At 47.3% G+C, this 286,840-nt stretch overlaps 10 protein-coding genes across 15 annotated transcripts; 3 read left to right on the top strand and 7 right to left on the bottom strand.

The window, feature by feature from the left end:
- Nucleotides 1-73,006: 73,006 nt before the first annotated feature.
- Nucleotides 73,007-84,115, bottom strand: braf (B-Raf proto-oncogene, serine/threonine kinase). 2 transcript variants are annotated; one of them, XM_067254078.1, is made up of 20 exons: nucleotides 83,960-84,115; nucleotides 82,372-82,473; nucleotides 81,791-82,072; nucleotides 80,836-80,939; nucleotides 80,508-80,610; nucleotides 80,057-80,205; nucleotides 79,726-79,845; nucleotides 79,463-79,622; nucleotides 79,023-79,062; nucleotides 78,426-78,545; nucleotides 77,453-77,589; nucleotides 77,125-77,242; nucleotides 76,839-76,923; nucleotides 76,520-76,696; nucleotides 76,155-76,201; nucleotides 75,875-75,993; nucleotides 75,360-75,491; nucleotides 74,798-74,932; nucleotides 73,896-74,049; nucleotides 73,007-73,467 (listed from the first exon to the last, which is right to left on the bottom strand). In XM_067254078.1, exons 1-20 carry the CDS (start codon nucleotides 84,113-84,115, stop codon nucleotides 73,445-73,447), a joined length of 2,463 nt encoding a protein of 820 aa, XP_067110179.1. In that variant the 3' UTR covers nucleotides 73,007-73,444. The 2 variants fall into 2 exon arrangements, with proteins under 2 accessions (XP_067110179.1, XP_067110180.1); XM_067254079.1 differs by lacking the exon at nucleotides 78,426-78,545.
- An 890-nt stretch (nucleotides 84,116-85,005) lies between these two features.
- mrps33 (mitochondrial ribosomal protein S33) lies at nucleotides 85,006-86,142 on the bottom strand. Of its 2 annotated transcripts, none has more exons than XM_067254682.1 (3): nucleotides 85,949-86,142; nucleotides 85,605-85,821; nucleotides 85,006-85,495 (listed from the first exon to the last, which is right to left on the bottom strand). In XM_067254682.1, the coding sequence occupies exons 2-3, from the start codon at nucleotides 85,817-85,819 to the stop codon at nucleotides 85,390-85,392; spliced, it is 321 nt and encodes a 106-aa protein (XP_067110783.1). In that variant the 5' UTR covers nucleotides 85,820-85,821; nucleotides 85,949-86,142; the 3' UTR covers nucleotides 85,006-85,389. The 2 variants fall into 2 exon arrangements, with proteins under 2 accessions (XP_067110783.1, XP_067110784.1); XM_067254683.1 differs by having other exon boundaries at nucleotides 85,014-85,495; nucleotides 85,997-86,126.
- A 4,154-nt stretch (nucleotides 86,143-90,296) lies between these two features.
- On the top strand, nucleotides 90,297-145,448 carry tmem178bb (transmembrane protein 178Bb). The gene is made up of 4 exons (XM_067254551.1): nucleotides 90,297-90,678; nucleotides 117,713-117,826; nucleotides 142,083-142,220; nucleotides 143,307-145,448. The coding sequence occupies exons 1-4, from the start codon at nucleotides 90,297-90,299 to the stop codon at nucleotides 143,555-143,557; spliced, it is 885 nt and encodes a 294-aa protein (XP_067110652.1). The 3' UTR covers nucleotides 143,558-145,448.
- Nucleotides 145,449-149,949: 4,501 nt separating this feature from the next.
- cnot4b (CCR4-NOT transcription complex, subunit 4b) lies at nucleotides 149,950-170,603 on the bottom strand. 2 transcript variants are annotated; one of them, XM_067254734.1, is made up of 13 exons: nucleotides 170,403-170,603; nucleotides 163,833-164,081; nucleotides 162,838-163,035; nucleotides 160,031-160,117; nucleotides 159,815-159,916; nucleotides 159,548-159,673; nucleotides 159,274-159,398; nucleotides 158,820-159,026; nucleotides 158,525-158,582; nucleotides 158,152-158,407; nucleotides 157,411-157,986; nucleotides 153,164-153,400; nucleotides 149,950-150,628 (listed from the first exon to the last, which is right to left on the bottom strand). In XM_067254734.1, the coding sequence occupies exons 2-13, from the start codon at nucleotides 164,004-164,006 to the stop codon at nucleotides 150,312-150,314; spliced, it is 2,463 nt and encodes an 820-aa protein (XP_067110835.1). In that variant the 5' UTR covers nucleotides 164,007-164,081; nucleotides 170,403-170,603; the 3' UTR covers nucleotides 149,950-150,311. The 2 variants fall into 2 exon arrangements, with proteins under 2 accessions (XP_067110835.1, XP_067110836.1); XM_067254735.1 differs by lacking the exon at nucleotides 153,164-153,400.
- Nucleotides 170,604-171,207: 604 nt separating this feature from the next.
- LOC136960498 (toll-like receptor 2) lies at nucleotides 171,208-172,987 on the bottom strand. The gene is made up of 2 exons (XM_067255007.1): nucleotides 172,448-172,987; nucleotides 171,208-172,417 (listed from the first exon to the last, which is right to left on the bottom strand). The coding sequence occupies exons 1-2, from the start codon at nucleotides 172,985-172,987 to the stop codon at nucleotides 171,362-171,364; spliced, it is 1,596 nt and encodes a 531-aa protein (XP_067111108.1). The 3' UTR covers nucleotides 171,208-171,361.
- Nucleotides 172,988-179,018: 6,031 nt separating this feature from the next.
- mkrn1 (makorin, ring finger protein, 1) lies at nucleotides 179,019-188,079 on the top strand. Its single transcript, XM_067254741.1, has 8 exons — nucleotides 179,019-179,113; nucleotides 179,923-180,054; nucleotides 184,088-184,311; nucleotides 184,870-185,093; nucleotides 185,539-185,753; nucleotides 186,074-186,184; nucleotides 186,458-186,602; nucleotides 186,791-188,079. Exons 1-8 carry the CDS (start codon nucleotides 179,037-179,039, stop codon nucleotides 187,001-187,003), a joined length of 1,341 nt encoding a protein of 446 aa, XP_067110842.1. The 5' UTR covers nucleotides 179,019-179,036; the 3' UTR covers nucleotides 187,004-188,079.
- Nucleotides 188,080-188,366: 287 nt separating this feature from the next.
- On the top strand, nucleotides 188,367-189,560 carry tmem121b (transmembrane protein 121B). Its single transcript, XM_067255006.1, has one exon. The coding sequence runs from the start codon at nucleotides 188,367-188,369 to the stop codon at nucleotides 189,558-189,560; it is 1,194 nt and encodes a 397-aa protein (XP_067111107.1).
- Nucleotides 189,561-190,847: 1,287 nt separating this feature from the next.
- Nucleotides 190,848-196,544, bottom strand: il17ra1a (interleukin 17 receptor A1a). Of its 2 annotated transcripts, XM_067254762.1 has the most exons (12): nucleotides 196,264-196,544; nucleotides 196,023-196,047; nucleotides 195,725-195,871; nucleotides 195,498-195,619; nucleotides 195,243-195,369; nucleotides 194,915-194,962; nucleotides 194,640-194,794; nucleotides 194,029-194,103; nucleotides 193,831-193,900; nucleotides 193,584-193,712; nucleotides 192,336-193,399; nucleotides 190,848-192,299 (listed from the first exon to the last, which is right to left on the bottom strand). In XM_067254762.1, exons 1-12 carry the CDS (start codon nucleotides 196,357-196,359, stop codon nucleotides 191,964-191,966), a joined length of 2,394 nt encoding a protein of 797 aa, XP_067110863.1. In that variant the 5' UTR covers nucleotides 196,360-196,544; the 3' UTR covers nucleotides 190,848-191,963. The 2 variants fall into 2 exon arrangements, with proteins under 2 accessions (XP_067110863.1, XP_067110862.1); XM_067254761.1 differs by having other exon boundaries at nucleotides 190,848-193,399.
- An 8,795-nt stretch (nucleotides 196,545-205,339) lies between these two features.
- rergla (RERG/RAS-like a) lies at nucleotides 205,340-208,547 on the bottom strand. The gene is made up of 5 exons (XM_067254512.1): nucleotides 208,269-208,547; nucleotides 208,135-208,191; nucleotides 207,343-207,416; nucleotides 206,572-206,720; nucleotides 205,340-206,058 (listed from the first exon to the last, which is right to left on the bottom strand). Exons 1-5 carry the CDS (start codon nucleotides 208,318-208,320, stop codon nucleotides 205,773-205,775), a joined length of 618 nt encoding a protein of 205 aa, XP_067110613.1. The 5' UTR covers nucleotides 208,321-208,547; the 3' UTR covers nucleotides 205,340-205,772.
- Nucleotides 208,548-220,134: 11,587 nt separating this feature from the next.
- arhgef39 (Rho guanine nucleotide exchange factor (GEF) 39) lies at nucleotides 220,135-248,772 on the bottom strand. 2 transcript variants are annotated; one of them, XM_067254514.1, is made up of 12 exons: nucleotides 248,698-248,772; nucleotides 247,059-247,250; nucleotides 246,398-246,492; nucleotides 242,903-243,023; nucleotides 240,901-241,019; nucleotides 234,791-234,861; nucleotides 231,510-231,638; nucleotides 228,203-228,432; nucleotides 224,094-224,182; nucleotides 222,226-222,364; nucleotides 221,890-222,005; nucleotides 220,135-221,421 (listed from the first exon to the last, which is right to left on the bottom strand). In XM_067254514.1, exons 2-12 carry the CDS (start codon nucleotides 247,215-247,217, stop codon nucleotides 221,382-221,384), a joined length of 1,308 nt encoding a protein of 435 aa, XP_067110615.1. In that variant the 5' UTR covers nucleotides 247,218-247,250; nucleotides 248,698-248,772; the 3' UTR covers nucleotides 220,135-221,381. The 2 variants fall into 2 exon arrangements, with proteins under 2 accessions (XP_067110615.1, XP_067110614.1); XM_067254513.1 differs by having other exon boundaries at nucleotides 220,135-222,005.
- Between the last annotated feature and the right edge of the window lie 38,068 nt (nucleotides 248,773-286,840).

The raw sequence follows: 286,840 nt of genomic DNA, 5'->3' as shown, positions 1-286,840 counted from the left end.
AAGCCGATTTTGTTATCACAGCACCGTGTTCCTCGGAGCTCGACGAGCGCTGCTAAACAGCTACAGCCCAGACTGAGCTGAACATGGTGTTGATGTTTAGCGGCGCACACCTTGACCTTTGCCGATGTTTCGGTGAAAGAAAAAAAAACTAAATAGTGCAGCGGGTTGCCGTGGCAACGCCTCCACATATCATGGATGGGCTGACCATAAATGGCTTTCTCAGCAGATGAGCGAGCCTTTTGTTGCGGTGCGGGGGTTACAGCAAAGTGGATGAATGTGTTTCTCTGCCTTCTCCATTCAATTAGGTTCGACAGTGATTCTGTCCATCCTTATGGGAGGGATAGTCAATGTTTTGTGTACAGAGAGGACAGTCAAGATACATTACAATAGCAAACAAGATGCGCTGTTTCAATGTGCTTTCTTAAGGCTAAATCCAGTTCAACTGTAAGGCAATAAAAGTTTAGGCTTCTTCATATTGCATTATGGAGATACTTATTTTTTTTACTCTGCCTCGTTTGGAAAATATATTAAGTGCCTTCACAACAGTCTACCTTCTTGAAAGTTCTTAAGAGCATGAAAATCACACAGGTGACAACCGTGACATGTACAGATAAACAAGGATACACCAATTACAGGAAAAGAGACACTTTGTCTTGCCGTCGGCATAAACAAATTGCATATTTATGAGATAGTAAATAACAAATGGAGGGCTGGGAGTCGCCATGGTTACGGAGTCAGCCGCTAAAGAGCAGCAGACATATGCTAATGTATGTAAAGAGAGTCCTAGAGGAGATGTCTGTTTCTTCACAGCTTGATGAGCATTTTGGGCCATGACCCTCTATAGAGGGTGCTCAAATAAGCTCACATATAGATATATACCTATATACTGTATATACTGTAGGTATATAAATATCAGTTAAAATGGCAATATTGATGCTACATATATCTTTCCGGTACATTTGGTACAGCACACGATTCGCCATGTAAAACATGTCATACTACACGCTTCCATTGCAAGCATGTTCAATTTTCTTATTGGCTCATTTCTGTACTGTTCCATATTATCTCCTTTGAAATAGTAGCAAATACTGTGAGGATCCTTCCTAGTGTTGGCAGAATAGAAGTGCTGAAACACCGGTCGATAAACGTCAGCGGGTAGATCCCTGATCTCCTCCACTGATTTGAAGGGCCGCAGGCGCTGTGATGATGTCACCCTCTCACACCCTGCTTTCCGCTGATCTAACACCCGATACCCTGACTGGCCCTGCCCGAGGTGCCACGTTGCCCACAGCTCTGCCTGGGCCACCTAGACAGCTGCCTAAGCACTGCTCACAATGCCGGAGCGCCTCAGAGGACAACTGTGGAGCAAAGGTCCTCGGTTTCCCCCTTAAAGCCAATGGCTGTCACGTGGGTGGTGCTGGCGGCTCCGTGGGTTCCGTGACAGATAGGTCTGTTACTGGGAGAACCTCGGGGATAGACTAGATTGAGGGAGGCTCTCTTCCCAGCCTGGAGAAACTCCACAAGCCTGACACTGTCCTCTGCCAAAGACTCTTGGAGCTGCTCAAAACAGGATGAGATGCTCCCAGTGGTTTTGGGCGGCAGGCAGGCCTGCTCTCAGCACATTTCTGAAGAGAGGGAACAAGAAGACACAGACACGCACTCGGAGCACGCACAAATCATACGGTACACACACACACACACACGCACACACACACACCAGACAGACACACACGCAGCCAGGGAATAGCTCCGTAACCCCAAAAGCTCCTCGAGGCATCCCATCATGCTGTAGTGCTCTTCATCATCGGAGGAGAGGCGGAGGGAGATTTAACTGTGATTGCTCCATCACAACTTGACTGTAGCACACTGTCTACCTCTGGGGGAAACAGAGGGCCGCTGGCTCGAAAGAGTCCCGAAGAAAGGCCGGATTGTCACGTGTTGCTTCTGGAGAGGATATCAACCCTTGTTTTTCTCTCAATCCACCTGGCTTTGAGAATCTTGCGACTTTTACCCGACACTCCTAGAGAACTGATCACAGCGCTGCGGTAGAAACAAATGGCTGCACGCACAGCCTCCATAATGACAACATTGTATCTTTTAAAAGTACCAGAGCAGCACTGATGACATAAAGGCTTGACAATAGACGGATTCTTTCGAATGGGTGGAGAAATCTGGTCATCCAAGCACATCTAAGGTTTGCCCGGCCCTATGCAGTTTATGCCCCGTTTGGCTATTATGCTGTAACTGTATAGTCCAGCTTCTGGCACTTAGAGTTAATCATGCACACCCACATACCTCGGTTGGACAGCATACAAGACTGGTGGTGGTATGCCAGTTATACACTTGGTACATTAAACTTAAAATGGACTGTGTTTCCGCCTGATGGGTAGAACCAGGTGCCAGCCACAGTAAATCAGTTTCATCAGTCAGGGAGCCTGCGTCTTGGTATACGAGCATGCTGGCCCCAGAGTGCCCTGGTCTGTGGGGTAACTAGAGCTGCGTCAGTGTGCTGTGCACCGAGAAACAAAGCAACAGTAGAACTCGAGGGTCAGTGTAAATCGAAGGCTCCCTCCCTTCCTCCTCCTTACTCTCCCACCCCCCTCTCTTTCACAGAGTGTGTACTTAACTCTCTTGGATGCTTTGTGTTTATGGTTGAACTCTGATCACATCAGGCGAGCCCCTGGTCTGAGCGTGCGCCAATAAACGCGTGCGCTTGGGTCAGAGCGCCTCGCACATAACGTCAGATGAATTGACAGTTTATTGGTTAAAAGGTTTTTTATTTTTATGGAATGACCAATATGGACGAACTTTCATAGTTTCTCGAGCGGGAACTTCAACAAAGCAACTTGTGTTGACTCTTTCTAGAGCCAATTACTTTTCATCCATTTCCGTTCATTCCGCTCTATTCAAATCAGTTTAATATCCTCCTACTCACAACGGAGACAGACTCACTAATGCCCAGTCAGATTAGTAATAAAGCTTCTGCCAATCACAAACAGAGCCTAGAACTAGCTGGTTAGACTGCATCTTTCCCCTTGGATTATTTTCCCTCACATATAAAATCGAAATACAGTCTTGTTTGATTGGCTCAACAAATGCACTCCCAGACAAATAATTAAGGAATGGCCACCTTCATAAATGGAATTGCAAAAATTCGCATTTACTCTTTCATATTCATTCACGCAAAAAAAAAAGAATGTTCCATAACAATGATTTTGTTAAAAGGAAGAAAAGTTTTGCCATGCAATTGTTAAGCTTTTAAACAAAATGTTTTTAAGAAAGTCAGGTGTAGGCAAACACAATTGATCTAAAGAGTGATTACATGTCACGCCAATTCAGCTCTCATCTCTATAACTTTAGCTTCTGGTAAGTGGAGAAAATGGCACTTTCACACATAGCAATGATTTCCAGTGGCAGGAATACAGTGTCAAGAACCTCATTTCAGAAGAAATTGGTACAAACTACTGAGTCAAATAATTGCTTTTGCATTAATTTGTTATGTGTTGTATCACTGGCTGATTTCAAAGGAGCTTTTTACTTTGTGACCGTGACCTCCAAGTAATATTTTCAGCCAAAGTCATAATTAATTTTTCCCAGAAAGCCAAAGAGGCTCAATCTTTTACGCAAAGTCATTAGAACAGGCCTGGAAACTCCTGGACTAAATCATCTTGTGGAGGTAATCTGCTTCAGTCAAGCCCCAGGACCAGAGAATTATTACTACATTCTTATTAACACACTTATAACACACTGTCTTTACACAGGGGGAAAAGGACACTTTTTGAAGGGACTTTTTTTATTGACAAGACGGGTGCTCCTTTTGAATACATGTTTCATTTGTATTACATTCATCCTTGCATGAGCAACATTCGTCGGTCTTGAACACTCGTTCCATCCTCTTGTCTTCCTCATCAGGCATCTGATGATTCCTGGGTCCAAGTCCCACAACAGCAATCCACCCAAAGTCTTACAAATGGTGACAAAATTCATCCAAATTAATTTCCATCTGGGCTGATTGTGTGTTTTAGATTAGGCCAATCTGTGGCCTCACCACTTGACAAAGAATCCTTTGAAGAAGACATCTAGTCTTCTATAGTATATATTTCCAAACTAAATAGCTCACTGTGGCCATTCCCACCACGGATGCCAAATTAATTTCCTCCCTTTTAAATCCCCCACATTGGCCTGGCTTCAGTGAAACCTAAATGTTCCACAAAAACACGTGATACAGCCCACACACCAGTAACACTCCTGACCTACAGGAGGAAAGAAATCGCTTCTTTCAGCTGCCATGCTTCACTCTAATAACTCCCACTCAACAAAATGTTAATGCATTATCAATACATTATTACACCAGAATCATTCCACAAAGCAAACAGCACGGTTCGGTTTCAGCAGAAGCCATAATTCTAGTTATAGTCTGTAACAGAGAGAAATTGAATATCCATCCCAATTTAATATGAGGTTGTGGACACAAAAACAATGAACGATTATTACCCAATATAAAATATCCGTTGTGAGGCTATCGTGAGATATGGGGTGAGTTGATCTCCATGCATCTCCCAGCACTGTTGAGAGTGTTTCAGAGAACACGTTGACTGCACGGCAACAATGTGTAAATACATTCTGTGCCTTTAATGTAACATGGCCTTGAAGTCCCACCTATTCCCTTACAAACCGTGAACCCCAAAAATCATTGTCAAGAATAGTAAAAATGATCAACGCAAGAAACTCTATCTGTATTCGTTTTGAGGTTCATCTTCCACAAATAGCCTCTAGCATTTTAGCAGGAAACGCAAGTAAACTGACGCAAGTTAGAATAGATCCACATTTCACACACACACACGCACACACTAGGAAAGAGTGAACAACAGCAAGTAAGGTCAGGCTGTGGAGGCGTAGTTTGCCACTGCTGCAGTTCCATATACAACATAAGAGACTGCACCTCAGTTCACTTCGCCCCACGCGCGCGTGTGTGTGTGTGTGTGTGTATGTGTGAGAGAGAGAGTGAGTGAGAGACAGTGTCTTGTTGTGTAGGAGGCTTTCCCTGGGGGTGGCTGCCTTGTTCATGGTGCTGCTTGGTTTACAGATGGAAAGATGAATCATCTCTGATGCTGCCCGACAACACAGCTCCAAGTACAGAAGAAACTTCACGTGGCATTTTTTTGTTCTTTGCCGTCTCACCGAAAAATGAATAGCTAAAACTCAGAGAGACAAGGTCACACACACAGACGTGGTTTACATAATGAATGCGTGAGCAGCCACCTTTTTGTAAATACCCTATTGTGTAGAGAAACTCTCGAAATCATGCCGCGATGTTACATAAGCCAGCTGTATTATATTAAAGCCAGTCCCGGCAGCTTTGGTGAATGGGTGTCCAGGCCTAGCTTAGCTTAGCTTAGCTGCTGCTTGGATCCATTGTGTGAGTAGGTGCTAATTGGCCTTCCCTTGTGTGTAGCGCCTCTCCCTTACCACCTCCCCCCCCCCCTCTCAGAGAGCTGGGTTGAAAGCCCTATACCTGTTGACGCAGGGGAGTAGCTCTACCCCTCTCCACCGACAGAACAAAGCACTTGTCACTTGGACTGCTCGGATTTCAATCGCGATCCAGTCAGGTCCTTCGCCAACTCCACCGACTGAGAGCGCATGCCGCTCGCTGCGTCTCCTCTTCAGCGCCAGCGGCCTCCTCCTCCGTCGGATGAATAAAACACGATCCTTCATCTTACATGTGCCGCACTGTCGTCTTGAAAGGGCGCGGAGCCATTCCTCGAATCCTATCGTTAAACTCCTGGCAAAAAGCAACAGCAGTGAGCCTTGGGCAACATCTGTGTCAGGGAAACTTCCCTTGAGCTTATGAGCGAGAACCCTGGAAGGTCTGAGCGGCGTCATGCCTGTGTTTTTCCGGGGGCCCCTCATCAGGTAGACACACTGACGTCTTAGACCCTGACAGGGTTCCGCATTCTTTCCTCGGAACCTCTGTGAGTATCAAGGTTCAGACACTCCTGGTGAGGGGATGCCAATCGCCAATCTAACTCCTGCGGTTTCCCCCTGGGGCGTAAGTGCTGCTCCCAGGCACACGCACGCCAGCGCACACGCACCCGTGCGCAGATAAACCACTGTGAAACCCGCCCTAACCCTGTGGCCCTACCCTCTGCAGCTCTCTTCAAAGCCTCCCTCTCAGCTCACCCCAGGGAGGGGCAGGGGGGGGGTTACATCCCCTCTCCCTGAACATCTCCCCCATCTCCCCCCCCCCGCCCCTCCCCCCCCCAAAGCAATAAGCAGCCTGTCAGTCCTGACACATCCTCTCCACGGTACGAGAGCTCTGGGCTCTCAACGTCGGCTCCGAGAGCTGAAATATTGCTTTTTTTCACACTTAATAAGCCCTCCACGAGACACACCTTCAGACACGGGGGGTTTATTTATCATCACGGAAAAAGTATCGACAATCGAGGAGGCTCGTAAGGCAGCTGTGTGACGTGCGTCCAAAACTTAGCAGTCACCTTCACTTCTGTGACAGTGTCTGTTTGCTGAGAGCTCAAAACTTGAACGGGCTTCCGAAGCTCGCGCTCGGAGCAGCTATTTTGGAGGTGTGAGGGGAAAAATGACACTTTCCGAATTTGAAAGACAAATACGGATGGCAACAAAACACAGTGTTTAATGAATTGTCACTGTGGCATTGGGGGGAGGCCTCAGAATAACAAGTGGCATGTGATTCTAAAGCAATTATGCTGGATTTATGTTTATGGGTCAAGCTATCCTCTGAGAGGCACTGGGAATTGCTTTCACATTTGAATCTTCACTTGGCAAGTAGATGGACAAAGCACACTCCATTATAAAGTGACAGACTGAGAATCGAAGGCAATATACAAAGCTGAAGGAGAACGCAGACACATGGGCATAATGGAAGCATACTCCTATGAAAATGAAACTCGAAGTGGCAAATGCAGTCCTAATGAGGGGAAAAGAAAGGGGAAGAGAGACGGATGAGTTGGGCCTCTCTCTCCCCTCTCTCTCCTCTCTCTCTCTCTCTCTCTCTCTCTCTCGCTCAATCTGCCTTGTTTGCACAACGGAATGACCAGGCCTGGCTTGGGTTGGAATTATTAAAACACTTGGGCCCTGGCGCGATGTGCCCACCTCACCATGCCAAGGTGATTAGCTGAGTGGGCACCTCCTGCGAAGGAGGGGCTCGCCTGATGTGATCAGAGTTCAACCATAAACACAAAGCATCCAGGAGAATGAAGTACACAGTCTGTGAAAGAGAGGGGGTGGGAGAGTATAGGAGGAGGGAGGGAGGGAGGGAGGGAGGGAGGGAGGGAGGGAGGGAGGGAGGGAGGGAGGGAGGGAGGGAGGGAGGGAGGGAGGGAGGGAGGGACAGAGAGAGAGAGAGAGAGAGAGAGAGAGAGAGAGAGAGAGAGAGAAGGGAGAGAGAGAGAAAGCGACAGATACAGAGTGAGAGGGAGAAAGAGATTAAGAGGGAGGAGTGGCCCGCAGTCCCTTGCAGACCTATCTCTCGAAATAAGCAGCAAGGAGTGTCTCACTCTCTACATGATAATCAAGAGTGGCCACAGGTTAAAACAGTAGACAATTACCCTGACAAGACTACAGAGATGTAGAGTGGGAGTAAATGGCTGCCTGTGTTGCAGAGAACAAACATATCGATCGTGGAGTGAAGGTTATCTTCCATTTTCATTATGTTACCCAAGCTGCCATTAGCATACCGCTGGGGCTGGGCTGCGTTCAACACCTCAGTGTGCCGTGATAAATGTTATGGAGCAACCCACTGTGTGTTTTGAGAAATACAGAACTCGCGCACTTGCTCAAGTCGATGTTATTGAAGTGATATTTTGATGAGTTAACAGGTGTATGCATTCATCAAATGACATATAAAGACTACTGTCTAAACAATGGACTTCCTCTATCTGTGTCTATGAAGTTTGTGCTGTCGTCACACTGTACAATCTTCAGAGCTTCAACCAAACATCATTGATGTACTAAAACCCCAGCCTTGTTTGGGTAAGTTGAAAGTAAGCCTTCTTTTGAGGTAATTCTTTTCAAACGGATCAATCTCCATCTACCTGGCTCATTCAGACCATCTCTGACAATGCAGGGCTAATTAATCGATTTGTGTCAGTAAACCACAGAACAAAAACTGTAACCTGTCTCCATGGAGACAGACATCTCTTCAGTCCAATAAATCTCTGGTTTAGAGAATCTCGACTGAAAGACCGCGGGCCATTCCATGACCTCTCCCTGGGTTTCTCTTTCTAGCTCTCTGTATCTCTCTTTCTCACTCTTGCTCTCTCTCCCTTTCACAGCATCTCTCTCTCTTTCTCTCTCTTTGTTCAATCCGCAAATAAAAAAGGAAAAAAAAAATACAAAAGCTGCAATGTTTTAAATGTTGGATGTGTCGTTTCAATAGGTATCTCAAGTTTCAGTCACATTCCAAAATGGACCCCTAACCCTCCTCCTCAACACCACAGAGCATCCGGCCCTCACACTTCCTACTCCATCTTGTCACCGGAGCAATTAACATTTTGAATGTAACTTTTATAGCACTTTCAAAGAAAATTGCGATGTTTATTTATGACTTTATACAGCGAGGCAGGGCAGGGCTATGGAGCCATACATTTCTCATGAAGGGCGTCTGGGCCTCAGAAGACTGCCACTGGATATCAGACTTTCAAATCAGGTCCCGCAGGAGCCCGCAGAGCAGATGTCTCACACACTGGCTCTACTTCACTAGCATCTCCCCAGCATCTCAGGTCACATTCCTGGCTCCCCTGTCTATAAAGCCAGCTAAGCAGGCATGACCCCCCTTAATCAGGCCAAGCCACCGTCCCCGGTCCCTGGGCTAGCCGCGGAGGCCAGAAGAAACCCCGACGACCACGCTCTCGGGGCAAAACGACTTCAGTCATCACCGCCTTGGATTCCCGTGGAGTCACTTAACGGGGCGAGTGCGTTTTCGAGCTCGGGAAAAGAAGAAAAAAACGAGAGAGAAGGGAAATCGACCACGGAGACCGCCTGTCTTCGTGGTTCTCCTCAATTATGCAAAGCAGATCGACTCGCAGCGCGGCGGGGCTCCATATTGGGGGTGAGGGCTCCTGTCGTTGCCGGGGAGAGGCTCGTCACAGGAACACTGTGGCCTACATTAGAAACAGGGCCATCACTGCTGCGCGCTGGAGGAGCGGCGCTGGAGTGGTTTACTGCAACAGATCCTGGGAGCTGAAACAGAGACGCTCACCACCGCACAGGACGTGTCGCTTCGCTCGAAAACACCTCATTGCAAATGGACTGAAACAAAGTGAAACACGTAAGATGTTTAATCGGTTCATGAGAAAAGCAGCCGAAGAATATAGCCCCTCGGATAACAGTGTGCGTCGAGCGCACCGTGTCACGACAACGCGGTGAATGTCTTGTAACCAGCTGGAGACGTAGAAGGTTCCAAAATCCGGGTCACTTTCTCGTTCCCGAATAAAGAGCAAGAGCTAACTTCTGTGGTGACTGTGAGCGCAGCTAAATGAGTCCAGACCTAAGGTGACGCAGAGAAACACACGTCGGGCAGTGTGGGTCGGGCCTGAAAACGGCTGACGTGACAGGGCCGACGCTTCGAAGAGAGAGACACACCCAAGCTGCTCGTTAGCCGCGGGAGAAAAGGTCAACCCGTCTCAGGTGAGGCCGTGGATGAGAAGACCTGGCTGTACCTTCAGCGCCTGTTAGCACCTCGCTAGCTTTCCTCTGGAGACGTCAATAGCGGAGGCCTGAGGGCCAGGAAACTGTTCACACCTCTTTACAGAGGAAGCGATGCAGAGAGGAGGCAGACAGAGGCCCCGGGAAGGCTTCACATGGGAAGCCTCAGGTGACCCGGGATGTAAGTACTTCTCTCAACCAACTAAGCGTAAGATGATTTTTGTCTTTTTCGAGGAGGAAGAACAAAAGTAAGGGCACGGGACAAGGAGATGGGCCGTGACAAGAATGCCGCCAGGAATACCTTGAACATTGTCCGTATGCAGTGTAGTGTCGAAAGAAAGGGAAAGTTTACAGATGGATGTATCGTAAATCCGATAACATTCTAGGCTGGGAAACAAACTCGAACAGGCACTGTTCTGACCGTGCAGGTGATGGAGGAGGGGTGTTGGGTGTGACGAGACTCATGGGAAATTTGCAGTTACTATGTTAGCTAAATAATTCATGCAGTCTTCATGGGCTCTAGGTCCTCTGTCTCCTGTGTCTGTAAACTTACACGGATCTCTGCGTTGCCAAATTGAAGAAAATCAATGTTCAAGAACCGCATAGGGCAAAGTTCAGCTTGAACAACCACGGGCAAAGACAACACTGTGGGGTGCTTGTGAGAGTGAATAGTCGGGTGCCTCAACCTCAATCAAAGATTGACTCTTCTGCTCCAACCGGGGATGAACAACACACTAACTGGAAACATCTGCAGGAGTGAAAGCCAGGTTCCCCGGCTTTGTTCTCTAAAGGAGACAACAGGCTGGAACTGATGTGTGAGGTGATGAAAAGCCTGGGAGCGAATGTACCTCGGTGCTAGAGGATTCTCAGCATGAACCCAGGTGGGTAAAGAAGTCAAGAAAAGCAGGAAGGGATGTATAAATGGACTCCAGTTGCTCGTTCTTAGTTGCTTAATCTTCCGGATTAAGCCTCCTTCAGCTGCTCCACTTGAAGCTGTAAAACCACACATGGTTTATTTTCCCACAGGGACAAAGACGTGGAATACTTCAGAGATTAAGTTTACGGAGGAATATTGAAGAAAGAGAAACTCTTTGACATTGCCTGTCCAAACTCATGAATAGTGCGGTGTGCTTTGCAAATGTCTTTCAGAGGGTTTTCATTTATATGGAGGTAAAACACTCCTTGAAAGAGATTAATCAGTGTGTCACACGCTTACACATTCCAGGCTATTACAAGCAGCAGTGCTGATATAAATGTCTTGAAGGCATTTCATTTTGACAACTGAGGCCATTTAGGAGGCATTCATTGTGCGTAATCAGTTTGATAATAGCACAGTCTCCCCGTGGTGCGAATAAAACCATTCATTTGTGCTGAAACGGCATATGTTTACTGCTCTATATTTGACCGAAAACATCTTACTAAGGTAAAACTGACTTGCTTGCTTTTCCACTAAGCCTCAATGGCTGTGTGGAAAGGATGATCAAATCTGACCTCTTGACTTTATAACCAGTATTTTGTGCTAAGCTTTCTTTGAAGGTACCAAGTATATACTGTTCAGCAACCAGAAAAACAACCGAGCTCGTTGACTTTTCAGTGTAAGTCACCCTTTCACAAAGAATTACACGAGAATGAAAGTGCTCAATTTTGTGATTGACAGCAATACAAAGACCAGGAAAGAAGCAGTCACAATGATTTCAAAGTGTTCCCCTCCAACAAATGTACATTTACATTTAGTCATTTAGCAGACGCTCTTATCCAGAGCGACTTACAGTAAGTACAGGAACATCCCCCCAAGGCAAGTAGGGTGAAGCGCCTTGCCCAAGGACACAACGTCATTTGACACGACCGGGAATCGAACCAGCGACCTTCTGATTACTAGCCCGATTCTCTAACCGCTCAGCCACCTGACTCCCAAATAAATAAATGCAAGTTGACAGGTACCGTTCCAGCATGTGCTCCTTTAACACTGTGCATGTTTCTTGAGAGGCCAGAAAAGAGAAGCTACAGGCTGTTGTAATCACTAAATCCTTCCTTACAGAAACAAACAACCAAAAAATCCACATGAGCTGCCTTTAAGAATGGTTTTCTGAAACAAGGAACATAATAGACCTTGTGACTCAACACTCAAAAGTCAAACTTCTGAGATGCATCGTGAGACGAGACAGAAATCAGTGAATTAGCACTGACGTGCACTTTAATCAACAAGAAAAACAAACAGTTCATCCAGGTAGCCTTGCCCCTGGTCACTGTGACCATCAGCCAGGTCAGTCTCCCATACAACAAGTTATCAGCCAAGGGTATTTGTGTTGGCTACTTACTTCTTCTTCTCTTTCTCTCCCTCTCTCCCTCTCTCTCCCTCTCTCTCCCCCTCTCTCTCTCTCTCTCTCTCTGTCTCTCTCTGTCTGTCTCAAGGTTGACCCCTGTTGGCTCAGCTATTGTGGAGTGTGAAACTGTTCAAAGTGGCCTCCCACAACCTGGCCATGGAGGCAGTTTTTGGGCACTGGTGCTGGGAGGGCAGGGAAGGGAAGGCTCTGTCTCTCTGGGGGATGTCACAACCCAAAAAGGCATCTCAATTTTCTTGTGATTGAAAATCTAATAGCCCTGTTAAGCAGATACACTTAAGGACAGTCATCAAATGAATGAGGATGATTTGCTATATTGATCGACCTATGATAAGTCGAGATGGCTGCGTTCTTAATTCATCCCCGCAGCTCGTGTGCATATTACATTTACATTTAGTCATTTAGCAGACGCTCTTATCCAGAGCGACTTACAGTAAGTACAGGGACATTCCCCCGAGGCAAGTAGGGTGAAGTGTCTTGCCCAAGGACACAGCGTCAGTTGGCATGACCGGGAATCGAACTGACAACCTTCGGATTACTAGCCCGATTCTCTCACCGCTCAGCCACCTGACTCCCCATATGAGATCATCAATGCCCTACAGCGATGTAATGACACTATGCCTTCTCCTCCGCCCCCCTCCCCATCCACCCACCCTTTGGGAAAACCTCTGCTCTGGAAGTGACACATGCATCCATGATGTTCTGTGGCATTCCCGCATCCCACACATTCGTTCCGGGGTGTGAGCTTGGTGAAGGTTAAAGACCGGCTTCCCCTCACGATCCTTAACACAGATGTGCACCCGCCGCCGACTCTTCCACGCCCACCCTCCTTAATGCATCCGCTTGATTCGTTTGCGGATAACGACCTCCTGCTAATGAACACTCATTTCTTCACTCAATAAACCATCTGCCGCTGTGCCTGAGATGTCTTGCAGGTATTTGTTTTGTTACATCCGCCTTCTCCTTTATTTTCCTCGCAAACTGTTTAGTGCTCTTTCGAACGAGCCACCGTGTTGTTTGTGCAGGTTCGCATTCAAACTTAATTGTGGTGGGAAACGAAAAAACACAACTTCTGGCTGCTGGCATTCGAGGTGTTAACCGAAGCCTGTTTGTGTTGGATCCGTTATTTATTTATTTGTCTGGAGGTGCTTGCATGAAAGACAAAAACACATGGCTGTGGAAGAGAACCTCTCGTTTCCAGGAGAGCTGACAGGATAATCGAAACCGCAGACCCAACATATCCTTGACGATCGGCTCCAAAAACCGAGTGTAACGCACACTGACAGAAATAGACATTGTTATCGCGCTACCTGCACATCAGTAAAGTAGAAAGCCGGCGTGCCCATAGCTCATCTTCTCTCTCTCTAAATCTCTTCTTTTTTTAACCTACCAGGAAGCAATCATTGGAAACCCTGTGACCAGTAATGGAGGTCTCCCACCTTGAAGACCATCGGGTGACCCCGCCTCCGCCTGAGGTGTCCTTCCTCCAGCCCCTAACAACCGCCTAGATGGCGGTCTCGGTGCTCTGTAGCTTAAATCATGACTGGCCTGGAATGGCTTCCACCAGAGCTCTGTGAACTGGTAACCCAGAGGGAAAGTCAGTGGGGATTTGAGATAGACAGGGATAATTAAAAAGGGGCCCTGCAGTGGCCAAGACATGGGAAAAAGAGGGGGGGGGGTGAGGGGGGGGGGGCTGACATGAGAGCAATCGATGTCGGCACGAGGGGGGTCTCTCACAGCCCTGGTAGAAAGTGCTGGAGAGTGCAATCGCCATCCTCAAGGCCCCTGTGCTGAGCACATTACCATACGCCTTCAGATCAGTGTGAAACAGACAAAACCATTTATCCCTTATGAATAATTGAAGGAGTCCAGTAGTGTACTTTAGGCTTTCAATATGGACAAGAGTAGTCAAGTAACCTGCTATGGAACCTGTTTTCGGAAGTAGTTTTTAAGTAGAACAATTTATAATGGAAGGTGATTTTCAATATATTTGCCTGGAGTTTTGGTTAAACAGGGCTGACTGAGGAGCTGTCCACAGGCTGGTGCTGAAATGAAGTAGGACCAGTTCCTGCAGCAGCAGGCTGGTGTATATTGGAGACACACAGACCACTTGTCTTACATGATGGAGTGGGTTTTGAAGACTGGCAATAACAGAATGAACTTTGCAGTGTCGGGAAGCAGAAACCTTGTCTGGGTGGAGAAGGTTCTGGTTAAATGAGGACACCCTCCGCCGAACATGCGGTTAATACTTTTATGAGAACACCACTTCCTTTGTTTGCTCACCGGAAGAATACAACGACTTTAAGTGCTAGCTTCATGCCAACCAAGCCACACAACGGTCGACAAACAAGCATCCGTTCAACAACAAGAGAAGCTACCTTGACAAGGAGAACCAGTGTCGTACTGGAGAGCTAGAATCTGTGATAAACCCACTCAACCATTACCAAACCTGACCCTGGTGATAAGGGCATGTTTACCCACGGTCAGGTTTAACGAGAGGTCGACTCACAGTGGGATCATGGACAACATTCATTCGTGCATTCCGGAAGCATCCGGAGAATAGAATCGAAGGTTGCAGTACATAAAACGCCATTCCTAATCATACCCGACAGGCACCATCGGTGATGTAGTACCTTGAAACAGTAATGAGAGTAATAGGTAAACATTCACCCCCGCACCAAGGGATAACTTATTATTGGAAAAGTATATTAGAATATGACCACAATGTTCTGTACTCTGGTGATTAGACGAAGCCGGGAACGCAGGAAGCGGAGGCGCCGAGAGGAGAGGGTCCAGGGGATAACCACATTGTGTTTCCCTGATGGAGCAATCTGGCCCACAGCTTCTCCTGTCACCTCCAATAACCCAGCTAATCCCCACAGCAAACTACAGTGAGGGGGCCACAGAACGCATCTGGCCGTCTGCTATCTAAGGAGAAGGCTCTGGATGTGTGTGGGGGCGACTCTGGTTTGTGCGCGCGCGCGTGTGTGTTTGGGCGTGTGGCGTGTGTGAGAATGCCTACTTCTGTGTGTTTGTTTACGGCTGGGTGTCCATATGTCGGTGGGAGGGTGGGAATGCACGGGCGTGGGTTTGCTTTTGTGTCAGTGTGTGTGTGTGTGCGTTGTGTGTGTGTGTGTGGATGTGGGGCAGATGGCAAGCACAGGGCGCCCGCTACGTGCTGGACTGTTATGATTTCAATGTCACGCGCCAGGGGGGTAGTCTAAAGGCCAAACGCAGAGTGTATTATTATTGGATTGGCAGCAGGTGAAGTCTCCAGGTCAAGGCCATGTTACATCACGGACATGCTGTGCGGCATACTGCAGTTCTTTCTAAGAGGACAGGGGGGCGGCGGGGGGGGGGGGGGGGGGGGGGGTGTTGCTGGGGATGGTTAGAGAGTTCTGGAGTCTGGGACAGACCACCTGCAGCAGCCTTATCTCAGGAATTTCAAAGGGGATTCGTATGGCGGTTCAAAGGAACTCCTTTGTTGTAACCTGTTTAATTTTGCTGTGTAATCACAGCTCAGCAATCACGCCGGCAGATCTTCACAATATCCCCGTGTGTGGCCTGTTAGCTTAGAATTTTTCGGACGGGCGATGAAAAGATTTGGGGTTCTCACAAATTCAATTTCCCCGAATCAACAAGACATTTTCACATGACTAATGACAACCGGTGTGTTCAATTTGGCCTTCAATTTGCCACGACTGCACATCTTCCCGAATACACGAAACGGGAACGCTGAAGGTTTTCTTGTTGTAATGAGAAATGTTAAGAGGCGTGGGATAAAGTGAAGATAAAACCCCAAACAGATAACAAGAAGATGAGAGCGTCTCCTTCTGGTCCGGATCCTCTGGGGGATCCGGCATGGAGAATCATCAGGCTCCAGAAGATGTGATGGTGGTGGAGTTAATGGGGAAGTGACAGGGAAAGCTAACAGACTTAGTCTGTCTCCCTGCCCACACTCCTCATGGTGATCCCAGTAAAGCAGAGCAAAGACTTGCCTTTCTGTCTGGAGAGAGACTGTCAGTAACAGCCCCGAGTCCTACCTTGTATAATATAAGGATAATATAAACCTGTACCCTCAATTTCATTGCATGTCTCCAATTAAATATACAATCAAAGGGGGTTTTCGGACTCCTCTTTCATTCTCATTCACAGCAATATGATTAAAAAGAAAGTGGAGACTGAATCGTGGCTACCATTTTGAAAAGTCCAACAAAGTGAGTTCTAATGAATTCAGTTCAATTCAGTCCAAGACCACGACAAAACGCCAAAGGTTCTTCTCGTGTCCGCTTCATTAGAGGGAACTCGGCTGGTGTGAATCTTTTTTGATCAAATTACAAGATAGAAATACAGTTAATGAATGCAATGGGCTTGTCTGTATTAACCCTGGGTCAGGGACGGAATTGATTGTGAGATCCATGCTAAAGTATGCAATTAGGGGAACTGTTGTCATGGTGGTAACAGCGATACAACGGTATCGATCAGCAGTCCTAGATCCCCAATCTAGTGAAGGTTTTGTAAAGAAATGCGAGAGGTACTGTATCCGTCCTATCACCTGAAGGTTTGTCTCATTAACCGAACATCGACCATGTTCATAACACATTAACTACGTTGAATGGTCCTTCATGTGACCTCCAAGAAAGTGACTCGGCGCCCAACAAAGAGCAAATCCAATTCGTTCGGCAGTAAGGTCAAAATAAAGTTTGCGCTTTCACTTTCGGAGTGGAATGTAAGGACAAACTCTTTCATGGGTTGAATGAGGCCTTTTGAGCACTCCAGCTGCCATGTGGGTCTCCAAATAACTTTTTACTTCTCAGTGCCCAAACACAGAGGGCAGATAGCCAAGGGAATAGCAGTTTTTTTCCCTTTATTTCCATCTCTCATTCATAGGGGACTGCAGTATTGGAGCAGTGTTGGAGAGCTGAGATCAGCACAGGCATGGCCTGAGTAATAGCAGCCGTGCTTTGGACAGGAAACTCATAAAGCTTCCTATTGCAGCTCCTATCTCTCTGTAACAAGGATGGATATCTCCCTCTGTGGAATACAAACTAATACTCCATTTTGGCTCAAAGGAAAATAAGCTGCAGCTGCTGGTATTTGGGCAAATAAACCCTGTGACGTCTAAGAAAGGATGGCTTTATCCCGTTGGGATTCACCGAATCGTATAAGGGTTTGGTCTGCAAATTAAGCACACAGTGTCTGCCCATAGCAACTGAGGTACACAAGCCAGCTATTCCCGGCAACAAATTAGATATCAGGGATATATTTCTGCTAATCTAATAAGAGCGTAATCATGTTTTAACATATGATTTGTCTGGAGTAAACGTATTTCAATCTCCAGAGAAATGGTAATAGGCACTATCCAGACTGGTGGAAATTACATTTGAAGCGTGAGCAAAGTCACCGTGACACCGAAACGCAACAGGAGTCTCAGAGCACCCTTCCACTTAGAGACAAATCACAATATTTTCAATCCTAACGTGCTGGAGGGAAAACATACAGTGAACTGCTGTCTATCGACTGGTTTCTTGTCTGGTTGTCATGCGTTGCTCATGGAACTCAGTACTCATGTGAGCTCATTGGGGATTTATTCTCAGACATGATCTAACTGATGTGCCATCTCGCTGCATTGTTTCATGAATGCAGAGTGTCCACCAGTGCTTATTACATTTACATGTATATGACTTATTATCACCCATAGCAAATTACCAGTCATACTACAGCACATTTTATGCCTTATATAAACTGTACTGTATATATCACGTTTAGAATTATTGTTGTATATATCATCTTTAGTGTGTATATGTCGTTGGTGGGCAAAATGCCAAAGGTGAATCTATGATTTCAGATCATTCAGATTACTCACAACAGAAAACAGGAGGTAACTGAAGCTTTACTAAGTCAGTGTCTCGAGCAGCATCCGACAATTTTCTTCAAAACAGTTGTGTCCACGAGTACAGGTTATATATAACCGTCCTCACTAACAGCTAACCCCTGGGCCAATTTCAGAGAGTTTTAATTAGAAACATGTCCAGCATGTTCCCAGGACCATCTTGAACCTCGGGTTGAAAGAGGAAGGAGAGGTAATGTGTGCACCGTTTAGAAATGTCAACCCCCACCGGCTCAACGAGATGCGCTAAAGCCGACGCGGCTAAATGAACGCGTCAGCCGTAAACCGCGGAAGTGTTTTAAATCGCTGCCTTCGACCCATCTTCATCTCATTGGCTTCCGACCTCCATGGCTGTCTCTCGCTTTATCTCGGCTCGTCAGGCTAAGGCCCTAATGTACTTTGCATTGTAGCTAATAAGTTGCCAGCGGTGGTTTTGACTCAAGCAGTGCTTCTAATCGCATAAAAGCAAAGGCAATTCACACTGATAATGACTGATATGTATATTTCTAAAAAGGACGAGTTTTGGTGAATGGTATGCTATGAGACATGGTATCATGAAAACCTCATTAGGGCTGTAATCCGGATCCTAATCCTTGATGCATAACCTCTGAGAAAAAAGCCATATGGTATACACCTAACCGACGAGCCCCTACTGGACTTTATGCACACAATACGGTCGACAACTGCATCTGTTTATCCCGACGCACACCCCGTGTTTCACCCAGTTACACAGCAAGCTGCAGACGAGTTCACACTTCATCATCCGAGTCAGCGCCGAGGTTGGACGAACACAGTCGTCTCACACAGCGCCTCCTCCAAAGCTCTGGGAAACTAAACCCCCATCATCCAATATGCCAGACACATAACTGCAAGGAGGAGTGGGGAATGGAGGTAGGTGTGGAGGGAGAGAGAGGGGAGAGAGAGAGGGTATTTGTGTGTGTGTGTCTGTGTGTGTGTGTGGGGGGGGGCTCTTTAATTCCACCCCTGTGAACAAGTAAAGCCCAACGATGGTATCTGGATCCAGATGATTCTCCTTGCAGCAATAAAGTCCCATAGTCCCATAAGCTCGCAAGTACGAACAGATAGACAGGATTGGGGAGGTACATCACAGCACTTTCATCCCATGGGAACGACTTAACCCTTTCGGCGCTGTGCTCGGTGAGCTACAGTACGGGAAGATAGCCTTGCTGCGGTTGGACCGCGGAAGACTTGGTTAAATCCGTCAGTTAAATCAAATCAGAGCGTTAACCCCCTCTAAATCCCACCCCGGGAACTATTTGCAGCTGTAATGGAAGGTGATGAGAAGGGTTTGCATTTCTAATGCAAGGCGTTTGAGAGGGTCAGACTGTTAGCCGTGTCTCCGGTCGCATACAACCCTCCAAATCTCTCTGCGAGATGGTGGCTCCGTGGCTCTCGGAGGTGCGTGTACAGCACAAAGGATGTTTCTCGACCTGCACTGTCTGTGATGTTGGTTGTCATTACTGACAGCTGGGCTTGAGGCAGATGCGACTCCCCTCGGTGTCCTTTTTCATTCCGACAGGCACCGACGCGCTATGTGTTTGTCATGCTATGATTGCTGCTCGCGTGAGTCTGTGAAGCTAAACAGATCGTTGGGGAAACATACGTATGTGTGCTTTTCGCCCGTGCGTCTGTTTCCGGGGGCTTGAGGTGATTGCTTTCGTGTGGGCACATGCATTATACATCAGCTCCAATCTCGAGGCACGTCGGTGGTCGCAGGGAAAAGGAAATGGAAATATGAAAGGGCCTGCTCATTCGTGTGTCTGCTCGTGGATGCGTCCTTGTTGGGGAATATTTCACGTGTCTGTTTGCATGTCACACAATCATCCTGCATTATTCACTGTAGGAGTGTCTAAATGTCTATCATGGATGTAAGTGGCATGAATCCAACTCCCTGACAGTGATAGAAACCACATACACATCATTTTATTCTTCAAAATATTTTTGGTATAGTATTCATTCCAAACAGTAATCTGAGAAATATGGGTGTGGTACATCTGGTCACGTGAATGCAGGCAATGCTCCCACGTTCAAAATATAAGAACATTTACAGTACCTGCATCAGCAACTTTCTTAGGGATTCTGTCCCCCAAAAAACATGCTGGATCATGCTCCATCTATCTACCACTCTCACTTTCACTGTATCTTTGCCACACTACGCCAAAGCCCTCCCCCTCTACCCCTCATCCTCCATTCCGTACACAGAACGCTCCGTTTGCTGGGACTGCCCCTCAGGCGTTGCCTCTCCTGAGTGATTTATTGTCTTTCAAGGCTGCTCCTGCTCTCTCTGCACTGCCGTCCCAACTCCTCCAGCCCTCCTCCCACCCCCTCCTGATAAAAGAACTGAGAGCGAGAGGGGGGGTGGGGGGGTGGAGACAGAGGGGAAAGGGAGAGTGAGAGAGAACTTCCACCACTGGGACATCACTGTACAGTTTACTGAGCTGCTTGTAAATAGGTGAAGTCTCCAGGCCATGCATGTTAGTAGATTACATCCTAAACTGAACAACTTGACGTCAAAGATTACTCTTGATACGCTGTAAGTCCTGATGAATATGTATATGAATGTGAAACCAGGACAAAGATCTTTTTTTTAACGAAGGTACTGTATATTACGCTACACAGTTGGAGTTCACTCTTGTTTTTGGCTGAGGTCGTGTTTAGGCAGGTGAAATGAAAGGCGGTGGCCTGAGTCTGGAGAGGATGCAGACAAATAGAGACAGATGAGGGGGGGCCGGGCCTCAGTGTCACCTCATTACTCTGATGGCTCTCACATTATTCCTCTGTCACTTCCATGTTGAAAAATCAGTCGGTTGCCTTGGACCCGCACATTATCTCCATCTATCAACACCGACTTCAACAAAAGCAAAACAGAAAGAGCTACTATCTGTCTTCCCTCCATTTTCTGAAGAAAACCAAAAAGCTTTTTCAGCTACTTTGTACTGAAGCCAAGTGCCTTTTAAATCGCTTCACACAGCAGCGTGGAACCACTTGACACAACGTTTTAACATTTTTTATTTATTTTTTTGTCTACAAATACAGTTCATTGTTACTTTATAAACATAATATTTAATGTAACAAAACAACTCAAACGTTAGCAGATTCCAAGTTTCTATCATTCTCTGACAACCACTGCTGTAGAAAAAGTGTGTCTGAACATAGACTTCCCCACAAGGTGTAACTTTCTGAGTCACCATCCTAGAATCAAGGCCAAAATACTGTGTCAAACAGGCAGACTATTCACACACATCACACTCAAGGACTGCCTACTGTGTTCCGGCCACAAGTCTTTGTCTCTGCAAACGCTGACCAGACTCAGAAATGCAGGAACACGCTGCCATATGTTTCAATTAAAATAACACCGCAAGATGGAGGTGTCCAATTCACATATTGCTGATGCACATACCACCGGGAAACTTGGATGGAGAAATGGGATTCGTATTTTGTTGAGGATTTCAAAACATTTACCAGAAAACCGGGATCCCTTTCTCATCAAGTCCTCCCTCAGTCCATCCATCAGTGTCACTGGAAAGTGAATATGTAGCAGTTAATTAAAGGCACTCTAGAGGAGTGCGCTCCACACTCGACTGCTAGGAGGTAATGGAGTAGTGCCATGGTTGTTAACCCCTGAGGTTTGGACTGGAGGTTACTGCTAGTTTATGTACGAGCGCCTGATAAAGGAATACATGCTAATCTAAAAAGTGTATGAACAAACAAACTGGATCCATTCCAGACCTCAAATGTAAATTGTGGTCTGTCATTTTACTGTCACACTTTATTTGGATAGTCAATCTGTTGATGACCTATAAATGCTCAATGTCTACTCACTAAACTAACAACAAATGGTAAATTACACTTTACCAACAGCAGAGCTGCAGTTGACATTCTGTTAACAGGAGTCAGGTGGCTGAGCGGTTAGAGAATCGGGCTAGTAATCAGAAGGTCGCTGGTTCGATTCTCGGCCGTGTCAAATGACGTTGTGTCCTTGGGCAAGGCACTTCACCCTACTTGCCTCGGGGGAATGTCCCTGTACTTACTGTTAGTCGCTCTGGATAAGAGCGTCTGCTAAATGACTAAATGTAAATGTAACAGTTCCTTGATGGTATGAGCATTTGCATATGTTCTACAAAATAGGAGTCCTAAAAGAAATAGTTTTTTTATTTTTTTATCTGCAGAATACGATAGTCTCATTTGCAACAAAGTGAAATGACCAATACGGGAGCTGGCTCTAAATTGATGAGGCTAATGAAGATTTATCTGGGGTACATGATTTTCCAAATGACTGTTGGAAGTAGTTCTTCTTCCGGGCATCGCAAAAACATTAAATAAGCAGTTGTTAATCACATCCCTACGTTGGATACCATATCACATGTCATTTACTTCAACACACCATTTCCTGCATGTGAAATAGCCTGTGAAATTTTTGCTGAAGTTTATTTTACGCTGACATATTCTACGCCATAACAATATCTATCATACATCATGATGTGTATAAATACTTTTACTATATCAAGAATTTTTCAGCCACAGAGTCAGACTGGATTTGTTTTGTCCTGTAGTCAAACTGCCAGGCAGGGATTTGTGAGACAGGCCTATGGTTTAGATGTTCTATCTGTTTCCACCAACTAGCAGCCCACTGGTTGACCAGTTTCTTCAAGAGAGACAGCATGCGCTGATATCAGTAAATGTGATAAACACAGATTCAGTAGTTATTTCAACAGCCATCATCTTTTCCAGAGAACGACTTAGGTCTCAAAATGTCACAGTGATTACAATCTGTGTACGTTCAAACCCAAATCCCTGTCTTGGTAGCCCACTTTTGTTGGCTGAGGTTCTCAGAAATAAATATGCTGCCCAATGGAGTTGCAGCTGACATTCTCAAATGTGAAATCAATGACATCACTGCTGGTGTTTCAACCTATCCATGCAGTGACATTTAGAAAACAGTGAGAGCTTAGGATCTCATTTGTATGAGAACAAGAGGTTGTTCTCAGGGGGAAGGTTGCTGTATGTGTGTCTGTGTGCGTGTACAGTTACTCAATAATTCCTGCGTTTTTTAAGTAGCTATTAGTTTATATTGATGTGAAGGTTTTCTTAGCTCCGACTAGGAACATACTGACATTGTAGCCTAGTTCTAAGCTCAACACACTGAGTCTGATATTGTACATTTTCACGAAGCTATTACTGAGCAAGATCCTCTTGACAGACACTGGTGTATTGACAAACATTTATTGACTTTTTGAATGTTGTCCGCATCGCTGCTGTTAAATGTTGTCAATAGATCACATTCAACTAACTTCTTACATTCAGTGGGTAGGGTTGTCAGTTGCAAATGCAAATTTTAAAGGGAGGAACACACACACACAGTAAATGAAGAACAACACAAACACCATTTCATAACACACTCACACACTTGCAAAAAGGTTCCTTGGAGTCATGCATGCATGCCCACACACACTCTCTTTCACACACACACAAACATAAACACACATGCACATGTCCATACATTTTAAAGCACACACACAATGTAAGGGGGGACCTGATTGATTCATTGCCAGTAGCAAGCTGAAACCATGCTATCAACAGCAATCTAAAGTTTGTAATTCATGATGAGTAGTTGCCTCAGTTTTAATTGAGTTTAGCCTAAAGCTTGAATATCATTGCATCTGATTAATAAGCAGAAAGCTGCAGCACACAGATTCTCTCTGGCTTATCCAATGGAAAATGTGCTTACCCTGCTAATTAACCAGCACAATAGGATTCATTTGAGATGGTTTGGAAAAATAAATAAGTAGTTATCGCTGTATGATATCGTTTTTGTTCGTGTTTCTTCTTAGGAAATATAGTAAACAAGACTAATGAAACATGTTCAAAAAGAGGTTAATAACCGTTGAAGACAACTGGGGCCGTCTTTCAGAATGGGGTCATATTCAATCAGCTCCCACCCAACGGACTTGGAAGGGTGTGTACCGTGTGTACCATGAGTACCATGTGTAATTCAGTAGAATCCTTGAATTATGAATTTCACACAATTCAATTTCCTGAATTTTTTGTTCTTTTAAAAGACCTATCGTGGGTATAAAGATAGATACAAGAAGACAGTCTCAAACAGGCCTGAGCACACATACACGCTCGGTGAGCGACAAACCTTTCCATCCCGCTGACAGGTGAGATACGTCTCCCCCCTCTGATGCATCAGTCCCCTTGCCTGTCTGTCTGGATCTCACAGGTGAACAAATAGAGATGCCCATGCTGGAGATGGAACTGCAGCAGACCCCAGATCGGGCCTGTCAGCTTTGCTTTGGTGTGTTTGGATTTTGTCCTGAAGTCACAGGAGGGTTCAAACAAACAGCCAAATGCCTAAATATAGTCTGAACGTAAAACCTTCAAGGTCTTTCCCCTCGCTACACTGGATGACTGTGACCAACAGTATTAAAACTGATAAGGAAGTAAAGGTCACAGTCGGTTGGGGTCATGTGAGACGGACCATTGATTTTGGCAACGGTTTGTCGGAACCATGAATGGTGACATCAGATATCAGGGAAAAAGGCACCGTGATGTCATACGTTATGTAACCGGGCAGTGTGACTTCTTCCCATCACGAAAAAGCTCCCATACTGGTCGTTAACAGGCTTCCGCACAACGAGATAACGACCCATTCATTTGAATCAGGTGTGTTGGAGCAGGGAAACATCTACAACATGCAGGACAGGGGGTACCTGAGGACCAGGGTTGAGAACTACTGTTCTATACAGTACAGGGACATTGTTACATCATAAATGATGAGAAACATCAGCCAAGGACCAGAGCGCTGTCTGCAGACTGGGGTAAGCAGTAGATTGCTGTGCTTGGAACAAAGGAGATTGCAGAAGATGGGGTGATGCCCCTATCCCAAAAATAGAACTTTGAGAATCTGGAACGGCACTATGTTAATGAAATCTATAATAAATGAAATTTAAAGTCTCCAGTGATGTAACATTTTACGCAACAAGGTGACTTTGTAAAGCAAAGCAGACAAAGATCAATACTAATCTTGTACATGATAAAGGATAAAGGAGTGAGCCAAGAAGGATGAATATACTGTATGTGAGAAGAACATGACAGGTCCCTAAAATGTAAAAAAGCAGATCTAATTTCAATAATGATGAATAATTACAATTCAAAATGTAACTAACATTAAAAGCAATATTTGCAATCGTTATTTTGAAGTTAACAACAAAAAGACTGAAACCCAATGACATCCAAAATGATTACAAAGCTACATTTGGGGGAGCATAGATAGCCAAACAGATGGACAGACTGATTCATTTAGACAAACCAACATGAACACCCCTTCCCCCCCCTAAATAAATAAATTCATCTGAGCATTTGTACGGGCACTCCCTAAATGCTTATTGTCGTTGTCAGTATGACTATAACATGCAGCGGGATTCTGACCAGCATTGATTGTGACATAGATCGCTCCACTAACTCCAGCAGAGTGATGAGTTTACAGAGGGAGTGAACTGCGGTGGCCCCAGTCCGCCTGGAGGACCTCAGTCTGCAGTGCTGTTGCTGCTGCAACCAATCCCTGAGGGACTTCATTAGACTAATCAGCTTCTTTAATGGGCTTTAAATCACCACTCAACACTTTTGACAACTAGTTTAGGAAATTGTGTGTGCCTTTAGACATATTTTCAAGTGAGAAATCAAATGCATCAAATACGCCCACACGGGATTCAGTATGTGAGTGAACGAGTGAGCAAATGTCACAAAGGACTTCCCAGAAGCCCGCAGATGAGCACAAATAACTAATCTACTCTCAAAGAAGTCAAGGAAAAACTCCCAGGGCAGAACGCTGCAGACCTCAGGCTGCAGACTATTTCCTAATAAGATAAAAATGACAAAAAGGTGCTACATTAGCTGAGCATTAGCACTGAGAGAGGAGAGAGAGAGAGAGAGAGAGAGAGAGAGAGAGAGAGAGAGAGAGAGAGAGAGAGAGAGAGAGAGAGAGAGAGAGAGAGAGAACGAGAAGGGGGGGAGGATAAGTGGTTTTCCAGTAAAGATGCATCGAGAAAGATGCAAAGAGAGAGAGAGAATGAGAAAGACACCAGACCCTCATGGCCAAGGCCAGAGAAAGAGAATAAAGGACCACGTTGCCTTTCATACCCAACAATCATCTGTAAGAATCCATCCAATCAGACCAAATCTTGACTGTTACTGATCAGCATGTACGAATAACGATGCAATAGGAGGTCACGCAATGAAGTCAAGCAAAACGTAATCTCACAGCTCAAGTCTTTAGCATACTGTTTAATAAGTTGGGGCAGGGTGTCTCCCAGTAAGGAAGGAAGGAAGGAAGGAAGGAAGGAAGGAAGGAAGGAAGGAAGGAAGGAAGGAAGGAAGGAAGGAAGGAAGGAAGGAAGGAAGGAAGGAAGGAAAGAAAGAAAGAATGAAGGAGATGGCAGAGGGCAAGTCCATTAGCAAGATTGACTGACGTGGTGCGGGTGAACGACAACTAGCAGTGAGGGGAAGGAACTGGAAGGAGGAAGTGATGAGGTAAAGCTGTGGGTGTAAAAAACAGGTGTGTGTCCCCCCCCCCGATACACACACCTGGAGGGCTCAGAAGCTTCCGGACAGCAGCTGCTGTCAGTAAGAGGACAGGGCAAGGCAGAAGTGTGTGCTTGTACGCATGTCTGCATTTGTGTGTGTTAGTGTCTGTATGGTTGATGTCATTTCCAGAGTGCTTGGTCTTCAGCTGAACGTTCCAGAAGCAGGGCATTTGGTGCAGCAGGGAGGGGGTTCGGTTTGATCACAGCATTGAAGATGTCCTGTAGGAAAGACAGACAGACAGAAAGAAATCATAACACCACAGTCTTACCTTAGATTACATCATTTAGAAGCTCTCTAGGCCTGGACTGGATTCGTTTAGAACCCACCTCACACAGAAAACCATCAACACCAAATGTGAATGGCATATTTCATCACAAATACGCCCGGAGCACTTCCTGCTGTTGGGGAAATGTCTCTCTGAGATTTTTGCAGCACATCCTCTCATTACCATGGTGACCAGCTGACACAACTCTCTAAAGCGGGGCTGAAGACTTCACAGTCAAGATGGAGACAACCCACAGGCTAGAACATGTGCTCATGCAGGCGTTTGTCGAAAACACACACATTCAGTCACCCACCCACACACACACACACACACAATACAACATTTTTTGGACTGTTTTGTACAGTAAGACAAACACAAGCAAAAAATACATTCTCACACAACAGAGAAGAACAATTACACCATGTTCTCACACGGTGCTGCTCGGTATGGTTTTGTTCAACCACGCAAACAAATGCATCAGACTCTGCCAAATGTGGGGGATAAAAACATGACTATTTTGGGGTTTTGTTAGTTTGTTATGGGAATCTGTGATGGGTATAAAACTTGACAGTAAATCAGAGAGAGAGAGGGAGAGATCCAGGAGGTTTCTCTAGGCAATGCCCTGCTAATCCTTAGCTTTACAACCAGTCAACCATGACAGCTCAAACTACTTATAAAAGAAAGACAGAAAACACAATCAATACCTTCCTTTTTCCAGATTCTTTGTTTTTATCACCACGGAAAAATAACGAAAAAACAAACACCATTCTTTGGTAGTGTACACCTCCTGCCCTAATTGAATGCTTAATTAAATCTCCACCATCTTTTGTCAGCCTGTTACATTCAGTTTCCTCTCTATGCCTGATTAACTTCCTTTGCAGAGTTTTTGTGGGGATCGATGTTCAGACCAAGGGATGTTCTCACCAGAGACCTCCATTAACAGACATAAGTCGATAATCACCATTTGGAGCTCTAAGCCACTGCCATAAAACAGGGAAAATTCCAGAAGTATTTCCAGGAGAGGGCCATTAGAAGGATATTTATCTGCTCTTTTACTCAGCGGACACGGAAAGAGTGCAACGGGGATGTTATTAGATTTGAATTTTATTGAACGTGGAGAAGGAGAGAAGAGGAGAGACAGAAATCTCGGAGTCGGTGACCTTGGTGTACGGCAATATGTAAGGTCTCCCGTGACTCCCCTCCTCCTCTTCAAAGCACATAGAGCAACTAAATCCAGCCATAATGTCAAAGAGCATGATATGATCTCCCTATCTGTTCCAATCCTGCTTTCAACCTGTTCTTAAGCTGCTGCCATTGGTGTCTGACAGGCAGAACATGGTGGATGTACTCCCCTCGGAGACCATCAGTGAGACACAGTTTTACATTATTGATTTACTCAGCAGAACCTCCCTCCCAGCGGCTCTCACAAATGTGCATCTGCTATCTGACGCTGTGCTAACATTACAGTCCATAGACTGTACCCACGGGAGAGCCTGGTGTTTTATTCCCTCACAAATATGAAAATGACTCCTTGCCATTCAGCCATAAAAATGGCATTTAGGGTGTTATTTGGCAATAGGGGATGCCTAAATTTAGTGTTTTTTCTAACCCATACCTGGTTCAGGACCAACTGGTCGGTTTCCCTTTTCTGAGTCTTCAATGCGGACACAAATGGAGGGCACATGAACAGGAATCGATAGCAATCCCAAATGCTGGCAGTAGAAATGCACTGAAGGACATTCTTTCATTTCTACTTCCAACCTCCGCAACCTCCAACCCACACACACATGCTGTCCATCATTTTCTCTTTCTTCTTCACCCTCCAAGTTTATCATATCCTGCCGTGGTTCTGTGGAGTTCCCCCCCCCCCCCCCCCCCCCCCCCCCCCCCCCCGATGGGGTGGAGTGGTGAGGCCCCATGCTGTGCGCAGGCCTGAGCACATCTGCCAACCTGGATTTATGGATGGTTGGCTCCGGCTTAGGAGCAGTCGACTGATGCCGGGCCAGTCTGATCCATTGTGGGACACCGTCCTCGCTCAAGCCCTCAGAGAGCTTCTTACCAAATGGCACCTTAACCTTATAAGCTGCTTGGCAGCTTTGCTTGTGTGGCATTTTGACACAGGGCAAAAACAAAGGGCGCTGGCTCCGGGTAAAAAATGGAGGACGAGATTCGAAAAGGATACAAGAACAAAAACGATTTTGACTCCAAATGGTAAAGATCCTCTCGTAGTCTTCTAGGAGTCGGCTCCGCCAGGTCAGGTACAAGTGAAGCGCAGCCTGCTGCCCACTGGCGTTGACCCAACAGAACCCCAGCTTTAATGTCCGTCGGCTCAGCTTGGACTAAACCTTTGCTTTAGGCCCGCTGGCTGAGGTACAGCAGCCAAGCAACCTCTAAAGAATGTGCTGCTCCTAGGTATAAGTCTCAGGTAAGGCTTGCTGGGCACGTAGCTGAAGTACAAGCCTCTGAATCGACATTACAAGGTTTCATACTGCTCTGAGCAGCCCAGGGAATTCCAGTTGGATAATGGGAAAATGGAGAATAAGCAGTGAATGTTAAGTAGTTTTGACTAACGCTGAAGTCCAAAGGATCCATCAAGGTGGAAAGCAGTTCAGGGTGAGTTGTACGGTTGGGAGAGAAGTTTGTCAGCTATATACCCTGAATGCGTTCTTAAGACGTTAACTATACTGACAAGGCTGTTGTAATGAAGTGAGTAATGTGTAATAGGGTTTGCCATTTTTGTGGCCCCACGGCACACAATGAACATGGTTCGTCTGTCTGGAGGTCAGCTGAATGTAAATGTGGACAGTTGTGATCTTTGCCCTAGGCTTGATCACAAACCCTGGGTGAACCCTGGATGTTTCCAGAAGCCCTTGCCTTTGTGACTCTTGACTATAGGGCTTAGAGTAATGAGAGGGAACCTAAAGAACAATACCTAGAATACAAATTGTGCATCTCTGGGCCCACTGTGCTTTTCTGCATAAAAGCATCATTGGATCATTGTCTCACTGACATAAAACAGACCTTCAAGAGTAGCCTGCTTGTTTGCAGTTTATAGATTGTTCTCAATCTGTTTTCTTATTAGGCTCTTAGCTTCCAGCTGTGCATAAACTCACCAGTTCTTACCTCATTATCAGGATTCTCCCAAAAAAAATTGCTTTTACCATCGCTGTTGTGAACATGTTGCTATGCTGATTCACTGCCATCTCCCACATTACCATTGATGGCTGTAGAGGTATCGCAATTAATTTCCTTCCTTCTATTTACTTCTTCCAAATAGCTCAAGACGGGAGGTGATTTGTTCTACCTCTGGTTGAGGTCAGTCTTTCAGGCACTGGAGGTTTTTAGACTGGCCATATCATCAAATCCTGAGCTTCAGCACTGTATAAACTAACAGTTCATAACCGCAAAACGATTCAGGGAACAGATGTCTCCAGGAAAGGCTCAAACGTGCTTCATTGGGAAAAGTCACTCCGAATCTGTCTGAACTCAGTGTCGTGCAGAAAGCCATTGACCTCAGCCTTTGACTGACAAAGGTGGGGCTTTACTTTGAACTTGTCATGCCCTTTAATGTCTGTAGGCCCAAATGAGCAAAATGAATCAGCTTCACACAGCATGTTTTATCTTAAATGAACTTGAATTAGTTAAAGGTGACACAAGGCTGTGTCTAGGGTTGCAGAAATCCTCACTCGTTCAGACACCACACACACACGTAAGTTTTACAATCCTCAGACCAAATCTCTGCCATATTGTAACCAGACCACAGGTGGGCCATTCCCAATGGAAAAGCCATCAGTTCAACAGAGTAGATTTGGTTGGGTCCGATTAAATAATTTCCGAGGGCCAATCTCCTCAACAGAAACTCCTCAACATGTCTCTGCAGTCCCTGACTGCTTCGACATGAATGCTAATGCGGGGCGGGGAAAATGGGTTTTCAAGAAATCAAGTTTACTTCCAGATCGTTTCTCAGATCCGTGGCCCCTCGATTCGTCCATCATGTCGTGCCGTTCGTCCATCGTGTGTTCCCCGGGAGATTTTGGAAGACACAGATGGATGTGTCTGTCATTCTCTGTTGTCGATGTTCTGGTCCTTAATCAACACAGGTACGTTCTGATTGTGTCTTGATTAGATTGGCACAAATCTAATTGGGGATTAGGCTTTCATTCTTGGCGAAGGGCATCGCGCGTAAACATACACATGTTGACGTCTAATTACTCTTGAGTGAATAAGTGAGTGAACAATCAGTCGCCGCACTGCTGCAAATGACTCGGAGAAGATAGGTTCATAAAGTGCGCACTCTGCAGATGAATTGGATCCATTTGCCGTAAAGATCAAATATTATGTGGAAACGGAATTGTGGAGTCTTGTGGGGGAGACTGAAATCGCTGTTTGTCTGCACCGAAGTACAGAATGTCCTCTCCTCGTTGAGTTACAGTATGGCTTGGCTTCCCAGAATAGGTTTGTTTGCCGCTTGACGCAGCCACACTGGTTGTTACATGATTCATACTGTCTGGCCCACTATATTATGGTATCTTGGCTTACTTTGGGCAATTGTGGTTCAAGCATATCGCTGAAATCCTATTACATGGATGAAGATATCTATTCACATGGGGGCTGGAAATCTTGGGTAACAGAAGTCAGAGGCTCCTACGTAGGATTTGGGAGAGCGGGTCTACTCGGAGGTGCCCCTCTCCCAGCACCGATGCTACAGTAAGCTGTCAATTGAATTCCCTGCATGCAGTTCCTGTATGACAACTCTTTGCCCTCACTCAGAAGAGGATCCAGATCAATGTGAACTCAATACACTGCCATCAGTCCCAAACTTGTTGCGCCATGCACATCTTAACATACAGTATTTGACTGCCAAAGACAAACAATAAATACAATTCTGACCTTTACCCATCGCCTCATTCTACATCAGGTGGACTGGGGACAGAGGTTAGAACCAGGAGGACGTCATCCCTCCAGAGTTCACTGAGGTGCCGTTGCCAGGCAACCGCGAGTAGGCGGCGGTCGTAACAGTGGCATATTCAGATGGTGTGGAGGGAGGGGCGGCCAGCTGTGTGTGTGTGTGTGTGAGCACTTTTAGGAAAAATAATCAATTTACAAGTACATTCACAAGTAGTGCTTTACTGAAACATATCCTAATACAACCGTCAGAGAACCTAAAAGGGATGGGGGTAGGTATTTTAATCACAGAGAGCTCCTGAGTGCTCTTGAATCTCCGTGTAGTACACACAGCCAGATATCATCCAATCAATATACCTGAGACTGAAAACCAGGTGATGCACACTCTGTGGTCTAATTTGAGGCAGCAGCAATTTCCCTCTTCTCCAAAAGCCTTGGATCTTTTACAAAATGAGCGAGAGAGAGAGAGAGAGAGAGAGAGAGAGAGAGAGAGAGAGAGAGAGAGAGAGAGAGAGAGAGAGAGAGAGAGAGAGAGAGAGAAAGAAAGAAAGAAAGAAAGAAAGAAAGAACGAGTGGGGGGGGGATAAGTGGTTTTTTTCCAGTAAAAATGCATCCCTTTCACTCAGTACATCTCAGCGACACCAGAAGCTCTGCAGAGAAGGGAGAAGGCCTTGGATGGAAGCCACTACAAGACACAATGACTTACACAACATACAAGAGCTGACTAGGGGAAGCCAGGGCCGCCATCTCTATAGAAGCTAACACTAGGCTTACGGGCAGATGACTGAAGCTGTTGTGGTTGTGCTACATGTACTGTTTTCGTACGACAGGAGATGGATGGGTTTGCTGTGGAACACCATCAGTCATGTACATAAAAACCCACAGAAGCATCTCACAGGAAGGGACCTCTTCTCCTTGGTCTGGGGGTTGGCACAAGAAGGATATGGACAGTGAATGGAAGGGAGAACTCCCGAACACAATCGACTATCCGGGCCTGAATTCGAGTGCAACTTATGTTGTATGTATTCAATAAACCTCCCCCGTGCAGCCTGAATAATTAGAGACAGTAGGCGTCCACTGAAATTGTAAAGTGCTTCATTTCTTCCTGGAAGGTTACGGTTAGGGATAAAATAGTAGATAAATGCTGCTAACTCCGATGAGCATCTGGGCTAGGATACTAAACAGGAACTCCCTCAAGAGGAGTGGTTCCAAAATTAGGCAGGTAACTGAGATGAGCTTTATTTAATCCTCAATTCCCCTTGAGAGGGGGATGGACAATTCATTCTGAACCTCACTAGCCTCGCAGCCCTGTTTCAATTAAAAAGTAATTGCTATTTGTTTGTTATGATGTGCACCATTAATTTCTCGCTGCTTGTGTGTTGTCTAACCAGAGTCACGTGATCAGACAGTATTAAGCACTTTAGTGAAATGGTTCCAAACAGTTGTTTCACCCAAAGCCGCTTTGAAAAGCAAAACAAACCAACACAACTTTGCACCGGTCCTGTCGTTTGACTAATGTAATGCATCATTTTAATTGCTGTTTGCGTTTTTCTCTGTCTTAACTACACTAAACGCGCATTTCATCGTGGATTCCAAAGGACCGTGTTCTACCATCCACCGTGATATCTACCAGAGGAGGTCATTGGCTGCATGTGGCCTCCCAGGGTAACAAGTCCTTCTGACTCCGAGATCCTTGACGTCTAACAATCGAAGCTCTAATGTTCCCTTGACAGTGACAGTGACATGACGGTGTGTGGGTTGTTGCCTGGGGTTTAAGTGTCCAGGTCAGGGAGAGAATCTGAACCCTGAGCACGTCCGTGGCTGCGTGTGAGATGGGCCCTCACCCCTGCTCAGAGAGCCACTTCACCAGCGGTGAGGTCACACTGATGGTTGATAGGGAACTGTGAGACCTCAGGAGATCTGACAAGGAGCTCAGGAGGCCTGAACTTAGAGCGAGCTTTGAGGTTCAAACCTCACCTTCTCAAACAGTCCGAGGAGTTGAGCTAGCCTTCTACACAGCCGTCATCTACTGTACTGTTAATTGACTCCATTATCACGAGATTTTACAAGCACTCTGGCAACAAGCCTAGAACACACAGTTGCATGACTCTCACATACTAATTCAAAACATAACCGTTGTAGAAATATGGATGTCTCGCCAAAATGAATCCCAATTAATGGAATAGTTAAGAGACTTTGCTGCCGGCATAAAGATGCTGCATATTTAATGAGGGGATGTTTCAAAAGTAGGCAGACTGCAGGTGCCATGGCCAGCAGATTATTCAGTACACAACCAGACAGGCTTGTACAGTAGTTACTTTTGTGCTGACTTGTGCTCAAGGTGTTCCTGAGGCTGCATTCAAATGTTATTGCTGGGATCATGGGTCCATTGAGACGGAAGCCCCAAGGCCGTGGTAACCATAACTTCTACTGAGTGTCACAGAGTTCCTCCCAACAGACCAACACATAATGAGCTCCACTTTTATCCAAATTTACATATGGTCGTTTTTCATGTCGTGATGATTATTTCTTTCTTTTGAATTGGCAAATGACAAATTGGGCCTCGACCATGTTGCAACATCTGTATATGTAATTAAAAAAAAGTTTGTCTCGTGATTGATCCAGGTGTGTTCCAGTGTCTGGACAGAGACGATGTATGCTTTTAATGTTGGGCGCTGTGCCAGGACCCCAAAGCCCTTGAATACCTTGTTGGTAATATATTTTTCAGCTTTGGTGCCGAGCCAGAGGATAGACTGAAGAACAGGACAACCTGAAAGCTAATCTATAGATAAATTGAGTTACCTGTCCGAACACAGAGGTTAGGGTTAGGAACAAACAGACACCCTGTCCTTACTCCCACCATACGGAGACACCTCAAGTTTAAGCAATTAGTCTATTCCTTCAGCTTTGGCCAAATCGGAGCCCAATATTGAAATTTCGGGAGGCCTCATACCGTTACTGTCTCACACAGTTCACTGGGTCAGCTGAGGATTTTTTTTTTTTAAAGACAGATAGAATACATTACCCTAACCCAGCTATGATTGCAGCGGGCGCCTATCCTTGCATGAGAGGATAGACGTCCTAATGGAATGTTGAATTCTGTTCCACTGCTGCCCCTCGCGGGTTCTCCTCCTCTGGGCTGCAGTGACAGGCCTCCAAGGAAGGTTAGATGTCATATGCGGTAGGAAAACTAGTCATTGGTAATCTGTTGTGCCTGGACTAATGGACCCAGGCCTTTACGCCGCACTTCTGGTATCATCTCCAGTGACTGTCCTTCAGACAACCATCGCTCGCTCTCTCGCACACTTGCTGAATCCACTGCCAGTAAAATCCCCATATTGAGGGACAGTCATGCTCACTAAACAACCAGGTCTGGAATCAACAGTCAGCTGCCTTGGAAACAGTGTGACTTCTCCAACATGGGAACTCTTGACACTGTGTCAAAACATGTGTACACACAGATTCACCCAGGGAGCCATTCATTGAGCAAATGTTAACTTTTTCTTTCGACAAACTTCTTGACGATGGAACCCAACAGCTAAACCACTTTCTGATATGTGTTAAAGTGCTATGCAACAGGAAATACAACTTGGTGAAATATGCATCTTAAAAATATGTTTGAATGCTTTTCATTGCCGGACTGTTCCAAACCTGCTTGAACATTTCCACCTCAGTTCAACTTCCTGTTGAAAACAACATTGTTTCATTAGGTACTCTCTTTGGGTGCTGTGCATTACAGACCTTCCTTTTTAACAGAAGGGTCACAAACTACTGAATCATATAATTACTTTGAAGCCATCGGTTAGGGCCACATTATGGAAATGGCACTGTTTCCGTGGTGACCGAGACCTTGAGACAAATTCGGAACTTTAATCACAATTAATAATGGTGAAACACCGGAATTGAAATATCGTCATTACAATGGTGCGACAAACCTTCCGGACGAAATCATTTTTGGGAAGTAATCAACTTCAGACAGGCCTCAGCAGCTCATTAAACATTACGAGTGAAAATGGGTAAATGTCTTGAACCTGAAGAGCTTGAATGTGCTCCTTCCAATTGACAATCAGAGTCAATGCAGCATTCAAGATCTCAGGGAGCGAGAAAAACAAAGATAACAGATGCTGTTAAATTGCTGAGGCATACATTCACAAATTGCCCATTGAGCCTTCTGTAGTTCATGGGAACATGTAATGCCATGTGGATCACAATCTGACTCAGAATGATGATATTTGAATTCAAAATGATGAATCATACAATAAAAGACAAATGCAATACTCATGGACGTGAGCCATTCTCAGAGACGTGTAGCATTTTGCATAACATCCATATGGAAAATTGAAAAATCATATGAAATACAGAGAACATTCCACATGATGATGGCCCATACAGGAAACCATGTACACTTGCATTATGTCTATTTTGCTTGAAATAATGAGCTCTCGGTGAATGTACTAAGACAATGAGACACATCCTACATTAAACCTTGACGTAATCAGATCTGGGTTTAATAGGTATATATTGATTGCCATTCAGAGCGCTCTGCACAAAAGGGCTCATTATGAGGATATTATAAAAATCTCCTTTCCAATTTCAAAAGCATTTTGTGCAATTAGCCGCTTGACCTCTTTGCGTTTATATTCCTGTCTGGGAAAATGGCTTCAAGATCCAGCTGCTTCTGTCGAACCAACCATAAGAAAAGCTGCACTGGCTGATAATGTGTTATCAGTGCAATATAAAAATGTACTTTAATGAAAATGTATAATGCCTGTCTGTGAGAAGTTGGGTGGGGCAGAGAGAGATTACTGGCTTATCTCAACATGAAGATGGCTTGAAACCAGGGCTCGGAAACATGTCACTGACTGGTAACCCTCTGACCTGTAGTATGTAGTGAAGCGATGTGGGCTCCAATAGGAAAGCATGGTTCAGTAGTCAAATTGTGTCCAATAATTGCTCCAAGTAGCCTTCCACAACTCTGAACAGAGAAAACGAGAGCGAGAGACAGAGAGTCGTTGAGGCTTATTGGCCAATGTGAGACTGGTTTCCATTCCATGTATTCTCTGTGATAGCTTCTTTAGTCCTCCCCTGAAGACTGGTGCAGTAGGTACATATCTAACCAATCTCCCTGACATCACCCAAGTAGATTCTCCACCCTTCCTGCCAGACTGCAATCACAAATCCTTCAACCTCAATGACAACTTGGACGTTGCTGAAGCACTCCCTCTCATACACGCATCCGTGGAGAGAAATTACTTTTTATTCTGGCGTCCAGCCTCTCGCAAGAGCACCGATCACACAAAGGCGGCTGAAATTACGCCGTCAACATCGCTTAGGACCTGCTCAACAAAAGCTGGCTGTCTGACAACTGTGGAGGTTTGACAAGTGTTCAGGCAGAGAGATAGCCAGTGCATATCGGTCTCTATATCCTCCTACCTGACATTTTAATGGTGTACAGCATCTGAGCTTATCAAAACCTTGAATGGAAGAATCTCCCAGTGGGAGGATTCTGGGCACGATGAAGCAATGTTTATGAATGTCTGACATGAAACAGGAACAGGATGTGGTACTGGAAGCCCATACATGGGAATTTGTTTTACCACGCCAAGAGTGAAATGTGATTGACCTCATAATCTGTGTTTTTGTCGTCAACCCATTGGTTCTGCATGCAGTCAAAAGCCTTTAAAAAGTTTACACCTGACAGAAACAGAAAAAAACCCAGAAACATCAATGTGAGCCAAGATTACAGAATAGATTCCATATCTCGTGTCTGCCTTTTTCAAGTAATAAGTTACTTCAAGGACACTGAACAGTAGAGAGGGAACTGGAATCAACCCTTGAAACACAAAATATGTATGTAAAAATTCCCTCAGCGCTGAGAGAAACTGCTTGAGATGATGAGTGTTATTGTTCAGCGTTAGTGCGTGTGTAACGCTCCTCCCAGCTCTCTCAGAAGTTCTCTCACCTGAAGGTGATACAACGTCGGTGTCAAGTCCTTTTTCTTCCCGCTGAATTTCAATGAACAGACAGGCAGGCATGTCTAACCTACACACCCTTCCATGTTGGGCTACAGTCAGAGGTCCAGGTTTCTGGCAGAGCCGAGAAGTGCCATGCGGGAAGAAAAAGAACTGGCAACGTTCTCTGAGCTAAGCAGTCTGTCGCCCTTACCTAAGGAGGGAGCCCTCTAAATTTAGCCATCAGCCCTGGGCGATCTGAGGATATGGCTGACAGCATGCGGGGGATTGGAATCTCAGGACCAGTAATGAGTTTGAAATATGCATAAGGTGAGAGGAGGGGAGACCCCCCCGAGTAGGCGATCGTGGGTGAGCGAGGAGAGCTTAAAATGGCCGACGCGCTGTTTAGCCTGTCGCCTTGTCTTTAATCCCGCGTCCTCCTCCTTCCTCCGGCTGTAGGGACAGTGCATTGATGAACCCTTCGACGTGAAAGCATAAACGACGCGCCGCGACTCCCTTCTATCAACCCTGGTGTCAACACGGGCAGAGCCAAGTTGGATATCGGCGGGGGGGGGAGAGTCTGAATGTGTGTTTGTAAGCCAGACAGAGAGGCAGGGGAAACGATAAGCCCATGTTGTGTCCCCACGTGCGTACAGTGGCGGGAAGGGGAAATATCTGTCAGACACATGGAGGCAGAGGGAGTGGAAGAGAGAGAGAGAGAGAGAGAGAGAGAGAGAGAGAGAGAGAGAGGGAGAGGGAGAGGGAGCAAGAGAGACCAAGGTGAAGAGCCGCCCACAGTATCTCTTTAAGCAGGCACGGAGAAGAGTCTCACTCTCTACATGATAATCAAGAGTGGCCACAGGTTAAAGCAGTTGACAATTATCCTGACAAGACTACAGAGGTGTAGTGTGGGTGTAAATGGGTGCTTTATAGAAGGGAAAAACATATTGATTTAGGAAGATTGACATTCATTATCTCAGGCGTATATGCATTTAGTGCTGGGGCTGACGTAGAGCAGGATAAATATTGACATAAAAAAAAAGAATTTCAGGCAGGAAAATATACGGGTAAGAAACAGGAGCTTGTGTTGGGTCAACATGTATAACATGCAACCTTCTCCCCCCAGTATGTAAATGTTAGCTTCAAAACGTTATTCCATTTGCTTTACAAATGAAAGCTACGGTGCACATCATAGAGTACCACACCAGCAGTAATATGTAATATCCTCAGCTTTTCTATCACCTTGCATGAGAAAGTTAAACTGCAGAAATGCATTTCCCCCTCCAAACATGCTAACTGGACCGATTCAACCACCTAAAACGGCTCTGAAATGAAGTCGTTGAACACACACATACGAACAACACGCGCGCACGCGGGTAAACACACACACACACACCTGGCGGCTCTTGCTGTATTGCCGAGCTGCCAATCAACGGGAATGGCTGTCAACAAACCCTATCCAAAGCCACCCGACTGTGACCAGGCAGTCCGCCGCCCCGTCTCCACACAGGGCCCCCGTCTCGCCTTCAAATCCTGCCCTTTCATTTCAATCACCGCGGCTTACCAAAATGACATGGATGACAAAACACAGGGGGCTTGTTGAAACGAAAGCAACAGAAATATAATAGATTGGCTAGACGGCGCCGCGGAGGACAGCCATGAGCTAGCATTCGTAAACACAGAGGGGCCAACAGACAGCGGACACCCGCAGCTCATTCCCCCTGGCTGAATGGTATACCTGGTGGCATATCCCCCAGCATGCAAAATGAAGCAGGAAATAACACTGCCAGTCGCCATGCGGACTAATTCGTTATTTCTTACCTTTTGTTTGTACTATGTGCTGCAGTGAGATGACTACCGCAGGCTGGAATTATAGATGATTATGCGGAACATGAAACCTGTTTGCATGTTACTTTCGTGTTCATATGCTTTTTAGTTCAGACTAAATTGCTATTTGTTAGTCAAACTAAATTAGTTCCACTTCATAAGATGCTGTGTTTAAAGGGATCACATATTCTGTATGCATACTACTGTAGCGGTTGCTGTAGACACAGGAGGAAGCGTCTGTTAAGCAAACCGATCTACTATATTCTGAATGCATGAATATGAAAGTGTTTCCATTGAACTTTGTTTCGCATTTCAGTGCTCTCCTCTTCACCAATGTCCAGAATTTGCCCAATCACAGACAAGGACAGAATGTGGTCAAGATGCGAAACCCCTTGTTGTAGAAAAAAAAGAAAAGATACTCTGTGACAGTCCGTCCAGCGAGTCTTCCCTGGGGGCCAAGATGACACCACGGACAGGAAGTGAAGTACTTCTCACCTCACCCCCAGTGGAGAGCTTTGTTTGGAAGAATCTAAAAGCACTGTAGGCTGCATGCCAAACAACTCCATGTGACGTGCTTGTTATTTTCAAACAAACCAGAGTTACTCAAGTGTTACTTTGAGATTTCAAGTTTGCCAGGAGGCCATGGCGGACAACAAAGGGTCAACATTGGCATATCTGTTAGCAGGTCAATCGTTTTCCTCCAGAGACGTCGATAACGGGCCCAGGGCAGGGAAGCTGTTCACACCTCTTTACGGGAGAAGCGATGCAGAGAAGAGGCAGACTGAGACCCCTGAAGGCTTCACATGGGCTCCTCCTAATGACCCAGGATGCACCGAATACCGAGCACCGTCTCTCACCATGGAAAACAATGCGCTCCTCTCCTCTAAGAAACGACTTCGCAAAGAAAGACCTTCGCGTGGTCAGGAGGCGGCACGGTGCGTGAGCGTAGAGCCAAGAGTGTCTTCGCCTTGACATTTCTCTGATGACTCACGCTTTGCTACTGCGAGAGAAGCGAACGAAAAAAGCAAAAAAAAGGAATCGAAAGTAGCTTATTCAGACCCACCGTTTCTTTTCTTCTGTTTGTCAAAGATTCTTTCCATTGTGAAGAGAATCTAGAATTCTTTGGGCATCCTTTCGTGGGTTTGCGAGGGCCTGTGCACACTGGAGAATGTGTAGGAAATCTCACTGACAAAAATCTAATAGTGGTCTTTTCAAGACGTACAATTTTGTTTTTACCCATCCCTATAAATACATCTTCCTTAAAATAAACATAAGCGCCATAGCTAATGAGAATGATGACTACTGAGCAGGTGCAAAAAAGTGAGAGCAAAACAAAGAGAGAAGAGACAGAACAGGAGGAGGCTCAATCACAACACTAACTTCTCCACATCCAGCCGGGGGAGAAGAACACTGCGGAACCATCCGCCAGAACCAGCGGCACATCCTCTACCGGGTACTTCTGAACAGGAGACAGCGTCATAGGACTGGGACACCCAGTATGTGTCGTCATCGGGATGAGATAACGCTCGTCGACGTGTCGTGAGTGGGAAGTCCTTTTGAGGATCAGCGTCCCTGTCACTCCCCCACGGGTCAGTCCAGAGACAAAGTGACGAGCACATCTCAGGCTGACCCGAGGTCACTTCCTGAAGCGTCAGAGGAAACACCACAGGGTGGGTTAGGGCGAGGGGCTGGTGGGAGAGCCTTCGTCTCTTTATTCTCGTCAACCGTTCTTTTCTCGATCTCCTCGGGAACCACCGGAGTTTATTCAATTCACAGGAATCCATTCGAAGGCAGCCTTATCTCTCCGAGTCAGACGAGGATCTCGATCACATTCTACAGAAGAGGCCATTCATGCCCGTTCACAAAATGCAATTTCCCCTGTAATAGTCTCTCTATTGGGATAATATCAGCATTCAATTTCACGAAGAGTCTTAATGGAGCTCAAGGCGCCTTTCTGTATCCATAACTGTCATAAGTGTCGATAATGACAACGGCCTTCATTCTGTTGCACACATGAACACCCCTCAACGTCTTTCATCACCCAAATGGATGTTGTAATGGGACATGAATCTTTTACTGTTTGCATTATCCTTCTGATGATGTCAAGATGCACGTTCGCTGTGTGCCCAAACAGGCTGAAGGCTATATTTGTCGTGGTCCTGTGTTGAGAGATGGGGTGCCGTGCTTGTGTGTGGGGGAAAAGGTTTCATCTGCGGGGGTGTTCCACTTCCAGCGTACCCTGAACAGAACGAGAGGGCTTTTCTTCCCGGCCTCCAGTGCTCCTGACAACCAGGAAGCATCCAATCCATATACACCTCCCCCCCCCCCTCACCTCCCCCCCATCCAGTCCTTTCTTCCAGCTGAGTGAAAACCTGGCAACCCGGAGCGCAGTGGACTGGAGTGGGAGATTAGAGGAAATGCCACAGTGGTTGCAGTCCCTCTGTCGCTCCGCTCAGCCACTCGCCCACTCGCTCACACCCACCCCACCACCTCTGCTTCTCTGTCTCTATCTGTCCCTATCTGTTTCTCTCTCGGTCTCTCTCGCCATCTCTCTCCGCCCTCTCTTTCTCTCTCCGTCTCTCTTTCTCTCTCCGCCCTCTCTTTCTCTCTCCGTCTCTCTTTCTCTCTCCGCCTCTGTGACTCTCTGGCGCGCGCTCTTTCTCTCTCTGTCTCTCTCTTTCTATCTCTGCCTCTCTCTCCACCGTACCCATTCATATTGCATCTTGGGAGACATTAAAATATCTGAATGAGGTCAATGAGATTGTTGTGAATGGAAAATGGATTGGGATGAATGGCACCGAATGCCATTGCGTCCACAACAACAAAAACGGACGTTTTTCCAGTCTTTCATATCTGACAAGACATATATTTTCCCAAATGATCTGTATCAGTGCCCAGAGGCTGAAGTGTAGATAGTATTACTGGGCTAGTGGAGTTTCATCCATCACACAGATCAGGTTATCAGTTTGAGGCAGACGTTGTTCTTGTAGTATGGAGTGGCTTGTTCCTCTTGCTTTGATGCCGGTGGAGATGCCGACTTTCAACTGTCAGCTGTGATGAAATGGCTCAGGCTACCACACGTCGCCTCTCTGTCCTCTCTCTGTTCACAGTGAATCAACTTTTTTCCCCCCGTTTCCAAACCCGCGTTCCTTTTCTGCTGTTTGATCTATTTTTCAGGCCCCAAACTTGCGAGGGAAGGTCATCGACAAACTATTATGGTTCAAATACAATCACGTTTTCCCCTTTTCTTCATGTTCCTCTTCACGTTCTTTTCCTTCCGGACCGTCTTCTGTCGGGTCAGCGTCAGTTGAGTGAAAACAACCTGTAGAACAAAGCGTCTTTGATCTGCTCGTGTACTTTATATTCATCATTTTGGGCACCAGACAGTCAATTTTGTCTGGGCTCGCTAATGCAGGTAAAGACAGCTTTGTCTCATCAAATGTCAACTTCAAAGAAATTTCAAGACTATGACTGGGTGAGATTACAAAAGTGCTTCTCCCACAGATCCTTTAGTAGTAGTAACTAAAAAGTTGATTATGAGCAAAGTAAGTTCAGGCATGGCACTCGGGCAGCGCGCGTCATATCACCCATCGCCGTGTTCTCAGCCCATATGCTTAGCTTGATAGGCGGCGCTGTAAAGTCGCACACCTGCACGCACACGCGTCCTTGATTACCTTTGTGTTCTGCGATGCTGCCACCCACCACCATCCCCTTCTCCCCCATGTTGTCTGACTGTTTTCCCCGTTGGGGGATTTTACTTGTTGCTCCCTGCCTCATGTCATGCATGCTGCAGTGAAGGCAGGGAGCGCTTCCCCATGTACATCCATTCCACCAATGTTAAACGTATTCTCATGTATGTGAATACATGGTGAAATGTCTTGACTGAACTCCCGTCAGACAGGGCAGGGGTTAGGACAACAGTGACTTGCAACTTTTAAGCTGCAAAAGGAGTATGACAGAATTGAAACCATTTTTGAAACCACATTATCAGTGACAGAACAGATGGATGTCTTGTGACGTCTCTCTCTCTTTCTCTCTCTCTCCCTCCCCCGCTCTCTCTCTCTCTCCCTCTCTCAGTGTCCAAAAACCAAGGAATGGACAACCCCTAACAATGACCTTAAAGGAGGTCAGTGTCTACAGGAAATTGTTGACGCAACTCCTTCTCCGGCGACCAGCTATCTCGACACATAAAACAAGCACTTCCAGCCGGCTCTGTTGCAGAGCTGATTTAAAACCAAAGAGGAAAAGACAAGGTGGCTGCAGAGTCAAGCCTGATAATTGGGAGATTCACAGGGAGACCACTAGACACACCCATGCTCATAGGAGCAGATCAAAGTCTCTGTTCCAGACAGGGAAATTGAGCTCAAATTTGCTTTCTGGTTGACAAGTTGAACAAGGTTTATTCAAGCGCTGACAGAGTCGTTCTTTGTCTGCCCGGCCCCAGAGCTCATAGAACGGCCAATCCAACTTCCTGTAAGACATTCGCGCTATGGTGTAAAAGGATCCCCTTCGATTTGAACAATGAGTGCTGTTTCAGAACGAACAGAATCCCATCCTTGTGTTTTTTTAATTCAATCAATCACACGCCGCAATCTACATTGGTGAACGCCTTGGGGACCCCTCTGTCGGCCTAATGAATATATTCAGAGGTGACCGCTAATTCAGCGCTAATGCACTGCTCGTCAAGTACGGAGGAGCCCAGTGAAGACACAGAACAATTAAGTGGGCAAAGATGTCCATTTTCCCAACCCCTTCAGAGACGACGCCAAGGGGGACGTCCTGTCAGTCAATGAATCTCAATCCAACCCAGCTGGCGTTGTGGAGAGGAGAGGAAGGAGAGAGGAGAGGAGAGGCGTCTATCCATCTCGTGCTGCAGAAGCGCAGCCAAGCTGAAAGGTCCGGAGTGATTGGAAGCTGGCAGGTTTCGCTAAGGGTTCCACACACAGACCCGAGCGGGAGACATTTCAGAACAGCTCGACCGTCTCAGCTCTGACGTAACAGGTGTCACGTTAAAGTCACGACGCTGACATCAACTGTCCCGTGTCCAGGTCATAGCATCTGCCACGAGCGAAGTTGCGTAACAGCTTGTATATGGAACTGTAACTGGCATGCCATTGCCATGAACTGCTGTCCAGGACAGCTCTGGTTGGGAAGAGAAGAGATTCGAGTTGGAGTGGACGCCGCGGACAGGACGAGGAGAGAGAATGGAGGGAAAAGGAACCCGGGTTGTCCTGTGGGCGGTGACTCCTTGGGGTGGACGAAGTGGCACGTTCTCCTGGACTGAGACCCAGCAGTACCTGTCACATCCTATAACGGGCTTCCGCATCACACATGGGGAGGGAGAGAGGGGGGGGCGGGTAGAGCAGCAGGCCTCATCTGGCCTCACGCGTGCTCCTCCAGGGGGAGCGGTGATGTTGTCGCACGCAAGGCAACCGACCGGAATAGACCCCCCCACCCCCACCCCCACCACCCCCACCACCCGCCCCCCCAACACCTATGTTTACTTTGCCTCGTCTGTCAGCCAGGCCCAATTCCAAACCTAATCAGAAAGTGTGTTATTGAAAGGGAGCAGTCCCTACCAGAGCAATTACAGGGCCAGTCCCATTTCATTTCATACAGTCGCCAGTGCTCTGGTACAGTGAATGGCCATTTCACAGAAGAAAACAGAGCTTGTGTTGGAAGGTGAGAGAGCATGGTAGGATAGATAGGATAGGAGGGGGGGGGGGATGGTTTGAAAAGGTGGGAGAGTGTCATTGACTGACTCAAATTGAGACGTCTTTGCGAGGTGAAATCTTGATACGTAGACCTTTCTATATGGATTTGGTTTGAGAATGTATGAAGACAGGGCAGTCCCATGCTGCCCCTGGTGATATTCCCAGACTGTTCTCCCCATTGAAGCCGAGTATGTTCTTTGAGAGTCCGTTGCACACCGTCTGCAAACTTAAGCAATTCAGGTTGACCGTGCAATTTACAGTGGAGCGTCGCTGTGATTGAGAACTTAAAAGGAGTGAGAGAGGTACACCGTGAGAAAGCATAGATAAGGCACGCAAAGATAAAAGGCAAAAACAGGAAAATATGAGACTGAAATAATCCACTCTGGATTTTCAGTCTCCTTGCCCACACTCCTCACGGTGATTGTGATGGAGGCTTAGCTATAAATGAGGTACATGTCTGAGTCTCCCAGATAGAGACTTGGAACAGGATCACACACGTGCACAATGCTTTAGAAGTCGAACGCCAAAGGTGCATCGTCTTATACTAACGTAGAGGTATGCTGACTAAGTGCCAAACACGGTTGATCTCGGCCCAAACTTTCAAAGTGAACCCAGGCTCCAAACTGAACCCAGGCTCCCAAACTGAACCCAGGCTCCAAACTGAACCCAGGCTCCCAAACTGAACCCAGGCTCCCAAACTGAACCCAGGCTCCCAAACTGAGGGCGAGACACACCAGAACGTGTCGAAGCCGCCCGTTAGACATCCATCTGCCGTCTCCACCGTTCGATTTAGCCGCAGTGGCCCGTAAGGCTTGTCACGCAGTATCTGGTACCCATGCAGCTGATCTCACATCAGCCCAGCATGGTCTCAACCCTATTAATTCTCCACCACGCAGATGAATGCTTTCCAACTGGGCGGCTTATTTACCATCAGTAATACGGAGCAGGTTCACCCAAAACAAGCCCCCCCTAAGCCACCCCCGGAGATAAACTGTGAATCATAACTGGTCGGCTCCTTATTGAAAACCACAACATGTGCTTGATGGAGCACGGCAAACAAGGGCCGAAGCCTCTGAAATAATTGGAAAATGTGGCGCAAGGGAAGGTGGCGGAGGGCAGGGAGGGAGGGAAATCGATGGAGGTGTTGAGAAGGGTCGTGCTTTATAAGCTTAACTGATCATCACAGTCTTCTCAATGTTTGATAGATCACGGGGGGAGCCGTGCCTTACCTGTGGTTAGGAAGGATTATTCTGCCCAGTGCTGCAGACGGGGGGGGGGGGGGGGGGGGAGTCTGCTGTGTCTCAGCTGGAAGTGTCCTGTGAGGGCCCGGGTGTTGTCGACGGAAGGGATCTGAATATACACATTCCAAATGCATTAGTAGGGTTGAAATTAGACATCGTGGCGTGGAGGTGTGGACTAGGAAAATACAGCTCTCAGACTTACTCGAAGGCGCACGTATGCAGGTTTACACACACACACGCGCGAGGAGCTCTCAGGCGGATCTTACGGCCGTTCGAGTTTTCCCGAGAAAAGATACACCCACCCAAAGGCAAAATGGTTTCCTGCCACATCATCTCCTGTCACATGATGCTACCGAGGTCCTCTGTCTTCAGCGCCGTCCTCATTAAAGGGCCGGCGGCAGGTAAACAATCCCCTGGGCCTCATATTGAGTTTTGATTAAAACACGGTTTAGAGCATTAGAGAGAGAGGCTCCAGGGCGCTTGTCTGTGCTTACGACTCCTGGATGGAGAGCGGGGGGGGGGGGGGGGGGGGGTTGAGGGCAGGTGCAAGGCCGCCATTTTGAAATGTCACCGTGTCTGTAAATGAGATCTGAAGAGGCCCTGGGGGGGGGTCAGAGAGGAGATGAAACACCCCGCTGCCGAACACTGAGGGTGATGGAACGCTGCCGCAGTTTCATTAACAGCTGACATTTGGAAGAAATATGGTTTGTTGCTCGTTTCCAGATGCATGAATTGGAAATCCAAATAATTACCATGGCTCAAAGTCACGTTGCTGCCCGAAATATGTATTGACAATAATGATTCAGGAAACCAAATGAACACTACACAGGCTAAATAGATCTAATTGTGCTAATTGACCTTGATTGTCTGTATACAGTGATTGGCATTGGCTGAAAACTCATTTTCAGAACTACAAACCCGATCGATATATTCATGGCATCGATTGCATTAGCTCAGCTTTTGCAACTATCAATGACTATAAACGCAGGGTATTTGATATCTCAGGGAGTGATTATGGCATCCCCTATACTTGGCAGTGTTGAAGCAATCATGCAGAAGACTCATCCTGTATTGAGAGATTGACAGCTGTTTGCCTGTGTTCCCTTAGCAAGGCTCTGCTGAAAGTGTGGGACTTTCAGAAGAGGGAGTGCTGGCAGTCTTTCATTTCTCTCTCTCTCTCTCTCTCTCTCTCTCTCTCTCTCTCTCTCTCTCTTTCTCTCTCTCTCTCTCTCTCTCTCTCTCTCTCTCTCTCTCTCCCTGTCTCTGTCTCTCTGTCTCTCTCTCTGTCTCTCTCTCCCTCTCCCTCTCTCTGTCTCTCTCTGTCTCTCTCTCAGTTCAGTTCAGTATGCTTTATTGGCATGACAGTTCGGGTTGAGAAGTATTGCCAAAGCAGTCCATATTGAGTGGACATTTTGTTGTGGTTGTGACATTGAGATACATATCTAGCGGCAAGGCTTGCAGTAGGCCCTTCGCCCAGAGATATCCTTAATTTCTCATTTATGTCAAGTTCTGTGTAGTTTTCAATTACAAACTGGTTACCTTTTTCCAGATGTTGGTCTGTTATACTTTTATACTTGTAACATTTAAGTAGGAAATGTTTTTCTGTTTCAATTTCCTCTGATGTACAGTGCCCACAGATTATATACTCTTTAGGTAACCATGTTTTTTTATGTCTTCCTTTTTCTATTGCAAGGGTGTGGTCACTCATTCTGTATTTTCTCTCTTTCTCTCCCTCCCTCTCTCTGTCTCTCCCTCTCCCTCTCCCTCTCTCTCTCTCTCTCTCTCTCTCTCTCTCTCTCGCTCTCGCTCTCTCCCTCTGTCTCTCTCTCTCTCTCTCTCTCTCTCTCTCTCTCTCTCTCTCTCTCTCTCTCTCTCTCTCTCTCTCTCTCGCTCTCTAGCTCTCTCTCCCTCTCTCTGTCTCTCTATCTGTCTCTCCCTCTTTCTCTCTCTCTTCCTCCCTCTCTCCTTGCCTGCCAAGAGCACAGAGCCGGCTGCATCCGTGTCCCCAAACACGTCTCCTTCAGAACAGCACGCCACCTCGTTATGCAAGCAAGGCGACAGTAGGCTGATAAGAACACTGGTATCAGGTGTGCCTTCTGCTCAGGCTGTGGAAATGAAACGTCACCTCCTACTGTGCGTGCCGCAAGCACTTCGCTTGTGTGTAAGTGTGTAGGTGTGTTTGTTTGTTTGTGTGGGTTTGGTGCAGCCCAAAACTTAGGGAGAATAATCCCATTTCCATCCGATCTCAAACAGAGATGACCTTGCTTGCCTGGAAGGTGACGGAAGATCGGAATCAATCCTTCAATCTTCTCCTCCTCACGGAATTTCCCTGTCTTTTTCTTTTCTCTCTGTCTTTCTCTCTGTCTTTCTCTCTGTCTTTCTCTCTGTCTTTCCCTGTGTCTCACTGTGTTTCTTTATCTCCTCATTTCGACTGGTGTTTTTGTTTTTACGTTGTTGGACAGTTTAATAACTCTGCCACAGAGCTTGGCACCACAGGCTGCATTGTTAAATAAGGTATTGCTTCCTCCCTGTGGATACTGTTGGTGACGAGAGTCATCTTCGAGTGGAATTCAGCCAGGCCGCAAGCTGTACCATCGCAAAGTTGTGAAATGATCCAAGGGCCTTTTTATTCATCTGTTCCTTCTTAGCGATCATGCGGAGGCATTGTGGGAAAACTTCGGGACAAAAAGGATGACGAACAAATCGGAATTCAATAGCGTTCTGAGCAGGGCCGTCGTGAATCACAATAGGGAAATGTGTTTTGGTATTGCGTTTTCTTTTTGATGGCTATGGCAATAGCTCTTTGGAAATAGCTTGCACTGGCCGGGGCTGTGTTTAGCCAGGTGAAATGAAAGGCGGTGGCCTGAGTCTGGAGAGGATGCAGACAAATAGAGACAGATGAGGGGGGCCGGGTCTCAGTGTCACCTCATTACTCTGATGGCTCTCACATTATTCCTCTGTCACTTCCATGTTGAAGAATCAGCCGGTGTATCATTCGCCTTGGACTCACGCATCATCTCCATCCATCAACAGTTGGGCCTGAGAGATCAAACACACACACACACACATGCATGTGTGCCCACGCACAACGGAATGTATGAGGGGAATGATTTATACCACACAACAGGCTGTCCCTGTGTATTCTAATAACCTTCAGAAGATTGTTATCACGAAAGGCAAGGGGGATTTGGAGAGTTACGAGTCGCCGTGACCCAGATATACTCACAGTGTGCTCCTTTGTGATCTCGGATAACCGTCCCTGTGTCACTCCTCGTGTCTGTCACTTAGCGACACACCCAGCCGGCGTTGGATGTACAGCTGTAACGTTTCGCACACAGAATACACGCATGCACTGCAGGGGGGCGGCGTGTTGCTTTCGGTAGCCGCAACAGAAGCTAACTTCAGCGATACCCACTCCTCGCCTCGTCTTGCACACACACAGAGGCACGGTGAGTCACTTCTCCAAAAGAGACGTTCTGGAAACGAGATGCAGGCCGACGCAATTGGCCGGAATCCATTTCTGCCTTGACGGGATTCCACTGTTTACGGCAGATAATTGTTCTCCACAATGAAAGACACCATGGTGAGTGGAGAATTGATCTCTTTGATGTTGTCAATCACGAAACACAATGAGTGTCAGAATACTGAAACACCGCTTCTTTGACGAAATGGGGGGAAAAAAGTACTATTTTGGTTTGTTCGTCCTTTTCTTCTGGCAGTACAAGACAAATACATATGTAGTAAATGTTATATTCACTGCAGGCATCTCAGCTGATTGTTTCCATTCTTCTCTATTGTACCTCTAGGAATCTAGTACGAATCACCGCTCATTTGCGTACCATCCGAGTTTATTGCAAAAGTAAAGTGCAGTACTCCAACTCTTCTCTCAAACACCTTGCACGATCCACAGGGTATTTGTAATAGAGAATGGATACTTATCTCAACTCAAGGCACACCACCAGAAACACTGATCCTAGATTCTCATGCCTCTTTTTCCGGGGGGTTTTCTGAAGTTTGTGTCTGAGGTTGTTTGATATATTTACGTCTTGAGAGACTGTGCAGTGCTTGTAAGAACAGCACATCTGAAAGTAAAAGCCTGAACGAAAAAAGGAGGCAATAAAGAGACAGAACAGGTAAGAAGACATTTGGAAAACTTCCAGAGTTTTCCTCCCTCAGGACCCAATCGTGGCTGCCGCTATATATTTTGTGTTGCTATCCAATCAAGAGATCTGGAGGCTTAATGCCGCCAGCAACCAAACGTGGTTACAAGATTGATTCGATTCACACCCTAGTGCATTCTGGTTTATCATTTATAGACCGGTGAGAAAGTCGGTGCCTTGTTGTCACAGAGTGGCATAATTTTTAAAAATCAACCACAACTCAACGAGTTATCGATTCCACATGACGAAACCCATTAAATTGTTTCTAACAAGCAAGGCATCCATTTTTTGAGGTTGGATTATTGAAACATATTTTATCAGCACACCTATCTGAGATCATTCAGATTCGATTGTGAAATAGACTATGAATTTAGATAACAAGGTAAGGTAAATGTTAGTGTGATGTCTGTGAGTGAAGTGTTTGTGACACTTTGGGACGGTGGCCCTCCCTTGTGAGCCGCTGACAGTCCCAAGGTGACATTGTGGGGGCTTAAAAAATGTTCAGGTGGCTGTGTGTTGATAACATCTTAGAACATATTACTGCCCAGGTCCAAAGGGACACCCCTGTAATCTTGTCACTTCTGACTGTAATTTGTGTGGCATGAAATAAAAATACAGTCCCTCCCTTGTCGGCTGATAATACATCATGTGTGAAATGAACTGCGAATCCTGATGAATTTTCTCCAGGAATCGATAATTCCCTTTCGCTTTTTCCAGGAAAAATTCTCCTCAAGTTGTCATGGTCACAGTTGGATGTCAACTACACTGTGTTTACCTCTGAACACGTGTCGTGGTTTTAAAAAGCAAAGTGTCTGCTTTATAAGTCCTAAGTCCTAAGGACTGTGTCCTTCATGTTTCCACCAGAATGAAGCCTCCTATTCTGCTTCTGGCTGAAGCACACCAGGTAACATTTTGAGAGCAGTTGGCTTCGTCTCAGACAGATTAGAACTACAGAATAACTCCAGCAGTAGATGTTAACTGGCTGTATATGGCTGTCAGGGGCATGGGAAGGTGCCATAATACACATCACACTGTATTTTCCTTTGAATTAGAGGCAGGTCTAAAGGTCACTCTATTATGCTATGGTGCTGATACAACCAGCATGATTGTGATCAATAAAGCATGAAATCATTAGGATTAGATTATAAAGGTCAGCATTTTATGATGATAGATTGCAAAACAATGAGGCAGTAGGACTTACCAGTGCGTGTTTGTTTGGTTTCTGCTCTGTTAGGCTTCTCTTTTACATGTATTCGCTGAATTAACACCGCCAATGTACAGCACCCATCAACCATTAAATTGCCTCAAACGAAAGGTTCAATTGCGTGTGTAATGAAATCAATTAACGAATAGAGTTTCCAGACCGGAATGAAAATCATTCTTGTTGGCGGTGACCCTCTTTCTTATCTCATTGGTGTATCGAGACTTTCTCTCTCTTTTCCATTACGTTTCCATTGAGCCAAAATGGAGTCGCCTGTAATAGTTCAATTCAATCGTGTGGCTCTATTGTTGGCTAAGTGAATCTGTGTCCGTTTCTTCCAAAGGCTCACTTAAAGCATTTGGAATGAAATACTAAACCCAAGAGGGATGGAGGGCTATTGACAGGTCAATGTACACCTCAATGCGGAATATTGTGAACTAATAGTGATGATAAGGTTATTGTTGGCCTGTTTCTATGAGCCTCTGGTCATGTTTTTACAACACACAGTTGAACTAAAGTCCACAAAATGTCAACCATACACAGCAATTGATTAAGTCAAATGTTTTCAATGATTGTAGGATTCAAGTTCCCATAGACAGTGGGGGTTTTTTGTATTCTAGATTGTGTTGCAAAGAGTTTAGGGTGACATAATCCAAATGAAGTCCACATGGTAGAATTGACTGCCGATCAAAACCCCTCGCATTTTATCTGCAAGAAACCCCTCCGTTCAACACAGCCGTAGGAAGCATCATGAAAGACGAAGGCAGGCGTGATCCATGACTGTAATGCCAGCCTATGGGAGCCTAGGGAAATTGCCGGTGCTGCCATGCAAAGCAGAGTTGCCTGTGCTTAAGGCTCTGCAAGACTTAAGCCAGCGGTGGCACGGCATGACTCATCTGAGATCACACGGTCCACAGCCAGACCTGTGTCCCCTGCTGTGCTAGCCTGGCTCCTGGTCACTGCTGAAGACTGGAAGCGTGTGATTCCGGAGGCTCCCTTGTCTGACTCCTAGAGGACGATGCGGTGGGATGCGCAGCTTGTGTGGTTTGGTGGCCACCCAGCCGGCCAGACGCTGGGAGAGAGAGAGAGAGAGAGAGAGAGAGAGAGAGAGAGAGAGAGAGAGAGAGAGAGACAGACAGAGAGAGAGAGAGAGAGAGAGAGACAGAGAGAGAGAGAGACAGAGAGAGACAGAGAGAGAGAGACAGAGAGAGACAGAGAGAGAGAGAGAGAGAGAGAGAGAGAGAGAGAGAGAGAGAGAGAGAGAGAGAGAGAGAGAGAGAGAGAGAGAGAGAGAGAGAGACAGAGAGAGACAGAGAGAGAGACAGAGACAGAGCATTTGCTGATGCCAAATGCATTAGACTTTACATAATATACAGGGGCTGAAATGTCCCAAATTGCATATTAATATCTCAGGGTATGGACAAATTCCCCTGCATTTCCTCCAAAGCCTGTTTCCCTCTCCTTAATGCATATTGATGCTCCCAGATGCCCAGTCTTAGAACAGCATGGAATACAGAAACATGATTAGTGGATGTTCACATTCGCCCAGTCTCTGGTTAAATGTCAGAATGCCACTCAGCTGTACTGTAATCCTGCTAATATTGTGCTAATGCTCTCATTATTTCCGTTTTCCTCCTGGTCACTCGTGGCAACAGTGACCAGTGATGCCTGGGCTGGCTCTGTTGTGTCGGTTATGCTTTCACACTTTCTCAATTCCATTAGCTTTGGTGATGTGATTACTTTATTTGTTTAATAGATGTTGTTATTCTTGGCTTGTCAGTACAGGGGGCCATATATATGACGTATTAAGTTGAGTTTTTTTTATTTATGTTGATGTGAGGCCTTATTTCAGTGTGTGTGTGCGTGTCTGTGTGTGTGTGTGTCTGTGTGTGTGTGTGTGTGTCTGTGTGTGTGTGAGTGTGTGAGCGCACCCTGATATCTGAGTTGTTTCCTCAAGACCTGTGGGTATCTGTTCAGCACAAATGTCACTGCTATTGTATCTCCACACACTGGCCTGTCCTCTCACTGGACTCTGGTGTCTCCCACAACTTCACCATACAGAGATTGTGTTTGAGTACAGTGAGTGTAGGCATGAGTATAGGACATTCTACCATGTGTCTTTCTCAGACCGTGGAATGACGAATGTTATCCCTAATGTTATTTTGGCGCCGAAAATGGCTGCCGAGGTAGGCTCTCCTGCCAAAGTAAATTCCTTGTCTGTGCAAACTTTCATGGCGAATAAACATCAATTCTGATTCTGATTCTGATCCCCCTAGACATCAGCTCCTCTATGTTTTGGAACTGCGTCGAATTCGGGGCAGATTTGGGGCGCTACCTTTCCCGTTTGCTCAGATTGTTCCTCGTCTTCCCACTTGATTTATGGAGTTGGGTGAAGTTTTTTTTAGCATTTTAAAACATTTTACAAGTTTCATCAAGAAATATTTAGGAGTTTGTTTGAGTGTTCATCAGTGTCACGCTAAAATCCATTTAGTTTGTCAACCGCTTCATATGGCGCGCGTTGTGCCATGGCGCAGTCTGTATTTCCGACGTACAAAATAGGCTACCTCAGCCCACGCTACACGCAAAGGTTTGAGCAGATGGCAGGCTGATTGAAAGGATTAGTTTAAATTAGCGGGAGGCTGTTACCTGTAAATGTATCAAAATATATCAAAGAGATGAGAAATTGGGGATGGGGGGAGGATGCGGGATGCTGCGTACAGCTGTCGATGCGAACAAAGTTTAGACAGATACGGGTCGCGGGGTATTGCAGAAGATTTATTGACTAACTATAGACATCTCATCTGCTTGTAATTCAGAACGGCATACACACCTTGAAGACAATAACAAGGGGAAATGGCAACTACTGTCAGTACTGGTGATGGTACCAACCAGAAAGTGAGCAGATATAGAAAGTGAGCATTATAACCTGGCTCTAAGAAAGTAAGATTTACCCCCAAGCTCCTACGGATAGAGTCTAACATGCACCTAGCTCCAAGACTTTTACGCTGTAGCTCACAGTAAGAGGCCTGAACCCATTCCACAGAGCCACAAGAGAAAAATGTACAGTCTAGAGTTATGTCTCTGTGTGCTTTTATGTAATTTACACTAAATCAACCCATGCTTTTATGTAATTTATATATTATATGAATCTTTTATGAATTTATAAAGGCTGACTCCTTGCTCTGCTGGGTAAAGACTGATTTATTGACTAATCACCTGATGATACACCCAGGGCTACAGTATTTATGAACCTCACCCAAGGTGTGGTGACTGATTTATCTGCTGTGAGAATCTGTGTGCGAGGGTGTGTGTATGCGTGTGAGTGTGTACTTGTGTTATTTGTGCACTCCTGTGTCAGTTTGTGTGTGTGTACTTGAGAATGTGTGTGTGTGGACACTTGTGTACCAACAGGTTGGCGTGTGTGTACGTGTGTGTACTTGATTGCGTGTGTGTGCGTGAGGGATGTGTGTTTGTGTGTGTATGTGTGTGAGATAACTACAGAACATAATTAAACTCACTGAAATGTGAAGTAGCACTGAATAAAATCAGTGTGAGGGATAAGAGTAGCTCAATAGAGTGTTTCAACACTATCTTCAACTCTCCTATACCAACTTCTGTTAGAACAGTTGTTGATCTCCACTTGCCTACTGACCCTGGGCTTCACATCTGTACAGTTTCCTGCAAGTTATTAAGGGTAGTTTGCTTTTTGTTTTTTACCTCAGAGTTTGATTGGTTTGTGCGTAAACCACTCTCCTAGCTTGCGTAGAAAGACTTGCATCCCGTCTCTACCACACACAATAACACAAGGCCGACTCCATCAGACACTGATCTGGGAAGCACTCTCCACGTCATTCCTCCACACTATTCCTGATGCCTGCCCCGAGCCACATCAGGCACACTTGGTTCCTCGTGGGGCAGAAACGGGGTGATTTAAAAGCCTGAGTTACAGCAATGCCCTTTTGGGCCCCAGACACCCCGCCATAAGAAATATATAACCCGGCAAAGGGCCTCCTCTCCAGGAAGGTATAAATAATCAGTGTCATTTTTTGCTGGAAGAGTTTGCTGAAATTGAATGGGGGGTTGTTGCTACACTAAGGGGTCAGTCATGGTGGATGTGACGAGGCAGGCCAGTGGGGTTGAGGCGACGAGATAGCATGGGGCATGTCAAGCACCATAAGGTGAACCGAATATCCTTCAGCTCAGCTAATTGGCCAACCAGGGCTATAGGGATCAATGAGATTTAAATAGAACCCATTCAGGACATAAGTAAATTGATGCGTAAAGCTGCTCATCATTGATATTACACAAAGATCATCTAAACAATGAAGCTCTTACAGAAACACTGCTATAGTAATAACCATTTTTCATCGATTCACTCAACTCCATTTTCTCCATTTGACCTGGTGGGGAAGAAAATGAGGAAAGCGCTTTAGAATGACCTCAAAATAATATGGGCGCTTGTCAATTGAATTGACTAAACAGTCCATGGTTACTGGATTAACCTGGGTCTTATCTTAATCATTCTGCTACTTTCCGATTGTCTTGCTGTGACAAGCTGAGACTGACCAGACAACCCTATTGAGCCGACAAAGCAGCTTAATACAGAGAGAATGAACATTCAATATATTCATCTCGCTTGCTCTCTTTCTCCCTCATTGGGAATTCACTTTTTACTCCAAACAATTTTCTCTTCTGTTAGCTTTCCGAATGTTCTAAACAACGGGCCTTCCCAGACAACTGTCAATGTGGATGGCCATCTCCTCAAATGTCATTTTCAACGATGTTTCTCCATGCGGTGCTGGGGAGATACCACCAGAGAGCCTCTGAAGAAGCCCCAGGGGTCGCCTATTTACTCTTAAGTGAAGTTGACGGGCTAATCACATTCCTGCGTCGTCGTTTTATTTTCAAGAGGCATGGTCGGCTAGTTTATTAAGTGTGATAATTGATATTCAAACTCTGGAGCGTCAGAAGCGTGACATGTTTATGATTGCCTGGAGAAGGGAAGTGGAGGGAAGAGGAAGGGGAGATGGAGAGAGAGAGATGCGACTGTTTTTAATAGGCTCCAAAGCGGTGCATTTTTAACAAAGGTTAATTCATTCATCGAGGCTTCTTGGCAATACAGCGAAGGGAAGCAAATTGCTGTTGTAGTTCGGTAACACACTGCATCCCTATAGATACACGTTCAGATTTGACGTTCTAACAAAGTGGACCACGTTGTTCCAGTGTGCTATTGATGCTCATGAACAGTCGAAAGACCAATCCTGCCCCGGTCTCTGACCCATTCAAAGGCAGTCCTCTTCCTTCCTCCTCAACGGCTTTGAAGCAAGCCCTGAACCATCGTAACAGGGTATGAGAAAGCCTGCTCTTCTCTGTACAGCTATGACATGGTGAAGTCATACGTCAGATCAGCGGTTTTCCCGCTAGCAAGGAAGGACGGGTGGAAAGTATAGCATTCAAAGAGAATTCACACAGGGCCTGACATCCAACCGGGTTACGTGGAGGATAAAACCGGAGGTTGAGTCAAAGTCGGTCAGATGTGAGTCTCTTCCAGTGGATTATCCCCCTTCCATGTGTCTCAGAGGAAATGGAAAAATTGGCCAGACCTGATATGGATGGAGCTGTCAGTGTACGCTGTCGGAGTTAATGAGGAGTCCCCTGATGCCAACATCAAAGGTGAAAGTTGTCAGAGCTCAGCGAGATCCGACCTTCTTTCCTCGGCTCCCATAGATTCCGTTCCTCAGGATTCCTCCATGGTTACCGCTACAGCGTGGTGAGTCAGGTGGCTGAGCGGTTAGGGAGTCGGACTCGTAATCTGAAGGTTACCGGTTCGATTCCGGGCTATGCAAAATGACGTTGTGTCCTCGGGCAAGGCACTTCACCCTACTTGCCTCGGGGGAAATGTACTTATTGTAAGTCGCTCTGGATAAGAGCATCTGCTAAATGACTAAATGTTAATGTGATGGCACCGATGTTATTTTTGTGAGGCAGCTTTTTGGGGAATATCTCGGCCAGTGTTTCCTCTTGTCTTTTTTTCTTTAAAGCTCAGAATCGAGCCCTGCTGTGAAGTGGAGGAAGGAGAGAGAAGATGAGAAGGAAAGAGAGAGGAGAAAGTGAGAAAGCCAGTGTGAGAGAAAAAGGAGAGAGAGGGGAAAGGGAGGGATGAACAATTAAATGGCACATCAATCTGAAACTCATTTGAGGAAAACACTTCCCTTTGGTACCTGCTGGGTGGAACTCTTTTACACAAACACACACACACACACCCATGCACACACACACGTAAACACACACACCTCGCCTCACCTCTTGTTCTCTGTCTGAGCAGAATGACAGACATTTAATTTTTCTCTTTCCATCTCTGTGGAGAAACATATTAGGCTGCTCGAGTGTGAATGAAAGCATCTTAAGAGGATTCAATTAACTGGGCCCTTAGTTTCCACAGAGGTTTCACTCAACATTACCTTAGAACAGACACTTGGATGTTCATATGCAAGTTCTATGGACTGCTTGTCCACTGCACTACTGGTTGGCGGTATATAGACCTTGCAGAACCACGAAGAAGCTGCCATTCAGGTGTAGTGAGGCATTTGAGTTCACTTTGACCTACATTCAATGAGCATACAGCACAGTATCATAGTCAGTAAATGTAAACATACAAGCTGCACACAAACACAGAGCCCATGCTAATTACACTCAGACAAGGGAACCTTGAAGTCAGTTGGGTGTGATATGTCAGCCCCCTCTACTGGTAGCATGGAGACATGGCAGCCAGGGGTTGGAAAGGACCTCATCAGGAACCAACAAGCCTAGTCACTCTAGTGGTTCTGTTGTCTACGGTCACAACACAGATGTTCCTCGCTGGTTTTTGTCAATCCAAAGGTGACCTCTTGGTTCCTTGACACTTCAAAAGACAAACTCTTTAAAACTCCATTAGCGGTGAGCTAGCAACTCAATCACTCTGTAATGATGGTCTGGTCTGATAGATTCTCTTTTTAATTTACCTTATCAGAGCTAATCGGTCAGCAGGTCTAATGGGAAAATTAAAACATCAGGATGAAAGACTGGTTTATCTTCATCAGACGTGAATCGTTCCTTATGGCATCCTGCAATTAAAAACAACTTTGTCAGATTTTCATTGTACACGGTGGATACTTTTACACCCTGCGGGGTGACTTTTAAAAACCTTTAAATGGTTTGCTTTAATCCTGGTGTATCTGTTAATCAACGCAGTTGGAAGCTGTTATTGTTTTGAGCTTTGTAACTGGACCGAACCTTGACCAAAATATTGTAACTTTAGTTTGAGTCTGCTTGGAATACTGTTCTGTTTAGCAGTGAGCCAGACTAGAAAAATTCCTTAGAATAATTGTGAAGTGTTATGCATAAAGGGCATTGTTTATTAGCATGGTCCTAACCAGACCCTCGTACATTTCATTTGTACAGAGGGTCTGGGATTTCCCCATTGACAAGCGTTAACTTCCTTGATGGCGGGTACTCTGTTGAAGATTAAAACTATTGGATCTGCCCAGAGCCACTCTGATCTGCCATAACCAATCGCTAGTGTTCTCCTTAGCCAACTCCTTCACCACGGAGCTAGCTGCCGTAGCTGGAAAATCAAACTTTTCCCGAACCCCGTGGGGAGGAGGGCCACAACATCATGACCACCAACAAAACTCAGCAAGGATTGTTCTTGCTCCGGCTTTAACTTATGGATATTCGGCAGCGTTGCCACAACCGCAGAATAGCTTCGCTCTCATCTTTTTCCCCCGCCATTACTGAACTCAAACTAGTGCACGACATCAAGGTCATCGTTCTCAGCCACTCCCTCTGTTTGCTGATTGGACCTACACATTTTTTTTTCTGAAAACCGACTGATGCACTGAAATCCCAGACCTAGTACAGAATCAAAATCCAAATTGAGCGGAAGTACGTAGGAGGGCAGAGCCAGGCTAATTGTTTATGACCTAAGCAGGCCAAATCGGTCGATAAAATGTAGGCCTACATTAGCAACGTTTCCTATTTTCCCCAAGAGAGCTGTTGAGGGTTAATTTCACATAAATATTTAGAGGTTGATAGCATCCCTAATGCTACAGTTATATTACTATTCAGTGAAATAGCCTTCTTCAATGGAAAAACACCCTATAGGTCTACGGTTCTCTATAGACAGTTGTGTTCTGGTGTTGCTTCATGAGGAGGGGATATTCAAAAGGATTTCTGGAAGATGTCTGTTCTTGTCTGGTGGTCGACAGCTGATGAAGCTCTGGAATGAAGCCCTCCCCAGAGCCCCACCAGCCCGTAGCCTTTTCCAGACCGACATGGCCCGATAGCTTCTACCTGTGCACCTCAGTCCTGGGCAGCTGGCCTGCCTCAGAACGACACCGCTCCACATCAAGGTCTCTCAGTGTAGGCTATGTGGTACGGAAGACTGGGCCTTGAAAAGCTACCAAACAGTTCTAATGGCATCCAAGCAGATGTAAGGACTGGGGCGTGACTGGATTGGACTGGAACCTGCGAATGCAGTACTCTTGTTTCCAGAGCGCTCGTGCGACTCGTTGTCTGTTTGAGCGGTTAGGAAAGCAATTAATGGTGGTCTCGCCAGACATGGGTTTAGGAGCGCTAGGAAAATTGATTATGTGCATAATGTAATGTAATGTAGCATAAATGATGAATGTCCACCGGGAGTGGGAATGGGGGAGCAGCTGTCATCTAAAATTCCATTCTTCTCTGGGTGTGGAGATTGCTGTCCAACAAAACAGTAACCAGAATCCAACCGTCTCGGTGTTGGCTAATATTCACTGTAACGTTTGGCTTTAGCACACTTACATCCACCCCTCTCTCAATGTTGCCAATGAGAAAAGAGGGAAACATTCAATTGTGAGCAGTTCAAACCCTTCGGTCAAATTTACAATTATCATACATGTTTTCTTCTTCTTCGTCTGGTTTCTAGAAGTTTCTGGAAGATCTCCCTAAAGTAGCCCAACAAATCATTTACAGGAGTCGCATCAGTTTCATCAGCTCTCTGCCTGGTGAAATATAGCATTCTTTATCATTTGAGGCCTTGGAGATCTATCAAGCTTGAATAAGGTGAGTCTCTTGCATAAATCACCATATAAGTGTCAGACCCTCCAAGTATCCTATTATTTGGCCTGGGTTGTAAATCAAAGCTTTAGGGTTACTTCATCTTTGGCCTCTCTATGATGGACAACACAGCTGGTCCACTCTCCCAGTCTATCACTGCCTGCCTGCCTGTCTATAAGTGTCGGTCTTCCTGTGCGTCTGTCTGTCTGACTAACCCTACAGTTCTCTCTCCCTGTCCATCAGCCTGATCAGCCTGTCTGTCTGTTTGACTGGCCATCCATCAGTTGGCCTCTAATTGCCTGTCAGCTATGATCAACTATTCTCTCCTCTTATCTCCTCGCCAAAGGCAGACTGGTCTGGACTCAGTTAGTCTTTCAACTAGAACCTTATCAATGGTCCACACCAATCCTCACCACCGCACCATCCACCCACGCACCACTTTCACCAAGCCAGCCAGTCTGCCTTGCAACAAAACAATTAGCAGCATTAAGAGAGAAAGAGGGCCTGCCCACATCTGACATCTGAAGTGCTATTTGTGTTCCTGATTTCCATTGACAGCGTTCCACTGTTACCCGGGTAACAGGAAAAATGAGTGCGTCTCACGAATAGGCTCTTATTTTCTTTCCGACACACATCAAAGGTCAGATGTTTCCAAATTTCCTTCATTTTATTCCCGGGACTGGCGGGTTAAGTAGGCCCTTTATTTCCGTGGTAGCTGAGCTTTGGTTGTGTTGCCTAATGACCGTGCTTCTCTATAGCGGAACAGATGGAGGATAATAATCTAGAATGGAGGCTATTCTGACAGACTGTCTGTAAATGTCTCATGCCCACCAGTGTCACAGCACTATTTCAGATACTTTCAAATCCTTGCTTAAGTCCAACTGGAGCTGTAGTTGGCTGCAACACAGGAATAACAATGCAGAGATTTTTATATCGGGGTTCTGATTCCAAATAGTATTTCAACCCAAGGTCTGTGGGATGAGGCTGTCCTTTTGTTGATTGAATTTAGGGTCAGTTCACCCCTGTTTCATTCTACAGACCGATCCATCGAGATCATGGCTGAGGGGTTCTCTTTTGTCACCTTTCCGGGGTATAAAACTCTTCAGGACAGTAGAGATTGCTGAAGCGCTTCTATTTTCCACACAGTTTGACGGGCAGTTTGTCCGTTTCTGTCAATTCCATCAACTGTCAGGCAGTACAAGTTTTGAGACACTCGTCTCTGAGTTGTCATGAATTCCCAGCGGTTTGGTCAACACAAGAGAAATGGGATCAGTTTGACAGACTCTCGGCGTCAGTGAAGAGAAGAAAGGAAACGTCTCTGTTTTCGACAGCTTTCCGCGAAATGAATGGAACAGACCATGCGTCGTGCATGCATGTTAAGCTCCTTCTGTGATATTGCCATGCAGGTTGGACCTCAGTTACAGGTTTACGATACTTTGGTTTATTTTAGAGTGTGTTACATGTGGGTTCAAAAAGCCCCCATTTTTCTTTTTCTCTCTCTGTTGCAGATCCATTGCCCCAAGGCGGCGACCTGTGTGGCCACGCTAGCTGCCCACTGGGCCTTTTAACGGCCCCCACTGTTCAGAGATGTGTTAGCCAGGGTGTTTAAATGCTCTGTAAAATTGCCTGTGAATTGTCTTGACACCTCCTGTGGCTGCAGAGGCACTAAACGCCCCCGGATGGAGCATAAATCTGCACCAGGCTCTCCCCAGGAGTGTGGGCGGTCTATAAAAGCATATGAATGCACAGGCCACCTCAGCAAGTCTGCACACAACCACTCAAGGAGCAATCTCAAGGTCTGAACCCCCCCCCCCCCCCCCCTCCCCCAACCCAAAAAAAGAAGTTTCACTATTATCGAGGAGAAGAGAAGGATGTGCGATAGGTTTATCGTGAAAATAAATTACAAGGCGTGAAAAGGTGTCGGGATATGAAGGGTTTGTGTGTCAAATGTTGCTGGCCTTGTTTATTTTAGATTACCTAACATACCTGGGAGTTCCTTTAGATAGGCTCTGCAACCTGAGAACCACAGCAATAAACAGTACAGATTTGGTTGAACCTGCTGGAGGTGTAAAGAGAGGAAGATGGATCGAGGGATGAAATAGAGATAGAAGAACAGATGGAGGTCTCCAGAGATTTACTACCCATCCGGAGACCCAGATCTATCTTCATTTCAAGTTTGTCCCTTACCGGCTACCATCTGAATTTAAGTTGACCCCCCCCCCCCATCTCACTCAACACGTCATCTTGTTTTTTATTAGAGAGATCAGATGGCTACAAAATCCACTAGAGATTCATGGGAGACACCTGAAGATGTGACTTACAGTAACCTCAGATACAGTTTCATGTACATCTTGGGGCTTGGACACCACTGCTTGGGAAGGTCCACCACTCCAGCTAGGTTGATACCCACTAGGAGTGTGATATAAAGGACTGTAATGGAGAATTAAACCTGGAGTCAGTCTGCTCGCCCTTAAGACTCATGGCACTATGGTCAGACCTTGAGAGATCCATAAATCCACAGTTTTATCTCTTTTCGCTGCATGTCATTCTGGACACAGCTGGGCTGGAATGTTCTTCACCCAGAACGCGTGACATGTGGCATGTCACACATTGTTTGGGCATACATGTGCACAAATTGAATAAGCAATCACATGCCTTTTAGAACTGGTACCCCTTTGATGCAGTCTCTCTGGGCTTTGAAAAGGAAGTTGGTTAAACTGCAACTCCTTGGTTCTTCCATTAATGCCATGTTCCAAACGAATCCTGTTCATTTCCCCAGAGATGTGTGTTGAGTAGGGGAGTATGGAGTTCAGGGCACAGTTTGTAAGCCGAATTGAGATTTTAGATGCCTTTCAACTGTATCCCACTTCAAATCTGAAAGACACACCGCACATGTTTATCAAGAAGTACTGGTCCCTAGTGATTCTTTCAAAGGCCTCTAAAAAAAGACAATGACCTACAAATCTGCAGCTTGAAATACATGCATATCCCTTATTAATTATGCCACAATCAGTCCCAATCATTTTATATTTGAATTTGTCTGCTTTGCCAGTGCATTATTGATTACTATGTTGGCTCCCTACCCGAGTCCTCCAATCCACGGGTTAGTGAAACCCACTTAGAGGAGGAGAGGAGTTATTAAACAAGGATGGAGGAAGTGGAGGAGGCAGTGTTGAGGAGATCATTTTAGGACCTGGTGTGTGTGTGTGTGTGTGTTGCGGAGGGGGGGTCATCATTCACTTGGATCAGTGTCTCCTGATCCCCTGGAAACTCCCAGGCCCATAGATAGAGATCTCCTCCTCACTTCTATACTTTCTAATTACATTAAGATTCAATCCGTTTCCCCTTTCACCTCGCTCAACAAGCTGTCTGCCGAGATATCGGATGGATCGGCCGCGGCTGAACAGTGTCTCGGAAAAGACCCCCGGAAAAAAAACAACTTTTAATGCATTCTGTCTGTGTGATCTATGCTGGGCTTCACTCCTGCAGGCCCCTGCTGGAGCTGAGAGCTCCAGTGAATACATCCCTGATTTGACGATCGATGGACTGGGACACTGAACAGAGAAAGTTCATTAGGCATGCAAAGACGTGTCACAATGAAGACGTTGGAGAACAAATGCTCGTATTGATTTTTTGGAGGGGGGGGGGGGGGGGGGAGACAGGGCTGCATAAGGGCCCGGCTTGGGGATTTTCCATGCACGCAACATTTGAGGTAGAGCTATCTTTAGCGACCTTCCCAGCTAGGGCTGAGTGAATGTCCTCTAATAAACTTGAAGTTCTTCCGCAGTGCAACACATTTAGTCATTTAGTCATTTAGCAGACGCTCTTATCCAGAGCGACACACTATACAGGGATGCCGATTTGTAATAACGTGACTATTACTTTGTGAATAAAGTGATCATAATTCTATGTCTATTTTCTATAAATAAAGTACTGTGTGTGTATTTCAAACATGACACATTGTTTGCAATGGGATTATGGATTACTCTCATAATGTGGGAATAGCAAATTGTATAAAAAATGGTGTTGGGTGGAAAATATTTTCGACAACAAAGCTACAAAGTGCTGATACTAAAATTGATTGGGTGCCATTACTGTGCAACTTTCCGCTGTTATTTTTCCTGACGTTTTATAACCCCCCCCCATCAATTCCAGAAGGTCTTTTCCACATGAAAACTTATTAGCCTTGAACACAGCTGCTTGCAGGAGTAGCAAGATCATCTTTTTTATTGACACATTCTTAAACTCCAACAGTGGCAAGCTTTGTGGAAACCCGTATGTTTCAGAAGGAGGTTAATATGGATCTTGAAATTATGAATTTGGGCTAGGGGCCATAAATACTCCTAACATTACCAGCGATTTTCAATAAACTATTCATCCCTGTAGTTATTATTGTAGATGTCAGGATAAAAGGCCTGCACACATATTCTATTTCACAACCGAGTAACTTTGTAGAATAATTATTAACAGTGTAATTCATACATGGACATTCTCTGAGAGTCAGTAGGGTTCTCGATACAATGTATAAGTTCAAATCAAACCCTCTCTGAGGATGACTGCAAGTATTTGATTGGTATTTGATGAGTTGACTTGCCATATGATTCCTAATGTTGCTGTGATGAGCTGACACGCACACAGGCTCTACCTGAATGATGCTTAGGTAGGCTGTCAGAGTGGATGTACACACTTTGATCTAACCTTGGCTTGATGTGGGAAAAGCACAAGAGCACAAGAGCTTCTCTTTTATAGTTGGCTTACTGTGGCTTAAGGGACCCAGTTCCCTCTATCCAGTCTACCTGAAAAGGCATGAGCTTATGTAACGGACGATTTAAAACATCATCTCAAATGGGTGAACTTTTTCTTTCCCCGAGTCTGAGGAAAGTTTCAGCGGAGTGGACCGTCGAGACCGTCACGCTAATGAGGTTGCGAGGGGATTGGTCGGCCCTGGGAAGCAGGGACCCATGAGGGAGGTCTGGAGACACTGCAGGGAGTCACAGTGGAACACACTGATCAAAGGACCAACATCTATACCTGTTAGCGAACCCAGGACTGATTAGAGCTGTACAAGGGGATTTGGCGGTGCGGTCGTTTTCTGTCTAGGAGGCGAATAGAGGCTTCAGGTCACCGTGGGAAAAACGAATATTTTGCATACTACCTTGTTTCGGACATTTACAGTACCCTTTTATTTTTACTACCCAACCTCTCTAACCCATGTATTTCTACAACCCATAACTTTCTCTCCCTTGTCTCTCCTCCCCCTCTACCCCTCATCCTCCATTCCGTACACAGAACGCTCCGTTTGCTGGGACTGCCCCTCAGGCGTTGCCTCTCCTGAGTGATTTATTGTCTTTCAAGGCTGCTCCTGCTCTCTCTGCACTGCCGTCCCAACTCCTCCAGCCCTCCTCCCACCCCCTCCTGATAAAAGAACTGAGAGCTGAGAGGGAGAGCCAGAAGGAGAGAGACAAAACATAGTGAGAGTGAGAGAGTGAGAGAGAGAGAGAGAGAGAGAGAGCTTGCACCATTGGGACGTCACTGCTGTGTTAGAGTGGGGGGGGGGGGGGAGAGAGAAAGGACGTCTTCCCACCATAACAGCAGGAGGAGCAACAATGTGTACACGCTGACAGTCCGGACGTGGTCTAGCTCTCGCAATGGCTCCAACCCTGCCAGCGTGTTTAGCATAGCACAGCATGGTTCAGTATATGGTGACCGTGACTGGTGTTAAAAGTCGTAAGAGGGCCCCGCAAGTGTAATGGAAGAGAACGGAGATATATATAATTATTTACTTTAATATGAGAATGGGCGAGTCACGGAGCGCAGCAATGCTATCTCCTGGGAGTTAAGTCTGGCTAATGAATTGGGGCACACATTGCGTATGATAGCTAGCTAAACTGCTGTGTTCTCAACACTAACAACCCAATTAGAAGGGGTGCAGTTTGGCACCAGAGGCTCTCCTATCTCGATGGAGGGGGATGGAATCTCTGAGATGCAATTACGGAAATTCCCCCAGCTGGATCTGTCCTTGGATGTGGTCCTCGGTGCATAAGGGCGGAATCTGACGCAAGAGCAGCAATTATTTGCTCACAGTCACGTCCCTGTAAAATTTACACGACTGCTCTACTTAGTTACAGGCAGAAGAGAACGCCCACTCTATAGTAAATGAAATGAATAGTTACCAAGAGGCCGGGGGATTTGATAAGGATGTAGTAATTCAACTCCAGTGCATACGGTTGATATTAATGTGGGTCGGTAACCTGTCTGTGGAAAGTATCCACACAAGCTCTCCGTGAAGGCAGAAAGTGCCGCTTTGTAATCACATTGTCTCCTCGTACGTTAATCCTTGGCATTTACACACACACAAACACACCCAAGTGGATATATAAAAATTGATTACCCTGTTTATTTCTAATACTCTGTTATCTCCCTTGGCAAAGGGAGAACTCCTGTTGGGCGAGAATACTAAAGGCTCTCTTAACTGCCCAGTATTGGCCAAGGAAAAGCTTCTGTTAGACAAAGAAGGATGTAATCCTCCTCTATCTGTTCTGTCCTTCAATGTTTAATTAAAATAACAAAAGCAGATTTTGACATGAATGTTGCATTGAACTGTGCAGCATGACAGGTTTGTCTTCACACAACACAACTGATTGATTGATTAATTCATTCATTAATCTTTGCTCCTGTGAATACTTTCATTTACCGGCCAATGACGTTTTTGTTATGTTTTGTTTTCTGATAGTATTTTTGTGCATGTGTACGTGTCTGAGTTTTGTGTGTGTGTGTGTGTGTGTGAGAGAGAATGCAGTCACACATTGTGAAACGCACCTGAGACATGAGCAACCGTCAACCTGGCCACATTCTGGTCTCCAGCTCTTTCCTCGCCTGCCGACCGTCCCTTATCGATGATGCTTCAGGCCGAGCCAGGAGCCAGTGTGAGCCTGCATCTCATGAACCTTTAATGTAAAGGACGCAACACTCAGTTATAGCCTGCAGGACACGCACAGCACCCTGAAGGAGACATTCAATTAAGAACTCTGTCTGTAGTGTGACAGGGCTGTGCTGAGCTAGGAACTGTGTGTGTGTGTGTGTGGTGTGTTTGTAAGGGTGGGGTGTAAATCACTTTGATCCGATTGGTTAAACAATGCTTCGGTGAAAACAAATACACAATAAGTACAGAAACCAAGCTGGATAACAAGGTCTAAACCAGAACACTATCCATCACAGCCTCTGACTCATTCATTATAGGCAAAGAGATGTCGACTGGTTTCCTATGAGAACATTGTGTGAATGTTAAAGAGAGTCACTTCAACACTTTGAATTCACTGTGGCGTGTTTTCAACCTCGCTCAGTGTGGGTGGGAATATGTGTGGAAGGAGCACCACCCTGATAGATTTAGGGCTGCTTCAAGCTTTGGTGCACCTGAACGCATGGAAGACAAAGGAATAAGTTATTGTCTAAATGAGGCGGCCATGTTGGAAAGGGATCATATAAACTGGCATTTAAAAGGAAATGGCGGTCGTAAGACTCGGGTCCACTCCGGGTTTTTATAAAGTGGCTGTAAAGATTTTTTACGGCCTGCATTACCATATTTCAGCAGGTTTAAAGAGACATTGTGAAACTGGTCATCAAACCGTGATGAAGGTGTCATGTTAACCCTTGTGCTGCCTTCGGGTCACATGACCCAAAGGTTCATAACGAACCATCGTTGTGTTTACCCAATTTTACCCAATACAAAAACAAATAAAAATATTTTTCTTTTAACCTTCGCAATGTGGGGGGTCTGAGACAGCCCAACGGTTAAAAGAAAATGCTTCACTTTGTTTTTGTATGCGTTAAAGTTGCCAATACGACGGTGGGTCACAATGACTGATGGGTCAGAATGACCCGAAGATAACACAAGGGTTAAGTCACCTCCAGTGTCCATGGAGCGCCTATGTAGGTCTCGGGAATCCAGAAGACAATGTGCTGGAGAGTGTCTGTTGGACTTGCCCTGTCGCCTGTGACCACACAGGTTTTCAATTTAGCCCCAGTAGCTAATAGCAGACCCGTGCGACGTTCCTGTTTCCCTGACACCATCTTTGATGGAGGGGGTGTGGTCTTCATCCGAGTTGAAAGCTTCACTCAACGTTCGGTTGCAAGGTTGTCATCGCACGTTGTTCAATGACGCGTGCACATCTTCAATAAACCATGAAATAAATTATAGTATTTGGAAGAAAACAAATCACAGTTTCAAATTGCATGATGCACAACAATGCATGAACTGTGTTGTAATTCTCATTAAGGGGGTTTGACTACATCTTATGTTGTTTTCTATGATAAAACTGACACTATCTATTGCATGATTGAGCTGTTGTTAGATAATCACCCATTAATTATTTGTGAATTTTTTTATAATGGGTAACTTCAATTGGTTTCAAATTTATGTATAATCTAATAAATTCAGCTTGACATGGTGTGAAATTGTTTCTCCGCCTTGGGTTTCCTGCACGGAAAAATAGTAATCAGATGTGTGCCTGTCTGTTTGAGATTATCAACAGTCAGAGAATATTCCGGAGCAATCACAGCAAAGCACACAAACAAAATGAAAGCCCTAAATGTATAGGTTAAGGACAAAAAGCGAAAGGAACATTCTTGTTCCTCACAGATTGTCAAACAATAAACATCTATATTCAACTGTAGGATGGTTGAAAACATGCCATTGAAACTGTAAGAAGTAATATGGCTATGTATATTATGTTAAGGTAGCTATCCATTTATGACCTTGGATGGTGAGTTGATCATTTGTTATGTTGGTGAGGATGACAAGAACAAAACAAGATCTGTTGTCCTGACACAGCCCTGGACAGTTGCATTTTTATTAAATATCCCTTTGTATCTACAATAGTACTAATATATATACTGTAGACATAACTCTGTGCATTGTTATAACAGTTGCAGATGACAGGTCTCAGTGGTAGGTACTGCCATCGTGTGGTCTGGTTGGCCGACCAGAAGATTACCTCCAATAACCCTGCTGTGAAAGTGAAGCATTAAATGGCCTCTGCCCAGGCCTGCTGTTGTGCAGCTATGAAAAGACCATGCGCGCACGAGCAGTACAGTTTTCATGCACTTCTTTAATATATCCGTTTTTCATATTCACAACAAATACATTAAGCTCTTTCTCCTTTTCATATAATACAGTCTTAAATATTTGTACACAAACATTTTTCTCAGAATGTCATCTATCAAAATGTCTTTTTAACCTTTGATTTCTTCATTTAAACGTTTTATAGCTCATTTCATGTTTAGTCTCCATGCCTTCTAGCAGACAGACAGTATTTCCTTTGTACAGTTATTTACAGGTGAAAATAATCTCCCAAAAGATTGAATGATAGTTCTCAGTTCTCAGTCGAAGTGGGGGTGGAGGGGGGGGGGGGAGAAGGTAGGGTGTCTAAGGTGCAGTTAAGGAGGAATGTGAAAAAGTCCAACGAAAAAAAAGGAACTCTCCAAAACAATAGAAAAGGTGAAACACTTAAGTTATACACAAAAGCCAGAAAGAGCCAGAGAGAGTGATGAAAAAGAGAGAGAAGTCAAAGAAATTCAGGTTCCGTTAGGTCCTGCAGGGTCCCTTAGCTTCAACGGAGCTATGATTCATAAGAGACACCTCTGTAACAGCATTCTCATATAAAATAAGAACATCTCTAAAATAAATACAACACTTAAAAATAAAAATAAACTACCGCTCAGCTCTTCAGTATTACATCTTAGGTTTTGTAACAGTAAACTAAAAGATGGCCCAGCGAGAGGGAAAGATAGAAACAAATGCATTTACACGTCCCTCTGAAAAATAAATTTACATATGTATATATTTATATATATCAAGGCAACAATCAAATCTTCTTCTGTGCCATTTTAAAGAATGTATCTCCATTGCCCTTTTGAATGGGTGTTGCCAGGTTCGTACTTGACCTTCTGAGTTCCTTTAAGGTTTTTCACACACATTCTTCCACATAAATGCAGGCCAAGACAGATTCGACGCCAAACCCCAGTGTGTCGAGGCAGAGAGCTAGCGCTAACATCTGCAATAGCGTGCATTTGTCAAATAACGGACAGCGTAGACCTAGTTTCCTGCAACACTCGAGACTCCATGAAAGCCATGTAATGCATAATGCCGATGTATTCAACTTTTCTTTTCCTCTTAGTGTGGTTAAAGCTGGCTGTCATTGTAGATAACTTGTTTTATGGTTTTAACTGCTTGACAGCACAGTGTGGTATGCTGTCTTCCAGCAAACACTCATTACTGGCCCTTAATACACATACTTTGGCTTTCCAATTCCCACTTTGCTCAGTTCAGCTCCCAGAGAGGAAATTGAATTTGGGGTAACTGACTCAGCATTCTGTCATGACAATTTATTTGTCAATAAAAAAAAAGAGAAAAAAGAAAAGGCAAGTCGCTCATTTGCTTTCGATCTCATCTCTACAAAGTGCAAGTACACATGTCGCAATGACCACACAAGCAGTTAAAGAAAGAATGGCTTGAAATAAAAAGCTTTGCCCCCTCCCCCCCTGCCACAAACCAAAAAGAACAGAAAAACAATCTTCAATTCACATAAATAAGTCAATTCGCAGGCCTGCCTGTCCAAAGAAAAAAAGGCAAACGACAGCCAACAAAATAAAAAACACAGAAACCGTAAAATAACTATGACCTTTGAGACACACGCTGGAATGACAAAGTACAGGTGCATGTTTAGATAAAGGACAGAAGGGATGGGGAAAAGACGTCCAGCCTGAGCCAAACAGGATTCGAGAAGTCTTTTCAGCAGGTTGGTCTGGCCTGGCCGTTTCTTTTAGTATTTTCTGAAGCCGAGTGCAATATTAAAGCCACAACAAGAAGGGAAGAACCTACCAATGAGACGACATGCACTTGCTATCAAGAGAATCAGAGTTTGGGGGTTTGTGGCAGAAAACTAAAAAAGGAAACGAATAAAAACTAATCCAAGACAACACAAAAACAAAAAATAGAGCTTAAGTTACATTGATGGCACCACTGCCTAAAAAAACTTCTGTATGTGCAGCAAAGCTGGGAGAAGCCACAAGTTGCAAAGAGCAGCCCAACTACTAACGGCACAGTGCAATGTAAACCTTGAAAGTAGCAGCTGAGAGTGAAACAGACTTCCCTATGTGGACTCTTCACTCTGGCCAGGGACTTGAATGGATTTAGGGGGGAGGAGGGGGGGGGGGCACCCCCTGTGTCTTTTCCTTACAAGTACAAACACACTAGCAAAAAGTTTTCCCCCCCAAAACGATGGAAAGATGTGTGCTGCCGTGCCCAAATGAGGCAGGCCTGGGGCTGGGGTAGTGAAGGGGGGGGACGACGACATCCTCTTTCTCCATCGCTGCTCAAGTCCCGGGAATACTGCCATTCAGTCCAGAGAGACGAGAGAGAAAGAGAGAGAGAGAGACAGAGACAAAGAGAGGCACTGGCAGCCATCTTGGTATCACACGCCGTCCGTCGCCATGTACCCGTTCGTCAAGGAGACGGCGTGTCGTCGTGTTCTCCCTGGAGACGAGGCGTCGGAAGGAATTTCGGATGGTTGTCTGGACACAGGTGAGGGTTTCGGCTGAGGCAATTCAGAAGGCAAGACACCGGAAGGGTCGAGGTGGGGGGGGGGACATTGAAGGGACTGGTGGGGGACGTCGTAATACTTCAATCCTGTAATGCTTGAGGCAAGTGAATTAGCACTGTGTGTGGCTCAGAGGGAGAAAACCACTCTCCTTAAAAAATGGTGAGCAACCCGTCTCCTTTATCGAATGAAACTCTCCAAAAAAGCTCAACGCCGGCAATTCCCCATGCATTGGGATCCAAATGATGAAGAGAGAAAGATTTGTATCAATATCCTTCAAGTCATTGCCCTGTTAGCATTGTCCACTGTGGCCTCCAGCTCCTCTTAATGACTGGCTTAAACCGGATCCATCCACTTCTCTACAACCGATGGGCAGGGAGGGAGGGAGGCCGGCCACGCCGTCCGCCAGCCCTGCGTCGCCATTGGTCGGAGTGCTCCTCCTGTGGCCCGGCCCACCTGCCTACAATCATTTCCCATTGGCCAGGAGATGACAAGGCACGCGTCGCCAACACCTTTGACCTCTGCTGACCTCCCCCTTCTTCACCCTCATCTCCCCCCCCCCCCCCCCCCCCCCCCCTCCGTGCAGATCGTGCTGCCGGGGGGTCTCCATGGAGATCGCCGTCCCTCCTGGAGTTCCTCAAGCGTGTTTGGTGTGGCTTTTATCCGACGCGCCTTTTTCCCTCCTCTTCATCCCGTGTCGTTCTATCTCACTTAAGAACCCATTTTCAATGTTTTTTTGGGATTTGATGTGGGTTTGTTTTTTTTTGTTGTCAATGTGCCAATTTCCCAACGGAGACCTGCCAAAGGGGGCTGCTCCAGGGCTGTTCCCTTCATGTTTCAAACGGGAAGTAAACAGCACATTCTTTGAGACTATATATATATTTATATATATCATTTTTTTTGTTTTTTTTTGTAATGAAGGAATCCACCGTAGAACACAATACTTGTTGAGAAGTGACGAGGGATGGACTGTCAAAATCAGCAGCACTTATTTAAATGCTGAAAACTCCCCTGGAAGAGGGAGAGAGAGGGAGGGAGAGGGAGGGAGAAGAGAGAGAGGGAGAAGAGAGAGAGGGAGAAGAGAGAGAGGCCATCAGCATGCATACCCTGACGCCAGCACAGCAACACTAAAACATTGACATCATGGCTCTTTTACAAGATTATACTTCTGAACTGTTGAAAACCCTGCAGGGTACTCTAGGGCTCTTATTAAAAAGGTAGTTACTGCACATAGATTTTTTGTTGTTTATGTATGACATGGATACTCCCTGTTCGGTGTGTGTGTGTGCGCGCGTGAAATGTAAGCAGGTTTTTTTTAGGCATGCTTCAATGAGGGCAGTCTGTCGATCTGTCTGGCGTGCAACTATGTACGAGACGTAACTAAGTTGACGTGTACACGCGCGAGCGTGTGTGTGTGTGGATGTGGGTGTGTTGCTTACCGTAGCCCCCAGTCTGGATGGGGGTTTTGGGGGAGGCGCAGGCATAGAGGCTGAAGTCCTCCGTCTGGAACCCGGCGCGGTTCAGCGAGGGCTCCGAGGCGCTGCGGTGGATCTTGGGTAAGGAGCGAGCCAGCAGCTCAATGGACGCCAGGATCTGAAGGGAGGGGCATGATGGTACACATCGTTGAGTTCACAGGAAGCCTTCTGAAGACATCTGCAGTTTTAACCCCTTCAGTTTGGAGAGAGGGCCTGCTCTCTTCCCCCAAGTGACTGGAGACGTTGTTTATTGAACCTCATCAGAAAACGGACTCATAGGACTACAAGCTGACGGCATTCTTAAAACCAGGAGGGAATTTTCTGGACCCTCAACTCCTCCCAATCCATTCTGTTACATTTCCATTCTTGAATAGTATTATTTCAAGAAGGTTATTACACAGGGCGGCTGCTCTGCCTAGCCAAAGTAATGGGGCACAGTAACTAACTAACCACCCCCTGACTGATGTATGACAAGCTTATGTATCCTGTTTGTTTTCGTTATTAAAAGAGAGCTCCCTGGGCCTCAAGTTAGTCGGCCTCCACACAGCTGCCATATGCAGCACTCTGACGCCCCCTGGTGGTACCACAGTAAACATGGACACCCACACAGAGGCTTTTTTCAGTTTTATTTTCCTTCACTCCCTTCTCAAACGCAATGCCTTACCTAGCTTCATTGGACAGGCGAGTATTTAAACGTTTGGGAAGGACGGAGCAAAGAAATGAAACAGAACCCATCCCAAATGGAGGGAGGAAAGTTCATGTTTCCCTGTCAAAGACTGCCGGCAGTTGCCAAGATTAGAATAGTTCCGATTTCAAGTCTTGCCACATTGTGAGGCAGTAGGGCAGTAGCGTGTGTGCTAGCTTACCTGTGGGAAGAGGGGCCGCTCCTCTCTCTTCTTCTTCAAGCAGTCGGCCATTAGTCTCCTCATGGCCTTGGGGCAGTTGCTGCGCACCTTGCTGAGGTCCGGAGACAGGTAGCCTCGGCCAACCATGAAGATGATCTACACAGGAGATGGGTGTGGAGGGTTAACTTACTTGAAGACTACGGAGAACTAATGAAAACAGCCATACCCAACTTGTCTGCTCCGGGTGATGATTAACGACAAGACAACAGGAGCTAATCATCTCACTCCTGGATCGTTTCCCCTCAGGGCTGCAAGTGGGAGTTCCCCCTTCTGTGGTTCTAAACACACGTTCAGCTCATGTACATGGGAGCGGAGACAGGATTCTGGAAAATGTTTAGGCTATTTCAAATGTGGGTCTTCCCCTTGTTTTGTCACTGCCTGTTTGGACACATATCAAACCTTGAGGAGAGACTTGACTGGAAAGTATATTACTAATACCAGTGCACCAGGTTTGTTTAAAATCAGCATTGGACCTATAGAGTTCTGGGGAGAAGAATCTGTCTGGACCAGAATCTGCTCTCACCTGGTCTCGGTTGTTAATGTTGGAGTAGGGCAGATAACCAGACATGAGCTCGTACAACACAATGCCAAAGGCGTAAACGTCTGACTGGAAGCTGTAGGGGTTCTTGTCCTGCAGGCGGATCACTTCTGGAGCCTGCGGAGGGAGACAGAAGTCGTTCCATCTTAGCGGTCAAACCTTGTTACAGAACCGCCAGAGCAAAATAGGTCAAAGCCACCGTGACATCAGCAAAGTGCTGTGGAATTAGCAGACGTTGTTCAAGCGAAGCCATGTCAACGTCTGTACGTTGATCCAAGATTGATGTGACGATACCAATGTTTTATGTCTTTTTTTGGTAATAGTACACAAATGTCTCCACAGCAGCCACCTAGGTCTTTTCATCTTTACAATAAAAGGTGACTTCATGACAATGGCTAATGAGTTGATCGGAATGCCTGTTCCTTACAGGTCAACAGGACTGCCTATCCAGTTAGGAACACAGGTGGATGATATGGACTCCTTGATGCGGGTACACTCACCATCCACAAGATTGAGCCGGAAAGCTGCTCGAACTGGTGGGAGCCGCTCCAGCGAGACTTCACCGTGGCCAGGCCGAAGTCACCGATCTTCACCGTCAGGTCCTCGTGCAGGAAGATGTCTGGGAGGAGACACGGGTTAAGGGCATGACCTTTTGGGAAAGTTGAAGAGCAATCTGGAGAACCACTCGAGGAGATGGCGTCGTTTTAACTATGGACTTTGCACTGTGACTGAGTCTCCAGCTTGATAATGCCGTGGCTGAGGGAGCGTTCGAAAGGATACTGTTGCTCTTCAGGTCTCTGTGGATGATTGACTTGGCGTGCAGGTAACTGGAGGAGGAACACAAAAAACAAAATCAGCAAAAACCAGACACAGCAAAAAACGGAAAACTTCACACACCAGCCAGACGCAAAAAAAAGCTCAGCAGGAAAAAAATTCATTTCGTTTCAGCTCTTACACGTCTTAAAAAAAATAAATAAAAAGAGTTGTGAACTAGTCGGAAGTCGTTCTAAACAAGTCTAAAATGAAGCAAAACAACCTGGAACAGCTGACTGCACGTGACCAGCCGACATTGACACCCGTCCGAAAAAGTGGGTCGAGGGTGCGTAATGGTGGGTGTGAACGGACGCTAGGATTGGTCCACTCACTCCATGCCCTGCGCGGTCTGCCGGGCGATGTCGATGAGCTTGATCATCTCAAACTTGGTCTCTATGATGTGCAGGTGGTGGTACAGGCTGGAGCCTTCACACCACTGGGTCACAATGGCCAGCTGGGGCTTGGTGGTGTAGCCCATGAACAACAGGATGTTGACGTGACGCGTTTTCCTGTTTGGGACAGGGGAGGGGTTAGAGCCGACTTGGTCCAGTTCCTAAAACTGGGGGATTGGTTTGTAAGCAAAATATGCGCTGACATTATTTTGGGGGGAAAGTGTAGCTTCTGGTCATCAATATGTCAACAAGTGTTTACCTGAGGACTCCCACTTCGTTCTTAAAGGCCTGAAGTTGCTGCGGAGTAGGGGCAGTGACATTCAACATCTTCACCGCCACATCACCTGTTGTGGGGGGGGTGCATATTATTAGTTCTTCTTAAAGACAATCCGTGATTCCAAACAAGACGGCCGGTCCTGCTCCAGTCGTGTCCGATCCCTCCCATCTCCACAGATTAAGGATGGTGGGGATAACACGGTCAGAGCGGTCACCCCCTTCCAGTACCATGCTACATGAACGAGCGCAGAGCGCGGCATGGGACCCACCGTGCCACTTCCCCTTGAAGACCGTTCCAAAGGAGCCAGAGCCTATCCTCTGACCCAGGGTGATCTGGCCCTCCGAGATCTCCCAGTCGTCGCTGGAGTCCCGTCTACCCAGGGTTTTCTGTCGGGGGAAACTAGCGTCAGTCAAATCTGCCAGGTACGGCGCTAAAACTGCTAAAAGTACACGTTCAAATATCGCTTCACAATGAGGAGGTACCGGAGGGTTTAGGGTAGGTCCAGAACAGTTTTTTTTTTTTTTTTTTTTGTAAAGCTAGGTGCTAACCGAGCTGCAAGTCCGCTCTGTGTCGTTAGCGACGTCGCTAGGCCTCACCATCTTATTGCGGTCCTCGGACGACGACGACGACTTCCGCTCCCTCTGCGGGCACGGAGACTTCTGCGGGGCCTTCACATTGGTCAGCGAGCCGGGCAAGGAGGCCGGGGGCGTGGCCGACAGTCCCGCCGTGGACCCTAAGAGGTTGGGGGGGGGGAGGCGGGAAGGGAAGGGGGGGAGGGAGGGATTTTAAAGGGGGTTGGGTCGGAAGAGAAAAATAAATAAATAAAAGCAGGATGAAGATGACAGAAAGCGGAAGGGTCAAAAAGACGGCAACAGGAGGAGAGAGAGCGCGGATGGAGGGAGGGAAGCAAAGAAAGACGGAAAGGAAGAAGCAAAAAGGAAGGGGAAAGAAGGGGATGGTGTTTTGTTTTTTTTGAAGGTGGTGGGGGGGGGGGGTTGAGGGATCTGTGTCTGTGCCCTGGTGCTGTGAGTGAGGCGAGGTCACACTCCACATGCAGGGGGGAGAGGAGCGTGGGTTGCTGGGAGGTGATGTGGTGCCTGGTTCTGTGAGGAATCATGGGAAATCTAGCACACCATCACAACAGGTAAATGACTTCTGGATGGCTAACCACAGAAAATCATCATATAAAACTATCGATGCATGTGCCTAAAGTTATGAATTTTTACCGTGTCGCATTATTGTATTCTAATAGTCTCATTTTAGACACACACTGGAAGGAGAAAACGATTTGAGGATAATTGTAAGCTACGCTGAATTAGTCTTTTCTCTGATTGGTGCAACACTCCCATGAGATCCTTGTAGGGGACCAAGAGTGTGTGTGGTTGAGAGAAAGAGAGATTGTGTGTGTGTGAGAGCTAGGGAGAGAGAGAGTGAGAATAGAGACACACACACACACAGTGGATGTGAAACGGAGGTGGTTGGTGGAGGGGCGGGTGGTGGTGAGGAGGGGGGGGGGGGCACGCGCACACACACACACACACACACACACACACACAGAGGCCTAGCTACCTCGGAACACGGGCTCGGGCTCAAAATCAAACACTATGTCATTGGGGTAGGAGTTTAGGAGGGGGCTTGAGGTCCGTGTTCGGTGCTTCCTGAAGCAGCGGGCGGGGTGTGTCGGGGGGGCTGCAGTGGGGAGAGAGACAGACACACGATCACTGGCCCTGAAGCCTCGCCACTCAACCGACCACCCACCCCTCCACCCCATTTCTCATTCTCTAGTTAGTACAGCGCTCCCCTTCAACATGGGGCATGTGTGGGCAAATAAGCCGATATCCCTGGGCACTTCTGGCTCTTAAAAGGGGATGTGTCCCTCTGAAAAGAGCCAGGAGCCACTTCATAACACACAAAATGACTAGATAAGTGTGGGATTTTTTGTTTTTGTGGCGTCGTGTCCTGTCGGGGTTGCAGGCGTGGCGGAAGGGGAACTTAACGGGAGAGAGGTGGTCTGAACTTGCGGGGCACTGTGTGGGACACAGAAGGCACGCAGAGGTAGGATGAGGGGAACAGCTGCTCAGTGGATGTGGGGGGGGGGGGGGGGGGGGGGGGGAGGTCGGGGGTAAGCGCCCCGCCCCCCCCTCCCGACGAGGATTCCATCCTTACCTCCTTCGGACCTCTGTAAACCTTGGTCTCGAATCAAGTCCTGGAATCAGAGGAGCGGCAAAATGTCAGAACGCGTCGAAACGCCACAGAATCTCCCTGCGTAGGCCAGTGCCGTGTGAGAAACTGGCAGCACGGACAGCAGATTTTACAGACAATACGAAGTGTCGGGTAAAAAGCAAACACTCCGGCTCGTCTCGGCGGTAAACATGGGCGAGCCTCCAAAAGCAACCAGAGAGAGAGAGAGATAGACAGATATAAAGACAGACAGAGAAAGAGATAAACATGAGATAGAGAGATAGAGAGGGAGGGAGAGAGAGACAGAGAGCAAGAGGGAGGGAGGGAGGGAGGGAGGGAGGGAGGGAGGGAGGGATATATAGAGAGAGACAGACAGAAAGAGAGAGATAGACAGAGAGAGAGCGAGAGAGGGAGGCAGGACTCACGTCGATGTTGACAGGCTCGATGGTGTTGATATGGACGTTGGGGGCGGAGCTGGAGCGGTCCCTCTGGCCAAACTGGTTGCGGTGGTCCTCCTCCCCGGGGCGGAACCCCTGGGGGATGGGGATGGACTTGGACGGAGACACGCTGGCGTGGCACAGGGACCTGGAGGGAGGAGGAGGGGGGGGGGGGTACAACTTCAGGTTAGACGGAAAGACACGTGGAGGGAAACGGCGGTCGTGACTGAAACGGGTGGCGGGCGACCCACCCGGGGGAGTCCGAGGGGGGCAGCGAGGGGTAGGCCTCAGACACGGGGGTGGTGCCCTCTGAAGACACCTCCTCCTGGGTGATGGGGTGGTGCTCGAAGAACTTGGACACCAGCAACAAGCTGCAGGAACACACAGATGGGGAGAAACACCTCACATCAGTCTCAGAGGACATCTATAGGAGGAAGTCAGGAACCAAGTCATTACTGTTAAAACCTTGTCTTGGGTCAAACTGTATTTCAAGACAGCGACTGGCAGTTGAGTCCAAGGGTATGTCGAGTTTGAAAGTGGGGCGGGGGCCCACCCCCCCACCCCCTCCCGGCATGTACTCACTCCAGCTGGTCGTAGTTGACACACATGAGGGGCACCTCGGTGCTGCAGCGCTGGTGGAACTTGTAGCCGCAGGTCTGACAGCGGAAGCCCTGGAACAGAAGCTTCCGGCAGAAGTCGCAGAAAGCCAGAGTAAAGAATGTCTTCCTCACCTGTCAGACGCACGCACACACAAACACACAATATTAAATAGCAAGTTATTTTTAATAGATCAATTGATATCCCGTTTGGACTAAAGCTTAGCATACAGGTTATTAGAGATGGGTGTGCTCTAACAAGTGGACTGGGTGGTTTCAACATGAATGGGCCTTCTGGTTATTTACATACCCTACATTCAGAGAGAGAAGCAAATATTGTCCGGGTGGACTGAACGACCTGACTCCTAAGCCTGTGCTGTGCTCGGTCGAACTTCCTGCCCTCGCCGGTGATCGCCACCGATCACCCTCGTACTCACAAAGTTGTGGGTCGTCAGAGGCACGTTCTCCAGCACCTCCACGTGCAGCTCCTCCCCCGTGAGCCAGGAAATGTCCGTGTCCCAACCAATGGGCTTCTTCTCTCTGAAACAGGAAGAGGAGGATTTTCGGTGGCGAGCTCGTGGTTTGGTTGTGACGGAGTGAATATCAACCGTGTGTACGCAAATCGTTATACCCGTTTGGACGAGTGATTGTTCAGTACGGCACAAGCGGAGAGGATCACAAAGAAACAGTGGACCATGTTCAGTACAAACAGTGTGTGTGTGTGTTATGTATGTGTGTTCTGAAAGACAGGTTAGCGGCCCTCACCCATCTTGTATCCTGTAGACAGCGCAACACTCGGGGATCAACCCCCTCATCATCAGAGCTTTCTTCAAAGAGTCTCTGACAGTCATCCCACAGCGAGCAGGGACCTGAGGCACACATCACACACGCCAACACCGGACTTTCCTCAATTGCTGGTCAAGCGTTTCAAATCAAATCCGTTCGTCTAAGGCTTTCGCAAATAGAGGCAAAGCCGTTTGATGAGATAACTATCGAGCTTTGTCAAAGGAAATGGATCCCTTTCGTTCTTCACCCTCTTCCTCTCCTTAAAATCTGGACAAGCGCTGTGGAACTTCTCTGTCTCTCTGTCTCTCGGCTTCTATTTGCAAGCAGACAGCTTCACACTGTGCAGCTACCAAAGTAAAGGGGGTCACCTACATTCAGTCATTCCCCTGGCTGCCCATGGCTCGCCAAGCTTTTAGGAGGGGGGGGGGGGATACATTTCAAAAACAGCCCTTCCTTCGAAGCATCGACTTCGGTTGGAAGAGACGTCAAACAAACATGGCATTTATTTAACTAAGCTCACAGTCGCGTCAGAACCCTAGGTCATTTGTTTTGGCCACACCCTTGTGTGGCCTGTCACACCTCAACTAAGAGCTGGGCCTTTTGTTTTCCTGCATGATAAAACGAAACAGGATCATGCAGAACACACAAAAGGGTGATATGCAGTTATGAAGAGATAGTTTAGGCTTATAGATAGGCTTATTTACGAAAGGATGTGTTTTTGGCCAACAGTACTCTGATGTCATTACACCTGGCTGAGGTGACACGGAGGCACTGTAGACACCGAGCTGAGCTCCAAGTAAATCTGCCATCTTGTGCCCCAATACACAACCCCCCCACCCCCACCCACCCACCCCCCAGCTTATCAAACCAACGTACTCCGACATTACACCTCCCCGTTCCCACAGCACCCCACCCCCACCCCCACCCAACCTACCACAGTCCTCTGCTTGTTGGGCAGGAACACCCTGACGATGGGCTTCTGTGGAGAGCGCGGGTTGGCTCGGGCGGCGTCGGAGGGGGTCTGCAGGACGGCCAGGGTGTTCGGGGCCGAGGGGAAGGCCTGGGCCCCTCCTCCTCCGCCCATCGTGGCCTCCAACAGCCCGGGCATGGGGGAGGAGGAGCAGGAGGAGAAGTCGGTGCCGTTGCCCATGGCCTCCAGGAGTTGCTGCTCCCTCTGCTGCAGGGCGTCCAGCTTACTGGTGTACTCCTCGTAGGCCTGGGGGGAGGAGGTCAGAGGTTAACGGCCGCCCACAGCCTACAGGTGGAGCTGGGGACCTTCACCCACACTGAACAAAGCCTTTATTTGTCCAAGTGTCTCCAAGTGCTACTTTGAGACACTCGAGGTGCACTGATCTAGAATCAATGGGGGGGGGGGATTCAAAACATTTAAACAATATGGAAAAGAGAGTGATCTGACGGCAGATCAGCTTCAGAAATGCAGGTTGCGGGCGGTACAAAGAAATGCAAAGTTACCTCAGATTCGGAGACCATGATATTTCAGCACACTCCGCTCACCTCAAGATATATGGACGGGGGGTTGTGTTCACCACCAAACTTGTCTAGAAGTGCTTCAAGGTGCTCTTGCGTCAACTTAATCATCTGCTTGATATTCCATATCTGCAAAGAAGACAGCAAAGCGTTGACTGAAACGTTTCGTGACGCCTCTCGACAGACCTTCTTTAAAAACAGGAACACGGGCGGCACTGGAGCGAAACGCGCTCTCTGCCCCCGCACTCTCCGAGCGAGAGAGCCATGTCCACGGCTGGGGGGGGGGGGGGGGGGGGATCAGAAGGTTAACACTCCACAACAAGGTGAGAGATTGGCCTGGGAACATTCCCCAGGCTCTCTGTCCACACCCCGGCTCGTGACGCCCGCAAACAGCCAGGCAGGCTTTGAAAGACTCTGCAAGCCAAGCCTACAAGTTCAGCCCTGATGGGCTAACGTTCAAGTACAAATTGGGGTTAATGCAGCTGAGCAAAGGATCATTTTGCAATCATCACTTTGACCCCCAAATAGCTCTACCAAATCCTAACCATGCTTGGTAGGCCCATCGCTCTGTAGACCAAAATCCTGAGCCAATTAAGTCTATAATTGATCCAATTATATAGTTGTGGTATAAAAGGCTTGGAGACCTTGTCACACTTATCCAATAGACCAATAAACTCCACAATAATCAATTAGTTACCCCGACAAGATCTTATGGTTTGGCATTTCTCAAATGTTAAACTTTTTAAACAACTTTTAGGAAAGTACAGGACCACAATTTTTTTTTTTTTGTGCTCATTATTGCTCTGTGACAATTTTGGAATTCGATCGAAAGAATGGTCAGCAAGTTAAAAAAAAAACAGCTGGGCAAAGACTACACTTTAAAGATTTTCTTTCTGATTGACTGCAATGTTTGGTTTCGGTCTATGTGGACCAATAATGTATACTGATAGGCCAACGCATGGATGTTTGGTTCCTCAGTTTTTCCTTCATGGGCCACCTAAAATAAGGAATGTTGAATATAAAATGTAGTAGCGTTTTAGGCACAACAAAGCTGGGCTTTCATAGGACAAACCCCAATTCATAAAGGCCCAGAGTGACCGCAAATAATTCACCAAAATCAAATGAAAAGTAACTATTTAGTCATTTATCCTAGTACGTAGGCATGTCAACAGAAGATAAAAGCGATAGCCTATGTTAGGTCGCAAACGGTAGAAGGCTTTGGAGAAGCAACCGCATCATTGCCAACTGGTTTGAGAACGGCAAGCTATTGCCTACTGTCGTTGGCTGCAGCTGCAGTAAGACCGCTGGAAAAAATAAAGCGAAAATCGAATGAAATATGGCAGGCCTGAAATAAACACTGAGCCTGCGGAATAAAATAGGGATACAAATTGATCTCCGTTGTTACACGAAAATTCGGAATAAAAGTCTTTAAAGTCAGTTAACAAATGCACGATATTAGATGAAATCATACATTTGTGTGCATCGTCTCGCCCCCTGCAATGCATCCCCACGATCCATATTACAGCCGGTGTTTCCTGAAGATTTACATCCAGCTACCTCCGCTCAGAATCCCTTTCCCCTCGCTCCTCTTTATCCCCTGTACCCCGTTGCATACCTCCTCATCCTGCGGACATTCGGGTATCCCAATGGAGCAGGTGGAGTCGATCCCGGCGCCCAGTTCTTCTAGTCCCCTCTCCCGCTCCGGATCACGGTCCATGGTGTCTCCGTTGAAGACGGGCGGTGGGGACTCGGCGCTGCTCAACGCCGCCATTTTAAACTGCGAGAAACTGAGTGGAAAATAATAGAGGAAAGGAACGTAGGCAGATGTACAGGAGGGGGAGACAGAAACGCGAGAAAAACTGTTTTCGGGGTTAACGGGAATGGATTTAGTGCATCTGATGAGAGATGGGTAGTGTGTTCAGCGATTGATTGGTGTTTGATAGTTTGCAGTGCTGAAGTAGCCTATCGTGATAGCCAATAGGGTTATAATAATAGGTGGATTCTGAAACACTGTTTACATTTTCTTGCAAATAACATCAAGTATCTCGAAATGCAAGGCTTTTTTCATTGTCTTGTTTGTTTGCTTTTTTGTTGACATGCTCCTGAAATCATCTGAACAGTTTTTCAATGAGTGACTTTTTAATCAGCTGCGCAGGTCTTAATTTACAATAGGATATTCTTACACAAACTCACAGCATCGTGCACTGGGGAGTACAATGTCCCAAATATTGGCCTAAATATGGTCCTTATAAAAATCCCCATTTGCCAAAAACCGTCAATGATGTTTTTTTTTATGTTATCAGATGTATTGAATGAGTGGGCTGGCTTCTCATTCTGGACACCAGCTGAGTGGACAGGTGGCCGTGGCTGTGACTAAGGATATGAGATGAAACAGGGGGGTCTACTAGACACTGACTATCTCTTAAAGCTTGTCTATGAGGCTGGACTTTCAATATATTCCGTATAACACTGCACTTTCCTCCTAACAATATCTTGTTGGCAAGCAATGTGCTGGGTAACCCAACGCAGCAGAGCTGGCAAAGTGTAGACTAACACCATGCCATCCGATGTAGCAAATAGTAAAAGGCTGTAGCACTGGAATCCATTTTTGCATTATGATGCTTGCTGTAGGTCATGAATGCATCAAAACTAAACATTTTACACTCAGAAGTATTTTATTTTACATGTTAATGTATGGTTTGACCGTAAAAGGGAAACAGCTTTTTAGAATGATAAACATACACTGAACATACACTGATACAGTAATGTCTCTGTGCAATCAGGGGCACGCATGATCAGATTATAATGAGCTGGATATAAAAAATAAGATCAAAACAATGTGAAATATGTGTACACAAACCTTGTATTGGTCAACTGCAAACATATGCTAACAAGGCGTGCATTGACCAGCTGTTAAACTTCTACTAAGTCAATTTGACCCATCATTCGAGAATGACTCCTGTCCTCCACAATGAGTGTGGTTGTCAGTCATGCCATTACTCTGGCCACTCAAGGTAAAACAATAGTCCAATACCAAAGTTAATCTTATTTTTTCTTGGTAGCTCTCTTTCCTTCTCCTTTCTTTGGTTTTCCCTTGCCTCGTAGTTTTTTTAGGCGCCTCATTTCGTCCTTGAAGTCCTCATGCTCATCTCTGTAAAAGGGGGAAAATATGGTTATTGAGGGAGCGTCTCCATTAAGGACCAACACTGGGCCTGCATCCAACTTAAATCGTGTTCAAACACATTAAGAGATCTAGTTACCTGAACAATCCCATGAACCTCAGCTTTTGTGTCAGTGCATAGTAGATCTTGTGCTGAGGGTACCAGTCGTAGACTTCCCTCCTCTGGGCCATGGGCTGCTCTTTGAACAACTGGACAACCTTCATGGAACTGGAGTCCGTGGAGCGCACCACGTCCCCAAAGATGCGTGCACTGAGGCGCGCCATACGCACAGCATAGTTGGACAGATTGGCCATTGCTGGAATGTACAGAGAAGAGCATTTGCCAAAATATTTAGCCAAATGTGATGTCCATTCTGGCACAGGATGCCACAACATTGAATGACAAAATGGCACACTGACTGTGGCTACAAAGCCAATACGTACCTGTATCTGGTCAGACAGACAGTCCTGTAATATCCAATGCATACACACCTCTAAAGAATGAATCCACACATGGATTTTCTGTTTTAGGAGCTTAATTGTTGTTTTAAAGCTACGTAAATATACTGCTTAATGTTGTCTTTACGCTAGCAAGCTAACCTTCAGACATGCCATGAATAGTTTAAAGCCCATCCACCGAATGAACAGATGACTGCGCAGACGCAGGTCGCATTGGTTTGATTTGTCTTTCGTTTGGCAAAAACGTTTCTAACCAATTATTTTAATTTATAATTTGTCTTTTGTACACATAGATATTAGTTACTTTACACAAAAGGCGTTTAAATAAAAGAGCATAAAGGTATATTGTTTTGATGTACGTTGACCACATGGGATCTAGCGTGAGGAACAGTCCGACGCCGTAAACAATCCGTCCAACACAGTTACTTTAGATTTGTGTATATAGTTCCACTTAAACCTTGATGGCCTGTTTGAAAGTGCAAATTATATTATGTTCCACATAAACGTTCTTATATTTATTACATAGTTTAAGGTGGTTATATAACTACACATTGTGTTATTTTAACCTCTATACTTTCTGTGATTCAGTCTTATCTCATTGTTTTATTTTTGTTGTTATGGTTTTGACTGTTAATTCAATATACATTTTCAATAGTTGGGACATCTGGCCATTACAGTACACCTCTACTCTGCTTGGATTTTAGCCTGGCCACCATGTATCAAATGGGCAGTGCATTTGGCAAATGACTTTGTCCAACGTCATACTTTGTCCAGAGCACGTCTAACTTCCACTGGCTGCTGATGTTAGACAAAGGCATACCCAAAGGAGTACTGTAAGAGCTGAGAGTCCACCGAATGCCTTCGAGGAACAAGAGGCAATGAAATGCTTTTGCACTCGCCAAATCTATAAATAAGTCTATAAAATAAAATGTATTCCTCAAAAAGCAATATCTTTTTTTGGTATACCGACTATAATTGGTCTATAATTGCAAATCAGACTGATTTGACAAGTCATAAAAAGAGAGATTGTGACAGATTGTGACGTTTATAGTTTATATGTTAAACTACCACAGGATGGCGACAAATGCCAGGAAATTGTGAAACGGCAGCCAGGCATTAATAATAAATTGTATTTAAAGGAGCCTTTCTCGACACTCAAGGACACCGTACAAATTACATTTAAAAACAGCAAAAATAAAGAATACAACAACATTAAAAAAGCAGTAATAGGCAGAGTAAATGATATTTAAATGGAATATGCAGCTTTAAACAGATGGGTTTTGAGTTCCGATTTGAAATGGGGGAATGAGTCAATATTTCTGAGTTGGGGTGGTAGTGCATTCCAGAGACAGGGAGCAGAGCGGCTGAATGCTCTACTCCCCATGGTAGTGAGGCGGGCAGAGGGGACAGACAGGTGTATGGAAGAAGAGGATCTGAGGGAGCGGGAGGTAGTGGGACCCTGGAGGAGATTGTACAGTACACTGTCTGCCCTGGTGTGCCCAGCCCCATACACACACAGCTTCAGAGCTGATCATGAAAACATTAGAGCAATGAGTGGGTGGTCAGAGGACCCTGACATAATGTATGACTCACCTAGCTTGGCATAATGATAGAATAAGTGGACCTCACAGCAAACACTGAAGGACAAGTATTACATTTAGTCATTTAGCAGACGCTCTTATCCAGAGCGACTTACAGTAAGTACAGGGACATTCCCCCCGAGGCAAGTAGGGTGAAGCGCCGGCGAATCGAGCCAGCGACCTAAAGATTACTAGCCCAACTCCCTAACCGCTCAGCCATCTGATACCCTGCTGCTCCCAATGTTGTAGTTGCTAGAGAGTATAGGGCCTGCTACATCACAAGCTACACAATTGAACAAGGTCAGAGGAAGAAATATTGATCCTAGTTGCTTTACCGCAATCACACACACACACCCACAGACACACGCAAACACACACCTCATCAAAGGCTTGCGTGTCACTCCCATTGTTAGGTGGAAAAAATCAGATTTCTTCTTAAACTGTCATATGGGGAGAGAGGCTGTAGCATTGACGTCACTACGAAAACGCGCTCGGTTTTGACAGCGGGTCTGTCCACTAGGTGGTGATCTGTTGAAGGGAGAGGTTCAGTTTAACAGCCACCCCCATCAGCATTACGATCACGTCCTATCTCCTCCAGCAGTGGATGTATCCATTAATACAGCGCCGACGATGAAAATGAAACAAGATAACATGTACACAAATAGCAATCGACAAATTGGGTGCATTGTAGAAACTAAATTAATTTTCAAAGTGTATGTTTAAAAATGAAAAGCTGTGGGAAATAACTTTTCAACAATGCAATGTCTGACTTTTTGAAAGTGATTAGTAATCTGCAAAGTGTCACTCAGACTGACAAGACGCAAGACAACCGCCGCAAAAAACAGTGGAATATTGTTGTTAAAGTGAAATAATTATGGATCTGCCCCCCACCCCCAAATAAATAAATAAATAAATGTATAATAATTATAAAAACAATACATAGAAAAATATATAGAAATTGTTCCCAGTTTCCAAAAAGTAGGTATAGGTGGGTGGGTAGGTCAAATTTAGGGCTACAATAGGTTATCTTGAAGTGAAAGGCACGTGAATAAGGTTAAGGACGCTGCCACAGAATAAGGGCAGAACTACGTTTTCTTTATTGAGCTGCTAGTGTTTCCTTCGCCAGGGAAGCTAGCTACATTGACAGGCAAAGTTGATGACTCTCCAGCTGTAGGCTGACTCACTGACAGGTGGGCACTAGCACTCCCATAAATTATTCAGGAATGCCCGTCTTCCAATTATTGTATGCGCAGGAGTCAGTGGTGTCAGTGTTTCCAGAGGTCTATTCATTTATTCATACAGTCATAAACAACATATATTAGATTGTATTTTTCTCCATACATCAAAATACTAGGCCTAAACGTCTCTTCTATCTACTCTTATCCTCTTCGTCTCATAGTTAGGGTAATTAGGTCTGAACCAAAGGTCCAAATTACATTTCGAGATCTACTTTGTGGGCGGGTGTGACAATGTGTTTGGTCAAGTAAGAATATTATCCACAATAAACAAGATTGAATCAATAAATATGCGATGTGACTACATAATTTATTAAATGGTACAACACATTTGATTAGCAGTCATAAACGATGGTGTCTTGAAGATGCGTAAATAGAAAATTAATATCGGTAGTGGCTCGCCTACATGACATCATCAGATTGGAAAACCTATATAGTCAAGGCTTTTATTTGTAGAGTGTAGCCTAAAATGTTTGCACCAACCCACGTGATTTTGCAACCTATCGCATTGTAGTTTTTTTTACAGCATTTTATCTCGATAATTTTGTAATGAGAGCGAAGGCAGCTGCCACGTCAAACAACATAAATTGAGAATTGCCGACAGCGCATGTCAGTATAGTGAAGAAACATCTTTGAGAGGCTTGCTGTGAATATTTGAACTCCCAACACATAAGGCTATAGTTTCCGGCTGCGTTTGGAATAAATGAGATAACTAAAGCATTTAAGGCGGTGAGTTGCATAGACCAATCCTTTTTACATAATATATTTTTGGGGCTTATTGGAAATAAGTAGACATACGGAATGTGAAGTAAATACCCCATGATTTTCTTTCTAAACACTACCGCGCAATTGCCACTGGTTAGTTAATGTAAAGGTGTGACAGCTGTTTTCCATTTACTCTGCTGCGCAAATTAGTTTGGGTAGCCATGCTTTTGATCGAACATCAGACTGCCTTTTTCAAGGGTGGGGTGGTTGTTTAAAATCACAACACTGCTCACTAAACTAACACAATTAAAAATATATATTTTAAAACAAGCAAAGACACGGCGTATTATTCAGAGGTAATAAAGGTTCTGGAGATGTTTGATTCAATTTGAATAATAGCCTAATGGGCTACGTCGATCAGCTGGCTAATGGTGTTGATTTGAAACTGTCTGCATGGGTTTGAACATCCGTCCCTATGGTTGTCTCCCCCCATTCAGGCAAATTGCATGGGAAGGGCAACGGATGGACGTTGAGCGAGGAATGAGATAAGCATCTTTTCACTCGTCGAGTTGTACCCGCGCAGCTGCAGCTCGCTCTCCCGCAGCAGCAAAGGCTTTGCAGGACATCATTCGGCGGCTTAAACGAAGACATTGCCTTGTGCTATCTACATTAACTTCAATTGTATGTCGGCACCTCAACGATGGTATCAATGTTGGTCTCAAGGGGTGATGTAAGCTGAATTGTTGGATGCGGTTGCACGCAGAGGACCTGTCCATATGCTGAGGTGCTGATGCGGCTTTGAGAGAAGCGAGCATGGCTGCCGGGAAGTTGCTACTCTACGCCGGGCTCTCCCTCTCTCTCTGCGCTCTGGGTATGCTAGCGGTGGCTATCTGTTCCGACCACTGGTACGAAACGGACGCCAGGAGGTATAGGGAACGGTGCCGAAGTTTCTCCAGCCGCCGGAAGGTCCCAGGCTTTATTTACATCCCAAACAACAGTCTCCCGTTGCGCGCTAGCCGATCCAGGCTGGACCACTGGGAGGAGAAGCTGCTGTTGGCTCGCAATCGACGGCAGCTGTTCGCCATGAGCGCTGCGGACGAGTGCAGCAGGCAGTACAATTCTACCAACATGGGTCTGTGGAGCAAATGTCATCGACTGGGCTTCGACCAAGATATCGAAGACCTCATTCGGAAAGGTATGAATGAAAGCTTAAAAAGGCTAATGCTTTGTTATGTACATTTTTGGTTTGTAAACCTCACACAACCAATTGACTATATGTTAACTATAAGATGAATTCAAATGCTGTGTCAATTATTATGCTATCGTCCTACTCACCAAACAATATCGACTACAAGGGATTCAAAATATATCAAGCATAATTTGAGACATCAAACACAAATTTGCCTGTGGCAGTTTGCTATGTATATGACATCTTATCGTGCAGAGGGACACTTTCATTTGAAGCCAATGCACTGTGGCAATGCACGACTATACTGCTTGGTTTCCAGTCAGGTGGCTCCCTCTGAGTCCAATGATGATGGCCTGACCCTCCAAGTGTAAACGATGACGTAACCATTCTGTAGTCAAGGTATAGCTAACCTCTGCCTCACAAACGTGAAAGACACCCACACAAACGCGTATGCACGCACGTGCACCCCCCCGCACCCACACGCATACAGTATGCATAGTGGCACCCCCCCCCCCCTGTATGCACGCTGACTCGCTCGCACTAACACCGACCTCATCCTTCATAATCTTGTCACATCCTTTTGACAATCCAATAAACCTCGTGGGGCAGTCACCTAATGCAGACCTAATGTCATTAAGGCGCCACTGCCAAATGTGTACCCTATTGTCAGATCCAGACAAGGCCCTCATTCATCACACTGTTGATCACGGGGCACTTGTGTCGAGAACATGTCCGTCTCTGTGGCATAGCTGGCACGGTTGCCCGCACGCACGCACGGCACCGTCACCTGGCCTGGCCGGCTGGCTGGCAGGGTTTGGACGGAGGTCAGTGTGGAGCGCTGGTCCGCGTCCAGCCAGCGAGGGAGCAGGCGTGTGAGGGATGAGGCCGGCTGCAGCTGTGGCTCTCTGTTTGAGGGTGGTTCACTGGCCTCCCTGACCCACCATCTGCAGCAGGCAGCCCCTTAGTGTGCCCGGCGAGCTCATGAAAGCACGCACAGTCTAGGTGGATCCATCGAGCGCCTATCCATTCAAAGGGGCCCCCATTCAATCAGCCTCTGCTAAAGGGATTTCAAGGATAATGCAAGGAATAGACTATTCTTTCTATGTAGGAACGAGTGGGCTGATTCCTGTCTTGTTCTACGAAATAAAATAGATGCCACTGTGTGAAATTCTGGAAACCTGCCATTGCAGTTAATTGAATTGAAGATTAAGGGAATCTGCACCCTTAGTCTGATCTGGTTTAGAATGGAGTGATACAGTAGCAGACCTGATCTACTGATCAGCCTGATCCATATGGAGAGCTTAGATCACAATGCCCTTGATCCTCCATGAAAGCCCGAGACCTGATATAGTCAACCTGACCGGGGATCCAGGAACTCATGGCATGGTAGCGTCCAAGTTTGACATGCCCACACTGAACGCCGGTGGAGCTAAGCGCACACGAGCTAAAACACACAGTCTAACAGGCCAGACTTATCCTCTGGGATCTACAGCGCGTCGCCATCCAACCCGCCTTGAAGAAACCCTATCAATCCTGCTCAGTGTCTGGTCTGAGAACCTGGAGATGTTGAAATGACCAAATGAAGGCTTGGTAGGAGTAGTTGAAGGATTTGAAGACCACACGCGTCATGGAACGCTTCTTGTGCGAATCGATTTTTTTTTTGTTGCCATGGATCCTCTCGGGTCAGGCTCATGGTCAGATCGTGGTACTCCTTCATCCAGATGTGGGGCGAGCTCTAGATGGCTCTTGCTCGTGGGGATTACGGTTCAGTCGGAGCCTGTGTTTTTGGATGGCCCTGGCAGCTGTGCGCGCTTGGCCAGATCAGCAGCTGCCCCACTGCTCCTTTCTCCTGGGCGTCCTCCGTGAACGCGACCCTCATCACATCCTGAATGGGGTAGCAGGAGACTCGGAATGACAGTCGTTGAAGGATACAGGCACAAGCCATGTCATCCGATTCGGTCGCTACTGTACGCGCCTGCACTTGTGGTGAGCACAATGCAGGTGATGTTGTGTTTGTGGGTAGGCGTGTGTGTAAAGTTATTATTCAGACAGCTGGTGTATATTTGCCTGGTTTCTGCTGACACGACTGGACACAGCATCTTTGCTTCCCCTGCCGGAGCAATGCCTCCCTCCCTCTTCTCTTGTCAACTGCTCCTTGGTGGGGAGAGGGAGAGGGGAAGGATGAAGGGAAATAAGAGAGAGAGATCCTAGATACTGGAATGATATCTTTATTTTGGTCTGAGGATAAAGAGAGAGGGAGGAAAAAGAGGAAGGAGGGGGGGGCATTAGGAAAGAGCGGATTAGGCGTAGAGGAGCAGAGAGCGTGGGGGTAAGGCCCCCCTTGTAGTGGACCATCTGTCGTTGCAGTCCCAGGGGTGGGAGGCGGGAGGGGGCGGGGCCCTTGATCAAGACATTCACAGCAGATGGTCCAATCAGAGAGCAGGGAGCACATCCTTCCAGAGACTGGGGCCTACGTCCCGTTTGAGCCTGGGATTGGATTACAACGCTCCCCAGGGATCCATGTCCTCGCACGGGAGCGCTAAATTGGACATCTTGGGAGGGCAAAGCGCCTCGCTGGTGGTTCACACAGGTCCCCCTGTTACGGAGAGTATAGCGAGGCTTCCAGTACTAATCGAACGGATCCCTCCCGCCAAGTCGCGTTGCCTGTACTGCTGGGATTCTCTTATCACGATGAAATCCAAATGCATTTTTAATGAAGTGGTAGATAAATCGGTTTAATCTCATGACAAACGACTAAATCACATGGAGTCCACCTACTATAGACTTACAATGTCTCGATGGGGGCTTTAACCTATTTACATATAAAGCCTGGGCTATAGAAATGCACTTAGCACAGAGGCCTTATCCCCGCTACTGATAAATCCTTGTAGATGTTGTTTTGGTTCATTTGTTGTCCTCTCTCTAACAAACCTGAAAACAGGCCGAATTATTCGTCCATCCATCCATCCATTGCCTGGCTGCTAGTATCTTTGCTCTTCCTTATTAGTCGTTGCACAACAATACAATGGGAAGACACAGTGTAAACTCGGGGAAAATCAAAGCATTTTGGATCAAAGACCTGAAACCGTGGCCCAGTATATCTAATAAGATGCCCACAAACAGCAGGATGTTCAGTTTATCTCACCAGACAATGTGGCCCCCACTGTCTTTTGTCTGCCAAGCTGTCATTTATATCGGGACAAAAACAAGGATTTTCTGTGCAGGAACGAGCTTATTGCTTCAGCCCCAGCGGTTGAAGGTATCGGGTTGCGCCCCCATATTGGATGGGCAGCATTGATCACGAGAGAGCAAAGTGTGTCCGTCTCCTTGATTGATCGCGTTTCTTCATCTCTGCACCCATTCGTGGGGACGAGGGATCACAGGGAGGGGGGCTAGGCATGCAGGCCCGATCAATACTCGGCGGTGTCATTTCCCCATCATGCGCTGTTGAAATGATGCTAATGCCGCCATAACTACTCCATTGACAGGCGGGATATCGACTCCGCTGTGGGAATGCGAGAAGGCGGCCGAGGCATCCGAACGTCGTCCGCGCGGAGCGGAGACCCAGCGGGGGGGGGGGGGGGGGGGCTCCGAGACTGCCCTAGCACAAGTAACACAGAGTAGGGGAACCACGGGGTCATCCGGTACTTTCCACAGGTCATCCGTCTTTCTTTCAGAAACGTTACTCCGTTTCCTGTCGAGAAATTCAATTGGGGAGGGGGAGGGGGAGGGGGGGGATTCAGAAATGTAGTATATATGAAACGGTGCCCACTTCTAAAGGTTAGGCATTTGCAATGACGACGCGAAAGATCAGTTTTGCCTCTCTGCGAGGCAGTCAGTCATCGCATCAAGCCCATCTGACTAGCCTGTATACAGGGTGTATGTCCAGAGAGAGAGCGAGAGAGAGCGAGAGAGAGCGAGAGAGAGCGAGAGAGAGCGAGAGAGAGCGAGAAAGGGAGGAGGAACATGAAGCCCAATGTGGAAATGGACCGAGAACATCAGGAAGTGAGGGAGAGCGACGACGAACCCCCAAAGATGATTAGGGGGAGAGATATGAGGCATGGTGGTGGTTTGTCTCCCTTGCAGCCACACAGTGGGCATCCATGTTTCATGACCCGACGCTGTACTTTTTCGGTTTCCCTAGAGGAGCTGTTCTCCTCCCATATTGGCACTGTAAATACGGAGGTGTGAGGGGCTTTGGAGAAGGAAGAGAAGCACAGAGACGAGCGTGGGCGAACGGCTTTTCAAAGAGCGTGGAGACCCCGAGGAGCCGCTGCATTTAGTCGAGGCGCAACACGAGCATGGGCGCACTTGCAGTACACATGAGCATGCACGTACAAATGCACACGCACACACACACACTGATACGGCTCGGGAGAGCAGAAAACGTCCTCCCATGTAAACGTGTCGGGAAAACGAACAGTGACACATGGAACACAGTCACGCATGCATGTTATTTGGTTTGTTTCTTATGACCTGGCTCTACGTTCTCGATCGCATTCAACAGTCCTTGGGACTGGGTGTACACACGCCCACACACACACACCATCCTTCAATTTGACACAGGTTAGCCCTGCCTGGTTAGACTTTTCCCATGGCTGTGATTTGTCTTGTGACGAAGGTGGGGGTGGGAGGGGGGGGGCAGGGGTGTTGGAGTGGAGTGGGGGAGGGGGTGGGGGTAGAGGCGTGGCGGGTATGCCAGGCGTGAAAATCCTGCGCTGGGCACCGGAGCGGGCACGTGTGGCCCAGAACCCACTGTGCCACATCCGCTGAGATGGATGCCGCCTGTTTGGCCAATTACAGGGAGAAGTGGAGGGTGGAGAAAGGGTGGTGGAACAGCTGCTCCAAGTGGAAGGCTATGACTCTCCTCCTCCTCCTCGCTGCACTGCTTTTTTCATCTTCGCGCACGCTTGTTTGGAATCACTCCTTCGACGTGAGGCATCATAGCTGCTTTGTCTGTCGTGTGATCTCTCTCTCGCTTTCGCCGACCCTCCACGGGTTCCTCCTCAAAGGAAAACGGCGGAACATTCCGGGTTCCTGAAAACAAACATGAAACCCGTTCACACGCGCCACTGTTCCCATTCATCTGTAAAACGCATTCGCTGACTGGACGCCTCTCAGTCTCGCTTGGGTGACCGTAACGAGCGTGACCGTAACAAGCGTGACATTTGACTGGATGGTCGACAGTTGTCCGGAGATGGGGGAAGATGAGAAAGAAAAAGATGAGGGGGTGTTCGCGAGACCTCGTTAACAACTGTTCTGTCACATACGGCCCTCCTCATCACTCCGCAGGCTCATCTAATCACCGGGCTTCCTCGCTGGGGGTCAAACCGTGAACCTGGTCATCTATTTTAGTGAAGGTGTTCGACCTCAGCATCTTGTGCCAATTATTATCGGTGTATCATCGCACCATGTGCTGTTTCAGTGAGTGAGTGAGCGATGACACTCCCATCGGGCCAGCGTTGGGACAGTCACTTCCTTCCAGTCGTTATGCTACGACATAGCCGTCGTCCACACTTGACACGGACGATACCTGAAACGACGGTTCGATTCGGATTGCGCCAGTCTTGGGTCGAATTAGCCCTTTTTGATTCCCCATCAATGGCTCTGTGGCTCTTCCACCGGAGGAGGGGTTTGCTGCCAAAGGCCCCAAATCCCTCAAGAGCCTCATCAAGGGCTCACCAGAAACCCTGGGCCTGCCTGCCCAGAGAGACGGCATCAATCAGGCCCTTTATCCGAACCAGCCCAAAGACTGAGCTACTTGTTAGGGTAGAGAGGGATGAGGAGGACGGAGGGATAGATGGCTGGACGAGGGAGTCGCCATTCTACTGGAGTGTTCCGCAGCTGCAGCTGACTTCCCATTGCAGTGGACAGAGAGCTACTTCTAACTCTTATCTGGACAACATCGCCCTTTTTCTTTTTTTTGTTCTTTTTTTTTTTCTCCCATAGAAGTGTTTTTGTGGTCGCTGCAAGAGCACCTAGCCCTGGTGGTGATGGCTCGACGCAAGGCTGGATGAGCCATTTTGCTCCAGTCGGTACATTTCGCTCTCTCGCTCTCTTGCTCTCTCTCTCATGGAATGTAGTACTGTAGCAGTTAAGACTACCCAGCAGCTGCACCCAGCGATTTTAATTAGAAAAACTGTGAGAAGAGGCGACGTGACGTCATAATCTGAGAGAGAGTGAGTGAGAGAGAGGGAGAAAAACACACACACACCCTCATCCCTGGTTTTGCGTAGTCATGGTAACACGGCGCGGCCGTTTGACAGATGTTATTTGGGTGGACGGCGTTGGCAGTGGGGCAGAGAGAGACAGAGGGAGGGAAAGCGGGGGGGAGAGGGGGGGATTCAGTACGGGTGTTTTTTCTCGAATGTCGGGAGGTTAGAACAAAGACCTCCTTCCCGGGCATGACGACAGGAGAGGAAAGCGAGCCTTGAGAGAGCCCCTCGACGAGGCGCGTTCGCCTTCAAACCAATCCCTTTAACCTTGCTCTCCTCCATGGCTTTAAGGGAAGCGTCGCTTCTCAGCAAGAAGAAGGGGGGGGGTGAAACACAAAAAAAACATCTGAAACCGCCACCGGCAAACATGATACTCACCGTCCACCAGAATCAGAATCAGAATAGGATTTATTTGACATGAAAGTTTGCACGGACAAGGAATTTGCTTTGGCAGGAAGGTGCATACAATAAACCACTAGGGACCTACAATTTAAATATGTGGACTATCTATACTAGTATGTGGACTATCTATACTAGTATGTGGACTATCTATACTAGTATGTGGACTATCTATACTAGTATGTGGACTATCTATACTACACGCGGTATGAAGTGGGCCTTGTACGTGCCAACGGACCTACACTTGCTTTCCTCAGCAAAGCCAGTCCATTAGAGGGGCAGCATGACACCCCTTCCTACCTGCTTGCGATTGTGGATCCCCCGTCGCTTGGTCCTTGCCGTGTTGTGACTGTGTGTTCAGGGGGAATGAACAGGTAGAGGGAGATGAGGAGATGGAGGACACGGGCTCTCACACAGGGACGAGGATGCAGGGGGTCGAGCCGTTAAGTCGAGCGAAGCGGCACTCTTACCCAGGCTCGGTTCCACCACCTGTCTGACCAATCATATACATACACACACACACACACACACAGGGCATACAACATTTGCGTTCCAAACGGAGACCGCTTGCGCCAAAGTTACGCGCCCATGAATGCACACTGTGGAGTAGGACACTCACACACACACACACACAGCCACATCCAGTGTTCATACACTCTGAGATGGTTTTAATTAAGGGACCTGGCATGTGCCTGAAACTGAGCAGGTCTCTGAAATGGCTTTGACATTTGAATGACATCCATTTCTCTCTGAATAATTGGATCAGCCCTCAACGCTGACAGCTTGAAATAGGTGTTGTGCCCTCCTCTGGATTCCTCTGCAACTACCCCAGCCGAAGCAGCCGCTTCCCTCACAGCTGCCTCTGTACGACACATGCACGCACACGCGTGCGCACGTACACGCACGAAAACACGCACGTTCACAAACGGCACACGTGCACATTCGCGCATGCACACAAGGTCGATCCGTGCTCACGTACTCCCAAGACGCACAGTCGCCATACGTGTAAAGACAAAGACGCGTGTGACCGACGAACACCACACGCATGCACGTTTGGTCACAGTGTAAGTCCTAACGCATGCCAAACAGAAAACGTCTGTTATTCTGGTTAAGATTGAGTTTACGCAGAAGTGAGTGGTGTTTCCTTTTGTTTGGTTTATCTACCCACAGGCATAATTTGATCTGGCAATTGCTTTCACTTTGTTTTCCTGCTTTACGAAAGCCCCGTGTTTGTTGAGTTTACTTAGATTGCAGAATGCCTGCAGAAACCATTGCATTCTATTGAAGCTTCTGCAAATATTTGGTTTCGAGTCTCGCTGTGATGAAAAGGCTTTGGATGTGCCCAAGGACTGACTTTTGTATGGCGCGCCTTCGAGGTATGAAGTCAAGCTATGAAAAGCCTCCCACCTCAATGGCTTTGCTCAGATCTCCAAAGTCCTATTGTTGGAGATCCACGTTGAAATGTTGTCTTGACGACAACCCCCCCCCCCCCCCCCCGTTTTGGAAGATTCTGACCTGACGGTTGCTCTGTATTGCGTGAGTCTCAGGTGATCGCGTTCTCCCTGTGTATTGTTCTCCTCCCTCTAGATCTTTCTCTCTCTGTCTCTCTCTCTGCCTCCGAGCCAAGAAGCCGTGGAAAGACGCGTTGCGAGTCGAGTTCCCCGAGACGGGCTTAGATCTAGCAGCTCCCCCACCCACCGAGCCCCCCTCTCCCCCCGCCCCTCTCTCAGCTCCAGGGTGGTGTTTTGAAGGTACACCATCAGGGGGCTCCCATTTCCAACCACCTGTGTTTTCGGCGCTGCCTTCGCCACGGGCCAAACATTGGCTCAACCTCGCCCAGCACTTCTTTCCAGGCAACCTTTTAAAAATTCCTTCTTTCGCACACACAAACTCACTCAAGCCATCCCTAACCTCGTGTTTTTTACTCGATAGCACAGACTCTTGAGTGACGTGTTTGTTCCCCACCTACCATCTCTCGCTAACATAATACACTGTTTTTACAAAGTAGCATCCGTTTCCCACTCAGACACTTAAGTGCTGTTTTAAAGACTGATTTCATGCATTGGCGCCACTTCCACAGGTCTGCTGTTGTGTTCCTTGTGTTGTTTTTTGTTTGTCATTGTTGTAGCAAATGGTGATATCACTTTAAAGGAATGCCACTGTTTGCCCTGTCACCTGGGTAGGTGAGGGAGACATTCTGATTGTTAGAATTTTTTTTTGGATGTTTAAATCAATTGCGTTGGGTGGATTCCGTAGTGCATCCAACGAGGGGAAAAAAAAATATGAATCAATAATGTTTATTACAAAAACATGCATTAAAAATGCATTTAAAGCCTACTGTTTTTTGTTTTTTTTTTCTCTGTGAAGAACCTGTCACGGACACTGTGTTCTCTGAAGCAGTGGAAATCTAGTCAAAGAACAAGACTAACTTAGCCAAGCCTTTGAAAGTGACCCTGACTCCAGAAGTGTTGGGCATAAAATTGATATTTGAGGGAATATTTGGGGGTTTCGTTTCAAGTTCGAGCTCCCTCCCTCCACCTCCCTGTCTCTCTCCTCTCCAAGCGAATTCCTTAACTTTTCTTCAAAGTTCAGACGGGGTCTGTTCAACTTTCTGCACGGTCTTATTATCCCCTGTGGTCCAGAACAGTGAAACAAGTTATCATCAAGGTATTGAGTTGGGAAGGAGCCAGGGCCCTGTCCTTACAATTGTGTTCTCCCTGCTATCTGTTCATCACACAGGAAGCCTGAGGGTTGAAGATGTGCAGTCGCATGTGTAGGGCAAGATAGAGGAAGGCTAAAATGCTAGCTCGTCCATTTTCGCTTGGCATAACAAACATTAAACCGATGCATACCAACACTACACAGAAAAGAGCCCTCAGACCATTATATAAGGCTTTGCTCCGAATGATAACGGTGACAACAAAGACTTTATTGTTACTGGCTCTTTGGGTAACAGCGCAGGGCATAACCAAAGTGTTGAGTCAAATTATCCAAGCGGCAAGTCGACACAAAAAAAGTGAATTGGTTGTTGTCGGGGCGCTTGTACTCTTTTGTATACTTCTGCGATTTTTAGTCTCTTTTGAAACTGGGACATTTGGGATTGATTGTTTTTTCGGGATTGTAGAAAGAACTCTTTTTTTTCTGATGTGGACCTGAAATGGCTGAACTTGGTGTTGTCAGAGCCAGGAGTGCGTCTATGGCAGCAGCTCCCTGCCTCCCCCTCTCTGTCTGACCCCCCCCCCCCCCCAGCCCCCCAATAAACCAACAACAAGCCGCCATCCATCAGCAGCCATCATCATAGACTCGCTTTGAAGGGCTTCTCGTAAAACTGACCTCCATGGGGCGGGCTGAGCTGTAAATCTGACTGTAATAACGTGTGTCGTGGACGTGTATCGCCACAGTGAGAGGGAGAGATGAGGAGGAGGAGGAGGTGAAAGAGTGAAAGGACTGAGGGGAATGGGTTGTGGGGTGGGGGGATGATGATAAGTGAGTGACAAGGGGCCAGTATGAAAATACTTGAGTTTGGGAGTTTGGAGGAGATGGGAGGTTTGGAAAGAGAGAGGGAGAGAGAGAGAGAGAGGAAAGGATGGAGAAAGAAAAAGAGATGCCATTCTTGGAGAGTTGAGGCAGCCCTCTCTCATTCCGGAAGGTTGATGAACGAGAGAGGCTGATAAAACTCTGCTTCTCATATCACTGTGGGTCCGGCTGCAGCAGAGTGCCCTCTGGGTAATTGCCTTCCTGCGGGGATACTGCTGCTGTTCTCTCCCTGATTCTCTCTCTCTCTCTTTGCCTCCCATCTCTCCGCTACTTCCATTTCTGTCTTTCTGTCTAAATAATGTGCTCTCTCTTCCTTTGTCTTCATAAACTCCCAACACTCGCTTACACATTCTTTTCAAGCTTCTCCATTTGAATGGTTCAGGTCGGGATCCTTTCGTCATTTGGATGCTTAGGGTCGGTAGGTCAGACATGTCAACTCCTGAGGCATAGGAATATAACCTAGCGAGGATGGGAAATCGACCGTAGGTCAAAAGGTCAGACCAGGGTCCCAAACGGGGAGCTTTTCCAAGTCAATCAGTTAGAGAGAAGCGGCTCTGGGCTCCATGCCTTGGAAAGCCCGCTGAATTGACTGGGGTTGAATTGATAAGAAGCCAACATCCCATTTCATTTGGTCCGAATCCTTGTTTACTTTATAGTCACTTTCGGGGCACTTCTATCCTCCACTTTCATGACAGGCTGCAAACATCCAGGCAGATAATCAATGGACGCACCGGATGGCTGGCCAATTATCATTTCACCAAATAATCAGGGTGATTATCTGTCCAAATAAAGAAATGAAGTTCCCTCAGACTGCCCGCATCACGCCATCTGTAAGATTTTGTGGCTTTCACCTGTTATCGACATTCAGAGAAGGCTCTAAGGCCTAAAGGGGGGGGGGGGGGGGGGGGCGCTGTGTGATTGCAGCGTACGACAACTCATTTGCTTGATGTTGGATAAATCACCAATGTGACATTGGGCCAGACAAGGTTCCTATCGCTTATAGCACATCACTAACCTGATTAGCAACTCCCTGCACACTCTGGAAGCCTGAAGACCCAGCTGGGAGGGTGGTGGTGGTGGTGGGGGCGGCGGGGGGGGGGCGGCGGGGGGGGGCGGGGCATCATTATCTCTCTCCACACTGAATCAGGATTAGCAAGTTTGATCAAAATTTCAGTGATTCAACCTTGCCACGGTGTATTATAGATTTCCTCTATCATCCTTCGTCCCTATGGCGACAGGGTCTTTCGTTAAAGGCTGGAGGGATCTTGTGCCAGTACCACCAATGCCAACGTGTGTGGGTGTGGGGGGGGGGGCACTACTTAGTGGACAGACTGTAGGACTACTTAGTGGGCACACAGTAGCACAGAAATATTGGCGCGGGCACACACACACACACACCGAACACACACTCCTGGTTCTACAAAAGGACCAGCAGCGCCTGCAGGATTGGAACTCCTGCCAAGTGGTGTCAGTGTAGCGGTGTCAGGTCGACTCAGGAGTCTCATTACAGACACCTAGCCCTCTTCTCCTCCCTGGCCTGTCTCAACGGTGCTTTCAGGTCCGAGGCTGTCCAGGCACTTCACACACACACACACACACACACACAACCACACACACAACCACTCAGAACATGCTCGCACAACCGCACACTTAGCATGAACACGCGCGAGCGCACGCCCGCAGAAAGACGAGGACCGGGATGACCTCACTGCTCACTCTGCGGCGGGGGAATGGCTTTAGCCTGTGACCCAAATACGCCGACTCTCCTGGGCAGAAACGGGTGCAGTTGTTCAGTCTTGATTATGTAGCTGAAGGAAATTGTTCAAATCTGGAGAGTCGCATTGAATATTTGAACAAGTCATTAAACAATTGGCTTTTTCGATGCGCTTCTGTCCAGTGTCTACATCCTGTGTTGTTTAAGGGGGAACTTAAAAAAAGCAAAACAATTGTTTACCAATGTACCAATTCTCTGTAAACATAAAATATTCATTATTTGTTGGGTGAGAACTTAATAGGATGTAAATGTGTCTGGACCCAATTGGCTTATTTGAAAGTTATCTGCATGCACATCCCACTTTTTATTTGTTGTTGCAGAAACCTCACATCAAGCAAATAATGTAACTATTCCATATGCATCGTGGAATAATGTGATGCTAAAAATACGTTGTTTAAGACGAGCACATTAGCACTCTTCAAAGCACATCTATGCAGTGACTTCCATCCCTGCCCCTCTGCCTTCAGCATCCCAGGTCTTAGACTCATGTCAATGGGGCAAGACCCCCCCACACACACACACACACACTCCTGCGCCTCATTTGGTACGCCCCACAGAGTCACATCCCAGACCCTGGCGCCATCATGCCAGACTCCAATTGAATTGCATTTCCTGTCATTGGTGGTGGGATTTCTGTTAATGCAGAATGGAGCCCGAAAGGGGTGGGGGGGGGGGCGGGGGGAGCAGGAGGCGAGGGTGTGATCAGATGTTATTTGCGCCGTGCAGCATAAAACATGAACCAGCCGAGGGAAATTAGCAGATCGCTCATGAACACCTCCGCTGTCTTCTGCACCAGTCGACGAGGCAGAGAGAGGGGAGGGCTCGGGCGGAATATTCCAGAGAAAACCACGACATTTGGGGGAAGTACGGAAAACATAGGAATGGGTATGGAATAACCTACATCTAATAGTTCAAATTTCAAGGGTGAAATGAACTGTTGTAGGCCCCTACTGAGAGCGTGTTTGGTGGAAGTAACGGTAAAAGATGGAAGATCTTTTATTTGATATCGAACCCCTAACTTATCACATCTAACAGACACCTAGGTGGCGCCCAATTATTACCAATGACACCCAACAGAGATATCATCTCAGCGTCTCGAGAACAACGACTTATAAAGCGAGCAAGCACAGATGCAATGTGCACGGCATCCAGAAATGTACCCACCTGTGTGCCGAGTCACTGACTGTACATGTGTTGCATTATTGAAAGAGGGTGAAAGAGAGAGCGGTCCGTTTGCAGTTGAACCCATACTGGCCACTGACAAACTTATAAATGAATACATTTGCATGTCCCTTGTTGTCTGAACCCTAGAGGTAGGACAGACGTGTGCAAAAGTCAACCAATTCAACCAGACCTATTTTATTGCCACCACATTCCAAACAACGACAGTCAACGCTGTTAATGAATGATGGTAAACAGACTGGGGTGTTTTATTGCAGACGAAATGTCATTCCAAGTCGGCCCACAGCTCACCTGAGGTATCATCAGTGTTATGTAGACCTTCCCTCCACCGCCTGCTTGATATTCCCGTCCACACCACCTCCCACTGGTGGCAGAGAGAGAGATCAGAGCCCGGGCGACACACGCCTGCATATCGCCTCAACTGTAATTACGCTGTCGCTTGCAACTTTGGAATAACAATTGCGTAATCAGTCATATGATTGGAAGGAGTTGTGTGTGTGTGTGTGTGTGTGTGTGGGGGGGGGGGGGGGGGGGGGGGGGGGTGGTGGAGGAGACAAAACGGCGACGAGAAACGACAACAGAGCAGGGACAGGAAGTCCCCCTCGCCAACTGAAGCCGCACCACTGGGGCAACAAATTAAAGGGCGATCGTTTATTTAACGCCGTGTGCTCCCGGGGAGCGTACGAAAGCAGCTCTCAGAGTTTATTCAACTTCATTTTACACAGCAGAAAGCTTTAATAATTGCGATTAAATCAGTGTGCAGCGTAAAATTTTTAAAGGCCTGAAATGCTATAGCAGCAACTAAAGTGCTTTATTTGTGGTTTTTTTTGGGAGGGGGGGGGGGGGGGGAAATGGGAGTTTAACTTCAGCACAGTCAGGAGAGAGGGTATAAAAGGTCTTGATTAATCTATAGGAAACCCGCAGCCAACCCTGAGGCAGGAAATACTTCAGAGGAGGCCATTTTTCTTTCCTAGTTTGACTGAAATGGGGTGGAGAATTGAATGTCTGTTTTTCTTCTTGTGTTGAAACCAAGAGTAAGAAGACAAAATAATCCCCAACGGTTCAGACTTGGTAAGGTTTTCATTAAAAAAGATATATTTTTGGAACAGTTGCTACTCTTTCTCTTGCTCTCAAAAATGAAATGTGCATGCACAGTACACGGAAAAGCTGTCATTCAGCCAGAGTTCATTAAAGTTTCATCCTGCCTTTAGCCTTTCTCCTAATACTAGGCATACTTTTGTGGTTTCCAACACCATCTCTCTCCCCCCCCCGGCCCTATGGTTTGCTGTGGTCTGCCATTTTAGGTGTCCTCTCCCATGCAACGGTGACTGTTCCCCGTGAGCACGCAGAGAAACGGAGCATGATTGCTGCCGGCGGGTCCACTCCCCGCTCGGCTCGCCCTCGTAAGACCGGGAGGAAAAGGACGTCCTCTCCCGCCCTCTTCCTCTTCCAAATTCCTCGGCGCAGAGGAAAACAAACAAGGGAATTAAGGCCGCTGTGGCTTCATTAAATGGAAAAGATTCACGCTCCAGGAAAGCGCAGAGAAAAAAAACGTAGCTTTGAACAACACGGCGCCTCCTCCAGCAGCCGTCCCACAGTACAGATGGGAGAGGGAGACAGCCAGCGTGTTTTGCTGTGAAGTGGGGGGGGGATGTTAGGAGGGAATGGCCTACTGTGGACCAGTGCTGTGAAGGAGTGTGTGTGTGTGTGTGTGTGTGTGTGTGTGTTTTTTTTTTTTATGTCTCAAAGAGATTAGATGTAACAAGCTCAGTGGCATGTGATGGAGTGTTTGTGTGTGTATGTTTGTGTGTGTCTGGGTTCCTTTGGGAGGCGGGCACTAGACTGCGCTCCATGGAAATGAGAGGATGACAGACAGGGCCACAGCCGGAGTCTGGGCCTTGGGGCGCTGACTCCCGCTGCCTCCCAGACAGATTGATTGAACGGCCGTCCCGTAGATCTCGCTCCTGAAAATTTCCCGACCGATCGTTCAATCGAGGGGGGCCCCCCGACTCCGGGTCGACGGGGCCAATTAGACGTCTGTGGATTTGTGTTTGCTTGTGTCGAGCCGGCCTGGCAGCTTGTGTGCGGTTGGCTGTGTGTTTTGTGTTGAGAGGGGTCTCGCGCCTAGGTAAGGCGTAGGCGGAGCAGGTCAATTCGAGGTCTTAGTCACATCCTGGCAGGGCGGGGGGGGGGGGGGGAAGCATTCACATCTGTGCTACTTGTTGTTCCTTCCTCCTCCTCCCTCACTCGATGCCAGGCTCACACACCTAAGGGTAGTCGGAGCTCATTGGCATGTCTTGAGTGGTACGCCCCCACTGTGACTCCACGTGAGGCTATAATTAAGCCTGTATTACTCTGGCGAAGACACACAGATAAACACACATTGAGGCGCACTCTCACAGAGGCCTACTCTCACAGAGGCCTACTCTCACAGACATGCGTTGCAGGAAGCCCCGTGTACAAATACCACACATGCATATACAAAAACACCCATGGACAGACCCACACGGGCACATGAACACACACACACACACACACACAGAGTGGTGTGTGTGTGTGTGTGAGCCTCAGGGAGGCACGCCATGCTGCTGTGCCGGCCCGGGCTGACGGAGGGAGAGCCAAATCAAGGCAGTTTCATCCAGCCGGATAACCCAGGCCTAGATCCGATCAAAGAGTTGACCCACATACAGATAGACTGAGGGTTTATTTTAGAATGTGCAGTGGGGTGATGATGGAGCACCCAGAGATGGGGTGCTGATCACTTTGGGCTTTGGAAAAGATTCACTCCAGTAATGTTCTGCCCTGAATGTGGGGGCCTGGCTCTGGATGGTCCCGTTTTGAAAACTGAGGTGAAAACAACAAGACAAAACTTGGCACCCAGTTGTCATGATTCATTAGCCTAATGTATACTGTAGGTATGACCATAGATATTTTACCTCAGCTTTTGGGCAGGGGACATTTAGGTGTGTATCAGTTCCACTATCTCTATGGTTTCAGTCACATTGGAGACCAGAGCATCAAGGACTGCAGCAGAGTGGCTGTAGATAATCTAACCAACTGGGGAAAGCTGGGAAGGTTATTTCAGATATTGATGGAATTGATTTTCAGGCCTGAATGGCCAAGTCCAATCAAAGTGCCTTTCTACGCCAGGGAATCGACATGGCGCAAGAAGGAGGTGATGGGACTGGAACCTAAAGTGAATTCGTCAGCGAGAAACACTCGTCGGCCCCGTCTGGAAGATAAGGCTCGTTCTGTGTCATTGCCTCTGTTTTGATTGGATTCATTTTCTTTTGATGTTTTCTTATTCATATTCCCTCCGAGAAAATATGGCTGCATTGTCCCCTCTCTGAATTCCGAGTTCTATTCCCATCAGAGTGTGGGATCAGTGTGAGGTGTGGAATTTGCATCGCATATCGGGGAGACGGTTTTACCCACACAGTGCTACAGGCCTCTATCTTTGCCTCTCTGTCTCTCTCTCTCTCTCCCCTTGATTCTGACTCCCTCCTTTGCATCCTATTAATACTCGATTTCATCTGTCTAATTCAGACTCCCTGTCTGTCACGTCCTCACCTTACCTTCTCACGGCTTGTTTTCTCTCTCTCGCTCTCGCTCTCTCGCGCGCGCGCAACCCCCCCATTTGAGAAGTAATAATGATTGATGGGTCTGGTACAGCCATCGGTCTCTAGACCCTGCAATCCCAGCATGCACTGCTCCAGACGGGGAGAGGAGGACCCACGTCTGGGAGAGCGGGTTTGGGCTCCTGTGCGTTTAGGGCTAATGCCCTTACCTGATGTTGAGCTGTCAAATTGTTCATAGCATCCAATTGTTGTTCCGGAAACAATGCATCTGCTGTGCTTTGGAATGTTGAGCAATCCGCGATGCTTCATTTGCGGGTGTTTTTGGTAGCTCTCTGCTGTGGAAGGAACATTCTGTTTGTTGGTTGGCTCACTTGACCTGGATCTAATCCCAGTAGTATACAGGAGACCAGAAGTAAAAGTCCTCTAGAGTGACACAACATGGTTTACACTGACTGTCCTGGATTGCATGTCATTATGCCACAAATTATTATATTATTGTGAAAGAGTAAATCAGCCAGAATAGTGGAAAATATTTTGAAAAACAAGCAAAATCGCCTCATTCACTTAATTCTAGGTATTGTAGGATATTTTTGACTCGAGTATATAGTCCCAGGACAGGAATGTACAGGATTGTAATTGTTAACTCGCAATCAATTGCCTGACCGGTTTGTAAAAAAATAAATAAAAATACACACACAACAAAAAGCATGTAGGCACTGTTTTTGCATTTCACCTTGTTAAAGGTATGCTTCATTGGTCCTGGGCCATTTTATATTTGTGTCCCTACTTGGACTTCCTAAAGTAAAGGTTGCCCATACCTAAGGGCCAGCTCTGACATTTAATTCCCAAAGCAGAAAAAAAACACCTTGACTCAGCATGTTCAATTCAATAGGACGGGTGACTAGTTCTCCAATTTCAGATGGTACAGCAACCTGCTGTGATGAAAGCCTTCTCCTGGAGTCTTCTGTAACTTCTTCTGATCCTCTTTTTTAATATCTTCAGCCTGTTCTGACTGCTCACACCCTGACAATACATCGACAATCAATTGGCCTCTTGACAGATATTGTAGAATGTGAAGTTAAAATATAACATCTGTATTATCAGCTCTCTCCTTTTCAGATATAACGAAGAGGTAGATTTTCTCTAAACTCCCCTTGTCACTCCATCTTTTCAAGGTTACGCTTGGTTTGAATGATACGGGGCCAGTCTTTTAGTATTTCAATATCATATATTAATATATTAAGTCACATGAAAAGCGTTAAAATGGCTCCCTATCTTAACAAAATGGCCACCGAGTTGACAGCATGGGAATGACCAAGCGTTTCTCACAGAAGGAGAGAGATTCAGGTGATGGCAGCCATGACAGTCAGTGCTGTAGAGCAGGTTCTGGTCTCGGGAGGGCCCAGATGCTTTACTGGTAGGAAAACCTAAAGCGACGGGCGGATATTTCACAGATGACGGCCAGAGTTTGTCCTCTATGAGGAGGTGTGGAGAAACATGGAGGGTATCCATCAGTGGCGGGGGAGAGACTCCAAGCTGTAATCAATCCGTCATCACTCCCCTCCACAGCAACCCAGGGGAGAGATTTAAGGCCCTCGGTTACAGATGGCTGCTTGCTCATTGTAGGGGGGGGGGGGGGGGGGTCGTCGTCGCCCCCCCCCCCCAAGTTACACACCCTTGTGCAGTGACAGCAGGAAGTGGTTATATTTGGTTTATTCATGTAACTCTGTGTGTGTGTGTGGATGGTGTATGTGTGTGGAAGGGGGGGGGGGTTACATTTTACAGCCACAAGCCTTGTTTGCAGCTGTAATACTGGGGCTCAAGTCATCTCTTGCAATGGTAGTTTTAGGCGAAGCACCCCAACCAAAATAAACCCACAGTCTATCTACAAAAGAGGATTACGGGATTCTGGGCTTTTGGTCTTAACCTAACCTTAAATTGTGGCTATAAAAAAATCTATTGGTATTACTGGATCAAAACAACCACACACTGACATGTTGTACCTACATCATGATCATGGAAGGAGGCCCGCCTCTGACGAACCAAACGTCCTTCCTGTTTCCCTGCTGGATGACCTACCCCGCTCACTCTCCGATAGGTCACGACGCTGGCCTTGAAGCCTCAGTTCTCCGCTGTTCCTGCCGGACGCTCCATTGCATCGCTTGGAGCGTGTGGAAACCAGAATGGCCTTGGAGGAGCGGCCCGTTTTCGAACGGCGTTGTTATCTCGCGCTTCTCCCCTTTTCTTCTCTTCTGACCTTCTTTCACTCTCCAAAAGGAGAAGCCCAGGCGTTCTCTTTGTGTCCGAGGACGGCACATTCAATCCACTTCCATTCAATCAATCTCGATGGTCCCTGTAGCAAATAGAAAACGCATGAGATCCGAAGCATACCCGAAGGACTACATTTGACCATGAAACCACGACAAAGGGGAGAAAGGGAGGTAGACAACTTGGTTCCATTCCTTTGTTACTCCTCCATATCTTGTTTTAGTCTGGAAAGACTAGCCCTCTCCTCCTAGCCCCAACTGGCCTGCCTGTTTCGTCAATAGAAACACATCACAAGTGTTAGTATTTATAGAAAAAAATGCCATTCTTATGGATGGTGAAACAGAGATGGGTTCCAGTAGCTCTTAACTGTTGTTCTAGTTTCTCCTCATCAACACCCCCCGTCCACACACACACACACACACACTCAGGTTAAACACTTGTAGAGGACTGGCAATGAAAATGTGTTAAACATAATCGATTGGAATAATAACGATGACATATTTATAAATAAATCTGGTATGTAAGTGCCTATAATGGGACATGGTTTTGAAAGGCTGGGTGATGAGCGTGGAGTTGGCAGACAGCATCCTCCGGCGCATTACCACCGTCTTTTGCCTGCTGAGGTATTCAGAGTTGCAGAAAGTTGCCGGGGACACAAAAAGATTTGTATCTGTATAATTACAATCGTCCTCGTCCGTTTTTTTTCCTGATTAGATCAGCACACATATGGTAATGGCCTCTTTTTGCTGGTTTCGGCTTCATTTCTGCGGATAACAATATTACCTCTCCGCCCATTTGTCCCTGTCGTGTCAAGTGACTAAAAAAACCAAAGCTTTGTTGGAACTTCACCTCCGCCCCCTGTTCAGCGGTGATGCCATTTTGTTCATAAATCGAGCTCGGAATATGAAGCGCCTATTTTTGGGAGTCGTGGATTACGTCTTTGAGAGCTGTCGTTGGCGCCGCGTAGCGGGACGCCGATGAGGCCCTGATGAGCCCCTGCTGGGATTCACAGGAGCGGGGGCGCCGGCTTCCTGCTCTCTGATTGGAGATTATCGAGGAAGTGGCGCTTTCGTCCCAGTGTGAGGTGGAATTAGGGCAGCTAAATGAGGGGACGGATTCATCAAGGTTCCATTCGTGTGGATGTCGAGTCTCAAACAATGGACGTCCCTGTGATCAGCTCAAGACTGAAGTACATCGGAATGTGGAATTTATTTGATTTTGACCATTCAGCTGGGCTTGACAACAAACATAGCTTATCATGTATTTACGTTTAGCAATATTTCACCAGGATGGAGAAACCGGAATAAGAGAATTGTATGCCAATATACAACCTTTGTATGTTGTTCCTACATCTGTCTAACCTCAATACAACATACTGTAACCTCCCGATGGTCCCACTTCGGATCAACCCAGCAGTGGGTGTAAACTGTCTAAATGAGGATCAGCAGAGATATTGAACCACTTAACTATACATTCTCATCATGGTTGGATTTATTGGATAATTTGTATTTGTGGAAATTAAAAGTTGGGAAGGACTTCTGGCGGCCTTCCATCGAGCCCTCCGCATCAATATTTCATCACAGTCCATCTCATTTATCTTGTGCATGCATCAAAGATACTAGTGTTTATTGACGGAATTCTTGTGTGGTAGGCAGCTTTTGTGTGTGCCTGATGTACATGATCTGCGTTATCAGTGTCTGTGCAGCTACCTCGACAACAGCGACGATTAGCCATCCATGACCTCACCTCCCGCTTCCTGTACCCCTCGCGACGCCAGCCTGTCACTCAAAGAGCGGCGACGGCATCGATTCTCGCGCAGCAACACTCGCTCAGTGTCTCTTTCGCCAGGGACGCGGCGTGGCGGATAATGATAGGAACAATGTGACACACCAGATGGCCCTCTGTGATCGCATGTGGCTGAGTATAGCCGGGGCTGCGTTCACCAACTCAACACTGCTCCCCCCTGCCCCTCCTAACGATGATGGCAGACATCGCCCACAATGGGACTGAATGGGGGGGGGGAGGGACACACACGACAGATGAATTAGGTCAGGAACTAACAAGGCAGGGGCTTGAACTGTGGCAGGACCACCCATCTGGCAGAGAACCTTCCGAGCGTCTTCTGCCACGGGCACAAATGAAGCAGGGCCACGCAGCTGGCTCTATTTATATTGACCTACTACATCACACCCATGTGAATTTCCCTGCATGGCGTATTACTACACGTTAGAAACCCCATCCCAAACATTGCAAAGGGCCGGACAACCAATGGCGCTGTCGGAGCTCAAAACTTGACACTTTTTAAGAGAAGGCCACTAGGCGCTTATGTCTGTTGTTCTCACTAGCTATCCCCTGGAGAGAATCAGTCATTGTGTTATTGCATTTCGGGGTTATTAGCCTGCTAGCGATGTCGTGAGAGCTGGGAAGAGACGCTGTCAGAAGGAGAAGGATTGAGAGGGAAAGAGAGGCAGAGAGAGGGACACGACTGACTGATTTCGCAGACAACTTTTAACTTCCAGCATGTTCCTCATTATCTGCCAGGAAGTGTGTTGATGAAAAAAAGACGGGGTTTATGCTTCTTCCGTCGAAAGGAATCATCTCCTTTTTTTTCGACACCGCCTCATTTTCTGTCCAAATCCTGACTGATTTAGGAAATCGATAAACAATTTAACAGAGTGCATTGTCAGTGAGATATATTTTTTTCCTTCTGGAGTCTTATTTCTTGGATAGAAAGCCCTGTACAAAGACCAAATACCCATATCTAAAGCTCTTTGATTTGTTTTGTCATTTTGCAAGAGTTGTGTTTTTGGAAGAAAGAAAATAAGGCAAAATACCCTTTGGTATTAACTTTAAATTAAAATTAGTAGTAACACTGTTTTCCTTTAATGCCTTGGAGACTTTGAGAATGTAATTGCTATACTATATAATGGCAGAAACACATTATGGCGTTTTGGAGCAAGTTTGTAAGCTACACCCCACCACGGGACCTGAGGTTTGGGCTTGGTCATCTCCTGGTGTCGTCGTGAAGTCGTACGGCAACAAGCGGAGGTGGAGTAATGGTGACTAATGTGGCACTCCCACGCGGAGAAATAAAACAGCTAAAGTGCAATACAGCTTTGGCGCATGGCGAGGCGGAGAGCGGCGGATGTTGATGGATGGGGAGAGATATTGTAACGTATCGGCCGGGCCGCGCTTCCGATTGCCTCTCGTTCCCGACCTCCCCTCCCGCTTCACAGACAACTGCATCGCCCAAATATATGGACTTCTGTTTTCTTCTTGATGTATGTAAACTGTTCAGTTCAGTTGAGGTCAAAACTGTAAACATTACCAGAGAACCACAGTTGGATGGTAATCGACAGGTTTTGGGAACATGTACTTTTACTTTGGGACATATTTCTCAGAACCTTAGGGTGTTCAAGTTGGAAGCTGAGGATCCGGTCAACCACACAACAACACAGTGTTTCTCTAACGATCCATTGAAATGAATGGAAGCGATGTAATGAATGCGAGGAAGGGACTTAGGCGTAGCTCCTGTGTTATTATCCAGTACAGCATGCTGACCCCTGACAATGTCAACACTGGATGTACATGGTGCTCACCGCAGGGGGGAGGGCTGTCCCCCTTGTTTTGTGTCGGTGTCACCCGTGTCTTCAGTGACCCTGACAAAGTGACTTTTGTTTTGCTGTGAATACATGAGTGCATATCCACAGGCGAATGTTTGTCAGAACGGAAGTGGGTCTGTACAGCGGGTCAATTGTACTATGCCTCATCCCTCTATAAATATTTAAATGATTGGACTGGATTACCTGAGGGCTGAATAGGCTACATTTGAAGATGTCTGGAAATGTAGCCTGAACCTGTTTAGGCATTTTGCTTTTAGCCATTTGGTTGTCGTATTTGTACAATATCATTGAGGCTACAGAATGCTAAAAGTTGTATAGAAGGATCAAATCCCATTAGGGTGGTTAGTATGTTAATGTTACATTAGTAAACATCTTGCAACATGTCTGTTTGGTAGTGAACCCATTCTTGTTGCTTTGTGACATGAGTGCTGGAGTCAAGGGGTGCCAGCTGATGGTCTCACAGGACCTTATTCATAAGGCTGGAAGTATCGCTCCATTAGCTTTGTGTGATTGTTGGACACTGAGAGGGAATTGTGCGACTCACCGAATGTACAGTTCTCCCCCCCCCCCCCCCCCCCCCCCCCCCCCCCCCCCCCCCCCCCCCCCATGCCTTCACACTACACTCCCTGCACGAGTCGTGTCCATTTTCTACAATCGATTCAAATTTAATTGATCCGCGCTGCATGTAATGTGAACATGGCACCGAGAATCAGGCTTGGTCAATATCAAAGACAGAGACGGCTGACTTTTTCTACCTCCCGCACATGGGAGCTCGTCTCCACAGACAACCTATTGCCAAGCGTTCAGAGTAGCAGAACACACATATGCGGCTCCGCTACCAGACGCTAAACCCGATATTATTGACTTGAGTATGAGAGAGGAATAAAAGGAACAGTAGGCAAAAAGAAACTGAAGTTCTTTCGGTTATTTTTTCTGCCTTAGAATTATCTTAGTGTGTCCCTGTGGAGAAATTGTCAAGCTACACTGCAGCGATTTCACCTGCTTGGTTACGCAGTGAGTTAAGCCTCCTTTTTTATTTCAAAAACTGTAGCAGGGGAAACAACAAGTCACTTAAATATCGTCATTACAGACAGTCTTTGGGAAATAAAGAGGCTCTTGCTTGATTAATTTTGTGATGATTCGCCGGCGTCTGCGGGTTTAGATGGAAGCGCTCAGCAGACCTGCATAAGCAAGTGTGGCGAATTGGACGGTTTGTTTTGGTATGCGGTCGAGCAGTCGCGCAGGCCTCAGACAATCACTGTTCTGAATCCTGGGGAAAACAGGAGAAAATGCCCTTGAGATAATGCCGGTTCAAACATCCATTCAGCCTGTCAAAGGAGAAGTTGTGGCACCTTCATTTGCTTGCTCATCCTTGGGCCAGGCCCAGGTGCATTACGGGGGCTTCACATCCTAGAAAAAAGACGGCTTATTTCTCGAAGAGTGGCATGAATCCTTAAGTCGTGCAAGCAGCGTAGCAGTATTCTGCCCGGGCACGCACAGGTAAACAAAGTGTGGTGGGTACAAAGTCTGTCATCACAGAGAGGGAACATCAAGGAGACGACTCTTCCTGCCACTCGTGAGAATGGGCCCTGTCTGTGTCTCGCGTGGTGGAGGAAGACACCGAGTGGGGGATCCCTGAGACTTGACAGATTCTCAGAAAGTGTAAGCTTCTGGCGTCCTATAAAAGAGGGCGGACACACCGAACAAACTGTTTCAATCTTCTGGGGGATCACGTTAGATCTTTGGTTTCTCCTGAGTCCTTTCTTGTCTTCTCTTCGGTTCCCCTCAGTCCCGCTGTGTTCAAATGAACTGTGGCCAGTCGGTGAAAGGTGTTAGGAATGGGGCTGCGTTCACAAACCTCAGGTCTGTGAACGGTTTGTTTGTTCCAAGGTGCTTGCGGTGTGCTTGTCCCCCCCGTTCTCGAACAGTACTCCGGAAGACCTCACCTTCAAGCTCAATCAGCATAAAGCAGTAAAACAATCCCGGCCGTAAGCCAATAGAGATGACACAAGAAAATCGCCAGATGATGAACCACGATCGGAACTAAAAGGCCTTTGATCGCCATTCACCCATTACGCATCGCTCCCCGCTTAAACCGCTGCGGCTTTTCCCTCCAACATGGCGATAGTGGAAACCCCTTTCAGGAGCCCACTCGAAATGAGGATGGAGCGAGAGAGCACCTCGAGGAACGACCGCGGAGCCATGTTCAAATGAGGCCCCTGGCTGGGTAATTGAGCCCCCGTCGCCTGTTTCCAGCGACGAGCTCTCCTTTCACTCCACTCCCAAGTTTTTATCGTCCCATTTGAAAAGCCTCCAGCGCTCTTGGGCACCCACAGACCATCAGGGAGATCCATATCGACTTCAGCTTCACTGTTCACCATGGAAGAAAGATCGCTGCTGCCTCACTGCCTCCGTTTACCGAGGAAGACCCAGTGCTAAGGTTTCTCGAAAACCACAGGGACGACATTGGTCTGGCAGAGATGTATTCGATGAGAGTAGGGCCCCGAATACTGTCAGATTGGCCACAGCTCCTGTTTGGGCTGGAGATATTGTGCGTGTCTTGAGGCAACCATCGGTAAAAGGACTGGGGTTCCATTTGACAGTTATTGATGAACTAATGCCAGGATCGTGATGTCATGAAACAGGACTAGGGTTGCCCTCAATCGTTTGGACGTTCAAGGCATGTTCCTGGAAGTGTGTGTGATGTTTTGTATGCTGTTCCCTGAAGGCAATGATGCAACACAGCTGTGCCTTCCTGGTTTGGAATTCTAACCCTGTGTGTCTCTATGAGGATATAAGAGCCAGTCCCCGATCTGCTGTCGCCCATATTATCAGGAAATGCATCATGGGGTTATCAGTCAATACATCTCTCTCTGAGCAGTGGGGGGTTGCTGTGTCTCTGGGGCGGAACAGATGGAGAGATGGTCATGAACAGATAATTACAATTGTTGTTGTTGAGGTCCCTTGTGGTGTGTGTGTGTGTGTGTGTGTGTGTGTGGAGATGAGTGAGTCTGACGCTTCACGACAAAGAGAAGATGGGGGTGTTATCCGTGTCACTATGTTTGCGCAGTGCAAGTCTCACCAGACTGCCGTAATGCAATTTTCAGCACCCCCCCCCCCCCCCCACGCACACACAAACACAGCAAATGCTCCCCCCCCCCCACACACACACACACACAAATGCACACTTCCAAATGCCTTGCTGGAGATGATTAGAGCGGACAAGTCATAATAGCGTCAGAGAGGAACCCAACTCGATCTCTCGCCGGCGCGCAGATTACGCTCTCATGATGAGGAAACGCCATTTGTGGCGTTATCAAAATGGGAAATCAACACAGAACCGTGTCCAGGGAATGAAACGGGAGAGCCCTGGCCCCGTTGTGTTGCGTTGCAATGCAGGGGAAACAATGCAACGGAGGGAGAGAAAAAAAAAACACGGACAGAGAAAGGGAAGAAAGAGAGGAAGTTACTTTTGAGGAAAGGTGAAGTGATGAAGAGGGAGCTTGTGTAGCTTTGAGCGTGTTCTCTCTCCGGGGCGCTAGGGGAGGTGGGGAGTCGTCTCCCAAGGGAGGTGGGGCTGGGGAGAAGAGAGGCAGCTACAAATTGTCCCTCTCGCAGAGCTCCACTAACACTGAATAATAGGCTCAGAGGCCTCTGCTGTCAAGAGTCAGCGCAGTCCTCAGAGTTCAGACCAGCTCTGGAGAAAATGGCTGCCATTTTTTTTTTTGCTGTGTCAGCTGAGAGAAACCTCTTCCTGCTCTGCACCTGGCAGTCAGGTGGTCAAGAGAAGCCAGAGGGTCAAAGGTCATTGTTCACATGGAATGAACCCTGATTCTGTTTCAGTGCTGTCACCATTTTTAATAGTGGAGGAATTATGCTGCTTTATCAATTTGCAAGTTTCTCTTTATCTTGGACAAAAAAACAGCTGAATGGAACGACATGGTTGGAAACCTACTTAGCAGTCGTTGAAGGAACACTTAAATTCCTTGATGGAATCCACGAAGCCATCGTTAATTAAAAAACTTGAATAGCTTCCCAAACTGATTGGTTATGAGCTTTTTGATGAAGGAATTGTTCCGTCTGACAAGTGGGATGTCACAGAGAAAAGTCGTTCCATTATGTGAATGTGGACGTACCCTGCCAACACAATGGGCTTCGTACAATAGGATTTTGACATTCCATTGTCTCATGACAGCAAAGACATGATTACTCAATAAGAGACGACAGAAATAACCACGGTTGGGCCTCGCGGTTTGAGCACACAAAGATGGACTCCTTCCACCTCCGTGTTCCTGTCATTTGGTTCTAAGATTACACCCACTCACAGGTAATGATCCAGAATAAACGCTGTCACTATAACACACTTCTTTCTTTCCCTTTCTCTCCTTTTCTCTCTCTCTCTCTGCCTCTCTGCCTCTCTCTGCCTCTCTGCCTCTCTCTGCCTCTGCCTCTCTCTCTCTTCAGGTTCACTTGTGCGGTGCTCCTACATCAAGTACCATTACTCCTCGGCGACAATACCCAAGAACCTGTCCTATAACATCACCAAAACCATCCGCCAGGACGAGTGGCACTCCTTACGTAAGTGTTCCCCATCAGACCAACCCACTTTCTGCCCTCGGCTGCTTTGAGCCGGATCACACATTCACCGCCCCAGTATTTCTATGAAAACAAACACAATACGTGTTGCGATTTACACATCGCAAAATCCAGTTTTGTCTCCAAACTGGATGCATGCCGGCTATGGAAAAGGCTTGCGGGTCTGAATGTTCTTGTTCGGAGCTACAAGTTCCCTCTTTCACAAGTGGTTCGTTTTTTTCCAACAATCATATTTGATTGATCTCTCTCTCTGTGTCTCTTGAGCATCCCTGCTGTTTACTGAAACTGCGTTAACAACACCAACAAAGAGCAATCACATTTCACTGTTGTTCTTCCCTTGGGCTCCAGTTTACCAACGGATCTGATCTGCTGCTCATTCCAAGTGGAGAACTCTGCCTAGCTTTTAATTTGCATTGTTCCCCCACTTTGGCTCAGCATTGGAACGCCGTGCCACAGAGGGAAAATAGACACTGCTGCGAAAATATAACCTCTTTATTCGGTGGATGGATAGTTAGTCATGGAGCTGTGAGCAGAAGTTTTGGATCACATTTTCGAAAACTGTTAAAACTAAGGTTGCACTACTGTGTAAGTCAATTACGCAAATTCTCTACATTTTGACAGGGGAAATTCAGGTGGGCAGTTTAGTCAGAAAATTGTTTTTCCAGTCGGGTACACAGAATACCTCTCCAACGCTCTCAAGACAAACCGAGCTTTCTGATGTAGTCTGGCCAATTATAGATAAGTGGAGAGCTAATGTGTCTGCATATTTGGACTCTCAAATGTAGGACTGCGGTCGGCATCCCAACTGCAGGGATAGGTCCACGCTGTACCTGTCAGGTACCATTGCTCAGATTAAGGGGGGGGGGGGTCACAGGAAGAGAGATGGCGGGAGTGTGTAGGGGGGGGTGTGGCCAGCCGTTTTAGGCTGTAGGGCACGCCATGGCCCCAAACTGTCACTCGTTCTCACTCAGCCGCAAAGTGAGGGAAAGTCTCTCAGCCCCATCTTCCTTTATCTTCCTTTCCCTCTCTCCCCCCCCTTCTTTCTCTGTCTCTATCTCTGCCCTTTTCCACCTCTCTTTCACTTACTGTTCCTTTGCCGCCCCCCCTCGAGAGAGCCGTTTCAAAAGCACTCATCGCCGTCAAGGAAACCGTGATGAAAAATACATGCTTTATGCAAGTCAGAAATGTATTCGGTAAAGTCTTTTTTTTTTTTTTTTTTTTCTCAGCACCCAGTGTCTGGAGCTGGATAAATCAGTGAATGGCGTGCCTCCGTGCTCGGCGGTTCAGGGGCGATGCATTAAGACCAACTCGGCTCCATAAACATACGTTACATACACCAGGGGCTCTTCTGACTCGAACAATCCCCCGGCTACACCGTTCTCACCTCCCGACGAAAGACAAAGGGGGAGGGGTCGGGAATGAAAAAGAAACTTGTCTAGCGTGGAGCCGTTTTGAAGGGGGAATCAATTTCAGGGGCGGGGCTCCTGGGGTCCTGTGTGCATACAGTATCAATATAGAGCAAAGGGCTTGTGTTTGAGTATCCGTTTAATCTCCAGACCCAGAGATGGCACCCTGGAACACACGGCCACTCAGGCTCCTGCCAGTGAAGGTCATCTCCACTGCCTCCTGTGTTGAGGTACCTATTACTGGCTGCATCCACAAACCCGCTCCATCACTGATAAGTATATCCCCCTGATGGATGCCCTGTCGTTCTGTGTCGGGTGTGAAAAAGCACCGAAAAAGAAAACCCGAAAGGGCAAATAAACTGGCCCCCTGCCCTGATGGTGGGCATATCAGCTCCCAGGCTAATCGATGAGGGGCCAGTGGGTCCCATATTAATCCAGGGGGTGTGAGGGACCTGTTAATACGGGAGTACAACTGGGTAGCCATCACACACACACACACACACACTAACTGTCACTTGCGCAGACACACAAAAATACATGCACACACACTCACAGGGCTTAATAGGCCGTTATTGAGAAACACCGTTTGGTCAATGCTGAGGCAATTAGCTAGCAGGCCCAAATTCAAATAGTTTGGACAGGTCAGTGAGTGTGTGTTTGTGTGTGTGCGTGTGTATGTGTGTGTTATTGTTTCCAGGAAAGCCCTGGCAGTGTTTGCATGACAACCTGATCTTGACTTACACAAAGTGCGTGAAATTGAGCTCAGGCAGGCCTGACAATTTCTCCGCCGCTCTGGGGCTACGTGGAGGAGAGGAGTGTGCAGAATGACATCAGCAGTAGTTCAAAGTCATAAAGATGAACATGATACTCATTTGTTTCTGCCAGTCAAAGAGGCCGGATAGAGGCGATGGCAGCAAAAGTCATGAAAGAAAACACTTTTCCTATTACGTCTGAACATCAAAGCAACTGTTGAGGGTATACATCAGACCCCCGGCCGCCCCTACACACACACACACACACACACACACACACACACACCCAGTCAAAGCTACGCAGTGCTTGAGTTTTGCTTTTTTTTCTGGGTGAGGGTGAGAGGTGGGAGGGTAGAAAGTATTGAGGCAATGTAACATCCTAAGTACCGGGGAAGAGGGATTAAGCTACATCAAAAGGGAGCGCCAGGCAGGAGCCGTCGACAAACGTGACCCGGCGTGATCTCCGCGGTAGCAGTCGAAAGGATTAGGTCTGTTTCGTCTTCTTTCTCGGGGGGGTGGGGGGGACTACAGTCCGCGCACTCGCGTCACTGACTGTAGTTCCAAAGATTAGGAGGCGAGCGGGTCTATATACTTAGAAGAAGTCTACCCGTGACGGGGATTTGCCTGATGGGGGAGAAGAAGAAGAAGTAGAAGAAGAAGCAGCATCGCCTCGAAAGCTGTAACCGCTGTGTAGGGTCGCAGCTTTCAACCCGCCGAGCTGGTTATGCATATCCTCTCTCTCCCTCTCTCCTACTCTCTCCCTCTCTCTCCTACTCTCCCTCTCTCCTCACTCTCCCTCTCCTACTCTCTCCCTCTCTCTCCTACTCTCCCTCTCTCCTCACTCTCCCTCTCCTACTCTCTCCCTCTCTCTCCTACTCTCCCTCTCTCCTCACTCTCCCTCTCTCTCCTACTCTCCCTCTCTCCTCACTCTCCCTCTCCTACTCTCTCCCTCTCTCTCCTACTCTCCCTCTCTCCTCACTCTCCCTCTCCTACTCTCTCCCTCTCTCTCCTACTCTCCCTCTCTCCTCACTCTCTCTCCTACTCTCTCCCTCTCGTCTCCCTCGTTCTTTCGCGCTACCTCGCACGCTCGTCCTTTGATCTTATGGCCCCGCCACCGCCTCTGGGCTAGCCTGTCCAGATAGATCCGGCTAAAGACCCCGTCAGATGGTTTCCTACTGGAACCTGTGGCGGCAGCGGTTGTCAGCCCCATTCGGGGGGGTGTGACTTAGAACGTCATGGCGGCGGCAGGCAGACCCCCGCACAGCTGTGGGTCGACAGCAGGACGGGGACCGGCGGTGGGTGGGGGAAGGTGCCACCTCACCGTGACTCATCTCGGATCCCTCGCACTCCTCTCCCAATACAACCCCCCCCCCCCCCCCCCCCCCCCCCCCCCCACCACCACCACCCGCTCAACCCCTCGCTCCCCCTCTTGTCAAGAGCGACCTCATACTGGTGTCACCAGCGCCGGTTACGACCACCTTCCATCTGTGGCGTTGGCAGCTCGCCGCTGTAGTGGAACCGCACCTGCGTCCCCGCACTTTCACCGTGCAGCTGATTGGCGGAGGCTGTCAGGGAGCCACGCGCGCAAGATGACCGAACACGACGTCGAGGCACGATCGCTTACACATACCAGAGGTTCAAATGTGCCGATATCTAATTGAATGGGGAGCAGGATGGCTCTGCCGAACGGAGACAGAGAAGGTTTCAGGTTCCGTGCGTTCCGACGTGTCCTGCGTCTAAAAATGCTTTCCGCCTCCTGTGATTACCAATGGCTGCCGGCGCCATAGATTTGTCCATTTCCATCCTGATTACTGGATTCAGAAATAGCCTTGAGACGTTCACCATCCAGGGCTGACATTTGCACTGTTGCCATGCTAACGTGCCTGAGCCGAGTGCGAGATGGCAGTGACGATAGAGAAAGAGCGAGGGAGGGAAACGGAGAGATGCGAGAGGGAACGGATTGAGAGAGAGAGAAAGAGTGAAATGAAGACATTTGAGAGAGTGAGGAGGAATCGAGCCCCCTCCCCCCCCTCCCCCCCTACACACACACACACCCACACCCTCCCCCCCATCATAAACCCCATCCAACTTAGCAGGACATCAACTCATCAGCGCCCTGCACACCTCCCCTCAGCCTTCCCTTACAGGGAGCGTGCAACATTCATTAGAGCCTCCGACATCTTCACAACAATGCCTTTGGGTTCCTCCTTTGCTCTCGCGCTCTCTCTCTCGTTCTTCACTCCAGTTCTCCGAGATGGAGGCCCGTCAGGGAAATCGAACGAAACAAGATATTATTAGCACCACATTAGCAGGTTTCCCCTGAGGTCAGCAAGTTGGGCTTTCTGATTCATTTTCAACTGACAATCGCTTGAGCTCGCCCCTTTAAGTATTAATGTCCTTTCTTTTCCTCTCCAGACCATGATAGGGGCAGAGAGGGAGGGGAGGAGGAGGAGGGAGGGGAGGTGTCTGAGGGGAGGAGGAGGAGGGAGGGGAGGTGTCTGAGGGGGGGAGGGAGAGGAGGTGTCTGAGGGGGGGGGAGGAGGAGGAGGAGGAGGAGGAGGAGGAGGAGGAGGAGGAGGAGGAGGAGGAGGGGGGGGGGGAAACACTAGATGATTCGGATGGGACTTTGGAGGCTCCCAATTGGTTTTGCTGTTACCTAATGCAACGTTACACCACAGAGCCAGCCAATGGGGACCCAGAGCTCGTTAATATTGCACAAGTGACCTTGTAAGCTACATCGTGCCAGGTTGACCCCTGAGGAGATGTCGTCAGACGTTCGATGTGCACATGGACATGGCATTTGAAAGGTTTGCCGTGCATTTCTTTCTAACGTGTAACAGGTCACAGTCTCATCCGCGCGTTACGCACATGCCGTCTACCAGTTCAGTTTTCCACGCGGTTGTTTTGCTAACGCCTGCAGCATATCCTCCACGTAATGAACATGTCAGGGTGTGTCGTTTTACAGAGGGGGAAGGCTCTGCGTCTTCCGAATGCGTTTCTGTCTGATGTGAAAGAATTATGCAAACCCGAGATAATCATGGCGATATTAATTAGCTGGAAAGTAGGTATGTTTCCATTTTTAGACCTGGGGTGGAGGCTGGTGATTGACAGGAAACCTCACACAAATAAGCACACACAAATAAGCGCACACACACACACACTCACTGAAAGCCTGTGACTGAAGAAAGAGAAGCAGACCTTGCAGAACGCATTCATTCCCCCCCTTGTTTGGGAGTGATTGATGGAAAGTACAATCAAGCCTAATTAAGGGGGGCGGGGTGGAGGCACATAGCCCCCCCTGGAGGCACACATAGCGGACGCTCTTGGATCGATGCACCTCATTACACACATGCATTCCAAGCCCTCTGGATGAGCTTGGAATCAGTTTGTTGCGCCCGTGTGACCACCACGCCCGCGGGGGGGCAGTGATTCATCACTGGGCTGGACGGCAGGACTTTGCGTTCCAGGGGTCCCAAAGCCAAGCGTCTGGGGCGGGGGCAGCGTCGTCGACCAGCGAGACCCCCTCGTCTTCGAGCCCAAACGGAAAGGTCTGGCAAAAAAATAAATAAAATGCTTTTGGATAGAGGAGATGATTTGTCCCATGGCAGTGTGCTACTTGGGGTCTGCAGTTAAACAGGAAATGCCTTGGCAAGGAGAACAGAAAGTGTTTGTTTGTGCATATGTGTTTTATTTTTTTGGTCTCGACGTAATCTCTTGTCTGCAGATACTGTATGTGAGGGGAGCAAAACGACCTTTTTTCTAGAGGTCATGGCGGGTCTTATGAACACCCATCGATTTCCCCCTGCCCCCCCCCCCTCCATCACAGAGTATCATTTGCATTTACACGGCGCTCCAACCCCCCAGCCACTATGGTGCATATGTCTTCTTCAGCGTTTTCTGGCACCTCACCCCCCCCCCCCCCCCCCCAACCTCCTTCTCCCCCACCTCATCCTATGTTTCTCATCCCCTCTCCCCCCCCCTCCCTCCCTCTGAAGCTGGGAGAAAGCAGCCTCGGAGTGACGGCTCATGTCTAATCCTCAAAGCAGTGGCTGCAGCAGCATTGATTCCCCTCCCACATTCTCCTACTACAAATAAATTGTTTAATGAGCAGATTAAGCCGCAGGCTTATCGTTGACAGGGCGGGTCTTAAGGAGCTGATAGGCCTAATTGCCCCGCCTTGTTTCTAAAGTGATGGCACCAACCCGAAAGGGGGGGGGGGGGGGGGTGCATGGGGTGAAAGGCTGTGTGGGGGCGTCTAATATGGACAAAGTGCTGTCCAAATGTTGGGATAGCGGCGATCGATGGAATAACTTGAACAAATAAGACCCACGTTGTGGACAGGGCCGAAGAGACTTCCCCCGGCTGCAAAATGATTTCACCTAAGTGTGATGGAGTTCTCTGTGAGACTCTGTGGGTTTGTTTGTAACGACGCTCGCCACCAATACGTTTACAGGAGTCCGAGTAATCACTTCTCTTACATTATTCAGACTCGCCTCGCCGCTCTGGGAATGGGAGTGAATCCAAAGGTCAGTCGGCACTGCTCCACCACCCCCCTTAGTCCTGAACCCCCCACCCCACCCCTAGGAATTGTTGCTGACTCATCCATGCACAGCCCTGCTCTGTCCACGGTTCAGGCTAACTGGATAAAGGTAGGGACGTGCTCCCTCGGCCTCTGGCAGGAAACGTGAGCAGGACCGGGCCCACAGGGCAGGGCATGACCCCATACAGCCACAGTTCCACACAGTAGCTATGGTTCCAGCTGTTGGGCCAAAAGGTCAAATGCCAATGCTTGGCAACGTGTTTTGGTAAGCCTTCGGCTATTTCCACATTTGGGTGCCTGAAACCGATTTGATCAACAAAGCAAAGAGTCGGGGACAAAGTTATCGCTATTACAAATCTTAGTCCTGTTTCGCAGAAGAAACGGTACACAAAAAAAAGCGTACAGGATTTACTTCAGAGGGTTGGGTGAGAACTGTTGCCGGACTTGTAGTTTGTGGGCTGTAAACTTTTATGGGGCAAGATGTCAACTTGCTGTAGCAGAGTGAGATGAGACTCCCTTAGAAGAGTCCACAGTGAGTGGTGTCCCATTAATATTCATGGGGAACTAGGAACCGGCGATAAATAAATAAACATTGCACAAGCTAAGCCTTAAAATTGCAATCATCGTCACACCCAGACAGCCGGCCTGGGATCACTGTAGGCAGAGCAAGAGGTTGTTGGGAGGGGGGGGGGGGTGTTGAGTGGTGGAGTCTTTCACCCACACCCCACCCCCCACCGTGAGTGTGTCATCTGAAAATTACCCATAGTGCCCTGAGAACTTCTGGCAAGTCTCCCTGAGCTACAAGCCGTCTGTCTTTTACCTCCCCAGACCAGAGAGAGGAGGAGGGGAAGGGTTCCTGACCTACCGGAGGTGGACTGAGGTTCTGTTGCCACCGCCGACCACGTCCTCGGGGACAGGCCTGGATTAGAGGGCCTGCTGGTGTGTGGACGGAGCTCATTTATTGCTCCAGTGGGGGAAACTTAATGACGTCTGCTTAATCGCTCCGTCTGGATTTATTCAAAAAGGAAAACTATGTTTTTCCAAATTGAAAAAACTCTTCGAGTGTGCACCCTTATGGTGTGAACCTTAAAAAATAATAATAATAATTTTAAAAAAACATTATGACTTTGATGTCTTCGTCTATGATATTTCCATACCTACAGTTCAACTTTTGGGGAAATATTCACCAGAAGGGTGATGATGGACGAAGCAGAGGAAGAACACCACTGCTGTTACTGGAGATAATCCTTTCAACTCGAATTGTCTCAAGGCTTTTCCTTTTTTTTTGTGTGTCTGTGTGTATTCAGGCAGTAAGACTACTCTAGTTGAAAGGATTTATCCTGAGTAACAGCAGCGTTGTTCATATTCTAATGGTGGCTTTGCATGAGGGAGCACATCATGTTTGCTACGGCACGGCATGACTGTTGTGCCTAGGTCTCTCCCTCACAGTCTCTCCGCTCTGTGCATAATCGATGACTGGCTTTTTGATCCTCTTCAGCCAGTGAATGATGGATTGTATGCTAAATTCCTCCGATGTACAATTTATGAGATTGAATTTGGTTAAATGACAGCATTGTGACCCAGTGTACATGATGATTTAGATGAAGTATTAATGTGAATGTGTATCGATGCTGATCAGCCTGCAAATTAAATTGGTGAGACAGATGACTATTTTCTGTTGGATAGCCTACGATACAGTAAATTAGCTATACCGTAGTAGGATATGATTTAATACATTAATGGTTTGGTGTGGGCAAGTTACTGATATGTTAAACTAAATAAGAGCAGTGAGTTCAAAAAAGGGGAATTAAAATGATTTAAAAGTGTAATTTCATGGAATCCTCACAATGTCTTCGGCGGTGCATTTGGAATATAATCGTTTGCGCTAAGCCACTCGATGACTCACTATATTTGTCCGTGCAGATAATCCTTTTTCTCTGCGCGTGAGCTTTTTTTTCTTCTTCTCCCTCATCCTCTGAAAATAGCACTTTCCCCCATCTCTTTCCCCTCCATTCAAAATGGATGGCGGAAGACCTGTGCCTCCACCGTCGACACACACACACACACACACACACAAAGTCAAGTGTATGACTCACTGATGCCCCTTCATCCAATCGGAGAGAGCTTTCTGGTCAGAGAATTTGCCTGTAAAAGCCACCCTTACCTATTGTGATAACCTCACTCACTCTCAGATAATTCTCCCTTGTTCCCTCGCCGGTTTCTACAGAGTAAAACTAGACTACTTAGAGCTACTTAAGCGAGGCCTGTCAGGAGTGTGAAGTGTGTGTATATATATATATAGACGTTCTGTTCAGTAATTGGCCTGAATAAGTTATCCTTCAGTGTTCGGTGACCCTGTTAATTGTTTACCCCGTTGTGTTTTAACATTGTAAATGTGCATTGGTAAGGCTCGTTCAGATTTGCCTTCCTCGTGCACCATTTATAACCTCACACGCGTCCCTCATAGAATCATTTACATTTAGCCAATGAACGGAGGGTGGAAAGAATTCCTCTCAGAGGATTGAGTTGCTACCCTGAACATTAATGAAAGTGGGGATTGGATTATAACACGAGCAAACCAGTGGGGCATGTGACCTTTGTCCTCTGGGAGGACTGACCAATGGGTGCTGGCGTGGCTCGGCGATGTGGGAGGGGACGCCACTTCACCCCACGGTGGCCTGTTTCAGGAACTCGTCGGGGACATTGGCATATCTAGGAAGAGCAGATTTGGGCGCCACAATCGTTCAATTTAGCAATGAGGTCAACGAAAGCTCAAAAGCAGGCCTCCTTGCTCTTCTAAGAGAGAGTTAGAGAGAGAGAGAGAGAGAGAGTTAGAGAGAGAGAGAGAGAGAGAGAGAATGGATGAGTTTCCCTGCAGCAGATCAGCCTCTAAATCTGAGCAGATTGTGTGTGTACAGTACGCACAGTTTGCCTGTGTGTGTGCAGGGAGTGAGGACGTGCGAGTATTGACTCGTACCAGCAGGGCGGTGGAAGGTCTCTGGCTCTAGGCCAGCCTTTGGCTCAGCATCCCAACGTTGCTGTTGCTCTGAGGGCAAGATGAGGAGATACACAAACAAGGATGCACTCGCCGAGTCCACGGCGTGGGGTTCAAGAGTCACGGCCAGGGCGCTGAATCTGTACTCTGATCTCTCCTCAGCTCTCCACCCACAAGAAAAAAGATTTTTCCGACTAAAGTATTTCTGGCCCCCATCGAAGCATGACGAGGCTGCCAGTTCCTGCTCGTTCGTTCATCATTACCGTGTTACCAGCTGCACTTATCCACAGTCGGCTAAATCTACTTCTCCTTGCGCGGAGCTGTGTTGGTAGTTAATCGGCAATGTCACGCCAGAGCGGCAAATCCTCATCCAAATTAGGAATGCATCTCGTCATGAGTCGCATTGAAGAGAAAGCTTGAGCAGTCACAGAAAAACCATTGCAGTCTCTTTCTCCTGTCCAGGCTGATAAACACGTTAATCCACAGTCATTAGCTAATAATTATTAATTTGGAACAGACCAAAAGCCGGCGAAAACCGGGCAAATAGGCCATTTGTGCAGCACTTGAGAGCTGATGCATACCCAGCCCGCATTGTGCAGCTGCCCCTCGCGCTGTATCGCACGCCAAACGCCTGGGCGAGCGAGGTGGCGATGTGTGTGCCATTAGTCGCTACAGTTGACACTTGCCCTGCAGAATCATTGCATCATCCTGTGTAATTGCTGGACTCTCAGAATGGCCCCCGGGTGACCAATGAGGTTGTTGCTTTGCCATCATCACCTCACCCCTGCTTATCTCTAATGGTTATCCGTGACAGGGAATGGTCACTCGTCATTGTAAGGCATTGCTACCCAACCCAACAGTCCTCTTACTGTTTCCAGATGTTTCTATAGGAAATCCACACCAGGACAGCAACAACCCCCGAAAGTTTAAAGTTCAGTAACATCTTGGAGTTCTACTACTTAGGAACAGCACTTTCTCGGTCCAGAAATAGACCAGGAGTCTTCGGGCTTCCGAGCAGAATAGCTTGTGTGTGTGTTTGCGCGCGTGTGTGTGTCGTGCCAACGAGTTCATTCACCATCGTTTTCGTAGCCAATCGCCGAGGAGAACCAGGAGTCTAGAATTCTTCTCCCTCCCATGAAGTCCTTCGCTAACTGGCTAATCCACTTGGTCACACCAAAGACCGGCGAATCCACCAGCCCCCAAATCCTCAAGTCATTTAGGACCCAAAGAAAAAGGAGAGGGAAGAAGCTTAGCCCACTATGACCGACTGCCATAGAAGATTTCACACCACGCTGTTATGTAATATATACTCCTGCCCCGCAGTTTACTGTCATTTGCTTTAACTCGGTATCCTTAAAAAATGATATTACTCTGACATTCCGTAATGTGCAATGTGTGTGGGAGACCACAGTGTAATACCCGGGCGTCTCAAGTCGTGGTGGGAGCTAAGAGAGAGCCTAATAACGTGAAATATGTGCTCAACTAGGTCGCAAACACAAGTCTAATGTGGATTCTGCTATTGTAAGAGTAAAAAAAAAAAACACTTTCACCGGAGATGTTTTTTTCTTTTTCCTATCACTTCTAAACGTTCTCTTCTTCAAGGTTGTTGTGAGCGTTAAAGCTGGCTTCTTTGTACACCTCTGCTTTTCACACGTAATGAGAGTTCAGTCCGGGGACAGATAACAACATTAGATAGGAGGACAGGAGGGGAGGGCCTATTGATTTACAGGAAGGCCTTTGGCTGGAAACCTTGTGGGCTGAAGGCCTCACACACGCACACACACACATAGGTACACACACATGCAAACACGCAAATACACACAGACACACACACACACACGTCAGCCCCAGGGACAAGTTTGTCAAAGCGTCCTGGATCCGGGCAAAGATTGGAGTGGATTGACAGGTGTGAGAGGCGTACCAGGGAAAGGGCAGCCAACACAGAAGGCCCCATTCAGGACCAGGTGAATGATAATACCTTCTCTCTCTGGAATAGTGTGTGTGTCTGCGTGTCTGTGTTTTGTGTTTGTTTTTGATCTGCGCGTGTCTGCCCGTCTGCCTACATGCGTGCGTGTTTTGTCCTTGTTCAACAAACCTGATTTACCAGATTTTTGTTAGTCCTGCTGGAAGCCACGGCGCTCTCAAAAGACCTTACAGCTACGTACCCGTGTCGTTCAGGATGTCTTTCATCCGTGTCGCATGCTCTTGCATCTCACATGACAATCGCCGTAGCACGTGTAATCGCACAACTCAAATTCATCAGACATCGCAACATCAAAGCTTGCAGGAGCACCATGTGGGCAGTGTGTCACACAGCCATTGTTTGGCCACCGTAGCCAACAGGACGGCATACAAGGATTAGAGATTGTGGCGGCTTCATTTAGGCCACAGAGATTTGGGATTACGCGCCGAGAACCCCCGTATATGGAAAGCTGTTCTATTCTGGATCCCTTTCATCTAGCAATCGTCGTCAGATTATTCCGGGAGGGAGAGGAAGTCCGATGCTGTCACGCTCTAGGAACCAGGCGGGGCCGGAGATGTCAGTGGCGTTAGACTAGCCAGTGGTCATCGCGCACTGCACTGTCAAACGGACGATTTGGTGGGGCTTGAGCTTTCTGCTACATTAACTGCATCCTGAAGAAACGGCTTCTGCCGCAAGGCTGTTTATCTCCGTTTGTGTGTATTTAACAAGGGTCAAACTGTCCTCATCCGGACAAACAATTCCCATTCCCCAGGAGGGGTCAGAACGCAGCCAATAAATTTGCCTCTGTCATTTCCTTTTAAGCTCTATTCTACCCAAAAATGGTAAATGGCGCCTGTTTTAATTAATGCATGTTTGCAAAAAGGTTTACACGCTGGCCGTTTGACAGTGGGTGTCGAGAAATGGGGAGTCCGTTCTGGCCAATGGGAGAACGGAAGCCTCCCATTGGCCAGTTCCCCTGGTGTTCGTGTGCAGGCGCGTTGCGGCGTGGGGCTGGGGTTTAAAACCAGCAGCCCGTGTGCCTGGTCCTCTGCACTATCAGAGGACAGACTTGTATAGGGGTTTGTCAGGTTTGCTGCTCAGCTGCACTCCTTATCAGCTCAGTACATGTGGGCAGCTGCTACAGGAGTGTTTGGAGACACCAAGGTCATCTCTCTCCTTTAACTCTTCCTCTCTCCCTCTCCTCTGTCAGTGTCACTACAATAAAAAAAAAACGGATAGGGTTTTGTCATGTGAATACATCATGCATTGTCGATTGTACCGCGCGGCCCTGTGGAAACGCACAGGGCCGCGCTAAGCCGAGAGCCAGTAATTCAGCGGGAACCATCTCTAAGTGAGATGCGTGTGTGTGTGTGACTGCAGTGGCCTCCCCCCCCCACCCGCCGTTTAGCGCCATCCCGCCTATGGCGCCAAGCGACAGGTGTCACAGATCCTGTGGTCGGCAGGCCTCATTTAACCAATCAGCAGAGGCTGCGGAGGTCACAGGCCCCCTGGGGGGTGTGTGTGTGTGGGGGGGGGGGCGACACTCCCCATGGTGGGAACCATCAGAGGGTGTGAGAAAAGAGAGAGGCGACAGGAGGAGGGGAGAAGGATACTGAACGCTCGGGCCCAAACAGCCAGCTAACCAGCCCTCCCTCCCCCCCCTCTTAACAGTCGGATCTGTCGCTCGGCACGACAGGGGCCGCTACCCGCCACAGCTTCACTGGCAGCTGCGTCACAACGAGCGTCTATAAAGGTCAATCACGGCAGGACAGAGCACCCGCCCACCCGCGCGCCGTCTTAAAGCTGCCATATAGCCTTAACGGGGCGGCACCGGCTTTCATCGTCATGGGACGAATATCGTTCGCGTTCCCCACGTGTTTATAAACAGTCGCGAACAACCAGTAAACCACACAGAGTGCCCAGACACGGCCTGTTAGGGATGTGTGACTACTGAGTGGGTGTCCTTGGGAACGTGCTTTGTTTTTTCTGTTCTGTCTGACAGTTGCGACTAGTTGGCTCCGGGAATAAGCAAAATGACCGAGAGCCACGGGAAGGTGTTACGTCTGTACTCGTCTTGTTCGTTCTCCGTCAGAAATGCGTTTCCTGCGTGGGGATGGGTGACATTGCAGAAATAGCTCCACGGTTGAAGTTAAACAAACGGTAGAAAGAGGTGTTTTGTTCGGTTTTTCTCAGACTCGAGCTGGACAATGACTCACTTATCTTACCGGTGAGAGGTTGAATTGTGTGTGACTTGCCGCAGCTCAGGATTTGACAAAGTCTTTCAAAATTGTTCCCTTTCTCCCTCTTACTCTCACTTGTTCTCTCTCTCTCACACACATTTGTATTTAAACAGTGACAGTACCTCACTTTTACCCTCAGGGTTATAATATCCACAAACAGCCTACCAGACTCTAGGCTCAAAGTCTTTTGACACAAATCCTCGAGGAACCCCACAGTAGTACCAAGGGTCTTTTCAAGTTCTACGTTCCCAAAGAAGGGGGGCCAGAGGCTGGAGAAAGAAGGTGAGGTGAGGTGGAGGCTGGAGGCCGGAAAAAAACGAACGACAGAAACAGAGGGGATGAGAGCTGAACGGCGCAGAGCGCCCTGCGGGGGCGTTGGCTAGGGAGGGCCGGTGTGGGTGGCTCTGTCCTGGGTGACGGGACGAGCCCGAACACGCCTCGTTCAGTACCGGCCAGACACCGTGCCCGGCGCAAATCACTTATCTCACTGCTCTTATCGACGCTGATATCCACTGACCCCCCCCACCCCCCCCCCCGAGAGCTCCTGAACAGAGTGGATTCCTGAACCGTTCGCTCCCAGTGTAATTACGGCTCTCAGGTACCAGGGTAGGGGTCATCAGGGCGGGGATCGGAGAACGTGCCGCCCGCTGGCATCGTCGTGCGCCAGGGGGGCCGTGGGGGGCCAGGGGGGCCGCGAGGGACTCGTCCTCCTGGCACCCCGGCCCCCCCCTTATCGAGCTCCCGAAAAACTGAAGACGTAATTACTTTCTATCCCTCTCTCTCTCTCTCCCTCTCCCTCCCTCCCTCCCTCCCTCCCTCCTCTCTCCTCTCTCTCTCTCTCTCTCACTCCTTCTCACTCGCCCTTCCTGTTTTACCCCGCCGCTCCAGTTAACTCCCCTCTATTAGTTCTGGCGAGCGAGGTAATAAAAATGAAATCACGGAATATTCCGTCGGTGCGTTGGAGGCCAAATGAGTGACAGGCTCAGAGCCACTCAGGGCCGTGTAGTTCAACAGGATTAATGGAAGAGGAAGGAAAAATGGTCTCTTTAATTGGAGTGTGGGATCCAAGTGTGTGTGCGTGCGTGTGTGTGTGTGCGTCCTCGGCTCTGGCCTTTTTATGAAATGTCCTTCCCCCCCCCCCCTTCACTGCGTCAGCTGACTCGAGCGTGTCGGCGAGGCACAGCGGTTCAAGTCAACGACCCCATGTGATCCGATGAGGTGTGACCTCACGGATGACTGTCAGCGGGTGCGGTCCAAAGGCAGAATGACTTTGACCCACGGTAATGGAGGTGCTTCGATTTTCAAAGACCACCAAGTCTTCATACGTGGTAAGAAAAGAAAAACAAAAACAAAGCTTGGAGAAAGCTATGCTCTCGTTTTTATTTTTCGGCTCAGCACACTTACATTTAGTCATTTAGCAGACGCTCTTATCCAGAGCGACTTACAGTAAGTACAGGGACATTCCCCCCGAGGCAAGTAGGGTGAAGTGCCTTGCCCAAGGACACAACGTCATTTGACACTGCTAGGAATCGAACCAGCGACCTTCTGATTACTAGCCTGATTTTCTAACCGCTCAGCCACCTGACAACCCTTAATGCTCACAACCGCCCCTATACCTCACCCTCATTGGCAACCTGGGTTACCTGGATTCCTGCCGTTACCCGCATAAAGGGCAGGGCAAAATGGCCAGTTGAATAACTGTAATCATCCTATGAATTGAGCGCATTTCACTCACCCAGGAAGTATAGAACGAAGCTTAAAATGTTCTTCACAGGGAGAAGGTGACTCATCCGACACCTGGTGGCTGCAGGGAGCTGCCTCGGCCTCCCTCCCTGGGTCCCGGTGTCCCCTGGGTTCCTTCCCCAGCCTCTCCAGACACATCACAGCAGCCTTGACACCTACAACGGAGGATTTGTCTGCCAAAGCATTTACAACAGAAACACCACCCACCACCACCACACACACACACACACACACACACACACACACACACACACACACACACACCACTCTCTGGCCCCGAGCAGGAGGGTGTGTGTGTTCTGTGTGAGATACGCAGAGGCCATGACTAGGAAGTGCCAAGATTTCTCTCTGCTGCCCCCGCCCCCCCCCCCCCCCCTCCCCCCGAGTCACTCCACCATCCCCTCCTCTCCTTCCTGTCTGCCTCCATCCTGCACAGACATTTGCATGAGGAAAGCTTCCAGTACCGTGGCCCCTGCCAAGCAACTAAGGATGTGACAGTTTAGCATGCGGGGAAGAGTGGCTGTGAGCCGAGCTGCACTTTCATCCTCGTGGAACGAAGGAGGAAGTGACAGAGGGATAGAAACTCCCTTCTCTCTTATTTGTCCGCCACTAAAACCTCGCGGTGCGGTGCATTCGGTTTTGGCAGCGCAGATGAAAAGTTAAAGTAAAGATTTTTGGTAAAACACATCCCGGTGACTCGTCTTCGCCCCCCCTACGCGATTTCCAGCGCCGCTTTTCAACCCTCGAGACTCATTTCTGGCAGGTTGACCTTCAGCTGAACCTACTGTTCCCGCTTCACGCAGACTTCACAGCTTGCTCTCGTATTCCGTACGCGCGTCGGCGCCTCATATAAATTTCCATGTCTCTGCACAAGGGGTGCCTGTGCATGCATGACAGCACCTTATCTGTACCTGCGTGCCACAGATAAGGCTTCCTCTTTTCTGGAAGTTTCCGACATTTATAGGCGCGGCATAGTACGGTCAACGTAAAGCGGGATGGCGCAAGTGGAGGCCCAGTCTGAACCGTAGCTGTTCACACGGCACAGATTACTGCGTTTGTGGGACTATACCGCAGCATGTCATGACTTAAAGCTCAGGCGGGCTTTGCGACTCAGCGATGGCGCCTCAACTAACTTAACGCGAGGCAAGGGGGTGGAGCGGTTGAGAACGCTTGAGACAGCAGCTTAAGAGCTCTCCCCCCGGCAAGGCCTTCTCCCTGTCACCTCCCAGTCTTTCTCCTCTTGTTGTTTTCATAACCTCGGCCTCACAACTTCTCCTCGCCCTTCTCGGTCTCCTCCCCCGCCCCCCCCCCCGCAAAAAATGCTTTCCAACCTCAGAAACTCGCTCGTTTGCTTTCCCCTTAATCGTGACGCGTTATTTTTCTTCTTCCCCTGCCTCGTTCGGTCCCCCTCTCCCTTTGTCTCCCACCTCCTTCTCTCCCCCCTTCCGTCTATCCATCTCTGTGTCTTCCGGGCTGCTTTCCCATCCAGATAAGAGTGTCCCTCGGCGGCGGTGGCCGACGTGCTGTCCCGTCCGTGTCCGACACAGATAAAAATAAAAAAAACTCCCCCCAAAAGTGCTGAGTCGCCCGTCCCGTTCTATCACTCCGCGCGGAGATACGGCGACAGGGGAGAGGCGCGGCCAGCGGTGGGGGGGGGGGGGGACGGGGGGGGACTGTGGAACGGCGACCGTTAGGAGGGGCTTCGTGCGAAACGGACACTTTAATGATGTCACGGCGCCGCCCCGCGCCGCCCACTCGGAGCTTTCAGCGCCTTCCTCCATATGCCGCTATCCCAGCCGTCCCTCTGTTTCATGGCTTCAATAAAATCGGTCAACCTCGACAATTGATTCAAAAAGCCTTATTAATGAAAATAAATTGCTATTCCAAAGTGGGGAGGATATGTTCTGTGACTTGAAAGCGGTACAGCCCCCAGGCCGTCCCCAGAAGGTCTCTGTCCATCCCTGCATGTAACCCACTGCTGCAGTATGCTAGCCCCTCACAGGCTACAGTAATTATTGATAGTCTGCCATAGCTGACCCATGAGCTGTAGTCTTTCCAGGCTTATAGATTGAAAGTGATCCCCAGGGCAGTTTGTCGTGTCACATTTGTTTTGCGGTTTCCCAGTTCCCTCCCCGTTTTGATCCCTAGTTCTGACCTTGATGTAGCGGGGCTAATTAAATGGCACAGCCAGGGATCTTTTCTGCTCCTTTTTTCCGCTCTCGTCTCTTGATGAGATTACCATGGTTGGAGCGCATGCTTCCTCCCTCTTGATGTAATTAGACGACTCCTTACGACGATCGCCAGGTCATTCGTAAGGTAAACACCCCGTTCAATGCCGCGCTTTGTGTTGAGAGGGCAAAGAGCGTCTGCCGCGTGCGCGGCCCTCTGAAGGCGGGCTCCGTCCAACACCGACAAAGTCACCCCCCCCGGCGCGGCCCCCCGTCGCCGTGGCGACGCCGATAACGAGCGCGTTGTCGCGGGGGACGCTCTCGCACGGCAGCTGTCCTGTCACTGCGTCCCCTCGGCCTCCGTGCCTCCCCCCCAGGAGGAGATGATTGACCGCTCGGTACTCCGCCCCCGGGCCCCCCCCCGGTGATCCCCAGGACCCTCTGTCCCCCCCCCCCCCGCCTCATGCCCATCTGTGATTGGCTGTTCCCCCCCCCCCCCGGGGAGCGATGTGTCATGAGTTGCCAGCTGTCAGCGACGGACACTCGTTGTCAATCACGGGGTCCCCGCTCCCCGGGGAGACTGGGACCACGAGCGAACAACCAACCATATGCCTCCGCCTTGAGGAACGCACTCGTCCTCCTCAGTTTTACTCCATACAAGCCAGAGGGGCCTGTCAAGGGCTCCTCTCAGCCAATCGCGCACATGTTTATAGAGGGACGGACAAGGATTGGTCCTGGCTTTTTTTTCCCCCACCCCACCTGATCCAGCCCTCTCTCCCTCCCGCCTATCCCTCCCGCTATCTCTTGTAATTTGATTTTGACTCTCCATTGTTTTCTCCCCAGTGGCGTTTGACATCGGGTAATGAAATTAGGCTCTATTACCCCCCCAGTGAGCCGCAGCCGGCCTCCTAAACGAGGAGCCGAAGAGCGAGCTAAGGGCAGCAAAGAGTCAGCGATCCTCCGGTTTTCCTCCAGAAAGCAAAGTCTTTTCTGCCCGGCCTCTCCCGCCTCCTTCTCCCCCCACCCACCCCCTTTCCCTCCTCCAACATACAGCTCTCCCCCGTTCCCTCCAACCACGGGCGCTTAGCCACCATGAGTCAAGATGACGCCAGCAACCCACAGAGCGCCTGGACGCAGCGCTGGCTCCGTGACTCGCCGGCCTTCCTGACAGGGCCCCGGCGCGAGGGGGGGGGGGGCGTCCTCTGGGAAGATGGCACAGAGAGAAAAGCCTTTTCACCTGCGCCGTGAGGTCAACAAATTCCCCCTCCCTCCCCTGTGCCACTATTCCTCTGGAGGCGGATAGCGGGCACACTTCCTCTCCCCCCCCTCCTTTTTTCTTTCTTTATTTCTTCCACCACCAAAAGCTATTTCCCTTTTCTAAAGGGGCTTTTCATTGGCACATTTGTTCTGGAGCAGACAAATATAATTAAAAGGGAAAGTGGAAGCACAGGGCTCAACAACAGCAACCCAGTAACCCACAGAGAGACACAAACGAAAAGCAGGCTGTTACGCGCTGATACTCTAAACAAATGAAGTTGCCTATTAGCCACAGTCACTCACAGCGTCAGGGAAAAACAACGTTATGCCAGTCTACGTGTTTTTATCTTTTCCGTAGTGATCGGAAGTCCACTAATCGCTCAAATGTCATCATTTTTCATTTCCAAATGCAAGATGATGCATTTCAGTTCCTTTTGCACCTTGTTGCATTTGGTTATGCTATTGCCTCCTCTCCTGTCCTGAAAGGTAAAGCATGAATACACTCAATAATTATATCCCGAAATTCGGGGTGTATATGCTCTTATCTTTGAACAAACAGTGTCAGATTTTGGTAGATATTGTGACAAGGAATGTTTGACATATGCTTTTGTTGTCCCACATTTGCATGAATGCTAGGTGAGTTCTTCCTGACAGATTGTTTGTCTACATCTTGACGTGATATGCAATACTGGGTTGGAATCTCGCAACAGACTTCTCACTCAGGCAAACACTGTGTGGAATGCTGACGGCAATTAGGTGTAAATGTGTGGCAGGTGTGTCTGTCAGGATCTCTGCGTCTGTGTACATGCCTTCATCAGGAGTGTATCTGTGTGTGTGATGGTGTGAGTGCATGTGTGCGTGTGTGTGTGTGAGAGAGAGACAGAAAGCCTGTAATTAGCCTCTGTCTCTGGTTTAGCCTAGTTGGAATCACGGGCTGCTCTGAAGGTGTGTATGCTAATGATAGTGGAGCAGGTGCAGTTATCCTCCAACTAACAGGACAGACAGAATGTACCCATGTACACAGTTATTGGCCTTCTGCTTTGCCCAGATACATCCAAGCTTCTTTTGACACTGGTGAATATCGCTGTTAATCGCAGACATGTACAACCCTCGCTGATTTGCATGCGGGTGCGTGTGTGTGTGGGTGGGTGCGCCAAATGTGAGAGAAACGAGCAGAGCACAGCTCAGTATGTTGATGTGGAAAACTTTGCGAAATTGCACCATTTCGACAAGATTCGGCCATATCGTCCACCATGCAGTGCTCCAATATGACTGAACCATCTCAAGAGGGTTTTAGAAAGCTGTCAATAAGTGGAGATGTTTGTTTGGAAGCTTGGGCCAGTTAAGGAAAATCCCCAGAACGATTCCCAGTTCATGCGGGTTAATTATATTTGGATGTTGCATTGTGAGTAGCAGTCTGTATTCCCACAGAGGATTCCTTCAGCAGAGTCACTGACGGCAACCTTGCGGTCAGCCAGAGGCCTAAGGGAGCTGCCATCTTGGAAACGCATCGCGTGTCTGGGTCTCAGAGAGAGGAATCAATTTCAGTGAGTAATGGAATTGCGGCCATCGATTGCAGATACCTAGATTTCCAAAAGCCGTCCAGGGCTTTTCCCACAACTTATTTTGGACGGTAGGATAATATACACAACCCCCGTCTAAGTCTTAATGGTGTCTGCCAAAAAGGCACCAGATGAACTGAGACATCATTTGCATAAACGAGTTTATACGTCTCTCAACAGGCCACTCTTAGTCAGTTGGCGACCTTTGTTTCGACTGTCTCGGCCGTCTTGTTTGATCCAGCGAGGCATTCTGTGGAGGTTTTGCATTTGCGCAATATCTCCCTCCTTCATTTTCTTAGGGTTTACATTTTTACATTCAGTCATTTATCAGACGCTCTTATCCAGAGCGACTTACAGTAAGTACAGGGACATTCCCCCCGAGGCAAGTAGGGTGAAGTGCCTTGCCCAAGGACACAACGTCATTTTGCACAGCCGGGAATCGAACCGGTAACCTTCAGATTACGAGTCCGACTACCTAACCGCTCAGCCACCTGACTCCCCTATACATACCCTGGTGAAAGCATATGGTGGAAAGAAGTGTGAGTGCACTGTCAACCCCTAGATCAGAGGGCTCAAGTGGAATACCAGAGGCGTCGCTAAGCTAAAGGGATATCTTCTGAACGTTCGGTTGCAAAAGAATACCGTAAACCAAGAAGTGTTGTTGAGGGAAAGGAAGAAAGCTACTACGTAAGACACACACACACACTCAAATCCACATGTTTACTATAATTGATTATGGTGCCCATCAGCCGCTGGTGAGGCATTTGCCATTTTTAATTGTACATGTATGCTCAGGAGGCTAACTGACAGCTACTAATGAGAGCCACACTCAGGAAGCTCAGCTCTGATGGCTCCCACTGACGTTGACGACATCTTGGAATAAAATCCGTCGACAGACAGCAGGAAAGGCAGACGTCAAGCTGGGCGTCAAGTCTTAGCCAAAGCTAGTCTGGAACATCCAAATGAGAACTGACACTCAGTTCAATCATCCATTGACTTAAAGAGATGGTGCAGCCCGCGAGTCAGGTATTTTCTTACTTATATAGGCTTACAGTACTCTGTGTGACTTTTCCGGCTGTGCCTCCACAGTAGGATACTCAGCACAGTAGGTCTATCTGAAGTATTATCAGTTCAATAAAATTCCATAATGGCAGAGGACCAATATTGACTTGGTTTTGTTTAGGCGGTGTTTTTACAAAGAGGATTAAAAGCCTGGGTCAATAATCGTAATGCACTTGCATATCCAATGGTCATTATTAGTGATCTTCTCAATTCAACCCCCCCCCCCTCCAAAAAAAATAGATTATGACAAAATAACGCTTCACTGTGACAAAAACAAAAATCTAGTTTGGATGAAAAATTGATTCGAGTGAAACGTTGAAGTGATTCTTTCAGCGAGGCTCCGAGTGCCTGACTGACAAGGCGGTCTTCCTTTTCTTCTCCTTGTCAGTTAAATGATGCTCAGTCTCTGTGTCGGAGAAGCGCTGACGACTACCTTTGTCAGCTTCTCGCTCTTCTATTCCCCCCCCCCCCCCCTCACCCGTCTCCCTCCCCTTCCCCCCCCCTCTATCTCCTCTCCCAAGCCGTTTCCCTCCACAGCAAATACAGACACTGGGGCTCTCGACTTCCATCTACAACGGAACTGGAAAAACCTGATATGAGAATCGGGATCTGACCTCGCTGGTCGAGCACGAGGGCGTTTGCGAAACAGTGGTGACGCAATGACGCTCCCAGATATCATCATTTTCTGAAATCGGTTTGGTGCAAACGTCTCATTCAGAGCTTGCCAGCTAGGATGTTGGGGTGCTGTAATGGCAGCGTGCTGCTATAGATCATATGTAAAGTATATCAGATATTTGTTTGGGTTTTCCCTGCTCTCCCGCTAAGACTTGTAATTATTGTGGAAAAGGGTGGACTCTCTCTTCCCCGTCGAGTTCTTTTTCTTACTTTGATTTTCATGTGGGTGACCTATACCTGTATCGTTTTTTTTTTGTCAACACCCCCCCCACCGCTCTTCTTTGTTTAAAGCACAGTGACCCGCACATACCTCTCTCTGTGTGTTGCGAGCTGGGCAGGTGCAGTGCGCCAGCCACAGAGTGGTGACGTTTATTTATTACCCCAGTGGGATCACGGACCAGATTACCCAGGAGGCAGTGCTGCTGGGCCGTGAAGGTTCCATAGTCCTCTCCCATCACATTAGTCTTCTTCCGCCACTAAACTAACACACACAGACACACACACACTCACCTGTACCTGCCGGGCTTGCAGGCTTTAGCAGGCACACAGGCTAGACACGAGAGAATGTGATGTGTCCCTAAATACACACACAAACAGAGGTCATAGAGACAGATACAGGGACAATACTGATCCGTTCTCCTTAAGCTGTACTTTGTATACAGATATGAAAAGAGTTGTATGCATGTTGGGGAAACTAAACCATGTATTTGTGTCTCAAAACCTTTAGAGTACATTCATGACCAAAGGGGTGTCGGAACTATTTGCAACAACAGAATAAAACTAAATGTCAATATAAAATCTGGAAAACCTTTTATAAGATATAATTTCTGTTTAGCTCCATACAGTTCTGACCAGAAAGCAGTTCTACATGTTGAGCCTTCATTCGGACAATAAAGTGAGACATCATGTAACCCTGTTCTGCGGCTCAGATACGATGTCTAAACGTGAAGAGCCGTCAGTCCAGGGGCCCGAGTAGAGAGATAGCAGCGTTCCCCTAATATGCTGGTGGGGGGGGGGGTCAGAGGGTAGGCTGGTTGTACCGGCTGACTGACAGGCTGCCTGACAGGCTGTTCCACTTGAGCTCCCCCTCCCGCAGAGGAATACGGACAGCGGCAGCGCGATGTGTCAGGAAACCACTTGGCTTGCACCACCACCGCTCGCCCTGATGCCCGTGTTGCTGTGGTACACGGTGCATATTTTTTATGTAATTTTTTTAAAGGATTTCGCGTCCCGTAGAAATCCGGCTACCGTTGTGTGATTTTATGCAAAGCGGCACCGAAAACCACGTTTTGGGATGCGTAGCTCCGAGAGAGAGCGCGGGGGTGAGAGCGCGGGGGAGTACGCGCGGGCTGAGTCGCCCCCGCAGGTCTGCGGTAGAAGCCTCGGACCCAGCAGAGGGTGGGAGTGCTCTCTGACGCCCCCCCCGCCACGGGGCGACTCCAGCGGCCCCGCGGAGGCCGCCCTGTCCCCCCTCACTCCCTCCAACCAGGCAGCTCAGCCGTGACATTGAAATCAACATGGGGGAGGGGGGGGGGACTGGGCTCAGAGCCGTCCGTGTTGAACCACGCTGTAGAAGCGGTGCCACAGGGCCCTCGCCCCCCCCCCCCCCCCTCCGTTGTCACTGTCATTCCCCCCCCCCCAAGGTGACACGTCCTGTCTTCAGAGCCACGTCTCACAGCTGAGGCTGTCCTTTTCCTGCCAGGCTTGGGCACTGACGGTCCCCAGTGCGGGGACAGCGCTAGGCAGTACTGTGTGTGTACCCGATTGAGCCGTGTGTGGGTTGATGATATTGCTACTGTGTTTACCTGTGTACAGTTGACTACCATACCAACCTTTCCCCCCCCCCCCCCTCCCCCCATGTCTATGCGCGTGCAGACTTGCGGCGGATGACGGCAGGCTTCATGGGCATGGCGGTGGCCATCATCCTGTTCGGCTGGATCGTCGGCGTGCTGGGCTGCTGCTGGGACCGCGGCCTCATGCAGTACGTAGCTGGCCTGCTCTTCCTCATGGGAGGTGAGTGAACCCTGAACACCAGAACCTTCCTCGCTCATGACAAGGAACATATTCAACAGCGGGTTTTTATTTTTTTTTATTTTTTTATTTTTTTACCTTCCTTGACTCCTTTCATGGGTCTCACAGATAGCTTTTGGATGAAGCCGCCGAGAAAGCAGTGTGACTTAACATGTCGAGTGTGTGTTTCGAGGTACTTGTGAGTTTGCTGATTGGAGTCACATTGACGTCGTGGCCCGCATACATTTGTCCCTTTTCCAGACACGTATCTGCTGGCTGTTTCTCTCCAGCTTGTTGGGAGGGCTGAGGGGCTGTAGTCGAGGCACGCTGGGAGCTCTCATTAGTGCTGCCAGCGGATTTTGATTAATGCATGAGAGCCGGATGCAGAATCTGCCTTCCTTATATATACACAGGAACACACACACACATTGATGCACAGACATACATGCTCACGTTTGCACATGCACACGCATACATGCGTACACACACGTACATTCCCACTCATTTCCCCCAGAGCACACAGGCAGTTGGAAAGTCACTCATCCTACATTGATATGATATGCAGACCCAAGCTCCCGTTCAGCAAAAGGCTAGCGGAGACTCAATTAAGATGGGCTCCGGATTAATGCAATGCCCTTCCGTCGCATAATGAGCAGGCAATTAAAAAGCCAATCAGGCTCCTAAGTAATACCCCAAAAAGTGGGGGATAGGCCAGGTTAGATTACAGTGGCCCAATCCCGGCTAAACAGCCCAGAGGGTCACACGCGGGGGCTCTGAAATGAAGCCAAAATGAAAGCCTCATCCACGACTTCAAACAGAAGGGAACGATGCAATTGTCAAGTCTAAAGTGAATGAAAATGTACTCTATTAGGACTGAATGAATATTCCGATTCTCTTGAGGGAACAGCTCAAAACGGCCCCATTACTTCTCAGAGGCAGGGGGTCTTTGAAATATCGCACTACATTAGAAGATATAACCGTCATTGTTTCAAACAGGAATTGGATTCGGGGTTATGTATGTGCGTAGACCTCACGTCTCTCGTTTTTTGTCTTTTTTCTTCTCTCCTTCTCTCCGCCGTCTCACCCCAGGAACCTTCTGCATCATATCCCTCTGCACCTGTGTGGCCGGCATCAACTTCGAGCTCTCCCGCTACCCGCGCTACCTGTACGGCCTCCCTGACGACATCGGCCACGGCTACGGCTGGTCCATGTTCTGCGCCTGGGGCGGGCTGGGCCTCACGCTCATCGCCGGCTTCTTCTGCACGCTGGCGCCCTCCGTGCAGCCCCTCCCCCGCTCCACCTGCCCCAAGTCCCGCCAGGAGAACGGCACGGTGTGCTAGAGGACCGGGCTGTCCGCCACCGTGGACCGCCTGACAGGACAGCCGAGAAGAGGCGACGAAGACCGACGAAGCGAAACGTCAACAAACGTGCAAACTAATCCCACGCGTTCATTTCGAAATCATCTCCGGTCTTTTCCTGGCTGCGGACATGTTTTTTTCTTTCTTTCTTTTTTTTAATCGTGCGTGTGTGTAATATAATGGGTGTCTTGAATCTGGTATCTAAAATTACAGTAAAAAAAAAATAATTATAAGACTGAGAAATATAATCAACGATCTGAAGTTGTGTTTGTCTGTTGTGGTGGAGCGGGGATGCCCAGATGGATGTTCCACGACAATGCCTTCTTTCAAGGAACGTTAGAGAAACATTGTGGGAGAATGTCCCGGAAAATGGGAGGGGGTGGAGCGAGCAACGCATTACTACATCTCGGACTGTGTCACAGCTGTGGTGGTCAGAAATGGAAACGATGGGCCATCTGAACTTCACAAGCCTGTCCTTAGTGTTTAGACACATAGCAGCGGGTAGCTGATGTCAGACAATGGAGTATAATGCCTGACGCCAATGAAAACTGATGCTGAACGAGCTCGCTGAAACTAGACATGCAAGAGTAGCCTAGACTGACTGCGGTGGAAGTGTTATGAATGGCACATTTATTTCTCCAAAGGAGGGGGAATCTCTCCTGGACAACATGACCTCTTTGGTGGAGCCTCCTGTGGGATTTTCGGGAACTCGAAAAACGAAGAGGGAGGAAGCGAACGAGGACTTAATCATATTGACTTGCCTAATGAACAAAATGCAGCAGTTATGGCTAGGTTGACTAATCGTGTATGCTTGAGTGGTTTCCCCTGATTGGTAGGCTACTGCTGAGCACATCCCAGGATATCCTCATTCTTGTACATTATTGTACAGAATATTCCAGAGAAACGACAGCCAGGACAAATTCCAATGTCGGAGCATTTTCATTCTCGTTATATAGGGCATCCTCTAAAATCCTTTCAAACGTTCCAGTATCATTTAACATTTTATACATGCATTCCTCTTTCTCTCATTTGTGTCTATTCCTTTTTACTGGATGGAAACCCTTCCATCCTTAGTGAGTGAGCTGTTGATTGAGTGTGTATGGAGAGAGTGGGACGTCTGTTTGTTTTTATTACATTGTAGTCATAGAAGTGTGTGTGGGTGTTTTGCGGTCTCTGTAGAAGAAAAAAATAAATCTGTTGTAGAAATTATTATACTATGACAATAAAGTCAAGCTCTGCCTTTAGGTGACATATGAAGGCGGAGTCTTTGATCTGAAAAAAAAAAAAAAAGAAAATAGAAAGATGCAGTATCCTGTTTAAACAACACACCCTGCTTTGGTCTCGACATCTTTTTTGGGAGGGACTGTTTTTTTTCCCCATGGAGGGGGCTCAAAAAGACAGGCTAGCGAGTTGTCTCGACGCCATGCTGCGGCTGCCTTAAGCGCGTCTGTAAGTGATTTATTACATCTGATGGGAACACGCCGACTCTCTTCCTGGGGAAATCTGTGTGCGTCTAAAGAGTGGCCCCGACTGCTCCTCCAAACACCCGGCTCTTCTCGCTCCGTGTGTTTCCGGGAGACAGCAGGTTTCCTGCAGGGCCCCTCTGCGAGTGAATCAAGGACAAGTGTGGAAGCTCGTGGTTTGAGGGTAGCGTACAGCTCGCGTTTCATCATGTCCCTCAAATGGAGTAGGTTGAAACATGTTCTTTTTTTTTTTTTTTTTTTATAAGGCAAGCACAAGTCATTCTGTAGTACCGTAAAACAGCAAGCACCATTTTGCTAGGATTGGGGGGAAAGCTCTTCTGTGCTTTCCAGGTCATGTTCAGCCACCAGCTTTACCTGCTCATATTTCATACACATGCCCACTGCTTCTCAGCCAGCACCATATTTAGGTATTTTATTTATTTTTGGCCTTGGCAGGACACAGAGAACCCTGGCCAAACGGACGGTGATGTATGTTGTCATTTGTCATCCTCCCCTTTATGACGCTACACAGGACCCTGACCTCTACGAAGGGTCACTTGACCTTGCTTATGGTGATGCGTTTGACAGAGCAGACATAAAAAAGACATTGGCATAAAAAATTTAATCTTCGCGTCAACAGAAGCAGCAAAACCTCATTTCGGGCGTAATTTAAACATGACACAAACACAAATCGACCAAACTCAGATGTGTGACTGTTAACCTGTAAAAGAGCGCCGCATACCAAACTCGGCGCGACAATCCAAGTCCTTCTGATATCCCTGGATCTTCGAGTTGAAGTCTATATGCTGATTGAGCAGTATGTCTATTTACTCAGTATGTAAGTATACAGGTTGAAAGAGCCACAGGGATAGATTAATAACAACATCTGCAAATTGGAACTCAATGTGTGCTTTGCACACTGGGATATTTCTCTCCGTAATAAGAAATATTCCTTGGGACACAAGCTGATAATGCAATTGGGCATGAAATTACATTAAAACCACTAGACACACTTCAAGAGCTGTGCCTCTAAAAAGAAAAAAAAAAGCTTGAAGCAACAGTGGAAGATAAGACCCGCCTTATCCCTTATAGTGGATAATTGTGATAGTGGGAATACTATGGAGGGGACCTGGAGGAGGGGGGACGGGAGAAGAAACCCCCCCCCCTCTGAATGGAGCACATCCAGCCTTATGTAAGATGATGTTCCTTGACATTCTTACGGCACATATTTATTTCCATCTATGAGGATTACACAACAAGGCTTTCATACAAAAAGGTTATCCACTGCTCGTACACACGCAATTCCTGCTTCCTTGTTTTTGCGTCATTCCGTCTAGGTTTTTGGTGCAGACGCGGTAGTGAAGCATGCGCTGACACACAATGGGACACTATTGTGTGGTACAATGTCACAAAAGCACACCTTGATGACACCGCACCTGAAGAAAGTTCTATTTATTAGAACTCTGCAAGGTCTTTACACTGCATCAACAAAGAAGCTAGTTGTATAGTTGCTGACTGAAAGTAGTTATTGACTATTGGGTGCTATAAACCCCTTCTGAAATCATTTCCCCTGAATCCCAGTATAAATGTATGCAGTCTGAAATGTATTAATAAATTCCTAAAAGTGTGTGCTTGACTAACATGTGAAGTTAATGGGAATGTGTGCTCAAGCTTCAGAATGGTGTATAATAGCAAAAAAACTGATACTGCAACTTTCATTCTGAACGGACGTTAAAATCTAAAGGATTTATCAACGTTTAACATCAGTACTGTGTCTGTTGAGTAAACTTGAAAAACGAATAAAAAAGGAATTTAAAAAAAGAAACCCTGGAAATGTTCAACTGTGGAATGTAAAATCATTACAAAAATAAATTTCATTGGTGTGTTTACTAATTACATTTGTCATCCTATGGTTTACACACAAAACGGCCACTATGCAACCTTTTATCTATCGGATATACATCTCATGCAAATTCAACTGACTTCGCCGGCCGCAGTTTTCAGTCGTAGCACTGCCATCTCCGGCCCAGCCCGAGACGCAGGTCCCGAGGCCAAACATGAAGGAGACGAAGCAGCATGTAAGTAAGAAGCTTAAACGGGGTGGTTTCTTAGACGTAGGCCTATACAAATCAATTGTGATTTGAACAACCGATTTCCTCGTCAGATCCAGACAGGGACGCTGGAGATAAAAGTGGAGGCGAAGGGCATTAGATCACATCAAAGAGGATGTCAGCCATGTTTCAGCTGCAAAGACTTCAGAGGATGAGAAGGGGAGGGCGGGCAAATCAGAAGTGAGATTGAGGGAGTGCAAAAAGTCCACAGCAGCTAGGCTCATTTGAAGAGACGATAATACATATGGTCTCGATGAATACTGCATGAAAGCATTTAGGCCAGCTGCGCTCGATCCATTCAAATCTAAGCATCAAGAGAAGCCAGCCTTAATTGTACCTGGCTCGGCCAACGATTTGCGTGCTTCCGAACTCTGTGGGTTTAGAATGCCAACGGAGACAGTTTAAGAACAACACTGGTTTGCAATAAATGTGAACATGATATAAACCTGTCGAATTATATAAGATGAATATATAATGCATTTTGGAAAGCATGACTGTCACATCGAAGTACATGCAACACAAAGAATTTGCCGAGCCCAACGTGAGCGCTTAATTTGCTCTTGACATTATCTGCAAACTGCTGCCTCTTCTGCGCGATAAAGTTAATTAGCCCGCACTGAAAGCATTTGAAGTGTCCTTTCAAACACTTCCACGGCAACTGGGGCCGGCGTGGTTGCCTACTGCAGCTTCTTGAACTGAATTATCTGCGAGAATCATACGAAGCTCGTCGCCTTCGGTCTCTTTGAACTGTTGGCAAGCCACATGAACAGGTGCTTGTGAGTTGATGAATATGTGGTATTGGGGCCTTAGCTTTGACAGTGCATTGATTAACTGTGCGTAATGCAATGCTTCAGTATATGACCATTAGAAATAGATAGAAAGACTTACCCGGAAACAAATCAAAGTCTTCAATTCTGGTCCTTAGGGCTCACTGTCCTGTATGTTTGAGAGGTTTCCCTGCTCCCACACACCTGATTCAAATGAAATGGTCATTATCAAGCTCTGCAGAAGTGTGATAACGACCCTTCATTTGCAGCAGGGAAACATCTAGAACATACAGATCACCGATTTAGACAATGCCTTGATTGAACAGAAGAAGAAAAAAAACAGACTCACACTTCCAAAGTGTCACATTTGGTCTTTTATTTAAGATTTAGTTTTTTCTTCCAGACCTGTGGAGAGATACAATTCCTTCAGCTCTTCGTTTTAGACTTATGTTGTGTGTTTTTTGTTGTTGTTGCATTGTGTAAAACCCATGGTTGGACTGAATTGGTTTCTTCAAGTTTGAAATCCTTAATCCACATTAATACTGTTGAATACTGAAAAGGTTGTAAGTACCCTAATGGAAAGTGACAAAAACTGAAGACCGTTAAACTGAATGAAGGGGTTGGCAGGGGATACAGGTACATGGAGGACTGGCCCCCAAAGTCTGCTCGAGTTGACCTGTGACTCCACTATCCCAGCACACATTCCCAAGAAACGACCGTTCAACTGACAAGGAACGTGACGGCGGGGGAGAAGCTGTCACGCGTCTACTTGGTGGATGACGGCGCTTCTAAAGCCTGTCTGCTCTCTACAAAGCCACCGTTTGAATTGATATCGATCCTCAAGTTGTTGCCTAACAATGATAAAAATGCGCTCTCTTCTATAAGTGAACGCGCTTGCAGTTTCCCCTGATTCTGATACCTTATAAAAATGCCATGCCAGAAAAAAAAAAAAAAAAAAAAACTCCCTAAGCCATGCCTTTATTTTGCACTACAATAAAAACCAAGGCATAAGCTTGTGGCAAACACAAGCCCATCATCACACATCATCTCTCTCGCTTGCTAAGTCAAACAACCCCCCCCCCCCACACACACGTACACACTTCCCCTATCCTCCTCCTCACGATGACTTGAACGGTGGAGCCAAACCGGTAGCAGCAGCATAGACACTGGGACTCTGGGAGCGAGGGGCAACCCCTCAGAGGCGCCACACGGTGGCGCTCCAGAGTCCACACACACACCCTGCCCTGCGCTCGTGCCGGAGCGGGTTAAAACGCCAGTCGCCCCTGAGGGGGCGCCGCCTCGAGGGCGTGGCGTGGAACTACCCTCTGATACAGAGGTTGAGCCGCTACGCTTTTGAGGGCGTGTGGGGGGGGGGGGGGGGAGGGGACCGTCTCCCACCCGCTCGCGCGTCACCTTCGAGGGAGGTGCACGTTCTTCACCCTGTTGGGGGGGCACTGGACCCACACCCTTTTAAGGCCATGGTTGAGCGCAGCGCAGGGAGGGGGGGGGGGGGGGGCTGCACGCTCGGCCGTTTCCAGACGGCTCCAGTTCTACCGCATCAAGCTCAGTGAAGGCTTTTTTCGATTTCGGCTTTTCATCCTCCTTAATTCCTTTGATCCTGGGAAATAAATGAAGTGAAAAGAACCCACCTCGAAGAATTGCATCCCCCCCCTCCACCCCCCCCCCCACCATTCTTCAGTGTAGCGTAAACCCGACTCCTGCTGCAGAGGGCCCCCCCAGGCTTGGTAGGAGGAGCCTTCTGTTGGCGTGGAGACAGACGGGGAGAAGGTATTCTGACTGGCGCTCTGAGGGCAGACGTGTTCCAATCCTGCTCTGAGGCCTCCGGAACAACCAGTCAACTGGACTTGCACTATTGGGCATGATCCTCTCAAGCATGGTTTTTTGTCTCTGTTCTAGGGGACGGGCATTTCCTACGATCCCCTGCTCAGCTATTTGGATTGCCATTTTCTTTATGACGTTTTAAAAATTATAATAAGAATAAAATAAAAAACCTGAGCTCATTTAACCCCCACCCCCACCCCCAGATTAGTCACGGCCACCCTGAGGCCTCTGTCTGTCTCTGTCGCTGTCATGGAGACGCTCCCGGTGGTCATGTGATCATGATGCGTTAAGACGTGAACAGGAAGTGTGACTGGGATAGCGGGCCAAAAGGTCAAGGGAAAAAAACGGATCGAAACCGAATAAAAGGACACAAGAGCTCTGAAGATGATGGAACCAGGAGATGGAAGAAATAAAGTAGTATATAATCTTATTTTGTTAATAGTTCTGTATTTTGTACTTCGGGTGATTTTGGTTTGGTGTGTTTTACGTACGTCTCTGTGGGGTTCGCCGGTGTGTTTATGCAAGTGTGTGTGTGTGTGTGTTTTCACAGTCCCTAGTGACGATCCATGGCTGCACTCTGTAGCAGGTCTGTTTGGGTCTGGACCGGGGGTCTGAAGGCTGTCTGGAAGCCTGGCGGGGGGGAGTGGAACTGGCTGGCGGGGTTTGCCGTGGCGGGGGGCGGGTAGGGGGCCCAGCCGCCTCTGTGGAGGGGGACCTGGCTCCCGAACGGGCCGCTGTGTGGGGGCTGCGGGGGCACCGTGGAGCTGGGGGGGGCGTCCATCTCTGTGAGGGCCTGCAGGGACTTGAGCCAGTGCGGGGGGTTGTCGTCCTGGAGAGAGTCCAGGCTGTTGCCTGCCGAGGCCGGGATACCTGGGCGGGAAAGAGGGAGGAAGAGAGAGAGAGAGATAAATACCACAACCACAGATCTGAAGACGATGGATTTCTCCATCTTTGCAGTGAATCTAAGAGGACTCCTATGCTCTGATCTTTGTGTGTGTGTGTGTGTATCAATCCTTGTTGCTTTCCCTCCCTTGCGCCACCCCTCCTTCCCTTCTTACTGTCGGCACAGAGGTTAGGAGCTGATCAGCTGGGATCATGGCCAGGCTGAGTATCAATGGCTCCGGTCTGGGCCGCAGGGCCTGATAAGAGGCCCTGGTATTAAGCCTCGAGGCTCAGACAGAAGAGAATCGATCGGCCACTATTAAACCAGCAGTTGGGGTGTGTGTGTGTTGAGTGTGTGTGTGTGTGGGGGGCTGCCTACATCCCCCCCCCTGTGGGGCAACTGGCTCTTATGAACACAGTCTGGAGCCGTGATGTGATTTAGTGGTGAAACCTGATAGCGTAACGGAGGAAATCCCTGGCAGGGGAGAGGGAGAGCCAGGCAGGCAGGCAGGGTGGTCAGTGGTGGAGCTGGCCCCAGTAACAGGCCACTGTTCCTGCACTCCAAAGGTCAGGAGGTAAGGAAGCTAATTGGTGCTCAGGAGCATTGACTTTGAGGGAGTTATCGACGACTCCTCAAGCCAATAGGCTGTGTGTTTTTTGATTGGTGCTCCACCTCTTGAGGAGAATGACACCCAAGATCAAGTCCATTGAAAATCCATAAATCGTTCCGGTGCCCGACACAGGGTGAGTATTTCTACGGAAACGTTCAACCCCCTAGGTATCTGTACGCCGGCCGACGTCAAGCGACAGCCTTAATTGCGTTGGTCTTGTACTGAACGAGGGCGACGCTGTTTCCCCGAGTGCCTGGCTGCTCCAGCACGGCTCTTTTTCGTCAAGACCAATAGTCCTCAAATCTCTTTCATGTGCCGGGCTTGACGTGCCGGAGCGCTGCTAGGGGGAAGATAGTCACAGTTGCGGCGAGCGCTGGGTTAACCGGGGGAGGAAAAGCAGTCTGAATTGTAGCGGGCCCGTGGAGGAATAATCACAAGCACAAACGAGGGAGTGGGAAGAGATTTGGTGTTCCTCATGTAATTGCCTCAGGTGCTGTGACTTTCATTCCTCCCCCCCCCCCCCCCCCCCCCCCCCCCACACAGCGTTGACAGAGATGTCAGTTGTTCTCCAAGTTCAGGGACGGTGGTGCTAATGCTAACGCGTGCCGCTGCAGATCTTAGCCAATAGCACGTCCACGCCGTATCCCCGGGCAGCGTGGTCCAGCCTTTATTTAGATTTTTTTATTTTAGATTTATAGCATCTGATTGATTGTAAAGTATGCGGTGCACGGGAGGTATGGATTTCAGGGGGGCGGTGGGGGGGGGGGGGGGGGGGGGGGGGAGTAGTGGGACTGACTCTTGGCTGGCAGTGAAGCAGGATGCAGTACTGCCCCCCCCCCCCACCCCCCTTACAATACGTGACCCAGAAACTGCTTAGTGTGCAGCCGGGACGATTTATTCTATTCTTCTGTCACTGTAGAATAAGCAGAGATGTTATGACCGCGCTTTCTATAAACTATGCTCCAACGCCACCGCAAACACCGAGCCACTACTGGCAAAAAAAAATAATAGAAAATCTCAACTATGATTGGCAACAAAAATAACGAAAAGATAGGCTACATTAAACACATATCCAATCCAACCCAAATGGGCATCACAGAAGACCAGCAATTGTTTAGCCTGCACCGAACAATAAAGTTGTACTCGATTCTATTTAACATGCTCCGTAACCCAGAGGTGGGGTCGAGTGCAAGGCTGTCGTCGGCGATGCAATCCCGGGGTATTATCTGAGTCGTCGGTCAAACCCGGCGGGCGGAACTCCAGCGCCCTCCTGGTCGTTACACAGCTCGTTACACGCCACGGTGAGATTAGAGATGACGACGGCCGCACAGTTCACTCCTTCTGTACGTTTCCATTATCTCTCTCTCTCTCTCTCTCTCTCCTCCTCCTGGCTGTGGCACGACCCGCGTGACCTACATATCTCACGCAACACCAAAGGCGCCACACACACCCACACACGCTCGCCCCCCTCTTTTCTGCAAACAACATGCCCCCCAGGGGTCCAGTGTGACCTCTGTTCTGGCTTTATTAGCGCTGGGTGGGACCGGAGCCGCCCACACAGCCGGCGCGAATGTAGCCGACGCGCCGCGTGCTACAAGACGCCCACAGCGCAACGCACAACCGCTTGGAAATGAGAGCAAATCAGCGCACACAAAAAAACACACACACGCCACACAGTAGCAGCTAAAGGGTTTGTTAGCCAATCAGAGGCAGAACTTGACATGCACCCCCCCCCCCCCTTCAACCCCACACCCAAGTTAAACCAGAACCCCTCCAACACTACAATCCTGGTTAGTTCCACCACACACACACCACAGTATATGCCTGCCCCCTCCCCACGGTCCTAGTGCCCCTCCCCTTCCCCCCACCAGGTTAGTCTCCACCAGGCACCCCCTCTACCGGGTCCAGTTACCTGTGATGATGGCTGGGTCCATCCAGCTGGCCGTCCCATCCCAGCTAAGGCTATGGGAGACGCCCCTGGAGCCCGCCGGCGCCCCCGTGTGGTTAACGCTGGACGAGGAGGAGGAAGAGGAGGACGAGGGCGAGGAGCTGGGCAGCCCCCCAAAGTTGATGTTGATGTTGGGCAAGAGCGCCCTAAGGCCGTCTTGCCACTCTTTCACCTTTATACCCTCTCCCGCCCCGCTGTGTTCTGCGCGGAAACAGAGAGAGACAGAGCCCTTTAAAAGGAAGGCACGCACAACAGGTGACGCCCACTCACATGTCGGGGGGCCGGGGCCCAGCCAATCGGGGCGAGTCGTCCGGCTGGGGAGCCCCCCCCCCCCGCCTTTTGGCGAGCGTTGTCGCCATTGGCACGGGAAAAAAACGAAGGCATCCGTGGCTTTATAAGCCCGAGTATCCCACACGACACGCTCTCTCTCTTTATCCTTGAGCAACGTGTAAGGTTACAGACTGCAGAAGACTACTAAACCCCCCCCCCCACCCCACCCCTTAACGTTTATTTGGGGCCGTAAAGTGGAAAACACAGCTGATTAAACTCCTCCGTTATGCTGTAATTCCTCGTTCCATTCCGTATTTATAATGCACAGCGCTACGCTGAGAGAGAGAGAGGGGGGGGGGGGGGGGGGGGGGGGGGGGGAGCTGGGCCCTTCTAAATAATACAGCGGTTCATTTCTCTGGGCGGACGCCAAAGTAAACGCGTGTGGTTTTTTGCTTGCTTTCTTGGTTGTATCTAGACGAGCCGGGCTGTGGGAGGTGCCCCTCCATCAGGCTGCTGGTGGTGGAGGTTGGGGGGGGACGGAGGGTGGAGGAGACGGGGGATGGGAAGCCTCCCACTGGGCTCAACTAGCTGCCTTTGGCCGCCCAGCCACCTTCAGGACACATCTCTCCCTCACACCCTCACAGACTCAGTCTGTACATCAGGGTCCTTAGTAACCTCTGCCAGACAGCCTCTGCCCCCCCCCCCCCCCCCCCCCCCCCGGATGCCTTGGCGGGGCCGGCAGCAGGCCACCTCCAGAGGAGAGGTGGGCTAATTGTCCGGTCTGCACCGGGCGACGGAAAAAAAAAACCCTGGCTACGGCCCGGGCCCCCACTGGCCGGCCTTCAGAAACATGTGGCACCTGCCTGCGATAATGTTACCCCGGCTGTACAGAGAGCACCGACACACCAGGGGACTGGAAGCAGTCACCTTGCTTCTGTCTTCACACACACACACACACACCTTGTCACAGTGACTCGACAGAACAGCTACATCTCTTCTTGGCAGAGCGGGGGGATTGGTAGAGCAGGCCCGACACACCAGACGTCGAGGTACGCATCACAGAGAATCCCACGGAATCCTAGTTTTTAGCCCGCGTTTATAATGCGTAACACAGCCTCCCGATGGTGAGCGAAGCCTCTAGCGTTTCACAGTGATGGACTACGCCAGGGTAACCTATAGGCCGGACAGTTACCGTGGCTACATGCGGAGGATGGTGGAGGACAGGAGTGGTGGAGTTACTCTGGAAATATGAAAGAATAACAAGGATTCTAGGCTTCCAGCAGCCCGGCAGAAATAATTCTAAGACTGTGTGTGCAGCGACGACGAGCCCCACTCTCCTGTCTCCTGGCTGACTGACGCTAGTGTGTGTGTGGTGTTGTTAGAGATGGTCTCAATTAGAGCACAGACTAATGAGAGGAGGTGGTGCTGGTGGGGGGATGCGTCCCTCCTGAGAGGAGCCAGAGCACTCCAACTTACAGGCACTCGATGAATAATAAATACTAATTGACCGGATGACTGCCGGTGTCTGTGTTGCAGGCCAGCTGCGACTGTCCAGTAGGTGGCTCGTCGGCTCGTACGTTAGCCCTTTTAGGGGGCCCTGGGGGTGGGGGCCCGACGCGTGGACGGGCCGCCATCGGCGAAAAGGAAAGCGTGGATAAACTCTCTCCCGGAAGGCGTTACGAACAGTCCAAACCCCCAACCCGTTCCACAGTTCAGACAGGTCCCAGTTATGGGGTGGAGTAGGCCGACAAGACAAGCTGGGTGACAAGCCGTACCTCTGTACGGACTCGAGGCTGGGGTGTGTTCCCCTGTGGTCGGAGGCGCCGGCCCCTCCGGCGGGCCTCCCGCCTTTCATTTGTTATGCGCTAGTCGAGCAGGGGGAGCGTAGCTGGCATTAACATCATCACCTGTGTTGCCATTTGCATCAGCGGATAAACAAGTCGCGTCATGTTTTATTCATGAGACAGAGGAGAGGGAGAGAGAGACGGAGCGAGAGAGCTGGCTTCAGAAATCAATTTTAACTAAGTCATAGACCGCCACCCTTCTCCAACGGACGGAATTTTTTAACATTAGACTGGCTGGACTCCCTTTTATGATCCTGTTATTAGGGAAAGGTCGCCAGCCAATAGAGGCCTCCGTTCTCTTTAATTGGCTCCATTTTACAACCAATTTCTTGTGTTTGGACACTGCTGGCTTCACTGTGAGCAAAGTCGTTAATTAGACTGTCGATCGGGGATGGCATTGTTAGCGCGGACCTGGACGCGTTCCACCTCGACACAGACAAACACACCCACACGCACACACACAGCCAGCCTGCATTCGCAACGACATACCTGCCTGCTCCAGAAACGGGGGGGCGTTTGTGTGTGCTGTGCACGTCAGCATGCATGTGACGGTCGGGTCAGAGAGAGCGGCGCAACGCGGGATATTCCCCTCTTCCTCGGACATCGCAGATCTCTTCATAGAGGAAGTCCAAAATCGTTGACGAATAATAATACGTCACCTGGATGAGGGTGCCCGGAACTGATGTCAGACGAGACAGCGACAGGTCCCCCCCCGTCCCCGTCGACCAGACCCTGCGCTGCCTCAGCCAAACGACACACACAGGTTTACATGCGGAGCTCGAACTCCCCCGGCAAACTCTCACTCTGCATTCCTTTGACCCGATGACTCTGGGGCAGAAGACGCACAGTACTTCCAGACTACTACCCCCCCTCCCCCCCCCCCCATCCACACTTCAGAATCCCACCACAGGGACCAATTTCACACGAGGTGCCTTAAAGCCACAGAGCAAAAGCACACTCGCTTTCGTCAAAACCAACAGGGGGGGGGGGGGAGACGATGAATGATTTATACGATGTACTCTTTAAATCCAGGCACCTGCCCCTGGGCTTGGCAGAACCTCAGGGATTGGGAGGCGAGTCCTGTACTCCTGTAGCTGGTGGTAAGCTCTGACTAAGCCCTCCACTGTACCGAACATTCTCTTCTTCTGTGTCAGCACCGACGAAAATCTCATGGCTTTCGTGGGTTTCATGAAGAGAGGGGTTCGAGGGAGAGAACACTGACGGAACCAAGCTAGCGTGCACGGCGGTTTCTCAAAGCGGCACGGGCTGACGCTAAAGTCACTCGAGTCACTTAGAACGAGGTGGCCGGTGGTGTGTGTGTGTGTGTGGGGGGGCTTTCCAGTACCACCATATTGACTTTTCTACCTTGAGTGAACTGAACTTGCAGACAGGCTCTTTAGTGAAAGGTGGCTATTTCCAGACGGAATAAAGTAGTGTGTCACTGGGGGGGGGGGGGGGGGGGGGGGACTGCTTGGTAGAGCGGCTGTTCTATGATCCGGATGTTTCAGTCAGCCTCCATTTGCTCCTTCGGCGGAGAGCACTTCCATGGCACATTAGCTAATGATGCCATATGCTCCTGCTGCCTTTGCCGAGAGAGCGTGAGAAGGGGAGCGCAATCACGGGTTACGGAGGACTGTTCCACCGCGCGTCACAAGTGCTCCGAACGCAACGATGGGTAGGCACTCTAAAAGCGTAAGCCCCGACTCCAGACCGCTTCCTAGCATGGGGCTCCCGGTGGGCTGGACTACTTTCTTGCATCTGCTCCCCCCCCCCCCCTGCTGCTCCCACCCGTCACCGTAATCAGGTGCTGCCACCCAGTGGTCATCCGTGTGATCCATCACGCAATGGATCCCAATGACATCATGGCTACATTTCGTCTGGCTGCGCGCCTGTGCTACTTCTGCAAACACTTACGCTACGAACTTCCGTTTCGATCGGTGTGGAACGCACCCTTTAAAAAGCTCTCTTCCCGGTCAGAAGCCGGTATGATTCCGGCAGACGAAACAAACCCGCCCGCCTACACTCCGAACACACCCGGCGAAAGCTCTCCCTTTCCCAGAAGGCCCTCGCGGCCCCCCCCCGCGCTCCCTTCCTCACCTGTGATGGGGGTGCCTCCGAGGCCCGTGCTGTGGTGCTGTGGCAGCATGCTTAAGTCCAGGAAGCTGCGCGAGGCCGAGCCCGTGGCAGCGTGGTTCAAGTGTGCGAAGTTATTGCGCGACGGCGCCGACACGGCCGCCATGCCCATCCACGGGTGGCGGGAGGCGCAGGAGGAGGAGGACGAGGACGAGGAGGAGGAAGAGGAGGACGGGTGCCCGGGGAAGCTGAAGGAGCTGTAGAACTGCCGGTGGGGGTGGCTCTGGTGCTGGGAGAAGTGGTTGGGGAGGCCCGTGTTGGAGAGGAGGTGGTTGGGGGGGAGGAAGCCCCCGGGGGGGCCGAGGCCCGCCTTGGCGGGGAGCGAGAAGCCGTGGTGGTGAGGGCTGGGGTGGAGGGGGCCGGGCGACAGGGGCGAGGAGAAGCTGTCCTGCACCGAGAGCTCCTTCTCGATGAGGTCGGCCAGGGCTTTGCGGGTGATGTCGAACGGGTCGAAGCCGAGGTCGTCGTCCTGCTGCTGTTTGGACGAGCCGAAGCCAAAGGCCGCCTGCCAGTCTGTGGAGGACGATACCGGGATGGTATCTGGAGGGACGGGACAGGAGATACAAAAACCCAACGTTAGCTTAAACCCGTTAGCCGCGTTAGCATCAGGTACCTCAGCACACAAAATGTTTTCCCCCTTTCCAAGTAAGACATGCAGCAGTCCTTCACAAGAAAGTTGTAGCAACTAAGACGTGGTGACCCCACCTGAGGTGAAGAGGCTATGTGGTTCTGGCGCCGTGGGCCAGTCCGAGTTGTTCTGAGGGGAGCTGTGGAAGCCGCCCAGGCTGCTGGGCATGGGGTTGGGGTGCCGGAAGTTGCTGTTGTCTGAGAACAGCGACTGGGACTCTGCGGCGGCGCCCTCGAAGGGCGAGCGGGCCGTGATGCCTGCTACGCTGATGGGCACCACCAGGCTGGTCTTGGTGAAACCGGGAGGGGGCGACGGGGAGTCGCTGCCCGGGAGCTGGAGGGGGGTGGATGAGCCAGTTTAGACGTCATTGCCTTGTAGTCATCGAAACACAGTCGTTTTCTGGCGCATGCATGTTATCCACATCGAAGTCTGACGTTTCGTGTTTCTTACCAGAAGTGAGGTTTCTCCGTTGCCTATACTGATGATGTCTGGCAGTTTGTCGCTAGGGCTGAGAAAGAGAGTAGAGCAACCGATGGTTAGTAGTGATCTCCTCAACCCACCACACGCCTACACAGCCAGCTAGTACAACACCGCAAAGGAGCAACGCGCTAGTGTTGGAAAGAGTGTACTTGACTGAGGTAACATCATTCACGCATATTAATTGAACGTGTGCCTCGACTGTTGCCGGGCGGGAGAGGCGAGCACAGCGTTCCTACGGGCTTGCCGGTGACGGTGTTGTGGTTACCTGGCGGGGTCACAGCTGGAGGAGAAGGGGGAGAGAGCGGCCGCGGGGCCCAGGCCCAGGTCCGAGTCGGGCCCGTCTGGGGTCATGTGTTCGGAGTCGGAGCCGCCGTCTAACTGCGGGGACTTCCTGTGGTCTGACGACAGCCCGTTGGCCGTCTTCCCTGTGGGTTGTAACGACGGCCAGGCGTCTTTGTTGTTACTGTTGGACCTGAGGAGGGAAACAGGCGGATATTCTCAATAAAAGATGGGGGGGGGGGGGGGTTTCATGGTTTTACACAAACGCCTACAATACGCTTTGAACCTACAGTTCCTTACACTCCAAACAATGTACATAATGTGCATGGTGGGCTAACTGCAAAAAAAAAAAAAAATACACACAGAGACAGACAGAGACAGAGATAGAGACAGACAACTCCCAAACCTGCTTGAATGTGTGTTAGCTGCAGAGACGGTACCTTTGTAAAGAGCTTGGTTTCCCCTTTGGTTTGTCCCCCCCTGTGGCCGAGGTGTGTAGAAAGGAGGGGTTCATCTTGTATAGATCCTGCAGCAGCTTCTGCTCATACTCCTGGTGCTTCCCTGCCTACACAGCCCACACACAGCCCAGGTTAACACCGCAGGGTTTTACAAATGCACCGTCGCGTTTCAAATTCACTTTCATCGATCCGGACGGATATTCAAAGTACGATACTGGCTCTCCTTCCAGTTCTGAGGGCCCCCCCCCCATCTAACCTGCATCTCTTCTTTAGTGAAGCTCGCCGCCTCGTCGCCTAGCTCGTGGAGATACATGCAGTCCGGTTTGGGACACTGCATGCTCTTCAGGAAGTAACTGCAGTACTTTGTGGTTCCTAAAGAAGCCTGGGGGGGAGGGCAAGCGCAGACAGACACGGGTTGAGCGCGGGAAGAGAAGAAGAGAGGGGAAAGCCGTGATTGGCTGACGCGGGAAGAGAAGAAGTGAGAGGGGAAAAGGGAAAGCCGTGATTGGCTGACGCGGCTCACCTTGAGCGTCCTGCCGTCGACGACTACGTTGTTGACGCACTGGATTGCTCTGAGGGCATCTTCTGACCGGATGTAAGTCACATATGCGCTGGCACTAGGACCCTGGGAACCGAGACGAGACAAGGCGGGTTTAAGAGAGGAAGGGTTGCAGGGGGGTTCAGTGAACGGCACCTGCTGTCAATCGTCTTCAGAGCGAATAAGGGAGTTCCCGCCCACCTGTGAGCCTGCGTAGGAGGTGCTGTTGTTGATGACCACCTTGTGGATCTTGCCAAACTTCCCGAAATACTCCGGCCTCTTTAGAACCTGGAAGGAGCAGAAGTAGAAGGGAGGCTGTTTTTAGTCCCATGTGCCAAGTCCTCAAGTTTATATTCATGAAATATATATATATATATATATATATATATATGAAAGAACTCAAACTCTAGACACAAAGACTGACGATTCAAAACGGCAAGACTGGAGACACGGGGGGTGGAAAGTCATTTAGATCTGAAGTGGAGATGATAATCTATCAATGTGCGACTCTACTTGGTGTGCTGTGGGGGCTTTGCAGCTTGCGTGTGATTTCAGAGACAAAATAGACTTCACAGCTCAATGACGCTGCAGGGGCGCACTGTGTAATAAGGACAGGCATACATGGGTATAATGAATACATAAAAGAATAAAGTGTGTCAGGGGACAAATGGTTATGTAAAACTGGAATTGAGAGCACCATCTCTCTGGAAAATTATCTATCAGACAAATAGGCTTATGTTCTGGACTGATATTGACGAATTAGGATACAATTGAATATGTTTCCAGGGTTCGGTCATCATTAGTGCTTAAGGGGCCAAAACAAAGCTATTGCTTTTAAGGTTGATCTGTAAGAGGTACCTCCGAATGATGACAAACTAATTAGCACCAGACCTGGCTTGTTCACTGCTGAAGAAAAGAAATCGGAGAAAGTCAGGACAGCCTAGGTGGCCCACTTTCTCCCTTTCATTTAGGTGACGATGTTTATGGTTGGTGACTGATCCCTGAGGGAGAAGGAGCACGAGGAGACAAGAGTGAGAGAGAAGTTTTCCAAGTGCTGTGTTGTCTCTCAGGAGGTTTGGCTGGCTACTCAAGAGCTGGGTGCAGGAAAAGCTGGGGTTTTTGACATTCTGGTCACTCTGGGGGCCGGAGACCGGCAAATTCTTTGTGGCCTTTGTTTGACGAAGGCTCTCCCCTCTCTTCTGGAGAGACGGAGATGGACACAGAAACAGATGAACGGATATACGGGGGCGGCGGACGACTCCAAGATAAGGAGGAGGGTGAGGAAAACAGGGAGAAGCTAACCGACAAGCTGACCTGAATCCAGGTCCTTTGTTGCCGTCAAAGGATTTGTCGGTAGCGACACAGCAGTGGTTTATTAGCAAAACAAAACCTGATATTGGGATTCCTCGAGCACGATAGCCTAAGTCCAGGAAGAGTGGGCCGAGGTGTTCCATCAAGATACAAAAGTCGTGAGGGTGAGAAATGTACTCGCATGGCCAGAGGAACAACTGAACAATTCTTGAAATCTTTCCTTGCCAAATGACCAGTTTTTCCCTCCTCCCTTACCGTTTTTGCGGCCGGGGAGATGAATAATTAGTTTTGGGCTATTTTTAGATAGAGTGACTTCATGGCGGATGTTGGACGCCATCAGGCAGGGGTGGCTGGGACGCCAGAGAGACTCGAGCTGTCGTTGTCGTCGTCTTAGCGGGCTTGCGTGGGAGACTGGCAAACAGAACTGTGGTTGCTCGGAAGCGAATACACCCACCGCTGACATGGTGGTTGATTATGCTGTATTCCGAGGATACACAAAAAACCCACGTAGACTCGCCATGTCATTAGAATATCCTCACGACCGCTCGCGACAAAACGTGGTTTCAAATCAAACACAAAACCCTGGAAGAGCCGGGATCTTCACACAACAGCCCAGTTGCTCTAGAGAGCTATCTTCTACATGTCATATCAGGCGCCACTGTATCCAACCTCCCTGATGTTTACCTGGGGTCTGCTAGTGTAGTAAAGGGGGATGGAGGGGAAGACGTGTCAGATTCATTGCTGATGTCTCACTATAAACCAGCCCATTTCTGCTTGGTGGTTTTCATCCCCGCCGAATCCGAGATTGGTTTCCTGCAACACACTTGTCATAGGGACAGGATCCCTGAGACCTAAAGAAGCTCCAGTCCCTCCGAAGGCAGCACAGCCAGCATCCTGATGACATCACACCCATTGTCCCATCCCTCCACTGGGGCCCAATCTACTACCTGCTGCCAACCTCAGAAATGCATCCATGGAACAGGACCCATCTACCTCAAAGAACTTCTCTCAGCCCACAACCCCTCCCGCCTCTCCAGGTCCAGCTAGGTTCCTCCTCTACGCCCCCCAGGACAAACCTGGTGTTGGTGGGGGCCCGGGCCCTCAGCCGTCCCCCCCCACCCTCCGACGGTGGAGCTCTCTACCCAAGAGCACCGCCAGTTTAAAAACCTCTCTCTAAGACGGATTATCTTTATAGCATTTATTTGTTTGCATTTTGTGTTTGTATTTATTGCCCTCTACTTTTGCTCGATTTTTATTTATTTAATGACTGTGAGACCCTGAAACTGCCTAGACAAAAAAAGGGTGCACTATAAATAAAAAAAGCATTCATATTTATTTTATTAAGAGAGGCCTGGTTTTCCTTCCCTGGGGGTGGGTGTGGGGGGGTGAATACCTCAAAGAAAAACTACTTCAGCTAAAACTGGGCTCCAAGCAGGACCACAGGCCCTCCCCACCGCCCTCGGCCTGATTTGATAGATACCACAAACCAGGATAGAAAGGTGGAAACGTATTTCCTGTGTGTGCGAGCGTGCAAGCGTCTCATTGAAACTCGTTCTCCAATCATTAACCTGACCAGGAAAAGACAGCCTGTATAAATCACCGCAGCCTGACAGGAAAGCAAAGAGCTGGGAACGTGGGAAACAACATAACAGATTACAAAAACCGAGGAGTGCGTGTGCGTGCGTCTGCTCCCTTACCTCGGGGTCGGCCAGCCTCTGCGACAGCCCCACCACGAACACCAGGTTCCTCTGGACCACGCGGACGCTGGCCAGGTGCTTGCGGTTCTCCGTCACCTTCTGCTTCTTCTCGTTCTGCTTCTGCTTCTTCTCCGTCTTGATCCTCTGCAGCTCCTCCTGGGACAGGGGCTTGTACACCGCCGGGTCCTCCGGGTACGGCTGCACCACAGGGGGGAGGAGAGATGCATGTCAGACCCTCTCCCACACACACACACACACACTTCTGGACTGGGTGGTAAACATCCCTAATGGCGTCGGCCATTGTCGGCTACACGCACGGGTCCCTGGGTCGACGTTCACACAATGCGTTTCTCCCCCCCACCCCCAAGCCCCCCCCGTTTTTGATCGCTGCTTATTCCTGGTGGAGGAAAGTTGGCGAAAGTGCACCGTCAAAATGGAGGCCATTAGTCTTTTGTGTCCTGTCAAGTGCAAACGCCGGGAGACTTCCCCATCGATCAGCTGAATTGGCGGGCCGAGGGAAGAAAAAAAAAAAAACAGTAATTGCACACAGAGAAAAAGGAAGAGAGCAAGAGAAAGGAAGGAAGCGAGAAAAAATGTGGAAACGGGGAGAGAGAAAGTGCCTCAGATTTGGTGGCTTTGCCGCGTGTCACCCCCCTCTTGACAGCTGCCTTGTTGTGATAGATTCACTCTGAAACCCCTTCAGGCAGTGGTTAGAATCTGGTTATCAAAGCTTACAGGGACGATACAGCACATGAGATCAAACGCACTCTCCCTCCGGCATCCTTCCCCTGTCAAGCAGGCCCCTGTGAGGAAAACCCCCGGTGTTAATCCGCAAAACACCTGTGTGTAGTTCCTCAGGCAAAGAACAGTGGAAGGGAGTGGCAAACATGTTGTGCAGTTAAATAGCCAGACGAATACAACATATTGATCTAATTTCTGACATTGTTAAACTGGGGGGGGGGGGCGGGGGGGTGAGAGCGGGGAGCGCCGCCTACCTTCCTGCAGGCGGGGCAGAGGCCGTTCTCGTCTGTGCGGATGCGGTGCCAGCAGAAGCGGCAGATCTGGTAGCCGCAGGTGCAGGGGAAGAAGTTGACGTCGTCGATCTCCAGGGGCTCCATGCACAGGGGGCACTCCGTGGGGTCATCCTTGAACTCCGGGCTCCGGGACATTCTACGACACGTGGCGGCGCTGACGGGACTGCTTCTCACAGTGGCTAGGCGGTGAGGGGGGGGAGCTGAGCTTGGCTGGGGGGAGGAAGACAGTAGAAAAAAAGAATTATGGGGGAGAAAAAAAAGTTTGAAGACTTATCAGAAACCAACAAACTAGTCAATAACCAGAAACGGACAGACAGCAAGATCCTTTTGGATGACAGAGCTCAGGCTAACTCGCAGGTCTTAGCCTTGAGACTACAGAGACAGACCAGTATGTGTCAAAAGCAACGCGCCGGAAGACAGAAAAAGAAAGCACAACACTGTCCAACTCTACAGACCCCCGTTTTTCTGGGAAGGATGTAGGCTACCCAGTGGGAAATCCAAAGCACATTAGTACAAATGCCCCACAGCAAGACGCCTGCGTTGGTCTTCTGCTGTGCCTGCCTTTGGAGAGAGGATACTAACAAAAAGATTGTGAAATACGAGTCCCGCCAGAGCAGCGTTGATTCACTAGATACACAATCCCTCAATCAAATAACAAATGGCTGCACCTTTATTTACAGATAGAGCACGGGTAACATCCTTGTAACATTATTCTGTTGACCTTGGGTGCCTGCAGGAAATAGGTTTTCAGAGAAGAAGAAAGGAAACCGTCTTCCGAGTTGTACCCGGGTACTTGGGAATTGAGGTCTGGGCCCAAAAGGCATAGCTTGTAAGCGTGAGGGATTGTAGGCCTGATTGGAATTGACTGCCAACCGTCGCCAACCACAGCCCTGAAACGGACTCGGTACAGCCGAATGAGGCTGTGATTGGCTGGGAAGGGTCTGGGTGGAATCATCCACGGAGAGACCACCAGTGGAATATGCGGTCAGTTCAGGGGACCGCAGCGGTGCCTGAGATGGGAGGCTGGCCCAGACGAGACCTTGGTGGTCCCTCCGGCTGAAGCTCCAGAGACGAAGGAAGGAGGGCATACGCTCGCTGTCCCCTCAGGTTCTAAAGTCCAGGTCATGCTTTGTGACAAACTCACAACGCCGTCCCGTCTAGGAGAACCACACTAACGATGTCACGGATCAGAAGACAGATGTTGCCGACAACAGGCTCAACCACATACCTCGGTATCGGCATCCTGAATCTCTGTCGGCTTAAATGACAATCCCAAAACAAAACACGGTTAGTCCTGGTAGTCTTTCAACGGGGGGGGGGGGGGCCTCAAACGCGTGGCATGTGATCTCCACCCACCCGTTAGAGGGAGGTGTGATTCAGAGGGACGGTTGACGGATGCGGAGTGCTGAGTCACAAACAGACTCGGTCGGAGGAGGAGGAGGAGAAGGAGGAAGGAGCCCGGGCAGAGCTGCGCACAGAGCGCCGCGGCGCTGAGGAGTCATGGCGACGGGAAGTCACACTGAGACCACTCAGGGCTCATCAGCCGCTCGTGAGGAGACCTCGTCGCGGGACGGAGGAGACGAGGAGTGGGTTGGGGGGAAAGACAGCATGGGGCGCTTGCTGGGAATAACCAGACAACGTCAACAGGCTTGAATTATACCCCTAGCGTTTGACTCTTCTGTTGGATGGGAAATGGATCTTTTCACCTCATCTGCTTTAATGCTTGGGTAGGCATTAAGCTAATGGGCACAGAAAACCACCTATATTCCCCATGGTGGCCTGGTCTTCCTATTTCGTTCTGGGTTAGAGTGAGCGTTTTGGTTTGATTTTGCTGAGCGCTGCACAGGCTACTGGTCCACAAGGCTTTGGGTTGAAAGTAAAACGCGGATTATGCAATTCAAACAGGACAGTTGGGAAAACTTAGGACCTTGGTAGATACCTAGGATAAGCTAAATGGCATTCAGGAAGGTGTGTGTGAAGTTACCTTCAGGACATTGCTCATTTACCCACCAACAGTAAGCCTTTGGGCATCGCTGATAGCTATAGGTACAGAAATAATCTGTGATATATAAAATGAATAATAATAAGACTGTTTCCTCAGCAACCACCTGAGCTCAGCCAGGAGCAAGCAGCTGCTGGACATGGGCAATACAACAATGTGGCACATCAGTGGCTAATGTGAACCAACAACGCCAGCTCATAATGAAAAATGCTCGACAGCCTCTTTAAGTCTGGAGGCAATCCCAAAGTGCCAAATATGTATGACCCTGTTTAATTCCTTAGGTATTAGCATACCTAAGATATATGGGCGCTACATCACTATCAAACAGAGGTATATTCAGTGCAACATTTGTAGCCTTCGATTCTTAACGAAATGTGCATCTCAGGTAGCTACTTTTCTGAGAGGGGGGAGAACATGGGACCGGGAGAAGCAGATCAGGCAGCCCTGATGACCCTGATGGTCTCAAAAGAGTGGAGTACAGGAAAGACAGGGAGAGGGGGGTCTAAAAATACCCTGCCGTGTCCCGGGTATGAACAGGGAGGAGCCAGAGCCCCACACGCTTCTCTCTTTTAAGGGAAGTGGAGACGGGAAGCAGAAGGGCTCTCTCAGGGCCCGCCCCCTCTCCAGCCTGGTCTACATGTAGGGTCATCAGTCCAACCTGGCCCTGGCTGGGGCCGGGGCTGGCCCACAGACAAGTGGGGCTAGGATGGGCGGCCTGCGATGAGTCCGCCGATTTACTCTCGGCCTGCGATGGAATTAGCAACCAGGCTTTCAGTTTCAGAGACTGTGCTGTGTGGCACTCGCTGCTGGGCTGCCAGCCACAGGGGGCTCCGTCTGGCTCTGGAACCCCCCCCAGTTGTTTGGCGGGGGGGGGGGGGGGGGGGCTCTCCCATCACCAGAAGACATCTGTTAACTGCTAATGAAAGCCTGTGGAAAGGGGTTCCCTGCAGAGAACGGCGCTGCGATTAAGTTCAGCCCTCACCAAAGTGCTTGCAAAACTTTTTTTTTAATTTTTTTTATATACTTTGGGTAGCCAACCCGATGTGAGACGCAATCTGGACCGCAGGGCTAACTGGCAGCGCGAGACATCGGGATGCGCGGTAAGCCGTCAGCCTGGCGTCCATCTGAAAAAATAGGGTGGGCCCGGCGGGATCAGCTTGTTGAGCACACCAGCTCGCAACATCCGAGGGAGCCACCAAGAACATAACACCATGAAATCGCTGCACTAAAAACAAGCTCTCCAACAAAAGCACGTTGCCAAATTCCACAGCTTGCGTCATAACCAAAGATTCAAGCGACTTGGGTCACGTGGCTCAGTGTTGATTTATTTGCGGAATAGACTAGAAGGTGTCGGCCCGTGCTGAAAATGTACAAACAGCCGTCAGTAAAAGATAACCGGACTTTGAATTGACATGAGAAGTATGGTCGAGATAGAGGGCCACATATCCCTACCCTGTGAAGGGGCAACCAGTTCTGGAATGGAGATAAAAACTGATCTCAAGCCACAGGAATGGGCTTAAGCTTTAAGGTTTCATGTCTGGCTGTAGCAGTATAAGATATGGGTCACCAGCGCCTTGAGATCTGGGCTATGGTTAGGCCGGTACACAACCACAACATATCTGAGGTGATACTGAAGCTGGTCTGTGGTGTAGACATCCTCTCCTACATGCAGGGTTGGTTAGAATTCGAGGGGTAAACCGAGGACACTGACTTGAATCTCTGGGCCTTGCCAAGGGTACAGGAGCAAGAGAGCTGGGAAACAATCTATTTTCCCCAGCAGCTCAGTGTGAACATGGTGCTGTGCACTTTTAGCACAGGCTGACAATTTCCTTGATTTACTAACCTCTGTGGCATCTGGCCTTGGGCGAGAGGAGAGTTGAGAACATGACATCGCTTCTGTCTGAGAGAACTAGCTCAGGCCTTTGGAGTGCGTGCCATGTCACCAGGTAAACACTGGCGTTAACTTCCCACACAAGATCGGCAGGCTTGGTAAATCTTTCAAAACAAACTCTAAAGTAACCCCGCTAACGCCACGTCATCGACAAGGACCGACTAGGTCTATTCTACACAATCTCTATGTGACCTTTTCTCTCCAATTAATTATTGACAGACAGGCCCCGAAAAAGCATTCCAGGTCGACCACCTCGGCGGAATTTAACAAGAAAACTGAAACATGTAATCAGAATAATCCAGTAGGTCTGCTCGTCAGTCAAGGACATTGCCTTGGACGCAAAATTGGCTGTGTTAAGTACTGATGACTTAGGCTACCACAAAAGTCCAAGAGGAAGTGGCCATGTCAGACTGTGAACAGTGTTACAAGAAAAACATCAGTGCGAAAGGGGACACAACAGAAACTAAATGCTTTTGCCATAGTGAAGTGTCTGTTGGCCATTTGCAAGGCCGGGTGTTCAATTAAGACCACGTACAAGGAGTAAGGTTTGTACATCTTGTGTGTCGCTTGACCTCTTTGGTGACTTTCTGCAGAAAGCTGTGATGCATCAGCATGCCTCTTTACACTAACGTTTCGTCGACTACCGTGCAGCTACATAACTACGCCTTTGGAAAAACATTGTAGTTACATAGGAACTGCCATGTCATTATACACGTACTAACGGCTCAGTGAAAAGTGAAACTTGCTGTGGGCGAGGTTTGGCACTATACCGTTAAGAATTAATATAGTTTAATTACATAGCCATTCCTATGTACATACACTGTTTTTACAGTATTGCTATAGCCTGAAAGTAAAGTGTTGCCCAACAGTCAAAGGATATGGCAGCCCTGCATTCATGCATTGATTATATTTCGGCCCCACGCCTACATTAGGTACGTTTTAAGTGTAGTGTGAACAGTAAAACACACAGGTGAGCTCAAAAGACAAGTCATTGACCAAACTAGCTGCTTTATTTGGAAGAGATCCAAGCAGTTAACTTGTGTGGCAATGTTGACTGAATGCAGACAATGGCATACAATATGGTTCAACAAAAAGCCATAACTTTTCACTCTCACCATCATGATAACAGTCTCCCTACAGTTTTCAGCTCGCAAGGCCCTTCTGGTGCCGAGGAGCATGTGATGCGAGTGTGTGACCCATAGGAATAGTGTCAGATATCATCAGAGACTCATACCAAAGGAAGAGCAGGCTGTAATGTCTCTGACACAGACAATACAAAGAGCAGCGTGGTATTACTCAAGAGACTACTGTGAGATGAGATGGCCTTTGGCATCATCTCATCTGGTGACTAAGACCTCCACAACAAGGGTGTTTACCTCCATGGTGAGACCAAGAGCTTGCTAAGCACTTACTAGCAAGAGCACTGATGGATGTGGATATACACCACCATGTTAAGAACTAACATGTCTAAGTAGTTTTCCATCTGAGATGTCTAATATAGTTGAATACAATCAAAAACAAATTGATCACGAGAGCAGCCATTTAATACGTCACTATAAATTGCTAGGTTTCTATAATAAAGAAAATTGGTCCGTCCAGATATCGAACACTATGGTTTTGTCACAACATTGGGAGAGGAATAAGTGGGTGCCAAGAATGCAACCAATGGCCAATGTCTATGAATATTAACACTAAGTAGCTATCTAGCTACGTACACAACTTGCAAACATCGACAGCTAGGCTAACTAGGTAGCCATCTATATAAATAACTCAGGCCAAATCCTAAAATGTGAAATGTGTGATTGACGTTAACCTAATATCATCAAACACACTATGAATACATGTGATTGTGAAAAGAAATACATCTATTTCGCATATGCGCTACTACTGTGCTCTGTCAAAGTACCGGCCATACAACACTGGGCCGTAATACCAATAAACCATGTTCATACGTATTGTGTCCATTACATTAATGTTATAAGTTACCAATCAGGAAAACGTTTTAGAGAATAAAAGCAACACTGTATTAGCTACCACAGCTGTAGTTGTCAACATGCCATGTCTCTGAGCCGGTGCTGCAATACTGGGATAGCTAGCAAGCTAGCCACTTAATGTGTACAGTAGGCTGTTGTTGCTATTAGCAGTGCAGCTATTGCTAGCTAGTATCGGTGTGAACAAACTAGGTAGCAAGCCACTGTCTTAACTTGGTAATAAAGATGACCAAACTAATAAAATACAGCGCAAATAAGAAACTCAAACTCACATGTAGATTTATGTTTTTTACATAAGAGTTCTGCAGCATGCAAGGTAAGAGAACCAGCAAGCTAGCTAGGTATACCAGCGATGGCAAAAAGGCGTTCTTTTGCAAGTGCGGCCTAACTTCCCCGGCAAAGCCTGCGACTCTCACTATCTGAATATCTCAGTCAACTAGACTAGAGAAAACCATCAATTGTATTGAGCGAAGCTTTAACTGCTCCCTTTCAAACATGAACTCGTCACACATGTTGGGATTGCCATACATTACGACCTATTACACAAATGAGCACATTATATGCCATATTACTTTCTAACTACAACCATCAACTTGGAAACTGGCCATCTCTGAATAGTTTATGGCGATAGTTTGTGGGATACTCACCCTTCCTATTTGCTGGGATTCCTCTCCAGGGATATTCACAACAAATTGGGCCGTGGATTACCAATCTGACAACCAGTAATTTTGCAGCCACCTCAATTTCTTTCAGCGTTTGAATTCAAACGTATTTGGTTGAGGGAAACACCTTGCCTTTTCTATCAAGCCTCTGTTGGTATATGATAGCAACTGCTTGCTACCTTCAAACCACCATCTTACATTGAAATGAGGAGGAGTGAAGGGGGGGCGATCATTTAGTACACGCGTTTTGGATGCCGGTGTGGGCCTACGTCAACGGGACGGCGTTTAGAGCGTCTGAATAAAAACTCTTTCTACACACTGTCCACAAAACTAAGCAATAACGTAACACGGATACGATTACACGTATTTCTCTACAGTTCAGTAGAGTTGATTTACGTGTAGTATATTCATTGAGTTATAGACTCCACCCTTTTACATGTAGCCGGAAGTGCCTGGATCACAAAACATGTGCACTTATTTATTGCTCCGTGCGCATGCTCCATTGACGTTGTCTCATGGGTAAGGTAGTCCAATTCAGTGTTCCAATGTTAATTAAATGGACGGTGGACACTCACTCCACTTGTGCGTTCACTCACAAAACACAAATATGTTTGTGCTTATCTGTTGGATAATCTGTTGGATAAGCACAAACATAAGCAAAAACAGAGCCACATGCTTCGTACTATACTGTGAGCAAGTGTGTGCTCTGTGGGGCAGGACCAATGAATACCAGGAGATGGAGACATTTCCTAACTGTTCTAAATATCCATTCTTTATTTTATTCATTACAGTCAGATACACTGTACACGGTTAAACAAACACAGCATGCACACTTAAAACAACAAAAGTCTCAATAACAAGTCAAACATCAAAATTATTTCTATGTATTTAAGTAATTCAATCTATTGGTTGATATAAAAAAAAATTGTGAGTACCACTCAAACTTAATCTGTCAACAGAGGTAGAGTGTCTGCTATGCCTTCAGCTACATCCTTTAGCACCATGCTTCGGTCTCCAGTGTGCAACATTGATTTGATGCTTGACCAGAAAAAGTGCATCTTACGCTCATCCTTCGGCCACTCCAGGTATGTCTGCCTTCTCAGTAAATTTTGCAGTTTAAGAAACTTTTTGGGCAGGGAGTCAGGTGGGATTGGTTCCAGTAAGATAAAGACTAAGGAGTCTTGATGCACACTGATTTCCTTATGCTGGGCAAAGACCAACTCGTAGTTGCACCACTCACTTTGGACAAAGCTTTTCGAGAGCACAAATAGTGTCTTGTAGCTGGCCTCCACAGAGTTGATGATGTTATCCATGATCCACTCGCCAGGGACGAAGTCACGCTCGTGAATGCAGAGGGACAGGCCAGCACCTTCAAGAGAAGGCACCAACTGGCTTTCGACCCAGGAAGAGTCCATGTTGCTGTAAGAGACGAAAGCATGGTAGCGAAAAGACACGTTTTTCAACCTGTCCGCCTTCTTTCTGCCTCTCCGTTTCACTCGGATCCACACCCACAGCATCTTTGTGTACCAGACACCATCGCAGACATGGAAGGTGAGGCCCAGGATGCCAATGATGATGAATGTCACAGGAATTGCTATGGTTGCTTGAAGCCACATTTGACATGATACCTCGCCAGGCACATACCTGGCTAACGGTAAACCCGTCAGTGATGGAGGGAAGTTGCATACATAGTCCAAAGGCCAGTCAGTAAGAATAGACTTGTTCAGGAAATTCACAAGCCAGTAAGAGTCACAGGTGCAACTAAATGGATTGTTCCCCGCCTTGAGGGTCTGTAGTTTGGGAAGCGCCCCAAAGTTCTCCTTTGAGATGGAGGTGATGGCGTTTTCATCCACATGTAAAGTGAGCAGTGTTGGAGCATGGATGTTCACAGGGAGGACCTTGATACTGTTGTAGCTCAGCAGGAGATGTGTCAGTCTAGGGAATGGCAGGAGGGCCTCCCTGGTTATAACCGTGATGCCTGTCTTTGACAGGTCAATCCACTCAAAGTGCGGAGACAGGTATTTGAAAACATAATTGCCCAGGTTGTTGTGCCGGAGACTCAACCGAGTCAGGTGAGCAGGCCATCTGCATTTATCGTGTATCTGGATGGAGTTGAAGCTGAGGTCAAGAGATTGAAGGGCTTTCATCTGGTGGGTTTTAGCTGAAATGAAGGCTAGATTTTCAAAACGATTGTGGCTCAGAGACAAGTGTGTCAGTTTGGGAAAGGCCGATGTATAAGAACAAGAAGGCCACCAAAACCCTGTATCATCTAAGAGATTGTCCGAAACATCCAGTGTTTCCAGTAAAGGGAGATCAGATATGAGGTTACATGGTGAAATGTTCAATCCAGTGCCAGAGAACTTTAAATATGTCAAGTTCGAGAGATTGTCTAAACTCACATTTATTATTGGGTATTTGTATTGATAATGGTGCACACCGTTGAAAATGAGTGATTGAAAGTTCCTTGTGTGGTTTACTGAAGGTAACTGAAGGCCATCTGGTGTGTCTTCATTATAGGTGATATTGACAAATGCCACCTGCTGCAGCTTTGATCGAAACACGTTATTCATCAATTTAACCATAACTGAGCTATCAATCCAAGTGTCAACAATTGTGAGATTTCTTATGAATCTCATTGCTTTAAATTTTTCAAATGGATCACCAGAGACATTGCAATGTTGAGAAAGTAACCGGACAAGTGTTAGTCTAGCTGTTTGCGTTTCATTCAAATCTACGAGTATGCTCTTGTAAATGTCACCCTGTTCACAATAAGAAACAGTTAAGGTAATTTCCTCAAGTGACTTGAGCCTTGCAAGAGAGCCAGAGTCATATCCCTGCCACTTGTTTCCTGTTTCCAAAGTGAGATGTTTCAACGATTTGTTTCTCAGCCAATCAAAGTCGTCGATATTCACAGAAATAGCATTATCACTCCCTAAGGCAAGGAAGACCAGGTTTGTTAGGTTTTGAAAGGTGTGTGGTAGTTGGCAGCTTTCATAGATGTTCCTCGATAAATCGAGGATCTTGAGTTGGGGCAAAGACAGATCGGGAATGACTGACAAAGAGTTGTGTGAAATGTTCAGGACCTTGATTCCAGGTGTGTGGTCAAATGCATTTGGAGCTATTAGTTTGAGACCACAGAAAGTTGCCTTCAGGAAACAAAGGTGAGAAAATCCAACAAAGGGAGCTCCATCAATGTGTAATATTTTGTTACCAGAGACATCTAAATATTCAATGTTTTTTGGTAAATTTGAAGGAATTTTGGTAAGGTTTTGATCTGAGAGGTCTTTTATTCCTTGTTTTGACGTGACACACATCTCAAATCCAGTGTCTCTTCCTGTGACTGTGTAGTGGCCAGTCAGAAGCAATGTGAAGACAGTTTTCCAAATAAGAGAAGACATGCTAAAATGACAAAATAGGTAGAACCGTATGAGTCACATTTAAATGGTAATTTGATTTTGTAAGACATTATGAGAACTTGTTTTATGTATAGTCATAATTACCATATTCAAATATATGTATATATATATTTTTTGTGCGTGTGACTAATCTAAGTACTCAGCAAGTAAATCAAAGACAACAATAGAAATACACAAGCATTTTACCTGTTCGCTTTGGTAGATTTTCCTGCAGAGGTTTAGACAGGATAGTATTGTGGATTGTGGACATTTGAAGTGTGTTGTTTCTATAAACTCCTGCTGTATATGCCGGATTTGTGCAATGACTGGTTTGTCTTTTGCCAAACAATGTTTTTTTTTGTTTTCAGTTTGCAAAGAGAGAAGTGAAAGTTGAATGTCCTGAATGTTCATATATCATGTTTTTGCCTGGAGCCAATATATGTAGTTTTCAAGAAGAATGTTCCCATGAGGAAGTGTTTTTTGTCAAACCATCAGAACAAACACAAACAGAATTTTTCTTCAGTAATGCAGTAATGGTTTAAGGTTTTACATGTACAATTGCCATTTATTTTATTACAAGTAAGGGAAAGTATAGCCACATTTCTTCAGATGTAACAACATTTCTAGGACACTGACATCATTGATTTGGTGGTGTTCTCTATCAAGCATCTCTCAGAGACTGGGAGAAACCATCTGCAATAACAAAACAAGGATTTATGAATAACAGAATGTCGTATAACCTAACCTTACACACGTGATCCTGATGCATGCTGCAGAGTGGCCATATATGTGTTTCAAAAAAGTCTTCAGTTACCTGTCTTACGAGATAGTCCCTTCAATTGGCACTTTCCAAGATCCACGTTACAAGTGTACAGACCCAAGCAACCTTTACAGTTAGAATGAACTCTGCAGCTCCTGGTTTGGATATCATTACAGCCATGCTGAAAAATACAATGTGGAAAGGAATGTAATTGACAATGAACCACTCACTTCCAGCCACTTGAACACTTCCTAGTCAGTTGTTTAGACCTGCACGTTGAGGAATATGGAAGGCCAAGGCATTCTACCATATTAATTCACAAAATGTTTTGTTCAAAACTGAACATTGACAGGGGTGTAACTGTTCTTTATATAAATTGTTCTCCCACTTCAGCTTAAACTTTAAAGTTCTACAGAAGACCTTGTAGTCTGTGTTTATACTGTTTAATACAAAGTTAGATAACATAAAATCTTGGAATGTCAATGAGCAGTTTTTAGATCATAGTCATCATCAATACTTACTGTGTCTGAGTTGAACTGACCAAAGCGCACTCTATGGTCTCTGTTCACAAATTTCTGCCTTGGAAGTCCTCCAAACCCTCCAAAGCCGTGGAGAATCCGGTCACCGTCAATGCGATCCATGACCCCTCCAGGAAAAGGGGAGTCATTCTGCCCGTCAGAAGGATCAATGGAAGGCTGAACTCCTTGACGTGCTAAGTGATGAGTACCCACCCAGTGAAGCCTTCCACCTCTTCTAACTCCCACATCTGAATCTCCAAACAAACTCAAAATCTGCATGTAAAATACGAGGGAAACACATAGATATTTAGCTAGAGAAACAGTGTGATCCATGTTAGTGGCAAGCCTGTGCTACATAAGAATAACCCACTGTCTCGAACCTAAAGATGACTTTTATAGATCCTCCCAGCACCCCGCCTCTTAAAGCCCACCTCAAAACAATACTGGTGACGTCAATTCGTGTTGAAGGATCATATTCAGTACAGTATTCTTGGCGTTAATTCTTGGCGTTAATTCTTGGCGTTAATTCTTGGCGTGATACAGTTATTTTCTGGCGCTGTGAGTTGAAAGGAGGAGACAGAACTTGACGGATATTTGATGTATTTGGGAGAATCTCTTCAAAGCAGCAGTGATCATTGTGATTCTGTTGGGTTTTTTCCCGTCTAGGCCTTCCAGCCACTTCGCAAGCATGACTGCAGATCCAGTGATGAGGATAACCTGAGGATAACCGATGACGTGACACTAACGTACAACTTCATCAAATTAGTGCGCCTTCACTCACAAGTATTTAAGGTTCACAGCCTTTTGGATGGATGCCAGCAAAACTGTGCCACAGCATAAGGCAGGCCTAATTACTGTCAGAAAGAGGAATGCTGATTCCCCAATGTTATTTGGTAGTATACTGTATACTATATATGACTTTATACAATCTTTCCTTCCCTAAAAAATGCCATGAAATCCCCAGGTCCCACCTTTGTGGAACCTCAAGTTGTGTCTCCATGGATGACTGTGTTTATTTGGTCTCCAGGTGTGTGGACTGTCTGTCCTGACAGGTGAGAGTGACGAAGGTGCAGACATTCAACAACAGGAATGGTGGATAATTATCAGCCTAATGTTGTCTACAGGTCAGTTTTACTTGTGGGGGCTATCACTCATCATTACTGATGGTTTTGCCTGTCTCTTTGTCGTGTTTGTTTTTCCAGAGACCCGGATTAATGATGAGAAATCGTCCATCCGTTTCAGGCAAATTAATAGTTCGAAGCACTAAGCCCGTTTTTAAGTCATGTTTGCCCTGCCTTTGACTGGCCAGGGCCTGTCCGTGATATCTACTGTCAAGTTTTCTTCAGTGTCCGTCCTGTCTGTGCTCACATCTACAGCCAGCAAATACGTTTTTTTTTCAACTCAGTGTTTGCAGGAGACCAAGTGCGAGGCCGCTATAAAGCAAAGGAACATGCAAACATTTGGTCTGCTACATGCACAACTGTGTAAAATCGCTGAAACAAATACAGTTCAATGTTCCAACAGGAGAGAAGGAATCCTCCATCAGTACACAGATGAAGATGCAACGTCTGGGGATTGATGGGCCAGTGAATTAGGAACCCCCAGATCAGCTCTACACTTTACATTTCTGTAGTCAAAATACCAGATATGAGCCAAGCAGGGCCTATACATACTAAGTGAAGGGTCTGTTCTTTCCCTCCTTGCTTGTCCTTACCATCAGGGTAAGGACAAGCAAGCTACTGCAGGGTAGCTTTAAGGCTTGCTGTGTTCAGTAACTAAGAGGAGTACATAGACCGGTCTGTGTTTTTGTAACATAAGAAAAAAGACCCACATGAGATGTTTCTGCTAGAGGCTTGGAGATTTCACCCATATTTTCCAGCATATTTATTCCCCGGCTTTAACGATGGGAAAGGGTTGAGATAAGCAGACCTCCTATGGTGGGTATATCGTTTCAATACCTAAGGTGTTTACACACATGAAGTAGTCCTCATAAGCTACTTCCTAATTTGAACTCTTGAGATGCCTTTGAGTAAGAAAGTGGCCCATGGTTTAGTAATGCTCACCAGTGATCCAACTAGCCTTACTACATCCCCATGTCTGTCTGCACCCTAGTCCCTTTTAATGAGGTCTTTGATCCTCTTCACCTTAGAGAGCCAGACCTGCTAAATCTGTTTCCATGTTCATTGTGTATTTGCATGTGTGTGTGTGTGTGTGTCGTATAGATAGAGAGAGGGGGGCGGGGGGGGGGGGGGGGGGGGGGGGAGTTTATTCATCTAAACTTCCACTGCACTTCACCATCCAAACTAGGAAAGCAAACATTCCCAACTCTGGACATCATCCGTTTTTTCCCCTTTCCCCTGTATTGATCCTCTGCAAACAAAAGCCAACCCGCCTCTTAGATGAAACACATCTGTGATGAGGCGGCAGCACTTACATAGATTACCAAACAGAAATGACTATGTGTCACACAGCAGGCATAGTGCTCATGTTCTCCATGGAGGAACGCATGACAAAACATACAGTAAATGTTCAGTCACTAAGGATACCAAAGCAGAGTGCAAAGAAGCAGAGCGGGGAAGTGATGACAGCAGGAACAATATAACACACTGTTTTGAGGAAACGCACCAAAACATAGGTGGCCTGGATATTAAGTTCTCTCTTCCGAACACAATGTTTGAATATAATTCCCATGCTGGAAATGTTTCTACAGCCTACAGTAGACACTCACAACTATTTACATGAGGAACAAAAAGCAGAAAAAAGGAACTCTGAAAAAATCCAGTCATGGTATTTGTACATTCCTTGTGCATTACTTTAATAGGTACCTTCTGTGGTACCCCTTGTTCAAGCCTGGGTTTATTTACCATGTTTTATTTAACCATACCAATCTACCAATCTACCAATTTACCCACCCACCCAGTGTTTGTACACTTTTGTTCTTGCAATAAAAAAAATAAAAAGTAAACTTCATATAACTAAACGTGCTATTGCATTTTTACATCTGAATGGGCTTTCTACTTTAAACGTGACACACTTTCATGTCTCTATTGAAAACTCAATTTCAGGTCATCTAAAAGCTACAATTGTAGCTAACCTCATCACAGGAGTTTAGTGTCCTCTTGTGGTGATACGTGCTCCAACTTTCCTACCATCACTTTCCACTCAATTTTTTAAAATCCAATTCGATATAAAGTAATGCAACACATGTTCACACTGCCAAATCAGTGTAGTAAATTTAGTTGGCTCTGTTTTGTTAGGAACTGTTTTTTTTATTGTTTTAAAGTTGTTTAAAAGGTGAACACACGCTCACAGCCCAGTAATGTGACATCCATTTTCCGGACCCCTCAAACTTTTATTTTGTGTGCATTTTTTTTTTACATTTTCAATAAAACCCTACATACAGCTGCATTATTCAAATGATAAAAAATAAAAATAAAGCCCCCACCCATCACCATCTGCAACCCACCCTATCCCTCCCACCCCTTCCTCTTAGCCAGCCCTGGTTGGCCCCTTAGGTCCAGATCTTTGCAAAGATTGATTGTGCATTGAGATGTTTGTCCGTCCAAGGCTTACAGGAGTACATCTGATACATTAAAATGTTAAATGTTCAAGAATCATTGTAAAGTTATCAATTCAAAGAAAAAAACTTTCCTGCTATTCTGCCTACGCGGGTGTCTCATAATCCTTCATCACAAAGGAAAAGAATGGAAATGGAAAAGGGTTTTACGACTGATATTCTGCTAAATTCTGTCTTTAATTACAATTTCTTGACCTCAGGCAATTGAGGTTTTTCATTGGCTTGTTTCAGTGTTCTATCGTGTCCCCTAGTGCTGAGTGTGTGCGCTGCATTTTAGAGCACTAGAAGTGCTGAGTTTCCAAAAATCCCTGATTCGAAGCCTGGCTTTCCGGAAGATCCGGGTGCTGGGTTTTCAACATATAAACAGCAATGGCGGAGGCAGCAGCAGCAGCATCTACAGCGGCTCCAGCAATAACAGGAGGCTGGACAAAACACGTAACTTGCAGGTAAGACAAGACACGTAGAAAACAGCTGTTACATGGTCATTTATGTTTTCGAGCGAGCAATATCACAATATTGCGGGATCGGATGTTTGTTAGTGACTGACATACGTCGTCTTTTGTGCTGTTTGTTGCGAGCTTGGCTGTCTTGTTTGTTATGGTTCACCATTCCGATAGCAAACTGGTTCGTCGGGGCAAGCAGCTTGCTAGCGAATTGGCTATAAAATAATTTCATCACAACAGGATAAGTTTAAGTAGCTGGTTTAAGTAAACACTGACTAAGCAACGTCCACGATGATTGCAAAAGAACCCCCCTCCATAGCTTGAGATCTACCAATGCTACAAACGGCAACGGACTCTAAAATCGAAACAAAAACAATTCTTACGTTGATATAAGTTCATCTTGTAGCTCAAGCTAAAGGCTAGTCGCTAGCGGTGTAAGCGGACATAATTAAGAATCCCAACTCTTATTTGATCAAATGATTTGCTACTTGACAGCCTAACAACCACAGGCAGATTCATTCTCATTACACTGTTCCTTTTGTTGGACGGCAGACGTAAAAGAAAAAACGTTGGCCTATATTTGGCAGCAGGTTCTGCGGAAATGCACATTTGTGCACTGGGTAACACGAATAAGAAGAAATGATGAGACCTCACAGTCGATCATATGGCTAGATGTCATGATTGTCCTAGGAAGAACTTTTTGAACTAGTTTATTTGACTAATTTTGTGATTATGATGTATAAGCTAGTTCATATGTAGTTTACATGTAAACTTTCAGAAAGCAGTACAGCACGTTTCCTTTTGTTTTCCAGGTATTTCATGCATGGGCTTTGCAAAGAAGGAGACAATTGTCGATACTCCCATGACCTCACCAGCAGCAAACCAGCAGCCATGATTTGCAAGTTCTTTCAGAAAGGAAACTGTGTATTTGGGGACCGTTGCAGGTAAACAATAAGCATGATGCATGTTAGTTCAATAGACTGGTGCTCTGTGTAGGGAAAGGATTGCGGGGAAACATTGAAATTTGGTCGATCCGGTTCAGTTACTGAGTTTGTATGGAGCCCAGTAGCAAAGGAAGTTTCATGGACCATCCATGAAAGAGTAACTGGGTTAAGTTTCTACCCAGATGTTGTAAATTTAGCAGGCGTAAACCTACTCATGATCAACTGGCTTGAGTCCACCTGTTGTGCCATTAAGCAAGGCACTTGACACCTATAACCTGTACCCTCACCCTGTGTTGTGAGCATTGAAAAAGAGCTGCTAGCGTAACAAAATGGGGGGTCTTCCACAATGACCACTTGAAATGTGCGTCCTCTATTGCTCCCGTTATTAATTTTCTTCTGCTTTATATCAGCGACTGCACATGCTTAGCTGGACATGGCAACTGTGTTTACCGAGCTTCTGAGAATAGTTGTGGAATGCACTTCCAACGGATTTGACACGAGAGCAGAAGCGTTCAAATTTCAACATGTTGTTCTTGTTGTGCTGGATGCTACTGACCGGTCGTCATGGCCCTGGTACTAGTTGACCCGCCACTACAAACACTCCTCCGATAACCACAAATGTCACACTGGCTGTGGAATTGCCTTGAAAATATGTTACCGTGGAAACATTCTCAAAACCACTTTCCCTGGCAGCTGCTGCTCTGCTGCTTGAGTGTCGGCTACAGGGTTGCTTCACCATGAATATCAAATGATGTTTGCTATCTGTTATCAGTTGGGAAAGATTACACTGAGCTCTGTTTTCCTCAAACAAACATTCAGCCTTGGCCGGAGAAATGTCATTGTGGTGTGTCTAGACTGTCAGTTGAACCAGACGTCAGCCAGCCAGCCAGCCACTGCAGACGGCGTCTGCCTCGTATGTCTGCGTTCAAGAGCATCCCCATAGTTACCGCTGCTCCCAGGTTGAATGCAAACAGAAATGCCTTTGTTAGCGGGGGCATGTCTGATAACTCTGCTTGACAAGTCAACTCATGGAGTTTGCCTCGACGGATGTGACTCCGGGTTGAGAGTTGAGACTGTCCCCTACTGTGTGTTTTCGACTTGTTGTTGGTTTGGAAGCATTCCTCTGGGTCCATACGATGGAGATGCAGAGTGGAGGGTGTCCTCATTCTTCCCAGGATCCGTGGGGGCTCCCCTGCTTCTGTTTAGGAGGCCAGAGAATGGGCCCCTCAGTGGGGGCTTTCATTATGTATAAATTCCGCTGGGGCTGAAGCTATTGTAGCGCCCTCTCACTCCCATCTCTTCCTCTCTCTCTCCCCCACACGCTCTCTCTCCCTCTCTCTGTGTCTGTCTCACACTTTTTCTGAATCCCCCAGGGCAGACAAAGTGCACTGCAGCCTGCATGGCAATTGCATAACCCTGTGTGTGTGCCCCCCCCCCCCTCCTCTCTCTGACACTGCTGCTGGGTTCACTCAGTTCATTTTTCCATTCTGCTGCAGTGAGCTCCTCTGTCATTTATTTATGCATATCCCAAGCCCCCCACTCCCCGCCCCCCCTTATTACCCACAGCCCTCTTAAGCCCAATGCTTGAATGGGTTTCTTAGGGCCAGAGTGGCTTCCAATGGGCCTGGGAATGCGTGGGGTAGACGAAGGCAGTCGGGAGAAAGATAAGAGGGCATTTCATCCATTGGTATGGCATCGAGCGCTGGCTGTCAGCGAGGATTAGTCATCCTAAGTTGTAGCCATGGACGTGGTCTCGATCTTCCCCCACAAGGACGTATGAGCAGTCTGCGCTACGAGAATATTGCTATAATATCATGAATCCAACTATATCTAGTAGGGCATCCATAGCTTTGTTTTAATGGTCTGGAGAGCTACTTTTATATAGCCCATTTCCTCAGGGTAAGACTTGGGCTAGGTCAACCAGACTGTTCACCACTAAGCCCTAAGGTGGCCAGTTTAAAACACTGCATAGACCCAGACTATGGTCCTGTTCACACCTGGCATTACCATGGGGACTCACTGAGAATCAGAATCGTGTTTAATTGCCAAGTAAGTGGTCACAAACAAGGAATTTACTTTGGTGGGCAGGTATTGAGATCTGATTTCTCAGACCGCATTCGGAGGTGGCAGCATATGGCTACATTGTTTTAGCGGTGTGTTTGTGAACTTCGTCGTGAGCCATCTGCTCAACTGATGTCCTCTGCTTCAGGGAAACTGATTTGTGCACCAACGGCAGCCAATGTGAAAATGCACCAACAGTCTGCATTGTTTGGTTTGGATTTCTTCCTCTCAATTTCTGGCAGGCTGGGTACTTTCAACCTCCCGCCAGCTATGGAAGACAACACGTTTGGTCTTTGCAAACGGAAATGCACACATAGAGCGGGGAAGTGAGATTCGATTTCAAGTGGTCACTGGACGTGCATTCTGATGCCAGGTGTGAACTGTTAGAGCTATCCACTTGTGATCAGATAAACCAAGACACATGGAAATGCCAGGTGGGAACAGGGCCTAACGTAACGTACAAAACTGGGAGTAGTATAGGCTGGAATGACAATGAAGTGTTATGTACTTATCGACACATAATTAGAGGAGAATAAATTATCTAGGCCTACATCTCCTCAACACATGCTAAACAGGCTTTGTTTCGTTGCCATGGGAACTCCAGTCCAATATGTTGGAATTCACTCTCGTCACAATCCAAGATGTCATAAGGGAAGTTACTGAAACAGTGCGCACTCTCTCACATCAGAGTTTGACTCAATTACAGTAATTATAATATTACATTAATATTAATGTAAGCCTTTTCTTCCTATTCAACTTTGTTTCTCCAAAATATTTAATTACTAACAACTTGATGTGTAGGCCAAACCTGTTATTTGAGTTCCCTTGCATCTTAAGCCAAACCTAATTTGTAGCATCAAGTGAATGGGCTTTGTGCTCAGTGGTTGGTTGAGGCCATTGAGTTAAGGTCCTTGATCTAGCTGGGCTATGTAGAGGTGTGAGGCCACTGGGCTGAGTAAGGTCCTAGATCTAGCTGGGCTATGTAGAGGTGTGAGGCCACTGGGCTGAGTAAGGTCCTTGATCTAGCTGGGCTATGTAGAGGTGTGAGGCCACTGAAGAACAACCGTGTCTTTATTTGGAAGAACAAATTACGTTTGGCAGCCCACTCCCTCCCCTTAGTATCTTTTTGGTTTCACTTACAAAAATTCCAGAATAACTTTAAACACAGCACATACGATTTTACAGTTGCCTTGCACTTAAAAAAAAAAAATATGTAATGAGACAAATATTTATCTTACGTGGATATTATGGGTGTGGTGAATGAGTTGGCACTGTGGTGACAGAGCACACTTGGCTTTTTTTGACTTGGGCTGTTTCAGACTGTTTCTGATTTGAATATGTGGAAAGTGTATTGAGAGGGCCAACCCTCTAAAGGATCTACCATATGTTATTCTGTTCCTGTTCTTGCACATGCACATTAATATTCATGAATAGAATAACGGCAGCTCCTCTGGGAGTGTCTTGAAACGGGGCTTTTGTTGCTATATTGTGCTATAGGCCGATGTACAATGTGAAACAATAATCTTCTTAACTTCATACTGTGAATTTTTGCACATCCTTTATGGCTCTTCATTTATTTGTCGTGTTAACTTTATAGTATTTTATTGTATTCTTTATTAGAATGTTTGTTTTTTTGGTATCTTATTGTACTTTTTCTTCTTTCTTTTTACATTTCAGAACTTGTTTTATCAATGATGCTTACCAAAGAAAATTCCTTGCATGTTGAAACTTATTTGGCAATAAACCGGATTCTGATTATAAAATGGGCGTTCATTCTAGGGGAACTATAAAATTGTGCCTAGCTGTCAAGTTTTATGGAAACATTTGTGTCTTCTGAAAACTATAACATAATAATAATAATAATAATATGAATGTGGAAAAATTGAAACCAGTCACGTGAACTTTGAACTCGAAGAATGACCTTACATGAGCCCTACTGTAGCTGTTTGACCGGTTGTCCGTCCCCCTCTAGGTTTGAACACTCCAAACCATCCAAGCAGGACGACCTGCAGGGTCCCTCGCCGCTGATGCCGCTGTCCTCCGCCGCGGCCCCGCCTCCCCTCGCCAGCGCTCCGGACCCGCTGCCCGGCGGGCCAGGGGGTGCGGCCGACGACCCAGAGAATCAGCCCGGCTCAGGAGCTGTGGACTGGGTCAACGCCGCTGAGTTTGTGCCAGGGCAGCCCTACTGTGGACGGGGTGAGTGAGCAGAGCCGCCGGAATGCAGAGAGATATGCCAGTGCCCTGTGCCAAATGGGGGCATATTTCCGAGTTGGAATATTATTTACTACGTGTCATTCTGAGCCAGGCCCTCCGTTTGACTAGCCAATGGGTCGACTCCAAATCGACCATTCAGCTATTAGTGAGGATATTCGATGTTAAATGAAGATTAACGAACATAAAAACATGGGCTTCCTGCCAAATACAGTTGGCCCCCTGACACAGTGCTGTTCCTTGGCCCATGCTGCCCTGGTTTGTATGAAGCAGACACCACTTTCCGCCGCCACCCCCGGCGCGACCAAATCAGCAGAGAGATTGGTATGGTGGCGTCCCCGCTCTTTCTGGGCCTTAGCCAAAGTCCTCCTCCAGCCTCGCACTCACACAAAAACGGGTGCCTGTCGGGCCGGCTACAGAGGAGGGAACGGAATCTTGCTGCCGGGGCGGGGAACATTAGCCCCTCTAAGTTTCTCTTCTGGTTTCTTTCCAGAAGTGGGGTAAAACAATGTGTCTGAGCTCTGTGTGCGTGTCTCTCCACAGCGGACCCTGTGAGCGTGGAGGGCCCCGACCCCGTCATCGAGCAGCCGGACAAGGAGCCGCCGGGCGACGACAAGGAGCTGGGGAAGCAGCTGTGTCCGTACGCCGCCGTGGGAGAGTGCCGCTACGGCCTCAACTGTGCCTACCTCCACGGAGATGTGTGCGACATGTGCGGCCTGCAGGTGCTCCACCCCACCGACAGCGCTCAGCGGTCAGAGCACACCAAGGTACCCCCTGTGCCCCCTGCCACAGTACCAACATTCCCAGACACTAGGGCCGATTGCAATACAAACACATCTGTAAGGTCAGCGGGTTTTAAGTTGCAATAGTTTTATTCATTTAAGAGACGCTTTTATCCAAAGCGATATACAAGTAGAACGTGTACAGCAGGATGTGTATAGTTTTTTATCAGTATGTTGGCGGTTAGAGTCAAGGAACAGTCTGTATTCTACCAGGCACAATGGAAAGAAAATTGCTCAACTACAGTGCAATTGGCTTCAACGTCTAATTAACCCCAAACAAAGTATTTGTTTCTGCTGTAGAATAGCAATATGAAATTCCAAAGGCTGGCATGAAATGACTTGCCTGTTTCGAGGTGGTAAAGTGTTTTGTGGTTCATAGATTTTTCTAGCGATTTCACAGACTTTCTCCCTCCCTCTGTCTCTCTCTCAGGCCTGCATCGAAGCCCATGAGAAGGACATGGAGATCTCCTTTGCCGTCCAGCGCAGCAAGGACATGATGTGCGGAGTGTGCATGGAGGTGGTGTTTGAGAAGACCAACCCCAGCGAGCGGCGTTTCGGAATCCTCTCCAACTGCTGCCACTGCTACTGCCTCAAGTGCATCCGCAAATGGCGGAGTGCCAAGCAGTTTGAAAGCAAAATTATCAAGTGAGGCACTGGGGGGGAGGGGTGGCACAAGCCTCGAGGGGAGATGGGGGACGCTGGTGTTTGGACATTGGTGGTGTGTACTGTGAGAGGGACTAGTTCTATGTCGAGTGTCTGTTTTCGTTGTGCCCCTGTGCTTTGAAATATGTGTGTTGGCAGAAAACCGCACCTCTGGACTTCCTTCCTTCTTTCCTGGTGGTTGCCAAGACCTTTTAACTGTCGGCTCATATTAGTGCTGAACGTAATCTCTGCTGAGCCCCAGGCTCGCACAGACGTTTGTGACCATCTCATCTGGAACTCTCGGTGTCTTCCTGTCTTCCCAGGTCGTGCCCAGAATGCCGGATCACGTCCAATTTCGTCATTCCGAGCGAATACTGGGTGGAGGACAAGGAGGACAAGCAGAAACTCATTCAGAAGTACAAGGATGGCATGGGGTACGGCATAATTCCATTTGTCCTTTCCGGTCAATGCAAATTGTACAAGCCTGAACGATATGCTCTCGCTCAGGCAGTCTCTAAATAGGATCTACCTTGGATTGATAGAATTCTACTCAGACCTGCATCAATCGCTGATGTCCTGAGCCTCCCAATCAATGTCCATGTTCGTTTGCTTCCATTGAACATCAGGGCCTGAGTCCAGCCTGCTGAATGCTAACTTATTTTTGTTCTTACCCCCCCACCCTCTCCTCCCCCTTCCAATGGCTCCAGGAGCAAGGCGTGTCGATATTTCGACGAGGGTCGCGGGACCTGTCCGTTCGGCTCCAACTGCTTCTACAAGCACGCCTTCCCCGATGGGCGTCTGGAGGAGCCCCAGCCCCAGAGACGACAAGCAGGCTCCAACGGCAGGAACCGGGTAAGGAGCAACCAAACACGGAGGGGCACAGGGACCCAGTCAAAAGCCAATACACTGCAGAAATTGGCGGCCTTGAAGTGAATTCTTACATTCTCGTAAATTCTGTTCGAAGGGTGCTTGGTCAACAACTAGGCAATTTCTATGTCTGAAGTGTTTTCTTTTTTTTGTTTGTTTCTTTTCAACTCCAGAGCTCAAGACGAACGCCCCTGTGGGACCTGTTTGACGAGCGCGAGAGCACCGACTCGTTTGACAACGACGACGAGGAGATGGTGACGTTCGAGCTGAGCGAGATGCTCCTCATGCTCCTGGCGGCGGGCACCGACGACGAGGTCACGGACTCAGAGGACGAATGGGACTTGTTTCACGAGGAGCTGGACGACATCTACGAGATTTACCTATAGCACCGCCTGCCCCTCAATAAGCCCTCCCCACGCCCCTTCTCCTCTCCCCTTTTCCCCACCTATACTAGACACTAGAATGGACTGTCTCGTGTGAGTGATAGACAGTAGCTTTTTTTTTCCTGTGTTGTGGCAGTGCCTTTCAGCAGGCCATTCATAAATGAACGAAATAAAAGGTAAAAAAAGATATAAAAAAGACAAAACAATTGTACAAAGAGATTGGTGCGCTCGTGCTAAACATTTTCTAGTAACCTGTCCTTGTGAATCTACCCTTGTCCAGTTGATGTACAAAGGATAAAAAACTAAAAACGTAACAAAAAATACAACAAAATGAGAAGTAACAAAAAGAAGTGATAACAATATTTAAATCGCCAATAAACTTCTTGAGTTTATTTGTGGGTGTGGGGTTGACTTGTTTATCATTTACCCAGGTGTTGTTTCTTTCTTGATTTGGAGATTCTTGAAGGATGCCCCATCTTAATACAGCTCCACGTACTGTAGGTGGGTGACCTTTTTTGCAGTGGTTCTGGAACAATCCTCTTCTCATGCACTGATTTGAATTGGGAGAGGACAACACTCCACTTCCTATATTCATGCACAAACGCACTCTTAATGTTCACGGTCGCCAATCTGTTTCCCTCTCACACGGGAAGGAATGACAGTGAATAACTTTTTATCTCTAAAATAGTTTTCTTTTTTATGGGCCCATGTGCACATTTCTCGCCGTCCTGAATCACACCCATTCAGGAACACCTGTGGTAGCTAATGACAAGTCCTTCTCTGGAACCAAGCTTAAGTGACACTTGTGATTTTGGAATCTCATAAACAGCACAGACTTAAAATGCAGAAAATAATGAGGCTGAATGTTTGAGTACCTGTCTATGAAATGTTAATATTTCTTTGTTTGCTTCAAGTAATGCAAATTAAGCCATGCTGGCAGATGCCCATACACAACCTCCAGACAGCTGGTCACTTCTTATGGAACTCCATCGGAATGCATATGTTTATACTGAAATGTGTGTTTTCTATGGTCCACAGCCATTCATCATAACTTGAAAATAAAGTTTATTATCAAAGCTTTTAGGTTTCTGGGCGTTCTTGTGGGGGGCAGGATGTAAACAAAAACATTAGCCTACTGCTTCCTCGTATAGCCTGTACATATATTTTATGTTCATTTATATTAAGCATCCACTACCAATATATCTTCCTCTTATTATTCCTAGAACCTTTTATTCTGTGTAAGACGTCTAGTGTGTAATCCATTCCGTCGACAAAATCCATGTCTGGATTTGCGCTTGCCCTATCGCTCTACACCTAAAAGCATCCATCACAAAAAAAAACAGAAAGGAGGCGAACGTGCAATACAATGATTGCAGAAATTGTTAACGACAATCCCAAGGCCAACTGTCCCCAACCCGAAGCAGAGATCTGCCCCGAATCACCCGTCTCTTCGACTCTGGAAAACAGGCAGCTATTTATCACAAGCGGCTCTTCCAGGAGGGATACACAGACGTCCTCTGGAAGCATCAACCCAGAAGAGAGCAGTATCAAACCCTTGGTATCTTCAGCAGCTGCAACCACTATTTACAGTATGACATCGGGAGAATTCATGCAGACCGCTCCCATGTTCGTGCAGAAATCCAAGAGGAACATCTTGTACAAGATCCTGTGCTTTCTTATCCTCATCTTCCAGGGCGGAATCCTGGACTTCTACCTCATTATATTCACAGATCTCTACTGGTGCTCATGGATAGCCACGGACCTAGTGGTGATTTCGGGCTGGGGTATATTCTTCATGAAGAACGCCAGAAGCAAACGAGAACGGGCTTGTGGTTTCCACCAGAAGAGCTCCATATTCGGTTGCAACCTTGGGGAGTTCACCTACGCCTACTTAGCTTGGCTTATTTACGTTATCGCCTGCACCCCTAAAGTGGTGCTCATTTTGGAGATGTCGATCCTGGACCTCATCACGCTCAAAGTTCCGTTTGGGGTCACTGGTTTTAAGATTATAATGCTTCTCTCAGCGCCTCTGCTATACTGCCTTATCAATTCCATCATCGAGGACCTTAACGGGGCGACGCGACACCACTCCCAAAGCTGCTTCGTGAGCACCTGCCTGGATCTCATTGACAGCTTCACCTTAGTAGAGATGCTACTTAAGAACGAGATACCTACAGTCTACCTAAAGTACACGGTTATTTCAGTCTATTTCATAGCCTTGGTCGTTCCAGTCATGTGGCTGTACGAGCTGACGGCCTCTGAGATGCGCTGTCGCTGGATTTGGGCCAGGTTCTTTGCTGGTGTGCTGGTCAACGCGCCCTTGTTGGTGGTCAGATGTTTTCAAGTCTATGTTTACAAAATGCCCGTATCGGTTTTTATGTTCAAGAATATGTTCCTCCTGGGCTGCAAGTGCCTGGAGCTGATTGAACAATGCGTAGCAATGAGAGGCGTCAGGAGGTTCAATGGAAGCAACCCGGCGCAATTCTCGCACTGCGTCTCCGAAAATGACATGTGTCCCCATGGCTATGTCAATACTTTGGCTGTCACCACTCAGTCGTAGATCTGTCATTTTCTCGTGCGTGGGGGGATCTGTACCTGCATCCGTGGCAGGATTTTGATGGACAGGTGTCAACAACAGCCTTACAGACTCACTCAAATAGGTTAGTCAACAGGTGCTACAGTCAAAGCCGAGTAATTATGCACCCGAACACCTACAATGGACATTTCAAGATACTTATTTAGCGATTGTTCGTCAATATGCGATGTTCTTGTGAAGTTGTGGTTGTTTGTTGTCTGGGAACATAAATAATTGACATGGACTTAAAATAGGAGTCACTTTATAAGATATATATATATAGAGAGAGACTGAGAGAGAGAAAGAGAGAGAGAGACGAACTGATCCTGTCATCCTCAAGATACTATAAGTGCAAGATCAGAATAAGTATTTTAAAATTGATAACCTGGATATGTTATAATTCTAAACATAATATGGTGTTTTATATCGATTCAAATATTGGATTCTAGTGTGTGGTAACTCCCAGTACTGTTTCCAACACAATGATATTAGGCTTGTACCATGTTCCTGGAGAGCTACCATCCAGACTGTTTTCACTTCAACCTCAATTTAGCACACCTGATTCTACTAATTAGCTGGATGATGAGCAGAATGAGGATACATTATTTGCAGCTGAAATGAAAACCTACAGGATGGTAGCTCTCCAGGACCAGAGTTGGAGGCCCCTGGGCTAGTGGAACATGTGCGTAATTTAATATGCGTAATTTGAATGCTTATAGGCTATTGAAGAGGTCATGTTATGTTTTCTACACTGAAATTAAGTTGTTGATGTTACTCATGAATATGGTGTGTAGTTTCCTCTTAAGAAATCTCTAGAAGTTAATGTTAGTCTACCTTGTAACAGTATAGATGACCTTGAGATAGGCCAAGAGGTCGAGTCTATCTAGAGATAACACGAACACGAAAAGTATTCCGATCAACTGTTCCTTATTCGAGACAAGACCTACCTCTACATTCAATCTTGGTCTTCTCTTGAACATATACTGTCATTTTTGATCGATGAGAGATGTATACAATTATAGCCATTGCACTTTGTCACTCGAGCTCCATTTACTAGTGATAACATTTCGATCGAAAAAGGCGAGACAATCTCTTCTGATGCTAAGGTGCTATTGATGCAGGAGCAATGTAGTGACATGCAAACATGACAACATTCGTATGGTTTGCCATCTTGCACCCTTCAAACAGTCATGGTTAATCAATAACAAGCTTGGTTTTGTGTCGACGCCAATACATGACTCATCCGTGAGGTCACAGATTCATCCGTTCTTGTATCATCCTTTCCTTTATGTTTAATATAAACAATAATTCACAATCAAAAGGACAAGTCCCAAATAAAGAACTACAAATGACTGGCTTGTTCCACCATGCATACAGCGGTCATTTAGTCATTTTATTTCCCAGTGCCTCAACCCATGGCTATTATTGTTTTATATAAACAAATAATAATGTATCCTGGTGATGACATTATGAACTTTATGATGACTTGTGCAATTTTATATTGTTTTTATTGTTGTTGTTTTTAATGGAAAAAAAGAATATGCAGGGTGCCTTTTGTGCAGTGCACTGTTGGTTTAATGCAGTTGGATAGATTCTTAAGGGTTTTTATCATGAGACAAATTAAGCTTATCTTCTTGAACATGAGTTGCCAAACTGAAAAAATCGACCAGTTACATATATATGATTAAATATTATTGATTGCACTATCAATTAATACAATGATTTGAACATTTGTATATTGCTAATCATACCATGCCAAAGTATTTACAAGTTTTGATAAGTTTCTCTTTCATTTCAGAGAATAAAAACATCAGTTGTCTAATTGAATATTGATGATGCTGTTTGATTTGCTAGATGGCTTATTTTGGGTTTACAAATGAGGCAATGATATAAGATTCTATTGATAAAAAAAATATTTTTGTTGTTAACCTCAAACAGAACTGTGACCAAGTACAGAGACAACGCAAACTACCAAAGGACATTGCTTTCTTGAGCCGAAAATACGAAATGTATTCAATGTTTCAAATTTTCTATCTCTTGTTGTTCCCATTAAATGGGGTTGGACGTTTTATTCCTAAATTGTTTACAGGAAAATCTTTATTAATTTACAGAAAACAAATTCAACATGTAAAAAGTGTGCATCGTATATCTGTATTGATATGATGATATCTATTTACTGTAGATGTACAACTCAATCGTGACTGGCATAAAAAATAAATTTGTGGACTACACTTACACTGATTGGATTTTCTGTGTTCTTTAAGAAGTAAAAAAATGTATATGGCAAGTAAACTAAATAGAACAATTTGAAAGATGATCCGTAATGCTCATTAATTAAATACATTCTACCAACCCTTATCATTTTACACCACAACATTATCCAAAGTATTAGAGACTGCTCTGAAAGAGCTCTTCTTGCAGCCGAGCTAGGTTTGCCATTGGGTTCTCACAGAGTTGTTCATCTGGGAAAGAAATCCTGGAGATATAGCCTTGGTCTGACCCACTGATGGGTCTTTTATCTGAAGCTTCCACCAACTCACTGGCTGCACAGCCCTCCTCCTCCATCTCCACTGGCTGTGAGACGTTGATTGACGGGTGCGGGGGAAGGTACCATTCCTCGGCCGACTCTGAGAGGCTTGTTGTGCTGGAGCTGAGGAACAGCTGAAGAGCAATGAGTCTCTGCAAATCCTCAGGGGACGGCAGGCTGGGAGACAGGTCCTCTTCCTCCTCCTCCTTCTCTGTGGGGTACTGACCTGTCACTGACCACTCCTCCAGAGGACTCCTGTCCTCGGTAAGCCGGCCTGGCATGCAAACAGCAGGCGTGGCCATGTAGAACGGGTCACCTCCATGGGGTTGCAGATCTGAGAGGAGCACACCTGGCTGAAGTTGTACGGCCTGCTCTAGGGGGTACATCTGATGACAGGAAGAGTCCATCCTGGGAAGCACGGAAACTGAGGCCACTTGGCATTCTTGGTTGACTTCCGGAGTGACCATATAGATACTGTCACCTTCTTGATTGATCTCCACGTCAACAACATGAATGGGGGCTCCGTCTCGGTATTCTGGCACGCACTCATAAACGGGAGGGGCTTGGATGAGAAGGGGCTTGTGCTCGCTCAATGCTTCCTCCTCATTGGCCACGCATTCCTTCTCAAACCAATCGGGATGCTCAAACTGGTAGACCTGAAAGGCTTCGACGGCCAGTTTGAGAGCTTCACCGGACGGACAGTTGAAATAGTCTTCTTCTCTGATGCCCTCGATGTGGCTTACCTGACCAGGTTGGTATTTTTCTACTTCCAGAATCTGGAAGCAGAGTTCCTCAAAGTGTTTCATCAGCTTGTACTTGATCGCAATGTCAAAAACCGACGGCGAGTCCCGCTCCGTGCTGACGTCCTCAAAGTAAGCGACCAGGTACTTGCCTTTGGCTGCTGGCTTCTGCATGTCTGGCAGGAACAGGTTGAGGGCGGGAGTGAGCATGTCGTCTATGGACGACAAGACGTCCTCTCTGAGGTTGACCTTGGGCTGGCCACAAATGGCACGCCACTTGGCCTGCACGCCCGCGGAGCAAAGGAACAGAACCTTGTCTGTGGACTGCCACTGCCAGTCCAGCCAGGGCAGACGACCCATGGTGCCCAGCCAGGTGGTGTCCAGAAGGTCCAGCACCACCTCAATGCCACACTTGGCCTGTAGGAAGGCACCCAGCTTCAGTACGATGTCCTTGTAGAGGGGGTGGTCCTGGGAGTAGATGATCAGCACCCTGGGGTGTTTCCTGGAGGGCTTACTGCTCTGTTCCTTCCCGTTCACGGGGAGGGGACCCAGTGGCTCTGTTTCAGAACATTCCAGAACATGGTTTAATTCAAGTATCAGAAACAGCCTGCGCTACATTTCAAGTTGTCAAGAAAGTGAATGTAGGCCTATGTGATTGCAACAGCGGGTGGCTTTTGGCCGTGCTTGTGTGATAATTAATACTGATTGAGATTTAATGAGAGTATCTGTATGTTTACCAACCTGTCTTTCTTCCACGAAGTAGTCGATATATAATACAACACACGGTTAAACTGAAGACCACTCCTGTGCAGACAATTGTGGTGGTGACAAGAAAGGATAAGGTTGAAGGAGGTTGAGGTGTTGAGCGGACTGTAGGAATCAAATGAGCATTTGGCAAAGATCAATATTATTAATAAGCAGTACAACTCAATAAAAATCATTATCTATGCCTTCCAAGTTAAATTTGGCACAACAGTAATAACATTACCTTGACAAATGTCGAAGGTTTTCCTTAGTCGGACACAGTCATTGCTGCACAGAGGGAAAAAAGGCTGGATCTAGATGGAAGATATAATGAATAAAAAACATTGTTGCTGTAACACTCATTCATTCCTGCTGACTATTACTCAAGCCAATGCTTTTCCTGCAAAACTGGTTTGTCAATGGAAGTCCAAAGAAGACTTACCTCAGCGTCAAAACGGCAGCATGTTCCTGGCCATTTCTCAAGATCAAAGTTCACGCTGAGTGAGGTCTGATTGTCCTATATAAAACCATTGAGATGTATTCATTATTGTCTCTAGAAAGACTTTGTGCTACCAAACACTTCTAAAGAAACAGCGCACTTCAGTCTGTTTTGATTCTCTCAAAAGTCACAACTACAGTACATCATAGACATTCGTGCTATTTAATTTTACACTTGACGTGGTGACTGGGTATGTGGCAAGATTTTCAAATGGTTTATAAAAATACAATAAGCTGCATTTGCTTGTCTGATTGAAACCACTGATAACAGCTTAAAAGGTAGAACAAGCGGAGTTTCCTGTGGCGTCAACATCTGGGGCATAACCCTAAGGGTTGAGGAGTTTACAGTAAGCACGTTGTTACGGCAAGTTTTCTAGGTCATATGGTTGGGAGAGAAAACAGTCATTTAACCGGTCGCTGTCTTTGATGTGACAGGTTGCTAGGCGATTCTGTTAATCAAGCACTATTGAGACATTCAGAAAGTGAGAGAAAAAAGGGAGTTAGAGAGAGAGACAGACAGACACAGAGAGACACAGACAGACAGACATGGCCTACCTTAGCAATGTCCCTGTATTCTCTGTCATTCAAGCACTTCAGCAAGACTCTGTAGTCATCGGCGTGTTTATCAGTACTGAACCCCAGAGTGAGGAGGTTCCTGCCAGCAGGACTAGTGGACTGCTGCAGGGTCATGTTAGGTTTCCATAAAATTCCTGTCATCACAGAACCATGAGTTCATAAATTTCGGTCGAAAAAACAACTTCCTTGGGTGTTACTGTTAAATGCCCTTAAGACATTGAATCATAGGATTGAACTCATAATGTGGCACTTACCTGTTTCTAGACAGGTTTCTGTTCCTTGCATTCTGGGGTCATCGCAACCTTAATCAATTAAAATCAGATAAAGCTGATTATTACACACCATGCATGAATTAAAGTGATGTAAAAGGGACTGTTATTGTGACATATCCAAACAATCTCTATCATACAAGGTGCATATAACACATACTGTATGTTTACTACATACATCTGTGTACTATGAACTTATGTGTACATGTACTTTCTGGCACTATTTGTATGTCACTTTGGAGCCAAGCGTCGGCTCAATGAATAAAGATATAAATGTAGAATGTCCTAAATGGATCACAGGAGGCACAATTACCTGGAACCTCGACCCTCTTGTGGATGTTGTAACTGGTGTGCTTCAGGTTTGGCTTGGGGAGGTTGGAGACAGTGACCACGTAGGACAGACCAGGCTCGACCACCACACGGTCCAGAGAGAACGACCACTGGAGGAGGAGGAAGAGGAAGTGACACAATCCTCAACAGGTGACATGTGCAACAACAATGGGTCCAATAATAACGAATCAAGAGGAAAACAAACAGAGTCTGTGTTTTATGATTTAATGAGGCCTACCATTTCCATTTTTGGGTTTCGCATGCCTATACTATTAGAGAAGAGGTATCCAACACAAATGTGTCTGTTGTTAGAGAGCATCAGTACATTGACCTCAGTTCCCTTCAAGAACGAAATACTTCCTGCGTAAGAAAAACAAGAGAACTATATCATCCTAAAGTATTCTGTTTGCATTTGCTAATCAAGAATGACACTGAAACTTAGTTCTAGTTTATCCTATGATTTACCATCATCTTTTGCCTTCCATCGCACAACAAGCACAGGCCTCAAGTCTCCTTTCTCATCTCTTCTAGTGTGAACATCTACCTCCAGTTCCACAGGGCAACCTGGAGTGTAGTTTTTTGGCTTCAGCCAGTCTCCATCCAAGCAATTATCTACAGAAGAAAACAGAGCGGCTAAAGGATGTGAAGAAATAATGTCTTTCTAATACTGAGAAGTTTTCTTGTTTTTTGAATGTGTCTGCCCCAATTTGCAGACTTAAGTATGTGTAGGATTACAATAATACTATAGATGGAAGGAACTCACATATTTTCACTTTACAATACAAACCCTGAAAAATAAGGAAAAACATTCTTTAAAAAGACTTTCAACCACTATTCCAATGGTTGAAACAATAGAAACGCAGTATTTGTCCTTAGTTAACACAATCCTATCAGCACGTTGTTATTAACATCAAATTCATAATTGAAACCAACAACTTTGTTGATACATACGCAATTAGCACGGTACATAATTAGGAAACATGAGAGAGAAATATCCATCTCACCTCTTGTGCACATTTAAGAGCGGGCCCTTCCAAAATACTCAGGGCTGACGTGATAGATACAAGCCCAAACAACAATGGCACAATGGCCAAAGTCATATTTACTCATTTAGTTGAATCGATTTAATTCCAGATGTCGTTTTCTTTTAAGTCTACAAAGCACTGCGTATCGCGGCACTCGTGGTCCACAAGCCGAGTGTAAGGGTACTCTACGAATTACTCAAATATCCTACAATGTTCAGGAAATAAGGTAAAGCAGCCAGGTGTACAATGCAAGTGTCCCATGAACATTAAACTTCCTGGAGTGTATGCAAATGTGTCATGCGGTTTACGGAAACTAACCAGGTATTTTTCTTCTCTGCGTCATTGCATGTGGGCGTAAAAGAGCACATTTACTCTACTGAACCTCAACACAGGCCACGGTCCTATCAGCGAGCAAAGCGCTGGACTTTGATCTTTTATTTCCGATTGCGGAACTAAAATACCTATAGGGTGTTTTTTGTATGTGTTAAGAAACATTTGGATATTTTGATTCACAGTAAGTTATGTTATTGAACAGTAGGTGGTAGTATTTCCCTATGGCTTCACCAAGAGCTGTGACAATCTAATAATGTTAAGTCCCTGAGGAAACCCAACTGATAGAGTAGATCAATAATTATGATGAATTAATTACCGTTACTCTGCTCTGTCTTAAAACCATGCACTTCAACAATGTTCTTTTACCCAAATAGGCAAAACAGTGAATACATTTTTGGTTTATCTTACTAAGCACCAGTTTAACCTATGACAGTAATATCTATAAGGATAACTCAACTAAGAATAAGCCACCAGATGGCAAAAGAGGGCTTTAATGTCAAGTCATGGGAACATTGGATGGGGACATTTTGGGGGTAACAAAACAGTTTACTGATTCATAATTAATGTGTTTTTCTTGACAGTCAAACTACATCTTAATGCTATTACCATAATAATAAGGATTACAGGGACAAGGAAAAATATTGTATGTAACAAGATCTATCCATGAAGACAATCCCCCCAACTATAGATATCCACAATTGACTTGTGTCAGATCCACCCAATCAGTTGACAATGACATCACTGAGTTAACTTGAATAGAAAAATTGAACACTTCGCTCCAATTCACATCGTTTATTCCCAACCCACCGGGAGCATATCCTTCAAACATTAACAAATCCCATAATGCCTTTGTCTGGACACCTGCTCATGTCACATTCATCTTAAAAAACATGTGAATTAAAACAACCTCAACCTGTGAACCCAGCCGCCGAGAGCTGGTGTGGTGACTGCGATCTGAAACCGAACGCACCCGACAGTATGTGTGTGAAACTTCACTAACAGTCATGGATCGCCAAGCAGAGACTGTGTGCTGCTTCAGTGAAGCAGAGACATACAGAGGATGACGGTCTGTACAGGAGCTCAAAGATAATTTAATACCAATATCAAACCCTGGAATTAAGCTAGCTACCTACATAGGGGCTACCCCCAGCACATCCAGGTGTTCAGAATGCCATGGTTCTGTAGTCTGGGTTTAGTGGAAATGGGCGGCCAGAGAGGAGCATCTCCCGCTGAGAAAATGAGGAATCCATCCTCTCTCTCTCTCTCTCTCTCTCTCTCTCTCTCTCTCTCTCTCTCTCTCTGTCTGTCTCTCTGTCTCTCTCTCTCTCACGCTCTCTCTCTCTTTATGTGTGTGTGGTGTATGTGATCTGAAGACACATAACCCTTTTATGTGTCTTATGTGCCAAAGTTTTGCCCTTAGGTTTGGTTTTAGCTATAGCCTAATGTGTACCACATAAGACATTTCTGTGTCAAATAGAATAAGATAAATAAGGATTTGATGGAAAATGCAATTCCAGTCAAATTTAGACCAAAAACAAGTTTTTAATTTTTTTGAGTGCTTGGTCTCAAGCAGGTGAGCTCAACCTTATGAAGTCACAATATCCATGACCAATGAGTCAAACATTTGCCCTCCAACATTGATTAACTTGAATGTTAAAGTTTGTGAGAATGATGACATCATTTTTGAGAGGTCATGCAAGGAGAAGGAACAGTCACCTCATTGTATTGCAGTTTATAGAAAATGAAAAAGTGTAGAATGAGTTGTGACAGCACAAAGCCTGCTGGGAGAGGCCCTACACTGTGTGTCACAGTCTATGCTGCAGATGTCCAATTGGTTTGGGTTGGAATCTTAAAGAGAAGTCAAAACATTCCAGTTTTAGAAAATTAGGGAGCAGTTGATTTTTCCAGCAGCAATTTTAGATAATTTGCTTATTTTCAGTCGGTAACAGAAAACCTGATTTTGATACGTTGGCAGTGGACCCTTTATTTTTATTTTTTGCATCAGAGGTTTGACCTGTGTAATCGTCTTTGATACTTCTAAAAGGAGGTCTGTGGAGGAACTTCAGAGGGAGAATGGCTTTTTTTATACTGATAATCTGATTATGCCTCATTAATAGGGCAGATTTGATGCAAAATGCATGTTAGAACTTCAAAGGCTGCCTCAGACGAGGAAATGTTTGAGTCAAGCTGGTGAGCGGATGCATTAATGATAATCTCATGCTACTTTTTAGGACACATTTTTCAGACCTCATGATAAAAGTCTTTAGACTGAAACAGAATACTGCATACGGAAGTTTTATTTACCCTAAATATTGAGGAAGAGGAATTAAATATCCACTCTGGGGCACCAACACTGAAAAATCTTTCATCTGGGTGACTTTATTACTCGTTATTAAAATATAGTCAAGTTCTTGGCTCGGTAGGAAAAAACATAATGAAGATATTGATATAATTATTATTACCAGTGCACTGAGTATGATGAAATCCCTTCCCATGGAAACTAGTAGACCGGCATGTATTTTATGTTATCAAACAAGTATGGAAGCTTTAGCATGGTGCGTTTTAGATAATGGAGAAGTCAAGTGCAATTCGTCACCTTGTGAGGCCATGTCTTAGCAGTGCCAGGAGTTCACTTAATCTGCAGGATTTGCCCTCATACCGTCAGTAGACAGCTAAAATGAGACAGAACAGGGTGGTTTCATATTTTCCGCCCCATTGTTCGTATCATCACTGACTGGATCAGTGACTTGTTAGAATCTCTGCCCGGCTCACATTTCTGCACCTTAGAAGGCCTAAAGAGAGTTTGCAAGCCTTGTTTTGTGGGGCTACATGTCAGAATGATCTGTCATCTCTGTTCATGACCTCCCCAGACTTCCTGAAGTTCTGAAGTAATTTGGGAGATTCAAATTGTGTTTAATATAGGCTATCAAACAAGCTGTTTAACTTAGGTTAGCCATTGCATTGCTGTGGAGGTACTTACTCTGCCCTTCCTGCTGAAGAAAGGACCATTGTGTGTCTGATTTCCTTAAAAAAATTACCAATTGGGAGTTTGTAGTAACTAAGTTGCACCTATCTGTCAAAATAGAAAAGTGAGATAAATGGCTGATTGCTGAAAGCAAGAAAATAAAGAAAGAAAGAAAGAAAGAAAAAAGAAATAGATGTAAATTGTAACTTCAGGGTGGGGAGGACCAAAGGACCAGATGACTAAAATAGAAAGTTTGAGACCCCTCCTCTGACTTCATGCAGCAGAAGGTTAACCTGCATAACCTGAGACCAAGTCAACAAAGCAGGAAATACTCCAAATTCTGAGCCCAGTACACACTATACACATCGTCTGTAGGTAGCTGTATCAGACAGTAACGTGGTTGTTATGACGATGTGAAGCTCTATTCTGTGCCGTTCAGAACATGCCAGAAGAGTCCCATTTCCAAATGCTCTGAATTGTGTTTAGGGTAATTCTACACTCACTTGTTTTCCTTTTCTTTTTCCTTATTTATTCCACTGCTTAGATACAGGGTGGGTCCCTGACTCCCTCGAGTTCCCAATCTCTCTCTCTCTCTCTCTCTCTCTCTCTCTCTCTCTCTCTCTCTCTCTCTCTCTCTCTCTCTCTCTCTCTCTCTCTCTCTCTCTCTCTCTATCTTTCTCTCTCTCTCTGTCTCCCTCGCTCTGTTTCTCTGTCTCTCTCTCTATCTGGAGTCTGTGGGAAAAATGGTGCTCCACAAGGTCCTATGAAAGTAAACTTTGTCTCCTTTGGGATTTTGGCAGGACTGGACGAAATGAATAGGACAGTAAACTTTTCCTCACAAGCGAACCCTTCTAGTTTTTCAGCTTACGTAACCTGGATATGATTACTGTCTCCCCCGACGACATTGGTTCTAAATCGCAGTCTGATCTGGGTTGAGAGCAGCAATATATTTGAAAAGATTGCCAATTCTCAACCACGTCAGAATAACCTTGTTTAGGATGAAATGGAGTTTTATTGAATCTGGACTTGATTGCAATAGTGTGTGGTTGCGAAGCCCTTGGGTTGTGTTTGCGGGGGGGTTGAGTCACTTTGCTGAAACTCTAGATCACCTAAAGCAATAAAAAAAAGCACATTGGCGCCAACACGTGTGATGTTCAGCTCTTTATTACTCCATTTGGGATCTCCTTTCTGGATGTGGTGACACCTGAATGTGTTCAGCCTAACTCGGAGGGACCTCAGATAGGCGCCTTGTGACTGGAGCTCACGGCCTCAGGGTCTGCTGGAAGGTAACCTCCACTCACCTGACCTGGTTAATACCCCCTGCTGGACTGGATACCCCACGGTGGCTTGTCAGCAGGGTGATTATAACCCCGTCCCCAGGTCTGAGCCCTTGATTCCCCCAGCATCCCGGCTCCCTCCCCTCTCCTCCCCCTCTCTCCCCTTTGGCAGCCCCTTCTCCGTCACATTAACCTCCAATGCATTCCTGGCGTGCCAGCGCCCAGGGCAGAGCCATCCATGCTGTAACACGGGGGCAGGGAGAAGGCCAAGTGGCAGCCGAGTGCAAACGGAGCATTTCTCAGCTGTCCGCTTTCTCCTTATCACCCCCGCCCCCCCCCCCCCCCCTCCCTCCCCCCCCTGGCCAGGAGAAAATACCTGGCGTCCCTGTGGATGGCGAGGAGGAATGCTGGCTTCGCGCCGCTCGCCACAGCCCTGAGCGCTCTGGGTTATCTCGTCCATCGCTCCGAGCTGTTCCCCCCGAGACGGGAGCTATGCGAGGGGGCATGGGAGTGCAGCTGAGGGTGGTGTCCTCGGAGGGGGCCACAAAAGAGACACTCACCCAGGTGGTTCCCTGTTTGTTCAAGAACCAAAAGCGGGCGACGTGTCGTTCTCGTTGTTTGGTGTTGTTTACCGGTCTGGGTTTCCTCAGGCGGAACTAAGATGCAGAGGGAGGCTGTCAATGCTGACTGTGATGCTGTTGTTAACTTTTAACTTTTAACTCACACACACACACACACACACACAACAAGGATCCAAACACGTTTTTGATATCTTTTGAGTCAGTGTGGTCTTGAGTACAGGGGATTATTACCTACTTGAGAGAGATGACTGTGTTTTCTTGTCTGACAAGTAGGCAACCCATTCTACGGGAAAGAAAGATATTATCTGCTGAATTTAAGACGTGTTTGTTGTTCAGAGCTACCTTTGGGGACTCCCTCTCGGCGAGGTGGAATAAAAAACAACAACTTCAGTTTGTCACGTCGCAGGAATGGCACGTCATCCAGGATCTTCAAAGACGGGCCGAAGTTCATTCGTTCTGGATTTCGTGTTAGTGATTAGCACGTGAGGCGGTTCACACATCTCAGAGCGTGATCAAGGCACGCTTAGGGAAGCCTCTGCCTGGAACGTGAGATGGGTGTTAAAGGGGTCAAACAGGAACTGAGTCCGACATCGCGGGAATAAACCTGAAACGTTCTTTAGCAAGAGAGAGGTCATTGGTGTGTGGGCTTAATTGACATGACATCATTACGCTTTAAGCACACTGCCTCCACAATACACTGACCCAGGGGGTAATTGACCCAACTAACACATACAAACACACACATATACACATACACACCTCCTCCTCACTGAGTCATCCACCAAACAGGTTTCTGTCACGTTTTCAGCTGCACGTAGTTAGCTTCAATTCGTTTTCCCACAAGCTGTCCCAAAGTTATCAGCAAGCAGCGCATTTCATAGTTTCACATCGGTAAAGTTGAATGAAAGACTGCCTCCTGCAAACTCCCAGAGTGCACACAGTACATTTCTAGTCTTTGTCACAGACCTACATGGGATATTCCATGTTTCCTTGTTGGTCCTTGGTGGAAAAAACGTCCTCTGTTCTTTGTTCTAAATTCAATCATAGTGAGGATTTCTGGTACAGACTTCTTGATTTCAGAGTGCATAGGAGACTGTTTGTGGTAAGATTTCAAACACAGTTTTTCACCCACCTGTCAATCATCCCAGTGATCTTGGCAAGGCGAGCGAACGTTAGTGGGATTTAGAATGGATGGAACAGATTAGGGCGCCTCCGTAGCCCACGGAGATGATAACTCCACTGTCAAAACACACTGGGCTCAGGCTCTCTGCGTGTATGGACCTTCCCTGTCTATAGGCCTAATCAGGGCCAGATGTCGACCATTCACGCCGCCACGGCAACATCAAACAGATTCCAGGCCTCTGCAGCAAGCGTGGTCTTCTGACCCTATTACAGCCCATCAAGCTTTGCTACGGTCGGCCGCATCTACAGCTTCATCCACCGGTCTCCCCTACGCTACCCTGCAGGCAGGCAAGAAGACCGCTGGTGGCTCAGGAAGAAAATCGAAATCCTTTTTATTTATTTAATTTTTTTTTTACTTTAAAGTGATTTTCTTTTTATGGAGTCACCATAACAACAGACATCATTCACTGCTGTGGGATTCTGGTGAGACTTCAAGCCAAAGCATCACCTTGATTGAGATGCCTTTTGAATATGTTTGCCTTACCTAACTATGAAATAACAGATTTGCATTTCATGTGCCCCCTCCTGAGATGGATGCAACGCGTTTTCAATTGACCAGGAAAAACAGAAAGTCTTACACTAGGATCGAATAGAAACAGAGCAGGCTTGCATCGCACAATAAACACCATCCTACACATCAGATCCACTGGTGCTCAGTCTCTCCTCAATGAGCCAATGCTTTGTCAGGTGCAGCTGCAGAACTTGGGGGTGTTGGAAGAAGAGGAGGAGGTGAACTGGTTGGGCTTTGACTCTCACTACAGGCCTGTGTTTTGAAAAAAAAGGGTTCTTTTTTTTGCTTTCCAGCGACACCTCTCCCCACTCTGTCTCTTCGGGCACCCTCTCCCCAGCTACATTTCAACGCCTTCACACTGAAAGAGCAGCCATAAACAGGGGCTGTGATAAACAACAATTCTTCAGACCTGTCTAATGCCCAGATTTCCTAAAGGGCTTAAGAGGTGGCTGTTGCCTGAAAATGGGCACAAGAGTCAGTCTGTATTTACCCATAATCCATGGCTTTACATGTCATTCCCCCCCCCACCCCTCCTTGTTGAAGACCCCTACAAAGAAAAGCAAATCAAAGCTAAGGTGCTGAAAATGGCTGCCCAGAGGCCAGTCCTAATCCTCTTACCAGGATCTTGTTCTTTTGATTTACAGAATGACACATTGGTATTTCGATTCAACTTAAAATCGGTGTTCTTTAGGCTGATGATAAATGTATTTGTTCCTTGAAGAAAACTTCTTACACCTCTGTTTCCACTGGATTTACCCCAAAAAGGTGAGCCCACAAATAAATTGTGGTGAAAGCCTTCCTAGCATGACATGAGAAAACACAGGCCGATACTGGAACAAACTACATTTCACCCTAGTGTACAGTTCAGTCGACATGTTTGCGGGCGTGGAGGACAGAAGAAGCCAGGGTACATATTTCCTGACGAGGCCAGGTGTTTGTTTACAAAATGGTTATCTGCAGCGTTGAAAACATTGACAGCACCCCCATAGTGGTGGGTCCAGGTGAGCGAGCTGTTCCCGCAGTCTCCGTAACCACATCTGAGGCTTCGTGCATCGACGACCCCTGACCTCGTTCATGCATCTATGCAGAGATAACGCTCCTCTGGCAGTCTCAGTGGTCCAGGCTCTGTTTTCTCATCATCCCTTTTCCCACTCCCTTGTTGTTCACTCTTTCATACTATTCTGTTATTTCTCTCTGTCTCTCTTGACTATGGAAAACATATATATATATTGATCTGGGAATGGCAGCGTTGGGTTTCAGCCAAACAGTTCAGAATGTTCTTGGCCAGTGATATAGCTTGCTAGGACCTGGACAAATGTCAACTCAATTTATTTTTGTATAATCGCTAGACTTCCCTGGGTTAGGTCATTCTTTGGCAAATACTCAGAGCAGGAGGAGAAGATATGCATGTGAGGACTGTTTGAACAGAACAGGTCCCTCATCCATATTGAATCGTCATTTCATTTCTGGGTTTGCTGTCTGATGGGTTCATAATCTCTGACAGACACTTTTTTGCATTATTTAACACAGAGACACACATATTAACACAGACACACACCAGAAAAGCAATGCTATCATGATCACCATGCTAATTAACAAACTGCAGCCTGTCTGGAAGATTACTTTATTAGTTAATCATTTACAAGCTAAATGAAAGGCAACACAAACCTGCAATCATCCTGGAGAGACACTGGAGAGTTGCAGTGAAAATAATTTCCCCACAGGCAGGATGAAAATAACTTTCCTTTCAGCCAAGCTGTAATGTTATTGTTTGATAAAAATGACAGTGCTAGCCACCATGGAATATATCCAGCAATAGCACACTTGCTTCAGTATCAGTCACATCGCATAATTGATAAGTAGTGTATGAACAATGTGAGAGGTGAAAGATGTGGCAGGTGAATTAGCGTCGTCTTTCTAATCTCTCTTTCCCTCTCTCTTCTTGCTCCACAACTCTTCTCAGTTTTTACTCACAGAGAGGTTTAACCTACAGCTTTATCAGTTATTGTCTTAACCTACTTTACCATCCCAAACCAAGCCTGTACATTTCTTTGCATGAGCTATTCTACTACTGGAAATCGTCTTTCAATCATGCCACAGTAGACATGCAGTAGGCTGAAGGTCATATGACCCATAAAATAAAAGATCAAGATTAACCCCTTGTGTTTCGTATGTGGAGTAAAAAAAAAAAGCTATTATACAGGAGTTAAGGACTTACATCACATTTATTTGGCAAGGTCAAAATACCACTAAGGCTTACAATACATAACTCTTACACAATCACCCAACCACTGTACAATTGGTTGAAATATCATGTGCTAAATATGCCATTCCCTGACGATTGCAAGCCAAAGGTACGTTCAATGTGAGTAAGTCAGGAAGGCAGTAAGCTAAAAGTAGTCCCATCCGAAAAGCACAGTGCACAAATGTATTATCATGTATACCTCAAAACAAAATGTAACTTCACGTTACAACGATAGCAACAGCATTAGCATTAACAGACCAGGGAATAGCTCTCAGGCTATATTTGGTCAGTCTATTGGTCTTGAATCCATGCGCGAGTCTTCAAAAACAGTCCTGGTGATAGCCTGTTAGGTGCATTTGGTTTAAACACCAGGGCAGGTGGCAGGGGCGGGGTCTCACACCGATTTTCTCCGCTTGCCAAACACATTGTTGATGAGCTTGGCCATGGACTTGGAGCCGCTGGGGCGGCGCCGACGCTCCTTGGCCTTGCTGCCCATGCTGGCGTTGTGGACCATCTTGGAGAACATGAGGACCACTTCCTGGTAGTGCTCGGCGGCCGACAGCTCGTAGAACTGACAGCGGTGCTCGGCGGCCAGACGCTGGCCCTCCTCGCGGCGCACCTCCCTCATGTGGCACAGGTCCTGCTTGTTCCCCACCAGGAACACCAGAGAGTCCGTGTCCCTGTGGGGGAGGGGAAAGGGGGGGGGGGCACAGAGGGGAGCATGAGCAGATGAAGGAACACGATACCTTCTGGTGGAAAAGACACGAAGACAACGAAAAGCGAAATATCGAGCGCTGCCGCAGGGCTCTTTATAGACGACAGACGAGACGCCGGGGCCCGCAGGCGTCGACTGAGATGCGGTCGCTGAGTCAACGTTGCATTCATGGCAACAGCTAGCAGGAGGGGAGGCCGTGCTGTGCGCTGGATTATCCACCTATACTCTGAATGAAGACCAGATCCATCCTTGTCAAAGAGCGGCTTTCAGCCAAGGACAGGGCCAATACAGCCGAAAGTTGTTGCTGTACTGACGTTACAGCCCTTGAGATGAATGACTGTTCAAATCTGTAGCCCGCTTAGTTATTTCACGGCCAGGAGCCAACATCAGCCCCATGGAAGGTGACCAATGAGGGACGGAGAATAAACAGACTGAGATGGAGGTGAAGTGTGCACTGAGTTGGAGGGGGGGGGCATACCTTTTGGCCACGCCCAGTTGCAGCTCTCGGATCAGGTGCACTATGGCCTTGGCGGTGATGAAAGAGGAACGGTCGCTGATGTCATAGACGACCACGAAGCCATCGGCCCAGTGGATCTGGTCATTGAGGTTGGACTTTCCCTCTCCACCCTACAGAGGACACACGGATGGACAGCAGAAAGATGGGGGTCAACGTCACGGAATCGCCACCTCAAACCCGTGAGCGGCCGTATTACACCCCAAAGTTCCCCCGTGACGCTGTTCCATGGGAAAGAAAAGTCTAGGTTTAATCATCACTGTCATCCTTTACCTCGCTGCTAAAGCATACTGCAGTCATCTGAAAGTAATATACTTTTCTTTTGCTGTGCGGGCATTCTTAGCCCAGCTTTCTTCACTTGGGGAATTGGTTCTGGACTAATTCAGACAAATGAGGTCCGGGATCTGTGATTTATGGACTTCTTGGCTGAATCTCAGTAAGGGGCTCTGGGTCTGTCCAGGGAGCCAAGAGCCAGGCATCTGGGTCTAGGCACTGTAAGTGAGACAGATTGCCCTGGCTCCCTGCTTCATACGGTCCCCATTAATTGTGTTCGGGTTTTTACAGATGAGATGAATGGGTGCAGATGATAGGCGCTGATAAGGTGCCACAGTATGTTTTCGGGGGGCGTTGAGGGCATTAAGTGTCAATGTGAACTCAGTTATCTCCACCGACATGTTAGCGTGGCCATGAAGGTTGCAGTGTCTGTGCTGTTCCCTCTCCCAGATCTGGACTCACCTGGGAACAAGGATCATAGAGTTCCAGATTGAGCTGTCTGCCGTCAATAGAGAGACGCTTCCTGTAAATACACTCTGCGGGAAAGAAGGAGAGAAATACAGAGAGATCCAAAGAGAGAGAGAGAGAGAGCGAGAGATTGATTTAAGCAATAAAATGGTTGCCCCAACAGTATATAATGTATCGCTCTTAATGTACCATCATGAGTTGCCAACATTCTTTGACTGCAGCATTTTTGGCTTAGACTCTGACTTGGCAAGGTGCCAAGCAGTGCCATAGGGAGAGTGGTCAGCGGCTCAGGTGAAACTAGATTAACTCCAAGAAACAATGGCCTATTGAGCCACTGTCAGGGCCAAAACTTCAGGATGTGTATCAGAATTCCTCCCTAGAAAGGCCAATCTTCCACCAGATGATTATGACTATCAAAATCGCATTAAGTGTTTATATTTAAAGTCAATAGATAATATTCCCAGGGCTTTAATTTAAGACAAACAACACAATCCATATGGACAAATTCAATTGACTTACTGAATTGACTCAGTTTATCTAAGTAACATCCACATTATGGGAATAATTGTGCCTACTATCGAACATTTCAACTGTTATAGGCTACTTAATAGAAGTAGACGTCTGGTTGAATATAAATGGTCCGTTCACACTGTTCACACTAGGAACTTTATCACTTAAGCGACTTAAAATTGATTAAAAATAAATAAAAAAACTCAGACTGGCATTTAATCAACAAAAACGAAGTCTAGCCGCTGTCCTTCAGGTCAAAAACCATGAACATTTTACCTGATGAGGATGCATATTCGCCAATAAATCGCCTTGTCAGGAATCGAACGATGAGAGCTGTAGGAATGAATACGCTCATTAGTTAAAACGTTATAAATCAAAATCCAAGTTGTTGAGCACTTCAGAAACCCTACCTGATTTCCCGACTCCTCCACTTCCCAAGACTGCGAGTTTTATGTCGTTCATAATTGCGTAGTCTACAGCAAGTTTGTTTTAGAACGTTACTTTCCAGAATTATAATGAGTACTTTCTTTGGATATCCTCCATTGAAACCGACTCAACATCTTAACAGCACCGGTTTATTTGGTGAAAGAAAATCGTTCTAGGCTAAGCATCCCTCCATTCGTTTAGAAGCACGGGCGCTCCACTGACTTCACAGCAGGGGTGCAGTCGGTTATCTCGAACAGCTTCTGTAGTGAGCTGAGGGAGGGAGCAGCTGGCTCATGCCGTCACTGTGACGAGGAGACTATTGAAGTGTGCGGGATGTGGACAAGAGGGGGCTTTTATAGACGGGAGACGAATATATTTTCATGAAGAGTGGTGTACTTGTTTACGCTAATCTCTAAAGCTTTCTCGTCCTCTTTGAAGGTCAGTTCAGTTGTCAAGTGGTAACCTTTAGGGTCTCATCGAAAACCACCACCACCACCACCACCACCAACAACAACAACAACAAAACAACTGATCTTTCTTCTGTGTAATTGTAATACAACAATCTCTGTATTCTGACATTATGGAGAAAAAAATCCTTTACAGTCTAAAATAACCTGGTGTAATTGACTCATTCAAAGATTGCATGGACTGGATTGTTTATCACAGTAAACTAACTCTAAACTGCATTAAGTGGCTATCAGCATAACACAGTCCATAGTTGGGAAGCAGCAGTTATTCTAAAGTGCACACAAGGCTAAGAAAGAAAGGTGATTGTTATCAAAGGTCATTATAAAGCATCTGATACCCTCTCAATTTACCTTGAATAGGCTTATTTTCTTTTAACAGAGCCCAATAAGATATCACATAAATGCATAGCCACAAAGCACTGAATACAGTACAGATTACAGAATTTGTCATTTTACTGGCATAATCACCCTGATACAACCCACATTTAAAAACACACAACATGCAAATAGTTGTCCTCCTCACCATCTGTGACCAAAGTTTTGTAAAGTATAGGGTTCCTAAGCCAGTCAGTGTTTCTGCTACTGAACAGCACAATAGAAGCTGCCATGGATGTGAAGGATATAGTTTGATGTTCAAGTAAACACAACAGCAAGTATCAAGGATGTCCAGCGTCCCAGTTTTCTTCAGACTGGTTTAGGACTTCAGGTCTTTTTCCACAGCAACAGGAAGCACACACACACACAAAAAAATAGATCAAGACCGTTTGGGAAGGAACATGTGATGATAAATCAACCAAATGAACACACATCTATAAATTACACAGTCGGTTTCTAGCCATGAGGGCGCTCCATATTTCTAAAGTCATAAATTCAATTCTTGCATAACCTCACAAGAACACCTTTCTCCCAGCTGTAAATACACGCTTACCAGGAACGCTTTAGCTCACATGATCCACTTTTAATTGGAACGCCAACATTGTTTTAGTTTCGGAGAATATTTTTCTCTCTACAAACATGCGAGACCGTGTCTAAATGGCTTATCCCTCTCCCACCTCCCAACAGCCAGGACACTAAAATCACTGGACAAATTTCTAGCACGTTCCCGGACAAGACATGAACCCTCAGTGTGAGTCGGAACAGATGGGGGAGTTGCAGTATGGTTGATTCCTATAATACCTACCTGTGAACTGGATTTATGGAGAATCGATTGGAATGTTTTTTGGTTTCTTTGCAGCAAGTGTCGATTGTTGAATATGACATAACACATATGACTATTGTGTACATGTGGACAGCAAAATGCATCACTTGTTTTTTTACAGAAAAAAAATATTGGTGCTAATATACTAAAGGTTTGTGGATTTATGTTGTTTCCAATGAATTCATGACAGTTATACAACAATACTATTCAAATCACATGCACTCTCTAAACATGACACTTGGTGACACGTGATAGCAGAATAAAAAGTACACAGGCATATCACTAGTTATTTAATCAGGCATTTGTTTATCTCGGGGGAATCTATACTAGATGCAACACAGATCCATTATCAAGAGAGAGACTGATATGGATGAAAACATGCCACGGGGAAGGTCTAAATGTCATAGGACAAAGTCACAAACATGCTGGGATCTCGAAAGCTTTACAGCTGTACAGGGGGTTGGAGTGGATGCTAATGACCATCGATGGTATGGCTGAGTTTGCTAATGTGCTCCCAATCCAATAGGAACATCCAAAAGAGAAAGAGGTCAAACCGCATTTAAACTATTTCATCAACCTATTCTTTTAAAACAACAGCGACAGGCTGGTGTTTACGCTGGCAGTCAGGGCAGTGTTCGGCCCATTTCATGCGGTCTGGCCTGCACTTAGAAGCACACCCTCAAAGTGAAAATGTTAGGTAGACAAATGGCCTGGTAAGGTAGAAAGGCTTTGGTCCTCGGCCGACATCGCTCATCTTAATCCACACAGACAGCAAAGCCCTGGATGAGGGCAGGGAGCGTAAATGTTGGCTGATGATACAGCTCGGAGAGAGGAAACACACAAGGAGGACGGGAGGGAGAGAGACGGAGAAAGAAAGACAGAGAGAGAATAAAGGAGAGTGAGAGAAAGAAAATGAAATGAGAGGACAAAGGGAAAGCGAGAGAAAAACGGGATGTAAAAAGAGAGCGAGAGTAAAAGAGAGATAGAGAGACCCCCATCACAGTAGGTGGGTGATACATGAATGATACAGCTCGGTCTCCTTTTGATCTCCGTGGGCGCCCCAGATCTGAGAAGGGCTCTGACGGGCCAGAACCGCTGATGTACACCTCCATCACCAAGCTAATGACAAACCCAGATTTGAGCTCCACAGCCATTTTATATCACTTAAAACTACCCCCCCGTCCCTTCGTTCTCCCTGACATGCTCTATTTATACTCCTGTTCTGTTGGGAGACAGCCTGAAGGGTTATGTCCCTGTCGGTGAGGACAGAACAATGTGTGGGCTGCCCCCATAGGAATACATCTGTGGTGATTGTTTCTCATTTGAGAGAGAGGGAGATAAGTTGGCAAATAAAGGAAATGTAGAGGAAGGGTGAACCTAAAACACCTCACGTCTTTGCCAAGGCACCCACATCCATCTGTGAGGCACCTATCTAAATGGATTGGATTGGTCTGGACACTGGAGAACTTCAGGCGCCAAGATGTGACAAGATGGTGCCCGCTTCTATCTTTGACAGAGAGGAAACCATAACAATAAAGGAGAGAAATAACTCAATTTTGTTTTGATAGGAAATAAGAAAACAGGTCTTTTCTTTCCTTCAATCGTCCAATGAATGCGCTAGGGCAACGTAGCCTTCAGCAATAGCTGGAGTTCTGACCCATAAATGGTTGTTTGGTTTCCTCTCAGAGGGACTCCTATCTCTAACATTGTCCAGTGCACCATCCCTCTGGCTGTTGATGAGCCAGGAAAGTGCATCTCATATCTATGTTGGCCGGAGGGAAAACCATACATATTTATGTCAGACCGCCAGCATTGTTTAAGATTTACATTCTGAGAAATGATGGATTATAAACAGTGTGTATTTCAGATGGATTTCTGTTAGGGTTATAGAGTGATACACCTGAAAACTCCTAAAATGTGTTAAGTTAGGTCTGAACCAGACTATACCATGTACTATAGTTACACCTGTAGTTTTTATTTTCCTTCTTCAATATCACAGTTCACCCATGCATCAACATATCAAAATTTATCAAATATGAGGAACATAACTCAAAAGACTTATATCTCACATTACTCCAACAAACAACCTCCACAAAACCTTTTATTTTGACTAAATGTATCAAACCGCTACATTGACATTAACTTGAGCTACCACTAAATAGCCACTTGCACATCCTTGACCTTCACCCAATGCGGCAAGCCTGGTTTGTCTGTGAGTAGTCTGGATATCCTATTTATAACATGTTTTGTTGTTGCCGTGCGAAACAGCTTTGCTGCGTTAGGTAGGGTGCCATTTTAGAGCTCAGTACCGAGCCAAGAGAACACCATACACGGTTCTTCGTGTTCCCCGCGTGTGAAGTGCAACAGGTACCAAACAGAATGGGACTGTGCATGGATGACGTCAGTGTGTAGGGCTGCTTTTCACGCTCCTCCTCAGCTGAGTGCACGCCACTTGAAAATGGTAAAAATCCATTAAGGGAGATGTCATACCTTTATTTTCATCCAGACTCTATGCAGCCAGGCTTGTCAAGGGCTGCAGAATAGAGAGCTGCACTTCCAAGTTTAATACGAATATGACATGGAACAGAAACAGTGTTAAAACCTGCTTAAACAGCTTCGAATGAGAGAGAGCCTTCGGACTCATTCGTCAACATATTCTTGTTGAGTGTTCGACAACAGTTTTTCCTCAGCGATGAGGTCTACAATCAATCTAATCCATAATGTCTAACTGGGTCTAGACTAAGCCTCTGGGGCTGACAATAACAGTACTTTACAGTACACAGGAACCTCCAACCCGCGTTGCCCTTTGCTTTGTGTCATCGTGGTTTAGAGGTTGATGCTGTCGTTGTTCATCTTTGTTATGTCTTTTCCTGACCACAATTGCTTTCCTCGTATGAACTTGGTGGTAATGCAGGACTGTGATGTAAAAACATGGACCAAGGGTATGCATTCATCTTCTAACATGACAACTTGGAGGCCAGAGGTCGACAAATCACCAAGGATGCAAAATCCAGAGCTCATTTCCAACCATCCAGCACTATACTTTGTCCTCTCCGAGAGAACATCCATAGGCTGTAACTAGGCTAATAGTGTAGTTTTAGCAATGACAGATGCTCTTTGGCGGCCATGTGTGGGTGTTTAGGCTGTGCTTCAGGAGATAAAGCATGAGCCTGTCTGACAAGCGGAATCACCACTTAAGGACTTATTACAGTCTGTAAGCTCAAGTATTCGGTCAGTCTTCAGTCAGTATTACAGCCACTTAAAAAAACACCTTAAAAAGGTGAACAAGATTAGACTTGTCCTCCCATTAAACAAGTGCACATTGAACTGATCCAAATGCTTCTAGAAGTATTTGTATATATATATATCCATAGTGTTTATACCTACAGTACCCAGTAACAGCAGAATTCCTGTACCTTGTCATGCTGTTGGCACCGGTGACGTTGGACTGAAATATAATCGTCGGAACGAACTAAGGGGTCGTCATAATAGATGGATGACCTTTGCCTTGATACCTCCATTACCGACATCCATACCAATTAACTCCAGATCACCTGCAGAGGCAATATGAGCAGATTACTGCTCCTTCTCTGAGCACATCTGAGTCATCAACCCAGCCCCCGAACAAGATACTGTCTGAATAAGAATTAGATCCAGCGTTCTGTTCTTTCCATATACAAACCCTCCCTTCACACTACCGTTGCCAATGAGCCACTCAACAAACCTCGAGCCAAGGACGAGCAATATTTTGCTTTGCTTTCCAAACCAAGCGGGATTACTTTCGCGATATTTCCCACTGTTTCCATAGTGACACTAGCCTGGTCCTAACCAGACCCTCGTACATTTCATTTGTACAGAGGGTCTGGGAGCGCTCCATTGACAAGCGTTAACTTCCTTGAAAGCGGGTACTCTGTTGAAGTTTAAAACTATTGGATCTGCCCAGAGCAACTGTCGGAAAAATTGAAGATGTAACTTATTATTCTGTATAAAATGATTTAGCTTTGTGTGCAAAGAGAGGCCTACCCCCCAAATGTGAACTCTGGGTAACACTAGGCTTACTTAAACATAGGGGACCTGGGCTTGACCACTATCTTACTGGAGAGGCCATAAAAGAGTTAATCATATGGTCAAGCTTAAAGGGGTCAGAGAGCGCACACACGCACGCACACACGCAAGCACGCGCACAAGATCTATGCAAGGAGCCAATGAAAGAAGAGCCATGGGACATTTGCATGCCTTTGTTTTAACCAATGACTGTCGAGCGGTTCTGTTTAAATAGGTAGCTAGCACAACATGCTAGCGGACAAACTTTGTAGCACCATGGAATGTGATGTTTTGTCTCCTTGCGGCCGCGAGCAAGTTCACCGACTGACTGCAATGCTTGATAAGATTAATATTTCTGACAGCAACCTTTTCGCACTTTCCACATTTGAGCTGGAACAATTCCATGTCATCTGTATGTTGAATAGCGGTGTACAGTATGTTATTGTTTTTGCAGGCCTGCAGATAATAAGCTAAGCAGAGAAGCACTAATTGCTCTAAATGTCATGAAGAACGGTGCTGCTGGGTTGGTTGTCGACCGACATATGGAGACTGAAGTACAGTACAGGGCAGCTTCTGGCTGCGCATGGCGCCGTCTGATCTTCCATTGATGACAGTTGCTCAGCTTGGTGCAGGGGCAGCTCACGTCACCAGAGAGCGCGGCTCAAAGGTCGCCTGGCGGGCAGGTCACCAGGGGGTTGCCAGTCTGCATCAGTCCTAAACATACCGAGCAAAATGTGGCCCTTCACATACGAGACTGTTAGAAACACGAACACAGCAAAATAAACATCACCCGCAATAAACCTTAACAGATTATTTCCCTTTGTGCGCAGAACGGTTCGAGTTCAAGTTCCCAGAGGAAGCAATCCCTTTTTTTGAGGGGGGATTGGATCTTGGATTGGACGTTACGGTGAACGAGGCCCATTCATCACCATTCTGTTGCCCATCGATGCAGACTGATATGTGGGTCTCTTTTTGGCTCCGGCCCTGGTTTGTGGAAGATGAATGTGTCAGCCAGGGCCCACAGATGTGGGTCAGCCCAGGGAGGGATGATGATGGGACTGACTGGCCAAGCCACTGTAATCTATTAATGGAAATGTTTCTGAGGCCTCGGGGCTGGAGTGAAAACAAAACAGTTGGAATGGTTGTTGGAAAACAGAGTCAATAGATGTAAATAATGTAGAACAAACACCATATGAGGAAAAAGGTAGAAGGAGAGAAAGAGAGAGGGGAAAACGAGAAAGAGGGAGAAAGAAAAGAGGGAAAATAAGAAGGAGATAAAGAAAGAAAGGAGAGGAAGGGAGGGGGTATGTACCGATTATGCAACTGGATCTCACAGACGAAATGTGAAGGCCGGGAATAACTTGGGGGTTATCGCCCATCTGAATACATATTTACTAGATTAAAATAAGCCTGGGATATAAATCCGGGACAAAAGGGGAAGTAGGGGCCAGTGGTTCCTAATCAAGACCTGAGCAGTGAGGTGGAGAACAACGAGAAAGCTAATAACAAGGTCTAAGAACGCTACGTGCCAAACTTTCCCATGTAAGGGATGCTTCAGGCATGTCTGGGTTCGAAACAGATCTGAGGTGGGAGAGTATTGTACAAACATCAACATTTTAAGCCTGGCTTCACGTGGAAGGAATGCTAACAGGTAACACCACGCTGCGTCTCCTCAGGCCACCGCCTTCCTTCCATAACTCTGGGTGACGCAGCGTATCACTTTCAAAGGTAGCGGAATTTTCCGGGTCTGTTGACTGTACTTTGGAGCCAAGGGCCACCCTTAAAGAGCCACAAGGGCATCCAAGGTAGGGGATAAGAGGGGAATAAAACAAACAAAAAGGGAGGTTAAGAAACACTGCTGTGGCATTAGACGAGTGTTGTCATAGTAAACAGTTTGGTCCCGGGATAGAGAACACAATCCCACTCTCTGCTTATTATCCAAGCTTTAATAATATCCTGTGAAAAAGGACGCCTGCTCTCCACCAACATTGACAGCGGTGGAACGGAGAGCAGTGAACACAAGCACCACGGAAAGATAACCCCAGTATTTATTGCATCGTTTGACGTAACATCGGAGGAACATCTGCAGAGACTTTTCATACGTGCTCTAAGGCTCGAAACACTGTGATGTCAGAGAACTACATGTAAAGTTCACAAAACCTGGGGAAGTAACATACATCTATGATACAGCCTTTGGCGGTGGTTACAGCACACAGATGCTTGGAAGAGCGCACACACGCAGGGCGATGTCTGGGCCTTAAATCTCAGCTGAGCAGGTGATTAAACCCAGTGTTTCTGTTGCATTCCTCAACACCCATCTCCCCTCCTTAATAATTTACAGGAGTCTCTACGGAAACAGTTTTTCAAATGTTCTTCCATAGTTTACTCCCAAGTCAAACTCAACATAAACACAGGCCAGTACAAGAGGTTGGCCGGCCTATCCAAACCCTATATTAAGAGTGAAAGGTTGTCTCACTGACGCTTCGAGAGTTAGATTCTCACGTTTACATAGGGTTCTTGAGGTCACACGCTTCGAAGAAACTGAGATGATGACATTTATATATCAATTTTCAAAGACAGAATGCTGACCTGGCAACTCTTCATCTCTTCATTTCTGGGGACAGTGAGAGAGTGGGGTAACCAGTTCTGGCTAGGACAACATTTTCTACACCATAACTTTTACAACCTGTTACACAATGATTGCCAACATTTTCGCCACCACAACCTTCATCAATGATAGTGTATAATGAGTGGGGTAGTGCAGTTTATGCAATGGGACACTCCACATTTCCAAGGGTAAGGGGTTCATCCACGTGACTGTGACTTCACTCACGCCATGAATAATGGCCCTACACCCTAAAAACACAAAACTCTTTAACTGTTCATGTCAACAAAACGTCAAGCCATTGCCCAAAAGGGGACACAGCATCTCATAGACTTGGCACGGATCCTGCTCCAGCTTTCAAAACACTGACTTGTAAGGTCTTGAACACAGGGAGGCGGAGCAGTTTTGGGAAGACAGCAGGTTGTTCTGGAAGGTAAGGAGGTGCTCCCCCCATTCCTCAGCCAGCTATAGGGAGTCAGGTGGCTGAGCGGTGAGGGAAACGGGCTAGTAATCCGAAGGTTGCCAGTTCGATTCCCGGTCATGCCAACTGACGTTGTGTCCTTGGGCAAGGCACTTCACCCTACTTGCCTCGGGGGAATGTCCCTGTACTTACTGTAAGTCGCTCTGGATAAGAGCGTCTGCTAAATGACTCAATGTAATGTAAATGTATAACAGCATGTGAACCACATATGCTGACACATGGTTCCAACAATGGCGCTCAACCACACAATAGGACCATGTGCACCTCGTGTTGTGCTGTTCGCAACACGTATGCTTTTCGCCTGCGATTTTCTTCTTGAAATAGGGTCCCGACAACACGGGGGTAAGTGCAGCAGAGCAGACAGTGTCCCTCTAACACACACACACACACAGAGACTGGGGGTTTCTAACAGGTATCGACCGTCCAATTACATCTCTCGAAGTGAGAGTGTGTTCCATTTGGGACAAGGGGTGCCATGACACTAGTGTAACACTGCTGCCTCTCTACAATGGCGTGATCGCCCCCATCCAGCCAAGATGGAGGCTGAAATCTATGGCAGAAAATGGGGCTGACAAGACTGATTTACAGATGGGGGGAGGGGGGGGTGGGGTGTTAGTTACCGTAGGGCATGAAACATTTTTTCTCTTTCTCCTTCCTTCTACTCCTGCCCAGTTATTGAAGCCATTTCTTAACCGCTCTTCCCCTCCCTGGGGCTGGCGTCGAGCAGGTTGCGATGACACACTAAATCACGTAGGACGTCCGCGCGGCGCGGCTGAGGCCAAAGCAGAGTTCACAGGAGTTTCAACATGATGGATAGAGATACGGTGACGTGAGAGATGAGAGGGCCTATCCCGTGATGGTGGGGGGGGATGATGATGACGAAGATGCAGCAGCCGGCGCCTTCGTCGAGCCGCACCGTGCGGGGAGCGTCTGAGGTCAGCCCACTTCGTCACGTACGCCACGTACGCGGGGGGCGGTTCCCCGGTGTGCACCCCTGCAGAGGCTCCACTGGCATTCGACAGCATCTAACAGACACAACACACTCACTGTAAAAACAAACAAAGCCACTGATCATTATACTAATGCAAATGTCAAGCTTGCACAGTTATTTTATTGGCCATTATTTAAGATTCAGAAGAGAAAACCAGGCTTCCCGAGTAGCAGGGGCTGTTTTTTATGGAATGTTGACGAGCTTGCTTGCATGCACAAAACATCTTTACTCCAGTCGTAAGCATTTGGCGCGGAGCTGAATCAGACCTGATCTGCAGAAAGGTAACTCTCGGTCATCAGTATACAAACGGATAATTTTGTTGGCAAATCACAAATGCTGAGCACAAGCAGCCCGGTTGGCAGACAGACGCGTTCTCCACCGGTCTGCATTCTGCAGAGGTCAAAGGTGAAACATGACACTGTGACGGAGAACAGAGCTTCGGTATTAAGACAGAAATGAACAATGTTCTCAGCAGATAGGGTCTTATCTCTGGTGTGGACAAATGACCATGAGGTAAGTGGGTAAAGGGGGATAGGGAGGGAAGGCAAGAGACTGCATGAGAGGGAGAGAGATAGAGGGGGTGTTACGGGGACTAAGAGCGAGTGAGCAAGACAGGGAAAGGTTATTGGTCTCCTCTTCACCGCACATGAGGAGAAGTAGCAAGTGCTGCCATCTGGTGTATCTGAGGGGTACTGCAGCTTGGGTAAAAGTCCATAACAAGCGGGCAGTCTTGGCTTGTATGTCTGGTGCTCCATCACAGAAAACAGCCTCCGACGAAACACCCAAAAAAGGTACTTTCAGACACTGGTGGTCACAAAAACAAACTGCTTCTATTATCAGCCCCAATCCTCACATCCCAGACTGACCAGTCGGTTCCACCAAGCCTTCCAAACAACAATCTCTCCACTCCAGTCATACACCCCAACGCTATTCCCAAAACAAGCCCGCTGCTTACATAACATGGTCAGCTTAGCTTAGGCTGGTTTGATGACATTGAGTCGCCAATCCCCTTCATCAAAAGATGCAGATTAAGGACCTCTTTGATCTCTGATGGAGGCAGAAAAATGACTTAGCATGTTGTATTGGCCTAGGTCCTTCTGGATTTCTGACACAGAGGAAACATCTTAAAAACCAGTAGGAAGCCACTGAGAATGTTCCGGAAGATTTTTTTTAAACAAACCAATTAAGAATCCAGACAGAAAGGTCACGGGTAATCAAATGTTTTGTGATAAGGCAGTTGGGGGTTACAGGTTCCCTACATTGGTCATGCTGACGTCCTGCACAGCAAGACTGAATCCTGTCCCTGGTAGCAGAACTTCCTGCAAAATAAAATACTTCCTGCAAAAAACTTCTACCAAACATTTGGCGAACTCAAAACCATAAACATCGAAAGTAACATTCCATTAATGAACTGACAGAAAGAGAGGGTGGAGGGTAACAAATCATTGAGAGAAATGACTTGTAGGAAGACGGACGATTTAAAACGTAATAAAAAAAAAAAAAGACTTGGACAGTGTTGGATTAAAAGGAACATTTCGGCCTGTTGACCACTTATCATCTAGCTTTTAAAAATAGAACAGAGTCCGTCTCTCTCGATAGTGGTCTGCATATAGAACCATTGAATATTTAAAATGTCTTCATCAACATCACCTCACCTTTCAGTGGCAGGGCAGGAGAGGGGGAGATGGAGTGAGAGAGATACTGCAACAGTTTATCACGCTCCTTCCGACTCAAGATTCAAGCATAATAAAAACGTATATTACATATTCATCAACACCCAATGGTCTCAACTGTCGCCCTTCTCAGGTTATGGAATTAACCTGTCGTTGATAACGTATGCTTTTTATGTTGACGGTGTACTAGGATAGATTTATGGGCAGTTTAAAATAGGAGGGACCCTATATTGAAGCTTAGTGGTCTAACATGACGGTGGATGTTCAGTGTAAAACCCAAGCCATGTACCTCCTATATGTTTGAACATTTCAAAGTCTCCCCCTAGTGGGTGATGAGTGAACAGCAGTGCTATAAAAGAAAGGTGTTTCGGTAGACTGTCAGATCAGAAGTTTTATTGATACATTTCAATAGAGTATTTTTGTTGACTTTGTAACATTTTTCAAGAGCAGCAAGACAAGAGTAAATGATATGCTGATTTTTTTTTTCTTTTTTCAAATGTGTTAAAAGCAGCTTAGCTGTAAAATAGAATGAACAATCTTCAAAACAGATGTCTGTTGATACTCTGATTTGTAAGTGTTGATTATAAAATGGATTCATATCATGCAACCTTAGATCTAAAACAAAATATTGAATCAGTAGGCAATCACTCAACAGTTCAAGCACAAAGCCCCTCCATAAAGTAGTAAAATATATCTTTTAGTAATCAATAAATGACCAAGTAGTAGTAATTCACTTGAACACAGTGCAGCTGGCTTGCAAACACTCATTCAATTATTGCACTACACATCCCATAACTCCCAAAGACTTATTGCTGTATAAAATGTTAGGTCGGTTACACTTGGCAAGCACATATATATTCTATATACACACAATGGAAAATGCAGCAAAGTGAATGACAAATCATTTAAATCTACAGCATAGTGCTGCAAAAAACGCCATCTGTCAACCATGTAGGAAGTACTGTCTAAAACTTGATCCTAAAACCATAGTCAGGTGGAGTCTATAACGTCCATGAGGAGTATCTCACAATGTCCAAAATGGATGTTTTGGCAACATCCAGTTCAGAATTCACAATTCTACATTCATAACAAATCAAACTTTGGAGATCAATTCTTTGATTGTTTTTGACACTGAGGCCAAGCACACAACAGAGCTCCCATGCTACGGTCCTACCTTCAGCTCCCTGACACCGCCTCTTTGGTAGCAATATTAAAATGCTTCAGATATAAAAAAATGACAAGAAAAGTGTTACTTAAGAGAGACAACTTACATCTGTGTCTTTTGGCTTGCGTACAAGAGTATATAAATACATAGGTAAGCTATCTGCACCCTGATAGTCACATTGAGTCACCTGGCTCGAATAGTTTTTAAAACGCTTTCAGAAACATGCTTTCAAATACAAATACGTTGAGCTTTTTGCTTCAAACCTCCTGGAGTGTCAGCTCTCAGGTGAGCTTTGGGACTGACCCATCTGCTTAGTTGGGCAGCCTAGATAAGCATTTGAAATCCTTAAAAAACAGTATTTGGACCCAGGTTTCGATTTCTTTGCATCCCGTCATATCCACCGATACCTCTTCTCCACCCCCAGGTGGCGTTGTGTGTATGGCGGTACGGCAGGTCTTCTGGTCCGACGCCCCTCACAGGATGACGCAGGTGGAGCCGGCTGGCTCTGGGACACTGAGGAGAGAGGGACGAGGCCGAACCTATCATACTGCACTACAAATCCCGGCCAAATTCCCACTGATGACTTGCCTCAAGGACTGGTCGTTTGTTAGAGCACTTGAGGGTGTACCTTGAAGGGACAACCTTTGAGAACAGTAGCTACTCTATGCGATTGCTCCGTTTGGACCTGAGCCCAAGGCATGCAAACTCAGTGGCTACGAAGCCTCTGTTCACTGCTGCTGTCCTCTAACAGAATCAATAGAATATTGAGCGTTATTTAATCAGTAACTGATCTGGAGCAAAGACATGTTAACAAGCAAGCATTGGCCTACACTTCACCTAAATCACCGTCATTACTATAGAACATCCATCAGTATCGTACAGAAAACACAGCCACGCGCCGGTTTATAGAATATTCCCTTCTTGGGTTTCTGCTCTGCTCTATTGCTCCCTAGGGAGGGGTCCAAAGGTTTGGTCGCGTACCTCTCCGCCGGCGCGTCAGCTAGCCTCATCCTCTTGCTGGCGCTGCCCTCTGGCTCTGCCGAGGCAGGCTGGGGGCGGCCTGGGGTCTGGGCACGCTCTCTCGCCTCTCCACTGGTCTGGGGGTTTAGAGACAGAGACAGAGAACGTGCCGGACTGAACGCGTGGAGGATGAGATTGGTGTGAGAGAAAGGCCAGTCAGAGTGTTAGTGTGAGAGAGAGACAGAGAGTCAGAGAGAGAGAGACAGAGAGACAGACAGAGAGAGAGTCAGAGAGAGAGAGAGACAGACAGAGAGAGACACAGACATGTTAGACAGAGAGCGTGTGCGGGTGCCTGACCATGTTCCGCTTCCGTCCAGGAGTGACAGGAGGAGCAGGTGTGACAGGTGTGCTCTGCTGGCTGTCTGGGGCTGGGCGGAGAGGCCTCCTCGTCAGCTCCTCTCTCTTATGGACCACCGTGTTCCTGGACTTCAGCTGCCTGCTCACACACAGTTTAACAACATGACTGGAAGTCACCAATATGGCTAACCAAAACAATGTTGACAGCATAACATCACTTCATGTTGACATTATTTATAAAGCAGTTGGACGGAAAGAAATTTGAGGCCCCTTTTTAGGGGGTGAAATGGTCAAATCCAGCCAGGCATAGGCAAAACTCCTCATGGAATATGTTAAAAACAAGACGGAAGGTTTCTGGTAATACTCCTAACTTGTCTCCCCCCCACTCTTCATAATTTCTCGTCAAAGGACACAAAAGGAGCCTCAAAATAACAGAGCGAGCCACTTCCTCTCCTCTCAGCGACACAGACAATCGCTCCGAATTGACTTGCATTCTCTTATTCCCTCTCTCTCGTGACTATTGACCCCGGCCATTGATTTGATACTGCAGAGAGGCACAGTGGACAGACGGTGAATAGGACTGTCTGACTGTCTCTCTTTTTGTATATGTGTATGTCTATACACGAGTCTGCCAGTCTAGAGTGTCTCTCTCCCAGACTGTGTTTCTAATGATGCTTCTGTCTCTCTCTCTGTCTCTCTCTCTGTCTCTCTCTCTGTCTCTCTCTCTGTCTGTCTGCCAGCATGCCTGCCTGTGTGATTCTTCCAGCCTGTCTGTCTCTCTGTGTACACTACGGACCGCCTGACTTCCGGTGCTTTCCCAGAAGGCTGCTCTCTGCTCCGGGTTGGAGGATAGGGAAGCACACTTTTTCACCTTGCATCGATCTGTGCACTGACTGAGTCCCCTGGCTTGAAACTCTCTGTGTGTGTGTGTGAGTGTGTTTAAGAGAGAGGGAGTAAATGAGGGATGTAGAAAGTGTTCCCCAATGTGCTTTCTGAGGCAGTACATTAGTCAGAAATCTCTATATCAGTAATATTTTTCTGATGGTGACTGGTGCTGATGAACAGACACACATCTTTGATTCGTGACCTGACAGCAATCAAATGATATTGAGCAGAAACAGGATAGTCTTTGTAGAGGAAAACGGAAAGCAAAACGGTTGAATTACCAACTTGGCTTTAGAAAGACCGGTGGTCGAGACACGGCAGAATCAATCCGAACCAATACTTTAAAAGTCAGAAAACCTCAGGTCTGTGGAGAATATGGCGTCCACACACACACACGTACACACACGTACACACATGCACACACACGTTCCCATACCACGTCTGACAGTGCATGCCCTCATCCCCAAGTGTGAGCCCAGATGACCCCTGTCCCTTCGACCCATCCATTCTTCACACCTCCACCCTGGCTAATTACTCTCCCCTCTAGGCTTAGGAGACCAGGAGGGGGTCCAGCTCAAGACCGGATCCCCCGTGTGGCCTGCATGACAGGGGTGGTAAAGTCATTAGTGTGGCCAGGCGGTATGGGCCTGGGCCTGGGAGGAGGACAGGGAGGCCTGGGTGCTTGACCCCCCAACCCCACCTCTTCAGGGAGGCTGACCTGAGCCCGGCCACTGATGATGCTACCGGGACAGGCTAGGCTGGGGGAGGAGGAGGGGGGGGGAGGAATCGATGACAATGGCAGATAGGTCGTCTACAGTAGGAGGCAGGCTCGGCTAAGTATGAGTGTGTGTGGTTATCCAATGTCTGCGAGGGAACAGCCCACAAAAGTGTCTCGTCGTCGTGTCAAGCAAAAGGTCCCATCTCTTCCAGAGTGTACGCCTGTCTGTCTGTGTGTGTGTGTGTGTGTGTGTGTGCGGACGTACCCCACAGCGGAGGACAGGCTGCGGTACCAGTCGTTGACGTCCTCCTGGTTGCAGGACATCAGCAGCACCTGGGCCCTGGGGAAGGTCAGCTGGAAGGGGAGGACAAAGAGAGAGAGATGAGGAAGAGGGGACGGCCAGTGGATGGATACAGCATATGGGGAGAGGCGGGAGGGTGGGGGTCTTGAGGAGACTGGAGGAGAGTAGGGGACACGGTCAGGATCAGGATACAGGTGATCAGACGCACGGCGCGTCCCCCAATTCCCATCCTGCCATCGCGGCGCGCCGATCGGTCTCAAAGAACGTCGGCGTTAGCAGACTGTGGCGCTTGTCCTTCTCTCCTTCCTCCCTCTCTCGCTCCATCTCAATTTAGTTCTCTCTCTCTTTCTCTCTCTCCCTCTCTCTATGGAGGTGTGACTTTACCAGAGGAGCTTGAGGAATGCAGACTTAGCTGTACTAGAAAGTAGCATCTGTGACACTGACGGGATTAATACATTGGGCTGTGTAAAATAAATAAACAGATGGTCCAGATATCTTAGAATACGGGGAACAGTCGTCGCTTACAACCAATGTACATGACATTCTACAAACCATCCAGTCTGTGTATATCAGTCATCTTGTGCGTGCCGTTCCACTGAAAGACTTTCATTCTCTCCTATATTAGCTCATTCTCCTGTAATGGCTCATGCAGTAAGTGCAATCAGCCCTGCTCAGCATGCATGTAGAAGCCCACTCTGGAGAGCAGTGGGACTACTGCAGAGGCACAGTCAGGACACTAGAGGTCAGGCCAAACCCAGCTAGTACGTTCCTGCGTCAGCGCGTCAAGGAGTCGGCGATGCTGTGCTAGTTGCTGTAGTTGTTTACTCCCCTCAACCCTGGAGGCTGGACGTTCTCAGAGGGTTGACAGAACGCAGACCAGGAAGGCGGGCGAATTACCAAAAGGCCACAACGCAGTAGTATCTGAATAACAGGCTCGAGGTTTGAGAGGGGAGAAGTTGGAAGACAGAAAAGTGACAACATTTAGAGGGAAGTTGTTTTTGTTTTTAGGTTTGGAGTTGGACAGTTCTTTTGGTATTTTTTTCCTGTTCTTTTTTTCCCGTTCCCCGCTGCAGTAGAGTTCATTTCTCAGACTTCATCCTTTGAGTCAACAGCAATTACCGGCTCTCATCCACATTAGGGAGACTTTACCCAGAGACCGGCCATATCAAACAAACCAATGGGAGCCGTCCAAGCCCAAACAAGAAGGGGCTTTTAGACCGGTATAATTACCACAGGAAACCCATTAGAGAGGATCAGAATTAGGCCCTCAACATATTAAATGACCTTTCACATTTACCTGCGGCCGCAGCCCGACAGGAAGACGGTATGGACGCAGAGTGATGACATATCGATAATTTTTCATCTTTGTTGGGTGAGATCTGTCTTTTTTTTATTTTTTTAATGTCAAAAGTAGTGCACTCCTGGTACAAAAGTAATGGTTTGTAAAGAGGTAAGTCGTGGCGAGGGCTGGAGGGGCGATTCTCTTGCGCGTTGTATGAAATGGATGTACCGTGTACCGTCATCAAAAGTATTATCTAATTACAGAGTTCAGTGAACGAGAGTTGAGTTGGGTGGGGTTGGGGGGGGTGCGAGTGGATGGAGCGGTGCGTGATATTAGGGGGCTGGCCACTTGGGGGGGGGTTGATTTATGCACAAATAGATTCCACTTCTATGGCGTCGCGGTAATTAGGGATTTGTCAGGAAATCTGACCCTCTTAGGTAGAAATGACTTTGTATAATAAGGACGGCGGAGCACGAAGGCTCCTCGCCGCACATAATTTAGCTTGATTATTTATACATCAAAGGGAATCTGTCACGGATGCGGAATAATATTCAAGTAGTGAGGGGATATTAGAGGAGAGGAGCGCAGGCAGAGCAGCAGACAGGGAGAGGGAGAGGAGCACCGGGCGAGAGAGGGAGGAGAGAAGAAAGGAAAGGAGAGAGGGGGAAAGACAAGGAGAGGGGGAAAAAAGAGGGGACACTCCAAAACGAGAAGCGTTTCCCCCTCCAAACAAGCGTGAGAAAAAGCCGGGACATTTTCATAAAAGCTCCCCCCCCCCCCTCCTTTAAAAAAAAAACTTTGCATATAGATTGCCATGGCATTTACTTCTGTCAAATTTAATTTGGCTTTAATTCTTCATGGTGGGGATGAGGAGGGCCCAGGAGTGCTGACAGCCCTTTTCCTCTCCTCCAGGTTGTGGAGGGCTGGGATCAATAATGTGTCCTTATGAGGCATTACGAGTAATGCTATTGAGTTTGCATTTGGGGCCTCGGTGGGATAAGGGGCTAATGAAATGCCAGTGCTGCCATTAGATAACGCAGCCCCAGCCAGGCAGGGACGACCAACAGGCTTGAGGAAGATGTATTTACTGGAGGGGGAGGAAGAGATGGATCTCCGGCCTAATCTGATCCAGCACACCAAGACATCCTCACGCCGTCCCTCAGCGGGGTGAGCCCCGCTGTCCCCGCACGCCACACACACACACACACACACACACAGATACATGCATACACACACACACACACAGATACAGGCCTACACACACATAGATAGAGATACACACATACCCACACACCTATATAAACATATACCGATACACACAGAGATAAACACACACACACACACACACACACACACACACACACACAGGTACAGGCCTACACACACATAGATAGAGATACACACATACCCACACACCTGTATAAACATATACCGATACACACAGAGATAAACACACACACACACACACAGAAACACAACCCTCAACACACACGCACACAGGACTCCCCATCTCCACCCGCCCCAGTTCATCTCGTCGGCGCCAGCCAGTCGTCTCGTCAGTCGCACGACGGTGGTGTGGGGGCTCATAATCATAACATCAGAATAATCCACACACCTCTGAACTGATTAAAGCCCGTGGGCTTGGTCGCACCAATACATCAATGAGGCTCGTCAATAGGACGATGCTGTGATGTGCACATGCCCTCCTGTCAGACCTGCAACACTGGGAAAAGGAATCCCGGCATAAAAGCGTGTTGTACTATAAAAGCAAAACACCACGGCCTTGATAACCTCACATGAAAAGGCCCTAATAAGACTTTGAACGAGCGGCCAAGTCCTCGCAGTGTGCTGGTGGGGCAGACGGCGGCGGGCCTGGCATCATAGGGAACATGCTAGTCTGGGAACATGAAGGCGGCTCTTTGAGAGGCACCATCAGTCCAAATGAATATTGATAAAGGAGCTGAACACTCGCGGCAGTAAACGGTTCGGTTACTGGGCTCAATGACGCGTGACGCGTTCGCTTTGAATGTTTCATGACAAGCAGCTACATCATTTAGACGCGATTTGTCACACAGCAGCTGTACCCGGACCTGGGAGAGGGATCAAGCAGCGACGAGACGCATTAAAAGTTGAAGTTCCGGATGCTTCTATGAGAATGGTTTTTTTTTTCCTTCTTTTTTTCCCTTCTTCTTCTTCTTCTTGCTAATTAGGAGAAAGGGAGGGAGGAGGGGAAAAGGGGTCTCTTCTGACAAGCTGGGGGGAAGAAAAATATGACATGTTCATTTCGTAGGCAACCTCAGTGGTGGAGTCATTGCGGTGTGTGGGAGCGGGTTCATGTTCTGGAAGTTTGCCACTGTGCACGAAGCGAGATAAATCAAGTCAATGTACGTCAAAAATTTGAATTAAATTGTGTGCTTCTTTGGCTATGGCTGTCTATTTCGACCGTATATTTACTCAAGCAAATCACAGAACAGATGCGAACCCACCTGGCACCCACAAACTGCTCTTAACCGTGAGCGAGAGGAGTTTTTGTGGTCTAGTCGCATTCCCTCGCTGAATTTGTGGTCCTGTGACCCGACGGATAAACAAACCCAGCATGTCCGACCACAACCCTGTACAAAAACCACAACTATTTGGGTTCCCACATTAGGAAAAGCACTGCTTGGGTTTCATATTATCCGACTTCACTGAGCCTCATCAACTACATTACCCAGCTAGCCCTTCCACCCCTCCCCTTCTCAGCTTAAGACCCCTGCCTCCGCCCCCTAAGGGGGGGGGGTGGTCCACTCACGCTGAGCAGGCCTCCTTGGCTCTTGGTGTGGCCGAACACCTTGTCCACGGTGCACTCTGCCAGAGGGTAGGCGTGCTGGCAGGAGAACTTGTCCCCGTGGGTGGGGTGGAGCTGGTTGCAGCGCTTGGCCTGGAGCAGCACGTCCGAGAACAGGAAGAACATCTTGGGCTTGGCCTCGGCCCCTCTGGGAGACACCGTCCGGAGCCAGCCCTCTCGGATGTACCACCTCCCTGCCGGAGGGGGGGATGAGAGAGAGAGAGAGAGAGAGAGAGGGAGAGAGAGGGAGAGAGAGGGAGAGAGAGGGAGAGAGACAGAGAGGATCAGAAAGCTTCCATATTTCAAGCCTTATAATCATCAAAAGGAAGTTAATAGATGACGGCAGAGACGCGAGAGACACAAAGGCCAACCTGAAGAAGGGACTGGAAAGCGGGGTAATGGTGAGGGAGAGGTAATAAAGAGAGAGACAGGGAGAAATTAGCCGTGGAGAAACGGAGGGGAAAAAGGCAAGTAGAGGATTGGTACAAAGTCGAATCTCATCTAGGGAGTGAGTGGCAGGCGTGAGATGGCCTCCTAACTGAGCAGTTGACATTTGAATAGATCAGATTCCTTTCAGGCCCAGTCCTGTTCTTTAATTTTCCTCGCCCCGGTGGTCTGCGCAGTTTGGGGTAAAAACACCATCGGTGGAGTCTGGGATCGTGGGCGGCTCATTGTCGTTAAGGTCCATCCCTCCAGGGTGCCTTGTGTGAATTCGAATCTCGCTCAGCCCAAGGATGCAAAGTTCCAACCTGAAATGCCTACCGAGTCGTGCGTTTAACCCCCGGCCCCGCACCCCCCCCCCCGCACTGGTTCCACTGCTTCCTAAATAGCCATAAATGTAAGTCCCGCGTGCCCTGTACATCACTTTGCATGAAAGCAACCGCTAAATGAATACATGTCATCACAAATATAGAAGCAGCCCCTTGAGTGAGGGACACAGCGGGTGTTGAGATTTGGGCACGGCGATCGCCTTTCCTCTCAGCCGACGACAGCAGTTCTACTGGGTAGGCATGTACGAACTCGTAGGCTTGGAGAATGCCGACGATCACAGCCAACCTTTTGGGTCCGGGTGTCTGCAATGAGACCGCCGACATGTTGCGTGCTCTCGGTTGAGAGCCTGCTGAAGTGGTCGTCGTTACCTGCGTGTGTCACTTCGGTGTAATCGTCACGTTGGATCTGCCACATCCACACCATCTATGGCACAGAAGAGTAAACAGACCCCCCTCCCCCCCCCGCGCCAGCCAGCGAGGGCACTTTGAGCAGCGCCTGGTTCAAAAGCAGGGAAGTGGCATCGCCACCATCACGCTGCCTGGCCTCTTTTAACATCCCCCTGTCAAAGAGCACCTTTGCTCTGCTACAAAGACCTGCGTGTGTCCCTGGAGGGGGGCGGGGGGGGCGGAGGCAGCCCCCACCACCAGGCAGGGTTGGGACAGGTGCCAAAGGTTGGACTACAAAGGACCCCCCCGAGTCCCCCTCCTGTGTCCAGATCAGTGACATGAAAGGGGAAAGGGCAAGGAGGGTAGAGGGGGGGGGGGGGGGCGGTGGGGGGGGTTTGGTGATGGACGTCACTGCTGTTTGTTTGGAGAGGGTCTTTTTGGTCCTAAGACCTTTCATCTATCATCCATTATGAATATGGCTATGGATTGGGGTGCTTTGAATCTCAAATTCCAGAGTGTTCCGTGGAGAGTAAACGGCCCGGGCGTGATGGCCGATTGAGGACGGCAGAGGCAGTCTGAGGGGGCAGTGTTGGCCCGCGTGATGACGCAGGAGAGCGCGTCGTCGGTGTCATTCTCGCTCCACCTCAATCTAAACGACATTGCTTGTCTTTCCCCTATCTATCTCTCTCTCCCTCATCTCACCGACTCCTCTCCTCCTCTTCCTTATTCTTGTCCCTTCTTTCAATACAACCCCCACCCCCCTCCCTCCCCTCCCCCTCCCTCTCTCTCCTCTCCCTCGCTCAGAAACTTGTCTTGGACAAGAGGAGGCTGCCGTCTCAGCCCCAGCAGCAGCAGCCCACACCAGTGGCCTCCGAGGAAACAGCCAGACTGTCTGCCGTATCGATGTCCCATTGATCCAGGCTTCGAGTCTCAGAATCGGCCCCCTTATCTCCTACAGAGCTACTTAATATGGCGGAGGGGCCCTGGCACTTCTCATCTTAAAAAGAAAAAGAAGGGGGGGGGGGGGGGGGGGCGGGGAAGAGCAGGCCTTTTCTTTTTACCCACGTTAGAAAGAGTAGAAGGGGGGGAAGAGTGGTGACGGGCTGTGGAGGGGGGATAGGGGACGAGGGGGGGGTTGGGTGTTGCTGGCTCTCTTGAAGGAGGAGGGGGGAGGGGGTGTAAGAGGGGCTGGCTCTCTTGAAGTTCCTCAGATGGGATCGGCACCTCATTGGGTGAAAGGGAGCTCGGCGGAGGGGCGCGCGGGGGGCTGAGAGCTCGGGATCGGGAGGTTTCTGAATCTTCCCACGTCCACCTCAGCCGGCGTGGGACGAGCCCGGCGCCTCGCCCCGTACTCCTCGCCGTCCTCCAAGCCACCTTTGAGCGGGTTTACACACGCGCACAGAGAAAAGTGTGCGTGGCATAAAGGCCTGTCTGCTTGTGTACACACACACACACACACACACAGAGAGAGAGAGAGACACACGCAAGCACCCGTTTCCCTTTTCATCTGCTGGCCCGGCAAGATGAGGCTGGGCTCTAATTGGACCTGGGGGAAATTGGCCGGGCGAGCCCAGCACGAGGAGGGGCCGTCTCACTGTTGTTCCACACGTGGGCATCTCTCCAGAGACCCGTGAGATGGAGCGGAGGACAAACCAAAAGACAGAGAGAGAGAGAGGGAGAGGCAGGAAGAAAGGGCCATCGCTCCACAAGTAGAGAGGGACAGAAGGATGGAGAGACAGAGAGGAAAAAGGAAGCGGGAATATGAAAGCGAGGGAAGCAGAGGGGAGGGGTGGGGAGGCGTGCTTCCTCCTCACCAATTAGAGGAGAGATTCTTCCCTGTGATATACGTCGGGGTCCGTTTTTGATGTGTGGGTAAGAACCTGCTTTATTCATCCTCCCCCGACATTGGGATTCGAAAAGCGTCCCAAACCAAACTTCTTTACAACCAGACTTCCACTAATTTCGAAGTTTATCAGCCCTCCCCTCCTTCCCACCTTCCTAAGTGTCCCGGTAGATGAGAGTGATCGAGGGGAGGGGGGTGGGGGGGAGAAAGAGGAAGGGAGAGAGGTATTCCTCAGAACCGATAAAAGGAATAGCTGATCAGAAGCACTAACCTGGAGCCTGCACCTTGGTCTTTCGCCCCTTCAGCAGTTTCTGCACACGCCTCAGCTGCAGGTGGTTCTCATGGCTGCGGGCGTTGTCCTGGATACGCTGGGACACCTCCGAGACCGCCTTCACTGCCCCTGCAGCGGATGTGTGTGTTTGAGACAGTGAGAGAGCGAGCGCGCGCGTGCATGAGTGACTTGAGCGTGAAAGAGAGACCGAGTTGTGTCAGGGAGTGTTTGTGAACGCGTGTGGACACAGTACAGAGCCGAGGCATTCGACTGCCTGCATACACTATTCCAGCCCGCCCTTCCACCCCTCACTTCACTCGACACGACACACACACACACACGGGTTCACGTGCAGGAGGTAAAGTGGATGGGGACGCTTGCCCTGGGGATTCACACACACAAGTAGCCACGGTCTTTTCATCCGTCATTGCACATCCATCCATCAAGCACAAAAGGCTCGATGTGTCGAGGAACGCCACACTCAAACGTGCTCCGGTCAGTCGGCTCCTCGCTGGTACAGAACAACAGAATGTGGAGGCGGGACGTGATGAAGGAGCCCATGCAGAGGTTTTCCCTGCGCCCCAGGTTCAGTCGGCGTTCCCACAATCCTCCTCTGCGTTTGATTACATCATCATCAGCCCCCCTCGGAGGCCTGACCCCCGGTGTGTGAATTAAAACATCACAACACTCCTGATTGGCCTGGATCTGCAGCCCGGAGGAGGAGGATTGGGGTGTGTCTCGCGTGTGTGTGTGTGTTCGAGGCTTTGCCTCGTGGACGGCCACGTTAATTAGGGGGCTTCTCGTGTGCGCCACAGGGGCCTCTGTAACTCTCAACGCAAGGGCCCCATGCGCACCCACACTCCCCAGTGGCTAATTGCATGCAAACATTGACATCCCCCCCAATCTCCATAATATGCAGCGCTCAACTGGTTAAATAAACCCTTTCTCTTTGAAATGCTGTCCTTCAAGAGATAGATTGTGGTCTTTTCGCACGTAACTATAGCGTCCTTGGGTCTATGGGAGCCATCTTTCACCCTTTGCTATTGTTTGATACACATGTAATCATGTCACCGTTTTGCTATCCTTTTTTCTGTCCGTTTATTAGTAAAGGAATGCAATGAACGACTCAAACACACTTTTTTAGCTTGCTAGCAACAATGTCGAAACTTCTGTTGAGCTATGGAAGAGGAGATTAAATATAACAGCTGATTGCTTAGCAGATCAGATCTTAACTAAAAGTGATGTTTGTAGTCTGGTAATAGCCTTCCTGTATTACTCCGCTACGAGACAGTGGGTCTTGTTGATTCCCAGACTCTGCTACTAACTTGCCCCAGACGAAAACACACGAATCAATAATTCTAGACAGAGTCTTCCAATTATGCTGTGCGAGTAATAATAATTGCGGTAGACGTTTACATCGTTAACACATCCAAAATAACAACAAACAGATGGATTCTCATTTCGAGCTCAGCTTTCTGCTCTGGTTTTCCGAGCTGTGTCGCGGTTCAGTCTATGAACATGATGCTGGGGGCGATTCCTCTGCGATAAAATAATCACAGCCTAATTGGCTCGCTTATCTTCGCAACAGCTACAATGTAAACCAAACAAAGCATCTGTGTGGAGATGGCTTGTAAGCCTTCTGAGTATTTTCATTGCCTCCATCTACAAAAACAACAACCGCCTAATTGCAGCGCAATCCAACACTGCGATGTCCGACGCATTAATAATACAGCAGAGATGTAATCATTCCGAAGGAGTCCTTCTCAAAGTCTTAAACTCATCCATCAAGTATGTTTATGTATGATTTAGCTATAGGAGTGTGGCGGCGTTAACTTCCTGAAGTGGATCGGAGAGCGAGTGGGGGGTATTTCCGGATACTTTCGGTGTGGATGCTGTGTGCAGACCGCCGTCGTTTGAGGGCCTGCACAGAACATGCACAGGCTGGCTGATGAAAGCCCTTGAAGTACTGCAATTACGACAATTAAAACCACGCCGCTTCACGCTAAAAACGCAGATATACTGGGGAGAGGATTGGGAACGAAAGTGAGAGAACAAACAGACAAAGAAAGAAAGCCAAACAAAAACACAGAGGAACACAACAAGAGAAGCCAACAAACAACAACTAAGCCTCTTGTGATTCTCACTGCTAGTTTGCTTAATCAGATACAATGCGATTTGTCTGGGGTTTCTTTTAAATAATTCCCTTTACAATACAACAGGGCTGAGTACGGAAAGTTTTTTTAATTTATTTTTTTGCTTTCTCTCCCTCTTCTCTTTCCCCCCTCATAAAAAGCTGAGGAGTTTAAAAAAGACACACTAATGAGGCGGATGAGGCGATGGAGGAGCGCATTTGGATATGTACCTTCATCTTAGAGTCAGGCGCTGTTTTAATTTGTAAGCAAAAGCAGCACGCAACCAATGAGATTTTAATTGATACACATAAATAATTCCTTGTGTACATTTGAGCTTAAGACGGATTTGCTGTTTATTTGACGATCAAAATTAGTCATTATCGTGGCTTCTGTTGATGTTGGAAGGTTTTATTTATTAATATCGTTCCGCGTTTAATATCCTCAGATCTGGTCCCAGTTAATTACGTCAAAATCCACATCAAGAAACGTCGACACGCGTCGAGCTTTGCCGAGCTTTCATCCTCCCCACGCCAACTTGTGCCGTGACAATCCCAACAAACGGGCAACGAGAGAATGAGGAACAGTTGGAACATTCTTTGTCGCTCAAATGAAGTTAACGAGCGGCGTCTTTCGCACTGACAATGCTTGGCAATAATGTGCGTGCGCTGAAACGCTCCCTTCCTCCCTTCCTGAAGAGAAGTGGCCGTCATATGCCTGCGGCCTTCATCCACAACCGCACGTCTTCTCAGGGTGCTTACAAGCTGGAGTCTACCTGTCGTCGGGGTACAAAGGCGAGCGCGGGACACGCAGCAGCGCGCGAGCAGAAAGGCTCGGCGGCTAGCGTCGAGGAGCCCTGTGATCATCCCCCACGCTGTAACACACCACTTGTTGTTAAGTTCCTGAAGACTGACAAAGTGGAACAGTCCTGACAAAACTGCAACGGGGAAAAGTGGAACTTCAAACCCAGGGTTGACAGCACGCCACCCAAGTCTTCACACGTACCAGTCTGCGCTGACGAGTAGAACTTAAGACAATAAAGGCTCGGGGAAACGATGGCGGGTTAATCCATAAATAATTTCCTTGAGAGGTACGGCACAGCAGTGGTTATTCAGCGAGTCCGCACATCAAGGAAGACAAAGACAGACTTACTTGAAAGCTGTTGGAACTCCGGATTGTCTGGACTGGTGTTCTCTGTCAAGTCCCGTAAGAAATGCTTGTACCTACGAAAAAACAAACAAGGTCAGTGCATCGTCGCGCGTCTAAATATAAACCCACAGAGAGGCAGAGCCGTAAAACAACAGTGAGCAACGCGAAGGCGGTGTTAGCAAGTCGGACGGGCCTTGTCATCGGCGTGCAACATTATTCATGCATTCAGACAGCCGTGGAAGCGCAGAGCTCATCTGGGGCTGCTCTCTGTCAACCCGCTCCACACAACTAAGACCTATCCTGTCAGGGAGCTAGGCAGCAAAAGAAAGCACATCGAGAAGAACTGGAAAGACAGACCTCTGGATGTCCCAAACGGAAGCCGCAGCGGCAAACCGCACCACAGGCTGATATGAAAGCGTTTTACCAGCTACAGTAAAGCGATTTTTGGATGAAGCTCGAGGCCAAAGGAGCTGCCGCCCAAAAGTCTGTCACAAAAACGAACTGGGAGGTGACAGAATGGAGAAATACAGCTTTACTCCAGTTCCTCTTAGACAGATTGCCCTCTGGGCCAAATTAAATATGGATTATTGCTGTATCCAAAGAGAGTGGTTATAAATGGCAGGCCAGATCAGGGGTTGTAATCACACAGGAAATTATCCGTCATCATGAGGTGAAACCAGAACAGAAAGAAAAAAGGACATTTGGGGGAGGTGTGTTATTTATTTTTATTTTTCACGGGGGCCAATAGAAAAGATGAGCTTGGTTAACTATAATCAAACGCACTCTTGGGGGCATCAAAGGGCTCCCCTTCATCATGAAGCACTCAAAAAATGTTCAATCTCGATAAGGCTTCTCAGGCCTGATCAGAAGCCCTCATCATTGCAAATATCACCTCACTCTCTCTCTCTCTTGAGCTGAGGGGATGAAATGTTCATAATGCTCTCCAGGGATAAGAGAACTCCCCCCCCGGAACATTTTGACATCCGGGTCAAACTTCTACTAATATTGAAACTTTTTACAAAGTCAGAAGAATATAGAAATAATCGCTTGCGTACCATCTGTTTGTTTGTGGCGTTTCAAACGGCCTCGCCGCACGTCTGCAGGTGCAGCACCCGCGTCGACGCTACCTGCACTCTAAAAGGCGCCTCGCCCCGCGGTGCGCCATTTCCATTTCACACGCTAAGACTTTTGAATCCCCCCGGGGGCGAGAAGTTGAGCTTAAAGTACTTCGATTCCCAGGGTGCTCGGCAGAGCCGTGACTCACGAGCCTCTCTAATTGGAGGAGTGCCAGGAGGGAAACAATGCCAACGCCTCGGGTCTAAGGCAGCCGGATGGAAGTGGAAATACCACCGGTGGCCAAGACCATGTCACTCGCACCCGTCACTCGCAACAGCGGGTGGTGTGCGTGTGTGTATTCGCAATGCGTGTGCATAAGCGACTGGGCGTGCATATGCGTCTTTCAGGCAAGGTGCGTTAGTGACTGGGTTACAGTGTATAGGTCGGTGCGTTCACATGTGTGTAAGCAAGTGACTGTGTGTGTGTGTGTGTGTGAGAGAGAGGTTGTATGTAGAGAGCGAGCGACTGAGTGCAGGCACTGTGTCTTTGAGTGACTTGAAACTCCGCTTCTGAGGATGTTTAAGGAAGGCTGGGACTACAAGGCCAACCTGAAGAGAGAGGGGGGGGGGCAGAAGAGGAGGTGAAGGTTCCAATTTAGTTTCTCTCTCTCTCATCTCTCCTTTTTTTTTGTTTTTGTTTCAGCGAAAGCAGAGATGAGTCGTGCTTCCAAGCTGAAACCGGATGGGGGCGGGGGGGGAGGTGTTTTTCTTTATGCAGGCTAGCAAACGTGGGATCAACAGAAGATATCATGTTGGGTGCTCAGACAGTCAGAAGCTCTGGCACTGAGCCTGTTCATTATGTGAGCTGAAAATCCATCTCGTCTGTTCTACCTGACTGAAAACAAAACGAAAAACTAAAGATCCCGTCACATCTGCTAAAGCTGGCTTGTGACAAAGTGGGGTCACAAGCAGCAACAAAACAAAACAAAAAAACGAACACCAAAAAAAAACCCGACTCAAGACTGAAAGCGCTGTGCCTCCTTTTCAGAATCCGCATGACTCCAAATCATGTCGATGGCCGTCGGCTACGCAGCAAAAATAGAGACCTTCCCCTGGAAAACTATGTGAAAGCCAATGTGAAAGGGCACGATATGTGCTGCACGATCCATTTGTGGTGCATTAAGGTAACATGGGGATGTTTGCCATCTCCTTTCCCTCCTCCCCTCTCTAATCCTCATCGAATAAAAAGTAGATGTAGAGAATGCCGGCGTTCTCAGAAATCTTTACCCCCTCTCCCCCCCACACATACACACACACACTTGGAGAGGGGGCAAAGTGACCTTGGGAAGTGCATTGACAGTCGACATTGATTTCCTGTGTGTCTGTCTCCCCTCCTCTCTCCGTCTCTCAGTCAGAGGCCCGCTCTTTGTGCAGTCTGGGCTTGTTTTTAGAGACACAGAGGTGCCAGGGAGGCCATTAGCCGGGGCTAGCGGACCGACCGCCGCGCTCCACTCCTATGGCGTCTGGCTTTTTAGCGGTGCAGGAAGAGCGAGCGATGGCGAGGAGGGAACGCGTGTTGGCGGATACAAAAATCGGAACGCTGACTTTTAACCTCGCGCGCCTGTTCTGTGCTATTGGGCGGATGGGTTACGATATGTCCACAACGCGAGCGTGTGTGTGTATATAGGCTACACTGCAGTTCATTGAAGCTGCGCGAGATGCACTCGACTTCCAAAGCCGACGAGGGAGAAGAAGAGAAGGGGGAGAAGGGAGAAGAAGCTCGACAAGAAGAAACGAGGATCCAGAGAGAAGATCGGGAGAGAAGAGAACCAGGACGGGAGAATGTGTTGTGTATTAACTACCGCCAAGCTGCCTGCGCTACTGGAACTACAAAGTTAGCACACTGGCAAGTCATTGGAAGGGGGGCGGGGGGGGGGGGGGGGGCAACGCCGTTGTAGCCTATAACTCATTAGCAGTGAAAGGGAATCCGAACAAGCTCCAATTAAGCCTCCTTCAATTAAGAGACGCTTAAAAGGAGAAATAATTCCACTTCTTTTTCTTCTTGTCTCGTCTTGTAATAACAAATACATTACAGGCATTATCAGCGACGGATGCCCTCGTCCTTATTAGGGAGGGGTGCAGGAAATCTAATTAAAGGCACGGCGTAACAAAAAGGGGCGCACGCCTAATGAGCATGATGACGGCACATTCCAAATAATGTAAACGGAACTCGCTCGTTTAGCCGCCCTGTCCCGCTCATTAGCGGCAAAGCAAAGAGAAGATAACGAGACAATAACGTAATCGGAGCCATATTTATAACAGTTCAGATATTCTAATGAAGGAAGAATGCGGCGCCGGGAAGCATGCGAGCTGGCCTAGTTATGGGAGGCGGCCCGCCGCAGATCCGCTAATTCCTTTGTAATATGCAGATGATATGCGTGGCCCCTCTCTCCCTGCGCCTCTCCTGCCTCTCTCTCCCCCGATAGACACGTTGGGTCATTCGGGCACTTGCACACATGTCAGTAAAAGAGAAAAAAAAAAAACAGAAGAGAGTGTAGGAAATATCTGTCTAATTATTTTGCTTTAAATACGTGCATTAAGTATTCAAATTCCTAATTAAGAGACAACAGGCGCTGTCAGGCTCCGGCATGGGTTAGTGAACACGGCAGAGGCCTGTGCATAATTACTTCACTTTAATAGCTTCAAAAGAACGAGGAATGCATACCCATAGAACTGACTGTGAGGCAACGGGAAGGAGATACTGTACTCGTTCTACAAACTTCCGCAATTAAAATGTAATACGAAATAACTGTAACGGGTGCCTTATCTTCCTGTAGAGGGAAAGAAGGAGGAGGGGGTGGTAAAAAAGGATTATTTGACGAACGAGAATGTGACTGTCGTTTTGAAGGCACTTTTGCTGCTACAAAAGTACTGGTGCCTTCATTCTTAGACTCTATTGAGTCAACTTCTACTCTAAGTTTGAATTTGCAAGAGGTTGTTAAAGTTCTCTCCTTTGGACAAAGACATGTTTGATGACAGAAAAACCTTCTGTTGAATTATCTGTACAAATCCCGATGAGAAGTGGTCACGCACCTTTGGGGCAAACAATGTACGTTCTAAAAATGAGCACAATTGGTGTTGGACACACCTGGCGTCCACTGTTCCTGAGTTAGTGCAGTGCTAATAGGCCAATGTGAACCTTTGGTATTGTTTTTCAGTTTTCCAAACCTGGACATCGCCATGTTGACATGTCCTGACATTTCCAGGTCTTCTTCGACCATGGGTAACCTGAATAATATTACAAAACGGGTACAAACAATTCACACAAGCCTAACGACAAACTAATAGGGAGCAAAATAGAATGACGCGTGGGTTGATCTCGAAAAGTTTCAAGGTTTCACCTTCCGAGAGCGAAAAATGACGACAGCCAAGAGAGTTACATACATTGCTTCAATTACCAAATCAATTTAACCAGTAAACCAAGAGAGGAGACACTCTCTTTCAGGAGACACTTTTTCATCAGCATTATTCCGTCAAAGGCACCAATGGCGATGGTACTTGGCGTTGATGAAGGCATTTCAGGTCTTGACATTGTAACACAAAAAGCAAAAATCCCTTTTCAGACTCGGCTCTTACAAATGCTGCACAAAAGCAAGGCTGTTCAATGCCTCCATAATGTCTCTCGTTTTACTGTAAAGAAGTCGTGGCAATGACCCCCGCAACCTCTCATGCATTGCCCCAACTGTAAGGCTCACAATGAGCCAACTGCACAACAACCTCCACGCAACGCAAAATGGCGCTCGGCTCGGAGCAGCTGCAACCCAAGGTCTCCATTGGCCGCCCCTCTTTTGGCAAGAGCTACATCTCTATTATCGAGGCAGAGAGGAGTGCTATTTGCCACGACAATCAGCTCGACGACCTCGTCACTGTCACGGCGCTGAACTTGGGGACGGGAGGATGGGACTGATTCAGCCAGCCAGCTCGAGTGAATGCCACTTAATAAAAGGCAATGATTTTATTTCTCCTCCTCCGCAGCGCCATAAGTATCCGTACTCCAGCCCCCCCCCGGTCGCCATCCATCATCCTTGAATGGCGATAAGTGACAACAATTTCCTGCTATTCCCCCCGGCGGGCAGCCAGAGCAAGGTGAGGCGGCGTCCGCGCGCCGTGATTATCTGGGACGCTCGGGCAGCGCCACTTAAGATCATCATACAATTAGGCGCGTCCCTGGAGTCCCCAGAGTTTTACTGAGAGGAAGGATCAATGGAGATGGAGGGGGGGGGGGGGGGGGGGGGAGTGAGTGGGCAAATCAGGAAGGAGGGGTCTGGGGAGAGCACACAATCCACACCCGTCTTGTCGAAATTGAATATAAATGTGGTACAACATGAGAGCAAGGCCGGGAGATGACAATGGCTATTAATGAACTCTCCACGAGTACACACTTCGGCAAGTTAGATATCGTCAGCTTGACAGATGCTACGTGAGGCCCGTGAAGCAGCGGTATCTTGCTTGTGCGTGACGGATCGGCACGAGATTGCGTTCCGAGCAACGTCTCTGAAGAAGTTGAGAGACAAAGAGGTCCTAATTAATATACACACAGACGACTGTCTGGATAAAGCAGTGTCACAGTATCCAGCGCTTTGGTACGCGTGTTGCGGTCCATTTCTCCCCGTGTTAGACTAATTAACGGTGGAGATCAAGACCGCATGAAATTATAGTCTGCAAAAAAAGGGTGTGAAACAAACAGGATTTTGACAGTTCTTGGACAGTCTTGAGTGTTTACACACTCACTACATCCAGAAATAAATTATGTCTGTCACGGCGACACGGGAAAAACAACCAAACAACGAGAGAACTGAAGCATGAAGAATTCTAGTGACCCATCTCAACAACAATTGTTCTACGTAACAGTACCACCCACCAAAAACACCAGATCGTTTTGTAACAGCGAGTAGTCAACTGTGACCGTTTCGGGTTACCTTGACAGTCATTCACACAATGATCCAATGTCAGCCACAAACAAGAGGAGGTGGATTTCTTCCGGAAACAGAGGCTTACTGTTGGATGCGCTGGATGGGCAGAGGGAGCAGGTCCTCCAGTGTGCAGTTGTGTAACTCAGGCCTGGCCTCCTGGAGCTTCTTGAAACGCCGGAACACCTTGTTCTTCTGTAAATGCACCTGAGGAGGCGAGAGACAGAAACACAACACTGCAGTGAGAAATACGTGTCTCTCTGAGGAGGATTAAGGTTGTAGGGTGTGTGTGGGTGTGACCGTGCGTTTTCTCAATCTCTCTGCTAATGACATTAGCTTTCAGAACCCTGGAACCGATTGCCAACATGTCACACCGACCCATGACAACATCAGCCTCCCCCTAACCCACCCTCCCGCCACCCCCTGCACATACATATCGCTGCTTCCTGGCCTTAATGGTGTGTGCGCGAGAGACCGAAAAAAAAAGAGTGAGAGAGTGCTAGCTGCGGTGCTGAAAAGTGACTGAGTGAGTGTGTGCTTGTCTTTGTGTGTGTGTGTGTGTCTGTACATGCATGCATGACAGAGATATTCACACACTAGGCGCAGCTGTTTAGCTGGCCATTACGCCTCTGGCAGGAGCAGTTGGACACAGTGCAGCAGACAGCCTCTAAATCACTGGAATGATGAGCACAGTGTGAGAGGAATCTGCTATTAAGTGGCAGAGGAGGTCTAATGAGAAACGGATGTGAGAATATGTTTAGAATCCGGAGCCTGTTGGGGTTGACAGCCATCATGGACGACACGGCACTAAATCTACTCGGTGTGTAATAGTGTCTCATCATGGACTCACTATGGCCCCCATCACTGCCTGTCACAGAAAACTGACATCAGCTGAACTGACCGGCCTGCCCAAGGAGGTATCTCGCATCTTGGACCAAAAAGTGGACAAAACACTGTGTGAGAACATGTCACAACACCCTGGATAAAGATGACACTCCCCAGGGTGACTGTGAGAAGTCTTTCCGTAAAAAACGGGCCAGTGTCACCGCTTACTTACAAGGGGGGTGGAGGCTGGGGGTGGGGGGGAAGGGCCTCCCTGGTCCTCGTTGACTCAAGTGGCCGTGGCTAACATGCGGCCCCGTGTTCTGGCAATTACAGCCATGTAGACCCGGCGGAGGAATCAATGCTAACTGGCGCGGCTCAGTCGCTAATCAATGGAATCGGTCAATCTGCAGCCGACACATACTTCCTCTTAATTAAGACAATAATATCTTTGCAGCTCGGGGGGAGGGGCTTCGGCGCATGGGTAAGTAAGAGCAGATGTTAGCGAGCTCCGCCGTCGCCCTGGACGACACCAACGCTAGACAGAATGAGGGGAGGGCTTGGTGGTGCATGCCTACACCTCTCCCCCTGTCTGACTTGTTGTCCTCATCGGTCTCTCCATCTCCCTGCATTCCTACCAAATGCAATTGATGCATTTCGTAATGCATGTCTAGTGTTCAGGATTTCATTACACACACACACACACCAACCCCCACTTCATCAATAACAAGGGTAGATTCAGCATCATGACTCAACGAGGCAACCAGCCGTCCATGTGGGTGGCAAGGTACAGGTGCCTCGTGAGCTGAGGTGCTAATTAGCCGCAAACTCCCCGTTGGACTCTTCAGGGCCAAATGATGTAGGCGGCACAACTGAAGACTGTCCTAATGAGATCAAGAGTGCTGTACTTAATGGGACCACTGGGCTTTGGCTGAGACGCGGGTGACACCCACCAATCACTGAGGTGACAGTTTGGTGAACTGACAGGAATGCTAAATTTAGGTTTGTGCTAGACTCCAGCTGGACGATTATACAAACCGACATGAAGACGCAGGTTAGTGAGTGTTACACTTGAACATCGACCTTGTCTGGGAAATCCATCGAAGTGTGCACACGACAAATGTTTGTGACTTATTTTCAACAGGGGCTGTGTCGTTTGACGAGGCCAGTCACTGAGATGTTGCGTCATTGGGTCAGCAGCACACACATTGGTACTCTACACGAGTCACACACCTATCTGCAGGTTTTTATTTTTGGGGTTAACTCACCCCTAGAACCTTCCGGGCATTGTGGATGTTATCCACGTAGGTCGTGTAGTAATGCAGCTGAGGGCAGAACTGCTCAAAGCCTCGGCCAAAATAACCGTTCTCCAAGTGCACCAGCAAAGTCCTGCAGGGAGATGGAAAAACAAGCAATAAACAGACTTAACAATTGGCTCGAAGCAACAGTAAACAACCGCCATGGTCGGAGCTCCACCGGGTGGGTCCGTGTCGGCCCGTTGGGTTGGCGATTGATAGTCTTTTCAACAATGAATTTCAAATATGGCGGAAGTAAGCACTTCAATCACGACTGCCGATTCCTTTCGCTTTCATTTCAAAAGCCCCCCAGTGAGCGTTTAGCCTCGAGTCATCCGACATTGGACTTGGGAGGCTTGGGCACAGTTACCGCCGAAGAGGACGGCGCCAAAGCTCTGAATCAGCAGACGCAACAGCTGCAATAAAAAAAAGACATACCAAGATCTGAAGCATCCATTGAGGCAAAGGAACATGTTTAAGAGGGAGAAAAAGAAAAGAGAGGTGGAGTTAAGTTTAGACGACGGTTTGCCACTTAAAGGGTGGTTTAGGAGCAGAGATTTAACGTATTGCCACTGATGGAGGGCCTCTCTGTGGGTGACATATTTACCAGGACTTGGGTGATGGGGGTCTGCCCTTAAGGCACAAGGTGGCTCTTTGTAGTGTGAACGTGCCTCCACCAAGCTAGGAACAAAACAACTCCATCAAGGCACGGGGAAAGCACGTCGCTCAGCCCGTCAGACACATTACTGGCACACGGACGCAATTGGTTGGGGGTGTTGACACTTCTGAAGGAGCTTGTTATCCAAACTTAGAGTAAATACCACACACAAACACACACAAATATACAGACTTACTGGATCCTACTCTCTAATGATGTTTCCAGAGACTTTACGGTATTACATGCTGGAAGAAGGAGCACTTTGCAGTTGAAGTTGATTTAAATAGATTTTAATGAAGTTGCGCGCCAAGGTAGCCTCTGTTCATAATCAGGAGATGCCGGAGCAGCCAAGAGAGTTCTAACGAGGCCAAAGGGCGGGAAAAACTGTGTTTCCGTTTCCCTCCCCCCCACACACAGCCAGAGGCTATTATGATAAATATGAAATTACGAATTACATTTTTTATACTTTTTCTTTTTTTTTCAGGGCAATTAAATTGTCTGGCCGTCAGGAGGAGTAAGACAATAACATTAGCATTCTCTCTGCGTCATGCTAATCCACATTAATTCTTAGCAGTTGCGACATCTGGGGTGGGCACAGCCTCGGCCAAACAAGCCAGGCATACATGGCTACATTTGTGCAAGGCTGGGATAGAGGAATACTAATTATTGTCACGGGGTAGTAAGTGTGCACAAACCAAACAAACAAGCAAGCTGTCCTTCTCTTAAGCACACATGTAAACACACAAACAAAGGCAGATAAAACAAAGCGGAAGATCGAATAAGGGCGTACAACTTGTGGGTCTTCCCCCCCCCCCCGCCTTTCCACCTCTGTCATGTGGGAGGTTATTTGATCCGTTTTAATATCACATTTATTCTCATTAAGAAAGTCCCCAGATGCGCTCTTTGGAATATTCGTCTTTAGAATACGTTGTTGATTTCCGTGTTACTAACTTGATAAAGTGACAGCTCTTTCAAGTTATCACAGCGTGTTATGGTGCAGTCTGCAGTAATTGGGTTGCGCCCACCAACAGCCTGGTCGCAATAAACACCCTCAACTATGATGAATGATGCAGGCGTATCAATATATTCGCATCTTTCCTATTAGTTTACCTGGCAAATGTTGAATAAAATGGGAATTAATTCAAAGCGCATCCATGTTGTGGGGCGCAGTGAATCAACCCCGCAGAAAGTCAATTGAACACGAAAAGGATCGTCCACGCACCAGTACAAGCACACAAACAACGTTTGGAAAGTACATTTGTGTATTCCAATCACAGGGCCATTAGCCTGTGCAGAGCTGACAAGTGTCTCCCTGAATGCTGTTGTTCGTTCTGAGCATTGGGGCGAGAGGTTTCATCCCCAACCAGTGCAGGAACAGAGGACTACAGGCAGGACATAAAGGTATCCTACTGTCGCAAACAGACAACCGTGAATGGACTCCACAACCCCAACACAACAAGTCTACCCGATCACACCTAGACCGTTAATATCGCACAAACTGTGTTTTCGGTTACAATGACAAACGGCAACTAGTGTCTGTTTTTGGCTCTGAACCCTTGTAATTGAAACGGTTTGAAACAGCCACCTACATTACCCCACTACCTGAGCACACATCAATTGCAAGGCATCATCTTTACCATGCACATTTTTCCAAATGATAGACAGGCTTATTGGAAAAAGGAAAAGGCCATCAGTCATGCCTCTACATTGGTGTACCGCAAATGTATCTCCATGGGTCTAACTGCGGCATTTGCCATGATGCCTCAACCATTGATCCAATAAAGGATATATAATGAAGATATATGGTAACTGAGTAACTATTTATCTGATACGTCCCACTTGGCAATGCATTCCTCAATCTTCCTCTCTACAGACTCCAAAAGAACGTCTGTTTTGCTGGAGTGAATATGAACCTTAGGGATCCGTGGAGTGCTTGGATTGTAAAAGCACAATTTCCAATTAAAGATGCATCCAATTTCTCTGACCGTGTAACATCATGTTGTCTTGTGTTAGAACCAACAGTTCAAGTCTCGATCTATAACATGGCCAATGGGTTCCAACTTAAGTTCACAGTCCTGATTTTTGGGCAACACGTTTTATTTGTATATATAAATTCACTAGGCCAGCATGCAAGTGAATCAACAGGCCCCCTGTCGTAGAGAACTAACTTTTCAGAATTGTGCTTTTAATTGGCCTGCACCTCCTTGATCCAATGATTGATTCAGACTATTTGCTTGGCACTGGCTGAGTTTGAAACGTTCTTCAAATGTTGATCTGTGGTACCTACATGGCCAGTTGAATGGACCGCTACTGGGCAGGTCTCATGAATTAATAGTGTGAATTCCAAAACCACCAAACAGGGCCTGTGCCCAGCAGTCTGCCAAAACCACAGTCTGTCCAGAGCGCCAAGTCAAAGTGATAGATTTGGTCCATTAAATATGGATTAGACCCATTCAAACGTATCTGCGTTTACTTGGTGTGCTAATACAGTTTCCCTGCTGAGATGCAAATGGTTCCTGTTCATTTTGCTAAATCAAGTGCAAGATGAACGACTCTACTCAAGGTAACTACAGGTGATATGAAATAACTAGTCACAGGGGAGTGCAGTGTCAGGACTGGAGATGCCTCTCATTGAGTCTTACAAATGGTAAAGAGAAGATGCAGTACACCAGGCAAAGACAAGAGTTTATCTTGACTTCATTCTCATGCAAGAGACCAATTATGTGTGTGTCCCCCCCCCTCTTCTGTGTCATATCTTCCCACACTCTCCACAGCATGAATATTCTGTTAATTATTCAGAAGATACTTACTGGTTTACTGAATGAATGGATTTAATTGAACTGAAGATGCTTTCTCTAATATGCTGCCTCAGGGTGCCTTTCGCCTTCAGAATCTCCACAAAGTACTGAAAGGGAAGCGAAAGCAAGTGGTGACAAAATGGACGACTGTTCTGCCATTTGTGTGTTTGAAAACTCTCCGTTTAGCTGCAGCTGTCTTCTCCTATTGGAGATTCGTGAGACGGAAAACATCAGTGAAGAAAAGAGTGCTCACACCCATTGACGTCTCTATTACATCCAGAATGGAGTGAGTGGATTCATCCAACAATACCAGGGGGTACAAACATGAGACAGCATAATCATACTATAGCATAAATACACCGAACATGTTTGGATAATCAAGCACTTGAATAGAAAAAATGCTAAGAGGAGGCCTTTTTTACAATGTGTTAGTTATGTAATATTTAGAGTTTTAGCCCGCCCTTTGGTTTTAGTGCTAATTGTACAATTAATCTCACATCTATCACTACACATCATCTAAGTAGCTGCATACAACCATAAAAGAGCTGGTGCATTCTGTATTTAAAATCATATTACAAAGTCGTAACATCCGGTATTTCACAAGTAATATGCACTTCCAGGAACCAACAGTACGGACGGCATGAGGCAGGGGGGACCGCGTTAGTGGACGGACCGTGTTGACCAGCTCCAGCTGTTCACAGTAGCGTTGTTCGGTCTGGACCAGCTCACGGCCGGTGCGGCTCCGTTTCCTTTCCCAGCGCTCCCTCTGTTCCTGGATGCTGCGGCCGGCTGCAGGGCCCGCTGGGCCGGCTGGGCTGGGGGAGAAGCTCATCCTTGTGGGTGGAGATGCGCCCGGTCGGGGAAACTGTGGAGGCAAACCAAACATGACCTTACATGTAGCCCACCAGGCATGACCTAACTTCCAATGTTGCCAGAGCGCAATAAAAGAAACTGAAGCAAAGTTTTTTTTTTTTTCCTTCCTCTCTTTAGAACAATCCATATATTTATATGACAAGGCACAAGAGGGGCTTATAGTCCATATATTACAAGTTCTTTGGAATGTTTTTGATGCATAGTTCTGCATTAAAAAAGGCCCCAACATGTTTAAAAACAATATTGAAGCTCATCTTGTAGTTTTACAGATTTATTATCAGGACTGCTGTATCAGTGCAAGGGTTCGGGGCCTTTTGTAATAAATAGAATCCATTATTCCAAGCCGACAACTGTCGATGCAAATTATGATTCCCTCACTCAATCTCACTTTGTCTATGATCACACTATATTTATGCTCTACTATTTTACTCCCTCCAAGTACCCTCCCTGCCCGCCCCCTCTCTCCCCCCTGCGGTCTCTAGACCACTTTCTTGCCCCCCCCCCACCCCCACCCCCACCCCTTCTTCCCACCTCCAGTGTCCCCTGGCTGGGAAGTGTCCTCGCTCTGCTCTTTTTCCTCATTAGTGTCATCTCCCATGTAGCACTGGGGACGCAGAGTGGGCAGAGACCAGAGCTTTAGCAGCAATTAACCCCTGTGCTGTCCCCAGGGATCTCGGCGACAGCCACTCGCTAACACTGTATACAAGAGGGCCTGATCAATGCCAAACAGGACCCTTCTCGTGCACACAGAGTGGGCGACAATATGAATGTCCTCCATACTGTGTGGAGGCTAACAGGCCGACGTTGGATGTTCCATCGGAGGAGCAAGTGAAACATGGTCTGTGGCCCGCAGAGCAATTCAATTTTGGTAGAGGTGCTTGAACATACAGCGGTGAATCTTGCTGTCAGTGAACAGATGTTAAGCTCGCTGTGGCAGTGCAGTGGGAGAAATGGTTAAGATATATGACCATTCTGGTACATGCTTAGCATACAGCTCATGACAGAGCCCTGTAGAATAGCTAAATAAAAAGATCCTTTAGCTTTAAGAAAATTGCATTAGTGGGCCTACATACAGTTTTATCGAGCCAACTGCAGTCTTAAGGAATTAAAGGTTGGGTTTCATGCAGCTCTTACAAGTAGCCAACACTATTACACTCGGCCTACTTTGTACTTAACAATGCTACTAGGCTAGAATTAGCAAGCTAAACATTACAATATGGTGAAACAAATTCGATGATTTAAACCGTTTATTTAAAGTTAGTTGTCAAATTACAATAGCCTATTGAGGTATACCTCATTGCCACGTTTGACGAAGTAACCTTGTCGCGTGTAAAGATACAATGTTTTACAAGTCAGCATCAACATTTGCATGCCGTTTTGAAAGTGCAACATATTATTAGTATATTTATGTTACAAATACATATTTTGGCATTACTTACTTTGAACTTGGTGTTCTGGTTAAACAAATGTTAGTGTAACCCGAAGGTGCCTTCTGTTCAAATTGAATCCGAGCGCTCTTTTCGGTTGCTTTCTCTTCTTCCGGGTAATGGGGACAAACATTTCCTTGTTAGATCGAAGCGGGCCGCCCTGTGGTGTAAAGGGCGGGTGGCTACTTCATGGAATAACTTGGACATGTGACAATAGATCATCATAGAGAATTACAAAACGTACCCTTTTGACTTTTTGTAGCCCTGAGGAAACCTAATATGGTTGAAACTAAATACATACTAAAGGCTACTTGTAATTGGTATTGGGATGCACTGAGACTTAAGTAAACCAACCGCAAAGACACCAGTCCTTATCTCCTACCATCTGCTGTCTGACTAAATATTGCATGATATGTGTCGAGACATTAGTTTAAAAGAGTTCCCCAAATTAAATTACTCATGGCACGAGTTCTCAACTTTTGTGCTTGTTATGAATATATAATTGGCCCATAATTGTCAACAAAAAAACTAACGCTGCATGAGTCTAAGCTGGGAATTCATGCTCGATGATACATCCTAGAAAAAGAAAACACATCTCAGCAAATTTCAGCTAATTATGAATGTAAGTGAGTAAGATGAAAGTGATGCCCTCTGATCAGGCACTGGAGCTGTTCCAGCCCCGGCGCGTGCAGTATTGTCCCTGGCATATCGTCAAACCAATGAGGAGTGTGCACTGAAAAGCACAGATAGGTGTCTTATACATACTGTTGTGTACATACACACAAAGACACAAACAGCCTATACTGTACAGCCTCTAATCAGGAACACTCTGACTGTAGACCCACAATAGCGAGAACACTGACATCTAGTGTTTCCTGAGTGTCTGAGCTCAGCTCAAATGCCCTTATAGCTGCTGCCAATAGGGCGGTTGTTGATTTGCTTGTTGGACTCGCTGATGGGTCAGTGTTATGATATTACCGGAAGCATGTGATCCTTCTTTACATCACACCCAGGATGGTTAAAGAATTGATAAAATCACATATCTGATCTTCCAGCTGATAATGCTGAGACAAATTCTGTGTTTTTTAGATGGAAATTAATTGGGACCAAGTAGCCTATGCTGCTTCTCTATGTATGTATTCAAAATGCATATACTGTGGGTTCTACTGGATGAGCATCAGACAAAAAGTAATCAATACTGAACATGAAACATTTTACCATTTTGACCGTCTAGAACTTAACACAGTCAACAAACAAACCATGACAATAAGGTCTAGCCAACAAAAGAAAACGATTATAAGATGAAATCTGTGCATGATACAGTATACATTTTTTGCACTCTATTTGAGCTAAATTAGTCATGTAATTTCAAGTAATGCAGAGAATAGTAAGGAAAGTGAAGCAAAGCACTGCAAATAGCAGAACACATCAAATGCATCTTTAATGAGTAGTTCATTAAAATGGATGAGAATATTGGCTGGCCAGCTCTTTATTGTTTTCAATTTTATTGTGTTTCCAGTACATTTGGTATTATAATAATTGGCCCCAAAACAGACCTGTGCAAATTAGGCCTACCATGCCTCCAGGCTACGGAGACATGGATGGCGTGAGACACTACTGACAAAGGGTCCTTTTTTACCTGCGGAAAGACTGCCTAAGCGTCAATAATCTACACAAGTTGAGCAACTCTCCCAAGGTTTTTTAGCCCTTCTGTGCATTATTCACACTCACTGTTGCCAGAGGACTCTTAATTGACCCCTGCACCTTGCAAAAACTTCATGAGATGAAAGAATGCGATGTTTTGTAATTCAACTTTTCAGTCCCCCCCTCTCACACGATCCAATAGTATTGGATTTCATGTCATGAATAATTCAAACGAGGAGGTGGGGAAGGCTACCTTAGCTTGAAGATGTCATATGAGACCAGACTGCGAGTCAAAGACACATCAAAATCAGTTTGTTAAAAACAAATAAAAGTCACATCAAAACAAATGTGTGATCTGGTTGGACAGAGATGTCTTGAGCAATATGGGAAATGTTTATTGTCAAATAGCTACCCTTTGTTGCTGGTTAATGTCACTTACAATACTATGAAGGACAATTTTGTTTAAAAAGTGGTTATTGATATGGCATAGCATTATCTCCCAAAGTTTGAGGGGCCAAAAGGCTTAATTTGTGCTTTGAAGAACTTGATCACAGCACTTCAAAGAAACTGTGAGTTACAATTTACAATATTTTTGTCAAATGGTAATTGTGGCATGTGGAGTGTTGACACTTGTGCAGAGAGCTTCCTTTCTATAAGTACCTAATTATATCAGTTAGTCTTAATTAGTGCAAATTGTAAAGTGTTCAGGGTATTCCAGCAATTGTTTCAGCAGTCTCCTGGGTGGGGTCTCTCCAAACACATAAGGCCAAACCCTTTTACTTCCTAATTGCGAATATTCGTACAAAGCCAGGTCTGCTCTTGGGAACTTTTTTTTGGCAACATTCTACATTCCAACTTTTCCACTGTGGAAATACTTTTAATTAAAAGTTCACAAAGACACAACATGATAGATGAAGTCACATAATGGAAATGAAGTCCAAAAACAAAGTTGAACCAACAAATAAACAAAACAAAGATGGGGGGGGAAACAATACAAATGGAGATTGACTGTGTAGAGGATTTTCAAAAGCAATTTGCTGTAATTGCCTATTGTCTACCTTTGGTGGCCTTGATTAAAGCTCTCAATCAGCCTCCACAACCTGGCACTCTTCTGTCCTCGCTGTTCTGGGGAAATGGTGAGCTCATTAAAGTGAAATGACCATTTGGCCTTGGGAGAAAAAAATAATAATCACATGGAAACAAAACAGACACGTGAAAAATTGGGAATTGACACTTGAGCAGAGGATCGAGGACCATCAAAACAGTGATGTGTTTGCTAAAAACCCAATGGTTTTACGGATAATGATAAACTGTCATGGCCGTAATTACTGAAAGCACTGGATGGCAAGGTTTTTATGCGTGTCAATGAGGTTTGCTCCTCATTGACGGTCGGGGACACTAACTCACTCGAAAGCTGTCGCTCAATCGTCAAACTACAAAATGGGTTTGTATTGAATTTGTACTGCTGGGGCAAGGTCTGGGGATTTATTAAATAGTGTCTTCTTAGACCAATCTGGAACATACTGTAATGCAATTACAGATATGGAGGACATCTACTCCAGGCACAAATTGTGTGAATAGGGATTGGAGAGGCTGATGTTGCAAGTGATTTAGTCTCTAGTTGCTCAAGTTCATAACACTAACATGAGATATGGTCCCATGTTTACCAGTGACATCATGCTGTTTTCTTCACTATTTTACAGAGCAGAAGCATCATTTAGAATCATGCTTGGTTTGTCAAGGTTTGTATTTAACCAGTTCATGGGCCTCTGGGACTCCATTCGAAGTTAAAGCAAGACAATTGTAACTGTGGTAGTCGGAGTGAACAAACAAGCGCGCCAAGCCTTTTCATAGCAACCATATTTTTAGCTCTCCTTTTATCTCATTATAATTGGTTTATTCTCCAGAGATATTTTGTCTTTTATTTCAAAGCAAATCCCTTTTTATTCTATGCAAAGAGAGTCTGCGAGTGCTCTTGTTGCTTATATCACTAATGCATTATTAGTGGCAGGCTAGTTCTGATCTGTCTCCTTTAATTACCATGATTCACCCTGCTTCAAATGGAACCAACTCAACAATAGCCAATTACATTACCTCGCATTGTAAACTCCTGTCCTTCCCATAGTTCTCGTACCAAAAAGGCCTCTTACACCACTGAATACACAGTAGGATGCGATCATCCTTTATTTTCTTTCTGTGATTACTGGAGGGTAGCCAAATTGTCATCTGTGCTTACTGTTTAGCAAAGACATGTACTGTATTGTGTTGCAAGATACGGGAAAATGTAACCAAAAATATGTTTTCTCAGTGGGTGCTAAATCAAGGTTGGACTGACTCTGTCAGCTGAACACTCAGAGGTCATTTTCATAATGGGGAACTGTTCAACAGAGTTGGTTAAACACTGGTTTCCCTAGAAAACTCAACTATGTTGGCCTGAGGTCATCTGACCATTTGTCACTTTATTTTAATCCTTCTTTATCGGATAAACGTTAATTCATATTAAAATACATAGTTAATATTTAACAATTTAACAGTTTCAGAATAAGCAGCGACATAGATTAGCTTATGAAATAAATACTGTGATTCAGAGTGATGTGCTACTCAGTTGAATAAACTGAATTCATGGATTCACAGAAAATCTACTCTGAATAAAGGTCAAGGAAAGTTCTCTCAGAGTGGTGAGAGAGTGGGAGAGAGAACGAGAGAGAGTGTGTGTGTGTGTGTAGTTCAAGGTCAGGTCTTTTTTCTTTACTTGTGTGAAGATGTAAAGTAGTTTGGCCCTCACCTCTGCTTAGTCAATTATGAAGGTTTCTTTTAAAATCTCTCAATAGTTTGAGTGTATGGCGCTGTGGATTTCGCCATTTCAAAAGATTGTTAACAAGACTTATGTATTTTCGACATCATTCACATCACACAACACGTTGTTCAAAACATAATGAACGAACACCCGCCTTATCTGAACTTGAACATAAAAAATAAAAAAACAATTGTCTCATCCAAGTTTTTTGGGCCAAAGTGTCTCATTATTTTTATCCCCCAAATAAGGGTGGAAGTCGAAAAACTATGTAATGGCTTTCAGTGCATTTGTCGCCATGTGCTAATAATTACATACTTCTAAGTGCCATGGCTGCAGCTCAAGACACATTAATGGTACCAGTGGGGGCCATCAAAGATGAGAAGAACAGAGCACTTCTCCCAATCTGAGGACGAATTTCCTCACTTCTCAAGTAGGGGTTGTCAAATGAAACCTGGTCATTTAAAAGGCAATTACATTGCAGTGTAATTGCCTCGCAGCTGTGCTGCATGTGGTAGCCTTAGAGGACGACCCCTCGCTAATGAAGGGATTAGAGAGATCAGGATGGCTGGTAAACATATCGGGATAGAAACTCACTTTGACGGTGGCCTGGCGTCCATATTCCCCTCCCATACAACCCGAGACCTGCTGGGAAATGGCATTCAGCCGTGCGAGGCTCAACATGTCCTGAAATACTCTACACAAACGTATGCATTACGGCTTCAAATTTCTCTTGAGCTCCTGGTAGAGTTCCAGTTTGTTCCCATAAAATAACAGTAAACGTGACCTTTAACTGAGTTAATCATACGAATTACATTTACTAATGCCATCTTCGGCAAATAAAAAGGAAATTCAAATGCTGTGAAAACGTGTGAGGTCAGGGTCGACTGCTTGTTTACATCATGAGGCTTGTCAACGACACAACGACACAGCCCTCCCTTTGCTGCCTGATGCTTCCTCGACACCCAGACAGAAATAAAGAACCCCCTCATGCCTAATGATTTCTCCCAGTCTCACAATCTCCCCAAAGCCGAATCCCCCAACGGGCATGGTGCCTTTAAACTCAGCAGAAAGCCTATTTACCCGCAAATTAAAGCACCGCATCGGTGTGGTGCCGGATCCTGTGCATGCTGAAAAACAGGGCAATTACTTGGAAAGAGTGAGTCCAGGGAATAGGCCTCATACAGAGACTGGGTGCAGCAGACACAAACTTTGGGTTTTACGCAGAGCGAGAGAGAGAGACAGACGTTTGTGTGTGAGTGTATGTGGTGGTGGTGGTGGTGGGGGAGGGCGGAGGGGGGGTGCGAGGAGCACTCCAGAAACTTTTCCGCCCCCCCAAAAAACGAAAAGCTGCTGAGAAGGAGACTGCAGGGTTTGAGGTTTGAGGTGAAAGCCTTGCAGGTTCGTTACATCAGGGGTTTGGAGAGTGAGCGAGTGATACGTGCGGGTTTCAGTGTGCGTACATGTTTGTGCATGCGAGTGTGCTTCTGTGTCTGTCTGGGTGTGTGTTTCAGTGTGTGTGTGTGTGTGTGTGTGTGTGTGTGTGTGTGTCTCTCTGCGTACAAGCAGCCAGGGATGGCCGGCCTCCAGAGAGGACTCCTTTGTTGTCTTTGTTTCGGGGTGTAGATTGGCGGGCTCATGGGAAGGAGATGGGAGAGGGATTGTTGTGGGATATGCGTTGCGGGTGCGGGGGAGAGGCCTGCAGTGGGATCTGTACATCCACAATATCACTCTCCTCCCCCCAAAGCCAGCATCGCACCTTCTTAAAGGGAAGCTTCCATTGGACGGGATGTAAAAAAAAAAAAATGCTTCCAATGTGTATTCCCTTTGAACTTTTTTTGCCCTTGGGAATGTTTTCAAGATTGTGGTGTTGACAGGGATACCAGTCGCTGAGGGAATGGCTGAACATGTTGCGGTGGGTGATGGGAAGTTGAAGTTTGATAAAGTTACCACAGGCATGTTCCTGCAGATGCAGAAAAATCACACAAGCGGTCAAATCTTACATAAGATCCACGCAATGTATATGTGGGAGTAGGATTCAAACAACTTTTATAAGTTGAAGGTAATTGTATGTTCTTTTAAAATAAATGTTAGTAGGTTAGTTATAGTCAGGTCAAGAAGCAAAGAACCAAGAACTAAACCTCACCAATTCTGACTGAATAATTCACAGACCATTGTGTGGCTGGAAGGTGGAACACCTTTACTGTCACTCACTTTTACAAATTGTATTCCCTTTGCAGCCATTGTTGTCTTAACTGTTGCAACCAATGACCATGAAAAAGGTGGGGGAGTGGGAGCAAACGGCTCAACGATTGCATCACTGGCCTTTCCTTCCTTCCCGTTGCTCCTCCACTGACTGAAATTACATATCTTGTAACCTAACCGACCCCTATTCAGATAGCTTTTGACTGTAATAAATTGCCATCTGAATTGCCGTCTCATAAATGGCTCTTAAATCGAGATCGGGAGTGGTCTGATGATGTTTTAATTGTAACACGCAGAATGTATTAGCCGTGACCTACAGGCTTTTTGTGGCAGCTTCCATTCAATATGTATGTGTGTTCAGACACCTTGGGGTTTAGAAAGGTTAATTAACCTCTGGTGGTAGACCTTTCCTTTGCACTTAACTTGGTCCATGTCCTGATAGTGCCATTAACCCCCGCCCTAGCCTCTTAACCTCTTCTATCATTACCCACGTAAAACCCATTAAAACTTCCTATTGATTTTTTTTTTGCTTCCTAACTTCAACTTTTTCTAAAGCTTGTTAGCATTTTTCATGTTCCTGAGATGTGAATGCGGCATTGAATGGATTTAAGCTACAGCTGTGTGGCCACGGTTATGACTTTTGAAGCATCAGAAAGGTTTGTTTTTAGCATGGATACATACATTCAAGGATACATGGAGGGGCTGTGGTCTCAATGGTAGGCCTATGTGATGCATTGAATCTATTAACTTGTCAAGGTTTTCTCAAGCAATATCAATGCATTCTGTGCAAGAAATCAGTTTGCAGTCAAGAGCACTGCAAACTGTCATCTACAATGGCTTTTGTCACAATCACGGTTTAGAAAGAGCAAATACTGCCAACTTTTACAGTGTTTCGGGAACTCTTGTCCTTGGTAGGCAAGGCAATGAAGGCTCCCGGCAGTAACAACAATGTAACTAACTTTGACGGGAAACAGCTCTACGATGTTAGAGTTGTTCGTTTCCATGTACAGACATCAGACTTGAGGCCTCTCTCGTCTTCATTCATTCATTCATTCCCTCTCTCTCTCTCTCTCTCTCTCTCCTCTCTCTCTCTCTCTCTCTCTCTCTCTCTCTCTCTCTCTCTCTCTCTCTCTCTCTCTCTCTCCGTCTCTCTCTCTCTCTCTCTCTCTCTCTCTCTCTCTCTCTCTGTCTCTGTCTCTGTTTGAGACAATGGAGCTCAATTAGCAGGGGACTCGGCGCTGTTTGCTGTTTGTTGTTTGTGGGGTTACCAAGGCAACAGCATTGATTAACACTTCAGCGGCTGCTAAATTAATGAAGTAAAAGCTCCCATAAACAGCTACTTAGTGCAGTAGTGCATCATCGCTGATGTGCAGGTGTTGAAGCTGAGTATTCAGCCTGAAAACAGCGTCTGCGTAAGTAGGCGGTGTTGACTACCCCCTGACATTTGAGACGTTGATATCTAAAATGCAAACCTTTCATTTGGAAGCTTCTTTAGAGCCCGTCCATTTAGCTCATCTCAATGTATCTGCCGCAGAGAGATTCCTGATTCATTATCGGTTGTCCTCGCTTGGCCTCACAATGCCTGGTCCCCCCCCCCCCCCCCCCCACCCGTCAAACCCAGATAAACATACCTTTGTCCCTGCCTGCTAGGGTTAATCACAAAGGCCAGTCCTGGGGCCGGAGCCTCCCTTCAGGAAAGTCCCCAGACAAAAAACGTTTCCTTGAACCCTATTGATTGACAATGGATCTCCACTGTAGTGACAAAATGACCATGTCACCTTGAATGGGGTATAACGTAATAACCAGGGGAGGACACGAGGTGAAGACGAGAAGTTCAAAGCAGTTGTAGCTCCCGCTCGCCTCACCAGGTGAACACTGAGAACACGGGGCCCACGGTGACGGCCTGCTCTTTACATGCAACCGTAGCATTAAAAAGCAGTGCTCGGCGCACATGGCTAGCGGTAATCGCCATTGATGTGCGCTTAGCACAGAGCAGAGCACTGCAGGCAACACCTAGGAGAGAAACGTTGCTCCCTATTAGCTGGCTCGGCACGCCGCGACCAGAGCAGCTGATCAAAGGTGGAACACCAGGGAATCCGAAATTGCCTGGCTTTTCTGGCGAAAATCCGCAAAGTAGCGGAGATTTAATTACGGCAGGGATTAGTGGGCCTGGAAAAAGCAAAATGGCCTCTAAGACTTTCAGATGGTCTCGTGGTCGACTCATTGTTGTGGACACGCTAGTTAGAAAGAGTCGATCAGCCATCTGTCTGGGGGATTCGGTCACTGTGTTCGCCTGGGTGGTGACCTGCTGTCCTCCGTAAAACATCCAGACACGAGATGTGAAGAACCGGACAGGGGCCAGATGAATTTGCGCCTCTTTTCCTCATCGTGCACAAAGACACTGGCGAACAACATTTCGTTCGAAAGCGCCCCCAAATGCTAAAAGGCTGTTTTTCTTCGTGTTCCTGTTTTTGTAATTTCCAAGGTTCCTTGCTACAGTATAGAACCAGTGTCTGTGAAGCAGAGCACCCTTCGGCAACCTCATTTAGCCAAGTTAATTATTCCAGGCACATGCAGCCTGTAACGACATGACAGGTGGGTTGCACCGCAAGACAGCGAGCGCGCAAAGGTTGACTCTCATTAGGCCTGCCGAGTCGCACTGTCAGGCTCACATGGGCCTCCACACATTCATCTGCACCTGCAGCTATTAACGGCCGGGAGACGCAGGGTGACAACGGGGTCAGACGGGGGGGGGGGGGGGGGGGGGGGGGGGAGAGAGGGTGGAGGGGCGGGAGCCAGGAGAGAGAGAGAGAGACAGATAGAATCGATAGAAATCGGGGCGTGCGTGAGTGATATGACTTGAGAGAGAGCGACAGAATGGAGGGAGGCGGCTGCAGCGAGAGGCCGGTGGCCCCTGTGACAGAGAGGGAGAGCAAAATGGACTTCTTCACCTCAGCCCATGGCGATATTGTAGCACCTACATCCCCTCTCCTTTCAGTAGTCTCCCTCCTGAGAGCTTCGCCACCCAGCAGGCCAGACCCTGTCAGGTCCTCCCTGGGGCAGCGCTGCCACACATTTCCTGTTTGTCGAATTAAAGTCCCGAAAAAAGGGAGCGCGCGGGAAGAGAGACAATTCCAAAAAAGCTGTCCTGGGAGATGGGTGTGAGGTTTTGGGGGTCGGGTGGGGGGGTGGTGTGTGTGTGTGTGTGTGTGATGTTGGGGCGCGGATTGGTGGGTGAGTGAGGGGGGTAGATGGAGGTACGGGAGAGGTGGGGGGGGAGCTAATTATTTTGAAGGGTATTAAGTCATCAGATTTACTTTTATCTTGATTGCATTGTGGAAGTCGTGCATAATTAATGGGGGGAGCTTATTAGGAAAAGATGATTAGGCAAATTACACAGGTGTCGGATGCATTTTTCATGATGAATTTTGCCGGGACAATCCTGTATTTCCATCTGTTCTGCTGCTATCAGAATGTCACTGCAGGGGAAATTAATGCGACGGCACAATAAAGGCAACCGTTGTGGCCAGAACAAACCCCAAAAAGGAAAAATCTAAATTTAAAAAGACTTAAGAGTTGATGTTGAAATAATCCTAAACGGGACTTGCCACTCTAATCACCCACAAACTCATGGCAACAGGGACATAATAAGATGGTTAAGAATTTTAATGGATGCTTGCATTTAATTTTCATGATTTCACCCAACAAAAGCCCATTCTAACAAAAGCCCATTCTGTCCCCTTCACTGTAATATGTGGACTGAGCTCATTCAGTTATCTGCATGTGTAGGCCATTATTGCAGGTGTAATTAAGACTCACCTTTCATATAGTCTTTTATGAGCAGAGGGAGGTGGCAGGAGAACTGTATTATTCTCTCTCACGCTGTTCATCTTCTCTTAAGCACACCCCCCATTCTTTCCTCTATGCGTTTTATGGCAATCATTCTATTAAACGCTTATATTGATGCCAAGACCGGCGCTGCCGCCATTTCCCCTTTCAAATATAACTTCCTTAAAAGCAGCCTTAAATGGAGGGTTATGAACCTTGTCGCTGGGTTTCTGTTTCACACTTTACTCTGTTCTTCCCACTATTGAAATGGATGTAATTTGTCACAAATTAGTCCTACTTCGAAGCACTTTGCAGCAATTTCAGGTCGGAAAATTCATTGGACTATTTCTTCTAACGAGCCAAGGAGCCAAGTTGCATGTTGTGCGGGAAGAGCTATTAAAAGTCTGAGGTGAATACGCAGTCATAACGGTGAATGTTATTTTGATGTTTGCTTCATTGTTGAAAAAAACGAAACAATCAATGATCAAACCTCCACAGCTACTGCATTATTAAACAGAGAGCTGTTTTTTTCTTCTCTGCCCAACACGACCACCGTGCTTTTCATGATGTGGGCCTCCTCTTCCTCCTCCCGCGGCCCCTCCTCCTCCTTTTCCTTCTCCTCCCTTTATTGGGGTTCCCCAAGGAGTGCTTCAAGGACCCCTCAGATTTTTAAGCTCTCATATGGTTTGGTTTTCAACTCCTCACCTGTGAACCCCCACTTCATGGATTCCACCCCCCACGTTTCCCTCCGAAGGGCCAATCAGCAATGCTCTTTGTGCTTCCTCCTTCCCCTCCTTCTCTCCCTCGCCCCACGGTACGGCCGAGCCTAGCTGAGGTGCTCCTTTAGTTAGGCCCAACTACATAGGTGTGGAACTTTGTTCCCGAGTCACAACTCAACTTTTGAATTTTGGGTTGGTTTGTTTTCCCGTTCATGTGCTCCAAATGAACACGCTGTGTGTGTGTGTGTGTGTGTGTGTGTGGACATGCGCGTGTGTGCAGGTATGTCTCATCAGGCATCTGCTCCATGATGCGTCGAGGTAGGAAGGTGACAAAGTGTTTTTTTTGTTGTTGTTGTTTTGTTTCGCACGGCAGGTGGCTTCCTCATTGCCCCGCGTTTCCCTCCAAGTCACATCGGATAAAGTTGCAGAGGGGATGACGACGAGGGGGACAGATAGCGAGAGCTTTGAAGGATGGCTGGACGACAGACGCGTGACCTGAGAGAAGGAGAAATTGGATTTGGCTCCTCTCTCTCGGCTCTGGCAGAGGCTAGCGGGAGCTTCGGTAAACACCCCCCCCCCCCCCCCTCCACCTCCACCACGCCATTTCCATTTCATTTTCCGTAAAGCATGAAATTAAAACTATTTATAACCTGCCTGATAATTACATTATACTTATTCCATCACGATTAGCTTTCAGTTTTTTTTTATGATACAATGTCACAGTTTTAATTAAAGCGTCTCTCTTAGACGGACCGGCTGGCCCTCAGTTCTCTTTCCCGCTCTCACCGCTCTCTCCAGGACCGCTTCAGCCACCTGGTGTCACGTTGAACTGAGGGCTGCCTGATTGACTGCGACCCCCCCCACACACACACACACACACCGCGGAGCACGGACACTGAGATGACATCGTTCATTTGGATAATTTAAGACAAACATGTTCACTGATTGCCAGCCTTGGGGGAGCGGAGGGGAGGAAATGGGGGTGGGGGGGGGGGGTGTTGGTGTTGGTGGAGGGCATGTGCCATGACAGTGCGACACAAATGTCTTCATTCAACCAAAAAAAAAACGGTCTGTATTAGCAGCAGATTTGCGTGGCGGCTACGAAACCACACACAAGCGCAAAAGTCCTGTTTAACCTTGAAGGAACTACAGAATGATTGAATTATGAAACTCAATGCCTCCCTCGGGGTGGCAAAAAGAAAGTTGAGATCTAATACCAGCAGTGGTACTTTTGAAAGAGGGGGGAAAAAGGAAAATAACCCAAAATGTACCCTCTAGGTATTGTGCACAGAGACCTAACTTATGGCGAAGAAAGAGGAAGGCAATACTCCCTGAATTATTTAAAAGTAATATATACTCAATAATAAATAGCGGATAAATAAAATATACGGGCTTGTCTTGATTAAGGTGTGTGTATTCCCTTCCCCTGACGCTGACAGGCCTTTGATTCACAGATCTCTGTGCATGTGTGTGCAGTCCGTCTTCCTCTCTGTATTCAACACTTCCACTTTGTGTAACACACTTGAAAAGACAGCAGCTCTTGGCTGGAGGGCTGTTGTACAGAAACGCACCAAGGAGCGTCTCGCCCATGGCATTAGCTCAGGGCATTGTTCCAAGCAGGGGCCACCCTGCAAGCTCATTCATGTTTTATTGTTGAGGGAGACGACTCGTCTAAACGCGGCCCACGCCAGCCTAGGGATGACGACTGAAAAGTCTAAGGCGGAAAAGCCGGTAATTAATACCTTGCGGATGTGACAGCCTTTTTTTTCTTCCAGCCGATCGATTAAATCATGCACAACACCCCTAATTATAATGCTCCCCACTGGATGTTTCTGCACCTCGCCGCAGACTGCAAATGTCATGGATGGAAGTTTGGGGCACAGAGGCTGACTGTGAACTCCGGTGGCGACAGATGGGACTGAATACTGAGCGTGGCTTCCTTCCAGAATCAGACCCGAGTCAGGTGATCCGACGACACCGTTCACGGGGGAAGAACAGGACACACTCGTAGCCGTGACCGCGCCGGCGCTCCCATTATGAATGGATTGACTGTCCAGCCAATTCCTTAAAGGTACAATCCCTTCAAAATTAATGAGATTCATTGCCAGTGGGGTTGGGAGAACAATGATGGTGTGCTTAAAAGGCCATGATTGACAGCTGACAGGTAGGGGGAGGATTGATGGCTCTTGTTGTCTTTTCTTTTTCATCTGACAGCTGCCCAGGTGAGCTAAGTTGACCAGGTCTCAGATCTGAGAAAAGGAAGAGAAGATTGGAGAGCAGAGACGATGAGAAGAGAGGAGAGGAGAGAAGAGGAGAAGAGAGAAGTAGAGACGAGACGGCCAAAAAAAACTCTCTGTTGATTCGTCAATACCTACAGCCATGGGAGTTGTTGGAAGTTGATGAATGGCCCGAGCCTGGCAGAGCCTCTCTCCGTGGGCTCCCTGTCCGTGGTAGATGACAAGCTGAGGGGCTTCTGTGTTCCTCTGACCGTGTACTGGATCGCAGCGTGGACACGGCCCGCACCGCTTCTCCAAACCCCCCTGGTCAGTCTGGAGGGCAAAGGTCACTGAGAATGACTGACACGTGTCACGGAGAGAATGCTGGTCTTAGATCAGGGGCAAGTCATGCTACCGTGGTCAAACATACAACTTACAAGGTCAAGGTTGAAAACGCGATGGACATTCGAGTGTTCACGCTACGTACACGAACAGATGCGCGCATTGCTTTGACATAATAACAGATATACATCCTTTTCACCCTAATTGGACTCCACGCATCCCTGCCAAAATCGACGTTTGATGAGCATTCACAAACCAAACTACACATGCAGCTTAGGGTGTTTATTTGTTCAAGGATGGGGTTTGCATCCCTCTTTGCCACGTAGTATTTTGTTTCCAAGTTTCCAAGTACACTCTCCTGCTGGCTATGATGCAGGCTCGCGCCTGGTCATAGATATGCCGGTCAGAGAGTAGCAACCCTCCACCAACCCCGGAGACAGCACACTAAAGGGTAACGTAAGGCGTAAATGTGCGTGGCCTTTAAGACAATGTTAAGGTGAAACCGACGAGCTCCTTAAGGCCAGGACACTAAAGGTTGCACCCCTCTTGCTTGGCAGACACCCTCATAGTTCTGACAGTCACTCGACGGACCACTCTCCCGTTGGCGAGGCAAGAGGGTTTGGAAGGTTTGCGAGAAGGTGCGCCTGACCTTTTCCCATTGGCACACACATGCGTGTGTGTATATGTGTTTGGGTGTGTGTGTGTGTGTGGGGGCGGGCGGCGTCCTGTCCGGCAGTAGTTTGAGAAGTCTGTTGGGGTGAGGCCTTATTTGTGAGTTCTCTTTGAAGGGACGTTGGGGGTTAATTACACACAATGCCATGTTGACCTTCTCTCCGGAACCACTCAGACATGTGGGAGATCCAACCTTGGATAGGAATTAAAGGCCGCGGCAGGCGTTCCGAGTCTGCATCTGTCGATGCGATCCCAACCTCTCGAACGTGCGAAGACACAGAGGAAAAATGACACACGATTGGCATGTCTTCACGTCGTGTTCTTAGATGGATATTGTATTCTTCGTGGTAACAGTTGTGTTTTTTTTCACGTGCTGGAAAGACGGGAGAGAGCCAGACTCTCATGATGGCTTGGTACCTGGTTCCTTTATCTTTTCTCCGGTGCAGTTTCCGGCATTACACCAATCCCAAACAACCCCAAAGGTCTCGCTGAAGCCTCTACAGTTAAAGCGTGGCTTGTTAGCGTCTTAGAGTACCTGGAATTCACAGCAGGGCATACTTAACGGTCAGCTTTTTCTCTCTTCCTGCTTGTGCCCGCCGGTAAATAAAACAGCCTGCCCAATCACCAGAGCCTAATAGCTCCGTCGCTGAGCTGACAGCGTTTCCTACTTTTAAAGGCCGTTCCCGCGCTTTCCCTAATGAACACGCCGCCACCTCTCGCCACGGCGACCCCTTTCCATTGTGCCGTCTGCCACTCGCCTTCCATTCGGCACCCACGTTCCCGAGGAGACAATAGAGCAATTCGCCGACGAGAGCAGGTAATCTTTATGGATGGCGTAGGAAACAATGGAGAGCCAAGGGGGTTTGCATGGTAATAAGTGGACAAACCCAGGAGCGATTAACTCTCTTGTAATCCCATTGAGTTCAATCAGAGCGAGCAAGTGGGGACTTTCGGAATCAAGGCAGGAATGAGGAGCCAAAGGGAATGGAGGACTTTGTGCGAGGCACCTGTAGACGTGGATGCAAGGGCAGGCCCTGGATATATGGTGCATTTTCAAGGCTCTCTGGAGGCGTTTGAACCAGGGTGAAAAGCACACAGAGAGAGGGGGGGATTTAATCATCCATCTGCAGGTTTAGTGCTCTTGTAAAGGAACAGTTTCTTACTGGGCTCAAGTTTAGTAATACTCGGTTTTACACCAAGATATAGTCAAAACATACATAAAATTGCAGCGATGGTCTTACGTCGTGCATTTTCTAATCCAGACTGATTAAGGAATAATTCCTAAATGGAGGAGTTTGTGAACAAGCCAACATTTCCAGCAGACAATGACCAATGAATACTCCTGGATGAATCCTGAAAACAGCTCATTGCTGATCGAGAACCATTCATCAGCTCTGCCTGGAGCAATGTGCTTACCACAACATTATTATGTTATCGGAGACACTCATATTCGGATGTCTTCCGGTTTTTTTCCTCCAGAGCTCAGAGATATCTAAACCAGCTATGGATTTAGTGTTTACTGAAACAAGATGCTACAAGGATATTTGAATATTGGGCTACGGCCCTCCATCATATAAAGCATTCCCACAAGGAGAGTGGTCAATACCTAATCATGGGCCCTGGCCATACATCCAGAACATACTGTATCGACAGGGGAGTGGGGAAGGAGGGAGGGGGTGGTGAAGTGCCATGGGAGACAGGGGTTATAATGAGGAATCACAGTCCACAAACCTCTGTTTTGTTCTTTGATATGACAGTCCAGATAGCATGACCTTAAAATCAATGGAGAACCAAACTGATTGATCAAAGCACATTTTTGACACAACTTATCTCAAATGAAAGATGCTTTCGTTTGATGACTTTAATTACTATTGATTGCAATTTGCTACAGAAAGCAAATGTCAGCATGATATTCTGTGTGATTAGAGGGCAGATTTTGTACAGTGACAACACATTTGCGGTTGCTATGATAACCCAACTGAAATTGAAAAGCCATTAAAAGTTCCCTTCAGGAGATGAGGAGCCAGTGTAGGAGGACAGAGTGTGTACAGCAAGGTTACAAAGCCACCGTCAACTGGAACACGCTGGGGCCAGGGCACGGATAGTATTGATAGTATGGGTAATCTGATCACTTTCAGTCTGCCCTCTTTTCCTTCAGAGCGAGAGAGAAGAGAGACAGAGTGAGAGAGAGAGAGACCAAGAGAAAAGAAGAGAGGGAGACAGAGAGAGAGACAGAGACACACACACAGAGAGAGAAAGAGACACACAGAGAGAGAGAGAGAGAGAGAGAGAGAGTGAGAGAGAGAGAGAGAGAGAGAGAGAGAGAGAGAGAGAGAGAGAGAGAGAGAGAGAGAGAGAGAGAGAGAGAGAGAGAGAGAGAGAGAGAGAGAGAGAGAGAGAGAGAGAGAGAGAGAGAGAGAGATGTTAAAGGATCCTGCCACTCACACCGTCTGTCTGAGCACGCCGTCTGCAGTCTGCAGGGGCTCTAATCGCTGTACAAGCGACAGACAGGCCCCCGGCATCGCTGACGCTTGGCTGCCAGTCCTCCTGTCTGTTGACGGGACTTTGGGGCGAGGGGGACAGCCCATCCCAGCACTTTCTCATCTGGCGCTGGAGTCAGGCGGTCTGTCGGCGTGTCATCTCCAAAAGGAGACACCCAGAATTGAATCTGAGAAGGAGGGGGGTTTAGAGTGTTGGGGGGTGGGAGGGGGGGGAGGGGGGGTGTAGAGCTAGCCCCAGTCAACGTATCATATCTACTGCTTGATAATGCCTTTCTTACTTTCAGCGAGAGGTTTGCGGCAAGTGGCACCGGGTTGGAAGCCAGACCGATCGATGGTGCTTCTGTATTGGGCTTAGTGGCGCGGGCCAGATGTTTGGTTCCACTTGTCCGCCTGCAATTAAAGGGAGGAATAGATTGCCTAAGCATTGGGCGGTAAGAGGAACCCCCACGCTTCTTGGATCCCACTGGTGTCGTTTCACGAACACGTCGGAGTGTGAAGGGACAGGCTCTGCTTCAAGGATGGAGCGCACACACACACATACACACAGAGTGTACATGCACACACACACACACACACACAAGCATAAGCTGCAAATAGCAATCAATATTATTTTCTTAATTAGGGCTTTGGTTTGATGAGGCATTACCTCATTCATGGAAGACATCATTTCAGCAGAGCACACATTAAGAAATTTGGTAAGGCAGCACAGGCCTTAAAAACCAGCCCACTCTCTGATACCCTAATATACTAGGCTTCTGTTATCAGAACACAATGTAGCTCAGCACTGCTGCACTAAGGCCAAAGTAATGAGGCCCAATTTGACTCAATTAGGTGGTGTTTGTGTTGATGCTTATTGAGTGCGTGTCGTCCGGCCTGGTGGTCATTCCGTCGGGACGTCCCCGGGCCACAGGGTGGATAATTAGGGTTCATGGGAGAGGGGTTGACCGACCTCTGTGGGCTCAGGAGAGCTGGCCGCTGCACCTCCCTTTTGATGCCGGGCAAGCTCACTCTCCCCCACTATCCACCTGAATGTCAACCAATTGGGACGGTGCAAGGGCTTGACATTATGTCTGCGGGTTATCATTATATGTATACTTGTTCTCTCCGCCCTCTCTCACCTGATCGATTGGCTCGGGTCCGCAGTGGTGCTTCTGGGGGTAACTGTCACTGCTAGTTAGGGATTGACCAGTGGGTATCATTAGGAGGGAGAGAGAGCCCGCTTGAGGGAGCCTTTGTTGTGGGGAGGGGTTGTGAAGAAGCCGATCCTTTCTCTTTTAGCCTCCTGGACTTAGTTGACCTTTCACTTAGGGAGCAGCTGGAGCTGAGAGATATTTAATTGAATGGAGTCTTCAGATGTATTTTGGAGAGAGAGCCAGGCGAGAGAGCACGGGAGATACCGCCGGCTCAAGACCGGGGAGAGAGGGTTGAGATAGACAGAGGGGAGGGCGAGGCAGGCGGGAGAGGCAGGGGGAGAGAGAGAGAGAGTTTGCTTGACCTTCAAAGCCTAATTGATAGGCTTTTCATAGACCTTGTTTGAGATGTGCGTGGTCCCTGTTGTTCAGCAGACCCTTACAACTCCTGCAGAAGTACAAAGTCAACCGCAGGTAGGGAGCCCCCAGTGGCCCAGTGCAATCAATAGCAGCAGGCACGGCTAACGAGAGCTGCAGTCACTCTCCAGCTTTCACAGGCCCCATTAGCAGGCAGCGGCCGGCCTAATTCCAAAGCCTGTGCTCATTAATGTGCAGAAATACAGGGCAACTGCAACATTATGAAACAGCCAGGAGAATTACTGACGCTCGGATTCGGTGAGAAAAAATCAGAATAAGGCAGCAAAATGGCGGACAGCCCTTGATTGATTGGGAGAGGGCTGAGTTAACAAACCAGGGGATACATCAAAAACAAAACCAGTCTTGCTGGGCTCTCTTTCTCTCTCTCTCTCCCTCCCTCCATCCCTTCTCCTGGTTGCTTTGGCTCTCTCTTTATCTTCCCTCTCTCCCCACACTCCCCTCTCTGTTTATGTTGGCTGGCAGGAGTTTGATAAAAAACGAGGTTACATGAAACACGGCGGGCCGAGAAAACAGATTAATGACAATTCAATTTCCCCGCAAAGCAGAGAGGTAAAAGGCTGGGGCTTAGTGTCCGCTCTGAGCCTCGCCAGTGACAAGAGACAGCAGGAAGAAGAGGAGAAAGCCCTGGCCTTATTGTCTTTGAGAGCTATTTAATTAGAGCACCATCTCCTCATATCCACCCCCCAAACCCCTATTCCTCTCCAACCCCCCTCCTCCCTCCACCCCTAACACTCCGAGGGGCCAAGGGGGACGTCGGAGCAGACTCCACCCGGCGAAGGCGGAGGCGGCCTTGGACACGCCGAAAAGGGATTTCTGAAGGATCATGTACGGAGATCAACAGATAAGCAGCTAATTTTGTGTACTTATGGGAGCAAACGATTGAGCGCGGCCCCCTCCGGAATATTCCGCCAGCGGAGAGGATGAAAGGAGAGAGCGGAGCCCAGATCTTAGGCTGTTTCGGCCATTAATGCTGATCTCTAAAATTAAAGATTTATACCACTTGATAGAGCTCACTAGCAGAGGCACCCACCGGATAAAAATGGAAAGGAGTGGGAGGGGATCCCTTTCTCCTTTAAGGCTTTTTTTTTTTAGTATTTGAATGGGAGGAGGAGGAGGAGGAGGAGGAGGAGGAGGGGGGAGGAACACAATCACGAGGAACCACTTTTCAGCTAATTGGAAGGTCCTGAATAAGTTCTCACTGAATGATGTTTAATTTGGAAGGCAAGTGATCTTCCCCGAAGCTTTGATCGGATATTCAAGGAGACAGGGCTCATCAGGACAGAAAGGATCTGAACCGGACTTTTTCGAGGGAAAGCTGATTGATTCACGCAAACAGGCTATTGGAGGTTGGGTCTGGGAGTCTATCTGTTCATTGGCAAATTAATCTATACTGTGTACTGTTTTCTCCAAGTCTAGGGTACACGCTGATCAAGCTAGTTTAACAGTTAGCTTAGTAATTTGCTGTCCTAACTGGTTTCCAAATCCCATCCCTCAATGATTTTGTGCAATATATAGCTTTTCGTTCTAAGGTTTCTACTGTACGGTGTCACATACAACAGCTGATTTCTCTGTCTATCTCCTCTCCATCAAATGCTGTAATGACGGCAACCTACTTTTGGATCACGCAAACATAGACTTCTGTCAAGTTTCTTTTTTTTCCTCAAGGGTAAGCCAATCAGAGTGACATGATTATGCATATCAAACAAATAAGGCACAGTGAGAAAACCCCCCCATCTAAATTACCCATGAAGATATGCTTTGTGCCAAACACACATTGTTTTATTCATATCCTTTTTTTTTTTAGTTCTTTTCAGAATGGGAGCACTCTCTACCCAGGGATGTTTTCTCTGCACGCCCAATGGAACCATGACAAATACAAATCAACACCATCTTATTAACAGCGACCTTGATACTCCAGATTTGGTTGAGCCTGTCAATCAAAGGCCAGGCCCGCCCTTGTTTTCTTATCGGTCGCTTTCGTCTCATGAATGCTTCGACACGTCGGCTCGGAGGTGAGGATGGAGGATGGAGAGAAACACACTTGGGACAGAAAGAGAGACTTCTGCGTCCGTTTTTTCCGCGGCCTAGGAGTCAGGCCCTGGAGAGAGATCAAAGTTTGGAGTGGCCAATCGGATCAGAGCGACCCCCAGTAGAGGGCGTTGGCCTAGGTAGAGGGTGGGCCATTATAGGGGGGGGGGGAAGGGGGGGAGGAGGGGAGGGAGGGGAGTGAAGGGAGGGGGGGATACTCAGGGGAGTTCATTGAATGTAGCAGAGAAACGAGAGAGATGACACTGTTCTTTGTGAGGGGCGATCTCTCAATGTTTAATCAAAGCCCAGATCTGGCACGTCGTTAGTGTTCATGGAGCCCAGGCCCGCTCTCTTTCTTTACACTTATGCACTTCAAAAAGATCAAAACGGCAGGATAATATGATCTGTTGCCAAGTTTGATAATGAGCCTCTAAATGAGTTTGGCCCATTAGATGTACCTCTGGATAATGAATAAACCATTCACCTAACAACTCTGATGTGATCTCTAATTGGGTTATGAGAAGGGAAAATTCCAATGCTGGCCCAGCACTTTTCGAAATAAACTTGAAACACTCAATTAACACACTCAATACATTTAATAATTCAGCCCGTCAAATGTGCGTGAGCCTCATCACTTGCTGTACTGTATGCACCCATATTATTCACATTTCAAAGCATAAGCCTGGTTCTAGCAGTAACACATGACAAGCTGGTGTTTAATGTTATCGTAAAAGAGTCCAACAGTGTATTACATGATGGGAAAAGATTCAAATACCTCAGCTGTGACAGTGCTTTCTAACTATGTTAATGTTAATTAGCACTGAGCTAATACGTATGTGTGGCCAGACTCATTAGTGAGTGTGTGTGTTTATGAGTTTGAGTGTATGTTTTGATGTGTGTGTGTGTGTATGCACAAGTATTTGCGAGGGTGACTCATGCTAGAAGATTAATTTGCAAACAGCCATCATAGCGACACCCTCAAAATCCACTCCACGCAGACATAGGAGCACACACCCCGGGAACTAAGGGGGGGGGCCCAGGGAGGGAGGGTGAGCTGTGGAGGAGGGAGGGGTGACGGGGGCGGGGGCGGGGAGGGGGGGGGGGGGTACGGAGGAGTGGGCACTAAACGGACCGGAGCATTATTGCCACCTTAATCGCAGGAGTTATTTCAGAGCAGTGTAATTCATTTCAATTGCTTTTTGACATTCGGGGGAATGCTTCTGTAATCACTGTGCCTTGTTGCTCTGTCCAGTAATTATTCAATTACCAAACCTAATTGACAACCTGCGTTGTCTTTTATTGGTTGATTTATGGGGTAATTGCACCGCCTCTAAAAAAGCCACTTCACCCTTGGTGTTGAAGTGGGGAGTCGCTTGGTTGCGAGGCCCTTGTCGTGCCTACAGAACCAGGAGAGGGGAAAAAGTACAAAAGATCCGCACTCCTTTAGACGGCAGTTGTTGTTTTCACAAGTGTTTTGGGTGAAAAACGGTAGCAATAACACTTAACACTCTCAAATGTGGATCCTTGAATGCTGAAGTACAGTCAAACAGATCAGAACAGTCAGAAACTCTGAAACACCACCCACAAAGTCACAGATTTGGAGTTGATGATGATGAAGAGGAGCCGAGTTTACATTTACATTTTGTCATTTAGCAGAGCGACTTACAGTAAGTACAGGGACATTTCCCCTGAGGCAAGTAGGGTGAAGTGCCTTGCCCAAGGACACGTCGTCATTTTTCACAGCCTAGAATCGAACCGGCAACCTTCTGATTACTATCCCAATTCCCTAACCGCTCAGCCACCTGACTCCCAGAGTTAATGGAAGAAAAGTGCCCCACTTCTGTTTCTCACCTCTCCACCTCCACCCTCCAGTTAGTGTGCTGAAAGTTTGCCACGGCAAAAAAAAAAAAGAACAAACTTTTCAAAACAATAAATCACCAGATTTCTGCTCGCGCTAATTGACATTTGACAACATGATTTGCATAATGATTCAAAGCAGCCCCAAGGGAGATGCTTAAAAGGAGGGAAACATTATGGATTTGCTAATTAGCGATCGTCAATTCTTCTCTGTGGTTGCTGTCGCGGTGAACTAACTTGATCAGACAACCATAGCTCTCGTGGCAGTCGTCATCACTATTCAATCATAATCATTGCCATCGTTCCTGGGTCGTTGCAATTACCAGGATGAAACATGCCTCCAGTTGTGAAGTTTGTTTCCTTAGTTTTTCCTTAATGAGGAATGAAGTTTTAATGGTTCGTGGAGTGAGCGTCTGAAGGGCCTTCTTGTCTACAACGGGGAATCTGCGCTTTCTATTTCCATAGCATTGCAGGGTCCTCGGTTAACGTTGCTTTGAAAGCTTCGCGTCAAACACGCCCTGTCACCCTATTCAGCGTTGATATTTACATAATGTTTATTTTGGATTCCTCTTTGGATTTGAAGCACCCATCAGCAGTGGCAGAGGTAGGACCCGCTTGGGCCTTCTGGTTTGTGTGTGTGTGTTCGGAATGGAGAGCTCCCCCACACAGCTCGCCAGCTCAAATGGCCGTGGCAGGAGAGGCGTCAACAATCAACCTGAGTGCAGCGAACATTGAAAGAGGCAACTTGTTCAAAGTTTTCAGGAGGATTGTATTGTTACTCTCCAGCTCGACCTGCAGCCTGGTGTTCTGAAGAGTGCAAGGATACAACTGTTGAGGTGACATTACGGTGGAACACAACAAAAGTATGCCCTTGCCATCTAGGCAACCCCCGTTGGGGAACACAGTGCATTTGCCGTGTACACGGGTTTGGAACCTTGTGAACCTTCTGGAACCCAGAGGCACACGTGTAGTCCACTACCTCCCTCTCCCCAACACCTCTCATCTGAGGGCTTCCTGTTCTCTGCTTCCTAGGCTCCCAGGACCCCCGGCTGTGGAAGCTGTCCGTCAGTGAAGGGGTGATGGGGGGGGGGTCAGAGCCAGACAAGGTATCCTGGTGTCACCCAGAGCCTCTCCAGCAGACCCCCCCCCCCCCCCCCCCCCTTCAGATACATCCCCCCTGTGGCCCAGAGGCTGCTGGGATTGCTCTGATAAGAGGAGTCCCAGAGAGAGCAGAGAGCCCACGTCAATGTCAGGAATGACCATGGGCGTAACACACACACACACACAAACCTACTCGCATGCCTGCATACACTAACACATACATACACACACTCACTCACATACACACTTTATGTATACTATGTTTACTGTAACACTAAATCACACTTAGGCACCATTTGTTGTTTGCAGTTGGCAGAGTTAAAGTGACTATCAGCATTTCGGTTGTACCTTTGATCTTCTCACAGCCTGCGGATTTCCAACACAAAGGGTCAGATATTTGAAATAGAAAAACTACCGGACAGAGTTTTCTTCTATATTCTGTGTCTTACTGTAGGCGACTCCATAGAAGAGAGAAATTAGTTGAGGTATCCGTGGTGAAAGGCCTCAAAACACAGAATAAGTGTTTATGCTCTAACCGAATGTGGGGGCAAGTTATTTGGTGAGGTTAAGAAAACACAACCATTGGAAAGAGCAACCGCAAGAGAGGCTGTGAAATAATTTCCTGTCAAGGGCATAAAACGGCTCTCAATTGAGGTAAACATTTCTACTTTCAAAAGCAATTTATTTTCTAACAACCGCTGAAAGCAGACAACATATCTCATGTTCCCTTTCCTTGAATTTTCTTTTTACCCCCCCCCCCCCCCCCGCCCCCCTTCACCCCCTCCCATTTCACAAGTGACTGTTTACCACCCGCTCAACACTGGAGCTGAGGTCTCTAGACTGTCAGGGAGAAATTGCCTGGTTTATGAGTGGATTCGGATTAGGGTCAATGTAATAATGTATTACTTTGAAGAAAGAGTACCTGCAGTGCCAGTACATTATTTATACAGCAGAGATACATACTGTCTCTCCATACTGTAAATACTGTATCCACACTTCATGAACTGCAATAATTAAAGTTGATTATACAGTACCAGTCAAAAGTTTGGACACATTTTGGCATGCACAACAGATCACACCCTACACACACCCTACACACAGTTGACTACTTAATGTGTATGTATGCGTGTGTACATATGTGCCTGACACACACTGATGTGTGTGTGTGTGGGGGGAGGGGGGGGATAGGCTTTTTCAGTGGCTAATTCTGTGTCCTCTTCCGACACTCTGTAACTCCGCCCATCTCCTCCCTGACTGCTTTCGTGATGCGCAACCAAAAGCATGCTGGGAGTTCATGTGGCGGTCTGGCCAGACTCTGCCTCCTGGCATCCAAGACAGTAAGGTCTACTAGGTCTGGGTATCCTCCCCACCTCCTAACCCTCAATACCTGATTCCCTGAAATGTGTGCCGTCTTATCTATTTATTTATCTATTTTTGTTAGTATAGAGCAGCTTCACAAGCGGCACAATCCTGCCACGCTGCCTCCACTCTCCACAACCTCACAGCGGCTTTAAAAAAAATCCCACTTTAACACATTAGACTTCCCATTTCACCCAGATAATTACACAATTATCCTGCTTCACTCAAAAAAATCCATCCAGGGGTAATTGGTGTGTAGGGCTGCGTGTGTGTGTGTGTGTGTGGTGGTGGAGGGGAGGGAATTACCCAGAATCCTCTCCTGCAAGGGTCTGGGGGAACGAATCCAGATAAGTCAAGCAGAAAAGGGAGGGTAAAAAACTGCACTTATTCGATTTTAATCTCGCCACTTTGCAAGCATTTAAATAGCCTTCATCAGACTCCTGGCTTGCAGCCCGGACGGTAACCTGTTATCAATGTTGAAAATGAACATTTTAAATGTCAGCGCAGGCTTAGAATTGAAGTGCGGTAACAGGTGCTCGGCTCGTGGTGAACCGTGGTAATGTCCCCATTATTGGTTTCCCATAGAGCTGTTACATGTAGCATTGTTGCTTCCCAGGATGGACCGTTCTCCGGGAAGAAGCAGGGCTCAGTTATTTGTACAAAAACAGAGCCGAGACACACAATGGCTGCCTTCTCCCGCTCCAGGATGAGGTCGACTCCTGCTACATCTGTAGCGTATGAAATAACCTTGATAAAAGTAATTGAATTTTGCTGAGATAAGATTAACTGGTAGTAATTGTGAGCAGGGGAGGGCCTTGAGTACATACAAAAAGAAACATACTGTGTGACAGTTGGGAATAGTCACACCACACACCCCTCCCACTCCCTACACACCCCCATTCCCCAAGATTATATTTAAAAAAAAACAAGTGTGAAGGAATCAGTCTGAGATCTGGCTCTTCCTCGCCAAGACTCCCACCCAAACGGCTGTGGATGTCCTGATTACCATGCACACTTTCCCAGTCCTTTAAATGTGCTGAGATGGGCTTTAAACAAGATTCAACACTTTAAACCCCAGCAGACTTAATTAAGGGTGGGACCTAGCACATGCAGAGGGAGAGAGGAGAGAGAGAGAGAGAGAGAGAGAGAGAGAGAGAGAGAGAGAGAGAGAGAGAGAGAGAGAGAGAGGGAGGGAGAGAGGGAGAGAGAGAGAGAGAGAGAGAGAGAGGGAGGGAGGGAGGGAGGGAGGGAGGGAAAGAGAGAAAGAGGGAGGGAGTGAGGGAAAGAGAGAGGAAGAGAGGATCGGATACGTGGGAAGGGAAGGAGGGAGGGGATGAAGGAGAGATGGATTTGTGTGTACACAGTCAGAGGAGACGGAGAGTGAGCAAGGGTGTGTATTCCATGCCTGTTCTGCCCACAGCAAGCAACTTGCAGGCCTCTCTTGTCTCTCTCTCTCGCTCTCTCTCTCTCTCTCTCTCTCTCTCTCTCTCTCTCTCTCTCTCTCTCTCTCTCTCTCTCTCTCTCTCTGTCACAAATGCACACACGCAGATGCACACGCTCGCACCCGCACGGAGAGAAACCCTGTCTTAAACTCCCCATTACTTTTCCAAAACTGCCTCAAATATCAAACAATGCACAGCCATGGGGGGCTCGCTGTGTGGTGTTCAAGCGGCCCGCGCTCATTTCCATACAGCTTTTACACGTTTCCAAAAGATATGCATAATTATGGGGGTCTGTACATAATTGCTCCAACACATTGCAGGGAAAAAGCCAGGTTTGTTCTTTTTTTTTTTACGTTGGCTCCCAGAATACAGACTCGGCATCGCCCTCTGTTCGCGGGCCTGAACAATTAAAACAATGCGGCTGTCTTGGAAGGGAGTTCTGCTCTCATTATCGCCTTCTCTTCTCCTCCGTCAGAACATTTAGGGCTTAAAAGAGGCCGCTGCACCTTGGCATTGAAACAAACTCTTTCTTTCTCTGTCTGTTTCCTTTCCCCGCGTGGAACCCTGGAACGGTGCGGGATATGAAAAGGGAAATGTAAATAAGATGGAGTCTGCCGCTGGTTCTGTTCCTCTCTGAGACGAAGCGAGCGCCTTAAAAGCATTCAAAGGACTTTCTCGTGAAGCGGGAGTTTGCACTCGACTCATTCAATAACAGATGCACGCATTGTTCCAACTGATACCAATAAGAAAATGGAAATTCAGAAAGTAAAGTCACGAACATGAAATGTTGACGGGAGAATTCTTTCCCTTTTCGGGGTGGTTCACCTTGGTTTTGGTTGTCTGTTTGGCGTTGGAATACTCCCTTTTGCTTTCTGCCACAGGCACAACCTTGGGATGTGTGTTTGTCTGGAGTGAAATGGTCTTGTCTCACTGTCATGGCGGTGAGTGCTTCTTTTATCTGAGTGCTCAACCCTGCTAATGCCTTAATGGGTAAAGACCCTTCGTCCTTACACTCTCTCACACAGAAGACATGGCTATTATCCAGACGCTTTGGGTCTGGCTGGATTGCGTCGATGGAACATGCCTGTTCCTCGTCATGTTGATGAAAACTCATGCTTGATGTCAACGGATCCACATTGATACACTCCGTGTAGTACGCTCATCCCTGGGTTGAATAACACCTCAGCTTTGCTTTAGCAGACAACAGCTATGTCCGTGATGTGACTGACAGCTCCCTAAGTGGGGACTGTACTTTGAGCTTGCAACATTTCACTCAGTTCCATCAAAGCAATCCTGCATTACCTGCATTGGAGAGAGAGTTAGGGAGAGAGAGGGAGAGAGAGAGAGAGGTATGCTGTACCCGAAGGTGTCATGTGTGTGTGGAACATAACAATAGACACTGTTGACTGTCACAAAATGGTCTTAGTCTGTGAAATGATACTGAGGAAAAAGGTTTTGATCAAAACAGGAGAATTACAGAAATAACCCCCCCCCCCCTCCAAACCCCACCCTGAGGTTCGATGATAGCCTCACGTTCAAGATTGAATTCTTTTCAAAGGCTTAGAGCGGGATTAATTTTTCTTCAATGTCATGGTCAGAGTCTTCACTGCCCAAATGGGTCTCCACTGACAGACCTCAGACAGTGATTGCGCTTGGCTGCGATGATGTATCAATGCAGTGAGGAGAGTTTTTGTCTCATCCCGGCACAATACACCGCTCTGGGGACAGGATGGGATGGGGGGGAGGCAGGGCAGTTAGGAGGGAGAGAAAACACATCCTTTACAAGATAAAATTACTTTTTTCCCCAGAAAGTCAGAAAAATGATGGGAATAATACACTATTCATGCCATCGGACAGCAGAGAGGCAAAAGAGGGTGGAGTTGGTGTTCTGGTCTTGTGTATAAGCCGTTCTCACACTCATATAACCCACTGCTGACCAGTGCAGAAAACCCAGGTATCCTAATGTTTAAAAAATAACACCATTATTGGTAGCTATTGAATCCAATTGCAAGCAATGCAGGTTGTAACAGATAAGGACCTGATGCAATCTGTCTTTGCTCCATCTGAGCCAAAGAAGTCTCTGTATGAGTCAAATGGAGGAACCGCATTGACAATTCAAATCGGACAGCGCTTTGCAGGCAATTCACCCTGCAATCTACATGCATCCCTCACCAGCCGGTTCGGGCGAGATTGCATTTTATATACAAAAGGCTTTCCATTGGAGGGCCATCGCTTTCCCTCACAATCTAATAAGGTCCAGTGATTTACAAGTGCATCCACAATAACACACACATGACAACGTGAAGGCCTCCTCCAAAGGCCTTTTGAAAAAACGGTATTTGAGCAATTTGTCAATAATTACACTTATCTAAACCAACTTTTCAAAACCAACGGAAATAGTTGTTGAGAGGATGATTACCAATGAGATCACACTATGGGGGTGAATATTGTCCATTGGATGAGGTGGACATGATGATTGGCTGATGGAGTTCCCACAGTCAATTCTTTTCCACAGCTTTTACAGCCGAGAGAATAAATGAATATTTCACATTTTCAAGTTGGTTTTGAATCATTTTCCTTATTGGATGAGATTTCATTAGCCTATTGTGTTAGCAGTAAATCTACAGCACATGAAACCTATAAGTACACAACCAGTACACCCTTAACGCATGTAATTTGTTTTTCTGCAATTGCCGTAGGGATAACTTCCACCTCTGACCCCTGCAGTCGCTAGCAGGTCCCTCGATAGCCTCGCCTTCATGAATCTTTTAGGTGGTGCAGAGTCTGGAGTTCAAAGTTCCTGTGAACCTAAGAAATAATAAGCTCCCTGATTAGTGTGGCTAAAAATACCCCTGGTCGAAAGGAGGCTGGGCTTCCCGCATTCAGACCAGGCCCCATTTGCATTCTTGGAGACTGTTTATGGATATGTTATCCTGCGGGGGGTACAAATAATCAGGTGATTCTCTGACAGCATCCGCCATTGCACCCCCCCCCTCCCCCTCCCCTTCCCTCCCCACACACACAAACCCCCAGACCAGGCTTTGTTTGTGGGGTGCAGGACCTCCTGTCCAATGCCTACAAGATCAACATCCATACAACAGCCTTCAGGTCAGTTAACCCGGAGAGGAATGAGGGAGGCGGTGGGTTGTGCCATGATGAGATGACAAACACGGCAGGCCCATTCCGCTCCGATCAAGACGGACACCTCAACCTCTGTACCTCCACAGCTCACAGTGGGGCCCCATTACAACCTGCTAGGCATCTCTTGACGCTCCACAACAGATGACTGTTCAAACACACACACACACACCATGCTGGATCCAGATTTAATTAATCAGGAAGTAATCACGTGTTACCATTTTTTCGCTCATCTTCTGGTAGAGAACCCAAGTCCTGGAAACTGTGGTGTGACTGGAGGCCATTTCATGAGATGACGTTTTTTTTAAAGGTTTTTTTCAGGTGCTCGGTCATTCATTGGAAAGCCTGGACAAGCCCTAGCATTAGCTTTGTACCCACATTATCGTAGGGATCAAAAGTGTGTAAAGTTGTGAACAACAACATTGTTCTTCTTGAAGGAATATGCTGTATTTCATTATAATTCTAATACTCGCTGACATGCCGTAGCCTGAAGTGGGTGTGTAATGACTGTGATGAATTTTCGAACAAGGGTTTTAGTTTTGCTGTGGTGAAACATTCTGTCGAGTGACAAATGGGTCTGACTGCGTTGCGGTCTGTAGCCCTAAGCACATCAACCCGCTGTTCCCAAACAACAGAGGCCTTAAGTATGATGTACTGTATCTCGCGTTAGCGTAAAACCGCTAGCTGCGCTGTCCTTTAGCGCTAGCCCGGAGCCTCTGTGAGTGACAGCCCCAAGATGTCCTTGATTTCCACGCCGTCCGTTTGATGCGCATTCATCTTCGCCTTTCGAGGAAGCCATTTCATTTGATTTGAAAGTAAATGGTTCAAAGAGAGACTTTCTGAGGATGGAGCGGAGGGGGCCACATGCATGCTGTTGGCTTTGACCCTCTCGCTTGTCAGGCTTCGGCGCTCTCCTTCCTTGGGCACCAGGCAGGAAAAAGAGAGGATGAACAGCCCCCTCCACCACCTCCCACCCCCCCCACCCCATCAGCCCCCCCCCCCCCCTTCCCCACCCCTCTCTGATGCCAAGGACAGATTAATGGGAGGAAGATCTGGACTTGCTCACCAAAGGGACGCAAGTCATTTATTTTCCTGTGAGCATTGTGCCACACAAGGAGATAGCGACTGGCTTCCATATTCAGCATGAGCTGTTTGTGTCTCTGCCTTCCCTACTGTACATGCACTCGCATGCACGTGTGAGAACGCTCTCCCTCTTTCTCTCTTCCCTCCCATTTTATATTTAACTTCAACCTGTCAATTAAAGAGTGAGAGGGCAAGGATGAAAAAAGAAAGAGGGGGAGAAGGAGACAGCAAGAAGCACAGAACTAATTAGGCAACTGTGTAATTTTAATTAGCTGTTTTGATAATTAAACTAATTAGTTCCCCTGTGTTTCCACAACGTGCAGCCGACTGGAGTTTATATATATATATATATATATAAATATATATATATATATCAAGGCTTCAGAGCTCTACTCTGTTGGTTAATTAGTCACTTTTGCATCAGAAAGCTTTATTGATAGCCTTAATTTGCAGTTGAAATGAGAAATCTGCTGTCAATAATTCGGATAATTGCCCGCTGTTTGATTGTGGAGAACAAAAGTAGTGGCCTCTGTTCGAAACATCCACCAATCCCGGGGGACGTTTCCTGGATACTTAGTCTTCCTGATCTACATATCAGCAAATAAGCCTCCCTCTCCTCCTTGACCTCGCTAACTAGAGGAGAATCTGGCTAAATAAGGCAAAGATTGACCTACACCGCCCCCTCTCCCATCCCAGTTCCCAAAACACCCTCCCTCAACACAACACCCTCCAAGTCTGTCCTATTTTCCCTCCAACTTTGAGTGTCCTGCGTGTGCAGTAATTGGAAAAGAAAAGGTGGGGGGAGGGAAGGGTGGTGGAGGGGGGGGTGGAGGAAAGGAGGGATGGAGGGAGGGGAAAAAAGAGAAGGAAAGTTACTGCTTGCTTTGTAGCTAATTAGTGTCCTTGGAATTAAATGAGCAGCTCGTTGTGCACCTCCAGCTCCTGCGGCCCGTGTTTGTGAATTGAATAATTGATTCCCCTCCACTAATCAGAGAGCGACATAATGAGCCAGTTTAATTAAATGGGGATCTAACCTGGCGAACACTGGGAAAATATTTGCTCGTTTACGGCTAATCAGGAATAACAGAGTGGGGGTGGGTATGTGTGCCATGTATATGTGTGCGTCTGGGTGAGGGGGGGGTGGTGGTGGGGGGTGTATGTATACCCTAGTGGTGGGTGGGTGGGGGGGTGAGGATTGGGACCAGAGAAAACCACGGCGCTCTGTTGTTTTGCCGCCTCCATCAGCGCAAGGTGAGATGACTGCGCGCGGCTCGGAGCCCTTTGAAAAACGTGAGTCAAGGCGAGAAGCACATTCTCATGTACGGCGCGTGTCTCCGGCGGCCATGTTCTGCGGCGCCCCTCGGCCGGCGGAGGACTCGAGCGCTCTGACCTTCCCTTATCTCGGCGCCGCGGAGAGCAGAGGACCTTGGGACGGATCGGGGGCCCCTGTGGGTTCACCTATGGGAGAGTAGAAGGGTACAGATAACAGAACAGCCCCACAGGTCTAACCTCCACACCCCCCCCCCCCCTTCACCTCGGAGAACAGGCGAGAGACAGGCGTGGGGGAAGGCTGCGTTTCTTGCCTCCTTGGGATACGCATTCGTGGAGAAGTTTGTTCCTAGGCCAGCTGAAGTCACCAGGTAGATGGTGGAGTTCTGTGTTCACGTCCCCTGCAAACAAGACGTTCGAATGACCTCCACTAACGGCAGGCGGTGACTGATTCGATTCATTTCCCCAATAGAGACGTATTTTAGTGTCACGCTGTGATTAACAAGCTCCAGAGTGACCCCTTTTTCCACCGCGGCCTGCATTGCTTGTGTTTGTATACACCAGGGTGCCATTTATAAGGCAATGTAATTTCTGCTCGGCCGCCCCTGTCACCAGCGCCCTAACTCCACCCGGATGCAGTCCTGCAGAGGTTGTCCTTGACTGGCAAGGTAGCTCACTCTCTACTTAAATAGAATGAGGGGTGGAGAGACTTGTTTCTTGGCAGGGCTTTTTTTCCAGAGAGGGTTAGGGTTGTGGCGATGGTGTGGATTTTTTTTTGCAGTTTATTTACGGGGGTTTTTCCAGTGCAGTATTATTTAGAGTGGCAACGTAATTCCTATCTCCAGTACATGCTATCTTGCATTCTGTGCACTGCTTTGCGACAAGTATTTATTTGGCTTACAAGGAGGATCAAAGACCATTCACAAACAATACCTTCGCTTTTGCATCCAAGGTGTAGCTCTGTAAAGTGCACAAAGATGATATCAGCAGCATGTCACATCTATGAAGGGCCTTCGTATTTTCACTATAATACCACAGCCCAAATCTGTGCATGTCCCATACATTACCTTAACTCATCAGAGAGGGATATCTCAGAGGGACTGACAGAGAATCATTCAGAGGATAGCCTCCATTAAAAAAAAAACGAAAAAACGAAATACAGCATTGAAATTCCACACCAGAGGAGAGAAAGAGAGGAGAGTCGGCTTTGAACCAGCAGCCTGTCAGTCTGTGTTTTTGTGTGAGGAGATGAGTGAGAGAGTTCCCTGTTCCAGTGCTCTCTGCCTCCCTCTGTTCCAGAGGCTCCTTCTTCCTGCTACCTCTCCCAGGAGCCTGGGCAAACAGACAGGCGCAGGTTTGAAAAAGTTGGGTTTGTGGACTTTGAAAGGGGAAAAGGGAAAACCTACCTAGCTTTTGAACTTTCAAACAGCAAACACACACATCACCGGTTCCTCAGCAGGCTCTTGGAGTGAAAAATAAAATAGAAAACATACCCATGTGCAACATGGTCAGGGAAGACAACAACTTTCCTTACACACTTTGTTTGAAATGTACCCAAGCTATTTACTCAAGGGTTTTTGCATGGTTTCACTCTTCACTTTTGATTTCTCGACAAAAACAAGCTTCCTTTATTCTCCGCTCAGACTAACTCGTCTCCGAATCATCGAGCGAGTGAAGTCTGTGAATTATTGTCTTCGCGCCGAACCTAACGACTCTCAGGACACGGCCTAATCATCGCTATCATCACCATCACAACAGCGGGCGTGTCTGAACCTGGGATGCCAGCCGGCGGCCTCTGACTTTGCTCATTTGTCCATCTCCTCAACTTCAGCAGCCCCCGATCCCCTCCCTAAATCACTCCCCGCAGAAACATCAGAGAGGAAGCCTCCATAAAGCTTCTGCGGTTCTGAAACAGAAAAAGAGGGTCCCTCAAAATTGGTTCGCCAATTGGCTCTGGAGTACAGTAGAGCTGCTGGAAGGCGGGGGGAGAGGCGAGAGAGAGCTAAGGGTTGAACCGCAACAGCGGCAGCTGAGAATAACAGGCAGGAGCACATAACGAGCCTCATCCTCCGGCTTCATTAGTGTGGAGGACTCCCTAACCCCCGGGGGAGAAAGGGCTATTCCCACAGTGCCCATTGCACTTTTTAACAAGCCCCTGTTCCAGACGCGGCCCCACAGAGATTTGGCGAGTCCACCTGATTTGTCGAGTCCAGCCCACAAGCACATTTTAGTTTAAGCGGGAATCCGCCCTAGATTATGGGGCTCCCCTGGGAAGCAATGGAGGCTCCTCTGACACCACTTGCTTGTGTTTGCAAACAAGGCCAGAGTCTCGGCAGTAACCCAGGCATTAGAAACCCCCAGAGCTGAGGAGCCGGGCGCTGGCTGTGCCTTAGAATCACCACAGGTAGCTCCACTCTGTGGCACCATGGGAATATGACCTCTCAACCTGTTTAGTGACCTATTGTTCATTTCTTACTGCCCTGTAAGACTGGAATTGAATTTCTGAACATGTCATATTTTGCATTTCACAGCAAGTCTTACAAACAGTATTATAATGGTTGAGGATATGAATGGCTTGGTTGTAACTTCTGATTGGTTACTGTGAAACCCTACAAGTACCACAAACAATCGGACAAGTAGATTATACTTGGTATTTGATAATAATGGTTCTGGCACATTAATGTACAGAAAGGCGGTAGTAGGGCATTTCTAGCATTAACCATTTCATATCAGTTCATCATCTGTAAACAAAAGCATCCATCAAGAACAGGTTCTTATGAAGAGGTTGACTGTTTGTCTTGGAACACATGTTCTGATCAAGGAGGCAACACTCACTGTCGTGTTTGAATATCACATCCGTGTGGCAGCACAGAGCAATCCATTTACAGCTTCATAACATCTCATCTCTCCAGGTAGATTTGGCTCAAGCTCACAACGGGCGTCGCCTCTCCGATCTGTCGGAGAGGCAACACAGACAGTAATCACACTGTTGTCTCTGAGAAAATGCAGTTATTATTCAAACTTCAGTGTGAATAATTGAACTGGTGAATGTGCTGGGAAGGGGCCCAGGAACGAGGCGGTGTGCTCGCCTTCTTAGCATGCACTCGCAGCCTCTCCTTTGAGGAGCAGCCATTACTAATCGCTAAGAAATTTCCTCTCCTTCCCTACCTGCAGGCCTGTCAGGTCGTAAATGAAAAGGAATTAAGCAGAAATCCATACGTTTCAAACCCGCCTCCCGTCTTCGCCTGCCCGCACCAGAACGCCATATATCATTAGAGGAGCAAATTAAACATTAGCGCTTCGGCTGCCGGTAGTTTGGGCTAATTGCTAATCAGCAGTAAAAGTTGCCTGGCACGGAATATTGCTTACCATAAGCTAAAGGTAATTTGCTTCTGAAGACGAGCTAGGCCGACTCGACTGTTGTTGTCCAGAGTCCATACCTAATTACTGCCGGAGGGTGAGACAGTCACTCAATGGAGATTAAGACCAAGACGAAAAATGGAAATGTGCCATAATGCTGGAATGAGCTAGAAGTGCTTCTGTCTGCTTTTCTTTAATTCCTCCTCTCTCTCTCTCTCTCTCTCTCTCTCTCTCTCTCTCTCTCTCTCTCTCTCTCTCTCTCTCTCTCTCTCTCTCTCTCTCTCTCTCTCTCTCTCTCTCTCTCTCTCTCTCTCTCTCTCTCTCTCTCTCTCTCTCTCTCTCTCTCTCTCTCTCTCTCTCTCTCTCTCTCTTCCCCCCCCCATCAGTGGCTCGGTTTTATTACTGAAAGGGATGGATTCTAGCGTGCTAAGTCACCAGCAGGGCCTGCACGTGGCGCGGAATCACAGAGGATTGGCTGTACTCAGTCTCCGTGTGTTGTGGGCTTTGTGTCTGCTTAGACGACGGGGGAGAAGGATTCCTATGATCCTTTTTATTAACTGTTGATTAAAGTAATCATCACTGGATCTCAGGAGTGCTTCGGTTTAGTCCTGCCTGTTGTTTGAAACGGTGGGCGCTCTGCCGTGCTGAGGAGGTCCCGTGGAGAAAGATGTTCCTCGCCCTTTCTCTTCAGCGGCTCTGCCATTATCCTCGACGGTAATTTCATTCCGTCAACAGCCTCTTTATCACCTCGGATATTCCGAGTTTGGAGCGGCAAGTCTGGAATGGTAGTGACTCACACACCCTTCGACAGCTCTTTCTTCCTTCTACAGGCTATTGATGTTATGTATCGATACCATCCATGGAGCTCCCATCCAAACCCTTTGTAGATTGTTGATGACACCAGCGGTTCCTAGCGACCAATATCAATGGTCCAGCAGAGATCTGGTTCTGACAGTCGGTAGTGGTTCTGTGCCGCTGAGTTCATTGATATTTGTTTGCACAGTGTTCTTCAGGGATGGGTTTCTGCACAGGCTCTCGTGATGTCCTCCTTGTCAGCTGTCCTTTCTGTACCACACCCTGCAGGCTCTCCACCAGCAAGATAACATCACAGAGCATGGTTATCAGACCGGGTGTCATCATGGCTATCATCATTAACAATCTCCCCATGGCTGTGTGTGTCCACAGCTTGAAATATGAAATCTTAAAGGCTCTCCGCCACCCGATGCGAAGTCTCTGCACATTTACTGGAATGCACACATTTGCATCCCACTGCGTTTCTCCGAACGACGCTTTTCGTCTCTCGTCCTTCTAGGCGATTTCAAAGTCTAGGGTCGCTCCCAAACCAAAATGCTAAGCAGCCAGTTCTGGGGGTGTGAGATGGGGCGATGATGATTGGGAGAGGAGGGTGTTGGTGTCTCCCGTGTAAAAAGTCAAAAAAAAAGAAGATAAGAAAGAGAAGAAACCCCCGTCGAATCCCAGTACAGTCAAATCAATATGTCGTTATAGATCTCAATCACGTGAGGCGTATAATCGCCTAAAACCTATCAATTATAGAGAGGGAGATAGCCAGGCCTCCAAATCCTGGCCCGCAGCCCTCTTCCTCCTTGGATTAGGATCTCAGATTGGGTCCGGATCATAGGGGCCGCGCCCTGGCCGGCCAGATATCAGATTAATGACCACTCCAGGGGCCTGCGTCTCGCGCTGCAGCAGGCAGGGGGAAAAAGGGAGCAGCCGGTTACCGCCGGATAAATAATACATCATTTGGTCTGGGAGCCTGACATAATTATCACCTAAGACATGTGCTCTCTGGCCGGCGCATGAAATAACAATAGCGACGCGCCAGATCTCACAGAGAATAGTATTACTCAGTTATCAACCCACGGTGTGGAAATGCTCCGGCAAGCACGTCTTTCGGGAAAGGAACGACGCGATGAACGATGGATTCTTGTTTGCAAAGGGTTGAGGAACGGGTGTTCTTCTTTTCCCTTTCGCTTTTTTGGCTTTGCTTTGCTGATCAGACGTTTACGCCGGATGTTAACGTGCACGGCAACAGCTGGATTGTAAGGATCATCTGTCCCTGTCAGACCCACCTTTAAAGATGTTGTTTTGTTTGGAGGTAATCATGATTTAGAGAAACATGTCTCCCCTGCTTGGAAGAAGAAAAAAAAAACCTTAAGAGCATCTGTTAGTCAGAATGACTTCTAATTGCTTGTTTAAAGTGTCCCAATTATTTTGCTTGCTGTGTCCTTGCTTGAGATAAATAGACTGGAGGTGTCGGAAGTCATGGCGTTGCACTGATCTGAGAGCGGTGTATTGACTCAGCCTACACAGCTCTGCGGAAAGCAATTGGCATTCTCAGCCTGGAACGCCTTGTTGCCAGTGGCGATGCAATTAAAGGCACGGGAACTCATTTCACATGCGTGTCTCTTCCGCTGAAATCTCCAATCAGGGCTCTGGCTTTGAGGTGAGCCACCCTCATTTCCTGTCAGTGTATGTTGTTGGCTTGTAGGGCCTGTGCATGCTGGTGTCTCAAGCCTTGCCATCACCCTCTCGCCCCCTCCCCCCCCCCCCCCCCCAACACACACACACACACGCACACACACAGCCTCCTCTTAAAAAAAGATAGATGAGAATAGGAAATCTAACTACAGAAACAAATATGTATATTTTCAATTTATCTCACCTACCATACCTGTCTGCGCTCCCCACAAGCCTTGGCATCTCTCCTCGCTGCCCCTCCAACTCACTATTTAAATTCAGAATTCCTAAGCGGATTTTCTCAATTTAGCCATACTTTTAATCTTTGGCGAAATGAGTGATGACTTCTTTCAATAAAAAAAAACCTGACAGGCTTACAGCGCACACCGGCGGATTAGTTTCCCGTGGAGATGAGGTTTCCTTTGTGCCGCCGTGTGTCTGTTTGATGGGGGTTTAACAGGAAACGTTCGTGCTGAAATTGGATGCAGCAGGGATCGTGGGTAGATGGCCGGGATTCGATATGGACCCCACCGGGTAACTTTGCCCCTATG

Source organism: Osmerus mordax, chromosome 17 (assembly GCF_038355195.1).
Source record: "Osmerus mordax isolate fOsmMor3 chromosome 17, fOsmMor3.pri, whole genome shotgun sequence".
NCBI lineage: Eukaryota > Metazoa > Chordata > Actinopteri > Osmeriformes > Osmeridae > Osmerus > Osmerus mordax.
This window is presented reverse-complemented; position numbering and strand designations above follow the sequence as displayed.

Excerpts from the sequence above, each read along its gene's own strand:
- arhgef39 (XM_067254513.1), bottom strand. The coding sequence starts at position 247,217 with ATGAGCTTCTCCCCCAGCCCAGCCGGCCCAGCGGGCCCTGCAGCCGGC. Across the intron at positions 231,639-234,790 it reads GGAGTTCCAACAGCTTTCAA|GGGCAGTGAAGGCGGTCTCG; the intron begins GTAAGTCTGTCT and ends CATCCGCTGCAG. Across the intron at positions 222,365-224,093 it reads AGCCTGTCCTCCGCTGTGGG|GCAGCTGAAGTCCAGGAACA; the intron begins GTACGTCCGCAC and ends GTGTGTGAGCAG.
- tmem178bb (XM_067254551.1), top strand. The coding sequence starts at position 90,297 with ATGGCTGCCGGGAAGTTGCTACTCTACGCCGGGCTCTCCCTCTCTCTC. Across the intron at positions 90,679-117,712 it reads CGAAGACCTCATTCGGAAAG|GTTCACTTGTGCGGTGCTCC; the intron begins GTATGAATGAAA and ends CTCTCTCTTCAG. Across the intron at positions 117,827-142,082 it reads GGACGAGTGGCACTCCTTAC|ACTTGCGGCGGATGACGGCA; the intron begins GTAAGTGTTCCC and ends ATGCGCGTGCAG.
- cnot4b (XM_067254734.1), bottom strand. The coding sequence starts at position 164,006 with ATGTCCCGGAGCCCGGAGTTCAAGGATGACCCCACGGAGTGCCCCCTG. Across the intron at positions 159,674-159,814 it reads TCGACGGCAGGACGCTCAAG|GCTTCTTTAGGAACCACAAA; the intron begins GTGAGCCGCGTC and ends CCTCCCCCCCAG. Across the intron at positions 153,401-157,410 it reads CGGAGGCACCCCCATCACAG|AACACAGCGGGGCGGGAGAG; the intron begins GTGAGGAAGGGA and ends GTTTCCGCGCAG.
- LOC136960498 (XM_067255007.1), bottom strand. The coding sequence starts at position 172,987 with ATGAATAACGTGTTTCGATCAAAGCTGCAGCAGGTGGCATTTGTCAAT. Across the intron at positions 172,418-172,447 it reads ACAACAACCTGGGCAATTAT|TGGATTGACCTGTCAAAGAC; the intron begins GTTTTCAAATAC and ends CCGCACTTTGAG.
- braf (XM_067254078.1), bottom strand. The coding sequence starts at position 84,115 with ATGGCGGCGTTGAGCAGCGCCGAGTCCCCACCGCCCGTCTTCAACGGA. Across the intron at positions 80,611-80,835 it reads GTCTACAGGATACAAGATGG|AGAGAAGAAGCCCATTGGTT; the intron begins GTGAGGGCCGCT and ends TTCCTGTTTCAG. Across the intron at positions 74,933-75,359 it reads ACATTAACAACCGAGACCAG|ATCATCTTCATGGTTGGCCG; the intron begins GTGAGAGCAGAT and ends TCTCCTGTGTAG.
- il17ra1a (XM_067254761.1), bottom strand. The coding sequence starts at position 196,359 with ATGACTTTGGCCATTGTGCCATTGTTGTTTGGGCTTGTATCTATCACG. Across the intron at positions 193,901-194,028 it reads GCTGCCGTTTTGACGCTGAG|ATCCAGCCTTTTTTCCCTCT; the intron begins GTAAGTCTTCTT and ends TCTTCCATCTAG. Across the intron at positions 193,713-193,830 it reads AACCTTCGACATTTGTCAAG|TCCGCTCAACACCTCAACCT; the intron begins GTAATGTTATTA and ends TGATTCCTACAG.
- rergla (XM_067254512.1), bottom strand. The coding sequence starts at position 208,320 with ATGAACGACATAAAACTCGCAGTCTTGGGAAGTGGAGGAGTCGGGAAA. Across the intron at positions 206,721-207,342 it reads TCTATGATCCTTGTTCCCAG|GGTGGAGAGGGAAAGTCCAA; the intron begins GTGAGTCCAGAT and ends TGTCCTCTGTAG. Across the intron at positions 206,059-206,571 it reads CAACTGGGCGTGGCCAAAAG|GGACACGGACTCTCTGGTGT; the intron begins GTATGCCCCCCC and ends CCTCCCCCACAG.
- mkrn1 (XM_067254741.1), top strand. The coding sequence starts at position 179,037 with ATGGCGGAGGCAGCAGCAGCAGCATCTACAGCGGCTCCAGCAATAACA. Across the intron at positions 184,312-184,869 it reads GCAGCCCTACTGTGGACGGG|CGGACCCTGTGAGCGTGGAG; the intron begins GTGAGTGAGCAG and ends GTCTCTCCACAG. Across the intron at positions 185,754-186,073 it reads TTTGAAAGCAAAATTATCAA|GTCGTGCCCAGAATGCCGGA; the intron begins GTGAGGCACTGG and ends CTGTCTTCCCAG.
- tmem121b (XM_067255006.1), top strand. The coding sequence starts at position 188,367 with ATGATTGCAGAAATTGTTAACGACAATCCCAAGGCCAACTGTCCCCAA.
- mrps33 (XM_067254682.1), bottom strand. The coding sequence starts at position 85,819 with ATGGCCAATCTGTCCAACTATGCTGTGCGTATGGCGCGCCTCAGTGCA. Across the intron at positions 85,496-85,604 it reads AGGTTCATGGGATTGTTCAG|AGATGAGCATGAGGACTTCA; the intron begins GTAACTAGATCT and ends CCCCTTTTACAG.